We start from the raw sequence: 209,659 nt of genomic DNA, 5'->3' as shown, positions 1-209,659 counted from the left end.
GGCGGTCGGGTTTCAATCCTGGCTTGAGGTAGTTGCCTCTCTAGCCGCACTGATGAGCTGTGAAACAGCGAAACAGTACTGCATGTGGATGACTATATATATATATATATATATATATATATATATATAACTTTCAGAGCTTTTCGTTATTCTTTATCAAGTCCATCATCCTTCTATTAACAGAGGATATTGGATTTTGCACTTCTTCATGTGAAAATTGAGAAGATCCTTCTTTTATCATCCCTCAGAGATCTGTCTTATAACTGAATTGGTCTCTATTCTTGTATATCTTCGTCTAAATAAACGACTAGAGGTTTTCTATCTTATTACGTCATGGCTCTGGGAAAGCCAATCCATCAGTCATTTATCAAAGATAGCTTCAACTGAATAGTAAACCTTTGTGAACCGAGAAGCGTTGATTGGCGTGTTATCTTGTTGATATAATTCTCTGAACCCAATCAAGACAGCAGATTATTTTCTAAAGACGAGCAATTAGTACACTGAATTCATTTTAACGCCACTGGAGACCAGAAATTTCATTGCAAAAGATCCCGGCTCAAATCATAACTCCTCCGCCACCCTCTTGATGTTTATACCGTAGATGAGCGCTGTCGTCTTTTAGAAACCATCCTTTGGTCCAACTGTCAGAGCCGTCCAGCATCGCTCGAGTATCGTCAGTCCATAGAACATTGTGGAAATGTTTTCAGATACTTAGTGATCGACGCTTGTCACTTCTGCCAGTTTATATTACTTAAATGGTGGCATTTCGTCAGTGCTCACATGTCCGCCATTTGTTTTAAAATTCGATTTCGGTCAAAAATAGCTTTGCTTGTACTGTGTGGATTTGTACTTCTGATGTGGTCACTCTTGATATGGTCACTCTTGATGTGGTCACTCTTGATATGGTCACTCTTGATGTGGTCACTCTTGATATGGTCACTCTTCATATGGTCACTCTTGATGTGGTCACTCCTCATGTGATTACTCTTGACGTGGTCACTCTTGATGTGGTTACTCTTGATATGGTCACTCTTGATGTGGTCACTCTTGATGTGGTCACTCTTAATATGGTCACTCTTGATGTGGTCACTCTTAATGTGGTTACTCCTGATATGGTCACTCTTGATGTTGTTACTCTTGATATGGTCACTCTTGATGTGGTTACTCTTGATATGGTAAATCTTGATGTGGTCACTCTTGATATGGTCACTCTTGATGTGGTCATACTTGATATGGTCACTCTTGATGTGGTTACTCTTGATGTGGTCACTCTTGATGTGGTTACTCTTGATATGGTCACTCTTGATGTGGTCACTCTTCATATGGTCACACTTGATGTGGTCACTCTTGATGTGGTTACTCTTGATGTGGTCACTCTTGATATGGTCACTCTTGATGTGGTTACTCTTGATATGGTCACTCTTGATATGGTCACTCTTGATGTTGTTACTCTTGATGTGTTCACTCTTGATATGGTCACTCTTGATGTGGTTACTCTTGATGTGGTCACTCTTGATGTGGTTACTCTTGATATGGTCACTCCTCATATGGTCACTCTTGATGTGGTCACTCTTGATATGGTCACTCTTCATATGGTCACTCTTGATGTGGTCACTCTTGATGTGGTTACTCTTGATGTGGTCCCTCTTCATATGGTCACTCTTGATGTGGTTACTCTTGATATGGTCACTCTTGATGTGGTTACTCTTTATGTGGTCACTCTTGATGTGGTTACTCTTGATGTGGTCACTCTTGATATGGTTACTCTTGATGTGGTTACTCTTGATGTGGTCACTCTTCATATGGTCACTCTTGATGTTGTCACTCTTGATATGGTCACTCTTGATGTGGTTACTCTTGATGTGGTTACTCTCGATGTGGTCACTCTTCATATGGTCACTTTTGATATGGTCACTCTTGATATGGTCACTCTTGATGTGGTTACTCTTGATGTGGTTACTCTTGATGTGGTCACTCTTGATATGGTCACTCTTCATATGGTCACTCTTGATGTGGTCACTCTTGATATGGTCACTCTTGATGTGGTTACTCTTTATATGGTCACTCTTGATGTGGTCACTCTTGATGTGGTTACTCTTGATATGGTCACTCTTGATGTGGTCACTCTTGATGTGGTCACTCTTCATATGGTCACTCTTGATGTGGTCACTCTTGATGTGGTTACTCTTGATGTGGTCACTCTTGATATGGTCACTCTTGATGTGGTTACTCTTGATGTGGTCACTCCTGATGTGGTCACTCTTGATGTGGTTACTCTTGATGTGGTCACTCTTGATGTGGTTACTCTTGATGTGGTCACTCTTGATGTGGTTACTCTTGATATGGTCACTCTTGATGTGGTTACTCTTGATATGGCCACTCTTGATATGGTCACTCTTAATGTTGTTACTCTTGATGTGGTCACTCTTAATGTGGTTACTCTTGATGTGGTCACTCTTGATGTGGTTACTCTTGATGTGGTTACTCTTGATATGGTCACTCTTGATATGGTTACTCTTGATGTGATCAGTCTTGATGTGGTCAGTCTTGATATGGTCACTCTTGATGTGGTCACTCTTGATGTGGTCACTCTTGATCAACCAGTTTTATATTTTTATTTTCATTCTTTGCCCACGTTACACATTTTGCTAGCCTCATTTAAGATTTTTTGCAATTTCTAATGGCAACTTTTTCAATATATAATTTCATAATTTGACTCTTTTCACTGGCTGTCAGCATCTTTCCTTCAACCATAATTAGCACATTTTGGTAACGGATAAACGCATTTAAACAAGGCGGTCGGACTTGATAATAGTCAATAAAAAATGAAACCTGCCAAATCGCAGATGTTACCGTCCCAGCATCTTACGTGGTGAGATCAAAAAAGGTTAAAAAAAAAAAAAAGGAAGCAAATACCAGATAAATTAAAAGGAATATGGAACACGAAGAAAGTTACTGTAATACTGATAATTGTATGACTGCAGCCTCGAAATAATACAGGGAAAAGACAAAGAGAAATTGGAATCAAAAGGAAGATTGAGATCATATAACGAACGGCAATGATGAGAACAGACGTGATCTTACGGTCATTCAGACTTCAGTCATGAATAAACAAACAACATCAATAACACGGAGATGACGGTAACTGAGTGGGAAAGAACTCGATCTGACAAACTAGTACACCAAGTTTGAATCCAGTTCGTTCCACAGAAAAATTTTCACTTACGAATCACTTTATGTAAGTAATATGGGCTCCCTCTACCGCGCTAGAAAACTTCTCATACCTGACAATATCCTGAACCTCTACAAAGCCATTATTCGCCCATACATGAAAAGTTCCAACTTAATAGGTGCCACACTATCAACCAAGCTTCAACCTCTGCCTCATCGTTGAAATGTTGCATCTCTGTGTCTGTTTTACAAGTATTTTAATAGAATGTGTTTTCTCAAACTCATAGCACTGGTATCCCTTATACGCAAATACCCCGAATAATTTGACAAGCAGCAAAATCGCACTCCTTCACTGAAGAAATCCCTAGATGCCAGAAAACTTTCTACTCTAATAGTTTCTTCCCTACTAGACTGTTATTCTTCTCCGTCTCTTGTTTCCTTCACTCTACTAATATGGAGAAATTTAAATGTAATGTGAACAAATGTCTCACTGCCCAACTCCCTACACAGTGTCTCTCTAGACATGGTCTCAAATAGTAACCTCTTACGTCCAAGTGGCAATATGCCTTGTTTGGAGCGATGAGGAGTAAAAAAATGTCTTTCTATAAAAAGTTCTAACTAGAAATATATCAGGGAAACAAATACCAATACGAATTGAATGAAAGATACTCAATAACAAACATACATGGCACCCGTAATCATTTGGGACAAATTCTATTAGTGTTTTTACAGCCGTATTTTACACTCGTAGAAGAATAAAAACGATTTATTTTACATTTATCAAGGCTTGAAGGCTACTCTAGGAAAAGGTTTAATGAATGTAAGGTTAATGGTATAGATTGGGTAGAATTTGGATTATGTAAGGGGACGGCTCAACAAGAACTTATTTCTATTAGACTTGAAGGCTACCATATTGTAATCGGTCGGGAAGCAGGTCAGTGGAACCGTGTTCGACAGGCGGGTAGTTCTAGAAAAGGTGTTCAAGGAATCTGCATTTAGATTTAGGCACAGGGTAGGGGGAATTGTTTGATAGTGGCTGTAGTTAGTAAAGTGTTTGTTATGAAATTTAGAAAAGGGAAACCACAGATTGGAGCTCAGACGAGCCCTTGCCATGCAAATAATGATAGAGTTGAGACAGGCTCAAAATATCTCTTCTGTGGAAAAGAGGTTGCAGAAAAGAGAAAAAGGTATTATCTTTTAGGTTTAGAAGTTAGTTTTAAACTCTATCACAATGCAAGATAGGGCGAGCCAAGCAGCTCCTGTCCAGATGTGGCAACATTACTTTATTTTAGGACATACTTGGCTCTTCACTCCAACTCCACTTTAGAGCCAACAAACAACTCCTTCCCAAATTTCCCAATGTGAACTGAAGCCACACTAGATGATGTGAAAATCACGCATTCTCATGTCATAACTCATAAAAAAAATTTAGCCACCGTTAAGGCATATGGGCCTGATCTCATCCCTGCTATACTAATTAAGAAATGTTCAGCTGAGCTAGCTTCTGTACTTTCGAAGCTCTATAATAATGATGGCCTCTATAGTACCATTGTACAAGAATTCTGGTAAAAAGACTGGCTTTCTCAATTATCGCTCTATCAGTCTTCTCTCTCTCTCTCTCTCTCTCTCTCTCTCTCTCTCTCTCTCTCTCTCTCTCTTCGCTAAAATCTTTGACACCTTCATTAATCAAGCACTAGTCCACTTCCTCGCAAAAACTAATCTTCTCTCTGACAAACTGTATGGATTAAGGAAATGTCGTTCTAATGCAGATATATTAACAGTCATCTCTGAACGCATATACCATGCACTGGATAAGGCAGGCGAAGCCACGGCTGTAGCTCTTGATATATCCAAGGTTTTTGACAAAGTTTGGCACGCAGGGCTACTAATGAAAATTAAATCGAACGGTATACCTGGACGTATACTAAATATAATTAGATCCTTCTTAGATAATAGAGTCATCCAGGTTGTCATTGATGGGCGTACATTCAAGCAACATAACAATGCGGGAGTGGGTCAGTGGTCGATCTTTGGACCACTATCATTTCTGATAGTCATAAACGACCTCCTTAATAACATTATCTTTGTGATGGGTATATTTGCTGATGATTACAACACTTTATAACATGCACGAAGGAAGAATGGATGTACATAAATCTAAGACGATGACACACTCATTAGAAAATGACCTCCAGACCATAATGAAATGGGGCCGCAAATGGACGGTAACATTTAATGCTAGTAAGACTAAGCTGCTCTCTTTTAACAATTACAAGCCGCTTCTCCAACCACCGATATCCATGACAAATAACACATTACCTGAGAATTCTTCCTTCAAACTCATCGGCTTAACATTCACGGGCAATATGAACTGGAAGAAATAAATTGAGGACGTTGCGAAAGCTGCTGCAAAGAAGGTGGGTTCCTTCTATCGTACTAGAAGACTACTCACAAGGTCACCAATCGCCCATGCATGGAGTATTGTTGCCACATTTGGGATTTTGCATCTACCACTAGTCCTTTCCTCTTGGATAGGGTCTAACAAAAAGAGTCTCCAATCTAATAGGTCTCACTTAGTCAAATAAGCTCAAACCTGTGTCCCATCGCCGCAATGTTGCATCTCCGTGCCTGTTTTACAAATATTTTAATGGTAGGTGGTCTGATGAACTCGTTGCACTTGTACCCCTCGACGTACATATCCCCGACAACCCCATTTAGCAATAAGATCTCACCCCTTCACTGTTGATGTCCCTAAATGCCAGAAAGCTTTCTACTCTAATATTTTCTTCCCTCAAACAGCTCGATTTTGGAATTCCCTTCCTGCTACCTGCTTCCCTGACTGTACTGATATGCAGAAGTTTAAATGTAACGTAAATCAATATCTTGTTCATTTTTTCTTAGGCAGAGTCCCAAATAGTAGTCCCTTATTACGCCCAAGTGGCGATATATTTTGTGGTGATCGTTAGTAAAAAATAAAAGAAAGAGTTGCATCGGCAGTGAGATACTTACTGGTGGGGTAGAATGATTCAACTATTTTTCCAGCGGTCTTCCATTTTGGATCTGGAGTGAAGGTCAGTCCAAGAAGCTTGTCAAGACATGTGCTTCCCCAAGACAAGAGCCATTCATTTCAATTTGAACTAGTGAGGGTCAGAGCGATTATAGTGAAAAGAGAGAAACTTGGTTTTAGATGCATTAAAGTACGCTTTGAAACGTTCCGCTTTATTTGAAGATTAAATAGGATTTATTGTTAACGGATGGCTTTCTTATTTTGTTTGTTTTCTCGTCTCGTCAAACATAAGATTAGTTATATTGCAGTCAACTGCAAAAACACGGTCATCTGACTTTTGGGGCCACAGCTGTGGATATTGAACAAAGCTGCTTCGGTCTTTTTAATACAATGCCTCTTCAGCCATAAATATGAAACGCCATCGCAACGTCTGCATACGTTTTGTCCGCGATTGAGTAGACACGACTTTCGGAACTTTGAGGAAAAAAAAACTCTTTAACATATCCATCTAATTCTGTGTTTTATTATTGGAAAGGTAGGTGGAACTTTCTTTTGTACTTTTTGTCAATTTACTTATCTCGCTATCTATATATAAAGTTTGGTATGTGTATATGTTTATATGTTTATATGCAGATGATTTACTTTTAAACTAATTTACTGATCATTATGAACTTTAAAACAAAACTCTTAAGCGTTATGGTGAGTAAGGTGGACTATATTTACTGTAATTATGCTTTATGTGCATAGGTAGTAGATATTATTTTCTTAATTTTAACAATAGATATTAGGTATCAATTAATAAATGTTCCCAAAATTCTAGTTTCTTTAAGGACTTCTAAAGAGTTTGGACAGCATAATATGAGCATAAATATTTATTGAAACATTTAAATATTTCAGATCTGTATTGAATTTAAAACATAGCTATTAAACACCAACTAAGCAAGATTCGTATTATTTTGAATATTCGGACTACTGTTTTCGTCTTGAGTTTTATGCGCACGACGTTTCAGTGTATACTTCAACCTTCTTAATGTGGATCTTGTCGAACTCGAGAATCTTTCTCTCGATATAATGATATTGAACCTTATGTCTAGAATTTATATTCCAATTTGGATCAAAATTCATTGAACAATTTTTTTTCGAAAAAAATTCTGAAATTTAAGGCTTAGAGGATCTTAATAAGAAATTGAAATTCGGAGGATCTTCCAAAGATCCATGACGTAATGGATAAGTACTTAGTAAATTCAGCTGTAAGTTATACTCTTCTGCGTTGAAGGTTCAATCCTCAGTGCGGGCGCGACTCAAAATATAATTGCGAATTACTTAGAATTTCGGAAATTTTACTATCGAACTCTGGAATCCGTGCGGAATTTCGAATGGAGCCGTTTATTTTATCCAAGGGAGTAGCATGTTCATGTTCTGTCAGCCATGACCGGGTAGAAGTTCTAAGTAATTTGCAATTGTATTTTGAGTATCGCCCGCACTGAGGATTTAACCTTCAACCAAGAAGAGTGTAACTTACAGCTGAATTTACTAAATAGTTTATCCACTACGCTATGGGTTATTGGAAGATCCACGGCAAATGCTCTTCTGAGCTCCAGTCTCTGGTCCCCCCTCACCAATCTTTCTCGTAAAACACCCGTCTAACTAAAACCACCGTCAATAACTTTCCCCACTCTTTAACTATGCTTCAAAACGTAGATTCCATGAACAATGCTTCTTTCTTAGAACTGCACGCCTGTGGAACTCTCTTCCGTTTGCCTGCTTCCCAGCTGACTACAACTTGATGAATCACCCCTCTTAAGTAATCCAATCTACCAAATTTCAATTAATAATGACTACTACTATATTATACCATTGATTACTGCAAACTCAATAACCCTTATCCTCGAGTAGTCTCAGGGCCTTGATAAGTGGCGACTCCTATGTAATATATATATATAATTAGTTTTTTTGGGGGAAAAAATCCATCAGAGTGCTCAATTATAAGAAAAATCCGAAAATAAGAGCGTATCATTTATATTTTGCTTACAGAAAGTTTAGACGAGACAAGTCACCGGTACCGTCGGTGTCAAACCCTATAATTAGGGACCGTTTTAGATACCCATATCAAGCTCTCTTCAGCTAATACTCATCATACAATTTTTTTTTAATTTTTATTTCCATACTTTGTGAACCAGGCGCGAACGCAAACCCCACAATTTTAATGAATCATCATTATGCCAGATCAAACATACCCATTCATGTGTCTCGATACATCTTCTATCATTATATGTGATCAGTTTTCTATAATAGTCAACCATATAGGAGCATATTCGTGACCAGACACACACACACACACACACACACACACACACACACAGCTTTATATCAAAGATATATGTACCCGGATGTGTGTTTTTGTACGTGACTATGTACACGTGTATGTACACATGTGCAATGTTGCATATTTAGTTAAAATGCATATTTGCAATTAATGCGGACGACAGACCTGCAATGAAAACAGACCACCCAAAAAATGAGCTGACGTTTGAAATAATAACGCCCTCTTGGATATGAGGTTCAAAGCTGTGCTTATTATCTACTTGATCTTTTCCAAAAATAATATTCATACAAGTGTTTTCTGTCCAGGGATGACCAAATAATAATCTCGAATATTCTCACTGGATGACCCAAGTGATATATGTATGTATTTCAACAAAGGAACAGAAGGAGTCAGTTGAGTATATATCAACCTTAGATAGAGATGACCTTTTGGGCTCTAACTTGGTATACTGTTTGTGTTCGATTGATTCGGTCAGACTCAGAGTCTGTCGTTCAATAGAAGAAAACGAGTATCCTCCAAAATGTAGAATAAAACATAAAAGTATCTGTAAACTGATTTTTACAAATGATAATACTGAACGTAACATATTTTTAGATATAATGAATAAGAAGTTCCATACACTGATTTGTTTTAAACAATTATGTTTATATTTTGGACAAGGGAGTCACCACTTATCAAGGCTCGAAGGCCACTCGAGAATAAGGGTTAATTATCTACTAATGAAAATTAAATAGTAGTAGTAATCGGTAATGGTGTAAGTTGAGTACAATTTTATTATTTAAGGAGACGGTTCAACAAGAACTTGTTTACATTAGACTTGACAGCTACCATGTTGTAGTCGACCGAGAAGCAGGCGAATGGAACTGTGTTCCACAGACAGGTAGTTCTAGGAAAGTAGCTGTGTTCGTGGAATCTGCTTTTAGATTCAGGCACAGATAGAGTGTGGGGAAAAACGTTCATAGTGGTTGTAGATAGTCGAGGTTTTGTGAAAGTTTACCAAGGGGTATTAGGTTTTTGTAGTTCAGACGAGCACTTGCCATGAAAATAACGATAGAACAGAGACAAGCTCGTGACGTCTCTTCTGTGGGAAAGGGGCTACAGGGATTAAAAAGTGTATCCTGTACTAGGTTTCGAAGCCGGTTTTGAACTCTATCGAAGCAGAATAGTGCGCACCAAGTTGCCCCTGCCAAGATGTGGCAACAGTACTCCATTTTAGGACGTACTTGACTCTCATATAGGAACGTAATATTAGCGAGGCTTTCAGATTAGGTAAAAGCACATAATATAGCGGCGTCTTCAAATCGAGTAACGTCATTTACTTCCGACAAAGTTCCAAACCGGAAGTAGTTTGGATCAGTCAATACGTTATTTCGCATTTAATGATTAATAATTTAAATGTTAGACACAAATCTGAAAAGTATAGAATTTAAAGGAGACGTTACAGTATACCTTAGCAAAAAATTATTTTCTTCTTCCAGAAAATGATGTCGAAATTTATCTCTCTGGCGATTCTCTCCTCTCTTCTGATTTGTCTTACAAATGCCACACCGAGTTCTCAATCAGAAGGCAGTAAGTATTATTTGAATTTTAATCACATCCTCCGTGTGACATTTAGAAACAAGTTTCGGAATATTTTGTATTATTTGGATTATACGAACCACTGTTCTTATCATAGATATAATTCTCACCACATTTCGAGCGATATGTTGTTGCAGAGAATCGAAAGGTGTGAAGATATCAATCGACCATACAACTAATAAAGTAGACGCAAGTGTTAGGAGATAACGGTCATAGCAAAGAAGACGACCAAACGCTGATTTTCGTTAAATGTTGATGGATATCGTGTGTTATTTACCGAGAATCGAAATGGTAAATTGTAAGTCATGGGAATCGTATATTCAGGATCAGTTCAAGTGAAACGAAGCAGTCGCTGAAAACTGAAACTGATAGTTGAACGTCCTTGGGCACTGGAACAATGAACCACTGCGGGCTCTGGAAACTGGTAGCTGGACATTAGTAGGCACTGGAATAGATAACTAGATGTTGGTGGGCAGTGGAACAGGTAGCTGGACGTCAGTGACACTGAAATAGGTAGCTGGACGTCAGCAGGTTCTGGAGCAGGTAGTTGGACGTCAATGAGAACTGGTAGCTACTAAAAACCGCAAGAGCCTGGGTGCTGCAGAAGGCGCTGAAAACTGCAGGAGGCGCTGGAAGCTGGCACTTCAAGGATTGTTGGTCAGGTGTCTGTTTCTGCTATCGAGCGTAGCCATTGTTTATTTTTTAAATGGAAGTGATGATCTGACACACACACACACCGCGACAATGTCTTCTTCACATACATCTTGTCCAACTTGAAAATTTGTATGCTGAACATGAGAATCAGTATGGAATTTCGAACAGAACGCCTCATTTAATCGTCGAGTCAGCTTGCTCTTGTTCCGTTAGACATGTCTGGGTATGAGTCAAGTAATTTTCAGTTGTATTTTGAGTGCCGTCCGCACTGAGAATTGAACTTTTAACCTCCAAAAAAGTGTCACTTTCAACTGTATTTTAATCAAGTATTTTATCTGTTACCTGGTCCACAAGAACCCGTGGCGGAACGGAGAAGGTACTTGGTACAATTCAGTTGTAAGTTATTCTCTTCTAGAGATTGAAAGTTCAATACTCACTGCGTGGGATACGATAAGATAAAACTGACAAATAGTAGATCACATGGTGAGAATAAAAGAGGTTAGAAAACGAAGCAAAGACATGGAACTTGCCAGAGAATTAAAAGAAATATGATCGAGAAATAAGTCTTACGTCTGTATTAAGTTATAAACCAAGTTAACGGGCAGAGATAAGCATGATTGAGTTATCTGCTATTAACATCTGATTCACGCTAAGTTAATCAGCCATATTGTTTTTTTAGTTGTACTAGTTAATTAGCCATATTGTTTTTTTAGTTGTACTAGTTAATCAGTCATATTGTTTTTTAGTTGTACTAGTTAATCAGCCATATTGTTTTTTAGTTGTAATCAGCCATCTTGTTTTTTTAGTTGTACTAGTTCGAGAATAAAGTCTATTTGTACCTTCAAGTGGTTTTGTTGATATATCTCTTTTTATTGGCGTTGTGATAGCGAGTTATTTGCCCCATACGTCACGTTTAAAGGCCTCAAAACAAAATGTTTAAAAAGAGGATATTACACACCAACTAATTGCGTGGCCGACTGGACGTACTATTGTAGACAAACTACCGACTCTACAGCCAGTCATACTGATGATCGCTAGACCCACTTCATTCAATTTATCAGATAGTCGGTATACTCTGTGGCGATTATAACGCGAAGTGGTTTCTACGAACGTTAAACAACAAATGTTTCTAATTGCTTACACTCTTTCCTTGACTGCTTCATTGGAATTCGCTTTCCTCTCCAATCATAAAGCTAACAACTTTTATTAGTGCAAAAACAATATCGTTTTCCCACATATGTTACTTGTATATATTATTTCTAAATTAATTCACTGATATATATATATATATATATATATATATATATATATATATATATATATATATATAACCATCTTATATATTATTTTGAAGCGCGTTTTTCGTTCTATCGAATCGTGTTATTCGTTACCGTTCTTAATCTCTTCATTCATTTTTTTTTTTGCAGGCTTTTCGACAGCATAGACAAAATTCAAATCCGCACGATTTTCTTGTTCCAGTCAAACTAGGCCGAAAAACTTCCGAGACAGCTCATGATATCAATAATGCGTTTGGCACAGGAACCACTAACGAACGTGTGACACAACAGTGGTTCAAGAAATTTCGCAATGGTGACGAGAGCCTCGAAGATGATCACGGTCACTGCCGGCTGACCATGGTTGATAATGAACATTTGAAAGCCTTAGTTGAAGCCGATCCTCGTAAACCCACACAAAAAGTTGCTATTGAACTCTATGAATTGGGGTAAAAAGTTATTGCTTTAGCAAAGGAAGAAAACGCGAAAATGCAAATGGCTATGATTATATATATATATATATATATATATATATATATATATATATATATATATATATATATTGCTTGCTATAGCACATGTTCCCAGACAGAAGTATTATTACAAGCCCACTTGCCTCCATGGTTCACTACAGATTGTGTAGCTGCCATTGCACAAAGACAGCATGTATTCCACCTGTTTGTACGTCATAAGTCAAATACAAATAGGCAAAAATTCATAAATGCTAGAAATCATTGTAAGAGGAAAATAACGACAGCCAAAAAGAAAGCGTGCTAAAATAATCAGGGAACGCATAGAATTGCAAAATATTTGAACTTGTGATTTCTGGAATCCTATAATAATATAGTGAATAAAGGGCAAGCAGTAATTCCTTCACTATCCAACAATTAGAAGGTCGCATACACGACAACCGAGAAGGCAGAACTGCTTGCCCGGCAATTCGCCTCCAACTCCACCTGAGAGCCAACAAACAACTCCCTCACAAATGTCCGTATGCGGACTGAAGCCTCACTAGATACTGTAAAAATTAATTCTTCTCAGGTCCGCAATATCATAAAAAACTTACACATCTCAAAAGCGTGTAGGCCTAATCTCATCCCTGCTATACTGATTAAGAAATGCCTAGCTGAGCTAGCCTCTGTACTTTCCAAGCTCTACAATAAATGCCTTGCTGAATCTTGCTTCCTTAAAAGCTGAAAGATGGCCTCTGTGGTACCAGTGTACAAGAATTTTGGTGAAAGGACTGACCATCCTATCAGTTTCCTTCGACTATTCGCTAAAATCTTTGAGACCTTAATTAATCAAGCCACCACCTCGCAAAATCTTGCAAATCTTTTTGACAAACAGCATAAATTTAAGCAATGTCGTTCTACTTCAGATATTTTTACAGTCATCTCTGAACGCATGTACTATGTACTGGAAGTGGACGAAGACATGGCTGCCTCCCTTGATATACCCAAGGCTTTTCACAAAGTCTGGCATGAAGGGCTGCTAATGAAAATTAAATCGTACGATATAACTGAACGTATACTAAATATAATTAGATCCTTCTTAGACAATAGGACTATTCAGGTTGTCATTGATGGGCGTACATCCAAGCAGCACAGTATTCATGCAGAAGTACCTCGGTTGTCGATCCTTGGACCACTATCATTCCTGATATTCATAAACGACTTCTCTGATTATATTGTGTCCGAGATGAGTATATTTGCTGGCGACAAAATGCTCTATAACATGCATGAACGAATAACAGATTTACATAAATCTAAGACAATGACACAGTCGTTAGAAAATTACCTCCAGACCGTAGTGGAATGTGGCCGCAAATGGATGGTAACATTTAATGCTAGTAAGACTGAGTTGCTCTCTTTTAACAATTATAAGACGCCTCTTCAACCACCGATATCCATGACAATAACACCCTATCTGAGAATTCTTGCGTCAAAGTCTCAGGCCTAATATTCATGGGCAATATGAACTGGAATAAATGCATTGAGGACGTTGTAAAGGCTGCTGCAACGTAGGTGGGTTCCCTCTATTGAGCTCACATCTGACAGTATCTACGAGGCCACCATTCGCCCATGTATGAAATAATGTTGCCACATCTGGACTGGTGCATCTACCACTAGCTTTTCTCCCTTGGATAGAATCCAAAAAGAGTTTCCAATCTAATAGGTCCCACTTTGTTAACTAAACTCCAGAGCCTATCTCATCGCGCAATGTTGCATCTCTTTTAATGAAATATGCTCTAAGGAACTCGTTGCACTTGTGACCCCTCAATGTACATACCCCCGACAAACTCGCTTCGCAACAAAATATCACCCCTTTACTATTAAGGTCCCTAAATGCTAGAAAGCTTTCTATTTTAATAGTTTCTTCCCTCAAACAGTTAATTCCCTTCCTGTTACCTGCTTCTCTAGCTGTACTGATATGTAGAAATTAAATATAACTTAAATGCATCTTGCTAATCTTTCCTATGCATGGCCCAAAATAGTAGCCCGTTTATGTCCAAGTGGCGATATGCCTTGTTAGAGCTGAACGTGTGTAATATATATATATATATATATATATATATATATATATATATATATATATATATAAACAGCCATGCATAATAAAATGAAATAAAATAATACATTGAAAAATGCAAGAGAGTCACCAAGTAATAAGTGCTACATAAAACATAAACAGAGTTTTGTATAAGAGAAATTAAGAAAAACGAAATTTGATAACAAAGAATATAAAAGTTGCCTATTATTGTGTACATGTGTGCGTTACATTTGTATTTGTAGTGCGTTTAGATATGTGCGTCAGATAAAGCTGGTATGTGAGTCACTGGGTCTTCTCGCCTTGCTATTCTACCTAAAGGTTATCGTGGAGTGTTCAGTAAACCTTCGGATTCTTTCGTTCAGGTGCGGCTTATAAAGTCTGAATCGTTTTGGCTGTTTGTTTCCTCATTTTAAAAGATTTTCCAACTTCGCAGTGGCCTATTACTTTCACGTATAGGTGTTACTTTCCGGGGATTGGAAAGATTTCAAGTGGCTGAAAATACTTTATTTCAACACCTTCATGTTCAAAGTTGTTAGCTTTGAGAAGTGATGAGGGAAGCAGATTCCCACGAAATAAAGAATGAAAAAGTGAAAGCAATCATAGTCATTTCTTTTTAGAATCTGTACAACTCATTTCTTACTTAATTGTCACATTCTCTTTGTGGAGCTCATCATAATCTGCTACAGGTCGAAGGAGAATAATTTAGCGTACAGCTCCAAGGATGTTTGAATAATGACAGATCAAATTTGTTGCTTAAGCTATTAAGTCTAGGGTATCTAAAAAAAATGTTACTATTGAGTTGAAATTTTGTGTAATAACTAAAAATGTAACGTTGCCCGGGAACCAACACGTTGTAATCTCAGTTTACGTCGCAAAGTAGACCAAGAATATGAAAGAATTTCAACTCGCTTTTTCTTTGCAGCAACGACATTTATTGTCGTTACACGAGGGAGAGAGAGAGAGAGAGAGAGAGAGAGAGAGCACCAGAAAAAAATATATATGTCCTTAAAAAATTCGTCCATGCAATTCCAAAAACCATTGCTGAATCGACACGCCACACCACAAACAATATCGTTGAATCGACACACATTTCCCAAGCAGGACCAAACAATCTCGCCGAATCGACACGCCACGATACGAAATGCAATAACGCGAGACACGTTATCAAAGCAGTGTATTTCAACTGCCGAATCACTTATCGGCTTGTTTTTTATAGCCGTTGGGCGAAACTAAATCGTCACTTTGGGGAAGGATGTGCATAGTTCATTAGTAGACTTGATTTGTAATCGAAAGGTCCCGGATTCGCTTTTCATCGCAGGTAGGCCCGACTCATACGCTTGTGCGCTTCCGCGCATGTTCGGCACATTTATTTCCTGAGTGTTATGGCCGTGACGTCACACACGTGATCTCGAATGTAATTCACGCCCCTCACGTAAACTCTAACATTATCTCCGTCTCTAACTTGATCTCCTTTTTAAAGACTTTATTTTTTTTTCCTTCTCGCGACGTCATTTTGCATGCATTAGCATATGCGCGTCCGCGCTATGTTACGAAAATGGGCTAGAATACACAAATTAAAAGGAAAATTTATAAAGCAAAATATTAACTCTTCTATCAATAGGACACTGAATTCATGTGGCACGTTTTAGAAATCAAGAGCTTATTCATTAAAAATAAAATTTACACATTGTGGTAAAGAATAAATCGGTTCACACAGAGTTACATTGCATATTGGACAATAAGTTACTGGCTTACTATTGCAAGACTCATTTTTATAAGTGCATACATCATAAAAAAAATTAGAGTTATAACAAATTTCACAAGAATTTTAAAAACGGTTCCAACAATTCTTGGAAAGAATTTAATGAATATAGATGAATTTTATTCTGTCTTTAGAGTAATTATGCAGAAAGCATACTATTATATATTATCTCCTAGATTTTAAAAAAGAAATTATTGCATGCATTTTTTTTTTATAAAATAATGGTAACAACGATGCTATAAAAATGTAGGAATTTCGTTTTCGAATGACACATGAAATAGAAGAAATACGTTAGTGTCAACAGTTAAAAACAAAGAACACATTTGAAAATTTAGAAAATCGAATAATGTTATAAAATTTATAATCTATCTATATAATTATAAAACTCAAATGACCTTGTAACGAGTGATGTAACCCACTTTCCGGTTTACGACATCCGGTTGCGCATGCGCACATAAACATTAACCCATAACAACGTAAACAAATAAACACAAATCGCTTCTTTTGAAGATTTTGATCTGCGCACTGAAATATTAACGTTATTTCGAAATTATTATTTAACATTGGAAGAGTGAGGGTGTTTTGCAACTATTCTTTATTACAACTATACTGTCGCTATTTTCTTACAACTAAACAACTTTAACCCGTTGACAAACATAAGAACAATTGTAGTAAAGCCAAAACTACTACTACTACTACTACTACTACTACTACTACTACTACTCTATCCGTCCCTTTTCCTTCCTTCTTTTTTATTTTTTGTTTACATTTCTAGATACAAAATAGTTGTGTGAGAACGGTGAATTTGTTGACACATTTACTAATCTGTTTCAATATTAGTTTTATTTTATTTTATTTTATTTATTTAGGTTTTATTTTTTTTTGCTTCAGGTTTTATTAATTATTATTTTTTTTTTTTTTTAGATTTTAAGTTTCTATAACTTGGTTGAAGGATTCCAATATGGGTTTTTCATTCTTATATTTCTCATCGGTAGGCTCATGTGCGTTTTTCTACTAAATGACTTTCGTCGGCGTTCGATTCGTAGGAAAATCATGTTTAATTTTCGATTTTTGAGCGATTATTCCGAAAAATAGATAACTTTACACGAATAGGGAGGATATTTTTTTTCATGTTTGAGTGATCCATCCGTGATTTTTCATTTCGATATACTTTTATAGAAATGTTTCTGTTATGTCAAAAAAAAAACTATTTTCTTTACGTCACAAATGTCACGCTCATGCATGAATTCCATAGCTAATATAACATACTGACCCAACGGGTCACGGGTGTCTAGTTAGATGATTAAGATTATATTTTCCTCCACGCAACCTATTCAGCTTCTACGGCAACCGTCAACAGGGCGCGTACATTTCTCTCTCCACGAGGAGCCAATCCCTGGGATTAATGCTGCAAAAAGTATGAAGAAAAAAAAACACTAAGTCTTCTATGAATATGTTGTTTTAACAACGAAAGTCTCTGGAAAAAAGGAAATAAATTAATTAAAAAAAATCATAACATTATTCGTTTTTCTAAAATTTCCAATTAAACTTGTGAAATAACGTTTTCAATAATGTGACATGTTTCTCTATTCAAATTTCTCGCTAACCACGCAACCCACACCGATTCAGACTTTACGGCAACCGTCAAGAACGCCTGATGTGTACCTTTCAATCTCTATGAGGGGCTGACCTTTGGGTTAATACCACGAACAAAATAAAAAGAAAAACATTAAGTCTTCCTTTATGAATACGTTGTTTTAAAAACGAAAATCTCGGGAAAAAAAGGAAAAAATTATTATCATTTAATTAATATATATTAATATATATATATTATTATTATTATTATTTACTATAATAATTATTAAATACCTACAAACACTAGTGTTTCATCCTTTCGGGAATCATCAGTGCAGAGTGTCGCGATTTACGTCAGTCGAGAGACTCGGACCCCGTCATCAGAAGTCATGCCTGGCTTCATTAGCAAAGACCCAAACCACTAGGCTATCGCTAACCGCGAGAGATACAAGTTGAAATTAAACATTATTCTTTTCAAATTTTTTAACGTCAGTCAGAGTGATCTTATTATATGACGATCTGCGCGAATTAGCTAAGTTGACTGACTTTATTACAACTGAAAAGTGTTCAACGATAAGAAAAAAGTTCTTAAAGGGGCTGACATTATTATTTAATATAATAATTATTAAATACCTACAGACACTAGTGTTTCCAACCTTTCGGGAATCATTATCTGAGTCGACATTGTTGAATACTAGTGGAATATATATATATATATATATATATATATATATATATATATATATATATTACACACACACACACACACACACAGTAAAACTCCTTTAATTTGAACTTCCTCTAAAGTTGGACTTCTTCTCATTTGGACTTCTTCGAAACCTGGAATTTCTCTAAACTTGAACTGTTTCGTCATTGAAATTGTATTAGCATATTTGATGCGGAGTTGCAGTAAAACTGTTTACATGGTTTAGTCAGATATTGCGCAGAAATGTTAATATTGGTTCTATATAATTAATGTAGATTAGCTATTGATAATTAATTCACACTATTTTTTTTTCAGATTGCTATATTTAAAATAGTGTAAAACAACCCATCACAATGGCTTGCAACTCTAAAATCAGAGAATACATCTGGTCTAGAAAAAATTCTTGAAGCCAAACGGTTACCGACCAACCACGCTGTTCTTAAATCAGTTAATGCAAATGATGTTGAAATGTGGGTGCAACAAGATGAGGAAACTACTGATCAATATCCTGAAGGCAGTAATGGTGATGAAAATAGCGACAGCTCCCATTCTCTTGACCCTAATGTAAATAACCAAGAACATCCTGATAAAGCAATATCATGGGATGATGCAGAAAAGTCTATGGAGACGGTTACAAAATTTCGAGAAAAAGTCCTTACTTTAGTGACAACTATGTTTTGCAAGCAATGTCACTCCGAAGAGATAATCATAAAGAAGCTAAAGAACCAAGAAATTGTAGATTTTCGTGATCGCTTACGGAATACAATGGCAATGAGACTCATTTTATGAATAAATCAATAAACAAACTGTATTTTACATAAATGTATGATTTCTGTAGATGATAACTTAGGTAATAAATACCTAACAAGTAAGAGTAGATTTGATTTATTTTACATGTTTTTGTTCCTGGCAATAATATTTAACAGTTCTTACTTGCAATATATCGTAAACTCAACTTAATATATACTTGAAGTATCATATAGCAATGAATTTCATTTACTATTTCCTAATTTTTAGAAAACTAAAGTTAACTGCAGCACATTATTTTATCACGAAACTTGAACAGCATCCTCTAATTTGAATGAAGCGGATGTTCAAATTATAGGAGTTATACTATATATATATATATATATATATATATATATATATATTCTAATCATTTTTTCCACTAGTATTCAACAATGTCGACTCTGGAGAGGTGTGGTTGGAGATTGAGCAACTGTTGCCACAAACATTTCACGCGCAGGCACCCTTACCATGCGTATCCATAGTCTGTCAATACTGAAGGAAGCCTAATATATATATATATATATATATATATATATATATAACATTTTTCAGTTTCCTCAATTTTCAAACTCGTGATCAAGTTTCTCTGTTCAAAAGAAAATATATGCGGCCCTTTGTTTAGACAATAGCAAAACTTTTGGTTCATATTCGATTTACTTTTTAGTTGTAACAGATCTGGAAGAACTACGTTTCAAATGCGGTGACCGTTGTGTGAAACAATACGCAGCTAATTTTGAAGAAAATGACGCCGATTTGGTTTACAAACAGTGTCTCGCTGATTGCGGCGATCAATTCGGTAAGTATAACACATATTTGCTCTATCAACTTTTAATCATGTTAACCTTCCCGGTATAGATCAAAACCCTCACCCAATGCCGCTTCGACATCTATCCGCAGTTTAAGCAACCGGAAAAGTTACCAGAAAAAAGACGACGCAAACACTGCCAGACGATAAATTCAAAACGCTGTAAACAAAACTTTAACACAAGAAGATGACATTTAGCTTAAGTTTAATTATATGAAGGAAATATTTTTAAAGAAAAATACTTCCAATATTTTTAACAAATGTTTCAAAGGTTTCTAAGAGGAAAACAGAAACAATTATTAACGAAAATCAAAAGTTTATTTTTCATGGAAAGTATCTAAAAAGTTGTATTTGGTAACGAGGAAAACCATATTTTTCGAAGAAACAACTATGATCGAAAACAATTCCTTTTCAAGAATAGTGTCAGATAAATGAGTTCCCCCCCTATTAACGTAAACATCGTCTGCTAATAGCTGATTGGCTAATTGTGTCGGCTTTTCCTAACAGGTTATTGTAAACTACCGAAAGATGCCGACGCATACTTGGGTCAGGTTCTGGATCAGTATAATCCTCTCTTTAAAGCGTGGCTTGGTGCCAGTTTTTTTTTTCAATAAACTGCTCTAAAGAAAATTGACGCCCATATCAGTCTTCCATATTTATTTCCGAATGAATTAGTATACGCAGGTCTGTCATGCATTAAATCATGTCATTCCTGCTTTATGAGTTTGAAGTTGGAAGAAGGAGGGAGTAGCCTTTTCTGTTTCTAGTTCGAAAAAGGTATTGTCTTCAATAGTCAACCAGCAAATCACTACGCCAAGCGTTTTGATTGGTTCTGAGCTCATTATAGCCCATTATGCATTTCTCTACAAACAAAATAATATCCCGTTACTGCTACAAAGGTATGTTTACTTGTAATAAAATTAAATGAATCCACAAACAAATGAAACGCTCTGATTGGTCCTGGGTTCATTTCAGCCCAACATCCAGTTTTCTACCAACAAAAAATAATCCGTTGCTATTATAAAGGTAGATTTACTTGTGACAAAAATGAAAAAATGTGACAAAAATGAACCAAAAATGACACAAATATAAAAACGACACAAATATAAAATCCCGATTAACATTTATATATATATATATTAACATTTATAAAACACAAAACTCAATAAATTAAGTTCCTTCTTTTCTCGATACAATAATTCTCTTCTTGTCCACTCCTATTCTAAAAAAGGTTGTATTCGATTGGCCAAAATGACTCTTCTTGATTAACAGTTTCGGTGAATTGAACGTAAATAAAAAAATATCCTTATTCTTTCTCTTTTTCCAATGTTATCATGTCTGGTTGACTATTCAAGAACTAGAAACAGAAAAGGCTACACCCTCCTCCTCCTCCTCTGACTTACAGTGCCAAACCCGTAACACGTAATGACATTAAATCAAGATGCATTGAAGCATTGCGCCAGCCAGTGTCAAATCCGGGATTGTTACAACCAAAAACCTGCCACGTCGATGGATGCGATTAACCTCTTTCATTTAAAGAGTATGTACCTATCCTTTTACTTCCCGGGGAGTTGGTAGTGCTGTACAAAGACGAAAAGATCCCTTCCAAATGAACGACCCTACAGTACGGGAACGCCAAATTACAATCACCACGATCGGCTCCACTTGACCTTGTATTCTGTTAAGGCAGGAAGTGTGCTCTGTGTGGTTAGTGTTAGTATTCATAACTGATTCGCCTATCGATAAATTATAATTCTATTACACATTTCGGCAGAAGTTAAAAATCACATTAAAATGTTGAACTTTCCTCAATTAATTGTTTTATGTTTTTTCTTTGCAGTCACATAAAGTCGACTCAACCAATTCAAAATGGCTTTCTTATCCGGGTATTTTGATCTGGCAACAAATTTCGAAATGTTTCAAACTTATTGCATTCATATTTTGTGAAAAAGAAAATGTATTTAAATAGAACTTTTAAGATAATGTTTCTATAACCAAGTAAATAAAACTTTTGAAAATTAATTCCTTTTCTTACTTTTATCTAATTTTCTTCATTACGTCTACTAATAAGATTATGTTTTCGGTCGAGATTTTTGTTCTTCATTGTCTGTCTGTCTTGTTTGTTTGTCTGTCTATTTGTTTGCGTACAGTCTAGCGTCCACATCGTCATAACCAATCCTCATCAAACTTGGTCAAAATATAGGCCATGATCTAATTTATTTATTAATTTTGAGACATCAGTCACGAAAACAGTTAAGGTCACATTTTTTGGCAATAACATCGTTTCTTGTATTATTTGGATTAATCGGACTACTGTTCTCATCTTGAGTTTGATTTTCACAACGTTTCGGTCGATGTAACCTCCGACTTTCTTCAGGTGTATCCAGTCGAAATCGGGAATGTTCCTGCTGAACTCGGGAATTTGGACGGAATTTCGAGTGGAATCCTTTATTTACATCACGGGGGTAGCATGTTCTTGTTTCGTCAGCCATGACTGGATAGAGAACCTAAGTAATTCGCAATTGTCCACACTGAGGATTGAACCTTCTAGAGAATATTTTTTTACGACTGATTTTTCCAAGTACTCTAACCACTGTGCCATGGACCCTTACGGTTACATTGACCGAAACGTTGTGAAAATCACACTCAAGATGAGAACAGTAGTCTGATTAATCCAAATAATACGAATAACCAATCCTCATCTCAAAAATTCAAAAATGTAAGATCGTTTCTGGTCATCATAAAGAATCGCTACTTAGTTCATACTGTAGCCAATGAAACCCCACACCTTGTACGATGGAATTTCACCTTCCAATTTTTTTTCAAATTTGATGTTTGGATCTTATAATATTGTAACATTTCGTCATTGTCCGGCCACGCATGACTTCTCGTTACGGCAGTGATGTCACCCACATCTCAAACGTCATCCACGTCTCTAACATGATCGTCTTCTCTAATGTGTTCTTTTTCCTTTTTATAGTCTTTTTCTTTACCAGTGACGTTATTTCACATGCATTTGCATATACATGTCCATCCTGTTACATTCCTATCCTGAAGACAACATATTTAAAGACAGTTTTCAGTTGATATTTTTCGTATTGGAGCAGACTGAGCAGAGTTTTAACAGATCCGAGATGAGCTGGCTTCAACAGACAAATTATCTCACTTGGGTCTTAGTTGATACATTGAAACTTAACTAAGATGTGGACGTTAGCGTTTAGAGAGTCGTTTTCCGCGATGGTATCATGCACACACCCAGCATATAAGTGATCTATACACAGTGTGTTAGAGCTGTGTTTTCTCGTGTGAGTTTCTGTTATTTTATATCGTTTTTTTTTTTTTTTCATACTTGTAAACCAGTGTTTGCATCGTTGGCGGTAACCAATACAACCAGAACGAGAATAAGCGATGAAGATGAATAGAAAACCATGGCAAACAATGTTGGGGTTGGTGGTTGTCGAAAGGGATTGCAAAGTTCTATAAAACAAAATGCTGAATTTTTCAAATTGATTTGGTCCCAGATTTTCCTCATTGAAAAAGAGGGAATAAAAAATATATAGGTAAAAATGGTCTCTATAGATGAAAATAAAGTGCTTGTCATTGAAACATTCTTACGTCGCATACTCGTATCCAAGAATGTCATTTTTAATACTAAACTCAGAAAGGATGTGTTAACCACTGGAACTTTTTTACGCATTATACTCCTACAATGAAATCATTTTCAATAAAAATCATATGTGATTGATCCTTGCTCTATGTATGAACATTTTCTTTACACATTCAGGTTTTGCAAGCTAGGCAGAGACAAGCTACATTGTTGACTATCTTGGACAGTGTTGGAAAAAGACGAACAGACAGCAAGAGTCAAAGACATCATTACAGAGATCTTGAGTTGGTACTCTTCACACAATGGCAGCACAGAGCGTTGTTAAAGATTTCAAGCCAATGCAGATCAACCACTGTTATATAATATACTAGCGAGGGGTACCCGGCGTTGCCCGGATGTTTTTTGGGGTATGTGAAAAAACCCCGAAAATGTGAAAAAAAAAAAAAACGAAGCCTTCACGACGCGCAGTTGGAAAATAGCAAAGTGTTTAAAAAAAAACAAAAAAAACAGGTGCGCGTTTTTGATTGACGTGACGGCGATAGGTATTCAGCAGTTACGATTTTGTGCAGGACAGTTTTGAATAAATCGGTTTGTTTGTTTTTAAAACCCCGCTCCCTGTTTATTAGGAGCGAAATGAAAGCTACAGTCTGATATGACAAAGTCGACATTGAACAAACGTTACTTAGCTCTCTTGAGACAACTGGCTTTCGGCCTGTGATTACAGTCGAGTTTCGCTTTTTTTTATACCGAAAACCGAATGTAACGCGTGCCGATGCAGAAAATGTCGAATAATTAACGTTTGAAAGTCAATAAAATTAAATAGACAGGTGAGCTCCGTAAATAACTCTGAGATATTACAATTTATAGATGATATAAAAAGTTTTAAGAAGTTGTGAACCGAACAAGCGTTTCTCTGAAAGAAGCCTTTTGTGGACATCGAGGAAAAGCATACATACATACATACATATTCGCTTTTATATATATAGATTAGGGACCCTATGTAAATCCCGAGTAAGTGAGCTACAGTGGATTTTGACAAGGGTCACACTAAGTACATGTCATGATGACCCAAATTTGCAACATAGAATCATTCCCAGGGATGAATCAAAGATAGATAAGACAAGAAGCAGTTGATTAAACCACAGACACAGAACATAAGAAAGTGAGATGACGATATCATGTTTCTGAGCTAAGAGAAAAAAAACAAGGGATTTTCAAATCAGTCTATCTGTAGAAACTATACAAAGATGATATTGCGAATAATACAAGTTGTTTGTGGAAACGTGTACGAGACATACTGCCGACAATAATATAGAAAGAAAACTGAAAATTGCCAAGTGCAAAATCTTGATCGCTAACTCTAGAAGATAAGTTAACTAATTAATTTGCTAAGATAAGCGCTTTGCTTGATGTTAAGATATCTCATTTACACCAAAGTTAGTCTCTCTCTCCTGTGAGTCAATTCTCCCGCAAAATAAAACCTTTAAGATTTCTCTTGTATTTCTTTCTATAGTTAAACTAACAATTTCTATGGTAAATTCAACATATTGTTAAAACTTCCAACTCCAAAACTTGACACTTTTTCAAGTTGACTTGCACACGACTACATACGTAGCCCACCTTCTTCCAACAAGTTACCCTGTTCTCTTCATGTCCATTTTAATTCACCTGTCTCATTTGCAAAAAACAGCAACAGTCTGCATCGCTCACATGACCGTCAACCATAAAACCAATTGGGTGTTGACATTTTAGCCTTTCTTTCTTTTTTTTTTTTTGTTACACAATCGATGCTTTGAAGGACACACACATGCTAGCCAAGTTACGATTTTCCCTACACTTTTTTCATGCAAAGTTTAATTCAGCTAGTTAAATAGATGAGACAATTTAATGTAGCAACCACTAGCCAAAGAATCAACATGGCAGTGAAAACAGGACAACTGACCATGTTTTGCACCAATCGTCAAATGATCATCTGCACCATAACATGATAGATATGCTCTTTGCTTGACATTAAGATATCTCATTTGCACAAAAGTAAGCACCTGAGACGATGTCAGAACTTGCAGTTCCTATACATCATTAAACCAAGCAATAAAATCACTGGTGAGACTCATTGTTGCATTTTAACCTTGCGTCATACATGTAAAAAAAAAAAAAAAAGTTTCTGTAACCGTTAATGAAACAATGAAGTTCACAAACTGTATCTATACATTGGAAGCTGTATGTGTTATCATTCCAGACTGAAGGTTTGCTATCCTGAAATCAAGGTTCATTATTTATACTTTCAAGAAAACTAATGGCAGAGGCGGTTTACGTAACTATCTTCACTCCAAAACACAGACAAATGAATTTAGAGGGAAGAGACGGATTGATAATCACTATTTAATCATATTTTCTCAACCCATATCATTTTCCACATCAATGCTGCTACATGCTCCAAAACATTCTCTTTCTTGCACTCTCTCTCTCTCTCTTTAAGACATGTGACATCATGTACGTTTCTATTAATTCCCACTGTCTAGAAATCCTCACCTCAAGTTCAGAAAGTTGACCTATTATGTTGTTATTCAAAACTATTTTATATACTAATGGATATATTCGCCCAATATCTAACAGTCCCCACTATATATCTTAGTTTTACTGGCATGATAATCTGATACAGAGAAAACATTCACCTAGATCTTTATTGTGTAAAAACGTGTGCTGCATAGTCTGTTTTGTTGTTGCATATGAATAACATGTCTGGCGAAAAGAACTGAAAATATCTCTAGCTAGAGTCAGACCACCCAAGATATTGTCTTTGCTTGAAATAGTTAAGAGCCTCATTTAAAAAAAACAGTGGGATCAGACTTTGTGGAAAAAGTAATTCCCCTAAATGGTCTCCAAACAGAAGCCCATGAATAGAGATTGTCTAGATGTTACCTTCTGGTCAACCTCTGTATGGTCAAAATAGTGATCACCAACAAAAGGCCAGAATCAGTCAAGGATGATGATATCCCAGGAAAAATGAAAGGGGAAGTGGTCATAGAGGAGGAAAAGTTGGAATTAAACATTAAAGAGAAGGTAGTTGGTTTTTTGGGAAAGCTAACAGGCAATTCAGCCAGTGTGCTTCTTTAGGCTGGGTGCTTCCCTTGAAAGCTCTTGGCCAAAGGATTGTGTTAATGGGTCTTAAGATTTTGATCTGGTCAAGTAAAGACCTGATATTGCAAGTCCATCATTCAACTAATTAGATGAGTACCTCTTGTAAAAATAAAAATAAAAAAGATCTATTATTTATATTTACTAGGAGGGGGTGGGGCTTGCAAGGTTGTAAAATATTTTAATTCATGCAGATTTCATATTTTTATTAGAGAGTCAATCCTCTATTGAATATTATATACTACATAATATATAGTAGTGATTTCAAGTTTAAAAAAATAAAAAAGTGACTTGGGTGCCATTAAGTAGAATTGAAACGAAAACATTTAGCACTCCAGCTGCATCTCTTACCGATAGAGAGAGAGATCTTATCTATCTCTCGGTAAGAGTTGATATTAAATGCCTTGAAGAAAGTGAATTTGAGCATGTGCAGAAATAAGTAAATATATGTCTGAAAGTTGAAATGAACAGTTTGTATTTCAACTATCTGATATGTCTGTACCCATTGTTCATCCTTCCAAAGATTTTACTCATTATAAACCATCCTTGGGTAAATATTTACACAGACAAACAGACAGACACACATCTGTTTTATTTATATAGATAAGCTGGACTTTTATTCTTGCTTGGTATGAGGGCTATTCAGTTGCAGCACTGACTGGATGGATCAACAAACAACTTTGGCCCATGTAGAACAATCACAGCGGTGAATTAAAAAAAAACATGGCTGCGTTCACAATAGGAACATTGTCTCTTAGCAAGAAATTGTATCTCTTTGGTATTTTGACTTTTTTCAGTTTTTTTTATTTATTGTATCTTTTTGGTATTTTGACTTTTTTTCAGTTTTTTGCCCACAGTATATCAATGGAGAAATTTTCTGCAATTACAGAATCATAGAACCTACTATATTTGTTTTTCATCCTTTGTATAAAAACTTAATTTCAGTTGTTTTTATTTTTAATTCTTTCAAAACTCATGTTGTAAACATGCATAAGGTTGCATGTTACGCAGGTGCGCAGATGCATACAGGCAACGACTGTTATAAGAAAAATATATGGCTTTAACCACCCAAAATCTGATTTGGATACTTCTGCAGTTTACAGACCATGCTGAAATATCAGGCCGAGAGAAAAATTTTTGCCGGTTTATAAAAGGTCATTTGAAAATATTGTAATTTATTTTATACATATTGTTATCATATCACCATGACATATCACCAGGATTAATTTATAAGTTTTTCTTTCAGATTATTAAACATCATTCACATTTTTCTACAATATTTTCACCCATGTTGACCCCAAAACGACTTTCTTTAGTCAACAGAAAGGGAACCATCTCCATGATACTGCTCTTCGCATAGCACTACTACCCAAAGATTTCCTATGAGAATTTAGTTGAGAAATCTTGACCAACTCCTGAACTAGCTCACTTGGGTTATCAGTTATTTCAAGGATTACAAAACCATTAAGATGGTCTTAGGAGATTGAATATGAGTTAGATTCATATTTTATATCCAAACCTAAAGAATTTTACAAGCAAGCTGGTTGATAGGATGTAATCAAGTTACAGAAAGTAAAAGGTTATTCTGATGAAGAAAAGATTTTCAAAAGGTTTCATTTTCAAGATGAAATTTTAATTCAGCAAAAACTTTTGCATCGACCTGATAACATTATTTAGGAAACCATTCTTAACATGGCAGGGTGTGCACTTTCTAAATTATTCTTTACTTTTTTTGAAAATCCTATCAAAAAAAAAAAAAAAAAAAAAAAAAAAAAAATTACAATATGGCTCATAAACTGCAGAAGTAGCCTGATTTTACTTGATAAAATAATTACTGCTTTAAGGTAAGGTTCCATGTCAAGAAGCAGCCACTCCAGAAAATAAATATCCTAGTCAGAAGATTGTATGTCCATAAATTAGATAGCTGATAATGTTCAGGTGGTCTACCCTCGAATAGCAGGATCGCTATATTTCTCTTAGTCTGTCCATTCCACTAATTCCTAAATGTGCATCAAACAGATACTATAATACTGCAATTCATAATAAAGGTCCATACAATATTTCAGCCAGATCAGTAGTCTCTGAGAAAAAAAGTAGACTTGAACAGACAGAGTAAGAGAAATATAATATAGATAATTTTGTTCAGATTTATTTGATAACATAAAACATTTTTTTTTTAAAAATCATTTCATTTTTGATGAATCTTAAAATATATGAAAACATTCACTTGGAAATTTGTTATAGTTTATATGCAGCAGCTGAAATGTTAAGACAATAAAAAGGACATTTTTAAGCAAAAATGCTAGTATCGTATCAATAACGATTTCTTAAAGTCAAAAACCAAAAAATAAAAGTAAAATTTGAACAAAAATTCAGTCAAAATTTTATACAAGTCAGGAAAAAAAATGGATTTCTATTGTCTTTATTGCTTGGAGGTTCTGGGTGTTAGATGTTTTGCTTTTTTTTTGGGGGGGGGGCTTTCTTAAGAAAAAAAGGGGAAACAAACAAAACTGCAGTCTTTGAGGGACTCATCTGAACAAAACATACAAGCCTTGCATATATATATATATGCTATTGAAACCATCCAGTTACTGAGTTTCATGTTCAGTACCATCAGAAATAGTTATGAAATGGACTTGCTTAATGCTTTTAGCATTAAACAGAGAAAAAAAATTAAATTTAGTCACTCAAATAAACAAAGCCATTTCCAATACTGGACCATGGTATCAATTGCCCAAACCTCCAGAAAAGCTTTACTTTTTTTTTTTTTTTTTTTTTTTAAGGTAGATTTGTTTGAACCAATTCATTAATGTGGATTTATTTAGTGAATTTAAAAAAAAACAAAAAAAAATAAAATAAAAAATAAGATGAATTCACTAAATAAATCCATATTAATGAATTGGTTCAAACAAATCTACCTGACAAGAATTAGCTACCGGAAAAAGTGTTTAATATCCCTACGGTAGTGCTACTATTAACTCCTGATTGGCCACTTTTTCATTTTTGTTTTTATTTCATCAAATCTGTTCCAAATCGTCACCAATGAGGATAAAATAAAAGAAAATGGAGGAAGAAAAGAGAAAATTAAAAATAAATAAGACAATTTCTTGTTTTCTCTTCGTTAAGATTGTCTTCAGTCTTTGTGAAGTCATTTTTATCCAACAAACATAACGAATGAACTGATTTCTTACAAGATGTAAACATCACACATGTACATCATAAAATAAAGAAAAATAAAATGCATGGTTAAACGTGAAACGAATATTTGTTTGATTGATAAATGCATGTTCAAAAATATTCATGAGTAGCAGGATGCACACGGGTAAATATGAAGATGGGAGATGCATATCTGAGGGTGAAATAACACAATTTGTTTTACATATACAAATGTTGGAGTATAGAACATGAAATCATTGCATATCATACCTGACAATTTTTGGGGTTTCATCGACTGACAATTACAATTCATGTTGAGGCTTCAATATAATGTTTCTGAATTTGAGATAAGGATTGATAATTCGTATTTGGATTATTCGCATTCCGAGTGTCATTTTCACATTTTGGTCGATGTAATCTTCAACCATTTTCAGGTTTACCTTGTCAAATTAGGGAATTTTTCTGTTGAACTTGGCAGTTTGCATGTAATTTCAAACAAAACTATTTAATCCACAATGGTAGCATGCTCTCGTTCTGACAGCCATGAGTGGGTAGAAGTTCTAAGTAATTTGCAGTTGTATTTTTATTAACTTTTAATCTCTAGAAGAGTGTAACTTAACACTGAATTTTACCAAGTACTTTATCCACTCTGCCACAAGCTTCCAAACTTTCATGAAAAAACACTAGTCTAGCTAAAACCACCATCAATAATTTCTCAGACTATCTGTGCTTAAACCTAAATGTATATTTCATTAACAAAGCTTCTTTCTTAGAACTGCACACCTGTGGAACTGTCTTCCGTTTGCCTGCTTTCCAGCTGACTACAATTTGATGGTCTTCAAGTCCAATGTAAACAAGTTCTTGATGAACCGTTCCTCTAAGTAATCCAATTTACAAAATATCCACTACTTATGTATACCCATTAACCCTTATCCTCGAGTGGGCTCTGGGCCTTAATAAGTGGTGACTCCTTTGTATATAAAAAATAATCCAAATTATATAAGGCTTCAATGCAAGTTCATGGTCCACTTTGACCATGGAGAACTACCGCTGACCTGTTCAAGGTTAACAGTGCCTGACAACTCTGAAGCCTTGAACTGTTCTTGTAACAAAGACGAGTGGTCATCTAAAAATGCAGCTTTCAACAAAGGTGATTTTGAACTATCAAGGTTGAAAAGCCTACATTCTTCACTGGTAAAATCACGAATTGCAACTGCAACTGAGGAAACAGAAAATCGTAAACCCATAAGCAATGATACTGGACCTTATCAAATTAGCATAAACCAAATCAACCTACACCGGGTGATAGTTGTGATATGGACATGGTAATAAAGAGACAAAGTCTGTGATTACAAACAAAAGGCGCTCAGCAAATATAGTCAAACAAAAACTATATACGTATGTAGCCTATGTTGTTTAGCTATAAATGGTATATGAATGTATATAGTAAATTTTATTTTACAAACAGTTATTGGCATCTGTGTGTATATGCAGAACTACACACAAGTAATTTTTAAAAGAAGTTTTTCATTAAGGAATATTAAGTTAAAATCTGCAAGATAAAAGATTAATGCCATCCACAGAAAAAGAACATATATATATATATATATATATATATATATATATATATATATATATATATATATATTTCACTGCATATTTGTTAATTTTTTCAACATCATTCTGTCAGAATATCCAACATGCACACAGACACGTTATATATCTGTTGAGTTTTTTTTTTTTTTTTTTTTTTTTTTTCAGCGATAATTAGATGAGTTACTCCCCTTGGTATTGTTTTTTTCTTTCTTTTTAGGAAGTCGTTTCCCTTACATTCCAGGGTCATGGACGGATATATGCATATAAATATCTACATATAAATATAAACATATATTCGCTGTTTATGTATTTTACTTAATCATTATAGATAAAATGTGTGTCCATAGATAAATATTTTATTTATAATATTTAAGTAATGTGTGTGTGTGTGTGTGTGTGTGTGTGTGTGTGTTACCTACCAAAATTTATTTTTAGAACATTTTTTAAATAAATTTGAATTTCATTTTTTCCCCTGCATAAAAAATTAAAAACAATTAGCAAATAAATTAAATTCTCATAAGAACATCTACAAGAAATTCAAATAAAGATAAATGCATTATTACGTGCACTAGTTTTTTTTAACATGTAACAAACTCATTTGTCTATATTTTAATCGTTTCTTGATGTGTGTGTATAAATGTATCAAGCCGATTTTAGACTTTAAGCTACCTTACATGCATATATATACTAGCATTCAACCCAACGTTCCCCAGTCGTAAAATATGCTCAAATATATTTTAATTTATATGCAGATTTCATATTTATTATTATAGAGCCAACTATTTCGATTATTATATTGTATCCATGATATAGTAGTGATTTCAAACATTTAAAAAAAAAAAAAAAAATGACTTGGTTGGCATCAGCTAGAATCAAAACCAAGACATTTAGCTTTCACTATCATCTAACCTAAGGACTAGTGGGTATCAAAACCTAAAACTTTTATGAACATTTGCGTATGTGTAGAGGATACACATTAAGTCAACTTACACCTGCCAAGTTCTAATTTTTACAATCTTGACCCCTTAGCAACTATTTTTACCGGCTAAAACAAAATTGAATTTGTTCCACAGGTTTGAATCCTCTATATTAAGTTTCAAATCTGTAGACCAAAAATTGACAGTAGTTTGGTAGACCATTTCCCCTCCTACACACAATCATATATATATATATATATAATTAAAATTTGAATAATTTAAGTTATTCCCACAAAATTTGATAGCGTAAGGCTTTTATGCTAAACCTTTTACTGTAATCAATTATTTTTGCCAAGAAGAAAGCTATACTATTTATATTTGCCGTTTCATAAATTAAATTGAATCATAAACAAGTTCAAAAACATTAATTATATTGCTATGAAGGTTTCTGAAATATAATGCTCAGATTATGTTCAAAAACCAAATGACATAAAAAAATGAAAATACTATTTTTTTTATAACTGAAAGAAAAGACTTATCCCAATGTTTAAACCAATAAAAAATCTGACTTAATTGTTATCCTGTTTGCAAATTTAATCTAAGCATTATTTTACTGGAAACATTCATTCAGTCAATAGAATTAAAATTAAGTAATGTTTCGGAACTTGATTTTGGTTAAAATTGATTTATTTAAATGTAATATATATGCGGTTTTGGTAAAATCTTTTTTTAGTTATATTTCATTCTGTGTATACCAATCCTTTTTATTTAGAAGCTCAATGTATGTAAAATATAACAGAGCATATAAGAATAACAGTATAGTCAAAATCCAAGTAGTTATTTTTTCATGCAAAACAGCTTTTTTTTCTTTTTACAAAGAGACCTGTCTGCCTAGATACAAATTAAGTTTTACTTGCATATCTATATACTTAATTAAAATATATTGATTTATTTTATATATAATTATCCTTTTAAATGTGTGTGTGTGTATATATATATATATATATATACACTCTTCTTCTCTTCAGTAGTCCGTCGCTGACGACGATGACGTTGCACCATGCCTAACAGTCCCAGATAGATTACGCCTGATGGACTCGCTGGTGACTGTGGAGTCCAATTCGTGAATTGCATACACGGCCGCAGGCAGCACAAGGGAAGATGCCGTCTGCCCGCTGCGCCACGTGCCTTTGGTGTCTTCTTCGCTCTGCTCGGTCCTTATAGGTGGAGGTGAAAGTTTCCAAGCCCTCTTGGCAGATGTTTCGCCATTTTCTCCGATCAGCAGCAGCATGTTCGATGGCGTTGGATTCTATGCCACACTTTTTCAATGATGCTTTCAGTTGGTCCTTGAAACGTTTACGTGGACCCCCAGGGTTGCGTCTGCCCTCTGCAAGTTCCCCGTAGAGGACCTTGCGTGGGAGCCTTTCTGCTGGCATCCGGATGGTGTGACCAAGCCACCTAAGTTGTCTATTAGTTAGAATTATTTCAAGTGGGTCCATTTGAGTGCGCCTGCGTATCTCATTGTGTGGCACCCTTCTGTCACACGTGATCTGGCATGGAGGCGACGCAGATTGAAGAGGTTGCCATCCAGCCGGTATGAGAGGCGGATCCCATCAGCAGGATGGATTTGCTGTTTGGCAACATTGGAAACCGCAGCATGAAAAAGATTAAACAAGATGGGCGCAATGACGCATCCCTGCTTCACACCCGATTCTACCAGGAAGGGCTCAGATTTTAGTCCTGAACTGGAGACGCGAGTACAACATCGACATCGCTGCTCTCAATGAAACCCGATTCTCGGATGAGGGCTCCCTCACCAAGTCAGGAGAGGGATACACCTTCTTCTGGAAGGGCCTGGATAGGGGTGCTCCTCGCATCCATGGAGTTGCCTTTGCCATCAAGACCAGGCTACTCAACAGCATTCCCCAGAGCCCAACGGGTCAAAATGAGAGGCTAATAACTTGGCGTATCCCCTTATCAAATAAACGTCATGCTACCCTAGTCAATGTGTATGCACCAACCCTAGATTCAGCTGATGAATTGAAAGACCAATTTTATGCCCAACTCCATGAGATCATGCTGACAATCCCCAAGGAAGATAAGATCATTCTCCTTGGGGACTTCAATGCAAGAGTGGGCAGCAGTCACCATCTTTGGGAGAGAGTCCTAGGGCATCATGGAGTTGGAAAATGTAACGATAATATATATATACATACACACACACACACACACATATATATATATATATATATACACACCTTATTAATTCTAGTAAATTACCAAACAATATAACCATATAAGCAAAAAAAAAACAAAAAAAAAAAAAAAAAAACAATGTAACGAATTAGTTTTGTACTTTTAACTGATCTAAACCCTTTTTAGATATAACCCTAGTTAACAAATTACAGAAAATAAATATTAACTAAAATAATAATCATAATAGTAAGTAATTTCTTTGTAGAATAAAAAAAAAAAAATTGGCAAAACACTTTAATTCATACATTGAATAAGACCTGTCTAGCACAATATGAACAAATATGGCTGCCAAAATAGAACACACAATGTTCAGTCTTCTATGAATTTTTTTCTTCTTGTAGCATTATATTGTCATGCATTTTTTTCTAAGTAAAAATTTATCATTTTTCTGAAGAGTATATGCATGAAAAGAGATGGTAGTGACATAACTGTTTGCTTCTGCATAATGAAATGGATCTGTAAAAAATGTACCGAATTGTAATTTTGCATGAAAAATAAATATTTGAATCTTGAATGTAACTATACAGTTAAATATATATATATATATATATATATATATATATATATATATATAGTGGGGAGCAAATGTATTTGGTACATTTGCTTTTGTTTTTTGGTGTTATTTCAAGTTAACTTGAATGAAATTTACACTTAATCTTATATTATTTATCTTACTTAATCTTATATATATTATTTATCCAAAAATAAAAGGAAAATGAAGATATACTTAGTTAAATATTTATTAACAAAATAAATTATGCATATGCAAAAGTATTTAACACACTGTCAAATTTTATTCTTAAGCAGTCATTTCATCCTGCTACAATATTTCAACCAATCAGACAGAACCCCAGGGTTCCCACTCTTTACAGGTCAGTTGATAACAGACACCGTGTAGGTTGCCTCTTTTATTACTGTTTTAAAATTGTTAAAAGAAAGGAATTGACTAATATGTGCCAGGAAACCATAGTAAGGCATAAAGATAAAAAGGGATACGGAAAATAGCTTCAGAACTAAATTTGGTGGTGAGTACAGTTGGGGCTGTCATAAGTAGAAAACAACGGGTGATAATACTAAAAATCTTCTAAGAAGTGGTCGGCTATATAAATTGAATGATGATACTGCTCGTTAAATCACTCATAAGGTGAAGAAAGGACCATTTCTGACTCGTTCAGAAATTCAGAAGGATTTGCAGGAAGCAGGTACTGAAGTAAGCAAGAACACAATCAAGAGAGCATTGAAGCTTACAGACCTGTATTCTAGATCTCCAAGAAAGACTCCATTGTGGAGTTCTATACATGTGAAAGATTGATATTTATAAACAAATTTAAAACAATGTGAATTGGATGACTTCTGGAACAAAGTTATTTGGTTAGATGAAACAAATTGAGTTTTTTGGAAGAAAGATGCGCATCCGTGTATGGAGTAAAAAGGAATTTAAAGCATCTAATACCATTCCCACTGTAAAATTTAGAGGTGGAAGTGTGATGATTTGGGGCTGCTTTTCTACAAATGGAGTTGGAGTAATGGAAATCATAGAAGGGAAAATGAATGCAGCAAAATACAAAGATTGTGTCAACACATCTGCTCAAGACTGTTGCAGATTTTGGATTGGGCAGTGACTTAATCTTCCAACAAGACAATGATCCATAGCACAAGGCTAAAATAACTGAAACGGTTTAAGGATAATGAGATTAATGTTCTACAGTAGCCTAGCCAGTCACCCAACCTAAATTCCATCGAAAATCTGTGGAAAACTTTGAAGTTAAGTGTGCATGCAAGAAATCCCAAAAATATTAAGGAATCAAAGAAAGTTTGCGAGAAAGGATGGATAAAACTATCAGCAAGGGTTTATAAGAAACTAGTTGGCAGTTATGGAAAGCATTTAGAAATTGTAAAGCAGAACAGAGGATATACAACTAAATATTAATAAATGTACTTTTGCATATGGGTAATTTGATTTTTTTTTTTTAATAAATAACTGTAAACTAAATAGATCTTCATTTCCCTTGAATTTTTAGATAATATTTGTTTAAAGATTGAGTGTAAATTTCATTCAAATTAACTTCTTGATATTTTTTGAGAAATACGAAAAAAAAAAAAAACAATGTACCAAATACTTTTGCTACCCACTGTAGCATATATATATATACATATATATATATGCTACCCACTGTAGCATATATATATATATATAGGGGGTGGGGGCTTAGCTTTGTATGGTGAGGTTTCCTTCCTCTAATCTATTTGGCTATCTGGTACCAAAAGTACTTAAGATTTTTTATGCATCTTTATTCTTAATATATCATAGAATAATTCTTGGAGTAATGGTTTAATAGTATTATACTTTAAAAAAAATTATATAAATAATGATACTTCTACTAATAAGTAGAAGTATCATTATATAAATTTTTTTTTTAAATTGTATATATTAGTGAAATAATTATTTACTCGTATGCAATGAGACTTCAACAAGCAACCCTGAACCATTCGATGTTCAAGAAAAGTCTTTCTCTAGCATCAGATGGTTCAGGGTTACCTTATGAAGTCTCATAGACTGAAACAGATAGCCGTCTGTAGTGACCAAATGTAACTGTTTACCTTCTAATAAAGAAAATATATATATGATTACTTCATTTAATCACATAATATATGAAAGTATAAATTTATGCGTAAACTAAGTATTTACTTCAACAGTGCTCAATACGTAGGTAGAGCTAGGTAGTAAGTTATAAAATATGGCAATTAAGCTACACAGAATATTCTGCGTTTTATCCACGCTAGGATTCATAAGCCTAATGAATCATAGCATGGATGAAACGCGGAATATTCTGTGTAGCTTAATTACCATATATATTTTATAACATATATATATATATATATATATATATATATATGGGTAAGTTTCCTTCCTTATATCTATTTGCCTGTTGTCTTGGTACCAAAATCACTTAACCTTTTTTTTTTTTTCAATGCATTTTTATTCCAATATAATTTTATATGCTAAGTAGCATATCACAGAATAGTTCTTAAAATAGTATTATACTTTGTACTATTAATTAATATTAAAATATATATATATATATATATATATATATATATATATATATATATATAGCTTATATATTAGTATAAATAGTAATTAGATTCTGTCTACTATTCTTATTAGAGAATTTTTCACTGGAAAGCCATGAATTTAAGAGCTGTCCTTTTTTCAAATCTCTGAAACAGCTTCATGGTAAACACTAAACAGCTGATGATTCCCATTTTCTATTTAACACTAAGTTTTTATTGTCATCGTTATATAGTTTAATCCTCTTTTGTAATTGTGGATTTTCTAGTAGAAGCTCATGCAAATGCTAATTTTGTGACATGTTAATTTTGTTAGTATTCGTAGGAATTTAAACTGAATTTTTTAAAATTTTATTTTCGTCATTTCTATAAAATACTCAAAGCTTCTTTAGACTATATATATATAGTAGTTCAAGTTGAGAATGTATCCGTAGATTAAAGATCCAGGGAATTTCCACCGGGTTTATAAAATAGTGCTCAATGTTAAATAGAGCTATTTATATTAATATTTATTTATACAGACATGTACAGATCTTGTCACATTGGCATGCCAATGTTTCAATCTGTAGTTATTGATAACCAAGATTTTGTCAGATGGGCCGTCTTTTTCTTTAGGTATCGTACTGGAAAGGAAAAAAAAACTTTTTTAATTTAAAATTCAATTATGAACATCTAAAGAAAAAGGCAAACTCTTTTTGTCTAATAAACTAATAGTTATTAATAACTACAGATCCAAACATTATCATGCAAGTGTAACAAAGCCTGTACATGTTTGTATAAATAAATATCCAAAAATAAATATATATATGTGTGTGTGTGTAATGAAATGGTCAATCTTTACTATCAAAAGACTTCCTCCTTAGAAAAGTGTGGAAAATATTAATTTTTTTACAAGAAAAGATAGACATGAAAGAAAAAATAAAAGAGTAAACAAAAGAAAACAGAAAAATAAGTTTTACGCTTGTAATTAGGATGGTGCTAGCATATGAAATACAATGTTTTAAGTTCTGGTCAACTTAACAAATGAAATGAACACATTTCATTTGTTAAGTTGACCAGAACTTAAAAAGTAACAACACTAGTGCAAAGAGAAAGTTTATTGAATATTTCTGGAGCTAAGTATTTATGAAAAAAAAAGAAAAATGATTAGCATGAAAAGTATGGAAGCACAGAAAAGAAAACATTTACAAAAAAAAACATGTACAAGTAAATAATATTTTAAGGAGTCAGAGAATTTATGACATTTTCTTCAAGTTTGAAAGTTTGTAGTAGAAACAAAACTGTGCTGCTCAACTCTCCACCCAAGTTTCCTCTTATAAACCCGGCACCTATTACAGTAACTCCTTACACGTCTTTGTTTGGAGTGAACAGAAATATTAAAAAGTTTCAATTAGTTTTTATCTACAAGTTCTAGAAATATTAAGTTCTTAGCACTTCAACAAAGAACAAACAAATCAAAATTTCTCTCAAAACCTTCAAATACCAAAAACCTTCAACAGACAAATTTTTTCAAACTAAAGAAAAATACTAATTCCGTTATTGGGCAAGAACACTTATCCATGTATTCAACCTTACAACCTAGTCAGGCCATCAAAGTCTCCTTTTCTGCACATATCTCCCTATACTGTCAAGATTTAGTCTTCCTCTGAGGTGATCAGATCTGAACCTGTCTTTAAGACTATATTACATATCCATCATGATTTCTCTCCATGCAACACCTCTCCTCAACTCTGATTGGCCAGATTTCACTTTCATACATCACACATTATCAAAAATATCAACAAGCAACACTCATACATAATGCAGGTGTATATTCAGTTGAATAAAAAAAAATGCAACAAAATCAAATTAAATTGAACAATCATCTAAAGTACACTAACAAAACTCATCTTTGTCAATTCATTGAATCCACCATCATTATCCAATGTGATCATCAAACAATGAGTAGGTTTTTACCACATCAACATCCATTTTAGCTGAACTCTGACAATAAATTGAGACACTATGTACAACTTTTTCTACCAACAAATCTATTTTTCTAAAATACAAAACTTTCTCTTTACACTAGTTTTGTGTTTTCATTAATTTATGCTTACAGAAATACTCCATATACTTGGTTTCTTTTTAAGCTAATGTTATTGTTTTCATTTCAGTTATCTTCTGAATAAGGAGTAAAAATTAAGGTGTTTCTGTAGCATTGCCTGCTTTGACTCGTACACATTTTCTGCCCCCCCCTCATCGCAACTTAGCTTTTTTAATTTCCTTTCTTTCTTCTTCATTCATATCAGCTTGTATATTTTGAAATTACATAAAATCCACTTTTTGTTTGTGTTCATTTGCTTTTCATATTTCACTTTTTTGTTTTTCTATAAAAAAAACTTGAAAATAACATCTTTCATTTTAGAGGAAGTCAGTTTGATAAGATGAAATATTAAAAATCCTGCTTTACAAGTTGATTTCAGTGAATGATTTATCCCTTTTCCCATTCATTTTTAGAAAATGTTCTTCATATAATTATTTTATAGATCCACATAAAAGATATTTTATGCGGATCTATTTTCAGTATTCACTTTAACAGCTCTCAACACATGAGTATAACTAGGTAATAAGTTATGAAAATGCATATAGCAATTAAAGTAAATTCTGTCTAGCTTAATTGTCATATATTTTCATAACTATATAAAACGTATGTATATGTGCATGACTTTAGGCTGTGAATTCAATATGAATTATGAATAAGCATCAGATTAAATAAGGAGGCAAAATATGAACTCTTCTGCAGTGATTTTTACTCTTATATTTGGTCTTCAGTCAGTCCTTATTTCTCATATATATATATATATATATATATATATATATAGTGTGTGTGTGTAGACTAGTGGATAAGCAAAACAGCATGCTTGTAGAAATAACACATCATTAAAACTGAAATATTGGTCAATTCATACGATCACATTCAATTAGTAAAAATGAGCTTCAAATCAAATGAGCTTTATCAAATCAATAACGAATCAACATAAAATATCTTGGTTCAGCTTTAATGTGTTTTTGTGTCCATATTTCTACAAGCATGTCCACTATTCCATATATCAATTATTCTTTTAGGCTGAAATTTAAATTTCATATTTACTTCCTCTCTTTCTATTTTTATGTGTGTGTATGTATATATATATATATATATATATCAAATTAAAATGTAATTCTCTATGTACATAGCATATGTTTATGTCTACAAAACTTTAAAATTGCTTTCTAAATATTTTTTTATTATTATTTAAAAGAGCGCAGATTCTCATACTAAAACGGTTCACAAATTTTATTTGTCGGTTTGTCCTATTAATGATGTTAATTTTATTGTTCAGAATGGTTTTGCATTAATATTTAAAATATTTTAAAAACTGCTATTTCTGACAAATGAAAAAATGTCAGACAAAGCATCTTAGGAAATTGTTTTTTTTTCTTTTGCAAGTTTATGTGTTTTTCAACTGTTTCTGCATGTAAGTGTATGGCTGGCACAAGACGCGTGCAGCAGGCAGTGACCAATGGAATAAATTGCAGGCGACCAAATTTGCCCTTCTGTTTATTTGACTGCAGCAGGAAGAGGATATGACATCCGTGGTATGATGGCTGTACAAAACAAAACATCCGACTTGGTTAGGTCTTATCTGAGGTCTTTCAGCAATATCTTATAGATGTCATTGTTATCTGTAAAAACTGGATAAAAAGAGAAAGAAATTTTTTTAAAATAATTACTATATATCAAGGGTCATAACAGTGCAAGAAACAGAAATATGCCGATGTTGAAGAGGACAAAAATAAAGTAATTTTTGTAAATATCAAGTTACAATTTTTACAGTGATTTAATGTGCTTAACTGTGTTTAATAATACTTCAATGTAAGACCTATTTATCAAATAGGTCATTTCAAATTTCCTAAAACTTCAGAGGACTTGAGCATTGTCAATATTGCTTTATATGGCATTACTGGAGTAAACGTCATTAACATTTCAAGATCTTGCATTGCATCTTCTATGATCCCTCAATATACACATTACAAAATGCTTCAATACTGACAAACTTAATTGTACATATAATACCATTTTAAAAAGTATAAACATTAAAAGCAAAAAAAAACAAAACATTTTTCACTTTCCATTATGATTCAAGGGAAGTAACTGCTTAAATTTTGAAATAGCAGAAGTTAAAAAAACAAGTGAAGCATGCATGGTCCCCATGAGTGCACAGTGAACAAGATAAAAAAATCACTAAGTTCAGCATTTGCCCACCCCCCGATGTAGCCTCAAAAGTCCCTAGGGGGCGTCAATTACTGGTGAAAATGAACGGTGCAGTTTTAAGCCTTAACATATGTAAATTTGAGTTCTGCACCATGAAAAAAAATGAAATGACTAAATCCATCATTTGATCCCCCCCCCCATTTAGCCCCAAAAGTCCCCAAGGCCTTAATATATTTAAATTTGAAGTTCATCACCATGCAAAACTGCTAAATAGACATACACAGAAAATTTGAGACAAATATGGTAAAATAGTCCCGAAAATGGAGTGTTTTTATCAGCCCTAAAAGAGCACCTGGGATACACCCAAGAGTTATCGCAAAGTATAGAAAAACAAAATTATATAGAAATCTGTTACTTACAACTTTTCAGAAAGTTTTAGAAAAATCAAAGACATCAATTTTTTTTAACAAGCATAAGTGTCAATTTTAGCCATTCTGTTACTTTTTTACTCAAATCAGGCTTAATGTTTGTGCAAAATTTTGAAAAACTCCAAGGTGTAGTTATTGAGAAAAGTGCAGAGGAACAGACAAGGGTGAATTTATAAGTCCACCCTCCTTTTGTCAGGGTCCAAAAACGAATTTCATATAAAAATATATATATATATATATATATATATATATATATATATATAAACAGAAAACGTTTAACCCCTTAGCAAGGGGAAAAAGAGAGGCATTAAATAAATAGGATGGATTGGTAAAACAAATCCCCTAAACAATACAGTCTTGCATCACTTATGTCTTTTTACAGAGATATAAAAAAAAAAAAAAAAAAAAATCAAGATATAATGATACTAAACATATTTAGAATCCTTCTTCCAATTTGGATAAAAAAAAAATTAAATTCTTTTGAATCAAGAAATTTAAAAATGAAGTTTTACAAAGAAATTGAAATTCAATAAATCTTGCTTAAGTGCTGTCTAATGATTATGGATCAATTTTAATATAAAACTGATATTTGAATTTTAAAATGGGAGGCCATTGGGCCTGTATTATGCCCCTAAAAACAGTTTAAAATACTCCAAAGACACTGAAATTAGAACAATTAACTGATATCTATTATATATTGTAAAAAATTTCCCAAAATCAGAGTTATCTAAATTTCTGCAGAAGAGGAAAATTAGAAAAACATGGCATAGAATACTTCAAGTAGTATTCTATGCCATGGTTTTCTAATTTATATAGTGAAAAGTCTATAAACGCGTGAGAAGTGCGATCAGGAGTGGAAGTGAAAGTTGGTCATGGAGAAAATGATAGGATTCACATGTAATGCAAGTCAAAAGATCTCGGATGAAGATTAAATCAGGGAGATGTATGCAGAACGGGGGACTTTGATGGAGTGCAACTTTACTATAGTATGTCTGAAAATAATGCATTTTAGAGAAAAACATTACATACTTACGAGTCATGCTGAAATTAGTATAAATTCAAAAAATTATGATGGTTCAATAAAAAAAAAAATAAGTAAAAACAGAAACTTTTGAAATTGTGAATTTTCAATGTAAATTAACCCTTTAGAAGATCAAAATCCGGTTGAGAAAACTGCATTCTATTGTTTAAATTACTTTCCACAGAATCCAATGACACTGTCTGGTCAGGTCAACCATCTTGCTTTCTCTCAATCTACTGCAAGCTTTTTTTCCAAAAATCAGCTCTAGCACATTTACTGGACGATTTTTCATAATTTTTGCCATTTATACTAATTTCAACATGATACTTAAGTATATAATAATGTTTTTCCCTGAAATGTCTGTTCGAAAATACACGATTTGATGGGACAACACTATAGTAAAGTTGCACCTTTGATGGTATAATCATATTGAAAGAATGCAATGGAGTTGTGGGGGCAATAGATATAGAAGAGTGGAGGTAGCAGCTCCAATCCATACGGGAAGGCCAAGGAAAGCAAAAGGGTGTGATAAGGATGAACTTGAAATAGAAGACAACGCCAGTGGTAGAACAGATGTTAAGTCAGCTATGATGATGAAAGTAGGTTTAGTCAGCAAGTAAAAATACCTAAGATTGGTTCAAAAAGAAAAGATAAGTGTATTACCTTTAACTGCTGATATAAGAAATCGGGATTGGTCTTGAAAATTGCGAACTACCTGCAAAAAGAAAAAGTAGTTGTTTTTCAATTATTTCCTTGCTTAAAAAAAAAAAATAAAATTTTAAATTACACTGATAAATAAATTGAAGATCAAATTCTGTCATTCTTTTTCCTTAAAAGTTGTTCAAGTTTCTTTGTTTTTTTTTTAAATAATTAATCTAATTCCATCTTAAAATGTTCTGCGCTATTCCTGTTCTTAATCTATATCTGACTATTAGCAAAAAAAAAAAAAAAAAAAATTGGATAATATCAGGTTGGTACAAAAGCTTTTACCAGTTTATAGATGGGGCATTTTAAACAATTTATTTCATGCATATTTTTATTACTTAAACATAGCACCATGATTGATTTATAATTTTTTCTTTTAGATTATTAAAGCATCATTCATATTTTTCTGCAATATTCTCGCCGATATTGACTGGAAAAAAAACCTTCTTTAATTAGGAGAAAGGGAGTCATCATCAATTATGAAAATCACAGCACTACTGATCAAAGTAAGAGAATTTGGTTGGTAAATCTTGACCCATCCTGCATATTCTCCTGAACGAGCTCTCAGCAATCATCACTTATTTTGAGGATTACAAAGCCATTTAGATGGTCTTGATTAAACATCATCACACGAGATTAAAAATCACCACATGAGATTGAACACGAGGTACACAGACATAATAGAAAAAAAGACATTAAGATAAATATTTTTCCAAAGATATATGCTTTTTTCCTAAGATATATGCTTATTTATATGTACAGAAAAGAATAGTGCTGGAATAACTTGGAGTATCTCATTAAAATTGCATCTAACAACATTGAAGTACGCCACAAACCAAAGGAGCATCAGACGTATCAGAATTTCTGCAAGGACGAATCTTGAATGCCCCAATAGACTGTGAAATTTACATTACCCCTCCAGAGGGATTTATAATGAAAAATAAAAATAGCGTGTGGCAACTTAACAAGTCATTATATGGTCTAAAGCAGAGTGCTCAGTGTTGGAACACAGTATTTCATGATTATATTATTAAACAACAATTTAGACAATGCGCTGTAGACCCCTGTTTATATACCCAACACAAAACCAAAATCAGTAGTTTATCGTCTTTGTGTTGAGTATATAAACAGGGGTCTACAGCGCATTGTCTAAATTGCTGTTTAATAATATAATCATAAAATACTGTGTTCCAACACTGAGCACTCTGCTTTAGACCATATAATGACTTGTTAAGTTGCCACACGCTATTTTTATTTTTCATTATAAATCCCTCTGGAGGGGTAATGTAAATTTCACAGTCTATTGGGGCATTCAAATAAGCATTTTTTACGTCCATTTGATGGATGTTTAGGTCATATTGTGACGTGACTTGCAGTAAAATTCTGATTGTCGTTAGGTTTGTGGTCGGTGAAAACATAGAAAAGTATTCTTTACCGTAAATCTGAGAGCACCCCTTAGCAACAAATCTTGCTTTGTACTGTTCTACGCCTGATGCTCCACTCTTTTTTGTAAAGACCCATCTGGTAGAAATAACATGTTTATCTCTTGGGAGAGGCACTACTGTATAGGTATCATTTTCGGTTAAGGCATCTATTTCTTTTTTCATGGCAATTTTCCATTCATCACAATGTTCTGAATTAATTGCTTCGTTGAAGCTTTTTGGCACATTTTCCATTGAATAGCAATAGTCGATTTGATAATCTTTTATATTGTCGACCACAAAAAAAAAATCGGGTCGTCTTCTATTTCTTTTGGGATATCTTTCGACTTTATCATCATCATCATGGACGAGTGTCTCCGTCATTTTTATTGTTTTCGTTTGTTCTAATTATTTGAGGTAATATAATTTCATCCTCTTCATATGATGAGTTTTCGTCTGTAAAATTAAACGTGTCTGAGTTTTACACACCGGATTCTTTTTATTTTATTTGGAAAAAAATATTACATTGGCTGGACTGTTTTTATCGTATCCAAGAAATATACCTCTGTCGGCTTTAATATTCAATTTACTCTTTCTCTATACATGCGAAGCACGTTGACCCAAATATATGCATTCTGCTTGAATTTGTTTTTTTACCGCAGAAAGATTCATATGGAGTTTTAGATAGTGTTTTGTTAAAGTACCTGTTGCGTATATAGGCTGCCGCCATAAGTGCATACGTCCAGAGGTTTTTAGGGAGTTTTGATTCAATGAGTAGGCATCTTGCCATTTCAAAAAGTGTCCGCCATGCACGTTCAGCAGTCCCATTTTGGTGTGGCGATCTAGGAGCTGATGTTTCATGCCTGATATGATGGTTAATTAGTAAAAGTTCAAAGTCCTTATTGGTGAATTCCGTACCGTTTTCAGAGCGAATACACTTGATTTCACCGTAGGGGGCCATGTCGGCTAGATATTTCTTAGTTGCTAGCAGGGTATCAGATTTGTTCTTTAAAAAGTAAACCATTATTAAACCTGAATGGTCATCTACGAAATTCAACACATATCTATAATGTTCTCTGGCCATCGGTTCTACGGGACCGTTCAAGTCACAATGCACCATTGATAGGATTTTTTTTTGGCCTTTTTGTCTGGTATATTGTTTTGATAGTTTGTCATTTTCCCTTGCGTACAGACGTCGCAGTTGACGGTTTTTGATGTTTGTATTTGCATTCCATCAACTACAGTCGGCAACTTTTTGATATCAGGAATATTGCAGTGTCCAAGAATTTTATGCCATGTCTGTAGATCATGTTTTTGATGGGACTACACTATTTAAATAATATAGTCTTCCATTTTCTTTAATGTCGAATACAGTTCCATTCGGGTATACCAGTTTTGATTTATTGGGGCTAAAGTTTATATTTGCACCTTGTTTTGTGGCAGCTTGTACAGAAAATATATTTTGTTTAAATTTTGGGATTAGAAGAGCGTTTTCTAGAATACAGAAACACAGTTCACCTTTATTGTTCTTTAGCGAGATTTTCGCATTGCCTCTTTTCAAAACGATATCATTGACTCGACTCCCGTCAGCTAGTTCTACAAAATGATTTTGTGGCTTAAAGTTGGGATCAAAATTGATAAAATCAGATTCCTTTGTAATCACATGTGCCATGGCCCCACAATCGACAAGAAAATTATTATTGTTTGTTGAAGCATTAAACGTACACGAAAATAAAAATGTATGTTCGCTAACAGAGCTCTCTACATTTTTAATGTAGTCGCCATTTTGAGTCCTGTATCTACATTGGAAACTCTTGTGATTAGGTCGTCCACAATTATAGCAAATAATTTTTGTACTTTTCTTAGAAAAAAACTTGCTTTTGGCAAAGTTGCGTTTTTTTATTCCTGGCATGGGTATAATTCGATTTTGGTGTTTTTATGTGTATTTTTAAATTTCATGATATTTGTGGATTCGTTTTTTTCTGTGATCATTTTTTCAGTTTCTCCGTAACTTCTGAGTGCTACCTTGAATTGGCTAAAAGTCATGGGTTTTTCTTTCTGAGTTATCACGGTGGTAAATGGCTTGAAATCACTCGGTAATCCCTTAAGGACCATGGAAATTAACAGACTGTCACATAACTTCAGACATTTTTAAAGAATTTGCAGTTGTCTCGGCTCTTATAATATAATCAGTAATAGTTTCGGCTTCCATTCGTTTTAGAGAGGTCAGTTCAGTGTATAAAGAAATAATTTTGAGTTTTCCTTTCGATAAATAATGCTCTCTCAATATGTTTAATGCTTTGCAGCCATCGTCCAGGGCTTCTCTCATTACCAGTGATAGACTTCGGTCATCTAAACACTGTATTAATTCCGCAGACAGTTGCATTCTTTTCAATGAATTCAGGGTCGTTTCTGTTTTCAGGTTGTGTTTTGTAGTATTTTGTGTAGCTTTTGGATTCGTAGATATCCTAAAAATTTAACTTGCCACAATTCGAATTTTGATTCGGATCCATCGAAATAAAGATGCATGCTGGGCCCATCTCTGGATGTGTAAGCCATTTTGAGTTTCAGAACAGTTTCAGATGGTTCGCTGTTACACACAAGTCCTTGGAGGTGACTTGTTTGTAGTAGACAGTTCCACAGAACAAAATATTCTTACCGTGTCGAGACTGAAAAGAACATGTGAAATTGCTCCAGAAAAGGTTTAATATTTATGAAGCAATTCTGGTTTCTGATTGGTTGGTAGCAGAACGTAAATTAATTTGATTCGTCAGTTCTTAGCAGCATCGTTTATAAATAGAATCGTCCGACTGTGTGGGATCATATCCCATTATAGAACCAAAATATTGCAACAATTAAGTTGGTCTTAATCAACGTAAAATAGCAGGAAATCTTTCAATACCTTTTTCTTCTGTTAATAGAGTGAGCATACAAGTCACAAAAGAGGATAAAGAGTGCACAAAATTTCACCCAGGTCACTCCAGGTTCTTTGAAAGAATCTTGTGTCTTATGCAAAGAAATGTTGAAGAGGATCCTTGATGCACAGCCTCTGGCATTGCAACACAAGCTGGTGTCAGTCCCAGAACAGCTGTTAGGTATTTCCACAAGCTGGGCTATTATGGTAAAGTTGCAAGAAGGAAACCTTTTTCATCCTTCCAATATCAAGCACAGAAAAGATTGGGTTCATGAGATCATGGAGAGAGACCTATGCCATTTTGGAGGAATGTCATTTTCTTAAATGAGCCACGATTAGCATTATTTCACAGCAGTGGAAGGGTATGTGTATGGAGGCTCCATCAGCAAGAGATCAACTTAAAAAGACTACAACCAACGTTGAAACATGGGGGTTTCTCAGTTATAGTATTAGGTGCAATTTGGAGTGATGTTTGCTCAGACCTGGTGAACTGCAAAGGAAACATCAATTCTGCTAAATATGATTCAATATTACATTAAGAACTCCTACCAATATTCTCAGGTGGTAAAATGAACCAAGTTAACTCCCTAATTATAGAAGACAATGATGGAGTACTATTGCCACATCTGGGCAGGAGCTGCTAGAAGCAGTTTATCCTGCCTTGACAGTTCAAAATAGACTTCATAGCTTAGTGGGGGATGCCCTTTTCTCTTCCCTGCAATCTCTTTCCCACAGAAAAGACATTGCGAGCCGGTCTCTGCTTTATCATTATTTTCATGGCAAATGCTTGTCTGAGCTTCAATCTATGGTCCTCCCCTCTCACCAAACTTTCACAAAAAACATTCATCTAGCCAAAACCACTATCAATTTTCCACACTAAAATGTAGATTCCATGAACAAAGCTTCTTTCTTAGAACTGCTCATCTGTGGAACTCTTTCATTTGCCTGCTTTCCAGCTGACTACAATTTGATTGTCTTCAAATCCAACGTAAACAAGTTCTTTTTCAATGTTTTTTTTACCCTAAACTGCTTATAAAAAGAAAAATATTACTTGCATTATGAAGGAGAAATAATATTGTAAAATATTTCATGTACGTGTTTCTCAGGACATTATTATTGGAAGGGTTCCATGAAGGTAAAAAGGTTGGGAAACATTGGTTTTAAATATGGAATAGAGGTGCAAAGAAGAGGGCAGGAGATAAAATTATGTAGAGGAAATATGGCTACATCAGAGTCCAACCCAATACTGTTTTCTATGATGACCAAGGTCTAAATATTAATCAGCAACATATCTATTGCTGTTAAGTATTAACTCTTACATCAAACTCTTCTGTAAACATGCACTCAACAGTAGGTTTTTGTGGGTTGCATAATTGCAATTCATGCAAATAATTGCTGCAAGTGAAAAATATTTAGACAGTAGAAAAGAGGCCACACAAGAAATTGGAAACTGTGTCGGATCCAGAGTTTTTGAGTATCCAAAAAAATGATTTTTCTTTGGAAAAAAGTTGATGTCTCTTTAAATGGGAGTTTATGCTGAGAGATGAAGCCTCAAAATGATAAATGTACTATAGATATGACTTTCCTTGATCTATGGTTATGATTCATTCGAGTTTTGGCAAAAGTAATGGGCAACTAAATATGGGACTAAGGGTTAGTTTTTTGTTTTTTACAAATGAGAAACAGATTAGTATTTTCAAGTAGGTTTCTATATTCGAGGAGATTGTTTAGTTTTCTGGCAGTGAGTTGGCACTCTGCATAGCTTACAGTCAGTTGAGATTTATTTGCTTCTCCAAGCAAAATCGACCTGTCTGATTTGCAAGTCTTGTTTAGTACAAGAAAAGCAACATCATTGTAAACTCGAAAAGAAAAACCTTTGTTTTAGCTTAATTATAAAACTGGATCATCCAAGTGTCCTTGCTTGAATCACACACACACACATACATATATATATATCTCGCATTTAAATCTAGATAAGATGCCTGCACGATTTTACCGCAAAAAAAAAAAAAAAAAAAAAATCGTCAGATTCAATGTCTAAATACATAAGTGTTTATCTGATAGCTAAATATTTTGGTTTTGATTCTAGCTGATGACACCCAAATCTTTTTAAAACTTTTGAAATTACTACTATATATATCGGGTACAATATAATAATCAACAGAAAATTGTTTCTTTGATAATAAATACAAAATCTGCATAAATTAATATATCTTAGCTTATTTTATGATTAGGCAATGCCAGGTGGTGTGCTAGTTTGTTTTAAAACTCGAGTTGTGGGTTTGTCAGAAAATAGAATTACTCAATGACAGCACTAATTGGCAATGCAACTAGTGTCGAAATCAAACAACTTTGAACTAACACAAGCAATGGATCAGTGCAGTGAACACACAAGGATGCATCTCTCCTGCTTTTTTTTCTTTTTTGTACAAGTATTATCAAGAACATCATCTCCATTAACTTTGAAAAAATTATTAAAGAAACTAAATATTAATCAACTGATACGGTTTTTAACGTAATTCCGTCTTTTATATTTTGTGGTTTTCCACTTTTCTATTTACTTTTCTTTGCATACAAGTCTACACCCACTTTTTCGGTGATGTTCATAAAGTACATGGGTAAATCAATTTCCATCTTTATCTAGCTTCTACTGCTTTATAGTTAATATGAAGAAACATCCATGTGAAATTCGTGCAAAAAAATAAAAAATTAAAAAAATTAAAAATAAGCTGCAGAGAGAGCAAGTAACTATGATAAATGTATTAACATATTGTTCTCATTAGCAAAATCATTGGAGTTATGTTTTAAACAGAAACAATTTGCTTTGAACTAATGCAAAATATTTTATACAATTTCAGAGAGACTGAAAAAAAAAATCACAATGAAAAGGTAACTTAATGAAATGACAATATTAATTTTCAATGAAATATTTAATAATGTAGCATACGAAATCTGTGTCAGTGTATGATGTCAGATTTTATCTTTTTTTAATTTTTGAAATAACACCTACTCAAAAAAGAAATCTTTACTCAAGTCACAAAGTGTTTTTCAATGGAGTAGAGATTTATTTTTGAAAAGCTGGTGTTACCTTGAAAATTAATTTTTTTTTTTTTTAAATGACACCATAACTCATCATTATGATTCAACACACTAGGTTTGTAAATATTTAATTGAGAATTATTGAAGCCTGCAAGATTGTCATTTCTCCTATTAAATTTTGCCTTGATTGATTCTCTATCACATGGTATTTCAACCAAAATTGCATTGGCATCGCCTTAAAATAATTCAAATTCATATACTAGACACAATGCTTTAATTTAAGCAAACTATATATCACCATTTTGTTTTTCTTTCGTTTCATGCAAATTTTCAAGAGTGTGCCATTTTGGTTATCAAGTCAGTAACCTTACCTCATCATTTACAACTATATGAATTCCTGATGGCCCTTGCCAGAACATCTCGGAGATTTGATGTACTTCCAGTGTAAAGAGATCAGCAAGTTTTTGGGTTATTTCTCTGGATGTTGGATTATCAAGAAAAACTGCATGGTAAGCTATAAAAAAAAAATTATATTTTAATAAACTATTTAACTGAGCAGACGAAACAAAAATGGGTCATATTTTAAATTACTATATACTTCAGATCATACAAAAAAAATAAAATAAATTGATATATATATATATATATATACACACACCCACACACTACAAAAAATGTGACCCAATGTCTCAAGCCCTATTGAAACAGATTTATATTTATCTATAAAAGTGAAATTGTATGTGTGTGTATCTGTGTCTGTACATTTCTCTACCAAACTAGTGTCAAGTTTCAGTTTACAGACTCAAGATTTGACATAAGGGTTATTGAGATTTGGGAAAATCTTTAATCGGTTTTCGGCCAGAAATTTGGCTGTCAAAGGGTCAAAGACTACCAAACTTCTCCCCCAATTTTGGGTCTAAACACTTGAAATTTTAGATGTAGGTTATTTGGATATGAATCAAACTTTAAGTTGATTTGAGCCTAAAACAATAAATGTTAAGGGGGTTAAAGTTTTAAAAAAATTGACCTCTGCAATCTCTACCAAGTTACTCTGCCAATTTTTGGTCTAAACATTTGAAATTTTACATAAAGTGTATTCAGACATAAAGCAAGCTTTTTAATCAGTTTTTAACTGAAAATTTTGCTGCCAAGATGTCAAAGTTAAAAAGATTTGACTTCTGCAGTCTCTAGAAAACTATTCAGCCAATTTTGGGTCTAAATATTTGAAATTTTACATAAAAGGTATTCAGACATGAAGCAAGCTTTTTAATCAGTTTTTGAGCGAAAATTTGGCTGCCAAGAGGTCAAAGTTGAAAGAGTTGACCTTTGCAGACTATCAAACTACTTTGCCAATTTTGGGTCTAAACACTTAAAATTTTAGATGTAGGTTACCTGGACACAAGTCAAAATGCACATAAAGTTATGAATAGTACATAAGGCCCGAGCAAAGCCAGGCTGAACTGCTAGTATATATAAAAAATTTACTATCAGAACTTATACATGTGTAGAATATTATGTAAATATTTTCAGTATTTACTTTGTCGGTGCTTAATACACAAGTAGAACTAGATAGTAAGATTTGAAACTATATATGGCAACTAAGCTACACAGAATTTTCTGCATTTCAGCCTCATGAGAATTTGTTAGGTAATATATATATATATATATATATATATGAATGAGAGAGAGAGTAAGTTTTGAAAATATATAAGACTGAATTTTCTATTACCTAACAAATCCTCATGAGGCTGAGAGAGAGGGAGAGGGAGATTATAATGGTTCAGAGACCAGTCAAAAATGCAGATTTTTTTTTCATATAAACATTCATTTAAATTCTAATTTTCAAAACATAAGAGTCCTCATCAAACAATATTTTTTTTATTTTATATTTTTATGTAGCATGTTATCACTTAGCCATAGTCTTCTGTTTTTATTGAAGATTTAGATTTTTTTATGTTCAACTCCAGTGATTTTGTGCTTTAGTTTGCACGTGTGAGTTAATAGTAAAAGTTTGCATTCAAACAGCTGAAATACTTTTACTTCTTGTCTTGGAATCCAGCTAAACCTAAAAAATACCAGAAGGAAGATGAATTGTTACTTAGTCAAATAAAGTACAATCTTTAACAGATTTATTTAACAACTTACAGATTAAATAGTAATGTAGAAGTCACTTGATTCCTAATGATTAATAGTCTGTGATGGAGGCACATTGTTTACTTCCCAAACTGTTATGATAGATTCTTCTTTATTCTAAGGTTGATAACTCAGTCCAAAGGAAATAACTACCTTTTAAGGTAGCAATTAGTTTTGTCATGGTCCAAATCTGAGGAGGGGTGGGTGCTTTTTTTGTTTGACTATTAAAAAAAGACATCTTTCTTGACCTCTGTGTTATGATCCAGTGGGCTTCAATATACTGTTCAAACGGAACATAACTTCTACATAATTTTTGGGTTTGTATTACTGTACACAGATTCGAAAAAGTTGTCAAAAAACAAATATATAACAAATAAATGTTATCAAAGGCAAGATAAGTTACTTTTCTGCCAAACTGGATATATTTTTTGTGTTTTTATTCAATGTAACATATTTATTCAGCTCGAAAAACATACAGTGTTATCGATGTATTCGAAAATTCAAGATGGCGTCTCACACCCTCTTTAACACTGTAAGTATGGAAAATGGTGTTATAAATAAAAAAACTATACAAAATACTATTAAAAACCCGCCAAATATGTCAACCTATGCCACAGTAACATATATTGAGCGAGTTTTTAACAGTATTTTATCCAGTTTTTTATTTATAACATCTTTTCCCACACTTACCGTGTTAAAGAGAGAATAAGACGCCATCTTGAATGTTCCAATACATCGCTAAACACTGTATGGTTTTCGAGCTGAATAAACATGTTACATTGAGTAAAAACACGAAAAATATATCCAGTTTGGTAGAAAAGTAACTTATCTTGCCTTTGATAACATTTATTTGTTATATATTTGTTTTTTGACAACTTTTTCAAATTTATGTGTACAGTAATACAAACCCTAATTTTTTTTTTTTTTTTTTTTTTTACATGACTTCTACATGAAAAAAGTGTGGCAATAGAAGGTAATGAAATCTAATAATTATTGCTACCGATATGAGAAATTTTATTTACTACCAGATGACACCAAATTTGTAAGGATTTTTCATTTGTTTGAAGCCTGTATTTTTAGTTTTCCAGTGAAAATTGACTTATGAACCACAATCACATAAGATTGTCAATTTTCAAATCTCCAACAGATTTTGAATTGTTCTAATTCGGTGGCTAATAGAGCTACAAAAATAAATTTTGTATAATTGTTTATATTTTTGCAAAGATCTATGACGTTTTGAGTTGGGATACTTAGTTCTAACTAATACAGAGAAGGAAATTCAGGATGGCTACACAACTGAAAAAATAAAATCACTAGACAACACTTGAAAGAATATGGTTGATATAATTAGACTGTTTTTTTTTTGTTAATATGTAGTATTGTGATTAATGTGATTTATATTTTTATGGCAAAATTCTTCATTTTACTTACCATGGTCCCCTTCTTGACAAACAAATATCGTTAACCTCGGCCTCACACACCTGGAAAAAAAATGATATACACAAAATTTGTTTGCTTTTATTTCACATCATACCAACACTTTTTGGGTCATTTAATGCTGAATTCAGTAATTTTGGAAAAAGATTTTATGCTTCAAGCTATTTATATGTTCAAATATTTATTCATAGTGTTTGGTTTGATTGTTTTGTAAAAAAAAAAAAAAAATTGCCTTGGTTTCCAACTTTGCAAAACATGATTGAGTTTTCAAAGGGAAAGGGTAAACAATAACATTAATATTTGGTCCATTTTAGATCAAGGTGCCAGTATCTTCAAACAGCCTGATCTGGTAGCACCAGATATGATACATAAAAATTAATACAAGTGCTAATACATAAATTACATTCAAACTAATAATATATATATATATATATATATATATGGCTCATTCCATGTCAAATCGACAAATTTTTTTTGGGGGGGGGGGGGCACAAACCACGTCCGACAGATTTTTTTTCAAATTTGCTACGCTCTTAGATCTCCATGAAAGGAATTAAATGGCACTTGTTTAACATCTCAAGGTCAAGGGGTTCCTGAGATAGGACCTTGATCTTTTATAAAAATGAATTTTTATGAAGAAGTAACCAACTTTATAAGACAATATCTGTTGTTTATGGGCCTATAAAGTTCATTCATATATCATTTTAAAGTACTTGGATAGATCTATAATTTTATCTGGGAATATTTTTTTTCAAGGTCAAATTAAAAAAGTTGACCTTGACCTTAACTTTTAACCTGAATTATCTCAAAAACCGTTCTTTCAATTTCTTTTAAATTTTGACAGAATATTTATGTCAGTATATATTCCAAATTTCATGATGGGCCTTTAAGTAGAACTATCGTTACAAGCGTTTTAAAGAAGTGGGCAAATTCAAAATGGCGGAACCTAGTACCTGCGACTTCATATAAAACATTTTGATAGTTTCCAATATGGTCAAGTTTGATATCTTTGCAAAGCTATTTTGATGCTGATTAATATTTACATAAAGACGATGGTCAAAAAGTATATAAAAAAAAAAAAAAAAAAAAAAAAAATTGATGAAACTGAATTTTCATTTGTTTTATTTTTTTGTTTTTTAATGCAATACAGATTTTGTTATTGAAAATAGTGATATAATTAGTGATAAGGCAGTTCATCAGAATCTAGAACTTTTTTAGGTATCGGAATCAGAAAACCTATGTGACAAAACGATTCCAAAAAATGTTGTTTTTTTTTTTACATGGGAGTCACCATTTATCAAGGCCCGGAGGCCACTCAGGGATAAGGGTTATTGCGTATACAGTAATCAATGAGATAATATTGTAGTAATCATTAGTATTGGAGACTTGATAGTGTCTTAAGGGGGAGGTTTGTCAGGAATTTGTTTATGTTGGACTTGAAGACATCCAAGTTGTAGTCAGGTGGGAAACAGGCAAATGGAAGAGAGTTCCGAAGTCGTGCACTTCTGAGAAAGAAGCTCTGCTCATGAAATCTACGTTTGGATTTAGGCACAGATAAAGAGTGGGGAAAATTATTGACAGTAGTTTCAGCCAGACGGGTGTTTCTCGTGAAAGATTGGCGATGGGGGACGAGAGATTGGAGCTCAGACGAGCACTTGCCATGGAAATAATGATAAAATAAAGACAGGCTCGCAACGTCTCTTCTGTGGGAGAGAGGCTGCAGGGAAGAGAAAAGGGCATCCCCCACTAAATCACGAAGTCTATTTTGTACTCTGTCAAGGCAGGATAGGCTGTTTTAGTAGCTTATCCTGCTCAGATGTGGCAGCAGTACTCCATCCTTGGACGTACTTGGCTTTTATACAGATAGAGAATTGTATCCGTAGTGAGATATCTTCTGGAGTGGTAGAAGGATCCCACCATTTTCCCAGCATCCTTGGCAACAGACCTGATGTACTTGTTCCATTTCAGACCAGTAGTAAAGGTCAAACCCAGAAGCTTATCAAAACATGGAGCCTCCCCAAGACGAGAGCCATCCATTTCAATTGATGCTAGATGGGATCAGGGCGTTGATGATGTAAAGATAAAAGCTTGGTTTTGGATGCATTAAAAGTGACCAGCCACCTCTTCCCCACTGTACCATGCACTCAAGATCAGAGGAGAGAGAATCAGAGAACTTGGTCATTTACGGCCTTTGATGTGTTGCCATAGATGGTCGTGTCATCAGCATAGATGTCAACGAATGATTTAAGTATGTGTTTTGGGAGATCATTGATGTAGATCAGGAAGAAAGTTGGGCCCAGGATGGACCCCTGAGAGACTCCAGCATTAATACTGTGGGCCTCTGATTTCTGATACTGTGGGCCTCTGATTTCATCAGCCACTACTCTTATGAACCTATCGGAGAGAAATGATTTAATGATTGAGTAAACATTTCCAGTGATACCATAGCTGGAAATCTTGTGAAGTAGGCCTTTATGCCATACTTTATCGAAGGCCTTCAATATGTCAAGAGCAATTGCCCTGGAAAGGAAGCCTTTGTAAAGAGATTCACTAATCCTATGAGATAACTGTTAGCACATCTGCTATAGATCTTGCAGAACGGAAACCATATTGCATGTCACTAAGAAGGTTGTTTCTGTTGAAGTGATTGACTACTTTATTTAATATGGATTCCAACAACTTACTCATGACACACAGGAGACTTATTGGTCTGTACTGAGAGGGAGATGACTTTTCACCTGAATTCTTAAATACAGGGCATACTGATGAGGTTTTCCAGGGTGTTGGAAAGCACTTCTCCTTAAGGCAACACTTAAATAGTTTTGTAAGAAAGGGGGCAAGTTCTGGTTGGAGCTTTTTCAGCACTATAACTGGAATGCTGTCAGGGCCAGTTGCTTTACTGGAATCAAGGTTCTTGATTAGCTTGGCAACCTCACACACAGATATTTGTATGTTGCATAGCGTGTTGTCTGTTATAGGAGGAAATACGGGGAGTTGATGGCCTTTGTCGCATAAGGTAGAATTAGCTGCAAAGTTCTTGGCCTTGTCTGATACTGACGAGATGACCTCAGGTCCATTGATGATATTTGGGATAGAACGCACACTTCTGTTCAAGATCCTGTTTGCTATTTGCCAGAACTGGTGGGAACCAAGCTGCTGCTCAGCTACTTTGGATTTAACAGACTGAGCATATAGCTCTCTTACATTTTTTATTACTCTTTTACAGTGGTTACTGGCAGTCCTGAAAGCAGCTTTAGTCTCAGTACATCTATTACGGTGGTAGCTATGGAAAAAGTGATTTCTGTGCGCGATGGTAGCAGCACATTCAGCTGGCTGTTAGATTTTTGTTGGAATTTTTTGGTTGGTATGAATCGGTTTATGCCTACAATTAACCTTTTGGTCAGGTCTGATACTATAGAGGACACATAGGTGAGATATGAATGTACGGAAGCTATCCCAGTCAGCCATAGAGTATCGATATACAGTACGGTGGAGAAGTACGTCTGAAGACTTATTACATTTCATTTTTATCTTAACTGCTACAACAGAGTGGTCGGAGGATCCCAGAGGAGATAGAACAAAACATGAACATAGCTCAGGGGAAGTTGTGAGGAAAAGGTCTAGAAGGCTTGCATACTGATCGGTAGTATCGGGCACAAGAGTGGGTTCGTGAACAATCTTAGGGAAGTCATAGGCAATGGCAAAATCATGACAAAACCTCCCCTCGTCATCAGTTTTATTCAAGTGGGTCAGCCATTCCACATTATGGACATTGAAGTCACCGCAAATGTGAATGTTAGCCGAAGGAATAGCAGACAGGATGTGGTCAATTTTCTCATATGCTCTTAAAGATAGTAACCCCACTGTTGTGGGGGCGATAGAGGGCAAATATAAATGCAGTGGTTTAAGCCAGTGCAACCCAGAAGCACATATAAGGTAAATTAGGGTCTTCTCTGGAGATATCCCTACCACATGGAAAGCCATCTTTGATGTAAGAAGATAATATGTAGAACATTTATTTTTAAGCTACTAGTGAAAAGAAAAGTTAACATAAAAATATGATGTGGATTTATTTTAGCTGTGTGAAAAAAACCCATAAAACATGACCTTTTTCCTGCCCAGTCCTTCAGCATTAACAAATCTGACAAGAAAGTGCTAAAAGATATTAAAATACTTTGGTTTTTCAGTAAGTGAAACTTTTATCACCTTTATGTTATACATCTTTTAATTTTTGAAGTCACCGTCCCTTTACTTGAGACTACTGCCTGTTATAAAAATAAGTTCTCAATATATGTAGTAGAGGGATTGGTGAAGATAAAAACCAATAAAAAAAAATGTAAAAAAAAATAATATTGAAATCGTTTTGCCAGTTGAGTTTGACTTGGAACAGATAAGACACAAAAATTCATGCTACAAGATTGACATTTTGCCAGTCACCATAAAAATGTAAGTTCTATTTTCATTAATTTCATGTAGAATTTTAGTAGATATTTTTATTAAAATGGTGAACCTGTAGGAGCGTCACTCCTACTAAAAATATGTTTCTGTTCGGTTTCTTGCTATTTTTCCGTGGATTATTATTGAATGGACACTTATATGCAAGATTATTAAAGAAAAAAAAAAAAATTTAAAGTTAATATTTTGACATTTGTAAGGGGTGCTCACTTTTTAGTTACGGCATTATATAGTAAATCAATACCCTATTTTGTAAACACAGAAATGAATTTGTTTCTTTTGCCTATTTTTGTACTTGTGTATTTTAGGTACTATGCTGAAATAACATTATTTCGAAAGCCATTCTTAACATGGGGAGGGTGTTTTTTTAGGGACCTCCAAACGTTGGTGAAGAATTTTGTACATAATCCTGTGACGTCAAACTTGTGTTGACTTTACGAAATATGGAACGGCAGAAGCAACTTAATGCTTTTTAAACCTTTGTATTCTTCAAATGGCAACTAATCAATAATCTTTGTTATAACTTTGTTAGGTTTTAAGTTTTACACAGTTTAATGATTAGTAATATTATAAACATTTATATATTAACTATAAAATACGGTTTTACTAAATATTTATTACTGTTCCTTTGATTAATTATGGGTTTCCATACTTTATTTGGTAAAAACTAGAAACCGTAGTGATCTTTGAAAGAGTTAATTTTTCGCACAATATTTTTCAATTGTCTAATCTGGCAATGAAATAGATGGCAAGAATCATGTTTATATTATAGCTTAATATTGAAATAAAATTTAAACAGTTTTTTTTAATCTATGTTGTAATGGAACATTGTTTTGAAATAATGGAGTTTTAATCTTTTAAAAATTAACTTTTAGGAAGTTTTTTTTCTTCGCAATTCAACGGGAGAAAAAAAAACATCATTCTAAAAAGGATTAATTTTTTATTTCCAAATTAAAGTTAAGATTTTGTCCAATTTGTGCATTTAAAATGTAAAAAAAATATTTTTTTATTTATTGGAACTCTTATCGAAAGATAATAAATAGTAATTTCAATCGATTTAAATATATTTTGTTAAACTTGTGAATGAGGAAGGAATCTTATCTTTGCCAAATACACGAAAAACTAGATTTCCACAAGATACAATTAATAAAGTAACTCAGTTTTACAAAAGTGTAGAAATCAGTCGAGTCATGCCTGGGAAAAATGATTACAAAACTGTTTTAAAGGATGGGGAACGGGTTCAGGAACAAAAATATCTTGTTCTCTGTAACCTGAAAGAGGCATTTAAATTATTCACATCAAAGCACCAAGAGAAAATAGGCTTCTCTAAATTCACCAAGCTTAGGCCAAAAGAATGCGTGCTAGCAGGTGGTGCTGGGACTCATACTGTTTGCATTTGCACAATCCATCAGAATATAAAGTTGATGATTACAGGATCTCATCTGGCTAAACTGACTGAAGGAGAAAGTCATCATTTGACAGATTACAATCACTGCATACTTGCTGTTACATGCAATGAAGCATCGACAAATTGTTACTTGGGTAACTGCTCATCTTGCAACAAACTGATGGATGATTTTGTTATGCAAGAAATTTTTCAAAAAAACTCAATTGATGATTTTGTATACAAACAGTAGTTATCAACTGATAGAACCATTCTACAAACTATCACAATCTACAGAGGAATTTATCGAAACTTTCCATGCAGGCCTTAAAAAATTGAAGAAGCATAATTTCATTACCAAAGCACAATCAAACTTTTGTTCTGATAGAAAAGGTTCTTTAAAGTTTGGTGAAGTCTTAGCAATAGCAGATTTTTCTGAAAATTATTCATTTATTTTGAAAGATTCAGCTCAAGGTTTCCACTGGAATAATGATCAAGCTACATTGCACCCATTCATCTGCTACTATAGAAATAGAATTGACCTTGAGCATATTAATTTTGTTATAATATCTGATTGTCTTGAGCATGATGCAGTAGCTGTCCATTTGTTTCAAAGAAAGGTTATAGAAAAATTAAAAGAAATAAATTTTAATGTACAAAAAATGATATATTTCTCTGATGGGACTGTTACAAATAATAAAAAATTTTTAAACTTTATAAATCTGTGCAACCATAAATCTGATTTCGGTATTGATGCAGAATGGCACTTTTTTGCTACTTTTCATGGGAAAGGACCATGTATGGGTTAGGTGGCACTGTAAAAAGGTTAGCAGCAAAAGCTAGCCTGCATCAACCATATAATGAACAAATGACACCAAGGCAGCTGTATTATTATGCAATAAAAATATTTCTGGAATATATTTCTCATATTTCTCAACTGCAGAATGGATAAAGGAAGTAAACATTTAGAAGATAGATTTAGCAATTCCTCCACAATTATGGGAACACAAAAATTACATACTTTCATTCCTGTCTCTCAGAGAGAAGTGGAAATAAAAAGTGTCAACACAAGGAAGAGTAATTCGAATCACAAAACGGAACAATATGGAGTTCGAAGACATTAACGGATTTGTGACAGAATTTTATGAGAGGAATTGGTGGTTAGGATGTGTACTTGACAAAAATCCAGATAATGGTGAAGTGAAAGTGACATTTTTACAACCAAATGAACCCTTTCCATCTTTCTATTATCCATCACATCCAAATATATCAATTTTGAAATATTCTTAGCTCAGTTGATCCAATAACTGAAACAGGAATATCTTATAAACTTTCAAAAAATGTGATGAAAAATGCATCATATATTTTAGAAAGAAAGATTATGAAATAAAAATCTAAATAAATACTTTAATGTTCATTATTATAAAAATGTTTCAGTAAAACGGATTTTTCATTTTGAAATGTATCCTAATGAACACATGTTGATTTCTTGTGTATATAGTGTATACTTAAGACTTCTAAAATGTCAAAGAAACTGTTTAGCATCGCCATCAAATGTTTATTCTTTTGATACTATAACCTAATTAAATCTCAATGCACTTTTTAGAAATTTTTATTACATCACTTTCTGTATCAAAATCTGTGTTGTATAAGAAAAGTATGAAAGTCAAAGCAGTTTGACTTCACAACCAGAATTTGCATAAAATTCAATGTCAAGAATTTTTAAGAACATGCATTTTAAAAATTTTTCATTGAAAAAAATTACCAATAAACAGAAATTGCCTTTTAGTAGACCATTTAGATCACATGTTTTATCGTATAATTTAATAAACCCTTAATACCTTTCAAAATTCTTTTTTTTCTTTTTATTATATATCACTTCTTCCATAACTAAATCCGTGGTGCATTAAAAAAAAAAAAAAACGGTGCTTATGCACTTTTTGAACCACGCTATTTTTCAAATTTTATTTTCAGCTTAATTTAAAGTTTTAAGATATGTTCTTTTTTATTATAAAATTGTTAGGTGAAAGTACAGATTAGTTACAATACGCCCTCTCCACATGTTAAGAATGGCTTCCGAAATAACATTATTTCAGCATGGTTCAAAAAGTGCACAAGTACCAAAAAAAAAACAAATGAAGAAAAATTCAATTTCATCAAAATTTTTTTTTTTATTTTTTACTTTTTGACCATCGTCTTTATGTAAATATTAATCAGCATCAAAATAGCTTTGCAAAGATATCAAACTTGACCATATTGGGAAATATCAAAATGTTTTATATGAAGTCGCAGGTACTATGTTCCGCCATTTTGAATTTGCCCACTTCTTTAAAACGCTTGTAATGATAGTTCTAGTGAAAGGCCAATCATGAAATTTGGAATATATACTGACATAAGATAGACAAATATTCTGTCAAAATTCAAAAGAAATTGAAAGAACGGTTTTTGAGATAATCAGGTTAAAAGGTCATGGTCAACTTTTTTAATTTGACCTTGAAAAAAATATTCCCAGATAAAATTATAGATCTATCCAAGTACTTTAAAATGATATATGAATGAACTTTGTAGGCCCATAAACAACAGATATTGTCTTTTAAAGTTGGTCACTTCATAAAAATTCACATTTTTGTAAACGGTCATGGTCATATCTCAGGAACTTCTTGAGATGTTTAACAAGTGCCATTTAATTCCTTTCATGGAGATCTATAAGTGTAGCAAATTTTTAAAAAATCCATGTCAGACATGGTTTTACCCCCTGTCAATTTGACATGGAATGAGCCATACACACACACACACACATATACTACCTGGCATTGTTCGGTCGAAACATTGCTTGAATGAAAGGATTAGTTACTTATTTAAGATAAACTTGTTACGAAAAGTGACCACGTTGGATTTAGGGAAGCAAAAAAAAAAAAAAAAAAAAAAAAAACATCCATCTTGGTCTATGTAAATACAATACAATGTAGCTAATTCTATTTTCTTGGATATTTTTAATATTATATTATGAAAAATGTGGATTCACATATTTGACATGCACAGCAGTCCAAACCTGCTAATCAATCATGATTTCATTAACGAAGAACAACCACTCATCAACCTAAGAGCTAAGCCAAGCTTCCTTGATAGATTTTATTTGGGTCATCAGCTATCTATTGATAAAGAAGTAGGCACATCAGCATTGATACTATGTGCTACAGACTTCTGTTCAACAGATTTTTTTCTGGGTGATGAGCTGCATGCCAAGGCAATGCTAACATTGCAATAGAGAGTCCTTTCTTCAAATTTTAGTTACTTTTGTTACTTTGTGCTATTGTAAAACAATTTTAGTTGCCCCAGTCATGGGAAGAGTAGAGGTCATCAAGTAATATTTAATTGTACTGTTAGGATTTGTGATTGCATTGATAACAACCCACATATTTCATTTAGTTTAGATTGAGGTGCTGGCAAAGAACATTTCAAAAGGAATATTATTAACAGTAAATTATAAAGGTTGGGCTATAAATCACCATGCAATTTCTATGCGTTCTGCTAGTAAATATCAAATAATGGTTATTACAAACCTGGTGCACATGGAACAGCTCAATGAATGCATATTACAGATACTCGCCATCTTAGTTACATGAATTTGAAGGTTTTGCTTTTTTTTTATATATACTTGTTGGTTAAAGGGAGATAAATTTCTTATTCTTACACTGCTTCTATTTACTTGTCTCTCCATAAGGGCAAATTTAGATTTAATGCCAGTTTTTAATGTTGAAAAAATATAGCTTGCAAGCAAAATGCATAATTGTTAGGTTTATGTGAGGTTCAGAGATCGACTATGTAGGTATTTTAATTATTGTAAATGATGTCATATTATTAGGATTTTAGTTCTTGGCAAGTTTGTTTTTTTGATGCAGAATATAAATGAAGGTGTAAAAGTTTGTTTTTTTTTCTGACTTCTGTTCAATCCAAACAAGGCACATTATGGTAATACTTCACTATTCGTGGGGGTTATGTTCTTTACCACCATCACCCTTCACTAAATACTTCCCAAACACTTTCTAAAGACACTCCTACTCATTAATACAATAAAAATGCAACTATGTATTTCACTAATGTAGTAATGATAATATAAATACAGTTTAATTTTGTACGTCAATATTTTAATCTAAAAGAAATGCAAATATGCAGGAGGATAATAACACTGCATACCATACTGTATTACTGTACCATAAAATCATTTTCTATGTGTATAACATATGTATTAGAATTGGCAGAAAGTAAAACAAATTTAAAGGTAAACTTAGATAAATACAGCATGCACAGTTCAGGTAATAATAATACAGTACAATTCAATAATTAAAAATATGATACACAATCACAAAAAATATGCACGTTACATACAGTGTATGTATTTATATTAAAAAAAAAAAAAAAACGTACTGTATTGCAATAAAAAAAAAAAAAAAAATATATAATATTGTTTGTAAACACTAATAATGAATATTTACTGAGCATTCATTTTTATGATGTTATGATGCTAGCTCAGACTATGTGATAGGGTTATGAGCCTAACCCATGAATGGAGAACCGTGAGGGTATACTGTACTACTGAAATGTGATAGGGCCAGATTTATAGGGGGGATCCGAGTCAGAGTTGAGCAGCAAGATGTTTGTTTACATCACATTTAAATTTATGTATTTGATGTGGTCAGAGAGGTGAATTTCAAAGGTAAGGAGTTTGAGGAAGAAAACTGTTAGAATAAATAAATCTTACGGAACCTCTATAGTAAAGGGATAGAATTTTGTTGATAGACTGGTGGGTAGAAGGTTTTCCATTGAGGGGGATACCAGTGCAGCAATTTCATTAGAACATTTCCACAGAAGTATTTGTAAAACAAGCATAAAGATACAATACTGCAGCAATATGACAGCGACAAGAGCTTGATAAACAGGGTAGGACCTCTTCGGTTTATATATATATATATATATATATATATATATAAAGCTGTGTGTGTGTGTCTGGTCATGAATAGGCTCCTGTATGGTTGACTATTTTAAAAAACTGATTACATATAATGATAGAAGATGTATCGAGACACAGGAATGGATATGTTTGATCTGGCAGAATAGTGGTTCATTAAAATTGTGGGGTCTGCGTTCGCGCCTGGTCCACAAAGTATGGAAATAAAAACTTTAAAAATTAAAAAAAAAACGTTTACAAGTGTTTTTGATATAGATGTACATAATACTTTGATAAGTATGTTTTAACTTAAATAGGAATGGTATAATAAAATTGTGGGGTCTGGGTTCACGCCTGGCCTCCATAGAATGAAAATAGGCACAAACTTTAAAGACTTTTCATATCTATCTACGTAAGTATACTTTGATAATTATGTTTCAGTTTGAAGAAATATGGTATAATAAAATTATGGGGTGTTCGTTCACGCCTGACCTCCATAGAATGGAAATATGTCACAAAGTTTAACAAGGTTTTTTAATATAGATCCACAGAATATTGTGATAAGTGTTTCAGTGTGAACAGGTATGGTATAATAAATTATGGGGTTTATCTATTTTATTTTTACTTTCATCATATTTTGCTTTGGTTTTGATACCCCCAAATTCAAAGCTATCTCTTTACAACCCTTCCTTTTCATAACCTATCATACTTTCATAAATCAGAGTCCATTTTCTGTAGGCTGTTTTTAAACCCCGTCAATGACGGGTACTTTTGCTAATATATATATATATATATATAGAGAGAGAGAGAGAGAGAGAGAGAGAGAGAGACAAGATTTTTTTTTTTGCCTGATAAAAAATGGGCTAAAGTCAGTCCGTTGACTTAGAGTGCTTTATGCAAAATTAATGGTTGAATATGGATAAATTTGCACTCATTTTTCCATTAAATACTAATTAAGGATTAGTATTTAATTAGTATTGTGCATTGAACAGATGCCATAATACTAAATTCGTTGCACGTTAACGTAAGAAAAGACCATGAAAATTTCAACCAAATCAGTCCAGTAGTTTCTGCAAAAAGTAGAACAGATAAATATAATATAGATATATCAATATAGGATACTGGCAGATGTGAGAGGAAACTAATTTCTTGGCCGCATCTTTTTATTCCACTTTATGTTGCTTGAGGAGGTTAAACATTGAACTTTCAGAAAAGGTGTTACCAGCCATGACAATAGGTGGTAGGAAAAGATTTTAGTAATTCTTTAAGGAAATGAGCTTTGTCTTCATAGCACATAAAACTTTGCACAATTATTAATAATAGACGATTAGTTGAACACAAGTCACTAATTTACCTATAGTTAGAGAGAGCTGAAATGGGGGGGGGGAGACATGTTTCCCAATAAGATTCATAATTCCCCTTTTGTTTTTGGATCGGTCTGTCTAAGGAAACAAAGTGGTTCTGTGGGCGTAATTTACCTTGCTTGTAAGGCATTGTTCAACCTGATACCATCAGCCAGACCACAAATCTGAATGAGATCATCACGTGATAGCCGAAGTAGGTCAGCACCTGCAAAGTAAACACCATGATGTGGTTAGAATTACTCAATGTAAGTCGACTTCCGTGTAGATAAACAATCAAATTGATAATCCATGCACTGAAAAGATTGGGGAGAGTAGAAAATTGTAACACAGTCGCATAAAAAAATAAAAGAAAACATTTATTTATGCAAAAAAGCAATTTAAATTTAAGAATCATATTTGAATGGCAAAGCTAATGAGTTTTTTAATTTTTTTTAGATTAGAATTAGTAATTTGGATTATTTCAGCTACTGTTCTCATCTTGAGTGTTATTTTCACAATGTTTGGCTGATGTAACTTCCAATGTATCACCCACACTAAAGAATTCAACCTTCAAAAGAAGGTCATTTACAAGTGAATTTTATGAAGTATTTTATCTGGGTGATACTCAGAATACAAGCGCAAATTACTCAGGATTTTTACCTGGTCATGGCTGACAGAATGAGAGCATTTAAATAAAGGTGTCTGTTTCAAATTCCATGTAGATTCCAAAATTCGACAAAATGCACCTGAAGAAGCTCAGAGGTTACATCAGTCGAAATGTTATGAAACTAACACTCAAGATGGGAACAGTAATCCGATTAATCCGAATTTGGCCATGGAGGTTTTTCACAAGTTTTGATACCATTGCAACACAGCATGTGGGTGATACCATTGCAACACAAGGAAGAGCAGGTCTTAGCGTTAGCCTAAGTGTAAGAATTAGGGTAGATGGATTAAGTTCAGCTAATTTCTGGTATTAGTAATACCAGCAGATCATTGCAACGATTTTTGGATTTTTTTTTTTTTTTTTTTTTTTTATTCAGCCTAAACAAGGTATATTGATACTGATGTATAATGGGCTACTGTGATAGGGACCAGATTTATAAAAGGGCAATCTGAGTAAGTATTTGAACAGTAAGATGTTTGTTCTCATTACATTTAAATTTCTGTATGTTGTTATGATCAAGGAAAAAGGATGTAGGGAGAGAATTCCAAAAGCAAACTGTTCAAGGAAAGGAGGTACTAGAGTAGAAATTCCCCCAGTAAGTCAAATGGGTCAGTATTTTTTTTGTTAATGTTAATTAGTAAAAAAATAAGTGTCAGTATAAATTGTGTGCTACAAAAGTGAGACAGATGGAGGATAAAAGCTTACCTGAAAAATTTTGGAATAAGCGTACATAGCTAGCAAATCTGTTTGAATGCAGCCATGATGTGACCTCCTGAGCAGTGGCATCACCAGTAAGAGCCTGGTGAAAATTACAGAGAAGATTGGAATTAAACAATCGGCAATCAGGTGATGGCAATACTGGAAGCTTGAAGAAAAAAGAACAAAAAAAGACCAGCATGTTAGATTTCCATTTAAATATACACTGAAAAAAGTTAATCATTGCCTCAGTCTAGAAAGACTTCTTCACTAACCAAAGATAGACTAAGTGTAGCATCAGAACAGATACTACACTTATTATATATTATTTTATTATATATTATTTTATTATATATTATTAGTTAAGTAGATAAAATGATTTAAAAAAATTTTTTTTGAATAACTGGAATTTCTAAGAGTTCTGTTAGTGTAACGAGATTACACCTACAGAAAGTAATAATGGCAAATAGCAATTATAGTTATTACTAGATTTTTTAGCCCAGTAAAAATGGGCAAAAATTATAGCCCATTGACTTTGAATGATTGCTTTATGCCAAATCGATGGTTGAATATAGTTAAATTTGTACTCATTTTGTATTAATCCCTAACAGTGGATCAAACAGATATCACCGTACTTAGTTTGCTGTATCTTATAACAAAGATACATACAAAATTTCAGCCAGAGGTTTCCAGGAAAAAGTCATTGGTTGGTTAAACCAGCATAATGACCTTTGGGTCATTTAAGTTTGTTTTTATTCTTGTTGTATTTTAAGTTGATTGTTTTTAAGTTTTATTCGTTTTTATATTTGTTGACTTCAGATGTTTGATTGTCACTGAATATTCGAGTTATGTTTTGATGCTATTAGTCGTTTGAGAGGGATTTATATTTTGTGGTAGAGATTCACTCTTTTTAAGAAGTTTAGGATATTATCAAGGTTTCCTTTCTCAAAGAGGTCTCTTAAATTTTGGGCCATGTAAAAGTGTTTATAAATGTATGTGAGGTCATAACAGTCCAGTAAGAAATGTTTCACAGTATATGGCTCGTGACACATACATTTGGGAGGTTCTTCATTTTTTAATTAGGAGTGAGTTATATATGTGTGTTCTGTCTAAATATGTGACAGAACTAATTTTTGTGATTTTTTGGGGTCTGATGGTTGTCTTTTGAATATAGGTTTAATTTTAAATAGTTTGTTGTTTTTGGCAGTTGTTCCAGGTTTCTTGCTATTTTTTAGTAATAAAGTAATTTACTAAAAATTTGTGCATGGGACCTTTATGTTAATGAATTTTTTGAAACCATGTTAGTTTTTTATTCCCACAGAATGCATAGTGACTAGGAACTGGGAAAAGATGGAACAGACAAACCAACAGATTAAGAGAAATATATAGATAATTATAATTCATAATAGTTAATATGGTGAAGAGATATTGGCTTACAAAAGTGGGCTGATAAGATAAGGTTAACATTGGAGTTTGATTTGGAATACATTTTTAGAATTCAATGGAATGTGTTTTGACGTTGTATTATATCCATGCAAGTTGTGCTCAAGTGAGCAATCATGGCTCATCTTATGTCTATTGCTCTCTATGGTTTAATTCTGAAACGTTTGTGTCTCAGAGAATTACTTGTGATGGAATAATGAGTCACCAACATAACATATCATAGAGATAGATGCACTTTGCCAAGGCTTTTGATTCTGTCAATCACCACTTATTTCTATATAAATTATAACACTTCTAATGACCTCTATGAATTGATTATAAAGCGAATAAGATCCTTTCTTGGTTACCAGACATACACGGTTCAGATGAATGGTAACCTGTTATCTGAGATGGAAGCATACAGTGGTGTTCCCAAGCCTCCATGCTAGGTCCTATCTTGCTTCTACCCCATATCAACGACATGCTAGACATAATTGATGAAAATGTGCTTCTATCTGTAGGTGATATCAAATTAGTAACCCATAAGAGTAGCAATACACATGAAAAAATTGAAATAGCTTAAAATATTTCAATATTGGTCTATAGAAAGAGCTTGATGAGCTAAGAAAGAATCTTAAAATTTTTTAAATCCAATTAAGTTATGACTATTTTTGTGCCTTGCTTTTCCCTCTTTAAGACCATATGCGTTTTGTCAGATTTTTTTTACACTATTTTTTCAGTAAAAATGCTATATCTTTGTTAAAACAGAATATTCAGCAATGAAATTCACCATACAAGTGTATTTTTGTGCTAGGAATTAGAATATGCTACTGAAAATCTCCAAAAAAGTAATGGTTTCCAAATAATCTGCAGTAATTTAGTTTAACATAAATTTAATGTAAAATAATTCACCATTTCGAGACCATTCTAGCGTTTTAGGACAGCTGACTATTTTTTATGGGTGATAAATGGTGCACTTTTCTTTAAGGAAGGATTTTTTTTTTTTTTTTTTTTAAGACACATATGTAGCTTACCAAGGAACTTTGGTGGGGAGCTTGCCACTTAAACTTAGCGTTTTTATTAGGGCTAAAGAAGATTTTAAGAGGAGGAGGTTTGCCACTCGTATCTGGGGTTAGTGAAGGATTAAGGAATTTTTTTTTTTAAGGCGTTTGACCCCCATATTTATCGTTAGTGGGTCATAATTATTGGCTTTTGAAAATGTTATGCCTTAGATTTTCGACATCAAATTACTTTTAAATATGAAATTTATTTTCGTTTATTTGTCGTAATTCTTAAGGGGTGTGAAACCTAACAAGAATTACGAAAATAGACAATAATAAATTTCATTTAAAGCAAGTGACGTCACCAACAGAAAACATGACGTTTGTAAAACTTAAGTATTTTTGCCCACTTATTTAAATATCAAAAAACATTTTTTGCTAAAGCTAAGAAATCGTTCACAAATTTTTGATAAATTTGGTTTCTATTTCCAATTACATTTCTTGTCCGAGTGACACATTATTTCAGTAAACTTTCCAGTTTAAGACTTTTTTTTTTTTTTTTTTTTTTTTTCTCTACCTGGACTCCGGGCCAAGATCACTGTAGTATCCTGATGCTACACTTCACCTTTTCTGTCCTCTGTCAGTGAAGGAAAAATCCTTCTTGACTGAGACAATTTTTATGTTTGTTTCTATTCAGATTGACCCTTTTTGGGAAGCTGGATTTTCCTCATTAACTTACCTTGTGTCTAACTGTCCTCGTGGGGAGGCAAGTAAATAGGAACTTAGCTAGAAACTGAGCACCTCCTACAAATATTTAAATATTGATTTTGTAGTTTTTATATATATTTATAATTGAGTAGATTAGTGTCCATTCGATTATAATCCGCTGAAAAAAAAAATATATATATATGTCCTGGTAAAATCATAAGACCACTTAAGAAAGTAAGCGTTTACACATAATATCAAATTTTTAATCAAACAAATGGTTGAAACCATTGCCAAAAGGGAAAATATGATGGAAAAAAATGATGGAAAAAAAATGAAATCTGCTTCATTCGAAACCTTAACCTTGATCAAATAATTACTTTTTAAAAAGCAAACATTTTCACCTGGTCAAAATGATAAGACCACTAATAATTTATCTAACAAAAGGCAATTATAAATTACTAAAAAGGGTCTCAGTATTTAGTATAGCCGCCATTATTACAAATTACTTCAAAAATTCTCTTCGGCATGCTTGCGACTAAGTTTTTTTATCAGTTGCAAAGGAATTTTATCCCATGTACTGAAAACTGAATCAGAAAGGTCCTTTATCGAATCATACTGGGTTCCATCCTTAAACACTTCTTTTGTCATCCATCCCCAAAAATTTTCAATGGGATTGAGGTCCGGAGAACATGCTGGATGATCCAACAATATTATATTATTTGAAGAAAAGTATTCCTGTGCTAGTCGAAAAGTGTGTACCACAGCGTTGTCTTGCTGGAAAATCCAATTTCTCCCACACAGACGTGGACCTTCAGTCCTGATAGAAGCATTTTCAAGTATTGAAATGTACTTCAATGATGTTTGCCGGCCTTTCACTACTTGCAACTTTAGGGTCCCAGCTGACGAGAAAGCACCCCAGATCATTAAAGACCCTCCTCCACTATGCCGAGTTGAAAAAGTCTCTTTGGGCAAATTTTTATCATGCCAATAGTGTTGAAATCCATCTCGACCATCTAGATTAAACTTTTTCTCATCGGAGAAAATTACATTTTCCCACTTCTCTTCATCCCAAGTCTGGTATTTGGTGGCATATTTTGTGCTGTTCAAAAAGACGTGGTTTCTGCAGTCACTTTAAATGATTAAAACCCTTCATTTTCAGATGCCTTCTCATGGTTTTAGGACTACATTCTGCTGCTGTTTGGCTTTTCAATCGACTTGAGCTCATACTGGAGTTTTTTTTAAACTTCTTCTGATACGCCGATCAAGTGATGAGGTTATTTTTTTTTTGGTCGACCTGGACTCTTTTTGTGCCCATATTGATCTGGATTTCTTAAAAAATTTGCAATGACCATTTTGCTATGATTCACTTCGTTTGCAATGGATCTATGGGAGAGTCCACCCCTATTAAGCTTAAAGATCCTTCCTCTCTCAAACTCTGATAATGGTTTCCCTTTTGCCATTTATAATTTAGTAAGATGTTTTTTATCCACTAACAAGTTGCTTTTAGTAACATAGAAAGCTTTTCGTATTCATTTTTTCAAAACTAGCCGATTTTATTAAAGTGGTCTTATCATTTTGACCACGTGAAAATGTTTGTTTTTTTAAAATATAATTATTAGATCAGGATTAAGGTTTTGAATGAAGCAGATTTCATTTTTTTCCATCATATTTTCCCTTTTGGCAATGGTTTCAAATATTTGTTTGATTAAAAATTCGATATTATGCATAAACGCTTACTTTCTTAAGTGGTCTCATGATTTTGACCAGGACTGTATATTGAGAAGGGGGTACTGCTCGCACACGTGAAGCAAAAAAATCATATTTCACATTTTGTTTTTGTTTTGTTTTTTAAAAAAACAAAACGCTTTAATAATGGTAATGGATAAAAGTGCACATGTTACATATTTGTTTTGCAATTATATTTTTAAAATTTGACCAAAAATAATGCCGGATTGCTTTAAAATTATATATTCTGATAACCAAGTTTTAATTCATTCTGGAATAAAAAACAAAAAAAGTTTGTTTACGGTAAAGTAATTAATATCAGCGATAGTAGCTGCTGCTGCTACAGATCGTTTTTAGATACTTTTTAAAAATAGAATGATTTTTTCCAGGTATCATGATTTTAAATTGCTCGGTACCACAAGAGAAAGTTGGTTACATTTTTATTTTTAATGGATAAATGTAGTAAAAAGATTGATTTATTTAACAGTAGGTGTCTGAAGAAATTTTTTGAAAATTTTCCAAACTCATCATGTTGAAGTCTTTTTTAACAAAAAAAAAAAAAAAAAAAAAAAAAAAAAAAAAAGAGCTGTCAAATGAATTTCAGAAGTAATATCTTTTTCTGGTTAATTTCCAAATTTTATGACAAAATTCTTAAGAGAATCGCAGTATGACCATTTACAAATCGGGGGGGGGGGGGGGTCAATTACAAAATCTTACCGAAAACGCTGTTTTTTGATAACATTTTTAGCACTTTTTTTTTTTTTTTTTTTACACAGCCATCACCACTTATCAAGGCCCAGAGGCCACTCGAGGATAAGGGTTAATGAGTGTACAGTAGAAATTGGACAATATAGTAATCGTTAGTAATGGAAATTCGGTAAATTTGTTAAGTGGGACGGCTCATCAAGAACTTGTTTACGTTAGACTTGAAGACAACCATATTGTAGTCAGCTGGAAAGCAGGAAAACGGAAGACAATTCCACAGGTGTGCAGTTCTAAGTACGAAGCTTTGTTCATGGAATCTACGTTTAGGTTTAGGCACAGACAACGAGTGGGGGGAATCATTGATAGTGTTTTCAGCTAAATGGGTGTTTCTTGTGAAAGTTTGGTGAGGGGGGACCATAGACTGAAGCTCAGTCGAACACTTTCCATGAAAATAATACAGCGGAGACAAACTCGCAACATTTCTTCTGTGAGATAGAGGTTGCAGGGAAGAGAAAAGGATATCTCCTACGAGACTACAAAGTCTATTTTGAACTATCAAGGTAGGACAAGTCCTTTCTAGCAGCTCCTTCCCAGATGTGGCAACAGTACTCCATTCTTGGACGTACCTGGCTCTTATATAGATAGAGAATTGCATCAGCAGTGAGATATCTACTGGATCGATAGAAGGACCCCACCATTTTTCCAGCGGCCTTGGCAACAGATTTGATGTACCTGTTCCATTTAAGATCAGGAGTAAAGGTCAAGCCCAGAAGCTTGTCAAAACTTGAGGCCTCCTCAAGACGAGAGGCCATTCATTTCAACTGATGCCAGATGGGGATCAGAAAGTTGATGTAAAGAGAGAAGCTTGGTTTTAGATGCATTAAAAGTAACCCTCCCACTCCTTTCCCCCTTGTACCACGTGCTCAAGATCAGAGGAGAGAGAATCAAGAGAACTTGGTCATTTACTGACAGATGTGCTACTTTATTTCTTAAAACTCTTAAAATATATAATGTACATTATTATTAATTAGTTTATTTGAAAGTATATTCATTTTCGAACAAAACGGTATTTTGAGGATTTAAGGGGCTTTGATTTTTAAAATGACGATTTTAGCAGATCCCCCTTTAAATCCGTAATTATCCAAAGTGTTTTATCGTCCGTGTGTATTGCTAATAAGAGCAATATTGAGAATCTCAAGTGATATCTCACTGTGGGTAAATGCTACCATATTGCAGTGAATTTTCTTTCCATCTCAGTTCTTATTTTTCGATGGTGATACAGCTTTCATCAAGTGAACAAGACAAAAGATCTCAGCCTTCTAATCAATTTATTCTTCAAGCCACTTTAATATTGCATTCAGCATGCAAACAAAGCAAGGATCTCTCTAATTCTCATTCAATACTCCTTCTGAAAACTTGCATCTGAAGCATGTGGGTTTGATCTTATCCCTGCTATAGTAATAAAACCAAAACTGATGGCTCTAATTAGTACCAAGAGACAATAGATACACCCTGTAAGGGTAGCTGCACACAATTGTGAAGCAAAAATTGCGTAAGCCCCAACCACACCTCTCCTGAATCAGCACCGCTTGAGTCCAGTGGTAAGAAGTGCTAGGTAACTGGAAACAATGCGGAGATAAACAGAGCACATACAGCACCTGGAATTCGCAAATGGTTACTCATTTTAGTATGATCAGGCTCAGCGTTACTTTAATAAAAAATAAAAATGCTCTGCTGAGCTAGCACCTATACTCTTCAAATTCTATAACTAATGCTTTGCCAAATCTTGTTTTCCTGAGAGCTGGAAAACTGCCTCTGGTAACTAGTGTTCAAAAATTCTGATGAAACAACAAATTTGATTATTTTGATTATCTGAATTTATTACTGTCAGTCAAAAAACTACCTTTTATTCTTTTTAGTTTCTTACACCAAGTGGTTTTATGCGCTGTCTGGAGTGACTTCCACAAGAAGGTTTTTTTTTGTTTTTTTTTAATGGTTGGTATGCTGCAAAAGAGATAAAAAGAAATACCTGAATCACTGGTTCTACAATTTCATTGGACAGTTTACGACTTGTGGATGGTGCAGCAGTTACAGAAGTGGGAGAGCTCAGATTACTGGCTGAAGATCTATAAAATAAGAATAAAAAGGAATAACATTTAAGAAAAAAGAAAAACACAGGAAAAACAAAACTTCTCCTTCATTTTATTTGAATTATTTGGACAATTATTCTCATCATGAGTGTTATTTTCACGTTTCAGTCGATGTAACTTCCGACCTTCTTCAGATGTATCTTGTTGAACTCAGGAATTTGGATACACCTGAAGAAGGTTGGAGGTTATATGAACCAAAACGTGAAAATAACACTCAAGATGAGAACCATAGTCCAAAGATTCCAAATAATATGAATAACCAATCCCCATCTCAACAATTCAAAAACATTTCAATTGAAATGTTTCTGATCTTCAAGTATATCTTGGTAACCTCTGGAATCTTTGTCAAACTCTGGAATTTGAATGGAATTTCCAACATAACCCTTTATTTAATCCACATGGGTAACATGCTTTCGTTCCGTCAGCCATAACTGGGTCAAAGTGCTAAGTAATTCGCAATTGTATTTTGAGTGTTGTCCACAATGAGGATTGAACCTTCAACCTCCACACATTGAGCTTAGATTGCGGGAGGAGGGGAGTTAAGTGGACATTTACCTATAACTTAAAAAAAAAAATTCGTTTTTACTGTGAGTACATGTTCTGACTTTTAGGGTGTGGCATGTAGGAAAATTGATCTCCAACTGAAAAATGTAAATTTTAGGAGTCTGTGGCCCAAAACATCTTATTTTGGGGCAATTTGCTAACAAATAGAAATCAGGCATTCATGAACAAATTTCAAAACAGCTATATCTTAAGAGGAGTAACTTATAACCGAATTTTACCAAGTACTTTATCCATTATGCCATGGGTCCCCAATTATCAATCCTCATCTAAAAAATTCAGGAACATAAAACTTGTTCTGTATATGAAAATTAGAGCATTTAAAGGTTCCTCTATGATCTAAATAACACTTCATCTGCCCTTCTAACTTGAATAAATTTTCACTTTTTTATCCTAATTCTCACAATCACTGGCACTGCACCACCGATATTAAGTGCAAGTTGAGTGATTTAATTTTGAAAAAGTTTTTGCACTACTATTGCTAAATAAATTATAAAGTTTGGATCTCAAAAACTATGACAATATGATATCGAGTTGATAGAAAATCATAAGGCAAAAGTAGATAAAATGATAATATTGATGAATTCAATAATTTTCAATTATTTATCTAATATACTGTATTGAATCAAAGTTGAATTTTTATATTTCAAAGATAAACCTCCTTTTCAAAAAGTCAATATTAGAAGAGTATACTTCAACCAAAAGACAAAAGTATTCTAAAATGTTTTAAGCAGTTCTGCAGAAAAGTATTATTTCTTTTTTATAGACTTTTTTCTTTTAATTGATTGAATTGTATGTTTTAGTAATTAATTTTTATTATTGTTACTTATTTAATTATTTAATATTTATTTAATTATATCTAAACACTATATATAACACATTTTTTCTTGGGCAAAAACAAATGACACAGATAAGGAAGACAATTTTTAATAACATGATCAAATAATCAATCAGGAGCCATATATAAAAAAAAAAAAAAAACACTAGATCTGATATCCAGAATGTTTTTGCTCTTGTTTTTTTTTTTTAAAGAGGTGGTGTTTGATCAACACTGCTGGGGAAGCCATAACAAAATACTGTTGTTTTTAAATCCCTAAAGCAATTCTTTATGGTAAAAAAGCTTATGTCCCCAAAATTAGTGTAAATTCTCAGTAGCAAACTAATAAAGTAATTGCAAGAGATTAATAAGTAAGTAATTATAAATAAAATAGTTTTCTCATGAAGGACTTGGAATAAAGTTTGTTGTTTGGGTTTTTTTTTTTTAAAATATACTTTTAAATATTGATTAACTTACAAGATAAAATATTTGCTTAATTTGTTGCACAATTCTCATAATTAACCTGTTTGGGTAATGATACAAGATCTAACAGCCTGTGATGATGTTGTATATTATATATTATCATATATTATTATAGAATAGTTTAAGACTAAGGTCATACTCCTTCCTTATCATTTGACTCCTTCAAATCAGTTGCATGTTGGCCATGAGAGTACAAAGTGATTTTCTCCATCAAACCATCATTTATGTTGGTTTAAATGTGCCATTGCATGAGATTATTTTCAACAGAGTCATTACCAGCTTCTGTTTACTTTTTCTCAGTTATCCTCAATTGGGATGTATGTCGATCTATCCATGAAGATGACTTTAAGAAGTACTTCAGAATAACCTGCTAATCAATGTCCTGATTGTATTATAAATATTTCATGAACGTATTTAGTAAATATTTCATGAATGTATTTAGCAAATATTTTACCATATTATAAGAACTGTATTGTAAATATTTCGTAAATATATTCAGTAAATATTTCACCCTATAAAGACTGTATGCCTGAATGGTAGAATCTGCATAAAAGTTCACGTACAATAAATATTCCTTTCAATTTAACCATGTATAAATCAATGCTTAAAATTTTGGGAATATTTTCTGCAACAAGCTGGCGACTATATTTTTATATGGTTACCAACCGAATTCAACTTTTTTTATAAAAGTATTTTCTTAATCTTTCAAGATTTGTTACCCATTGTAGGGATCTATTATTTTAAGAGTTAGTTAGTATGCTGGCATATCAACTTCATTATAATCAATAGTTTATTTATTTTATTTTTTTATTTTATATAGCAAACCCTTTACATCAGCCATGACCAGGTAGAAGTTTTAAGTAGTTCCTAAGTATTGTCCTAGTATCATCAGTACTTAAGATTGAACCTTCAATCTCCAGAAAACTCATTTAGAACTTATTACATTTAGCATATTATCTATTGCACCATGAGCTCAGTTAAAAATTCTGTACAGAGTTAATTCAAAAACATGCACCTGAAAAAGATCCGAGATTACATCCGTCAAAATGTAAGAAAAATATCTAAGATGAGAACAGTAGTTTGAATAATCCAAATAATGCGTCTAGCTTTTACTTTAAACAAGCTGTACCTATTAAGCATTAGTCAGGAGCAAATTCCATTTTGCTAGCACTTTTTTGTGTTTGTTTTCTTAATGCCTTCTTTCCAATGTTATCTATATATCTAGAAAAGTTAGAATGTGTGTGCGAGGACAATTCTCAACAAATTTTTGATCTACAGACTTGAAATTTGGTATATAGGGTATTCAGACATGTGGAAAACTTTTTAATCAGTTTTCATCCAGAAAAAAGGTTGCTAAAGGGGAAAGATTGAAAAATTGGTACCGAGGGGGGGGGGCATCAGATTTTTATCTGTTTGTCAAATGTTTCACAAAAGCGCATGCGCAAATCGTTCACATGAGATTCCTTATGTTAAAAATAAGTAGGTTTGAAAACACTTTTTAAAGATCATGTCAACTTGGCCTAATGGTTATTGTACTTGACCAATTGTTTCTAGGTTTTGGTTTCGATTTCAGCTCAAGTATTTTTCTTTTCACTTATAAGAAGTGAACTGCTTAGATAAAACATAATACTCGCATGCACATCTAAGCTTCTGTATGAATTAAAATATAATATTCATGTGTATTCTACAACCAGGCAACGCCAGGCAGCCTACTAGTTTTATATAAAGAAGCTATGATAAAATACAATTTCAATAGATGCTTGCATATCTTATATTTTCAAAATCAATTATACCTATAATATCTAGTGTATACCCGGTAGCGATAAAACAATTTCAATACAATTACCAATTCCAAATCACCTAAAGAGATAAAATTTCATTTTTAGAGTTTGAAAATTTAGCAAAAAATACTCATCTGTTGCACGTAGATATAATTTTCATTTTTTTTATTTCACAAACTTCTAAATGTTTCCACTTTATGTATTGTATTCAAGATTTTAATACACTCATTGTGAAATTTTCATCTTGATTTTCACTTGTGCCATTTTTTTCCTATTCATCTATCTGTGCCATTTTATCCTGTGTCATTTTCACATAATTCTGTCTATAAATTTAAATTTTACTGGTAGTTTAAGATCAATAAATCTTTATCGTTTTATGATAAGTAACAGCAATGGAAACATTAACTCTGGGAGGGGGGGGGCGTTTTTCTTTTAATCAGATTTAAAAATACTGATAGAAACCCACCCAATAAATTAGCATTACAAGCATATGCTGTATTTTCATGGACATCGGCAATATTACATACCTAATGTGTTTCAACACGTCATATCTTTTATTTGGTCAATTTTTAAAAGAATTACATTGATGAAAAGAGAATAGAACAAGCATTCCAATGATGTTAATTTATTTTTCTTTTATGCGTTCAATGTTTTTATGCTCCAAGTTAAAAATGAAAAGTTGGTAAAAAAATGACGACAGCAAAAAAAGGGACACTTTTTCGATGTTTACATTTCATACGTTATGTTAGGATACATATGCGCAGAGTTAAATTTGATTGGATATGGCCGAAATTTTGCCGGCTATATAAGCACAGAAGTCCGTCTCTACTGGACTTTGATTTATATTTTTATAACCACAGGAAGCAAAGTTCCGACCGAGCAAAGTTGACAAAGAATATTTTAAAAATGTATAAGATAAATCTGCATATCATCCATTCTCATACAGATAATAGTTTCAGAATTATTTTCATATATAATATGTAAATATTTGATAATTATTATTTGTGCAGAAATTTATTAAAAATTATCTTATAAAAATTCAAATCCGTTTGGGGAAAACAGCTTGGTATGAAAAAAATTATTTACAAGTTTTTCAAATTTGATTTCCAAACAATACTATTTTTTTGTTTTTAACACTTTTAGTACACATTCACTAAAAGCATTAAAAACCAAAATGTACTAAGTATATGCGTTTCTGTTATCGTTGTATTTATAACTTTTTACTTGCACTTAAGATAGAATTATGTAAAAAAAAAGGAAAAAAGAAAAATACAAATATATAACAAATAAAAGGTACTTGTGCACTTATGCTATCATGCTGAAATAACATTATTCAAAAACCCATTCTTAACATGGGGAAGGAATGGTGTTTTGTTAACTCTTCTGTACTTTCACCTAACAATTAAATAAAATATATCGTGAAACTTGAATTTATTTTTAACTCATTGTCAAGACCATTTTTTTGAATCTGTAAAATAAACCAGTTTTTTTTTTTAAACTGACGATGAATAATTTTTTTAACCAAGGATATTATAAATAATAAGGCGATTCGATAAAGAATTTCAATGTAATGCATTTTGTAAATTTTTACCTTGTTTCCACCTTAACATTTTTCTTTAAAATGACTACCTCTTAAGGTTTTCGGGTATGCTGAAAACGAATATCACATTCAAATTTTCCGCAAATAAGTAGCTTTCCGGATATTAAGCAATGTCATTTCTTATGTTATTGCTGGTGGCCATCTTGGTACGTGTGTTTGCGCATAGTTTCTCGGAGTTACGTTTATGCACTCGCGTGAACCAAAAAGGCCACCAGAAGGAATGACATTGCTTAATATTCGGAAAGCTACTTATTTGCAGAAAATTTAAATGCAATATTCGTTTTCAGCATACCCTAAAACTTATAAAAGTAAGCCTTTTAAATGTTAAGGTGGAAACAAGGTAAAAAAAAATTACTGTTATTTCTTTGTTTACATAGTTGAATTTTCGGTAAAACAACAGAATAGAAATGGCAAACTACCATCAACTGGTGAATATATAGTTGTTGCTTATCAGAGTTCCTGGTATCCTGGTACTGTGAAAGCTACATCAAGGATTCATGTAGAGTATGATTTATGTATCTTAGAAAATAGGGGTATGTTTTGGGCCAGATAGAGGATTTATAAAATTGAAAATTGGGCTGGTTCCAAAATGCATAAGTTCTGGTCGACTATGGGAATTTCCAACTTTTACAGAAATCCAAAATCTATATGAAAAATTTTCTTGGATTTATTTCTGAGATAAATTCATATCTACTCAATTTTTTTTTCTTTGAGGGGAGTAGTAAATACCGGCTATGAATGCTCTTTAGGCATTCAATGGCTACACCCCAGATTAAGCTCTCCTTTTGTGAGAAGGTATGAAAATGCCTGCTCTCAAAACTATATTTAAATACCACTATAATACTTAGTTTTGTTCATGAATAGACACCTACTGTATGATACCATGCACCAGTTTAAAAAAAAATTGAAATTTGTACATTTTAATTTATAATTCATGGCTTATGGTAAAGAGATACATCAGATTTGACGGCATAATCAGAAAGAGCACACAATTTTACATAAGAGTGCTAAGTTTCATGAGAACAGTTTGAAAAATAAATAAATGGTGGCAAAATTACCGAATTTCTTGAAATTTGGAGGTCTGTAATTTAGCCCACTTTTTCTAAAGAAAAATGTCCAAAAGCATAAATTTTGACACTTAAAATTCTCATAACTTTTGAACTGCTGATAGTATTTGCATAATTCAAATGTGTTTAAGCCTCTTTTACATAGCTCTTTTCATGCAAGTTGATAAAATAATTATCTAAAAAGAAAAAAAAAAAATCAACTTGTAATGCTAAAATAAATTGCATGAAACTAATGTTTCTATCAGTATTGTGTTTAATTTTTTATCTTTGAGTGATTATCAAGGCTCTAAACTGGCTGTAAAGAGAGTGCCATATTTTTTTTTATTCGAATTCAACAGATTTTATGCTACTTTTGTTTTTAAGTAAAATAACACTAAAATAAGTAAAAACACAAAAAACATGGTAACTATCTTGCCTTTGGTAACATTTGTTGCATTTTTTTTTTTTTTTTTTTATTTACATCTTTTCTTTTCTGTTGGATATTGTAAAAAGTGCGTAAATTTTCTTTTTCAAGAAGTGAATTATTTTATGAAAAGTGGAAAAATCATATCCATAAGAGATTTTAACAATTTTAGCTGAAAGCCGCTTTTTTTTTTTTTTAAAAAGCGGCTTTCAGCTTAAAAAAAAAAAACAAAAAAAAACGAAATTTTGCTAAAGAGTAGAAAATTTGTATCCATGATATCTAAAATTTCAATTGGTTGGGATTTTGTATTTCAACCATTGTTGAACCATTTTTTGCTAAAACCACGTGTTTGGAATTGTAGATTAATTTGCTATTGCAGAAATATATTTTGTATAAAAAAGTCTGTAATTGTTATCTGAAGCCATAGATGGATCCTGACACTTATTACCACTGCAGTAAAGAGTGAACTTCGATATATGACAACTAAGGAGTCGTTTAACGGTCACTAAAGTCACAAAATTTGGCTCATCACCTGATAGACATTAAGATTATACCCAGAACCTATTTTAATTGAGGAGTGAGGAAGGAGTGAGATCGATTCTGTGTCGTTTAATTTATCGAGACAGTTGTGGTCATGTCAAGTAATAATATAGTAACTTAAATTCATATTATGATCTTGTTTATATATTATACATGCATCGTATTTTAGTTTTGTAGGACTCGCAAACCCCAAAAAATTTAAATTGAACAAATTATTGCTATGTAAAACAATCTGGAAATCTCAATACTAATTGAATCATAACAAAATGGAGAAAAGTGATTTTGCTATAAAAATGTGTCAAACAAAAAAATGCCTTAAAAATTAAACTAAGGATATAATAATAAACAAGCAAGCAGGCAGCGTCGACAGAGAGGAGCAGCAGGCAGCGTCGACGGAAAGGAGCAGGCAGCGTCGACGGAAAGAAACAGGCAGCGTCGACGGAAAGAAACAGGCAGCGTCGACGGAAAGAAACAGGCAGCGTCGACGGAAAGAAACAGGCAGCGTCGACGGAAAGAAACAGGCAGCGTCGACGGAAAGAAACAGGCAGCGTCGACGGAAAGAAACAGGCAGCGTCGACGGAAAGAAACAGGCAGCGTCGACGGAAAGGAGCAGGCAGCATCGACTGAAAGGAGCAGGCAGCATCGACTGAAAGGAGCAGGCAGCATCGACTGAAAGGAGCAGGCAGCATCGACTGAAAGGAGCAGGCAGCATCGACTGAAAGGAGCAGGCAGCATCGACTGAAAGGAGCAGGCAGCGTCGACTGAAAGGAGCAGGCAGCGTCGACTGAAAGGAGCAGGCAGCGTCGACTGAAAGGAGCAGGCAGCGTCGACTGAAAGGAGCAGGCAGCGTCAACATAAAGGAGCAGGCAGCGTCAACAGAAAGGAGCAGGCAGCGTCAACAGAAAGGAGCAGGCAGCATTGACAAAAGCCAGCACACAACAACAAAAAGCAGCACACAACAAAAATAGGATTTTAGAAATGAGAAAAAAAATGAAAAGCAAAATAGGATGAGGATGTTGCTTACACTGAAGTACTGGGGTTACCAATGCTTGGGGTGGAAACAGTCTGTATAATCCCTGAATCTACTGTATGGTTGATGCCCAATGTGGCCCTAATGAGAAACACCAATGGAAATCAATATCAAAATTGATGAAAATTTTGAAAAATAAAACAGTTATACCTTGCTTTTAATTTTTGATGGATTTTCCAATGACAAATTTTTTTTTTTTTTTTTTTTTTTTTTTTTTTTTTTTTTATCGCATATTATTTTGATTATTCAAATTGTTATCTTGTATGTTATTCTCCCATTTCAGTTGCTGGAACCTCCGATCTTCAGATATGCCTTGTCAGACTTGTGAATTTGCACAGAAGTTTGAATGAACCCTTTATTTGATCCAATGGGGTAGCTTGCTCTCATTTCATTAGCCATGACTGGGTAGGAGTCGTAATTCTTAATTGAATTCTTAGTATTAACTGTATTGGGGATTGAACTTTAAACCTTCAGAAGACTTAAAACTGATTCTTACTTAGCACTTATCAGTTGCATCATAGATTATAAAAAACAGTTAAGATGAGGACAGTAATAAAAATTATCAATCCTTCTCAAAAAAAAAAAAGAAAAAAAAAAATTCAACAGATTTCTCATTGTTATCTACAACATTTTTGATGGTGCTGACCATTGTAATATATTGAAAGAGTTCAACACCATTTAAAGCCAATCTTGAGAATAAACAGTTATGGAAGTCGGACGTTGTGGAGAGACAAGAGTGTGTAAGAGTACGGACATGAGATAACCAACAAATATATGCCTGCAAATGTGAGAAAAGAAAAAAATTCAGTGTAGGCTAAAGCAAAATGTGGGGAAACGCATCTATTGCATAAATGAAGTGAGTATATATCAGAACTGCCGATATAAGATATGCACATTACTCACTAATGAAAGCCAACTACTGGTCAGCTGTCACTACCTTTTCACCATTCCACAGCAAACTATTCATACTTGTAACAAGGAGAAAAGTAAGAAACTAGTAAAAACAAGCAATGCGTGCGTGGTCCCCCTCTGGTGCAGTATGTGAGAAGTGTGAAGGGCCAACGTTGCCTCCACATTTTCGCCAAGTTTCAGAAAAATCTACTGGATGGGGCAAAAGTGTCATTTTTTGCAATTCTGGGGCATTTGTGACCCCCCCCTTTTTTTTACATAGGCATCACCACTTATCAAGGCCAAGAGGCCACTCAAGGATAAGGGTTAAAGAGTGTACAGTAGAAATTGGACAATATAGTAATCGTTAGTAATGGAGATTCGGTAAATTTGTTAACTTATATGGAACGGCTCATCAAAAACTCGTTTACGTTAGACTTGAAGACAACCATATTGTAGTCAGCTGGAAAGCAGAAAAACGGAAGACAATTCCACAGGCGTACAGTTCTAAGAAAGAAGCTTTGCTCATGGAATCTGCGTTTAGGCTTAGGCACAGATAAAGACTGGGGGAAATTAGTGATAGTGTTTTCTGCTAAACAGATGTTTCTTGTGAAAGTTTGGTGAGGGGGGGGCATAGAATGGAGCTCAGCAGAGCACTTGCCATGAAAATACAGCAGAGACAAACTCGCAACATCTCTTCTGTGAGATAGAGGTTGCAGGGAAGAGAAAAGAACATCCCCCACAAGGCTACGAAGTCTATTTTGAACTATCAAGGCAGGATAAGTCCTTTCTAGCAGCTCCTGCCCAGATGTGGAAACAGTACTCCATCCTTGAACGTACCTGGTTCTTATATAGATAGAGAATTGCATCAGCAGTGAGATATCTACTGGATCAATAGAAGGATCCCACCATTTTTCCAGCAGCCTTGGCAACGGATTTAATGTAGGTGTTCCATTTAAGATCAGGAGTAAAGGTCAAGCCCAGAAGCTTGTAAAAATATGAGGCCTCCCCAAGACGAGAGCCATTCATTTCAATTGATGCCAGATGGGGATCAGAGCGTTGATGATGTAAAGATAAAAGCTTGGTTTTAGATATATTAAAAGTAACAAGCCACCTCTTTCCCCATTGTACCACTTGCTCAAGATCAGAGGAGAGAGAATCAGAAAGAACTTGGTCGTTTACTGTCTTAGATGTGCTACCATAGATAGTGTCATCAGCATAAATGTTTATGAATGATGTAAGGATATGATTTGGAAGATCATTAATATAGATCAGGAAGAGAGTTGGGCCCAGGATGGACCCCTGCGGGACTCCAGCATTAATACTAAGAGCTTCTGATTTCTGTTCATCAACCACTACTCTTATGAACCTATCAGAGAGAAATGATTTAATAATTGAGAAGACATTTCCAGCTATACCGTAGATGGAGACCTTGTGAAGTAAACCTTTATGCCATACTCTATCAAAGGCCTTTGATATGTCAAGAGCAATTGCCCTAGAAAAGTAGCCTCCATCGAGAGATTCGCTAATCCTATGAGATATATCTGTAAGCACATCTGCTGTAGATCTAGCAGAACGGAAACCATATTGTGTGTCACTAAGAAGGTTATTTTTGCCGAGATGGTTGATTACTTCTCTATTTAACACAGATTCCAGCAACTTACTCATGACACACAGGAGACTTATTGGTCTGTACTGCGAGGGAGATGAGCGAACACCTGAATTCTTAAATATGGGGCATACTGATGAGATTTTCCAGGGTGACGGGAAGCAATTCTCCTTAAGACAACGTATACATGTATTTTGTGCTCCTGGGAACGCTGAATCCCAGTGAAAATGGACAAACAGTACAGTTTCACGCCTTAAGACGTATATTTGAATTCAGCATCATGGAAAACAACTACATAGACATAAATATCAAGTTATTGAGTAATATGAAAAATGCTCCAAAAAGGCATGTTTTTTAGCCCTAAAAGTCTGAGGGATACAAACCAGAATTTTGCCAGGGTCACCCATACTAAATTAATATTAAGAACAATGGCCTCCACATTTTGGCCAAGTTTCAGGAAAATCTAATGGATGGATCAAATATTATGGGGCAAAAAGTGACATTTTGGGCCATTTTTCGGCATTTTTGATCTCTTTTGAGCCGTTGGATATAGCGAATCCCAGTGTAAATGGAAAACTGCAGTTTCAGGCCGTAACACATGTTTAGTTAGTTGACCACCATGAAAAACCACTATATAGTCAGACATATCAAGTTTTTGTTGAGAAATATAAAAAAAAAGAGCCACAAAAACAGCATTTTTAGCACTAAAAGTCTCCGGTGACGCAAACCAGAATTTTGCCAGGGTCACCCATACTGGATTTATATTAAGAATATTGGGCTCCATATTTTGGCCAAGTTTCAGGAAAATCTAATGGATGGATCAAAAGTTATGGAGCAAAACATGTCATTTTTTACCATTTTGGGGGCATTTTTTACCTCTTTTTTTACCTAGGGACGCAACGGAAAGTTTTGTAAAAAATTTTTTTTACTGTGCACATCTATTTAATGAAATATAATTTGTGGCAAAATTTCACGAAAAACTAATGGACTGTTATCTGGCAATAGTCCGGACGCACGGACGCCACTGAAAACATAGGTCCCTCTCCGATAAATTGGGGGACCAATAATTACTTACGTTGAGACTTGTTTAACAGCTAATAAACATCATCGTATTCAGTTAAGCATGAAGGGGTTAGTAAAGTACACTCCCAACTGGATGTTGATTTATCGATTGCCAAGTACAAAGTTTTTAAAAACGGTGTGCATCTAGGCCCTGTGCATCCTTCCGGTCAAGAAGAAAAATAGTTATAAAATTATTTTGAGCCAATAAAATGTTTCTGCACCCAAAATAATATGGAATAGTCTATTCTTTTTCAAATCTGCAGGTGGATATAAAAACCCAGGCTTTTTTGTGAACCCACTTCTCCAGCAAAATAAAATTGAGAGAAGACAAAAAAAAGAAAAACAGAAATCAGAAGAAAGAAAAATCTGTTCCTGCTGTAAGAGCCAAATACACTCAATGATCTTACTTGTAAAAACCACAAGGAAGATATTCATCTTTTAAAAAAATAAAAGTACATTTATAAACATTTCACTTTCATTCCTTTTTATCTTATTTCATTTCCTCAATGAATTAGTCAATTTGAACACTCCTTCAAAGCTAATATTTTGTTATATATAAAGTTTACTTGAAGGTTTGAATGTATTTGTTTTGCCTTTATAAATATGGAAGTTGACTGATTGCAGGTCTTAATATTAAATTAAATGGCCCAGAAAAGGAGCTATAAATGTCTGTTTGGCATACTGGTATGTATTGGACAGCTATAATTTTCATAAAGCCATGTTATATAGGTCATGACTAGGGGTATGACAACAGCATATTCTTTTTATTGTTTTGGCTCTCTAGGATATATCCGACAGAGTTAATCACTCTATATAAAAGCATATAGGATATCAACGGATACACACTCGATAGTCAAAACAATGACAAGAATATACTGTTGTCCTAGCCCTAGTCATGACTTACTGACAACCCTACCATGTCATACGGACTTTAAACTACATTCACTAGCAAAGCCACAATTTGGGATAACTTCTTCCTTAGTCGACATTATTCTCAGATCTATTTTGACACAAAATAGTAACTGCTAGGATCCCATTACCATAAGATGAATGGTATTTAAAGTGCTGTGAGTATCTCAGACTCAGTGGTGAACAACACCAGGCAACATCTAATGCCTGCTCTCGATGTGGTCTGATCCAAAGAGTTCATAGCAGTCATATTGCAAACACAAAGTACTTTAATCGAATGTGCTCTGATGAACTCATAATACTTGTGCCCTCTCAACGTACATACTCCCAACTAACTCAACAAGCAGCAAAATCCCACCCCTTCACTGTTGAGGTCCCTAAATGCCAGAAAACTTTCTACTGTAATAGATTTTCCCCTCAGACTTTGGAATTTTCTCCCTGTTTTCTGCTTCTGACTGTATTGACTTGTAGAAGATTGAATGTAATAAAACAGAAATCTTACTGCTCAACTCCCCACAGCTACCTGTTAGACATGATCTCAAATAATAGTCCCTTACATTCCAAATGGTAACATGCCTTGTTCGGGGTAAAAACAAATCTTGTTATCACAGATTATTATTTTATTTTTATTTTTTATTTTTATTTTTTTACTTGAGTGTCACCATTATCAAGGTCTGAAGGCCACTCGAGGATAACGGTTAATAAATGTAAGGTCGTAGTGTAATAATCGTTAATGGTGTAAATTGGGTAGAATTTGATTATTTATGAGGACAGCTCAACAAGAACTTGTTGGATTTGAAGGCTACCATGTTGTATTCAACTAGGAAGCAGGTCAGTGGAGCAGTGTTCTACAGGCGGGCAGTTGTGTGAAAGAAGCTTTGTTCATTAAATCTGTATTTAAACTTAGGTACAGTTAAAGAGTGGGGAAAAATCGTATATAGTGGTTGTAGCTAGTCATGTTTTTGTGAAAGTTTGGCAAGGCGGAAGCATAGATAGGAGTTCAGTTGAGCACTTCCCATGAAAATAATAGAGCAGAGACAGGCTCACAACGTCTCTTCTGTGGTAAAGAGGTTGCAAGGAAGAGTGCAAAGGAGCAAGTCAACATGAAGATAAAATTTAACCACTTGCAGGATGTCAGCATGTTTCAGCACACTGTCTGTTGCAGAGGTGTAGGTGTAAACTCCATTGAATGTTCCCAGTACAAAGTATACGTCTACAAAAAATGTATTGGTCTTACTGGGTGACTGATAGTTGATTCAGCTATGTTTATTGTAAATATCCAATCAATGGTTAAACTTATGGATGTGGATAACACCCCACTTGATGTTAACATTATCTTCGGGTCTTATGTAGAGGCCCTTACTCCCTACTCTAACTGACATATGAGCATGTTCTTTTTTAAAGTCTTTGATAAAGGCTAAGTACGGTGTGGGGTTTGTTTTTCTTGAATATATCCTTAATATTTTTGTTTCTTTGTATAAACTATCCCTCGTTATCAAGTCAGCACATTCAATTAAAATGTGTTTAATCGTGAGTGCAGTTTGGTATGGTATATAAATGATAAAATCTATCATTTAGATGATTTACAAAATATACATCTCGAAAACTATAAAATATATAAAGTAAAGTCCATATCTTTATATACTTTTATGGATTGGATTCACTACTAAACAAATCATTATCAATATTAGAACACACCTGTTAGGTATAAAGGGTCATAACATGGACTACAATTGTGGCAACAATACTCTATCTTAAGACATTCAGCTCTTAAACATTATAGAGGATTGCACTGGTAGTGAGAACCCTTTTGGAGCGGTAGAATAATCCAACCATGTCAATAAAACAAACACATTTCGATATTCATCACAAACTTGGTGGAAAATCAAATATTGATTGGAATTTATTTGTACCAAATAGGATTGGATTGCAGAAAGGATTGTGAATTTTATTAATGATTGCATGTGATTATTTTTTTTCTTATTGATTTTACTTTATTTTAATTTTATTTTCACTTTGTATAAGTAGTACTGTAGTCTCCAATAATTTTAGATTTTAATATCCTATCTCAGTATCATTAGCAGTAATAATATTAACTTTTTTAACTTATACTGATTAACTAACCACAAAATCTAGACAAATTTCAGAATCTTGGGAACCATGCCCCCCCCCCCACCATCATCACATGTGTTTGTTTGCTTTCTTGGATTTTACAGCATGTAAACAGTTTGGGTCATTTTATGCCGATTATCTCCCTACTCTGACATAGGAGTAATATGTTCTTTTTTAAAGTCTTTGATAAAAAGCTAAGTATGGGGTTTGTTTTTCTCAAATATATCCTTAATGTTTTTTTTCTTTATGTAAAATATCCCTCATTGTTATAAAGTCAGTGCACTTTGACATGGTATACAAATAGGTTGATTTTCTTTTCTCAAAAGAAATAAGTCGGTTAAATGAGTATGTCCCATTTTTATTCTTGGTAGTGTAACTTCTTTTCTGTTTAATTTGGAGTTTTGTTCCTGCTTTTTAATTTTTGGCATTATTTCGTATAATTTATTGTTGGGGAAATTTATTCCAGTAAGTTTGCCATTTTTCCATTATGTATGTATTGATATGTTTTTTTTTGTTTTTTTTTTTAAGATCTGAGTAAGGGATTTTGGAATTTGAATCATTTGGAATGTTTAAGGCAGTTTTTACTGCTGAATTAGCAAATTCATTTCCTTTGATACTGGTATGGCTTCGCATCCGCCAGAAAATAATTTCTTTTTGACTATTAAATTATGTTAGTTTGTGGAGTAGTTTTGCAATTAGAGGATTGTTTATCTTTATTTTTAATTGCTTTTAAGGCAGACTGAGAATCTGAAAAGATTATATATTTGGGATTTCTGTTGTTGGCGATTAGACTGAGTGTTAGGATTAGTGCATGTATTTCTGCACTGAAAATGGAAGTTTCTCTTAGGTTGAGTGTGTCGAGACAGCAACGCAAAAAAATAACCTAAAGATACAGAGTGCACACATGTGGAGGAGGGGATAGACAGAAAGTAATATTTTAATGAAACAAATCATCGCACTCCCTTACTCGCTTTATGAATTGTTTGAAGTCTTAAGCCTCATGGTAAAATTAACATTGACAGTTTTCAGACAACTACCATGAGATGGAAAGAGAAAGAATAAACAGTGTGAGAGGAAGGAAGAAAGACAAAAAAGAGAGAATAAATAAAATCCAGCCAAATAGCAACAAAAAAAAATAAATAAAAAGAAAGTAAGGCTCTGACAATTTGACAGAAATCAGATTTTTTCTTATTAAAGGGAAACTGATTCCAACTAAAAAAAATGGAAAACTGATATTGATAGGAGGCTCTAGCAATTTAAGTGGAAGTAGATTTTTTTTCTACATTAAAAGAAGCAAAATTCCATTGTAGTAAGACTTTACTCAAGCAGTTATTGGTACAGTAGAATGAGTTTAGAAGTTTGTTTGAATCAAAATCAAAGAGAAACTCCTGCAGAATTAGCTAAGCAAAGTAATCAACTTCCTAAGCCTACTTAGCGGGTTGCATGTTTTCAATGCATGCAAATGGCAGGTTTGTTGTGGGTGAGAGATGTTTGGCCAAGAGAATGGGGGGCACAGAAGAAATTGAAAATATCTCTTACTCTGAGTTAGACCACCAAAGAAGTTTTTTTGTTTCAAAGAAAATAACTACCTCATTAAACAGGGATTCATACTGAGAGCAACCTACTTAAGAAAAATAATGTTCAAGAAAGTCTAAAGTCACCGACTTTTGTGTAGACACTGATTAGCCATTATCTCTAGCGGATATCTTAAGTAGTCAGTCTTTGGTGGTCGAATGAGAATGCCCGAGAAAAACTAGAATTTCCAATTTCTAGTCATAAGTACATATATTCCAGTCTATTGGTAAAGAATAGAGCTAGAACCAGTCCTCCCAGCTGTTAGAGTTGGAGATCTGACTGTTGGTTGGTTGGTTGGTGGTGGTCCACAAGGACAGATAGTTTGCTTATGTTGGGTTAGGCTTAGAATTCGCTGGGCTGGTCACACCCTTCCCTGTCAACGAGGCAATTTCATCAGAGAAACCATCGATCTGGTTCCCAGTTAAAAGTGTGGCTCAGAACAGTTAAGCAAGATACCAAGCCAATTCGGAGTCCGACAATCTATGGTGTTCGCCATTGGAACCCTGACTGGCTGTCAACATTTTCAGTGTTGGCGATGGATCAGAAGACTGTCAGTTTTCATGAAAGATATGAATTCATTGGAAGGAGCCAGCTTAACAGATCCAAGGTAAATGCCGCCTCAAGATAAGACAGCACTGACTAAATCAAACAACTTTGGACCGGCACAATGAGTGGTCACAATAAGCACACACATGCATGGTCAAACAGCATTACAAGTCTGAATGTTCATTAATGCGTTAGACAACCGCTTCAATAAGGAAGATATTGCAAGAATAAACGTGACAACCTTATTGAGTTTTACCATCGGTAAACAAGTGATACTTTTTCAAATGTCAGGCAATGACAAAGGGGAGGTTAGGTCGATGAGAGGCGGCTGTACCATGTTCAAGACACTCAAGTCAGAAGATTATTAGTGCAAAATGATCTAGAGTGGACCACAGTTGTAACAGTCATAGCATACCAACATAAACTATAGCAAATATGTTCTGTGGATGCACTTGAATAAGATAAAAAAAAACATTAACGACACTTGAGCTGTTACATAGTAGAACCTCATTAACAGGATTGTGACTCCACCTTTTCATTTTTTTTTTTTTTTAAACTAAATGGTTATCAGTGATCAAGGCCAAAAGCCATTCAAAGATACTGGTCAATTAGAAGAGATGGTTGAGAATTGAGATGGAGAACCTTATGTAGTGTGGTACTCTTAAGTTTGAATTCAAATTTATCATTCAGATAAATTGTAATTTAGAAAATTTTTCATATTTTAAATAACAAAATGACATCAAAATAAATGTTGGGGAGACAAAACTAAAAACTAATTAGCTCCATTGAGGCACTCTAAAAAAATATGTTACACAATCATCAGCATAAACTATTTGTAGCTATTGGTAGATGTCAGAAGTTGGCAAATCTGTAAATCACTAACAAATTTTTTTTGAAAAATCAGCCATAATCATATTGTCGGACAAATGGGAAACGATACAGGAGAGAACTTGAATGCCCACTAGACACTATTCTCGAGTGTCCAAGATCTTTCTGTACAGGGGTTTTTGTCAGGTAAAGCTTGACCAAATATTCGAAATTACATAGTATTCACAACCCAAATAAGATTTCATTATGGCTAACCTTCACTGGCTTTTACGAGGAATGGTGCATCTTCTCCAAATGATATTACCTCAAGTAGCAACATGGAGCTAGATACTCCAACAGACTAGATGAATTCTTGTCCTGGAATCCAGTAAGATCAAGAGCTCAAAAAGAAAGGTACCCTATAACATTTACATGGTCAATTAACAAGAGGAAAATTATGTTCCTAACTTCTTTAATAACTCATTGTTTGTTAGATAAAGAACTAAGGGAACATTCAAATATCTATGTATCTCATATAGAATTCAATCGTTAGCCCCAGGTAGCCCCCTCCCCCATGATTTCTGAGAACTTTAAAATGAAGAAAAATAAACAAAAATAGAGAATTATTATTGTACCCTTGGAATCTACTAGTAAATATTTTATATTTAAATTATTCCTATTTACTTGCCCTTTCATGTAATTAGACAAGGTCAGTTTTTACTGTGAGGAAAATCCAGCTCCCCAAACATGGGCACTCTGGATTCTTCTATTAATTTAATATCACTTTTCCCTTCTTCAGGGGTCAAACGCTTTCTGATATTACACAAGCTAACTTTCCAGTTCTCACAATTCAACGAGTCAGCTGTCTCCAAATTCCATTCTGTACAACCTTGTTCCATCACTTGCTTTCAAGTTTTCTTTGGCCGTCCAATCTTCCTGCGATTAAGGACATCCATGCTTATGAAAAGGTTTCTCCAGGAGGATGAATGTTCCATGACCATTGCTCGGATAATGTAGTGCTGTGTTGGGTCAGGGTTCACGTTGCAGATCAATCTAATCATGGACCCGTCATTGTGCTGCAGGCAGGCAAAAGACGGATCCAGCATTCAGTCATATAATGACGTTCCTGCTCTATAACTTACTCTGGATGAAGAAAGGGACAGCTTAATGTTGTCAAATGCAACAACTCACAAAATTTCACCTAAACTGCTTTCACTCATACGATCATGCATATTCATATTCACCACCTGCACTCAACATATCTCCAAGATAACAGAAAGTCTAATAATTCAAGATTGAAACCTTTTCCAGTTTTACAGCTACTTTCTGTCTTTTCATACATTTCAACTCTGGTTGAGGTTTTGAATCCTGCCATAGTCCATTCTACATAACTGCAGTCGATTTTGACAAGTGTTCATAGATAATTATTTTATCTATAAATTAACATACATCTGTCCCTAAAAAAGAGGGGGAAGGGAGCGATATAATACATGCACTTAGAAAGAAAAATATCACTAAGAATAAAAACTAATAGAAAAACACTTATAATAAGTTAGACCATGATTAATATTTTAACCAAGTTTAGTGGTAATTGGTCAAGAGATATGGATGTTAGGCAACAAATGAACAAAGAGTTACAAATTCAAACGAATACATAACTTAATTGACAGCAGTAATAAGTTTTGAAAATCCAGGGGACATAACTGCAGTCGATTTTGAGAAGTGTTCATGAATAATTATTTTAACATATATATATGTCCCTAAAAAGGAGGAGGGGTGATATATGTAAGGGAGTAAACTCATACACTTAGTAAGCGAATTATCATTAGCTTTAACACGGCAAATATCACTAAGAATAAGAACCACTAATAAAAAACATTTATCAGAGATAAAACTTCACATGACGGACCATCATATCTTTGTAGTAAGGCACCTAACTGCAGTCTCTATAATTGAGATACAGAATCCTGCCATTGTTAGCCATGCAATAACAGCATAGCATGTCCGTAGATAAAAAATTGGTGCTTGCGCAGATTAGTGATGTTTTAAAACATTACGGACTTATGTATCATGTTGAAATTAGTATAAATTCCAAAAATTATAAAAAAAAAAAAACGATCCTATAGAAAAATAATTACAAGTAAAGAGAATTCGGTACTCTTGCATAATTTGACCAAAATTCTCGTGAATTCCCGTCAAGTATGGATCGGGCGAGATCAGCAATCATCGGTGTCAGCCGAGCGTTGTTCAAATGTTGAAATGCTAGCTCAACTTTTATATTTTTTCTTTTGTTATATTTTTAGTAATTTTTAAGGTGATATTACGAGGGTGGGGGTGACTTTATTTTCTGATTAGTTATTTATTTATTATTTCTTAATTGAATTTTGGGGAGTTTGATTAGCCAAAGAAAAAGCGCTATCTAAATGGAAGCAGACGACATTCGAATTGGAAGAAAGCAACTAAACCAACAAAAAAAATTTAAAAATAAAAAAAAGAAAAGCTGACAAATATATTTTCAAACTCGCCAAACAGAAAAACGACACGCAAGAAAATAAATCTATACATGTTAGAAAAAGAAATGAAAACATCGATACAGACAATCTCATTGTCAGAAGAAATTGTTTTCCCCAAAAAATGAGGTGCAACAATTGTAAACACAAATGTTTACTTAAAAAAAAGATTGTGTAAAAGGTTTCTCCTGGAAATGTACAAATGGACAGTGCCACCAAAAGAAGTTGACTAAACAACAAGTCTTGAAAATAAAAAAAAAATTTTTAAATATGGTTACAAAAAAGAAAAGAAAACAAAAAAAGCAAAACTTGTACTTACACCTAACAATTATACAGTTAAAAAAATCTTTTCTTGGAGAGAAAAAAAAAAAAAAAAAAAAAAAAAAAAAAAAAAAAAAATGAAATACTAAAATGAAATAAACATTTTCATTTTTCAAGGTAGTTTTTTTTTTTTTGTTGTTATTTTTGATTATTTGTATTTGTATTTTTTTTCCGGTTTGTTTTTTGTTTTTTTTCATTAGTCTGCATCTGATGTGATGCTCGGCTAACACCAATAATTGCAGATCTCGCCCAATCCATGCTTGACAGGAATTCACGAGAATTCGGATCAAATTATGCAAGAGTACCGAGAATTCATTGAATTATCGATTTTTATTGCAGGTTTTAATGGAAGGGTTGTGTGCAACCAATGCTGCATAACAAATTGACTTATCTCCCTTTATTTTAATTTATTTCAATAGACTACAAGTTAGCTTTTCAGAAGTACTGCTAATTTCATTCTTTTGAAATTTTGGCTAAACTGGAAATTAAACCAAAATTACCTATTATGATAGAGTAGGAAACAAGGTCAGATATATGTAGGGAAAATTCAGCTCCCAAAAGGGGACATTCTAAATTGGGACAAAACTTAAAATTGCCCCATTCATAGGATTTCTTCTACATGACAAAGGACAGGACATGTCAGAACAGAGAAAGTATAGTAACAGAACAGATACAGTTTGCTCCAAGTTAAAAGGCAAAGAAATAGTCAATATATTTGGTGTAAGAATCAGTTTTAGAAAAATATTTGAATCCACAGAATTACAAGAATTCCTGACTTTATTTTATTAAATTCTACCAACCTCTAAAGCTAAATATGATTTTTTTAATCCAACTCCAGAGTTATTTTCTAAAACAAACCTACTCTGATTACTAGTACTTAAAAAAAATCCTTAAAAAATTAAATTATTAAAAAAATTAAAAGCAAAAGAAAAAAAACTCTTGGCAAATCTGACTTGCTGCAACACAGGTGAGAAGTTAGCTGGGAAAAAGGAAAAAAAAAAACTGACTCCTAATTTCAGCAAAAATTCACAACTGATTTGCCATCTCTGTTGACTGTTAACATATCACTAAACGGGAGGAGAAGGGATGTGAAGTGGTGACTCACCTTACTTCTGAAAGTGAACTGCTATTGGACAGATTACTGAATGAGGCATCTGGGCTTAAGGCAAAACTGTTTAGTTGTGCGTTGATTATCTGTTCTAATGGTATCTGAAATAAATAATACAAAGAAAGGAAAGTCAGTCGTGAGATTGCATACCTCCGCCTGATGACAATGTAAGTTGAAATTCCATGAAAATATCAGATTTGACTGTATTTTTTTCAAAGTTAAGCGAAGTATGATAAGAGACGTCTTTGGCTACAATATGGATCAAGCAGCAAGTCTCTATGAAGAACAGAACTGAAATTATCACCAAAAGTGTGACTTACCTTTTCTGTAACCTTGACCTTTGGTTTAGATATCTCAAAATGTAAATAGTCATTAAAATATCATGACTGATATTTTAACCAAGTTTGGTGGTAATTGGTCAAGAGATATGGATGTTAGGCAACAAACAGACAGTTACAAATTTAAATGAATACATAACTTCACTGATAGAGGTAATAAGTTTTTAAAACTACAGTCGATTTTGACAAAAACAATAGTAATTCTTGAAAATCTGCCATTTCCAAATAGAAAATGGTGCATCACTAATCTCTATGGGTTTTTTTATTTAAGAAAAAAATATTTCTAGCAGATTTTGTATTCAATCATTTTTCGTAATTTTTTAAAAATTTCGTCATGGTATGTAAGTACATAATAGGGTTTTTATCTAAAATGCATTTTTTTTTTTTTTTAATTTAATTATACAGTGAAAGCACCAATGTTTTAAACAGAAAATAGACTTAGATTTCCAAACAATAATCTCATATTCATTCAAATGTGAAAGCTATGTTGGATTTTATTTCATTCAATTTTTGTGATGTCACACAATGAGATATATAATGAATACATCATTAATTTATCTTAATTATTCATAATTTTTTCACTACAGCAGAATGGATTATATTATAAAAACTGCTAGGTAGAGGTAAACTACGAAACCATAGAATGGAAAAACTCTGAGAAAGATCAAATTTATATAAATTTTATGAGGTTTTCCATCTTGGAAAGTGTTGCCAGTATGCTCTCCAATTCTCAATAGAGAAATCTAAGGGAAGTAACTCATTAAATTCAAAGAAATTTTACTCTTTGATTAATATTTTAGGAACATAAAAAATTTCCAAAAAAAAAAAAAAAAACAAAAAAAAAAAAAAAAAAAAAAAAAAACAGATATAAGTATTTTGGTCAACTCTGACCTTCAGTGAGTTATAGACATTTTTCTTTATTGTAGAGATGCAATGATGAATACCGGTAATAGCTGATCTCTAAAACTCACTGACGAAGATCAATGTCAACTGAAATATGATTCATATTGCTTTCCTTTATTAAAAAAAAAAAAAAAAAAAAAAAATTAAATTAAATAAAAAAAAAAAATTAATACCATAAAAGATTGAAAGATTCGTCAGGTGATAAGTTTATCGTTTGTAGGTAACAAGCATTTAAAGTTCAACCTCGTTTAAAAAAAAAAAAAAAAAAAAAAAATAGCAGAAAAATCTTATTGTGTGTAACCACCACAGAACAAAAATGTCATATTCCGAAATTCACATGAATTGATTAAGTTGTTTTTTTTTAACTAAGAAAATCAAATTTCACAATTTTTAGCAATTAATAATATTAAGGCTGATTAAAGCAAACAAAAATCTTGGTAGTCAAACAGAGTTGTCACCATTCATTTTTAAAACATTCTAAAGCATAGCAGATGTGGCTCATTTCCTCATAAAATTTAATTTCTTTAGTTAAAAAAAATATTTGATCAATTTACGTGATTTTTGAAATATGACATTTTCATTCAATGATGAATACGTAGATCATAAAGATTTCTCTGTATTTAAATTTGGTTGAATTTTGGACAAGCAACAAAACATCTACTTACCTTCTGTATGATGCTTACAAAAAAACTTAATTCTTTCTGGAACTTTCCAATATCTTTTCTTATAGATCTTATAGTTCGAGATAGGCAAGAAAACAAATTAATTTGATTTTTTTTTCTTCTTATAACAAAATTTTCTTTTTAAAAAAGAAAATATTTCTGATTGAAAGGAAATCTGCAAATTAGAAATTTATCCAATTTAATTTTAAAGTATTTTATTCAAACTCCTCAGCTTAACATTCACAGGTAACATGAATTGGAACAAATACATTGCCAAGGCTGCTGCAAATAAAGTGGTCTCTTTACTGTGCTAGGTTACTCACGCCAGAGAGTATCCGATACCTCTACAACGCCACTATTCGCATATGCATGGAGTATCCTTGCCACATCTGGGCTGATGCATCTGCCACTAGTCTCTCACTCTTAGATAGGGTTTAAAAAAGAGTTCCTATTTACAATGCCTCCCCCACGGGACAGAGTTAGACACCAGGGTCGTTTTTTAATGTGGAGAAAAAGAAAAGAATTGTCTTGGTCGTGAAGTATTTCTTCTCCACTGACAGAATAAGAAATTGAAGTGTAGCATCTGAATAACAGATACTACACTTTGATCCGGGCCAGAAGTTTAAACAAGAGTTGCCAACCTAATACATTCTGCACTAGCAACTAAACTCCAACCTCTATCCCATCACCAAAATGTGGCATCCCTGCGCTTATTTTACAAATATATTTAATGGAATGTGTTCTGACAAACTCAAAGCACTCATGCTCCCTCGGCATAAATACCCTTAACTAACTTGTCAAGCAGCAAAATCCCACCCTTACACTGTAGAGATCCTTAGATGCCAGAAAGCCTTCTACTCAAATAGTGACACTGTACCTTGTTAGGGATGAAATAACAGTAAAATGAAATTTTCAGATTTTCTAACAGATCCCTTAACATTATTTTGAAAAAAAAAAAAAACAACATGGTTTGGATATAGTTCTCAGCCACAAGACTCCAGTTATATAAAGATTTCATATATTTTCTGGCACCTGGAAACCTGTACAGTGACAGGTGGAGCTTTGCTGCTAGTCAGGTTGGTTGAGGATATTTACATTGAGGGTGTACAAGTACAATCAGTTAATTGAATCATTTCATGGAAGTATTTGCAAAACACGCACAAGGATGCAACATAGTGGCAATGAGACGGAGGCTGGAACTTTGTAGACAGTGTATGATCTATTAGGTTAGGGACTCTTTTTTGCATCCTGTCAAAGAAAGAGGTTAGTGTACCAGCCTAGATGTGGCAACACTACTCTATACGTGGTAAATAGTGACTTTATAGAGATATAGGATACCGGTAGATCATGCACTGTCTATCAAACTCTAGTCCCATTCGTGCAATGTTGCAACCCTGTGTTTGTTTTTCTGTTTTAATTCGTTACTCTACCTTTTTAAAAGGATCTTTAGCATCCTTAAATCTTTTTTTAGGTGATCATATAAAATGTTGTCATGGCCACCAGTTAGCTAGCCTCATGTTTCGCAAGACAACCATTTCAAAAATCGCCTTTCTTTAAGCTACCATTACCGCTCACCAATGCATCACGTTTTGGTAGTTAAGGTGTTGCACATCTTTTTTTCTAAGAAAGAAGCTTTGTTCATGGAATCTACGTTTAGGTTTAGGCACAGATAAAGAGTAGGGGAAATTATTGATGGTGGTTTCAGCTAAACAAGTGTTTTTTGTGAAAGTTCGGCAAAGTGTGGACCATAGATTGGAACTCAGACGAGCACTTGCCATGATAATAATGATAAAGCAGAGACAGGTTTACGTCTTTTCTGTGGGAAAGAGGTTGCAGAGAAGAGAAAGGAGCATCCCCCACTAGGCCACAAAGTTTATTTTGAACTCTGTCAAGGCAAGATAAGATTTTTCTAGGAGCTGGCAACAGTATTCTATCCTTGGACGTATCTGGTTCTTATATAGGTAGAGAACTGCATCAGCAGGGAGATCTTGTGGAGTAGACCTTTATGCCATATCCTATCAAAGGCCTTAAAAAGATATGTCAAGAGCAATTGCCCTAGAAAGAAAGCCGCTGTCGAGAGATTCGCTTATCCTATAAGTTAGCACGTCTGTTGTAGATCTAGCAAAACAGAAACCATATTGCATGTCACCTGAACTCCAAAGTAGAAAACACTAGGCACCATCTAACATCTGTCTTCCATGTAGTCCAATCCAAAATGGTTGATAGTCATGTTGCATGTAGTCAATCACTTGTAACACATTCGAACTGGGTTTTCCTCAGTCTATCATGTTTCCTTATGTCAGAGATATCTAAGCATGTTACGAAGTTGATGCAAAAGGTAGCACACAATACATGGCTTAACTACCCGAGATGCTGAACACAAAGCATTCATAATACCTTGATATTCCCGTAAACATGCACAAGGTGGTTTGGTGGTTTTATGGCATATCAACGCTTTTCAGGTTATTTAATGCTGAATCCAATTTTGGAAAAAAAAAAAAAAAAAAAGACATTTTATGCTTCAACTTCTTTATATCTTCAAATATTTATTCATGGTTGTTACTTTGGTAGGAAAATTGTTTTACAGCATACCAACCCTTCTCAGGTTATTTAATGCTGAATTCAGTAATTTTGGGAAAGTTTTAAGCTCTTTATATCTTCAAATAAGTTTGGTTGTTAAGTAGAGGAAAATTGTTTTTGGCTTTGCATAACATGATTGAGTTTTGCAAAGGGAAAAGAAGAAAAAAACATCAATGTTTGATGCATTTTAGGTTAGGAAGCTGATATCTACAGGCAGCATCAGTGCACAAGGTGACATTTCCCACACATGGGGATAGGTAGGGATGTCTGCATGCACTAGGCTGCACGTGCAACAAGATGTTTGCATTGTTTGCGAATAATAGACTTTGTGTGGAAGAAATATTGGGTACTTATTTACAATGACACTACAGCGGTAATTTTTAAAATATGTCCGCTTAAGCAAAAACAATACTATTTACGTAACTGTCATCTCGAAAATAGCAATATATTAAAAAATGATGAAATTTGATTAAGTAAAACATTTGCTAATAGACATTTTGACCAGCAAATTAAAGAATTATCCAATTTTAATGAAATTTCCAGTTTTTATAACAAATCCATCAATAACATTATTTGAAAAAGAAAGAAATTAACGTTGTTTGGACATAGTTTCCAGCTACAAGACTCCAGCTATATATAGAAAAAAAAAATTTTTAATTTTAAATCATATTAAAAATATTTAATTAAAAAAAGATCAAGAGGATGATAAAGAGGTTGGCTGACCAGATAAAGGTTGAGGTTGGCATGCCATTCCTGACAGTTGAAGGACTGGCCTAAGACCTTGATAGTGAAATTTTGTTTTCAAGCACATGATGAAGCTCTATAGAGTATTAAAATAAGTCAAATAAATCATCAATTAATGAATATTAATAAGTATTTATTTTATTTAAAAAAAATAAACAAAAACCTTAGATTCCTCCTTCCTTCATTTGAAAGAAATATATCTTCTATCCATAATCAAAACTCAGTGACCACCTTTATACAGAAATAGCAACCTGAAGATGCAAATGAAGAAAAAACATTTTTTTAAAGCAGATCTTATTTAGAGTTCAAAACATTTCATGTTTCCATTAAAATTTGAAAATTTGAAGAGAAAATCCTTCTGTTACAGCAATAACCGAGATGAGACACTACAACTGGTGTCAAAATCAAGCATTGACTTCTGACTAGCACAACAAGTGGATGATCACGGCCTGTGCAATGAATGCATAGACACCCATCCACATCATCAAAATGTACTTGCTCTTAATTCTGGATTAGAAATTAAAATAACATCAACCCACCACTTCAAATCCTAATTGAAAAAAAGATACTGTGTCATACTACAGTTATTTATTTTCTTGAAAGTGCAAGTGCCAAATTTACATATAGTCCATCATTGCTGATGAAACTAAAAATCCTGGCGATAGAATTTAAAAAAAAAAAAAAAAAAAAAAAAAAAAAATCACCTACCTCAGCCCCATTTTCAGGGTTCATCTCTGTGAAATATTCTTTTTTATCCGAGACCCTCTGGAATGGGATCTGCAAGAAATTATTTCAAGGTTTTATGCCAAAACCATTTTGTCTAATTTAAATAAAAAAAAAAAAAAAAAAAAAAAAAGACTATCAAGACTTGAGTCTATGTAATTGCATCATCCATAATTAGGGTACGAGTGAGGATGTAGGAGAGATACTCATCTCTCTTTCCAAGGATTTAATGAAAGTTTGTGAAAATACTAAAGAGTTAAAACCCTAACCCAACCACCACCACCCTCTTAAAGCATGAAAGGTATTTTACAACTTAAAAGTATGATTGTTTCTCTCGTTAACCTGAACAGATTTTCTTTTAGGACTTGAGATTTGACATTCTCTATTTGTTTTAATGCAAAAATGTGAAGCATGAGTTGTTCGACTAATTTCCCCAACTATATTATATATATATATATATATATATATAAAATGTATTATGTCACCAATAGTAATGTTTACCAGTAAATTAGATTTAAAAATATCATTCTTAAAACCTGTACTAGATTCATGGTCTACTTGCATGTCTGTCTATCCGAGATGCAATTCAAAACCAAGCCCTATGCCCAGATTATACAAATTTTCTTGGGTAAGTTTCCTAGAGTAAAGTTTTGGAGTTGTCCAAACCATGTGATTAGTTATTTATTGTCAGTACTGTGTCCTGGCCAAGAAAAGCGAAAGAATCTAGTAGGCACTCACTTTTATCAACTCTCACTGTTTACTCGGCTTGTCTGAAAGATGGCCTCTGACTGGACAAGCCAGAAAGGAAGTTAAATGCCTGCACCAATCAGGGATAAGCTAAGAAATGAACAGACTCAAAATCATAATGGTAGCTGTAACACCGCTGCTACAAAGTAAATTAACATGCTTATATTTGTTTAAGTATTAAATTGCTTTTAATGCAAATACGTAAGTAAGCAAACCAAATTGTTTTGGATTAATTTCCCAAATTTATTTTCCTCAAAATCATTTATGTCACTAATAACATTTGCCAAACATTTTTATCAAATAAAAACTGACATATAGTTCATCATACAAGGATTATGCACTTTTCACAAGTGAAAATAAGCGTGGAATAATAGATTTGCTCTAAGATTTTATTTCTACTCCCTAAGCAAATATTCAGAGGTAAGCTAAAATCCATCAAAAATAAACCAAGCATGTAGGCCCCCCCCCTCCATGAGAGAAAAAAAAAATTTCAAAAATATCCAAGGTGTGGTTATTGAAAAAAGTGCGAACAAATGAATGATTTGGGGACAATTTTATCCCTATAATGCCCGGAGTTATCCTAGAAAATCTGTTTTGGCAAAAATTTACATTCACCATAACTAATGTTTTCAAAATTAAAAAAAATAAGTAAAATAAATCCAAGGTGTGGTTATTAAGAAAAGTATGAACAAACAATTTTAGGATAATTTTACCTCTATAATGCCCATCAGAGACTCAACCAGAGTTATCCCGAAAAATCCATTCTAGCAAAAGTTTACTTTCACCATGACTAATGTTTGTGCAAAATTTAAAAAAAAAAAAAATAAATAAAAGAAAAATCCAAGGCATGGTTATTGAAAAAATGCGAACAAACAGACAAACCAGAGTGAATTACTAGGTCTAATACCTCATTTATCGGGGTGACATTTTTTCATAAATTAGAGGATAAAATTTTTAAAAAATTTTAATGGTGTTACATTTTATAGTGTCTGCAGATAGATTTTCTTTAAAAGTCATTTACTTCGTTGAGGCAAGATTTTTATAGGCTGGATGTCCTTGTTGACACCTCCCCAGCGAGATTATAGTAGTAACCAATATTTTTATCAAAACATAATCTCAAGATAATTGTCCACCAATGCTAAAGAGTACTCCATCTGCCCTTTGGGAAGTGATGATAGTTCAGTGGTTAATGACACAAACTGACAACCTGGGTGTCCAGTTCGTTCCACAAAAATCACCTTTGCTTAGGATGTTAGCAACTTTCACATGCCCCCCCCCCCCCAATAATCCCCAATGTTTCTAGAAACCATTCTGACTGGAAAAATATCAGCAAAACTAATGCCAACAATAAAATCTTTGGATGATCTACCCTTTTGTATTTTATTTTATTTATTTTTTTTTTTTTTTTAAATGGAAAATGTGTACCGCTACCTACTGCCAAAGTCTATCTTTTGTTAATATAAAAATAGGGGAATATTAATCACCTTGATTGGAGATATACATACACAATCATATACTTGCAGAAAGCACAGCTTTGAATCATTGCTAGTTTCAAAATTAGTACTCAGACTAATGAAACAGTGATAAAGTCTTGTTTCCTTCGAATGACTTAACCAAAGCTTCTACCTTCTAGTATTTAAAAATTACATGTGGATTAGTGCCTGATTGAAGAAAAATACAATTGAGATTAACTTTGTTCACTAGGGCATATTGTGAAAGAAAAGTGGCACTCACCTTAGGCTGGTGAAAATCTCAACACAATATCAAATTTGAAAGTGGTCCCCAGTCGCTTTGTAAAAAGAAAAAGATGCTTACAGTACCTAATATTCCCAAGCTGTCACCCGTTTAAGAATTTACCAGGCTCTACATTGCTTAAATTTGGTGATCGGGCAAGAACTGATGTTTTCAATGTGATCCAGCTGGTTGGTCCGTATATCTACATTATATTTCTCACTCTGTATATCTGTCTGTTCCACTTTTTCTTGGAAACTAATGGTTTAATCCGAGTGAAATTTTGTATGAGCCTTTATAAGGTGCAGTACTATGGTATTGTTGGAAATATTCTAATTTGCACAAGTGAGTACTTTTTTTGCACACTTAACCATGAAAATCGGCATCAATCTTTCCAAAAAGAACTTCAACGAAGGATCTTGAAAAAATATTGGACAGCATTAATTGCTTAAACAAAACAAAAAGGGTAACTACACTCTACTACCAGAGTAACTTACTTCTATTAACTAACTTTCTGAAAAAAAAAAAAAAAAGGAAAACCCTTCTAAAACAATCATTTTTTTTTTTTTTGAATACAGACTAAATATCACTATATTGAATTTCTTTTTTAAATATATGTTTGAATGCAATAATTGACTTGGTTTGGTTTATTTACATTTATCAAAAAAATGTTTTTGCTTTTTGCCTTTACTATACAGGTCAAAAATTAACCCTCCAAACAATTCCCAACAGTATCTGTTCGATGAACAGATATGGATCAATAGAAATTAGTACTTAATGCAAAAATGTGCACAAATTCAACCACATTCAACCATCAATATGGCATAAATCACTCATTCTAAGTCAACAGGTTATAATTTTTGTTGTTTTCAATAAACAAAAAGTCAAGTATATATATAGTAAATAACTTTTCATCCGTCAAATTCAGACAATTATCTTTCACTTTGAGAAAATCTACATTAAAAGAACTTACCTCTGTAAGTACTGTACATTCATATGAAGGCTGATATTTTTCCTAAAATGAAAAGAAAAGCACATAAAAAATAAAAAACACAAAACTAATGTACAAACGAAGGCAACAAATAAATAAATTCTTATACTCCTTAATCTACTCTATAAAAGAAAGTAGTATAGCCACACCCAGCTAAAATGAAAAACTACCAAATACATTTACAAGCCTTACACACACATTCGGATTCAATATCAGCTCAAACCGATCGTTAAAAATGAAACATTCATTTGCCTGGGGTCAACATCATTTTTTTAGTTTAACATCCATTTTATATACTGGTATATGTTAAATGGCTTTAAGAAAATAACTTCCAAAGTAACCTATCTTTGGCCATGTCTTTATCATACTTCTTTCTTTCAAATCCATTTTTATCAGTTCCTCCTATGGTTTCTATTACAATATTTTTGCTATTATGACTACGGTATGATTTCCCAAGATTGGAAGGTTCTATTTATAGACACTGCCGATAGGACTTGACCAATCAAATGAAGCCATGCTCTGCTTGAAACCAACCACAAATTAGAATCACTCAATAAAACATGCTGGATATTTTATAATTCCTGCACATGATTCTTCATGCTCAACATAAGGAATTTGCTCTGTCTGCAGACTTGTACAAACCGATTACCCAACGGAAAACCCTATCCTTCATCTTGGCTTTTACATTTAAAGCTTCTGATTGACCACTGCCATTTTGTTTGGAACAAGATGTTTTTTTTTTTCTTTTCTTCTGAAACCAAAAAATGACTTTCAATTCAAGTTTCCTTGGTCTTCCCCTCTGAACTGAACCTGATACCTTAACTGTTCTACATCTGATCTCCCATCCATTCTTCCAATGTAGCCAACAAAGTCTACTCTTCTGCACACATCTTCCTTACAGTCCAGATTTGATCTTCCTCTGAAAACATCAAAACTAAGCCTATCATTCTCTCCATGCAACATATGTCCTCAACCCTAACTGGTCAGATTTCACTTTCATACACATGCTTTATAGACTCTTCCTTCGTTGACAGTGGTAATGCTCTGCTGGTTAGTAATGGCAGAAGTTCCCTGAACTTATTCCATTCATTCCTAACTCTTACAATCACACTAGCAGCTGCTCCACCCCATGCTCCAATGGTATCATCAAGGTAACAAAACCTCAATAGCTTTGCCATCTAAATATACTTTGTATGTGGACTGAATTAGTGCATACTGGTTTAGAGAAGAAAAAGCTTTTATTCTTTCTTCAAAAGAAGACTGAAATAAAGTCAAACTGTACATGAAAAAGAGGTGGTGACAGTTGGAGAGGAATGTTCAGAAAGTAACAGGACTGAGAATGCAGAGAATGAGAGAGAGAAAATTTTAAAGGACAATGTTAGATACATTTTTGTTTAACTCTTATTTTTTGCTATTCATGCCAGTAATATGTAAAACAAGTACATATCGACTCATTTTAAAACTATCACACTGTAATGGTTTATAAAAGTTTCTCTTTCTATTTAATACGAGTGAAAATAGCCGTCTTTATTCAGTTTGTGTTTCACAGCATAGCAAGGTTTTTCAGGTTATTTGATATTAAATGGAAAAAGGTTTTATGCTTCAAATTCTTTACATTTTCAAATATTTATTTATGGTGTTTGGTTTTGTCTTTAAGAGAAAACTTGTTTTTGTTTTTAACTTTGCAGAATATGGTAAAGTTTTGCAAAGTGAAAGAAGAAAAACATCAATGTTTGGTGCATTTTAGTTCAGGAAGCGAGCATTTTAAAATAACCTGATCTGGTAGCACCAGATGGCTTCATTCAGAGACAATAATTTAAAATATGAAAGTTTGGAGACATTTTTGATATTCCAGCTATACTTTGAATCCTATTCATGCATTTGTTTTCTTATGGCAAATAAAGAAAAATATACATAATTATATTTTTTTCTATTTTCTTTTATATATAACAAAATGGTGGCTCAGATGGTTTTGATATGTGCTGAGGGCCAACATCAAAACCATCATGAAACTTGCCTATGCATTAAAAGTTGCCAGGAAGTGACAGAGAGGAAGAACAATAATGAGATGGGCAGACACAAAGATCTCTGTAAAATCTGTCCATACATGTCAAAATTCATTGCAGCTTAGTATTAATACATAAGAGAATATAGTAACTTGTAAATTTTTAAACAAAGCAGGTAAAAAAAAAGAAAAAAAAAATTAGGTTCTTGTCTATATTAAAAAAAACAAAAAGTAAAAGCTGCATGGTATATATATACATGATGAAACAAAAATATATTCCAAAAATAAATTTATCAAGTAGGTTTATTTTTATAAAAAAAATCATTTTTAAGCGAATAATAGGAATTCATAGGCATTACAACATAAATTTAGTATGTTGTATTGTTGAATTATCTCCGTTTGTTCTTTCATTTTTCTTGTTCAAAATAGCAGGCGAGAAAGTTATGTCTAGGATATTCATAACATTTTATAGATTTATATTGTTTACTAGCGAGGGGTACCCGGGTGTTTGGAGGTGTGTGGTTTTGGGTAAATCAAAACTCGGGCGGGGGGGGGGGGGTAAAAAAAATGTTTTGGTAGGTAAGTATGACGATCGAACCCGAACCCTTGAGGCAAAGTTGGAAATTAAAGTATGAAAAAAAAAAAAAGAGAGAGTGCGACGTTAACCATTGGGCCACCGCAAGATGCTAACGGAAACACGTTTGAATTTATTTAATTACTTAAATTAGCAGGTGCACGTTTTAATGACTTAATGAGGTCAACTTTTGACTGTGGGGCATCATTTAGTGCGGAACGCTTTTTTTTTTTTTTTCCCCCAAATGTTGGGGGTAGGGGGAAACAGCTCCACTTGTCCAAATTGAATAGCAATTGCCTTCTGATATAAGGAAATAATATTTCCACATTGAGTAAAGCTCATTGCTTTCGGACATTTCCGGCGATCGAGACCGGAAAAATACCTAGACAATTAGTGTCGCTTTTATTATAGGAAAAGGCCTAACCCACATGCGGCGAGCGAAAACTATTGAATATTTATCTTCCCAAAGTCAAGCAAATTAAATAGACAGGCAAGCTCAGTTGTTAACTCTGAGATATTATGATTTACATGTGATATAAAAAGTTTTAAGTTGTTAGGCAACCGACCGCTTCTCAGAAAAAAGCCTTTCTTGGACATACACAAAAAGCGAACACACAAACACGCACATTTTCGCTTTTATATATATAGATTATTTTTGTTTTATTTTAAAATTAAAAATATTTAAGTTATTTTGGGTTTTAGAGAAGATTTCAAATTCCTCACCTTTTCTGCTTCAGATCTTTTCTCCATTTTTTCACGATCAGTTTTGTGTTTTCGGTCTGCACCTTTTGGCTGTGAAGAGCAACAAAACGATTTTTTTTAAATATCACAATAAGGTTAAATCTTATTTTACTAGAATTAATTTCACAAATAACTTCGTTAGTGCTTAGCAGAAGTGCAGGAACTGACAAAGAGTGATGACTAAATTGGTTTAAAATAATTCTCACTTTCAACTCTGCAGTTCTTATGATAACACCAATTATTTCTTTTACCAACACCAGGAATGCCAGAAATGCAATATAATCATTTTAGTCATTTTTTCCTAAATGGATTGTAATGCTCAGGCAATTACAGGTTATCTGTTGAACAGGTTATGCTGTAATGAATACGAGTACATCCGAGTCTTTTCTCCTTACAAGATTATGATTGGCTGGTTATGCCATAAATACAGTCTGGTAGAGCCACCTAAGGGACACATTAAAAAGGTACACCTCACGCTAAGAAAATCAGCTTTGAATACAAACACTCGTGCAGTATGATGACTTACTCGAAACTGTAGCAAACCCATTCAGCGACTTCAAACAATACATATCCCTTTCGCAGGACATCAGGTTACAGTCTGGTCGTCTTCAAATTCAATGTCAAATATTTTGTCATAAATAGTTTTTTTATAAGTAATAAAATTTTTCCCTTTTCTATTATCATTCTATTAGAAATGTATTCGTTTCATTAACCTTTAAAACAGAGGCAGCAATTTGTTAAAAAAAAAATAAAAAAATAAAAAAATAAATAAAAAAATGCATGAACATTTACATAAATTTCAGAGGATTGGTTGGTTGTTTTTGTTTTACGGCATATCAACCCTTTTCGGGTTATTTAATGCCGAATCCAAAGATTTTGAAAAAAATTTTTTTAATAGAATATATTTGTTGTTTTCACGTCGGTTTCTATTTAACCCATAGTTGGGACCTTAACAGGTACTACCACTCCGGGTCAGAGTGGACCTGGGAGCAATGGTAATTAAAGGGTGGCTCCACACTCCCCAAAGCCCACAAGCTGGGGCCTCACCACTGGATATAGTTTAAGGTCATATCCAGGACCCCCATTGAGGGACTTTTACCCTCTGCAGGGGGGCAGTCGGCGTATTCTAATGCCCCACCGACAGGACCAATTTCAGAGGAAATTCTTTTGTCATAGAAAAATGTTTTCGAATGTACAGCATTTTGTGAAGTCATCTTAACATTTCACTATCTCAAGGTCCATTATTGAACAGTGTCCAAGGCATCCCCCCAGGTCTTTATCGAAGTATGCTTCGTTTAGGGGACAGTCTGTGAGGACGTGTGCAATAGTTTGTACATAGGCGCCATAAGGACACCAAGCATCCTGTACATAGCTCCACTTGTACAAGTTGTCCAGTGTTTTGGCAACCTTTGCTCAGGCCTAGTGGAGTACTACTCATTTTTTCTGGACACCTAGTAAACCTTCTCGTGGCGTCCCTGTTAATCTTTCTAGGGACAGATTGCTGCACTATGCTCATCTCGTAAAAAAAAAAAAAAAAAGTGAAGTAATCATGTTTGATTTTCATATTTCACGCGAGCCTTTCTCAGAATCTTAGCGCAATTCTCTAGCAGTAAAATAAAATTCAAGAAGAGACTATCAACTTAAAAACTTCTGTCATATCAGCATATAAGTACTTTAAACGATTATCTGTGAGAACTAAGATATGAAAGTAAACAAGATGTTTTTTAATAAAGTTGCTTCACCGGCAGATGCAAAAACTTACCTTGAAGACTTTGACTTGGCAAGAGGCACAATGAAGCAACTTGCTGTCACCTTCTGAAGTGTTAGACTCCACTTGAATCCGGAATGGGACACCTTTTTCCCCGCCATGTTTTTTGGGGGTGAATTCTGTGCTTATGCAGTGCACACGGATGTACACACCCGTCTCTTTGGTTGGATCCCAAATAAACTCAGCAGCATTCAATTTGTTTGGGTCTACGCGGACATCAATTAAGCCATATGACAATGGCACATCTATATGAAAAACAAAAATATTAATTCCATGATGAAATAATTCAAAACATGTTATTTTTACTTTTGCATTCTGTTTAGCAGAATGCATGTATACCAAGGAAAAGTACCTTCTGCTAACAGTTCATGTAATGGTTTCCAATTTCCTTATAATAGAAACTTTAATAAGTCAATTTAATGTTAATTGGTCTTTCTTCAGACTTTTTGTTAAAATAAAATATTTGAGATGTGAAGTAGGCAGTTCTACACTATTGGGATAAAATTTCGGAAATCGCAATACTGAATTTCACATGAAAACAATGGTATCTTTGTATTCCTCATATTTTTAAGATGATTATAGCTAAAATTACGAAAATTGATAAGGTAGAAAATTATTTATTAAAGAAAATAAAAATAGAATTTGATGAAAACAATCATAAAACATAGAATTCAAAAGGGAAGTAATTTTCCGTTTTGGTTTAAAACAAGATGGCGGAAAATTTTCATCTGTTAATATGATTAAAGTTGTTTTGTTTAATAATTCAGAAATATTCAGGTAATTTTACTTATTAGAATTAACAAAAATAATCAGTTGAAACCATTGTTTTTTTTATCTGAAAACTCTTTATCAACTACAAAATCTCATCTCAATTCTGTAGAAGCACCTTATTTTATATTCCAAGTACTTTATTGAATCAGGTTTCAGAATTCCATAATTATTCTTTTTTTACTGAGAGTTTAATTGGTAAGGATAAGAAAGGGAAACTCTCAGCCATCTGCTAGAGCTTCTCTGGTGCCAGTGAATTAAAGTCAATTTTTTCCGGATAATTTTTTATTGGATACATTTTTTTATGGTCTAAATAAAAAAAAAATTTAAATAGAGATTATTTTTTTAATATAAAACTTTTCAAATATATTTATTATATATAAAACCAGTCTAAAAAAAAATAAAAATAAAAAATAAGACTAAAAAATGTTTTGATTATAACGTTTTATTAAAACTAAAACCAAAATGAAACATTTCAAAATAAAGACTATATTTTGTGCCAAGTTTTAAACTGGAATTACATAAACATTAATCAGAAGAGACTTTTCTTTGCTATACACTGACAGGACTTCCATTAAACAGAAAACAAATGTCAAAATGACAAGTTTTGGGGGAAGGGATTAATTTAACCAATGAAATATAGCAACCTTACTTCATCACGGCTTTTAAGAAACTTTTTTTTGCAATCATAATTCGAATTAGCAATTTTGTTTCTATAATTAAAAATAACATTTAGAAGTTTTGAAAAAATGTTTGGAATTTAAAAAAGATGAATGAGGTTTAATTTTATGTTTAATCCATAAATGAAAGTGGCAATGTAAAAAAAAAAAAAAAAAAAAAAAAAAAAAAAAAGGAAAAATGTTGAAAATTTTGTATTGATATCAGATCGACAAGTTCTTGCAGTTTTTTAAATTTAAATTCAGATGAACATATCTCAGCTCAAACAAAAATTTATTGATCGAAATAAGCACCATGAGAATCAACACTATTGCCACTGCAAAGCAAGTGTATTTATATCAGTAACGTAAAAATCTTGTGTTCTGGTGGTAATGCAGTCACTGAAGGCTTTTTGATATCGCTTAGATTTTTTAAGCATTTCTCCTCTAGAAAGTTGTTGAGCTGCTTGAAAAAGTGATAGTTGGTAGGTGATAGGACTGGAAAGCATAGCGGATAAGGCAGAGTTTCATAGTCCAATTCGTTCAACTTTCTGCAGGCGGTACTTAAGTGAAACTTTACTAAAGAAGTCCAGGAATAGATAGGGTAAAAGTAGAGAAAGGCTAGAAATGTCTCTTTTACGAGACAGGGGCTGTATAAAATAGAAAAGATCATGCTCCACTAGATTGTGAGGTTGATTTTCTTACTCTGTTAAAATAAGACAGTGCTCTATTGACAACTCTCTAGAATAATAGCATTACTCCATCTAAGTAGAAGACTGCAGTCAAAAGTTTAGTACTTTCTTGAATGGTAGAATGATTCAACCATTTTTCCAGCAACCTTAGAAAGTGGAGTGGAGCCCATTACTGTAACAGAAAAATGATCTAAAAAGAAAAGAAAAAAAAAGGTGGGGAGGGGTCAGCAGTGTTCCTTCTCTCCTGCTAAGATGAAAAGCTATGATTGAAAAGTTCAAAAAGATCCAGTATATTTTATACAACAATTTTTGTACATGATCTGTTAGTTCTTATGAACACTGGCTATAAATATATTCAAATTTTTTAATTACGTCAAAAATATTGCAATAGAAATAGATTTGATATGTCTTTACATCTGCAGTGAAAGTCAGGCCTAGGAGCTTATAAAAACGAGATTTCTTTAAGGAGAGAGACATTCATTTAAATCGAGTCAAAACAAAGATATGAGCTTTGACAGTGAAAGAAGAGAAACTTGGTTTCAAGTGTTAAAAGTGACAAGCCACCTTTTCATTGCACTACATGCTCAATATAAGAAATAATCAGCAAGATCTGGATCACCAATGCTCTTTGAAGTGATGCCATAGACACATTTCAATAAGTAATCTCCGAATACGATTTGGTTGATAATTAATGAAAATCAGAAATAGATCCTTCAGTTACACCATTGTTACTACGCATTTCAAACTTGTTCAGCTACATTTATTGAACTATGACAGAATTTGAAATAGTATTGTTGGCCCAATTGTCTTTAATATTTATAAACTCTTATTTGTGTCTCTGGCATCTGTCGTATTCTGCAAGGTTCGTCACAGCATCAGATATAAACTCATGTTGTGCGTGTTCACTGCAACTCACAAGTTGTGATTGTCCACTTGTTATCTTTGAATTCAGTGCTTGATTTCAGCATGGGTCGTAGTTTTAATTATGTGATCTGTCACTACTGCAACAAAAAGTTTGGTTTGGTTGTTTTGTTTTACAGTATATCAATCATTTTTGGGTTATTTAATGCCAAATTCAATAAATTTGGTGCAAGTTTTTAGCTTTCAAGTTCTTTATGTATTAAAGTTGACCTGGGAGCAATCATAACTAAGGGGCAACTTCACATTCCTCAAAACTACGAAATGAGGCCTCATCACTGGGTTTAAGGTCATACCCAGGATCTGAAAGAAAAGGATTTCTTTCAAACATCAGAACTATAAAAGAAGTAATAATGTTTTATTATTAAAAGCTTAAAATGCCAACTCATTTTTCTACCAAACAAACTTACAATCAGAGCAGAGTCCGACTCAACCAAAACATCCAAACAAACAAGGTTCATAGAGTGCTTGCCAACTGACTAAAGCCAATTCTGCTATTGTTTTGCTCAGAATATATGTAGTGTTGGGACAAGAAATCGAAATCAGAATTTATATCAAAAAAAAATTCTGATTATTTTCTGATGCCAAAAATGACTTAAATTATTTTTTGTGTATTGATATTTTTTGCAGACTTATCCTCATCTTCATAGCTGCTGTTTTACATTTCAGTCAACTATGCTCACCTAGAACCACAGAATAGTTGGCATGGTAAAAACAACAATGAAGATTAGGATAACAGTCCACAAAAAAAATCAATATACAAATTATGAAGCCTTATTTCGAAGGATTAAAAACAAAAATAGAATAACAGTTTTTGTTTGTTTTTGTGTAAAACTTAATTTTCTATTGTTGGTACTAATAAAATAGTTATTGATTTTAAACTACTTGTAAAGCTAAAATCTATAGATCCTCTACCCCACAAGTGTATATTTACTTTGTAAAAATACATAACCCTTTCTGTTCTAAAGGTGCAAGTTCAAAATCCTGTAGAGATTCCAAGTTCGAAAAAAATTACTCAAGTATCTAAATTTTTTACGATTGAGTTGAAACTTTATGTAACGACTAAAAATAGGTTAAAATAACAAATTGGAAAGAAAAAGTTACTTCTTTTAAATAGAAAGCAAAATATTGACCAAACTTGTTGCATGTGATATGCTAGAAATCAAGAAGCTATACATTCAAGATAAAATTTACACATGATGGTATGCAGAAAAGCAGTTCAAAAACAATTTCACAAGAATTTTAAGAGGGTTCCAACAACTCTAAAAGATGATTATAGATGAATTTTTATCCTTTCTTCAGAGTAATTATACAGTAAGCAATACTGCTATATATTATAGATTTTAAAAATGAATTATTTGGTTTTATTTACAGAACAGTGTGAACTAATGGGTTAAGATCAGAGGTTACACTAGTTGAAACACTGAAAATAATCATGACAAGAATAGTAATCTAAATTCAAATAAAAAATATATTTATCGCCATCAATTTTTTTTATAGAACTAATAAACCAGAATCTAAACTAATCTCTGGTCAGGTTTTTAATCATTCTCCTTTCTCTAATATCCATCGTTATGACATTCGCTTGTTTTCCTTAGTTTTCTCCCTTACAACCGACTGAAAGGGTTAGGATCAAAATCCCATATAGATTCTAAGAGTTCAACAAAAATAAACCTTAAGGTCATAGGTTATAGCCACTGTAATATTGTGAAAATGACCATAGTAAAAACAGTAGTTTGAATAATTTAAATACACATTTTAATATTTGATGTAAAAAGAAAGAAAAACATTTGACTCAGTCATTTATAAACTAAAATCTAAATATCAGAACAAAAAAATATAAAGAATACCAATGTCAAGTAAACGTTCACCAGGCCTTGTTTGCCGCCACAAATCCAACTGCTCTTTTTCCATGTACTGAAGCCGCCGCTCATGGAAGCAAACTTTCACAACACTCTACAAAAGAAAACAATAAAAAGTAACAAGTATTTCTCAGACACAAAACTGTTAGATATTTGAACCATGCCAAGAAATCACTTTTAATGCATCTGCATTATCAAATGTATCAAAAGGTTGTTTGAATAAAAATCATGCACCTGACATTTTAATAACTAGGCTGTGTGTACCGAGATCGTTTTGACAAAAAGCTTGCACCTGTAGAAAAATAATAATTATCAGATATATCAAAAAGTCATTTGATTAAACATTATAAACTTCACTGGCACATGTGTGAATAAAGCAACAAACTTGAAATTTTCAGAAAGAAAAGTATGTTTGAAAGATTATTTTTGATAAAATGTTACACAATCAAAGTTAAGTCAATCCAGTGAAGCACAATGGCGAATAAAACACCCTTGGGGTGTGGTTACAGTGACAATACCATCCCAAAACGGGTGTTTCAGGTGGTCACAAATGCTTATATAATAATAACTGCAAAGGATTCTGTTGGTTGAGAATTGGACTGAAAAGAATCAACCTGTTGAATTCCTGTGTGTGCATCTCCCTCCTAACACCAACTATCCAGAACAGTCACCAAGAATAAAGACATATTTTTATATTAGCCTGGGTGCCCGGGTGTTTGGAGGTGAAAAAAAAAAAAAAAAAGAAAGTGATAGTAGGCAGACAGGCTCGAACCCGTGACGCAAAGGCGGAAAAGAAAGTGAAAGAAAATCTGATGTCTTACCGCTACTCCATGATGTGACTGGAAGTCTAAAGCATTCAAATTTAACGTAGTCAATCAAAAGATGACTTGCAGAAATGGCATTGCTTTTAAACCTCCCACGAAAGCAAATTAGTCGTTTTTAATGTGGGGGGAAAACCAGCTCACCGCCCCAAAAAAGAGGGCACTCTAGCAGTATCCAAATAAATAGTAATTGTCTGAGTATGAAGGGTTTCCCCTACATTTACCAAGGACCAATTACAGAACAGATACTACCTGGCCCAAAGGCCAGGTGGCTGCATTCGAATAGTTTCGCTTATTTATACGAAAAAGGCAAACACTGGAGATGACGGCATGGTGGGAATTTTGTTTAACTCGATCAACAAAAAGATAGACGTTTGCGAATCAGAGATATTACGGTCTGGGAAGTATGCAAAAACTTCTTGCGGAATCTAACCAACTCGAGAATCCTGATGCAAAAAGCCTTTCATGGACGTACACAAACACTCACGCCCATTTTGCCCTTTATATAATATATATCAGCGTGTCGTTCTTTTTTAAATAGAGCAGAAATACAACAAACATAGAATGAAAATATATGGTGAAGGATGGGAAGAAGGTACTAATTTATATTACATTTCTGCATTTTTTAGATGAGGGTTGATTATTTGTAGGATCTGAATTCTTTGGACTACTCTTCTCATCTTGAGTGTTATTTTCATGTTTCAGTCAATGTAGACTGACCTTGTTCAGATCTATCTTGTCGAACTCAGGAATCTGCATAGAATTTAAAATTTATTTAATCTATGGGAATAATATGCTCTTATTACTCAATAGAAATAATTTGTATTACTCTTGTGTACATCTTTGTATAGGGCTTTAGTTAGACAACTATTACTTCATATTTTATATATACTTGCAATTCAATAATTTCAGGTGGATTATTTTCTTTTTTAATGAAACAGACTTCAGAATTTGAACATCCTGAGATGCATAAGTCAAAGTGTTCTACCTCATTTATTCTATAGCAAGATCCAGTGTAGCTCCACCTTTTGCCAGTTGTTTGCAAATCTCTCTAGATTGCTTGCTTTGAGTTTATTTTTGCTTTTCCTCTTTTCCCACCAGAGGTCTACTGAACCACTTGGTTAGCAATTCTCTCTGGAGACAATCTCAGGGCATGTCTAGATGACGCTTGTAGATTAATAATACAAGCTGTTGGTTAGTGTGATCTTTGACTTCAAGATTGGTAATTTGGTTGCTGTATTTGATCTTTCAAATCTTTCAAAGACATTCCTCTTTTTGCTGATTTAGAGATGCTAACTTTCACTTCCATATGCGTGTGTGGACAAAGTATTGCTATTGTCAAATCTTAATTTAGTTCTGACGGTGATTTTTTTCCAGATCTTGCAGAGATTTTTTCTATCCTGCATTGCGAGTCTTAGATTGGTTGCTAACCAAAACTAAAAAGTGCAGTATTACCTACTTTAAAAATCTGTCTCATCATACTTCATTAATTGAAGTTTTAATTGTTAATTTAACATCATACTTCATTAATTGAAGTTTTAATTGTTAATTTAACATCATACTTCATTAATTGAAGTTTTAATTGTTAATTTAACATCATACTTCATTAATTGAAGTTTTAATTGTTAATTTAACAGTTTCCGAAATTCCTGTTTATTACACTCCACGTTAAAAAAAAAAATTTTATGGTTGGCGAGCATTACCCATTCTCTTCAAAATTCTATACAGATTTTCAAGTTTAACAAGATGCAGCTGAAGGTCAGAGGTTACACTGGCCACAACATTGTGAGAAAAATATCCAAGATGAGAACTTTAACCTGAATAATTCAAATGATGCAAATCCCCTTCGTTCATCCCCTAGATGTTGGAAAACCTTAAATAGTTTCTTCTTTTGAACTGCTAGCCTGTGAAATTCCCTTCCAGGTCCGTGCTTCCCTGACTGCAGAAGTTCAAGTGTAATGTGAACAGACATCTTGCTGCTCAAGTCCCTACATACCCGAATAGTAGCTCCTTGCATCCAAGTGGTACTGTGCCTTGTTTGAGGTGAAAAAGCAATTTTTTTTTAAAAGGTGTATTCAAACGTTACCCAGTAGTATTTAAGATGCTCGCTTACTCCGAAGGTGTATTTCAAGCATAAACGCTTGATTTGAAAAATATACTTACTCTGATGTATTTGCCTGTGAAACTTGATAGATCACCCAATTTTTTCAATTTTATTTCATAAGATTGGCCTGAAAGAAATAATTGTACATTAGTAAATCAAATTTAAAGAAAAAATAATAATTTCCCCTTTTGTTTTAGCTTATAAAACAGGAATAAACTAGATTTTGAGAAAGACTAAAATAAAAATCCAGTAATAATACAGAAACCAAAGCCAATAGATTATTTCTATTCCATATATACAAGGTGTTTTTTTAGAGACAGCAAACTTTAAATTGACAATATATTTTCTTTAACTGTAGATTTAGTACCTATCAATTATTTTGAGTTCAGCTTGGTTTGGTAATTCATCATAAAAAGAGAGCTGAGCAGTGATTACAAATTACAAATGATACAATCAATTTACAGAGAAAAACTTGGACAAATAATTACACGAAATGGACCTGTCAACTGGTCACCTTGTTCATGCAATTTAACTCCATTAGATTATTTTATTTGAGGATAGGCAACGTCCCATGTCTATGCTGATAAACCAAACACAATAGACCACATGGAAGACAAAATTCCAGGCATTGTCGAAATACAGCCTAATTCAATGTGTGGAGTTTGTGAAAATTGGACTTCTAGATTACTCCATACACACGGACACCATGGGGCCATATGCCTAAAATTTTATTTAAATCATAATTGACAAAAAATAATCTTTGGAATAAATTACATATTTGTATACTAAAAATATTTTTCAGTGGTTTTAATTTAAAGTTTGATGCCTCTAATAATAATAAAAAACCACCCTTTGAGAAAAGTTAATTTGAGAATTACCAAATACACCAATTGCTCAATATACTAGATCGAGCATCAATGCTTCTTTTTCTATACTATTACAGTATTACTTTGATGAGAAAAGTATAAATTTTTGAAACTCCATGGATTAAGGAATAACTTTTATTGTATTTATTGCGTGAGCATTTGATGAAATAAATAATGTAAATTTTTTTTTTTTTTTTTTTTTTTATTTGCCATCAGTTTATTTTTCTTTGTTATACATAAAAATGAAAGATCTTTTTCTGGCAACAGTAGCATAATCTGCAAACCCACTAGATTTATAACAACGACTTTATTAAAAAAATTTATCTTTAATGATTTGTATAAGTACCACTTATGATGCCTTATTTATGCAAATATCCAAAGAAAAAAATGGTATTCTTTTTGCAGTTGATATCAGGGGTACCCATTTAGGGTTGAAAAAATACTTCAGTCATAACTCTAAATGTGATTATCAAGAGAGAGATAGAAGGAGAGAGAAACAAAAAGAATTCTTACCTTGATTTAAATATGTCAAGGTTTCTTCATTCATTTTAACAGCTGGAGATGTGGCAGCACCGAGGACATATTGAAATCTGGAAGTTTACAATTATCAACATTGTTAGGATGTAAAAAGAAAAAAGTAGGAAAATTGCATATTTTACTTTTTAGAACAGAAAATTTCTAATAGGAAGAGTGTAGCAATATTTGGACCAGAGTGTGCTAAAAAGGCGCAGAAATGCAATTGTCCATGTAAAGTTGGATTAAATAAGTGGAAAATTCTACCAGAAACCTAACAGAAATTAGCTTACATGTTCAGGATATGACGTGATGGACAGGAAGTCCCAAGTGACACGTAAAGGAACAACATAGCAAAATTATTCCCTTTGGCTAGTAATATGAACAAATGCCATCTTTTTGGAACTATCTAGGAAGTTTCGAGCGACACAAAGGGACAAGATAGCAAAATTATTCTCTTTGGCTGGCAGTATAAACAAATACAATCATCTGTTTTGGAAGTACCTTTGCCCCTCCCACTTCTCTAAGAAGCAGGCAAAAGGAAGCTTGAAACCATGCAATAAGAATCTAACTCTGCATTATAGTGTACATAATGTTTTTGTGAAGAAGAAATCTACACAAAAACATTAAAGCCTTAGAGCAAAATATTGGTATTTTCTTTACTCCTTTAATGATAACAAATAACAAATTAAGACATCAACCACAATTAAGAGACAAAATTTACACTGTCACTATAGCAATTATTACTAACTAAGCCTACAGGTTAATAAAACACAGTTGTTAGCTATCAAGTGTGTTGACAAGATTTGTTGGGGAAAACAACCACTACTACTACTACTACTACTGTGGAACCCCTGTTCTAATAATACCAGTGACAACATAGAAGTAAGAAGTAGATGAAAACTTACCCATTCTCTAAATTTTCCTGTTTGAAAACTGGAAGTGCCAATAGAGCTTCGCTGTTAAAGAAAAGAAATATTTTCAGTCACACATTTACATATCGAATGACTAGCAGGACCGGTGTCCTGATATTGCTCTGGAAAAATATAAAACAGATTTTAATTTTAAAAAAAAAAAAAAAAAAGAGTACATACATGCTAAAACTTTTATTCTTGTTTATCAACACAAGTGCTAATTTTGACTTTCACCAATTTTCCTTTAAAAAACAATTAGAAACTCTTCAAACATTGGGCGAGGCACTTAAACCATTAAAAAAAAAATATAACGGTAACATAAGTGCATAAGAACCAATTTTTTTTTTTTTGCTTTGCTTTCATTTTGTTTGTTAAATCCAGCCAAAAAAAAAAAATTAAAAAAATAAAACACAAAAACAATAAGAAAAAGGGTATCATAAAACTTTAAAATAATATTTAAAAATAGTACGGATTCCATTTTGACTTTCACCAATTTTCCTGTTACTAATTACAAACTCCGGCAAAAAAAAAAAAAAAAAAAAAAAAAAAAAAAAATCGGTGAAGCTTAGATAAGTAGGTCCTACAGACGAGCCTCGTTCTGACATTCAGAAAATTCAGTTTAACAGCCAGCGAAGCTATCGAAAAGTAACCCTTTTGAATGAAGATGGATATAAACAATATTTTTTAAATTAATTTCTTAATTTTACTTAAAAACAAAATGTAAACGTATATAAACAAAATATTTTAGAAATAATTTTAAATAAATATTAATTATAAAGAATTTTTTTTTTTAATAATTATTGAAAAAGAAAAATATTGCAAAGTGTTTACATAGCTTGTTCTTTGGGATAATAGGGGCGCCTGAAACCTTCCTTCCAAAACGAAAAAAGCTTTAGTGTTTTTACTATTTTAAAGTGCTTTTTTCTTAAGTTTGAAACACAAGTAGTGGCTAGTTAACTTAGAACAACAAGTGTGCATGGCTGAAATTCTTCAGGGTTTAAATGTATTGTAATGCTTTTATGGTGGTCGAAAAACGTTTTTCAGTCGCCATATTACTTCCTATTTACTTGCCTCCCCACTAGGACAGAGTTAGACACAAGGTCAGTTTTTAATGTAAAGAAGCCTTTATTACTAAAAACGAACTGGTGAAATAGAAAAGCAAGCTAAAAGTAAAAAAAAAATTTTTTTAATTCAAAGAATTAAAGAAAAATTTCAAAGAAATTTCAAAACTCATTAAGGTAAATAAAGATTACCTTTAAAGTTAATAAAATTCTTGTACATCATATTAAATATGTTATGAAAAGTTCTATGACGTTTTTATCATAAATTTTTGACAGCATTAATCTTACTTCGACCAAACAGTTCAACTTAAAAATATAAGAGAATCATAATGAAAGAATTGTAAATCTAAGGTATTTTTTAATGATGTGATTCCGATTCCCCCCAAAATACACGATTCTTACAATTAACGATTCCGATTCTGATTAATCGTCCCACCACTTATCAAAATCTAAAGACAGCGAGTCAAGCTTGCCATGATTCTTAAAAAGTGTTTTCAAACCTATTTATTCTTAACATAAAGGAAGCTGTTATGTCTCATGACCGCACATGTGCAGTTGTGAAACAGTTGACAGATAAAAATCTGATGATCCCATCCCCAAGTATTAATTTTTCAAGTTGACCCCTCAGCAACCTTTTTTACTGGATGAAAACCGATTAAGTTTTCCACGTCTGAATACCCTATATACCAAATTTCAAGCCTGTAGATCAAAAATTTGTTGAGTATATAGTTTGGGAAGTGTCTTCACACACACACACACACACACACACACACACACATTCTCAGATATAGATATATTTAGTTTCCTCCTCCAATAAAATAGAAGAGATACAGTGGAACCTCTAGATGCAAAAGACTATTATAAAATTTTCAGATACGAAACATAATACAAAAAACTTTCGCCACAGTATACAAAAAGATTTTCAGGATACAAAAAATATGAATGGTAGAAAGACTTTCAGGCACCTACTTCTTGGAAAATCTTTTAAATTTTGGTTTTATTCAATTTAATTTCTTTTAGCCATTTTCTGTAAACATTCATCTGGAAAACATTTTTGCTTGGACTCAAATTTATTTTTTTCTACTTGCCTGCAATTTTTAAAATTACAAAATTAATGACCACATTACAATTTTTACCACAAATACAGACTGAAGAACGATTTTTTGTTTTAATTTTTATCGGACACCTGAAATTTTTGTAGGGGGTGGGGGAGTTTGTTATTTTTCTTAGAAATCGTAAACTAGCTGTAAGAATGTAAATAATCATTTCATTTTTAATTATTTTTCTTCTGCCATAGAGTGCCCAGAGATTTGTAATAATTCCAAACACAGAAGACGAATGAAAATCAGTTAATAAAGCTTTTTTCATCTAGAATCACAGATATGCATTCTCTGAAATAGAAGAATGAAAGATTGCTAAGATTTTACACAAAGTAACAATGCTAATATTGTTATATACGGCATCTAAAAGGGGTCTGTTATGTTGTGTAATGTGTATATGAATATGTTCTAACGACGTACATGTTGAATAATGGGGTTTACATTTTATCTGTATATTCATGTACGTGTAAATGCATGTATGTATATACGTTGTATCATTTAGTTGATCGTTTAGTGTGTATATTTTAAGATTTATGCAACAGTTCTAACAGGAAACAATTGACGTGGACGTATTGATACAGTTGTAGACAAACAGTTCTTTTTAACCGATGTAAATAACAACACATACCTGAATTATTTACGAACATTTATTTTCAGGATTTCAGCTGACATCTTCAAAGATTACAATGTCTTTATATCTTGGCTGCCTGAGGAAACGCCGCTAACCGTGTCATGGAGAGACCAACACCCCCTTGAGTCATCCAATCTCTCTGATGTCCAGCTAACGACTCACTAGAATCTCCCTAAATCTACATCTCATTACGTGTCTCAGACAAACAGCAGATGTAACCTCAATCTAGTTATTTGTTTATGCAAGCCAAAAATCATGTTAACATCTATTTTCTATTTTCACATTCCTTTTGTAGTGATATTATTTGCTGTCAATCACTTTTTCCCCCCAATCTAATTGTTTATTTTTCTAATCATAATAAATTGATCCAGCGACCCACTATCGTTCGAATCCATAATAATGTTTTGACTCCTGGCCCTGCTTGCCACAGTTAACAGATACTACGCTAGGATCACAACATTACAATATGACATTCACCCCAAGTGAAAAGAGTTCAGGGAGGGGTTATGAAATATACAACAGTTAAAGTTCAAGCATCTGTTTTCTTAGATGATAGGGATGGACACGTTACTGTCTAGGGATGAGTTCCGATAGGTTCTTATCGAGTGTTGTATCCACCTGTAAGGTTTTAGAAGGTTCTTCGGATACACCCAATTCAAATGAGGCATCTGGTTGTAGCGATGGAGTCTCTAGCGAGATAACAGTCATTAGTATCAGGTGCTACATTTTATGGTTCGGGGGTCAAGTTGACACAGAGACACTTATCTCCCTTCCAGTTTGAAAATCTAACACAGGTGTATTAAGGGTTGCATCATAACTATTCAACTTCATTGACGAAAGGTTCATACTTTGTATGAACCTTTTGTCTCGCTCAAGAAAGAAAGTTCCCATCTTCCCTTGGCCGGTAAATTATATCAAATGTAAGGGCTGATAGTTCAAGTCTCAAACATTCTCCCTTTTCATTCTTTATTTTGCTTGAGTGTTTCAGGTCATACATAAAAGCTATGGAGTGTTGATTTGTAATAAGTTTAAAGGCGAAACTGATAAGGTAGTGACACCATTTACACACTGCTTTGATGATGGCATGTGCTTTTTCAACCAAAGAATAATGTTGCTCACTGACTGAAAGAGATTGGGGAAAAAAAGCAACTGGGTAGTCATTCTGATTGAGAGTGGCAGCCAGGGAAACGTTTTAAGCGTTGGTCTCTACAGTAAGGGGTATGTTGGGTTTAATTATTGTAAGTGAAGCGTGCTAGAGTTCTTTGAGGTTGGTGAAATCCGCTAAGCAAGATTTAGGTAGAGGGAACACTTGGTTCTGTTCTAGCCGTCAAATTTTATCTGAGAAATGAGGAATCGATTGAGCATATGAAAACATTCCGACAACCCACTGTTGTAAGTTAGCATCCTGTGGTGGAGGTAGATATCTCAAAGTACAGAAGCATTCAGGATCTGGTTTTACAACTCCAAATGACACTTCATATCCTAAGAGGGTGACTCAGTTCACATAATGCTCTTGTTCTCATTGAAATTTATGTCATACTTCCTGGCAACATCTAAGAAACGATTAAGTTTTTCATCATGTTCCATCATATTATGGCTGCATATAGTGATGTTATCAACATACGCAAAAGTGTTGGCAACCTTCTCACATTTTATTAGATGGTTTATCAATCATTGGAAACATGATGCACCGTTTGTTGCACCAAATGGAATACAGCAGAACTGATATATTTCCACAGGCTTTGAAAGCTGTGAATTTCTTCTTTTCTTATATTAGTATTTGATGATACGCATTCTGCAAGTCCAGGGTAATAAAAACAGAATAGTGAGCGATTGGGGGGGGGGGACTAGTTCATGATACTTAGTAAAGGATAAACATCAACTGGTTGATGGTCTGACTATATTCAATGACAAGACGTGTCGATCGTTAGTGGATACTAGAACCTGTGCTCTCCAGGGAGAATGAGAGGGTTCGATAACACCGTCTTTTAGGTCATGAATTTCAGATTGTATAAACTGCTGATAGATCGGAGTGTCTTCTGGATTTTGTAGCAATAGGCTTGCAACTAGGCGATAAATGTTCGAATAGTGGTGAAGAAACATTATGGCATATACAGAGAAGAGATATTTGTGACCCCCAAAAGGTATTTCTACCTTTGAGTGTAGTTTGAGAAAGTCATGGCCAAGTAAGACATCTGAGGAAAGAGAAGAAAGGCCCAACAATTTGAAACGCGGGTAGGTAAACCCTTTATATAGCTAATGTCGCATAGTACTAGTTGATAAAACTGGACACCATTGCTATCTTCCTGTGAGGAATTTGGCGTCCAGTTGTACTTATGGATGATGTTCGAGGATATATTGCTTTCTGAGCTACCAGTATCCAGAGCTTCCTGAAAGTTTAATTATGGCTTTCGACAGAGAATTAGGTGATACAGCGATTACAACGGATGCGATTGATGATTCACAAGCAGAAGTTATCTTCTTAGGGGAGCAATTTGATCAGCAAACTAGTTGCTGCAGCTTCTACAGGCCGCATCACGGACAGGGCATTTAATTTGTGGATGTCGTCGATTACCTCAGAAGAAACATTTTTTCCCTGCTGTAGCCAAAACATTTCTGGAAGTATGAGAAACCCCACAAGTCACTGATGGTTCGGTGGTGGTGCCACATAGTGTGAGGTTGATATAAAATTCGGCTTGTTTTGGGGCTGTTTCTAGAGAACGAGCGAAGTCGGAAGCGTCTTTCAAATTGAGCGTCTTTTCTAAGAGTCGTTGTCGAATTGTATGAGAGCGAATGCCTGTTATAAGGGCATCATGAACTGCTTGATCGCAATGTTCTTCAGCCATTATTGTCTCAAAGCAACAATCTGCAGTAAGCAAATCTAACTTCTGCAAAAAAAAAAAAAAAAAAAAAAAAAAAAAAAAATCATTTCACCAGCTAGAGGTTGCCAAAAGATGTCTAGAATGAACAATGATAGAAAGCTTTACGAAAAAAGGCTATGATTTAGCGATGGCCGATTCAGGAGTCGCAATTTGCTATTAATTTGTGCACTGAATGGGAGATGTAATTGGTAAGAAAGTCTAGTTTACTAGTTGGTGGACAGTCGATTGATCTCAAGAAGTTGTTGAATGTACAGAGCCAATGTGTCCAATGGTTTGCGGAATCAAGCACTGAAGGGTTACCATTGAACCGTTGAGGCTTCTGAAATTGGTTCATTTTGGATTAGATTCTAGATGAATAAATTGTAAGGATTCAGAACACGGAAGACGAATGAAAATCAGTTAATAAGGCTTTATTCATCTAGAATCCAAAGTATGCATTATCTGAAATAGAAGAATGAAGAATTGCTAAGATTTTACACAAAGTAACAAAGTGGCAAATTTCTTTGAGGTTGTGACCTTATGTGTAATAATTAAAATAATGATTAAAGAAATTATGTCATTATCTCTCAGTCATTTTTTTATTAATAAAGTGAAGGGATATCACAGGATTTACAGCAGGCACCCTAGAGTTCAAGGCTTCATGGAATTGATTCAAGAAATTCAAGAGACAGACATGCATTCATTCAGTAGCGCAACAGGAGGAAGCTGCAAGTTTGGATGCGACAGTGGCTGAAGCCTTTGATAAGAAATTCAATGAGGAGTTGACTTTGCAGGAAGACTACATACTAAATCAAGTTTTTAACTGTTAAAAAACAAGTCTTTTTGGGACAAAAATTGCCTCATCGTACATATATCACGTAAGAGAAAAAGTTACCTGGGCATAAGACTATGAAAGATAGGATTACTAGGCAGAAATAAGCTTCCTTGGATCATTTCTTCTGAAAGGTCATCAAAGTGACAAAACAAAACAAAAAAGTGAGGGGGGGGTGATAATTAGAAACTGAAAAAATAAAGATTAATTTTAAGTGTTTCATAAAGTTCAGACATTGCCTCACTCAAAATGTAAGGCTCCACATATTCATATTTTTTTTTTTATCATTGCATCATATTTTGATATCTACTTCATTTACATATTTCAATAGTTAGGTACTATTTGGCTATTATTTCATTCACATTTTACTACCCTTATAAAATTTAATGAATATTTTCAAAGAGCTTGGAACAGATTAGATGATTTGCATGTAAAATGCATTTCAGGATACAAAAATTTCAAGATACAAAAGCCAACAAATTTTGTATCTAGAGGTTCAATTGTACTTAATACCATTCTACCCATCCAAAAATTCACCTTCAAAGAAAAAAAAAAAAAAAAAAAAAAAGCAATCATTTCTGTCTTAGATATCCTTCTTTACATAACACACTATCATTTCAAGTCTACCCTAAACCCACAAAAATGATTACATACATAAACTTTAAGAAATAAAGTGATTTGGGTTTTAAACTCCATGCACTACTTTGCATGGAATTGCTGTAATTATCTAACGTTTGTTCAGCATTAATTCCGAAACATCTTTGTTTTTGTTTCAAATTGTAGTAATGAAAGTAATTATGCTTGTGTTTTCCATTTCAAATACCATTTTGCAGTGTGTGTGTGTGTGAATGCTTTATGCTAAACTGATGTTGAATATGGTTAAATTTGTGCTCATTTTCACATTAAATACTATTCTCTATGAATCACTAACCGTGTATCAAATGGATACCATAATACATAATTCACTGCACCTTATAATAGGAGTCCATACAAAATTTCAGCCAGATTGACCCAATAGTTTCTGAAGTAAATGTGGTATTGTGGTGGCTAATCCCACTTAATCCCTAATTGTGCATCAAATGGATACCACAATACTTACTTTGCTGTACCTTATAACAAAGGTCCATACAAAATTTCAGCCAGATCAGTAATTTAGGAGAAAAAGTGAAACAGACAAACAGAAAGATAATAGATAATTTGGAAATGTTGGAATTTTTAGAAAAAACAATAAATAAATAAAAATAAAAAAAGCCATCCACAACTGAAAAATGTAATCCTGCAGTGCCTATGTTATATTTTTAAGCATTTGATTATAAATAAAAATTACATAAATAGTGTTGCATTAATTTAATACCCAATGGAGTTTTTGATGCAGCAAGTTGGTTACTGTAATATGTTTATTATCACAAAAAAAAAAAAAAAAAAAAAAAAAACAACAAGTGAAGCATGCATGGTCCCCCCGTGAGTGAACAAGGCATAGAAAAAAAAAAAAAAAAAAAAGACTAAGTTTAGAATTTGCACACCACCACTCCATTTAGCCCCCAAAGTCCCCAGGGGACGTCAAATCCTGGTGAAAATGAACAAATGGTGTAGTTTTAGGCCTTAACATATATAAATTTGAGTTTTGCACCATGCAAAAAAAAATTACTAAGTCCATCATTTGCCCCCTCCCCTCATTTAGCCCCAAAAATTCCCAAGGCCTTTACATATTTAAATTTGAGTTCAGCACCATGCAAAACTGCTAAATAGACATACACAGAAAATTTTGGATAAATATGGTAAAATAGTCCGAAAAATGGAGTGTTTATCATGCCTAAAAGAGCCCCTGGGGCACACCCAAGAGTTATCATGAAGTATAGACAAACCAAATTATATAAAAATCAGTTACAACTTTTCAGAAAGTTTTATAAAAATCCAAGGCATCAACTTTTTTAATAAGCACAAAAGTGCTAATTTTAGCACTAAAAGGCACCCCTAAGGGAGCAACCGGAGTTTTCCTGGAAAATCCATTCTATTACCTTTTTTTTTTTTACTCATATTATGCTTAATGTTTGTGCAAAATTTTTTAAAATTCCAAGGCGTAGGTATTGAGAAAAGTGTGGACAGATGAACGGACAAGGGTGAATTTATAGGTCTACTCTCCTTTTGTCGGGGGGGGGGGGGGGGTCCTTAGTGTGGTGATTGTATTTAAGTGAAGTATAGTATAAATGAAAAAATATCAAATAGATTCAATAAATTAAGAAACTTTCAAATTAATAAGTTAAACTTAAATCAATTTAAAATCGAATGAATAATGTAATTAATGCGTTCTGACAAACTTGTAGCACTTGTGCCCCCTGTCCTTGAGATAAATACTTCCAACTAACCCGGCAAGCTGCAAATTCTACTTCACTGTAGCGATCTCTGGATGCCACAAAACTTTAATAGTTTCTTTCCTCAAACTGCTAAACTTTCAAATTCCCTCCCTGTTTCCCTGACTGTACTAAAATGCAGAAATTTAAATTTAATGTAAACAGACATCTCACTGCTTACTCTCTACATATAGTATAGTTCCAAATAGAAATACCTTATGTCCAGTGGCAATATATCTTGTTTGGGGGTGAATAACAGAAAACACACTCTGGACAACTGTGATCTGTTTGGTCACATACTAAGCTCAACAAAAAAAAAAAAAAAAAAATCAGAAAAGAGTGAGTTTACATATCCAATTAAATTTTAATTTGGAACTACAGTTAAATAATATTACTACTGTGATATTTCCTCTTGTTAATATACTATTCAAATCACCATTGACTGTTAATAAATAGAGGGTGAGATAGCAAGAGTGACAGACACCATATAAATAAGAACTGGGAAGGAGGATGGCACAAGCAACAAAAAAAATTAAAACAATTAAAATGCAAGGTTTTCTACTGCATAAATTTTTGAAAGCTTCTGAATAAAATTTTAGTTCTTCAATGGAAAATTATATTGTCAGTAAGTCATTTAATCTCCTGCAATCACTGAATCAATTTTCTTGAATTTACAATAGTCTTCAGTTTTCAGGATCAGTTGTTTACCATGAAACATTACTACTTCGGGGTGTGTGTGAGATATATATATATATGGAACCAAATAGAGACCAGAAATCAAAATGTACATTCTAAATTTCTCTTGCTGTTTCAATGAAGGATCAAAATGAGATTCTGAGCTGAGAATTCTTGTTTTTTATGGACAATACTGATTCTTGTCACAAAATTAAATTGTTCATTTACAAAGAAAACAGCGAATAGATTGGGTCAACTATCCTTAGGTTGAAATAGTGATAGAATTTTTTTTAAAATAAGTGCTAATGCATTTACTGATCCGCGCTATTTTTTAAATTGTATTTCCAAGTTTAAAGTTGTTTTTTTTTTTTATTCAATTGTAAGATTTTTTTCAACATGAAAACACCCTCCTCATGTTAAGAATGGCTTTTTAAATAATAACATTATTTCAGCACGGATCAATAAGTGCATGAGTACCAAAAAATCTTTTTCTTGTATTATTCTGGGTATCTTAAATTTCTTCGAAACTCATAAAATTTTAATTTAAAATCAAATTTGTGCGTCCCAGGATTCACTGAATTAAAAAAGCATCACTCGTTTGGCAAGTTGTCTTTCATAAAAATGAAAGCATAGATTGCAGAAAAAGAAATTACATTGTATGCAGATAAAAAAAAAAAAAATTTTTTTAAATCAACTTTTAAACGTAATTAACACTTTTTTGTTGTTGTTTTAAATTCCATCATTTTGAAACAATTACAAAACGATTGATACTGATTTTATTTGTGGTTAATTTGGCTCGTTTTGTTAATTGGCTTACTCATTTCAACAACAAACATTACTTCCTTCAATGTTATTCTACTTTCTCCCGTCTTTCTTTGAGTGATTTTGTTGTTGTTTTGTTATTGTCTTATCTTCTAACTACTTAATTGTGCCAAATCATGTGCTGGCAGAGATTTATAACATTTAAAAATTATTCAAGAGACACAAAATATTGTTAGTTTTATAAATCATAAAAACTTCTTTTTTTTTTTTATATTCACTAGTTGCGCGGTCATCAAATACGCATAAATATATTTTAATTAATGCAGAATTCTTTTTTATTATAAACAGAAATACTGTAGATATTAAAAGTAACGTTAATTCCTTTAAAAAAAAAATAAATAAATAAAATAAAATAAAAATTTAAAAAAAAAACAGAAAGAAACTGAGACATGTGTATGCAAGTATTGTTTTTTTAAACAGTTCACTTCTTACAAGTAAAAAAAAAAAAAAAAAAAAATTAAAAATATACTTGAGCTGAAATCGAAACCTAGACAGTGAGTCGAGGACAATAACCATTAGGCCAGCTTGATACAATCTTTAAAAAAGTGTTTTCAAACCTACTTATTTTTAACAATCTGTCATGTGAACAATTCATGCATGCACATTCGTACAAGAGTTAACAGATAAAAATCGGATGACACCCACGTACCAATTTTAACACCTTAACAGCCCTTTTTCCAGATGAAAACCGATTAAAAAGCTTGCCACATGTCTGAATACCCTATCCACCAAATTTTAAGTCTGTAGATCAAAAATTCATTGAGTACATAGGTTGAGAAGTGTCCTCAGACACACATACACTCATTCTCACTTTTATAGATATACAGATTAAAATGACAAAGTTTTTATAGAGTTTTTTCACCTATCCTAGCATCAAAACAGCTTATGCTTATTTAATTCCATAATACATGTTTTTGAAATGCGGTATAGATAGTAATCCTCAAACATTCATAAACAGCTCTAGGTATTCCTCATTTGCATATTTATATGATGAAATTCTAAGTATTTTGCAGTATAGACAATAAAATATGGTAAAATATATATCTCGCTCTCAATGCCTCTGTTCAGTCTGAAGAGACAATAGACATCCCTGTGAGGGAAGCTGTGAGTGTAATTGCGAGACAAAAGTTGCACAATCCTCAACCACACATCTGCTGTATCGGCATGGCTTGGGTCCAATGACAAAGAGAGGCCCAAGACTGACTGGAAACAATGCCAAGATAAGCAGAGAGCACATACAGCATCTAAAAGTCCCAAATGGTCACTAATTTTAAGACTGACCAGGCTCAACGTTGCTTAACTTCAGTAGTGATCTGATTAGCCGGGTTCAAATCTCCCGAATGAAAGTAATCGTGTCACCCTACACTGATGATTCCCAAAAGGATGAAACACTAGTGTCTGTAGGTATTAAAATTATTATTGTAATAATTATGTCAGCCCCTTTAGGAAGCTGTTTCTTACTGTTGAGCACTTTAAAGTTGAAACGGAAAGCCGGTCACCTAAGCTCACAGTGCAGATTATGATATAATCATTAGATCAATATGGCCGGATGTTACATTTAAAAATCAAAACTTCAATGATATTTCGTGGTTGAGATTGGCATTGAGGTTAGTTCTTTGCTAATGGAGCCAGAGATGGCTTTGTGGCCGGGTTTGAGTAATAATATATATATATATATATATATATATATATATAACAAATAAATGTTACCAAAGGCAACTTACCTGGATAAGATTTTTGTGTTAACTTATTTTAAAGCGTTTATTTCATTTAGTAATTGTATTTTTTTTTTTTTTTTTTTTGAGATGAGGTGTTTTCATTGATTGAGATTGTCGGACTGACTTCATCTTGGTTGTAATCGTCACAACGTTTCGGCCGTTTTGCCCTCCGGCCTTCATCAGGTGTTTTGTATCGAACTGGGGAACCATTTGTTAGGAGTTTCGAACCCAACCCTTTATTATTATTATGGGGGTACCGTGTTCGGACTCCAGCTAGGCTCTGGGACATAGTTGCTGATTCTGTTTTGAATGTTACTTTTCACTGCCTTCGTTCACTAGTGACATATGGCCGAGTGGTCCTAGACGTATCAAAGTTTACAATTACCCAAAGGTGCTGAGTTCAATCCTGAACGAAGGCAGTAAAAAGTAACATTCAAAACAGAGAATCAGCACCTATGTCCCAGAGCCTAGCTGGAGTCCTAACAAAGTACCCCCGTAATAATAATAAAGGGTTTATTTCATTTGTTTCAGATTTAAGTTAGAACAAGAAAATGGCAAACATTTAAACAAAATACTGTTAGAACATTACATTTTCACATGTGTGACATTTATTGGGTGAGTTTCTATCAGCATTTTGTTTAACTGTTGAACGCTTACTTAGATTCCCCGGATGACCATCTAATGTCGGCCATTTTCTTCTTGTTCTAATTTTAAGACTTAGCACTATTTGTGTTTCAAATGAAATAAATTCATTAAAATAAGTTAAACCATAAATCATTTATCCAAGTAGAAGAGTAATTTATTTTGCCTTTGGTAACATTTATTTGCTATATATTTGTTTTTGTACCAGTTTTGTTGTCTACTGCAAAACGCCAAAAATTTCTAATAAATTAATATTCTGTAATATACATTTCTGATTTTTATTGCCAAATGTAAACAATTTTTTTCAGATTTTCTTATTACACGTTTGTATGTTTTAAATACGAAATACATGGGGGCTTGATTTTACGCATACATCAGCCCAGGCATTATTCTCCTTACACCAAGCTTTTTATTCAATACAAGTCTGGGTTCTTATTAAGAATTCAACTTAAAAATACAGAAAAATTGTTATGGTGTCATAGAACAAAGATGTCATTCCAAATTCATGTAAATTAATCAAGAATCTTTGGTAGCTGTGCATAAAACGAGACCCTAAGTTTCAAAGATGGTGGCAGGTCTGTCAATTGAGATATGGAAGCACAAAATAGATAAAATACTTCTGCTATTCTTCCAAACTGCTTGCTTATATATATATATATATATATATATATATATATATAAAAACAGGCTTTTTATTTAGAGACCAGAAGCATCTCATTTGTCAGATGAAGTGACAAGATCGCAAGCATATAAAGATAAGCATCAACCATTTTTTTCTTTTCTTCATTCTTTTTTGTCTGCACCAAAAACTATAGGTTGCACAAAAACAGATTTGTAGCAATTTTTAAGATTTAATCAAAAAGTTTTATTAGAACAAAAAAAAAAATGGCGATTTTATTATAGCCATTTGGATCTTCGATAATCGTTTAAAAATCGAAAATTAAACCAGATACTGGTAGAAACCCACCTAATAAATGTTACCATGACACTTATTGGTAGGTAGAAGAGTAATTTATTTTGCCTTTGGTAATATTTATTCGTTTTTTAACTTTTTCTTTGTGTTGTCTATACTGCAGAATACCCTAAAATTCTAATCCATTGTCTTCTGTAAATTTTGGTCTGCACACTATTTTCCAAGAAAATGTATTTCCTAACATTATTCCATTGTTTTATTTAAACAACATATATATGATGAAAACTACTTATCTGCCCCAAATTTAAATGTGATATTCGTTTTCAGCACCACCGAAAACCTTTAAAGTCGTCATTTTAAAGTCTTTGGAAGAAACTTGACATTCACCGTTTTTTTTTTTAATTAGATGGAATTATAAAAAAAAAAAAAAAAAAAAAAAAAAGTCATCTTAGTCATATTTTTAAACGTTTCAGGAACTCTGCATAACTTTTCTGTAGTCGCCTTTCGGCTAATTTCTTTAAGGTATTTCTAGTGAACCAATATAGAGCAGTCATAAAGACTGATCTATATACTCCAACCCCGAATGTTCACTATAAATACAACAAAATACAAAATATTTTCTTTGCTTGTCTTCAGAACAAATTACGATAAGTTGTTGCTGAGAATAAGTCCTTTTATAAGGACACAATTGAGTTTCGTTTTGAATACTGTTATTAAATCAATTATTTGTTTGGTATTCTTTGCCAAAACCGTCCCACTGGGTGAAGTCACTAAATCACGGCATGAGATTATTATGTTGGGAAGAATTGTGTAGAAACTTGTTTTTAAATACGATTATATAAGGAATCTTGATTCTTATGCATTTATGTTACCGTGCTAAAATGTTATTTAGAAAGCCATTCTTAACATGGGAAGGGAGCGTGTTTTGTAACTATTCTGTACTTTCATCTACCAATTAAAAAAGATATTGTAAAATGTGTATCAAACTAAAAAATATTATTTTAAAAAATAGCACGGTAACATAAGTGCATAAGCACCGGAATCTTTTGAGATAAAGTTCATTGAGGAATGTACACTGCAACTATGTAAATATTAGGTAAAGTTATCCAATATAGTCCAAATGGACGGCCATTTTGGATAACTTGTTATTCTTTAATGTTTACATTTCAAAAAGTAGGGGATCACTTTCCTATATAAATTTAAGATAAAATGAGGCCCCACTTCCTGGCCACCTAGTAATTTCTTCATATCATAAAGAAATTTACCTGTGATATTCGTTTTCAGCACCCCCGAAAACCAGCGCTGTTTTATGTTTTTACCAAGAGATTCGTTCATTTTTTTTTCATCTCATAATTTAGGACGCTAATTATGCTGTCAGTAAATTTACAAAAAAAAAAAAAAAAAAAAAAAAAAAAAAAAAAAAAAAAATACTTTTGTTTTTCGTTCTTTTTTCATTATAGAACTTGTATAGTTGTTAACAGGTGCTTCTGCAGTTTAATATTTCACAAATTTTGTTTACATTGGGGGCGGTGGAGGGGCGGGTGGTGTTGTGGCGGCTGCCACAACACCACCCGCTTCTTCACCGCCCCCTAATGTAAACAAAATTTTTGTGAAATATTAAACGATTCTTCTGCTTTAATGGTTAATGTCGGCATGTTACTTACGGAAAAACAGCAAATTAAACTACAGAAACATCTACTAAAAACTATACAAGTTCTATAATTGAATACCCACCTAAAAAAAACAACAACAAAAGTATATTTTTGTAAACCGCTCGTGTATGCTTATCGACAGCATTATTAGCGGCCTGTCCTAAATTATGAAAAATGAAAAATCTTAGTAAAAAAAAAAAAAAAATGAGCGCCGGTTTTCGGGGGGTGGGGGATGCTGAAAACGAATATCAGTTAAATTTGTTTGATATGAAGAAATTACTAGGTGGTTAGAAAGTGGGTGCACATTTTACGTTAAATTTATATAGGAAAGTGATCCTCCACTTTTTCAAAAAGTAATTTCTTCATACCATGAAAACTACTTATCTGCCCCAAATATAAACGTGATATTCGCTTTCAGCACCGAAAACCTAGAAAAGGCGTCATTTTAAAGTTTTTGAAGGAGTTGGAAAGAAACTTGACATTGACCAGAAAAAAAAAAAAAAAAAAAAAAAAAACAAACAATTACAGAAAAAATCTTTATGGTGTACTAGGTGTATCAGAAAGTGGCTATTAAAAATGATGATCAGAACTTTAATAATGCAACTTATTATTTTTCGAAGCTTATAACTACTTGAAAAATGTAATTAAAACCCTAATTTCTTTTTTCAATTAAAAGGAGCAAAGACCAAATTTTAAATAACAGGTTTAATAGCAAATTATGCAATACTTGTTTTTTTAAAGCGGTTTTCTTTAAAAAAAATAAATAAATAAAAAAAATAAAAAATAAAGAAAAATCAACATTTTGACTTGCTTATAATGCATATATATATAAATAAATGCCAAAAAAAAAATCACTTTCCTAAAAAAAAAAAAAGAAAAAAAAATACTATTAAATGGGTAGTTCCATTCTTCATTGTTAATTTATCCATATTTATATTTTAAATTTCATGTATTTTTTTTTAAATAAAAGAATTTTTAAAGCGAGGGTCCTAGAAAATCGTATTTTCGTAACGTGTTTTGTGCAAATCTTTAAAGAGCTGCTGCTGCTAATATGAAATTTATGAAATATGGATTCGTCCAAGGGACATAAATAATGTCTCTTTTTTAATGCGTGTGTTAACCAAAATTAGTATTTTTCATCCTCTGTAGTTAAAGGAAACGCACATTCACTTATAAGTTTTTTTTCCCCCTAGAACAAAAAATCCACTTGATTTTTTTTTTTTTAATTCTTTTAACGGAATACACAAGTTTTTGATTGATATATTTTAATACTTCTTTATCGACTAAATTTTTTTTTTTAATATCCGAAAAAAAAAAAAAAAAAAAAAAAAAAAAACATTCAATGAAATAGAAAAATTTGCTGTCAGCGTCTGATATTTACTTGACGATGTAAGCATAACATGAGCTTTCATTTAAAAAAAAAAAAAAAAAAAAAAAAAAAAAAAAAAAAAAAAAATGAAATCAACGTGGTATTTAAAAAGGTTTTACACTTTGGACTTTACAGGTAAATTTCCAAAAAACACTTTTTTGTTTTAAATTAGAATATTTTATTTATTGATCTTTTATCTTCGATTTGTGATATATTAAACTTTCATACATAAATTAATTATTAAAATTTTAATAGACATTTAAAAATGGGGGAGGGGTGAATTTGAAAAAAAAAAAAAAAAAAAAAAAAAAAAAAAAAACCTTTGTCTAAAATATTATAATTTGATTTATTAGAAAAAGCATAAAATTTCACATTGACCTTGAAAATATCTATTGATTTTATTATGTAAAAAAAAAAAAAAAAAATGGCTGCATGGAGGCACACCGGCATTTTGTAAACATTGTTTTTTAAAAATTAAAAAATTATATTTCTATTATTTTTTAAACAACTTTGATAGTTTATTTTGGAAGTATATTCCATACAGAAAATAAACAACCCACTTTAAAAAGAAAAATTAGAGTTTTTTTATATTTTATTCACACTTTTCTGTTAGGGGTGTCAAAAATTCCTCCAAATTTCTGATACATGTATGGTGTACATACCAGTCACAGAACGAAGATATATTCCACAAATCGCGTAAATTGATCAGTTGTTTTATTTTTAATTAAGAAAATCAAATTTATGGGTAAGCAAATGGGATTGTCTCGCGTCGCTATCTTGAAACAAAACAAAAGTAGATAAGTCCACAATAATTCAAAGATCAGCCTTGTAATGCTACAGATTTCACATTAATCGCTTTCAAATCATTTAAAAATTAATTTACGTGATTTTTTGGAATATAACAATGTTATATTTTATGTACGTTGTACAAAGATTTTTCTGCATTTTTGTTTTGAATTAAATCAACTGAATTCTAAATAAGAACCTAAATCTTTCTTTTGAAAAAGTTTTAGCAAGATAAAACCTTTCCGTTAAAGATTATTAATTTGGTATTATTGTGGATTAACATACAATTATCACCACCCTTAAAACAAATAAATAAGATGATAAATTTTTACGTTAACTGCAACTCAATCACCTTTAAATTGAAGACTTCAGTTTTCGGATCTGCTGAAAACGAATATCACATTCAAATTTGGGGCGGACAAGTAGTTTTCTGGATATTAAAACAATTTCTTTCAATTTATTACTTAGTGAATTTCAGTGGACATCGCCATTTTTTTTTTTCTTTTTTTTTTTACATAGACATCACCACTTATCAAGGCCCAGGGGCCACTTGAAGATAACGGTTAAAGAGTGTACAGTAGTCAATTGGACAATATAGCAATTGTCAGTAATGGAAATTCAGTAAATTTGTTAACTTAAGGGGAACGGCTTATCAAGAACTTGTTTACATTGGACTTGAAGACAACCATATTGTAGTCAGCTGGAAAGCAGGAAAATGGAAGACAGTTCTAAGAAGGAAGCTTTGTTTATGAAATCTACGTTTAGGTTTATGCACAGATAAAAAATTGCCCTAGAAAGGTTGCCTCCGTCGAGGGGAGGGAGGTGTTTTTATAACACGCATGCACATTTCAGTTGTGAAAAAATGTGACCGCCAGTGAAACAAGGGATAACTTGGCCTAAGGGCCAAGAATGTCTGATCCTAGGGGTGCAACTTAGATAAGTAGGTCCCACAGACGAGCCTCGTTCTGAAAAATCTGAATAGTTAGGTCACGTGACATCGGTGCTTCTACTATTATTGACCCCTTTTTACATTGACTTATCTTGCCTTTGGTTGCTATTATTTATTTACACTTCTTCGTTATGTTTCACTTGGTAATGTTTATAATAATAAATGTTCTAAATTTCTCGGAATTTTGTCTTTAATTCTTTGAATTGTTTTTTTTTTTTAATTTTAGCTTAACTTGCTTTTATATTTCACTATTTCGATTTTTAGTAATAAATGCTTGCTGAGCTACATTAGAAACCGACCTTGTGTCTAACTGCCCTCGTAGGGAGGCAATTAAATAGGAAGTAATATAGGCGGCCTCAATAAAAGTGTATTAGAATTGGGGGGGGGGGGGTGACACCCCTAACTGCGAACAAAATATAAAAAACTTGTAATTTCTCTTTAAAGTGGGTTGTTTATTTTCTTTATGGAATATACTTCCAAAATAAACTATTAAAGTTATTTAAAAAAAACAATAGAAATATTTTTTATTTCTAAACTGTTTACAAAGTGCCTGCGCGCGTTCATGCAGACATTTTTTTTACATAATGAAATCAATTGAATTTTATGAGTTAAATTTTTTCAATTTTTAAACTTTAAAAAGCTATCAAAATTTTTCTATTGGTTCAATTTTTAAGATATTTTCAGGTTCAATGTGAAATTTTATGTTCTTTCCAATAAACCGAATATAATATTTTAGAAAAGTTTTTTTTTAAATTCACCTCCCCCATTTTAAAATGTCTATTAAAATGAAAATAATTAATTTTCTCACCTCAAATTTATATATCACAAATTGAAGAGAAAAGATCAATAAATAAAAAAGCTAATTTAAAACAAAAAAAGAACAGTTATTTGCAAATTTACCTGTAAAGCCCAAAGTTTAAAACTTTTTTAAAAACCATGTTGAATTTTTTTTTTTTAAGTGAAACCTTATAATCTTGTTCAGAAAACTTCTTAGAATTACAATTTTTTCTATTTCATTCAATGTTTTTTAGATATTAAAAAAAAGAAAAATTCACACCATAAAGAAATAAAATATAGTAAATCAAAAACACTCATGTATTTCTTTAAGAGGAAAAAAAAAAAAAAAAAAAAAAAAAAAAATCGGACTTTTTTTTTTTTTTTTTAAATCGACAAAAACTGATAAGTGAAATGGGATTATTTTCCACCTATGGTGGCCCATATTTACTAACTTTTGTTTACAACGAGCTATAGAAAGGGAGATTAATTCTGGTGCTTAAGGCCACCGAAGTTCTCAACTTGAAAAAAAGGCGGCATTTATCTCCCTTTATTCCAGTTATGAAACATCTCGTGTCATGGGAGTTTTTAATACTCGCTTAAAAAAGTATTTTATTTAAAAAGGACATGGAATATAAAATATAAATATGAATAAATTCTTAACAATGAAGAATGAAAATACTCATTGAATAGTATTTTTTATAGGTAAGTGATTTTTTGGAATTTATATATATTTTTATATTCGAAGTAAGTTAAAAATTTGTTGATTTTCTTTAAATCTTTTTCAAAGAAAACTGCTTTAACAAACAAATATTGCATAATTGGCTATTAAACCTGTTATTTTTTTTAAATTTGGTCTTTGCTCCTTTAATTGAAAAAAGAAATTAGGGTTTTAATTACATTTTTGAAGTAGTTATAAGCTTCGAAAGATCGGTCGAATTATTCAATTTTTTATCACATTTTTAATGGCGTTTTCTGACACTGCTAAAGCATTACAATACATTTAAACTCAGAAGAATTTCCGTCATGCGCCCTTGTTCTAAGTTAACAACTAGCCACTACTTGGGTTTCAAACTTTAAAAAAAAAAACACTTTAAAATAGTAAAAACACTAAAGCGTTTTTCATCTTGTCTTTTTTGGAAGTGGGTTTGAGGCACCCCTATTATCCCAAAGAACCAGCTATGTAAACACTTGGTAATATTTTTCAATAATTATTTTAAAATTTTCTTTACAATCAATTTGTATTTAAAATTAAATTATTTTCTAAAGTATTTTGTTTATATATGTTTACAATTAAGAAATCAAATTTAAAAATATTGTTTATATTCATCTTTATTCAAAAGGGTTACTTTTCGGTAGCTTCACCGGTTGTTAACCAGAATGTCAGAACGAGGCTCGTCAGCAGGACCTACTTATTTCAGTTGCACCCCGCTTAGTATCTTTTTAAATCCGGAACCAGTAGGCCGTCTTATTCTTTATTTTTATTAATTATCAAAGTTACATAGACACGAGAGCTACGTACACACAGAAAATCTCACCGGTCACGTGACATCGGTAAAGAGATGTACAGTAAGTCAGGGAGCAAATAAGTAGAACGTTATGAGAAAGTGAACCCCCTTCTTAAAAGTCATTACATTTATTTTTTATCCAATTTTTTCTGCTAATATGATAGTTAAGTCTAATCTATGATAATCGTCGGTAAAAAGTTATTAAAGAAAAAAAAAAAGCGAAACAAAGGAATTGGGGCGCACTCACGTACAGGTCCGCCTTTTTTTCTTACATTTATTCTAGATAAGTAAAAATAAAAGTTGTTTTAATTATTTTTCTTTTAATTTCTTTTATTTATGTCACGTTTACCTCGATTCGTTCAGTTTCACTCGATCTTAGTTTTTGATCTCTAGGTACCTCCAAAACAATATGAAAAAAAGAAAGCATGATTCCATGACGTCAGACTTGTGTTAACTATACAAACTATGGAAAAGCAGAAGTGAGTTAATGATTTAAAACCTTTGTTTATCTTCAAACTGCAATTAATAATTAATCTTTGTTAGATTTTAAGATTTACACAGTTTAATGATTAATAATATTATAAATATTTGTATATTAAATATGAAATACAGTTTTACTGAATGTTAATTTGGTTAACTATGGCTTCCATATTTTGTTCGGTAAAAAGAGACAAATAAAATATGAAGATGGGGGGGCCTACAAAATGCTTAATATTTGTGCAATAATATTTTCAAATCGGTTTTAATCTGGAGATAAAATAGCTGACAAGAGCCATGTTGATATTAAAAATACAGGGTGACCCCCCCCCCCAAAAAAAAACGGGCCCCTACTCTAATTAGGCCCTGTTTCTTAGTGTTTTGTCCGAATGAAATGAAACTTTGGTCATAACTAGTTTATTATATTCAAAACATCAAAACACCAGGGTCTTTGGCCTTTTTTCTCCGTTCTACAGCATATGTTCTAGATGGCCTCCATTAAGCTTGCTTTTTTTGGGGTCACCCTGTATTTTAAAAAAAATTTAAACAATTAAAAATCTATGTTGTAACAAAACATTTTGAAATAATGGAGTTTTAATCTTTTAAAAGTTAATTAATGGTTATGAAGTTTCTTTTTCTTGGCAATTCAACTGATTATAGTATATATTAATTCCAAAAAATGCTATTTAAAAAAAAAAAAACAAAAAAAAACATTAAATTTATATCATTTTTTAATTGCAACTTCAAATTTTTGTTCAATACATGTATTTAAATTTTTAAAAAAATAAATAGGTTTTACTTATTTGAACTCTTATGTTTCAAATAGAAATTTCGATAGATTTAAATATATTTTGTTCAAATTTCGAAAAAATAAATGGGGGGGGCACTAAAAAAAATATTTCCCCTCGTATATTTTACGGAAACTGCATTTTATAATTTTTAATTTCATTCTAAAATGGATAAGTATCGAAAATTTCACGAAAATCTGACCATTAGTTGATTTTTACTAGATTTATTAAACACGGGTATATTTTCACATTCGAAATGCTTACTTACTACATGGGAACGTTATTTTAAAGTGCCAATTATGTAAACAAGATTTTCGTCTCGCAATTTCATTATTTTCGTACGCTGAAAAAATTTTTTTAATTATTACTAGTTTATTTTGCCTTTTAAAGGGTACAAAAGTTATATTGATAATATTAGTTTATAATAAATTCTGGTGATTTTTGGAGGTTGCTATTGATTGCAAGGTCAAGGCTGCTATTTGCTCTACGAATTTGCTAGTGACAGCCATCTTGATTTGTTGTTTATTCAATCTTTACAATCTTTTATTTAATGTAAAATGCTTATTCGGTTCGAAAAAAAAAAAACAGTCTATCGGTATATGTGAAAAAGACAAATGGCAACAAGGACGCTGTTGAATACATTAAGTTTGGGAAAATGAGTTTAAACTAAAAAATTATACAAAATACTGTTAGGAACTCACTCAATATCAGATTATGTCATGGTTACATATATTGAGTAAGTTTCTGACAGTATTTTGTATAATTTGTTTTGTTTGAACTCATTTTCCCAAACTTAACGTATACAGCAGCGAGCACGCCACCATCTGTCTCTTTAACATATACTGATAAAGAATGTATGCTTGTCGAACCGAATAAACATTTTACATCAAATAAAAACATTTTACAAATAAAAACGCTAAAAACTTATCCAGTTACGTAGAAAAGTAACTTATCTTGCCTTTGGTAACATTTATTTGTTATATATTTGTTCTTTGGTAACTTTTTCGTATTTATGTGTACAGTAATACAATTCAGCACGGATCAATAAGTGTACTCCCCTGGCGTATTATAAACACCCCAACCTCCCCATGTTAGGAACGATTTTCGGAATACCCCCCAATCTTAACATGGGGAGGTTGGGGTGTTTATAATACGCTGGGACACTTTGTAAAAAATTGAATGATTTTTTTTTTTGTCAAAAATATGATACTATTAGTACACTAGGAGTATCAAAAACCGCGATTGAAAACTTGAATAAACATCTGATTATATTAGACTGTCTCTGTTTCGAAGCTTATAATCAATATGAAAATGTAATTTCAAACCGTAATTTTTTTTTCAATAAAATGAGGAAAGACCAAATTTTAAAATAATGAAACGTTTAATCGAAAAAAATACAATTTTTTTTTTTTTTTCATCGATTTTCTAAAAAGATTTCATAAAATTCGATTTTTTAACTGATACCAAAATCTATTAAATATATATCAATGCCAAAAAATGACTTACCTGTAAAAAAAGTAATGGGCGCTTCAATTGTTTATTTTTAAGAATTGCCCATATTTTATATTCCATGTATCTTTTAAATAAAAGGATTTTTTAAAGAAAGGGTAGCAGAAAATCGCATTTTTCGTAACCCATTTTGCACCATCTGGTAAAAATCGCTGCTGCTCGTTATTTCAAAAAGATAAAATACGGATTCGTCAAAGGGACATAATTAATGTCTTTTTTTTTTTTTTTTTTTATTGCGTGCTGTTAACCAAAATTAGTATTTTTGGTCCTCCATAGCACACCTTCACCTATAATTTTTTGTCGTTATACAAATAATCCAATGAACCGAATTTTTTTTTAATTCTCTTAATGCAATGCACAAGGTTTTGATTATTATATTTTTCTTTCTACTTTATCGAGTGAATTTTTTTTTTTTTTTTTTTAAATATCTAAAAAAAGAAAACATTGAATGTAATAGAAAAAAATTGTCACCATCCAGTATTTATTTGACAATATGAGCATAACATGGGCTTTCATTTAAAAAAAAAAAAAAAAAAAAATCAACGTGGTTTAAAAAGTGTTTTACACTTTGGACTTTACAGGTAAATTTCAAAAAACTTTTTTTTTGTTTTTAAATTAGAATATTTTATTTATTGATCTTTTCTCTTCAATTTGTGATATATTAAACTTTGAGTAAATTAATTATATAAATTTTAATAGACATTTCAAAATGGGGCGGGGGGGTGAATTTAACAAAAAACGTTTATCTAAAATATGAAATTTGGTTTATTGGAAAGAGCATAAAATTTCACATTGACCCTGAAAATATCGTAAAACTTGAACCAAGAAAAATTTTGATAGATTTTTAAAGTTTAAAAATTGAAAATTATTTAACTTCAATTGATTTCATTACGTAAAAAAATGGCCGCATGAAGGTGCGCCAGCATTTTTTTTACATTTTGTAAACACTTTTTTAAAAAATAAAAAATATTTCTATTATTTTTTAAATCTGTGATAATTAAATTGATTGACTTACCGAGGGTGGCTCGGTGGGAAGGGAAAGACCCTCATGGCCGTGAACGGCCGGGCCGGCCTGGTGTTTGTTAATGAAGAAAATAGGATGTCTATTCCTTATAGCTTAAATAGACATTCCAGTCTCGTTTCAATCTCGCTGAACGAGAGATTGAGACTATAAAAACAGTCACCTTTGTAGGCTTGTTGTTGTTGTGGTTTTTTGTTCTTGTTGTTAGAGATCTATCAGACCGGTACGACAACTGTTAACAGCGCGTTATATTTACAAGAATACGTTTGCTTGTAAGCAACGAGGTAATTTTTCGTTGCAAGTTAAACGTCTTTTCTTCCCCCCCCCCACTCGTCGGTGGGAAATATCGACAAATCACTTTAATAGTTTATTTTGGAAGTATATCCCATAAAGAAAATAAACAACCCACTTTAAACAGCGAAATTACGAGTTTTTTTTTTTATTTTATTTTATTCGCATTTTCGGGTTAGGGGTGTCAAATTCCCCCAAAATTCTGACACCTATCTAGGTGTGTCAGAATTTTGGGGGAATTGACACCCTTAACAAAACTGCGAATAAAATATACAAAACTCGTAATTTCTTTTTAAAGTGGTTTGTTCAATTTCTTTATGGAATATACTTCCAAAATAAACTATTAAAGTTTTTTTGAAAAATAAAAATAAAAAATAATATTTCTAAAAAACAGTATTTACAAAGTGCCTGCGCGCGCTCGTGCAGCCATTTGCAGCAGGTGGTCTTAAGCGCCAGAATTAATCTCCCTTTCTATTGCTGGCTGTAAACAAAAGTTAGTCAATATGGACCATACCATCATAACTTGAAAAATGATCACATTTCAATTATCAGTTTTTGCCGTTAAAAAAAAAAAAAAAAAAAAAATTCCACTCGACCGATTTTCCATTTTTTTTTTTTTTTTTTTTTTTTTTAATTCTCTTAAAGAAATAGGAGTTTTTTTATTTAATATATTTTATTTCTTTATGGAGTGATTTTTTTTTTTCAATCTAAAAAACATTGAATGAAGCAGAAAAAAAATTATTGTAGGTATTCAATCTTTTCGGACAAAATTTTAAAAATGTGAGATTTCACTTAAAAAAAAAAAAAAAAAAAAAAAAAAGTTCAAAACTTGACTTTGCACAAAGGCTTCTTTTTAATTAGATTATTTTATTTATTTGATCTTTTATCTTCAATTTGTGATATATAAATCTGAGGTGAGAAAATCAATTATTTTCATTTTAATAGGTATTCCAAAATGGGAAGTGATTTAAAAACGGTACTTGTACAGTTTCATCAAGACATTTAAAAAAAAAAATGAAAATATCGAAAAAAGATTATATTGTACGCATCCATTTTGAACTGAAGATCTCCGAAAAATATTTCGCTTAATTTGATCGATTAGTTTGTTTTTTTTTTTACAGCAGAAAAACACGTTTTTATGACAGCACGTTGAAGGCAGACATCTTGGATTTTTTAAAATTTTTGTTTGGAATTTTAGAAACGCCACGGGGAGATAACTTTAAAGCGCCGACACTCCCTCCCCATCTTTAATACTAGCTATTCTTCCTAAAAATCGAACCTTTTGCTCGGTATCATAAATTGTTTTTTCGATGTAAAAAACAAAAACTACTCGATGAAATTAAGTGAATTTTTTTTTTTTCGGAGAACTTCATTAACGGATACGTACAATTTCAACTTTTTTCGATATTTATATTTTTTTGATGTCTTGATTAAACTGTACAAGTACCAAAAAAAAACAAAAAAAAACGTTTGTCTAGAATATTATATTCGGTTTATTGGAAAGAGCATAAAATTTCACATTAAACCTGCAAAAATTGTAAGAATTGAACCAATAGAAAAAATTTGATAGATTTTTAAATTGAAAAGAATTTGGTGCTAATGCAGAGAGTGATCCGCGCTATTTTTTAAATCATATTTCCAAGTTTAATTAAAGTTTTATGATACGTTTTTTTATTCAATTGTACAAAACACCCTCCCCTCCCCATGTTAAGAATGGCTTTTTAAATAACGTTATTATTTCAGCACGGATGGATCACTATCTGCAGGAGTACCAAAAAGTTAACTCGTAAAATTAAATTCATTTTATTACGTTAAAAAAAAAAAAAAAAAAAAAAAAAAAATGACTGCATGCATGAGCGCGCGCAGGCACTTTGTAAACACGGTTTTTTAAAAAAAATATTTCTATTATTTAAAAAAAAAAAAAATTAGTTTATTTCCATAAAGAAATTAAACAAACCACTTTAAAAAAGAGAAATTACGAGTCTTGTCTATTTTATTCGCATTTTTGTGTTAGGGATGTCAAAAATTCCAGGTCCCTAAATGTCGGAAAACCTACTCTTCCCTCGGATGGAACTCCCTCCCCGCTATACTGATTGTATCAACATACACAAGTTTAAATGTAATGTGAACAGACATCTCGCTGCTCATTCCTTCAGTCTCCTGTAGCACTTATATCCAAGTTTATAGGTTGTTTGGTGTGAATAAGAAAAAAAAACGTTATCAAAAGTAAAGAAAACATGGATTACAAGTAAAATAGAAAATAAAAGCATCTGGGGTATGTTTTACTGTCCACAGTCCTAAAAAGTGGTAAGAAAATAAAGAATAAAATATGATAAAAGGTAAGGTACCCAACTGAGTAGGTTTTTAGTGTTTTTACTTACTAAAAGGTTTAATCGGCTCGAAAAACAAGCGTTTTCAAAGGGTACGCGACTACAAGAAAAAGTGGCCACAGTGTATTTGTTATAAGGCCATTTTTCTTGCGGTCGCGCAATCGCGCATCCTTTTGAAAACGCTTGTTTTTCGAGCTGAATAAACATTTTACATTATGTAAAAACACTAAAAGCCTACCCAGTTAGGTAGAAGAGCAACTTATCTTGCCTTTGGTATTTGATTTTTTTTACCACTTTTTCAAGGATTGTGGACAGTAAAACATACCCCCCCCCCCAAAAAAAAAGTAAACTTACCTCATGTTGTAGGTGCCTGTCCCCAACTCTGAGCCGAGCCCAGAGAGGGAACCGTCGAAATCCGCCGCTAATCCTCCATCAATATCCCAATTATTCGTCACTGGTGTGGAGACGTTATGGATAATCTTGGACCGTTTGCCGGCCGTAGAAGAATCGTCTGACCAGTTGATAGACATGCTGCTTTTAATCTCCGTCCCTTGACCGGTCAAGAAACTTGAATTAGACAATAGAGTCCCTTTGTGAGTCTCTTCTCGAGAAAACTTTACTTAAATACCCCTTTTCCACGTACAAGGTGCAGGTGCACAACAAGCAGCTTTGAGTATGCAGTCAAATATAAAAATATATTTTTTATATCAAGTGTTTGAGTTTTTAAGCGAATTTATAAAAAAAAGAAAAGAAAAAAAAGAAAGAAAAAGTTAATTTTTAAAGCCGCGAAAATTATTTTTTTAATCAAATTTTACAAAGATATTCTTTTTAATAAAATAATAATAATAATAATAAAAGAGAGAAAAAAATAAAGTTTAAAAAAAAAAATGGATACAAAAACAAAGTTCGAAATGTCAAGTTAAAAATCCGGAGTTCGAAGAGAAGAATTCTTCCGCCTGTGACTGAAGAGTTCCGATCTCAAATCAAGGGAGATCACTCGCAGTAAACTAAGAAGCGGCCTCGTGAGGGCCAACATACTAATAACAATAAACTTTAGAAAATATTTATTGGCATCGCAAAGTTCGCTATTTGAAACATTGATTTAAAAAACAAACATTTCATTCATAACTTTTTGTAAACACGAAACACAATCTTTCTAATTTATTAACATAGCTAGATTAATATTTTGCTAATTTCGATACAAATGTATTTCTTCTAAATGTGACCGAAACAAAAAGAAATCATTCGGTCGTTCTGAAGAGCGGAAAATTTAAACAAAAAATGCTAAATATTTGTTTAGGAAGTAATTAAAAAAAAACACTGCGAAATAGAAGTATTTGTAATATTTAAAAAAAAAAAACGGTTAATTAATAAAATATCCTTTTTAAAATGTATTATGCAAATTAGTTAACCATAAGCAGTACAAAAAAAAATGTGTCTATTGCGTAAAATTAAGAGGGCGTTTTGACTCCGCGCTGTAAACGCGAGAAATGGACCCAACTTTCGTATTAATTTATATAAAACCGTTCAAGATGATATCATTACGAAAAACTAAAACGTATATAATCTTCAATCAACTGTATTTTAAAAACACTAAAGTTTTAAGAACGCCAACTAGGTTTTAACTGTAAAAATACTAAACCGAGTAAAAAATACTTTCTAACCACGCTTAAATATTTATTTTAATTTAACATATGTCCAAGTGACGTCATAATCAAAAAGACTTAAACCATACTTTAATTAAAATTAATATTTAAAAAAAAACTATCAAAAGCAATTATTTTCTTCGCATAGTTTATATCAATTTTTATAAATATAGTTATCATTTGGTCATGCATGGACAATATTTCGAGTTATCTCCCTTATATAAACACCAATAAAACAAAAAGGAAATATTCTCTTTTAACTGTGGCCTAAGAAATAGAAACGGCGAATATCAATGAAAATAAAGTAGATAATCCATATAGAGTGTGGGTTGGAACAACACGGCCCGTCTTCAACTGTCTTAATAATCTAAGTACTGATAGAAGCAGCGGTCGCAGTAAAGAAAAGGAGGCAATATTTAGAAATGTTGAAAAAATTAAGAACTCTTGGCGCTAAATTTGCTCTTTAAATACATCATCCGAAATTAGTCTCTCATGGATATTTTCTGCGATGTCGATTTTCACAGATGTCTCATTTTTTTTAAAGAAACTTGAAATTCTCAAATGTTTGTGAAGAAAAAAAATGTAAACATAGGTTTAACTCGACGAACTTTAAGAATTTGCACTCCAGAAGAGTTCCACTAAACAAGGGAGATCACTCTCATTACTTTGTAGGCGTATTTATTAAACTTCACAAAGAAGAATAATTTGTTGTCTTAAACTTTCCAGCTCTGTAATAGCTATCATATTTTTTTTTTTTTTTTTTTTTTTTTCTAGATAAATTTTGTCTCACATTGCAACCGGTGTTTTCCCCTTTTTTACCCTGTTCTATTTTTGTTTTGCAAATATTTCGGATTTTTCTTCTTCAGTCTTTTTTGCAAACATCTTTTTTCTCTTGTTCACCCCCAAACGAAACATAGACGTAATGAGCTACTACTTGGGATCATATCTACAGGGGCATTATGTAGGGAGTTGAATAGCAAGGTGCCTATTAACATTACACTTGAACTTCTACATGCCAGTACAGTCAGGGAAGCAGGAACTTGGGGGAAATTTCAAAGTCTAGCAATTTGTTATCTGATTTTTTTTTTTTTTTTTTTTTTTTTTCAGGACAGTTGGAGAGAATTGGGCAATGTATAATGGTCATTGTCATGAAATAACACGAGAAAAATCTGTTTAGGTATTAAAAATAGTCTTATGCTATTGTTTTTGTTATATATTACTGAATGAGGATTCATTATGCATCTAAAATTGAGGAAAAAATGCTTGAAAAGTGTCAACATTGTATGAATGAACTTGTGTACATGAGGATGTGTACAAAGAGTTTGTAGATGGTGTGAGCATATGTGTGTTGCAGGGGGTTGAAAGGTCAGGGTGCCAATCGACCGTTCAACTAACAAAATAGGCACGGTAAAGAGGTAACGGCAATCGCAAAGAGATGACAAACACAGAAGATTGGTTAAAGACAATAGATATTGTGTTTTCTTTGCCAAGAGAAAATGGTAAATCGTATGGCAATGGAAATTATGAATGGGGATTATTGGGAGCGAGAACAGGCGTCTCACTGAGTTGAGATTCATGCATTTCTGAGGTTGGATGTCATACCTTAGGTTGGTATGGGTCATGTAGATCTGACGCTGTAGAGAGTAGTCAGGCATCACCAAAGTACTGGGCATTGACAGATGATGGAACTAGTAACCAGGCGTTAGTGGCCACTGGATCGAGTAGTTTGTCATCAGTGGGCACTGGAAGAAGTAGCTGGCCATTGACAAGTACTAAAATGAGTAGTTGGTTGTCAATGGACACTGGAACAGGTAGCTGGACGTCAGTGGGCACTGGAACAGGTAGTTGGATGTCAGTGGGCACTAAAGCTGATAGCTGAACGTCAGTAAGCATTAGAACAGGTATTTGGACGTCAGTGGGCACTGGAAGAGGTAGCTGGATGTCAGTGAGCACTGGAAGAAGTAGCTAGTCATTGACGGGATTGGAGTGTAAAGCAGAACATTAAGGGCTGCTGGAGTTGGTGGCTGGAACACTGGAGGCTGCAGGAGTGAGCTGAAGGCTGTTGGAGTCGCTGGAGGCTGCAGGAGTGAGCTGGAGTGGCTGGATGCTGTAGAATTCGCTGGCTGTAGAGGGAGTCTCAGAGGGCACTAGGTAGCAGAGAGTGAAGTGTGTATAGCATTCAAGTAGTTTGTAACTTGTCCATAAAAGGACGATTTGAATCGTATTATTAGATTGAAAAGGGCTGTGTGAACTATTGCTGATACTGGTGCTGAGTACATCGGCTGCTGGGCTTGTCAACTTGACAAGAGTGTGTCAAAGTTGGGATTTGGGAATCTCATCGCTCTCTAGCCTTGTTGAAGATTTTTGCCAAATTGTTGCTTATTTTATGAAAAAACTTTCTGGTTACAGAAATTGGATAAGCAAACAAATGATTATAATTAATTTCAGACCGAATTTCGTACAGTAAAAAAATGCCTTGGGTGTTTCTTGACTGTGTATATATTAATCTTGGTCCGAAATTAAAGTCGTTTGTTTTTGCTTAGTTGTAAAAAATTAAGTTTTATGTTTTTTTTTTCTTTGTTTTCTTTTGCATATTTTAGTATGCATGGTCATGAAGTATTTGGTGGAGGGAGTGTCACATGTATTTCTCTGCCAATCAGCATTGTTTGTTTAGCTCTAATGTAAACAAAGGAGCAGTAACATGACGTACCACGACATGTGTACATATGAAAGCAGATAATGGTCCCCACAAAACTGAGTTCATTGAAAATGTATATAACAAAGTCTGAGTAGAATGATGTGTGTGTAGTGGAAAAGCTTACAGGGTGGAACCATAAAATTGTTGCCCTAAAGAAAACAACACTACAGCTTTATTTTAAAACTTTTATTGAAAAAAATCAATTCAGATAACTTGATTATGTAGTAGAGCCGACATCTATTCAATGTAGCTGCCTTCAGTCTCAATCATTGCCTCAATACAGGTCCAGAACTGAGAGCATGCCTTTTCCACAAGCACTGGCAGGAGTTCGGCAAATACTCGATGAATAGTGGTGATCAGGCTGGCTTTGGTATTGTGAGAGGTCATGTTGATGATGTTCTTGACGCATGACCAAATGAAGTAGTCCAGCGAGTTCAGATCGGTGGAGGAGGGGGGACAGTGAGAGAAAGGTCCAAATTTGTCATGCTTCTTTCTGAAGCCAAGCATGGATCTCTTTGGACTTGTGAGGCAGCGTCAAGTTCTGCTACCACAACTAGGGTCTGCCAGCTGCCACCTGCTTGCACCGGAGGATCACCACACTCTTCAGCACATCCAGATACACTTTGGTGTTGACTTTCAAGCCAACTTTGAAGATGTGAGGTGGCATAATGTGGCCCTCACTTGAAACCACACCAAAGACCATAACCATGGCTGGAAACTTTGTTTTCATCACCCTGGGCATGTCACTTGTATTCGTGGCAATTCAGCGATGCATTTTAAGGGTGCTGGCAATGGTTCTGTTGTCATAACTTGGATTGGTAAAGAGCATGAGTTGCACAGTGGTGCATCTCTGATCTTGCTTTTTGAACATTGTATAACTTTCAGACATGATAGAAGGCTCATATTGCTCTTCAGATTTGTGCACAACTGGCCAACTAGTAGATGGTCTGTGACAAAAAATGAAAAACGGTTTTCATCAAATGGAAATGGAATCATGCTATATTTCCTAGGGCGATAATTTTATCATACCACTCTGTACATACTGAATTGTTAATTTGCAGGCACACACACAAGTGCTGTTTACTATAAAACTGAGTTCACGAAAATGTGTGCAACAAAATCATAATTGAAATATATGTGTGTGTGTGTGTTAAGTTTAGAGAAGAAATCTTACATACTAAAGTGTGTGTTTGTGTGGGTGTGCACATTATGCGTGGTGTGTTCTGTTAAAGCAAGTTCTAGAAGTAAGAGAATACGTTTGTTGTGTAGCACTTTTTATAATCGCTAATACAACATTTCCAAAGAGTAGATAACTCAAGTGCAATGCTCTATAATAGAAAGTGTGTACTTGTGTTGAGAAAGGAAGGTAATTTTATAATTACTACAGTTGTGTATATGCGATTCCTATGAAATTTAGTCCATAAGAATTATATAGCAAATCTGAGTAGAACGATGTGTGTATGTGTATATATAGGGGGAAGTAAAGTATATTTACTAAATTGAGTATTTGCATGGGTGCAAAAATGGTACATGGTGCATTCTGTCAAGGCCAATAGCAGACAGAAGTAAGAGAATGATTTCCGTACAGACCTTGTTATAATCACCAATAACAGATATTTCCAAAGGGTAGATAACTTGGATCTGACACCATTTGGTGTAGAGTGCACTGTTTCTTATTTTATTTTTCTAAGACACACACACACACACATTAAAATTTATAAATTCATTTATATGGGAATTACAGCATTGACCCACACTAAACCTCTTGGGTCAAAAAGCAGAAGGTTTGAGAAATGGCTGGCGTAGTCAAAAGCACTTTTTTTTGTGTCAAAATTATAAATTTTTGACCAATCAGAGCTCGATTTAAAAAACTTATTTTTTGGAAGCCTCTGGAAGCCTCTAAAGAAATATAAAAGGCAAGAAGAACTTCTTTCGTCAGAGAGGTACATTACACCAGCAGAAAGACAAGTCGCAAGTCGAATGCTTGCCAAGTGAATTCAGTAGCTCAAATGACAGCTTTTCTCGCACGTCAAAAAGCATTGCTTGACTCTCTTTTTCTCTCACTTTGCCACAACACATAGTCGGACTTTTTCTCTCACACTCTCAAGTCTTTATCTTCTTCCTCCCTTCCTCCTTTCATACAGATTGCCACCTTTGCGCACACTAAAAATGTAATTTCTTTTCTTTTTACAAAAATAAACAAAAGTCTATTTACATTATTACGTATATTTCTTTTTATTTGTTTTGGGAGACTTATGCAACTCCCAACCAAGGGCGTGTAATAGTGTTGAGAAAGGTATGTAATGCTACAAGAGGCCCTCTCTCCCAAACCGATAAAAAGGGATTTTTTAAACCTGTTTTCATATATTTTGTTCCTGTGTGTGCATGCATTTGGAGAATTGGATTACTAATGTTGCAAATTCCTAGTAAATTAAGTTTTTGAAGCAAGAAGTAGAGAGTTATGTTGTAACGGGTTGTCTTGTTGCGACCTTCAAGGTCCTGCAGCAGACTAATATTCAACCCCTCGACAGTTGCCCGAATGTCCCCCACATGTGGCATGCAGTTGCTTAAAGTAGAGAAGAAAAAAAATGGCACACAGTGTGAAATCACATTAACACATGAATCACACATGCCCAAAATCTTATAGATAGCATATTAATAAAGGCCATTGTTTCTGATTCCAATCCAGGTGCCATGAAAGGTAGATACATAACTTAGTTCTTACAATCTGTTGTGTCAGAATTGGTGTAAATGTCGTGTTGGAAATGCATAGTGCAAGCGAGTCTGCACGGTTCAAGTTGATGAGTACAAGCGAATCTGCACAGTTGTCGAAATACATTCATTTTAGCTGTCCTAGGTGGAGTTAACAACTGTTCAATTTTCAGGATGGTTAGTAAACTATGGTTGAAGTCGAATGAATCTGCGTGGTTGTGTGAGCCCAAGATTTGTAAAGTGGTCTGCCGATTTGAAAAGGGAAGTACAAATGTTGTCTGTGCTAGTATTGGAGCACAATTAAGTTGATGAGTCATGTTATAAAGTTATTTAACGAATGTTCAATTGTTGAGTAATTTAGTAGTTCATAGGCATCTATACTCGTTTTGAATTGGTACAAATTCTTCTATAGTGTTGTCAGTGATGATTTCATTGGTTGAATTTTCTAGTATTTTTGGTGCTGAATGAATATTTGTGAAAGTTTAGTTGTTACGTCCTTGATGAAGTGTTGATAGTTTTTGAATGGTGATATTGATATTTTGCTGAGATTGACTTTTTAACAAGTAGTATTAAGTTAGTAACTTGGTAGTGATGTACATTTTTTTTGGTCGATATGCCAGTTTCTCTATTTTGAGTTTGAAAGGTTTTTAAAATGATACGAGTTTGTTCAGTTCAACCTTTAACTCTTGCAACTCGTAATTCACCAAAGTTTCAAAGACATCGTTATTAGCAGAAGTAGCTATAGTAAATGCTAGGAGAGAGAGAGAGAGAGAGAGAGAGAGAAAATTATTGTTTCTTTTTATAATTTACACTATTTTTTATAATTATAGTGTGTTTGCTGTTTCTTTTGCTTTGTTGTATTTTTTATGGGGAATATGTGGACACAGAAAAACGCTGAGTTTGTTTCTGCTTTGTTGTTTTCTTTATGTAATAAACCATTGCACTCTTATGGTAATATATCACATATGGGTGCATGTAAGAAAATCAGCAGCAGCCATAAGAAAGCTGACTACCAACAATATTAGCAGCAGCCATCTTAGCACATATGCAAATTAAGCAAATGTGCATGCACTGACATCATAGGAAGAAGAAGGAGAGAAAAAGTTAAAAAAAAAAGAGGCAACGTGTGATTGAGAAAGAGAAGCAAAGTGTGTACTGGGGAAGATGGATGTATGAAGTCGAGAGCAAGAAAGCACTAGCTAAGGCCGGCATCAGGTGTCGAGGACTGAGACTTTTAAAAAGCACATGTTATATGGCACAGCATTGTAAAACACGTGTGTGCAAAAAGACTTGAAAGATAATTAAATGCATTGTTTTAGAAGAACCACAAATAAATGCATTTGATTTGCACTTGAAAAATTGTCAAGTTAAACTTTAATTTCTTTCCTTTTTTATTTGTTTGTTCCTTTGTGTCAATACCAGAGAATGTATGGTTGGACTGTAATGACACGGTTCGAGTGTAATGGCCACATCAAGTTACATTTAAACTTATTTAGAGCCATGTTGTCAGAAAAAATACAGCTTTCTGTAACTTTTTTTAGTACTTATGCAGTATAAGGACCAGGCTACTGTCCAAATTGTCTGTGTAGTTTATGGACAATGTCAGAAAGTACCAAGATGCTGAGTGTCTTATCCCTAATACAAAAAAAATCACAAGGAAAACATTTGCTTGCTTTCATTGGTTTATTATAAAAATAAAAAAACTAAATATTTTAATTTGAACAAAATAATCATAAAAAGTAAAAAAAAATCTTGAAAAAAAAAAAATCAAAAAATATTTTGCTTGCTATCAGTTGTTTGTTATTCAAAAAATAAAGATTTATTCATAAAAATTTCCTTATAACGACTGTTTTTTTTTGTTATTTGAATTTGAATAAATAAAACGTGTTTTCTATAATTGGTTTATTATATAAAAAATCTAAACATTTTGATTTGAACAAAAAAATCATGTATAAAAATCAAAAAAATTTTCTTTACTGTCAGTTGTTTATTATTCAAAAAATAAATATTTATTCAAGAAAGTTGCCTCACAATGAGTGTTTTTTTTTTCTGGATTTGAATTTGAATTTTATAATAATTTTGTAAAAATTTTCCAATAATTATTCAAGAATATTGTTTTCATTTTTCAATTAATTTTTCATTGGATTAGCTTCATATTGACAAAAATCATAATTTTTTCATCAGAAAAATTGACCAGAGTTTGTGTAAAAAAAAAAAAAAAATCATGAAAATTTCATTCAGCACTTTCTGTATGAACCCGACGATAGCACGGTCCTTTTACTGCATAAGTATCACATTTTTATTCACATGTTCACACATAAAAAATGACACCATGTATCTTTTTTTCTTTATATATGTGTATCCAGTAAAGGGGACATGGTCAACAAGTTGTTGATCGCTTGTTTTCTTTTGAGGCAGTATCTGAATTTTATATTATTGAAAACAGTTAATGTTTTTGGTTTTTATTTCCTGTCTGTAGTTATTGAATTTGCATGACATGTGTGTTTGTAAATATGTATTGTGCTGTTTCTTATTATATTTTTCTAAGACACACCCACATTAAAATTTATTAATTCATTTGCATGAGAATTCACCCACACCAAACCCCTTGGGTCAAAAAGCAGGACGCTTGAGAAATGGCCGATGTAGCTGATAACTTTTTTTTTTTTTTTTTTTTTGTCAAAAATATGAGTTTTTGACCAATCAGGGCCCAATTTAAAAAACTTGCTTTGCAAGCCTTTGGGAGCTGCTAAAGAAACAGAAGGCACAGAGACCTTCTTTCATCAGAGAAAAGGATAACTAACACCAACAGCAATGCTTGCCAACTGAAATTCAGTAGCTGAAATGACAGCTTTTCTCGCGCATGAAAAACTTTCTCTCAATTCACCATAACACAGACTTTTTCTCTCACAATCAAGTCTTCACCTTCTTCCTCCTTTCCTACAGACAGCCACCTTGGTGCACACTAAAAAGTAATTTCTTTTCTTTTAACGATAATAAACAATAGTTTATTTTATATTATTTGGTAGTGTATTTCTTTTTAGTTATTTGTTTTGGGGGATTTATGCAAGTCCCCCAACAATTGGCAAACCTCAACGTTCATCTACAATGTTATCAGTTTATTCAAAAAAATATTATTTCTACTAGTACAAACAATAAAATTACATTGTAAGAGAGAATCTTTAATTTACTCCTTCAGTCCAACCTCTTTTGGCAAAAAGCTGTTTCTTTCAAATGTTTCATTTTTTTTTTACATAATGTTTCGCTGATTTCTTTCTTCTGTGAAGAACCGATGGACATCACAATTATTATGAGTTCCTTTTTCACATTATTACAACAATGATTGTATATTATTACTATAATGATCTTCCAAAACGAGACTATATTAAAGGGAGGTCACTTTCATATTCTTGTCCAAGGTTTGCCAGATTGGCTTTTTTTAAAGCCAAATTTCACTGATTTGGCGTTATTTTAAAAGCAGTTCAGCCTTCAATAATATTATTTGGCCTTTTTCAAAGTGTAATATAAACTAAGGAAGGAACAAGCAGGATATTATATAGATGATAGTCGAAAACAACGCAACAAAGGGAGGTCACTCTCATATTTTTCTCCAGGGTTGCCATATTGGCCTTTTTAAAGCTAAATTTTGCAAATTTGGCCTGTTTTGAAGCAGTTTGGCTTTCAAAAATTGTATTTGTCCTTTTTCAATGCATAATGTACAGACTAAGGACAGAATCAGCAAAATATCATATAGTTGTTTAATATGACTGGTTTTCTAAGAAATTGAAAGAAAGAGGAGAGTTATATAAATGTTATTATGGTATATGTAATTAATATTAAATAAACTCAGATATAAATTGTTCTTTCTTACCTACAAATGTGCAATCTTGTATGTTTTATTGCGATGCATACCAACAACTGACTTGCAATGGAAGAAATATTTAGCCAAGAGAATAGAGCAACTCAAGAAATGGGATGACGTTTTTAAAATAGTAATGTCTTCTGAGATATAAGGTTCAAAGCTGGGATTGTTTTGGAAAATTGAATATCCCTCCAGATGCAAGAAATCGTGGGCAGTAAAATTTTTATACCCATAGATAATCAACTTAACCTATTCAAGTGGGCTGATTGTGTAGTTTAGTATCTACAAGCGTTCCCATATAGTGTAACATACATTCCAGTAAAGCATGCAAGCAGGTCAGTTAGGTTTCTGTGAGTTCGGGAGACAGATGAGCCTTAAGCTAAGGGACTGTATGCGTTCAGTTGGCAAATATGCTCAGTTTGATTTGTAGGCTTGTCATTCAGTAGAAGAAAAGTATCATTACAACTTCTCCAAATAAAATAGGACTTGTTTTAAATTGGAGTTGTGGTTTTGTTTGTTAAAATTTGTGTTAGAATGAACAGCACATTTAGCGAAAGCTTTAATGTTAAAGTAGGGGAGCTCCTGGTCTCTGTACTGAATCTGTTGCATTTGTGTGTCAGAAGTATTGTCTAATGGGTTATCTAGAAGAGATGATGCATACTGATGATTAGTACTTATTTCTGAAACAATAGGTTTACTTGTCGCATTCAAAACTTGGAGGAATGCTCTTGAAACTAAGACAAAGGTGTTGCTGGTGCATATGATGAAGTTGTTGGATGCTTAACCAAGGAAAGCAGGGCGGGGGGTGGGGGACATCAACCACCCAAGGGATATTCTTTTTGTTTAAAGAAAATAAAACCCTCATTGAGTGGGAAGAGTCCCACTGGGACCAACTTTAGGAGAGAAACAATGCCCAGGGTCATCTATGGGTGAATCCAGAAATGGAGACTGGTAGATCTTATCTTCGGTGGATGTCTTCAGCAACTGTCGAATGATGACCACCAACAAAGGATCATAACTAGTCAATAGAGAAAAGATTTTAGGAGATGGAAAAGGAACGGGGGGCGGTTAGAGCAGGGCTCCCAGAGAAGGAAGAGAGAGTTGGAGCTGAATGTTTGAAATGGGCAGTTGGTTTTGGTGAGAGCTACCAAGAAGTTTGGGCGAGTGTGTCTCTCTGGGTTTTATGTGTTTTGATCTGGTGGTCAAGATTTAATCTTCATTTGAGGTTATCAGAATGGTCACATCATGTTTGATGAATGCACAGAGACACAAATTCACAAAGCCTCTCATTTGAAAATTCAAATATGTGACAATCTTCGCATTAAAGTTGATTGGGGTCTGTATCTATCAACATAGCAGACAATAGAGAATGATCGACTCAGTTGCCATTTTGTGCAGAACTGCATTCTTCTAACTAAAACAAAAAAAGTCAAATCAACCCTCTACACCACTATTCCCCTTTAATAAGTGTTTGCAGTTGATGGGCAGTCACATCCAGGGAACTTTGACAGTTTTAACTTTTTATTTCAGTAAGAGAAGTGGCGGGGGGGGGGGGGCTGACTGACAATTTTATTTGTGTTACTTTCCAGCATTATATAGACACATAAAATTTTTGTCAAGTTTGACCCAGGGTCACATGAACAAAGTACTTGGTGCTTCTTCTGCCACATTTATAGAGATGAATAGAAAGATGCATATGTTTCTTAGTAAAAATAACACAAAAATACACAAATAACATGAAAAATGCGCAAATAACATGAAAAATGCGCAAATAACATGAAAAATGCGCAAATAACATAAAATATGCACAAACATGAAAAAAGCACAAATAACATGAAAAATGCACAAATAACACGAAAATGTGTAAATAAATGCAAAAAATAAGGTTGCTTTTTATTAAGTTGATTTATTTCAAAAAATGAATGAAAAATATTTTATTTGGAATGAGAGGTGACTGATGTACTGTGTAGGATGGCAGGTCAAAGGTTAGATTCATTATCCATTACGTCGGTCGGTCATCTCCACGGATTGCTCGGTATTTTGCCATTTCATTTGGAAAAACTTTGCTTAATTCTGATATAAGAGAAACTTTAAACTTCTGAAAAAAAAAAAAAGTTTATGAGCAAAAAGAGAAAGTATAAATTTCAAAGAAAGTAAAAATAAATATAATTTCCTGTAAAAACCTTTTTAAAGTTGTCTATTTCTTCACTCAATCAAATGCAGGTCACATATTAAACGACCAAGTACACCCAATCTGTGTTACCAGATTTGGTTATCAGTTATTTTGCCAATGCAATTCACCTACACTCTGAGTCATGTAAACAACAGGCATATAAGTTCTAAAAAGTGGGAAATAGATGGCACTAACACTTTTCTTTTTGAAATTTCCTGTTTGTTATGTTGTCTTGTCTATGCAAGGACAGATAACTGCCTAAATCACCAAGGACAGATAATTCCTTCAAAATGTTTTGCAAAATATCTTTTGATAAGGAAGATAATTTTAGAGTAGAAAGAGTCGTCTCCCTTTAACAGATTTTTCTAGATTTAATCATTTATCCATCCAGTACGGATGAAACATAGTACAAATATAAATATTAACGTTGTTAAGAATTATAGTCTGAAAATTCACAAAATATCATTATATTTCTGGTGCTTTCAGATCAGATTGTCTGAAGACATTGACTTCCTGACCTACAATGCATCACACATTGATGTTATGGTTTTTTCCCCCCTTTCCCTTTGATGTTCAGTAAAGACAAAAATAATTTCTCCTACAAAATAAGCAAACCAAATACTATGAATAAATATTTGAAGATATAAAAGAACTTAACGCAAAAAAAAAAAAAAAAATTAATGGATTCTGCATTAAATAACCCCAAAATATTTGCTATGCTGTAAAACAAAATAACAAAACTAAACATATTCAGTTTAACGTTTGTTTTACCAGCAGTCTGGTTGGACAGAGCAATACATCAACCATGAGGTTTGAATGCTGGAACTTCATTACCACCAGTTATGAAAGTCCAACTTGGCTGTTGTAATGCAAATAAATATAATATTTCTAAAATACCATCTTTATTATCTTTTATCCACAGCCAAAAAAGTGATATAACAAATGTTCATCTAACATTAGAAGCAAAGATATGTTGCTATGAGCAGTAAGTTTTGATAAATATCCCAAAATACCATGCATTCATGAATCAATTGATGTTTGCGCATGATAATTGTTTAACAAAAAATGCATTTTAAGTAAAAACACTATTATGTACTTACATGTCATGTGGAAATTACAAAAATTACGAAAAATGACCAAGTAGAAGAATAATTACAAGACAAAAAAAAAAATTATCAAACAAAATAGTTCCAATAGATCTTCTAGTCTATCATGTTTTGTAATTTTTACTATTTTTGACATAACACGTGATTTAATTTTTTAGAGATCTAATTATAATACACAAGCACCAATCAATTATCTATATATATAAAAGCGAAAATGTGTGTATGTATGTATGTGTGTTTGTGTGTCTGCTAAAAACTTTCGACAGACAGAACAAAAATTCACAAACTTGGCATTATATTGAAACTCCATCCTTCGCCCGAAAAATATCGAAAAACTGGCTAAAAACGTTAATTTTTTCACCCCGAAATCGACAATTTTCAAAAACCGTCCTCTCGTGATGACGACCGGTTCTACGCATGCGTCAGATGATGTCATGGCCTGATTTAGTTTAAATAGTTGAAGAACTGACAAAATTTCATGTACGTCGCGTTAGCTCAGTTGGTTAGCGTGTTGGGTCATTATCTAAACATTTTGGGTTCAAATCGTGGTGTGAGATGTCTTCTTTTTTTTTTTTGATTTTTTAAATTTTAATATTGAACCAGTGTTATTTAAACCATTTTCACGTAACGTTCGTTTTTCTTCTTTTTTTTTTTTTTTACTTTGCTTATTCTTAGGTTTTCATTAACACCCCCACCCCCGACCACACACCCAAAAACACCCGGGTACCCACCGATTTTTAAAATTTTAATATCGAAACAGGCTTATTTAAGCCATTTTTCACGTGTTTTTTATTTTTTTATTTTTTAGAAGTTTTAACGTTCGTTTTTCTGTTTTCTTTTTTGTTTTTTCGATTTTTACCTTTAACATTGTTCGTTTGCCTTACATTAGTTTTTTTGTGTTTTTTTTTTTTTTTTACTTCACTTTAATTTACCCGACTTTTACAAGCTATTTTCAAGATATTTTTTGATCGCTGCATAGCAGGGAAAACAGAAACTGGCTTCCAGTGCAAAACTAGGTCAAACATCACGCAACTTGACGTTGTCGCACCTGCTAATTTTGGTTTATAAACGTCAACTTAACACACTTATCAATTCATCTGTTCCCGTGGTCGAGATGGTTAGGTCGCAGGATTTTTTTTCCCATTTCCTTTCCACCTCCACGTCAAAGGTTCGGGGTTCAAGCCTACCTTTCTACTAAAACTATTTTTTTTCTTTTACACCTCCAAACCACCGGCCAACTTTTTTTTTTTTTTTTTAACAGGGTTGTTTTAATCTACCCACCCAACCCACCAACACACCTCCAAACACCCGGGTAACGCCGGGTACCCCTTGCTAGTCTATAATATAAATCCCACCTGTTTGTTTGTATGAATGTATGTATGTTTGTATGTCTCGCAAAAACTTTCAACAGAGGTGACGGATTTTCACGAAATCAGTATCAATTTGATGGTCGATCCTTCAGATGACAAATATTGAAAAATTGGTCAAAAACATCAATTCCTTCACCTTCAACTGGGCACTTTTCTACAGGGAGGGGTCACTTTTTTTTTTCGACGATATTTTCAAAAGTCATCACCTCTTTTTGATTGCCTAGCCTTAATTTGAACCTACGTCACTTCCAGTTTGGCGATATGCACAATAGCTAATGCATCATATTTTTTTTTCACTTTCTTTTTTCCTTCGCGGTATGGGTTCGAGTCTGCCTCCTCAACCAATACTCTTACACACACCTCCACTTTCTTTTCCGCCTTCGCGTCACGGGTTTGAGCCTGCCTACCTACGACAACTTTTCTTTTTTTTTTTTTTTTTTGCTCAACACACACCTACAAACACCCAGGCTTTTTTAATAATAATTCTACAATATTGGAATCTTTGAGATGAGGATTGATAATTTTTATTACGGTTCTTCTTACTACTTAGATATTATTACCTCAATGGTTTGGCTAATATAACTGCCGACCTTCTTCAGTACAGATGATACTAACTGATCATGGCTGACAGGACAAGAACAATTTACCCATATGAATTAAAGAAAGGGCTTATTTCTAAATACCATATAAATTCTTAAGTTTAAAGACAGACTTGAAGAAGGTCAAAGGTTACTTCAGCTGAAATGCAAAAATAAAATCCAAGATTGGAAAAGTAGTCTGAATAATCCAAACAATCCAAGTCTATAAATGTTTTACTTTTTAAAGTATATTAATTTATACCTGTTTCTTGAGTTGCATTGGTACAGTATCGCGCCATGTCAATTTCTATTTTTAACTATCTTCTACCGCTTTATAGCTAGTACAAAGAATATTTGTAAAATTTTGTGGAAAGAATCATTTAGTCTTTGCTTGAGATTGTAAGTTATGGGCAGATGCTTTTCAGACTGATATGCTATTAGATTTGTCTTAGACACACACACAAACGTATCACAATTACACACCGGTTATCTGCCCTTTATTCCACTTTGTCAGACAAGTGGCGTTCTCTATTTCATATTCCGTTATCTATCTATCTATCTCTCTTTAGCATCTGACCGTCAATGTGCAGACATGCACATTTCCGTTCACCTCGACAAGGGGATACCTTTGTTTTAAGATAAAACGACGGTACATTCTTTTTCAAGATAAGAATGCATACACATGTTTATATTAATGAACTCTTGTGATCACACACAAACACCAGACACACGTATGCACAATGAACATATACGCGTAATGAACATTTCAACTTCATGCATGCTCATTCGTACACACGCATGTGTGCACAACACACGGTTTTTGTTCATAACTTTTCTCTTTAAATAAATATTTCTTGTAGATATGCAACTGATTTAATGTTCTTCCTTTTAAATCTCACATTTAAATGTGCTTCTCTTAGTGTTGTTGTTCCCTTTTATTCGGAGTCGTAGGAACATGCATATTTGGCGTACACAAGATCGATGACGAATATCTCTTCTCACCATGCTTATCTACCTTACACAAACTTGCTAACAGCCTATGCTACAACGCTAATTACCAACTCCCACAATGGTAAACACATGTACGCTACAAAGTAACTACAATTTGTGTATTGTTTTAGCAAAAACATTTTAAGCAAACGCAATGCATTTGGAACGAATGCTGAATGCCCTACTTTTTTTGCAAGTTATCAAAAAAAATTTTTTTTTTTTTACATAGGCATCACCACTTTATCAAGGCCAAAAGGCCACTCGAGGATAAGGGTTAAAGAGTGTACAGTAGAAATTGGACAATAAAGTAATCGTTAGTAATGGAAATTTAGTAAATTTATTAACTTATATGGAACAGCTCATCAAAAACTTGCTTACGTTAGACTTGAAGACAACCATATTGTAGTCAGCTGGAAAGCAGGAAAACGGAACACAATTCCATAGGCGTGCAGTTCTAAGAAAGAAGCTTTGTTCATGGAATCTACGTTTAGGTTTAGGCACAGATAAAGAGTAAATTAGTGATAATGTTTTTTGCTACACGGGTGTTTCTTGTGAAAGTTTGGCGAGGGGGGACCATAGATTGGAGCTCAGCCGAGCACTTGCCATGAAAATAACGATAAAGCAGAGACAAACTCGCAACATCTCTTCTGTGAGAAAGAGGTTGCAGGGAAGAGAAAAGGACATACCCTACGAGGCTACGAAGTCTATTTTGAACTCTATCAAGGCAGGATAAGTCCTTTCTAGCAGCTCCTGCCAAATGTGGCAACAGTACTCCATCCTTGGACGTACCTGGCTCTTATATAGATAGAGAATTGCATCAGCAGTGAGATATCTACTGGATCGATAGAAGGATCCCACCATTTTTCCAGCAGCCTTGGCAATGGATTTAATGTATATGTTCCATTTAAGATCAGGAGTAAAGATCAAGCCCAGAAGCTTGTCAAAACATGAGGCCTCCCCAAGACGCGAGCCATTCATTTCAATTGATGCCAGATGGGGATCAGAGCGTTGATGATGTAAAGATAAAATGTCATTTAGCTTAAAAAGATATTTATACAATGTTTTTTTTTATGCTATATCAATTTCTTTAGATTTATAAAATGCAGATCAAGTTTTAAAAAATTTTTTCAAACTCCTGTGAGATTCAAACTTTACAGAATTTTATATAGATTAGAAGAGAAAAGTTAAATGGTCACTTACCTTGAAATTGTCGATTTTTCCTTTAACTAATTCATTTTTGGCCAATGCCTTTTCCAAACATTCCTTAGTGTACAGGTGTGGATTTTTTCCTCTATCAATACATCTGAGAGAAAAAGAAAATAAATATATAAATATATATTAATGAAATCAAAGGGTAGTATTTACCTGATATACGCAATGGTAAACTTCAAACTAATATAAATAACAGCATTTATATAGAGAAAGAAAATTAAAACTTTCACTTAATGCCTTAACTAGGAAATTCTAGCATTGCTACAAATATAATTTACTGATTTCTATATGTCCTCTGATGAGAAGAATAACAAGAACAGTATTCTTTGAAACTCTGCGGAATAAGGACTTTGTAAAGTGGAACAATAAATTTTGATTGTAAAGTTCAACTTCCAGTTTTAATTTTCTTCCTCTCTCTCTCTCTCTATATATATATATATACACACACACACACACAGATGCTTAACAGAATGTAAAAAAAGAATGTAAAAATGGGGAATTAAAAATATATCAGGTTGGTGCAAAAGGTTCTGTTGATTTGAGGAATGGCCCTTAAAATCATTGTAATTTATTTCATGCATATTGTTATTACTTCCAACATATCACAACAATTAATTTATAATTTTTTCTTTCAGATTATTAAAGCATCATTCATATTTTTCCACAATATTCTCATTCATGTTGGCCTGAAGACAACCTTCTTTAATTAATAAAAAAGGAGTCATCTTCCATCATAATAATACTCATCTCCATTGTGCACTACTGCCCAAAAATCTCTCAGAAGAATTTGTGTGGGAAATTTTGTCTCATTATGCATATTCTCCAGACTTAGCTCCCTTGGATTATCACTTATTTTGAGGATTACATACCATTTAGATGACCTTTGGTTAACCTCATGAGAGGAAATTGAACAGAATTCATATTTCACATCAAAATCTAAAGAATTTTACACACAAACAAGGTAATTTTTTCTTTTTTTCTAACGTTCACCCCTAACAAGGCATATCGCCACTTGGACGTAAGGGGCTATTATTTGGAACCATGCCTAGGAAAGATTAATAAGATGTTAGTTTACATTATATTTAAACTTCTGCATATCAGTAGTCAGAGAAGCAGGTAAGAGGAAGGGAATTCCAAAGTCTAGCTGTTCGATAGAAGGAACCTACATTCTTTGCAGCAGCCTTCACAATGTCCTCAATGTATTTGTTCCAGTTTATATTACCTGTGAATGTTAAATCAAGGAGTTTGAAGGAAGAATTCTCAGGTAAGTTGTTATTTTTCATGCATATCGGTGGTTGGAGAGGCATCTTGTAATTGTTAACGGAGAGCAGCTTAGTCTTAGTTGCATTAAATGTTACCATTCATTTGCGGCCCTATTCCACTACGGTCTGGAGATCATTTTCTAACAATTCTGCCATGGACTTAGATTTATGTACATCCGTTCTTCCCTCGTGCATGTTATAGAGTGTTGCATTATCAGCAAATATACCCATCTCGGACACAATATTATCAGGGAGATCGTTTATGAATATCAGGAATAATACTGGTTTAAGGATCGCCCTCTGAGGCACTCCCACATTAATGTTATGCTACTTGGATGTATGTCCATCAATGGCAACCTGGATGGTCCTATTGTTTAAGAAGAATTTAATTATATTTAGTATATGTCCAGTTATACCATATGATTTAATTTTCATTAGCAGCTCTTCGTGCCAGACTTGGATATATCAAGGGCTACAGCTTTGGCTTTGCCTGCTTTATCCAGTGCATGGTATATGCGTTCAGAGATAACAGTTAAAATATCTGCATTAGAATGACATTGCCTAAATCCATACTGTTTGTCAGAGAGATTTGCTTTTGTGAGGTGGTGGACTCGTGCTTGATTAATTAAGGTCTCAAAGATTTTAGTGAAGAGGGGGGAGGAGATTGATAGGGTCAGCCCTTTCACCAGAATTCTTGTACACTGGTACCAGAAAGGCCATCTTCCAGCTATTAGAGAAGCAAGATTCAACAAGTCATCTATTGTTGAGCTTGGAAATTATGAGGACTAGCTCAGCTGAGCAATTTTTAATTACTATAGCAGGGATAAGTAAGGCAGAAGATCACAACAGTTAAATGTGACTGAGAAATACAATCAGCTGATTCTACCCATGAAGAAAACCATGTTACGTCTTATCAGAAAACAGATTTCTCTGCATGCAATATTTACTTTATGATTTTGATTTAATGTACTTTTGTATAGGGCTGCCTAAGAAATTAATGACATAAAAGTTAAACAGTTAATGTGTTAACCCTGGGAAGTATAGAGAGCAACATTAATAAAAATAAATACATAATACCAGCAATATTTTCTATTGTTTCAATTCACACGATTCATTTGGAGTTTTGTTTAATTTCATGCCAGTGGAGGTTCCATTTTTAACAATCAATTCAACAGAAACTGAGCCTTTTTAACTGTTGGGCTGATGTATGTTCTAGGTAGTACCTAGGTGATCCACCCTGCCAGGCTTTCGGGTGGGGCAAGTTTACTGCTAGTTTGAGGCCAATGGGACTACTAAGTTTATTGCTAGTTGGGGAATGCTGATGAGACTACAGGCATTTTTGCATAGGCAAAGTGCTCCTTCTTCAGGGGCACTGGTTTCTTCTTTCCACCTTCCAACCTTGTGTGATATCCCTCTAGTAGTTGGAGGGAGGTAAATACTTACATTGGATTTTAATAAAAAGGAGGTAAAAAAAAAGAAAACACTACTTACTCAAACACTTCCAAGGGTACTTGAACATCATTCATATGACTTTTTAATTTGTCAATCTCTTGCATTCCAACCACCATCGTATGTCTGAAAAAATAAAAATAAAATAAAAAATAAATTATTTAAAAAAAAAGTTAATGAATGTCCTTTTTTTGCCATTTTGAAGCATTGTTGAAATTCTTAATATTAAAAACAAAGCGATTGGAAGTCATATAATACAAAATGTTTATCATTAATATTTTCATTTTTCATTTTCATCAGAAAAAATAAATAAGTAAAATAAAATAAATTATTCAATAAAAAATTAATAAACGTTTCCTTTTTGAAACATTGTTGAAATTTTAAATATTAAAAACAAAACCATTAGAAACCGTACAATACAAATATTTTTTAATTTTATTTTTCAACAAAAAAAAAAATAAAAGCTGCTACACATTTTTTCTAAATTCATTAATTTTTTTCCAGATTGTTGTCTTTAGTTAAAAATAGTTTGTGCATGGCAACACAAGTAAAGGACTTAATGACCATTCTTTTTTTTTAAGCATTGTTAAAATTAGAAATATAACAAAATCATTTTACTTTTATGTTTGTGAACTTAGAAAAATAATACAAAAAATAAAAACCAAAATATATCATTGGAAATTAAATTATTTCCAGCAATCTTAGACCTTTCCGTGGGAACATACAAAGGACTTCACCCTGCACCACAAAGAAAAATTGTGTGAAAATGGCTTTTGTGCATATGGATTAATGCAGAACATCTGATAAAATATATAAATATAAAATGGTTGAATTTTAAACCAATCAAAAGCTTCCTGGGTTCACAAATGTAAAAAAAAAAAAATAAACAAACACAAGCTCCGACGCATTCTGCAAACATCAGTTGCACTCAGAGTGTGTGTGTAACACTGTTGACCCTCTGATCATCTTCCGTCAAGTCTGCGTCTGTCAGTTACATCAGCTTATTTCGATTTGCTCCAAGCTACAACTTGCATTCAATTGTGTGAGACTGGCACATCTTGATTAACAACTCTACTTTAGTTCCCTTTGTGTGCGTGTGTTGGTGAACAACTTTCTATATCTTTGTTCTGCTGGTAAACTTATTTCATCTGGTTTTTGCTATATTTTTCCTTCTTTTTTTAAATTCCTAACATTTTTTAGGGGGGGAGGCGTCGATAGTATCACAAAAACAATATTGTTTGTTATATTAAAACTGAAACAATCATTGAATTACAATAACAAATAATAATTAACAAAATGACTTTTTCAAAACCAACATGCAAATTAGTTAACATTGCAACTGACATTGCATCTATTGTGTAGAATTGAATTAAGTTGAAATAGGATGTTTGGATTTTACTGTTAGTGCAAGAAATGAGTCCAATATTTGCATTTATTCATTCAGTAGTAGTAGTAGAAATGTTCTAGTTAACTACCACACCTTGATTAACAATCCTATTTTAGTTCCCTTTGTGTACATTGGTGAACAACTTCCTATACCTTTGTTCTGCTGATAAACTCATTTTCTTTTATTTTATATATTTTTCTCTCTTTTTTAATTCTAACACTTTTTTTTTGGTGCATATGGGGGGGAAATATTACTTGTACTTGTACTTGAAACGACATTCACCCTGGAGGAGTTGAGTCGGCTTCATGAAGATGCACATCTCGTACCGCTGCGGCCCAAGCCCGGCGATCGGAGGCAAGATCCCGAGTGAGCAATAGCCAGTCACATCTCCAACGAGACAGGCCATAGATGAGTGGGCCCGAAATAAGCTCAGTGTCGGCTTTGATAGTCCCGAGCCACGTTCTTAGCTGGCCACCGACACGTTTTTTCCAGCCGGGTAGAGGACGTGGGGAGATAGCCTCGTGGATAAAGACCCCTGCATCACAGCAAGAGGCATGGCCGAACCATCGAAGGCGTCGGGCCCGCAGTAGGTCAGTAATTGCCTGGAGATTGCAGCAACGCCGGACTTCTTTGTTGGCGATGAAATCCAAGGGACGGACATGGAGAATGCGGCGGAGATTGTAGTGGTCGAAAACTTCTACGCGTCGCAGATCCGCTTTCCGTATGGGCCAGGTCTCACATCCATACAAAAGTAGTGAGCGGATGAGGGCCTGGTAGATTCGTATTTTTGTCCTCAGACGTATTTCAGGCCGTGACCATAATCGCCTTTGGAGTCAACAAAAGGCAGCTCGTGCGGCATTAATGCGCGCCTCAATCTCATTCATGCCTTGACCGATATGAACGTGCAGCCCAGGTATTTGAAGCCATCCGTCTCCTCGAGGGTTTCCCCGTTGAGAGTGACGGAGGACCTTTCTGCTTGGGGGATGCCAGCCGATAGAATCTTCGTCTTGCTGGCGTTGATTCTCATGCCGATGGCAGCTGCCTTCTCCTGGATTCGGTTCAGCACCGTCTGTATGTCTCTGTAGCTCTCCCCGAGAACCGCAATATCGTCCGCGTAGTCCAAATCGGTGAGATGAAAGTTACGCCCCACCACGACGCCAGGATATCCAGGCAGCGCCTGCTCCATGATCCAATCAATAGCGTAATTGAAAAGGGTGGGCGAGAGCGCGCATCCCTGGCGGACACCACTGCTGACGTTGAAGAAAGAGGAGTCCTGGCCATAACAGCGAACACGCGTGCGAGTCCGATGGTAGTAAGCCTTGATCAAGTTGAGTAGCTTCGGGGGGATACCATCTGCTTCCATCACTCTTCACAGGGTACCGCGGTCGACCGAGTCAAAAGCGGCAGCGAAGTCGATAAAGCATACGATTGTACGCTGTTGGTAGCACCAGCGCTGTTCCAAGGCTTGCCTCAGCGTGAATATTTGGTCGATGCATCCGCGGCCAGGTCGGAATCCGCATTGGTTAGGACGAGTCCTTCTGTACCTTTCGTATTGAAACCGTCTCAGAATGAGGATAGTGAAGACTTTGGCAGCGACATCTATAAGGCTGATGCCTCTGTAGTTACTACATGTCCGTTTGTCACCCTTCTTAAAAAAGGGAAGAAGGATGGCGTCACTCCAATCTTGGGGAATCTCCCCACTATTCCAAATCTCAGAAATCAGCTGGTGTAGGCGAGGGGTTAATTCATCGATTCCGGTCTTGTAGAGCTCAGCCGGGATACCATCCTCGCCTGGAGCTTTGTTATTCTTCAACTTGGCAATGACGGCTCTGATTTCTTCATGGCTGGAGGTATCCGACGAGCAATCGTAGAGATCTGCAGCGGTGGGGGTGTTTTGACCTGGTATTGTAGGTGGAGACTGGTGGTTCAGGAGTTCACGGAAGTGCTCGTGCCACCGATCCAATCATGCGTTTAGCTCAGTAATGATTTCACCTCCACTGTTGTGGATGGATTCGCTCACGGATGACCTCGTCTGTGTGCTGGACTTCAATAGTTGATATAACTTGCGGGAGTCCCCTACCGAGGCCGCATGTTCCATGTCAGTTGCGATATTGTGCCAGTAGACATTGCGGTCGTTGCGGGCAGAGTGCGTTGTTTCTCGGCGAAGGCGACGATAGTTGGCATCTCCGTTGAGTCTGGCGCGTTTAGCCTCCTCACCCAATTTCACCGTTCGACTTGAGATCCAGTCCTTTTGACGACGCTTTGTGAAACCCACGGTGTTGGCTGCTGCTTCAGTGACGTCCTTTTTGAGTGCTTTCCATATATCTTCCACCGATTCTTCTGGTTGTAAACCATTGAATCGGTTGCGTAGGTCCAGTCGAAACTGAGTCGCAGTGTCGTCCACTTTCAGCTTCGTGATATCAAGACGTTTTTGACGGGAAACGTGTTTGTTGGCCTTCAGTCGCATTGTGAGCTTGGCTCTAACAAGGACATGATCCGATCCATAGGTATTTCCTGTTTCAGCACCTCTGTAAGCGCGGCAGTCACGCATATTGCTTACCCAGCGTTTGCGTATCAAAATGTAGTCTATCTGGTTCGCCGTGACACCGTCATTCGAGTACCACGTCACCAGTTGATGATTTGAATGCTGAAACTTCGTATTGGAGACAATGAGGTGATTGTTCATCGTGAAGTTAATGATACGTTCGCCATTGGCACAGCGATTCCCGACGCCAAATGGGCCCAGCGTAGATCTTGTTTGAGCATCCGCCTTGCCAGTTCTGCCATTCCAATCACCTGCTATGACAAGCATGTCGCCGGCGGGGGTTCCGTTGACGGCAGCTTGTAATTCGTTGTAGAAGGTATCCTTTATAGCGTCGGCTGAGTCTAGCGTGGGTGCATAGACTGCGATGACAGAGACGTTGTGGATAACTCCTTTTAGCCGAATTCGGGCAAGACGAGGGGAAATGGGTTCCCAATCCAAAAGAGATTTTTGTGCGCAGTCGCTCAGAGCGATTCCGACGCCATACAGTTCTGAGTTGTCCGTTACCCCACTGTGATAGAGGTGGTAGGAAGTATCTTCTTGTGGTACCTTGATGGATTGGTGACCACTGTCCGATAATCTGACCTCAGACAAGCATGCGACGTCCACCTTGTATTGGTGTAGAGAGCGCACCGTTAGGGCTTGTGCCGTCTCAGATCTCAGGGTTCGGACGTTCCAACAGGCGAAGAAGTAGTTCTGTCTTCTTCGAAGCATTCCGGCTTGCAAATTTAACACTTGTTCCACCGGGTGAACAAGCGTGTCGGCTCCCGCGTACGCCGTAGTAGGGTCCGCAGTTGTATATTTGTGCATATTTCTCATGAAGTTTCTTGGCGGTAGTAACCACAGGCGGACGCCAGTCGCAAGTGTACACTGTGGGTGTGTGCCCAGGAACGGATATCCTTGCCGCTGATTGTCAGCAGACGCAGAGGGATAGTCCGACGATGGAGCCGCCGATTATCGACAGTCGTTCCATGGGTTTGAAGACAGGTTGCCGCAAGTTCCTTGCAGACGCAGACTATCACCAGGCGCCGCCGGTTGCTGGCAGACGCAGCTGGATTTAAGAGCAGACGAACAGTTATAGCGCTGAACACTCGCTTGCATTCCCGCTCATTCGGTGTTAACCGGTCTCGCAACATGGACGCATGGGCGTGAATTTGTCTGTCAGAGGTTATAAGTGACACACGCCTTATGGAACCATTTTATAGAGCAGTGGGGGCTCATACCCATATGCCCAGCTCCGGCATAACATACCATTTTAGGGGGGGAATATTGATAGTATCACATTTATAACAGCTTGTATTTATTCATTCTTTTATTGATTGTAGTCACATTATGTATGAATGCAAGTTTAAATTTTATTAAAAAACTAGCAAGGTCACCCGACGTTGCTCAGGACCGTATAAGACAATGAGAAAAATTTTGAACATACCTGTTATTCTTAGAATAGAGGAAGTTTTTATGTTTATGTATCATTTGCCATCTTGAGCAAAATAATATTTTATCTATCCTAGGACGGGTATTACACAACATATGTATGGAATAATTGTACGTTCATTGGACAGGAAATTTACAGCACGTATGTGGAAAAAATTCCTTACCTCGGGCGGGTAATGTACAACACATATTTAAAATTATTACCATAAGTTTCTGTTGTGCTAAATTTTCGGTATGTCACAGGTAAGAGTGTGTTTGTTTTCACATCAGAGTGCTATAGTGGAGAAGCACCGGATTTTTTATATAAATGTTATACTACTCGAATATATTACATGATTTTCGATTTCGATAACTTATGTACATCACAGATAAGAATTTAATTGTTTTTCATATGGGTACTTCACTGTACAAGTACCATTATTTTCTGGGAAAGATACTGTAGGAGTACCATTTTTTCTAATTTAAAAATGTAAAAACTCGATACTTTTAAGTAATTTTCTGTTGTGCTAAATTTTCTGTCCGTCTAGAATAAGAATTTGTTTGTTATTTCATCTATTGCTATAGTGAAGAAGCACCTTATTTCTCATTTAAAAGTCATGCTATTCTAATATATAACGTGATTTTCGGTTTCAATGACTTTTACGCACGTCACAGGTAGGTAGGATTTTATTTGTTTTTCATATGAGTACTATACTACACAAGTACCTTATTTCTTGGGTAGGATAATGTGCAAATACCTTATTTATAATATATAGATGAAACTACTCGATGACTTTACATAATTTTCTGTTCTGCAAACTTTTCCATACGTCATAGGTGAGAGTTTGTTTTTATAATAGAGTGCTATAATAAAGAAGCACCTTATTTCTTATATATAAATGTCATACTATTCGAAAATATTACATAATTTTCAGTTTGGATTATTTTTATGTACGCCACAGGTAAGATTTTCTTTTGTTTTTCATATGGGTACTATACTGTACAAGTACCTTATTTCTCAGGTTACTGTACAAGTACCTTTTTTTCTTATGTAAAAATGAAAGAACTCGATACGTTTATGTAATTTTCTGTTGTGTTACATTTTCTGTATGCCAGGGGTAAGAATTTGTTTATTTTCTTATCTGGGTGCTATAGTGAAGAAGCATCTTATTTCTCATATGCAAGTCATACTACTCGAATATTAAACGGGATTTTCGGTTTTAATAACTTTCATATATGTCACATGCAAGATTTTCTTTATTTTTTCATGAGTACTATATTACGCAAGTACCTTATTACTTCAATAGAATTTCTTGTACACATAAATACATTAAAAAGTGATCATTGTATGTGATTTTTGGAATATGACTATACAAATATACAAACATATAATACATTAAATTTATAATGGTTAGTTAATTCGTATAGAAGTGAACCCAATACATACAAATATATAAGTATATATGTATACTAATCATTCATAATGATCGGTTAATTAGTTTAGGAGTGAATCCATAGAAATATATAAACATATACACATAATTATAATGCACAATGATCGGTTAATTAGTTTAGGAGTGAATCCAATACATGCAAATATATAAACACATACACGTAATCAAAATTAATAATGATCGGTTAATTAGTTTAGGAGTGAATCCAATAGATACAAATATATAAACATATACACATAATCAAAATTAATAATGATTGGTTAATTAGTTTAGGAGTGGATCCATAGAAATATGTAAACATATACACATAATTAAAATTCATATAATGATCTGTCAGTTTAGGAGTTAATCCAAGACATAGAAATATATAAACATATACACATAATTAATATTCTTAATGATCGGTTAATTAGTTTAGGAGTAAATCCAATACAAATGCCATTACTTGATCTATTTACGTGATTTTTGAAATGTAACAATTAAACAGATATATCATATATATATTTGAATATGACATTTCCATTACGTAAATCAAAAACATTCCTCTGTATTTTTTTTTTAATAAAAGTGTTATTGTATACTCATATAACATTTAAAAATCCAGAATATCGAAATGTAAAAAAAAAAAAAAATAGGAAAGAAAAGAAATGATGGGGATCGAAAGCGCAACACTTGTGCTAGTCAGGTATTAAATTCTCTACCAAACCTGGTTAATTTTAATGTGTGAAAAGATTTCTTTTTAATGGTAAAATACAAGAATAGGTAATACTTATGAAAAAATAAAAATAAAAAAAATGATTTTTAAGATTTTTTTAAACAGTAAAAAAATTTACCAATCATTTCCACATGTTAAAACACAGCATGTTCAGTAGAGAATTTTATTCTAATGCATTTTATATAAATTGTGATTTTTCATGTTAACTATTCTCTACTTTTACTGAACATTCGTTTTTCATCAAATAGAATTGTTATATATATTTTTTTTTCGATTAGTGAGAAATGATTCCATGCTATAGTTCCTAGCTAAGATAGGTATTATTTGATATACGAGGGGTGTGCAATAAGTAATGCCCCTGACCCACTTTCAGTTGTCTGATCTAGCTGAAATTTTGCATGTCCAATGATTTATATCTCTATGGGTTGTATGGCAAATTACTCTGAACTAATTGTGGTTTCTGTTTTACAGGTGTTTAAACTGAGTCAGGTGTGAAATGGAGCCTGTTGAATGTCGAGCAGTGATCTGGTTTTTGTATTTGAAAGGACGCACACCATAGGAGACTTTTGATGAAATGAAAGAAACTTATGGTGATAATGCCCCATCATATGATCTTGTAAAACGTTGGCATCATGAATTCAAACATGGCCGGAAGTCTGTGGAAACAGCTCCTAGACCTGGTCGCCCCCCCCCATTCTGCCATTGATGAGGCATCTGTCCGTCAAATTGAGGCTGCCATTTTGGAAGATCGGTGCATTACTATTCGCCAAATAGCCACAGATGTCAAAATTAGTACAGGGTCTGTGGAAATTATAATTCATGACCATTTGCATATGCATAAGGTGTCTGCCAGATGGATTCCTAGGTTGCTCACACCATTCCAGAAGCGAGAACGCGATAAGTGCTCAAGAAGATGAGTCAAAGTTTTTCAAAAGACTGATTACACAGGATGAAACCTGGGTCCATCACTATGATCCAGAGACCAAAGCCCAGTCAATGCAGTGGAAGCACTTGAACTCACCACCTCCAAAGAAGGCAAGGGTGCAGCGCTGGCAAGGCCATGCTCACAGTCTTCTGGAACCAGGACGGAGTAGTGATGACAGATTTCCTGGCAAATGGTACCACAATGACAGGAGCCTATTATGCTTCACTTTTGAGGAAATTAAGGGAAGCTATCAAAATCAAGAGGCGGGGCAAGATCAGTAAATGTACCCTCCTCCTGCAGGACAACACTCCGGTCCAAAACTCGCATGTTGCCAGAGCAGAAGCATGGGCATGTGGTTATGAAATCCTCCCCCATCATCCCTACTCTCCTGACCTTGCACCCTCTGACTTCTTCCCAGCCATGAAATTGTTTTTGAAAGGAAAGCATTTCCCAGATGATGCAGCCTTGATTTCTGAAATCACGTCGTGGTTGGAGGACCAACCTGGGGTGTTCTACAAAAACGGTCTCCAGAGCTGCATCAAACGATGGGAGAAATGCATAACTCTGGGTGGTTCAAAATCTGAAAATCCAAGAAGATTTTTTTAATTTTTTTTTTTTTATTACATTTTCACCCCAAACAAGGCAAATTGCCACCTTGGTGTAGGGGGCTACTGTCAGGGGCAACAACTACTGGGGTACTATGTAGGGATTTGGGCAGCAAGGTGTCGGTTCACGTTACACTTGAACTTCTGCACGTCAGTACTGTTGGGGAAGCAGGGACCTGGAATGGAATTCCAGAGTCTAGCGGTTCTGGGGAAGAAACTATTGGAGTAAAAAGATCTTTTACATCTAGGGATCTCTACAGTGTGGGGGTGGGATTTAGCAGCCTGTCGGGTTTGTCGAGGGTGCTCACGTCGTGGGGGCACAAGTGATTGCAGTTCGTCAGAGCATTCACCACTAAAATACTTGTAGAAAAGGCAGAGGGAGGCAACATTTCGTCGATGGGACAGAGGCTGAAGCTTAGATGCCAGTTCAGGGCCTATCAGGTTTGCGACTCTCTTTTGAACCTTGTCAAGGAGCGAAAGACTAGTAGCAGATGCACTAGCCCAGATGTGGCAGCAATACTCCATACATGGGCGAATGGTGGCCTTATAGAGGTACAGGATACTTTCGGGTGTTAGTAGTTTTCTAGCACGGTAGAGAGAGCCCACCTTTCTTGCAGCGGCCCTGGCAATGCCTTCAATGTAATTGTTCCAACTCATGTTTCCTGTGAACGTTAGGCCAAGGAGTTTGAAAGATGGACTCTCAGATAAAGAGTCGTTGGCCATTGCTATGGGTGGTAGAGAGGGTTTCTTGTAATTATTGAAGGAAACTAGTTTAGTCTTGGCAGCATTGAACGCGACCAACCACTTTTGTCCCCATTCCACTACAGATTGGAGGTCTTCCTCTAGTGTTTCTGCCATTTCTTTAGAAATGTGTTCATTCGTCTTCCTGTCGTGCCTGCCATAGAGTGTAGTGTCATCAGCATATATACCCATCTCAGAGGCAATGTTGTCGGGGAGGTCATTTATGAATATCAGGAACAATAGAGGTCCAAGGATAGAACCCTGGGGCACCCACGCATTTATATCATATTGTTTAGATGTACGACCATCGAGGACAACCTGGATTTTTCTCTTATCTAAGAAAGATTTAATTATGTTAAGTATTCTACCAGTGATACCGTATGATCTGATTTTACTGAGGAGACCCTCATGTCATACCCTGTCAAAAGCCTTAGATATATCTAGAGCTACCGCTCTGCCCTCCCCCGCTTTGTCCAGTGAATGGTATATACGTTCAGAGATCACAGTTAGGATGTCTGCTGTGGAACGGGCTTGTCTAAATCCATATTGCTTGTCAGTCAGTAGTTTAGCAAGATAATTTTATATATTAGATGAATAGTTTTTATATGTTGTGTTCATTTTTATTTTGTCTTTTATTTAAAACAGGCAAAATAATAGTAGAATGCAACTTATTAGTTAAAATAAAATTGCACATTTTGTTTTCTTTTGCTGAAATGTCTATGGAGGCAGAATTAACTGAAAAACAAAACAGTATTGTTAATTTTTTGTAAAGGTAACCTGGAACAGCTCCAGTAGGTGATGTTTGTACCATTCGATGATATGATCCTGACAATCAGTCTAATAGTGGATTTGTTATCGTCAGACCTCTTTGATTCTGTTCAGTTCTAGGAGGTCCATCTTCCCATGCTTTACATTCTTTCTAAGAAAAGATTAGTCTATCATTAATCATCCAAAGTGTCCCTACCAGGGAATGCCAATTGAGCAGCTCAAGCATTTTTTGTAAGCAAAAGTGAGCTTCATCTAGTGCACTGGCTTTTCAAAAACTCATCTGACCTTGTGTTTCCTTAGGGGACTTTAACCAGTTTCTTCCTAAGGAGGAAGTATCTAGGGAATATCAGATTTACAAGCGGTCCCCAGTTGCATGTACATCCCAGTCAGAGGAGAAGATGATATGTTTTTGCAGTTCTTGCAAGGAGGTGTTGATATTATCCTTCATACAGTACCTGACATTGCCTGGTCAGTACCCATCTGATATTGAGCAGGCTAAACATTGCTTAACTTCAGTGATCTAACAAGAACAGATGTGTCAATGTGATTACGCCGTATATGATCTTATGTTTAAGAGGAGACAAATAAAAATACTCAGCTTTTTGGTCAGGAGCAAAGTGTATCTGTTCTGATTCTACACACATTTTGTCCCCAGCAATTGGTGAAGGAGAAATCATTTGGAATGCTTATTTTGGGGAAGTTGGATTTTCTCCAAATTAAAAACCGACTTTGTGCCTAACTGCCCCCATGAAGAGGCAAGCGAATAGAGTTTATATTTTGAATTATTTTTCTCTCAAGTCAAACTCCCAGATCCACCCAATGAATATATTTATAAATGTTGGAAACCATGTTAGCATTCAAAAGTATTAAAGTGATTTGGAAGCTAGAAAACATAGGTCCTTCGACAGGATTTGAATTTGTGTCCGCAGCAGCAAAGCTATTTTAATAATCAGAACACGTTACAAACTCTGCCGCAACTTAATTCTAATGCTTTATTCTTTGGCATGGAGTAAAGTGTAGTATTAGTTCTGATACTTCACTTCAGTTTTTTACTGTGCTCAGCAATCAGTAAATGAGATATCCTTCGAGACGGAGGAAAACTTGTTTTCCAATTTTTGTCCCAATCTGAAATGCCCCTTTTGGGGAATTGAATCTTTCCCATATTTAAAAACGGACTTTTTGTCTAACTTTGCACTCATGGGGAGGCAAGTAAATAGGTACTATAAGACTATGAAAAACGTATAAATTGTACTCCATATAAAATATAAAAATAGGATGAATCATCCAATTCCAATAATCAGGGTCAGAGAGGATTAATTATTGTAATTATTTGTTTGTTAAATTGTTTAGAATCAAAGTACACACACACAAGTACACACTCAAATAAACACACAAACACAAGTAAACACACATACACACACAGGTCAAGTTTTAGAATAAAATGTTTGAATTGAAAATATGCTAGCTTTTGTTTTTACTCATTTCTCTCCATTTCCTTGGCCAAAAAGAAAACATTTCAACAAGGTAATTTTTTCTTCTTTCTATAAAACGTTTTAATAAGTTACTTTATTTGGGGGAGAGGGGGCTGTTGCTATTTGTGGTAAGAATAAAAGGGAGATGAGAAGATTTTTAAGTAAAATTCTAAAGGAGAACAACATAGATATTTTTTGCCATGGTAACCTTCAAGGAAAACAGTTTGAAATATGTAAATAATTTTAAATACACTTTTTTTCTCCTCCTCTTCCTCCAAAGACCTGTAGCCTTCATAACCAAGTGTCTCTTGGTTCTGATGAGTGATGGCAAAAAATTGAAAAAAAAAAAAAAAATTACCTCAATCTGAGGACAGAAGAACTGAAATGTAGTATCAGTATTGCATTTTAAAACGACAGATCAAACTATATTATATTTTTAAAAAGTCCTTTTATTTTAAAAGTCCTTTTATCAAAGAAACTTTTATTAAACTCTTTAAAGACTTAACATTCCAACACTATTCAAAACATAAATGAATTGATTTGCTCCTTTTTTTTTTTTTTTTTTTAATCTGTTCTTTTATAACATTTTATCAATATTAACAACTTACATGCTAATTTTAAATGGTTTTGCCAATATATTTTAGTCTATAATTCACATATTTCAAACGGTTTTTTTATCAAGGCTGCTGCCATTTTCCACAACGTTTTGGACGATGTATTCTTTGGCCTTCTTTAGATTTTGTTTGGTTGTCTTGTTTTATGGCCTATCAATCCTGTTATGGTTGTTTAATGACAAATCCAGTAATTTGGGAAAAAGTTTTATCCTTCAAATATTTATTCATAGTCTTTGGTTTGGTTGTTTTATAGGGGAAAATTATTGTTTTTGTTTTGGACTTTGCAGAGCAAAGGGAAAGAAAAATAAGCGTCAATGTTTGGTGCATTTTAGGTCAGGAAGCGAGTATCTAGTAGTACCAGACTTTCTTTAGGTGCTTTTTGTCATAGTCGGTAACCTTCAAGGCAAAGAAAACAGTCTGAAATATGTAAATAATTTTAAATACACTTTTCTCTTCTCGCTTCAAAGGCCTGTAAACTTTCATCCTCAGGTACTTCTTGGCCTTGATGTGTGGTGACCCCAATAGTATTTAAAAAAATTTTCTTTTTTGTCTAAGATGCATATTATTGCCCCAAAAATTGATGAGAAACAATATCACAGTAAATGTTTTTTTTTTCTGTATACAACAATATATCTAATACTAAAACAACATGACTCCTACAATGTCATCATGGATTTTAAGTAATATTCAAAACATTTGTTTGTTATTAAAATGCAACAAAATTCCTTTCCTCTTTTTAAAATAACCTTCAAATATAAAATTCTCTGAAATATCTCATATATATGAAATATCATTTATTTTCTATTTTGGTAAAAATCTGGATGTAAACAAAATTTAATCTTTTCTTTTTTAAATGTACGATTCTTCCTCTTGTGTCATTAAAATTAGTTATTTTTCCAGTTTTAGTTATTTTCTGGTCACAGACGATTTTTTAAAATTTCATGTGCCCGATATTGTGCATCTCGATGCATATACAAATTTATGTATATAAATCTCGATGCATATACAAATTCTTAAAAAAAAAAAAAAAAAAAAAAAAAGAGCCACTTATCAATATGGTGGTTTTAATATAAGGTTTAAGTTGTCTTTCATAAAAAATCTAAGTTGAAAACATTTTTGAATTAAATGTTTTGTCTTAATGGTTACCATATATTCTTACATAGTTCAAATCTAATTTTTTTTATTTACTATTAAAACAAAAATCTAGCTTCATTTCTAAAGTGCTATGGATCACACTGACAATGTGTTAAGTGTTTAAATGGATCTCATTAACAGACATAATTGTACTTTCATGACATTTTTTGCATATTTTTTTAGGGATAATTGGATTTTTCCCAATATTTAGACGAGTTTGATCTCAATTATTCCACGCGTTAAGAGTTTCATTTACCACAAGATGATTTGTTTCAAGTCTGCATTTTTACTTATACACTGTTAGTTATACAAATTTGTTTCTACACTCGTGAGCAAAAAAAAAAAAATGGGCCAAATATATTTTATACATTTTATTGCACTAAAAGCTATATTGAACAAAGAACAATTGAACAAGGAAACTTAAACAAGACTAATAACACAGAACAAGACATTTACTTCAATAAATGCTTAGGACGGAATCGCATTCCCTTTTGATTTCTTTAAAAAGATCAATCCTTTTAGACATGCTCTCAACCAAAGTGGAACACTGAAGACGAGATGCTATTCCATTTGCTTTGCACAGCTTCCTACAGCTTGTAATTCTTCTCAAAATTTCTTCTGGCCAATGCACGAGATATTATGGACCAAATATTCTCGATTGGGTTTAAAGCGGGGCTTTGACCTGACCAAAACATCACATCAATTGAATTATCAGAAAACCATTTTTTTGTGACTTTAGCAGTGTGTGCAGGGGCATTATCATGTTGAAAAATAATGTTCTGGGATATTCCCAGCTTCTGGATACTTGGTAACAGTCCTGTTTCTAATATTCGAATGTATTCCTTTGCATTGATTGACTTCTCACATTTAATATGTTCTCCAACTCCTGCTGCAGTAAAAGTTCCCCCATACCATTATCTCTCCATTCCCGTGTTTAACTGTCGTTTTTATGCAACTTGGCAAAAATCTTTCTCGAGTTCTTAGATTACACCATTCAGGAGCATCGGGAACATCAATAACAAGACAAAATCTTGATTCTATCTAACCAGAAAACATTCCTGAACCAGTCTCTATCTTTCTTGCCATGACACAAAAAAATATCTATTATTGATGTTCTTCTTAGATAAAAATGGCTTATTTGTATGCCATTCAGAGGAAAATCCCATTTCTTTAATTCGTCTAGATATTGTATATCTAGAAAGAGAATTTACAACCCGTTTTGAATTCTTTGCTATGGTCAACATAAGTTTTCTTTCGATCCTTCAAAACAGTTAATTTAAGCCTGTGGTTGTCCTTCAAAGTGAATGCTCTAGGGCGACCAGATCCAGATTTCCCTTTTACCAAGCGTTTGACTTCGAACCTGTGAGCAATTCGCTTCACTACAGAAAGAGATGTTTTCACATTTTCTTTTCTTAAAATATCAAAAGTCTGCTTGTAAGTCATTTTGGACTGCCTTACTCCTGCAATTCTGTTTTAATATCCTCACCAACATGCGGTCTTACCATTTTTAGGATTCATTTTTTCACTTATTATTATATGCTATAATAATAATAATGATGATCTGCAAAACAGGAATTTTCAGTTAAAATTAACAAAAATTCATAGAAAAATATTGAAAAATCGATTTCTTCCTTCTTTCACTCTTGGCTCATTTTTTTTTTTTTTTTGCTCATGAGTGTATACCAATAAAACATAAGATGGAAAGTTTTCTAAATTTTAACAATATTTGAACAGTCATAATTCAGTGGATAATTGTGCTAGCAAAATAAACTTAATACCATTATTTATGTTTCGCAAAGATAAAAGTTTTTTTTAGCTATTATATCTAAAACCTTCTGGAGATTGGAGATATTTATAAACAACAGTATTTGGACTTTGTTTATTTCTTTCTTTAAATTTAAGCAATTAGATATATTTTTTCTGATGAGGGTTCATGAAATAAATTTAAATAGAAAGGTGATTAGTTTTGTTTTATGGCATATCAACCCTTTTTGGGTTATTTAATACCAAGTCTAGTAATTTTAGAAAAAAAAAATTAAGCTTTAAGTTCTTTATGTCTCCAAAATATTTATTCATAGTATTTGGTTTGTTCTGTTGAGCAAAATTGTTGTTTTTGTTTTTGACTTTGCAGAACGTGATTGAGTTTGCAAAGAGAAAGGAAAAAAACAATAAAATCAATGTTTGGTGCATCTTAGGCCAGGAAGCCAGTATCTTCAGACAGCCTTATTTGATAGCACTAGAGTGAAAGGTGGAATATTTTTTTTTAAATGTGCTGTTATTATTTTTAATGTCTAATATACTTATAATTAGTTTCAGTCAATTTTTCAAATATTAACTTGTATTATGTACTTTGATATAGCATGTATATAGTATGATATGTTAGTGTGATTGTAAAAATTAGAATGGATAAAGTAAGTTCAAGAAACTTCTGCAATTACTAACAGTGTTACTACTCTTGACCAAGGGAAGAGTCTATTAGGCATGCATACAAAGTATGATGATGTATGGAAATGAAACCTGATCAGTGATGGTAATCTATAAATATAGCTGCCCAGAAAGAATGCAAGAAAAAAATTGCTTCTTCATTAAAAGTAGTTTTATGTTTTCATTAAATATTATTAATTTATATTATTACTAGCCTGGGTACCCAACGTTACCCGGGTGTTTGGAGGTGTGTGTTGAGCAAAAAAAAAAAAGTAGTAGTAGGCAAGCAGGCTTGAACCCGTACCATGAAGGTGGAAAAGAAAGTGAGAAAAAATACCTGACGTCTTACTGCTACTCCATGACACAACTAGATGTTCGGAATGTTAAAATTAGGCAAAGTCAATCCAACCGATACAATGACTTGCAAAAATGGCTTGCAAAAAGTCTACTCCTCTTTGTAGAAAAATGCCCAGTTGAGAGTGAAGGAATTAATGTTTGTGGCCAATTTTTCAATATTTGTCATCTGAGACATCGAGCTTCAAAATGATACTAATCGCGTGAAAATCCGTCGCCTCTATCGAAAGTCTTAGGCAGACATAAAAACATACATTTAAATAGATAGGTGAGATTTATTAGATTATTAAAGACTAGCGGAGGTACCCGGCATTGCCTGGGTGAGAAACACGGGGGCTGGAAAAAAAGTTTTGGTAGGTAGGTAGGATCGAACCCGAAGCCCTGAGGTGAAGTTGGAAAATAAAATATGAAAAAAACATGACACGTTAACCAATCGGCCAGCAAAAAAGAGTTACTGAAAGACGTTTGAATTTATTTAAGTAGGAAGAGAATTGACAGGTGCTCACACCTAATGACTTAGTGAGGTCAAGTGGAAATCGTGGAGTTAACATTTTCTGCGAGTGTTATGATGGCGTAAACAATAGCTAGTCAGCAGTTAATATTTTGTGCAGGACAGTTTTTAATGAGGTCAATAACTCGGTTTGCTTGTTTTTACCCAACTTTGGAGAAAACCAGCTCCCCGTTTATTAGGGGAGTGTCCAGACGAAAGCAATTGTTTGATATGATGCTAAAAAGCCGACATTGACCAAACGTTTACATCGCTTTCCAGAGACCACTGGGAACTGCTGATTCGAATCCAGTTTCGCTTTTTTTTTTATACTGAAAAGCAAAAGATACCTGCGACAACCTAAAAATTTGGAAAAAATAGCGTGTGAAAGTCGGGCAAATTAAATACACACGCAACTCCCGTTCGTAACTCTTAGATATTATCATTTAGACAACATATAAAAAGTTTTAAGAAGGAATGAGCCGACCGAGAAGTCCAGCGGAAAAAGCCTTTTACAGACATACACAAAAAGCGAACATACATACATACATTTTCGCTTTTATATTTATAGATTATTAAATGAATTATCTTTAGTTAAAATTTGAGCTTCATTGTTAGATAAACATGGCATTAGCTCAAATTTGTTGGCCATTTTGTTTTGCTTCACTTTGACACTTTTCAAGCATGCTTTTCTCAATTTTAGATGCATAATACTAACTGGATTTTTAATGGAAACAATCCTTCATTTAATAATATTTAATGAAAACAACATAAAACTACTTTTAATGACAAGACAGATTTTTAATCTGCATTCTTTAATGGCTGCGATCTTAAAAGATTACCAGGTTGAAGACGTGTTGCATGGAGACAAATAATATGAGACTTCAGTCAACAATGGTAACGTTCTGCTAGTTGGTAATTGCATGAAAAAAGTGCATTATAAATTGGCAACACTATCACTATTTAATCTATTATATATATATATATATATATCACTATTTAATCTATTATATATATATATATATATATATATCACTATTTAATCTATTATATATATCACTATTTAATCTAATATATATATATATATATATATATATATATATATCACTATTTAATCTATTATATATATCACTATTTAATCTAATATATATATATATATATATATATATATATATATATATACCTAAGCGAAAATGTGTGCATGTGCATTTTTTTGTATGTCTGCCAAAGGCTTTTTTCGGGGAGGGGGGCGCTCGGAAGGGTCACTAAATCTTGCAACTTTTTATATACTGTCTAAATTATAATATGCCCAATTTATGAACTTAGGTCGTCTGAATCTTTTATTATTTTACAAAATTTGTGCTGGGATTTCATTTTCTCTACTACTATGGCATGATGTTTGACCTAGAAAACCACATGTTCACGTTCGTTTAACCACCTGCTTTTTAAACATTTATTTCACCCTTCCTCACTTCTCTGCCTGCGTAGCATCGTGGTAAGTTGTCAGGCTATTCATCTCAAGGATTCGGGTTCAAACCTACCTCCCTACCAAACATTTTTTTTTTCTTTTACACCCGAGCAATGCTGGGCACCCCCGCTAGTAAATAATAAAGCATTTTTATGCTAGCTTGATCATAAAAAAGTACAGGAAATCAGAAAATAAAATTAATAATCAATAAGATAATCTTGATTTATGGAGTATTAATTTGCTTTTTTTCAGCAAAGTTAATATTCACACCAACCCCCAAGTGATGGCAGCCAGTTTGCAATACACTTTTTACTAATGAGTATGCCAAGAAGAACTTACTTCACCTGTTAACAATGCATGTTGGTAAGTATAACAATTTTAATTCACTTTTAACAGTATAACAATGTCCAACACCTCTAATGACATGGGAATTTCTGTTCAAAGAAATTCAGTGATGGACAATTGCTTGAGAAAAAATATATCTTTTCTCACTTGATCAGAACATATATAAAGTCAAAATTGATGGTAAAAATCTGGTATATATCTAATATATAAAAGGAAAAATGTGTGTATGTGTCTGTATGCCTGCCTAAAACTTTCGAGATATGTGACAGATCCTCATGAGATCAGTATAGTTTTGAAGCTTTGGACGACAAATCTTGAAAAATTGGCCAAACACATTCATTCATTCATTCACCCTCAACTTGGCCGTTTTTTGCAAGAAAGAGTTGCTTATTTCGTCTACATTTTCGCAAGTCGTCTCCGTTGGATTAACTATACTTAATTTCAACGCTCTCGACTTCCGCTTGCACCATGGATGCATCGGCTAAGATGTTACATTTTTTTTGCTCGTTACAGGTTCGAACCTGCCTGTCTACTACCACTTTTTTTTAACAACTCTCTCCACCCAAACTGCCTACTGTTGTTTTGACCCCCCCCCCCTGCTACTACCACATTTTTTCCTCCTGGGGTTCCTTACTACACCACCTACACACACCTGGGCAATGCCGAGTACCCCTGCTAGTGTATGTATATATATATATATATATATATATATATATATATAAAAGTGACCTTGTCTGTGTGTGTTCACGTGGAGCAGTCTCTACCAAACTACACTGTCAATTATTTACAGACTTGAAACTTGATATATGGGGTATCAGGACCTGTGGAACAAATTAGATTTGGTTTTTAGTTGGAAAAAATAGTTGCTAAGGGATTAAAATTGAAAAATTGGAACTTGGCAGGCATAAGTTAATGTGTATTCTCTACACACATACAAATATACATTTATATATTTTACTGTGTTAATTTCTAAAATTTTGATATGCATGTGTTGTTAGGTCAGGTGGTAGCGGATTCCATTAAAGAGTTAAATGTTTTTGTTTTGATTCTAGTTGATGGCACCCAAATCATATTTTTTATAATATTTGAAATCACTATTATATATTGGATATAAGATAATAATCAATAGAAAATTGGCTCTATAATAATAAATACAAAATATGCATTAATTAGAAATATCATATTTAAGCGTATTTTATGATTGGGCAATGCCAGGTGGTCTACTAGTTAATAAAAAAGATTATAAAAGTGTAAATAAAATTGAGAATTCAAATAACATAGAAAGTCACACAGCACAGGAGACGCTATTTTGGGAGAGACATATATAAACAGAGGGAGATGAGAGTCTGATATAGACAATTAAATATAGGTCCCTCTGTTTAGATTTGAAACAGATGGTACCAATGTTATTCTTAACTTCTGTAGCTATATTATATTTCTTTGTCTGTTTGTTTGTCCAGTCATTGTTCACTCGGCAGTCAAATCCCATTGTTCATCACTTTACTTTTGGCTCTGTGTCATATGGTGAGAATGAAACAATACAGACCTACCATATCCGTCTCTGGGCCACAGCCCAGGAATGCAATTTTTTATGTCCACTTTATGAGGATTATCTGTCCAACACTTCAAGGCCACCCCACTGTCCAAAGACAAAATAATTACATCTCTCAAACAGAATGTCTTGTCATTCAGAGGCATTCGAATCAGTATTGTGAGACCAAATTTCAATGACCGACACCCTTGACATTGCTATTTTGCGAATGCCTATGTACCACAACCAAGAAAAAAAAAAAGAAAAAAAAAGTGCTCCACAAGCTAATAGGAAGTAATGCACATAATATCTCCTCTAAATCTTTTTGATTTGCATGGGCTGTAGTAGGCACCAACATGGCATCCTAGGAATGAGCTCCTGCCACTTAAATTACCAAGCATGAAGTTATGTGGTGAAATTACGTTAACCTTAGTGAAAGATGGACTTCACAAGTGAATTGGCATTCTCTGTTAGATGGGAAAAAGTTGATTTACAACTCTGTTTCAGAGAGGAGAAAAAGAAAAAGTTATTAAATTAGATATACCAGTTTCAATGAGAGAAGGGAGCAAATGATAGCTCAATAAAAAGGGTTTTTCCATGATTAAAGAGTCTCTTGGTCACTGCCAGAGAAATCCACATCATTTTAAAATGCAAGTACCCAGACTTACAGCCAAATTGCCAGTTCAGCTTTGCCCAGATGAATTTAGAAGAGAAAAAAAAACTTTAAATTGAAAACAAAGACTCTAGCTGTCCAAAATGTGTTTCTTAGATTAGAAAGAAATATAACTACCCAATTAACTTTCTTTGTGTGTGTGTATATATATACACACACAAATATATATATATATATATATATATATATATATATATATATATATATATATATATATACACTACTAGAATATTTGATATTTGACCAAATTATTTTTTATAAGAAAACAATTACCAATAACTTGTTAATCATTTTTTTATTTGCCTTTCATGTATTAAAAATGATTCAGCTTTTCACATACATCATCAAACCAAACCTTTCCAGCAATGAGGGTTTTCAGTCCAAAACTGATCTTTGGTGGGAGAAGAAATCACTAGCAACAACCAAATGACCAACCCCAGAGATGACCTGAAGAACAAAAGTACTGTCTTAGTATCTCTGAAAACCTGTTGATATGGAAATTGTGTTGCCACACAGACTTAGAGTCTGCCTGTTTTGTGCACGTCGGAACTAAAACTGACTATAAATGCATGGTTCCAGCGTTCAGTGATTGCTTGAAGACATTTAAAGCATCAGAGATTAGACGATGTTACATTTGTGATACCGCAATTGAGGATTACATTTAACTTGTAATACACTGTGACTGTGGACGATAGCCTGTGTGACCGATCTCAGGTTGCAGTTAAACATGCAGCACTTGTGGGAAGCCTAACCACTTTTCAAGAGTGTGCCAAGCAAAGAAAAATTGTGATGGGATTCTCTTATTGCTCACATCATATTTAACCTCCCCCCAAAAAGGGACACATATATGACAAGTGAAAATCAAATAATAGAAACAGAAATGTATGTTATCCTATTCTCACCAAATCCAGATCTCAGACAGCCCAAAAATATCCTTGTGATTACAGAACAAGCATGAATATCTTCCCTGATAGTGAAGATGTTTAGAGGGATCAAGACATTTGTTGAATGTGAAGCTCACAATGATTAAGCTAGTTTTATCAAGAAAAATCATTTAGGCCGTGGGAGATTTCACATTTATATGTCAAGGATGATTGTCTGTGAAATCAAGGTTCAGGAAAAACAACTAAATAAATATTTTTGCAAGGAAATCCAGCAAGTTATATTTTAGCATTGATGTGGGAATACTGTTTAAAGGTTTCCCAAATCCTACATCAACATCCAGAATCAATTGCTCAATTATGCGAAAAGCCTTCATTTTCTCCCAAAGTAAGAAAACATTGGCAGGTTTAATGATTGGCTCCTAAAGCATTTTGTCACAACAGCGTTCAAAAATGAAGCACAGTGGCAGCCCTCAATCTAATGGCTAAGTAGATTAATGACAACATAGGTCCTCAGGAACTGTTGAATAACGCCCCCTTTTTGAAAAAAGAAAGAGAAACCTCACTCTCTTTTAAATTGGAGAAGGATATTTTTAAAATCAACCCTTGTCTGTTGGCACAAACTTTCTCTTCTGCCAGGAAAGGAACAAAACCACTCTCAGATTTCAGCTAGATGTCAAAGGCTTCACCAACTTCTCAGAAGTCAGTTATAAGAATTCAGGGAGAAGGGGCATACCAGGAACAAACTTTCCAAGAACTAAGACCCTTTCCTGCATGGATTTTTAACAGAATATAAGGATAGGTCTTAATTTTGGTGCATTTCTCTTTTTACAGGGTCTTAAAGCTAACATTTCTGCTAGACATTGGCGAAATTGCACACGATAGCCAATATACTAAAGAATTGCCAACATTTAGCATGCATAGCATCAGTGTCCTTTTGTCAGGTGTAACACTGCTTAAGTTCATGACTGTGCTTGACTAGTTAGAATGCAAGAGGCATAAGGTCTTCAAACTAGGTGATTCACATCTGGAGAGATCTCGTCCCCATGAGTGGAAGTATTCTTGTTTCGCCTAGAGATTGTCAGGTGCTGACCAAAGATTTTGACATCTATAGGGGAATCCCTGGACCAAGAGAGTCTCCTTGCTTGTGTGTATTGTCCTACTTTCCACTGGCTTGGTCAATTGAACAATAAACTAGCTATGGCACTGTTGAATTTAGGAAATAGATCTAAATTAACCAGGTGCTGGAATATCCCTTTGCTGGAGATATGAGACTTCTGAGAAAAACTACAACTATTTACCGAGCTTCAGTGAAGGTACATAACAAGAATATGTGGTGGGTCAGTTTGAAAACTAAGGTCAGAGCTTTACTGTTAGATACAGTCAGCATCTTGCACTAGATAAGGCCGAGGCCAAAGCACACTTAGAAGAGAAACTAACCCAGGCAGTAGTTGAAGATGATGCTGTAGACATAGAATTAACTAAGCAGGACCTAGAATGTGAGACCACCGAGAATTATGAGGGCTAAGTAATTAGGGTTAGACTATCCAACAAAGCCATGAATTGACATGAGTGTAGGAAAGTTTTCTGGTGTGGTTCAGATATGTGCATTTGAAAAGTTAAGCACTTGGATAGATGTAGCTTGGAATAGACTCTGGAAATTTGCAAGGTGCACTTCATTCAACTGCCTAACCTAATGTCATACACCATCTGCTACGACTATGCAATTTATACAGTTATGTACCTAGAAAAAAAATGGAGCTATTAAATCTGACATAGTGATATGGGACAAGAAGGAGAAAGAATGAACCTTAAAGAAGTTAGTGTCACCAATGATGCTAGTTTAAACAGAGTTGCGGGAGAAAAGATAATGAAATACCAAGGTCCTATGCAAGACATGAAAAGAAACTGGAATTTTAGGAAGATTTCCATCATTCCAGTAATTATAGGACCAATCGAACTCATGAAAAAGAATTTTAAAAAACTACTCAATAAACCAAATACAAGAGAGATATAAACAATTGTACTTAAATGGATAGTTAGAATTTTAAAAGATTTATTGTTTAGAATGTATGAAGTAGTGAGTGAATGTCTGGCATCCGGTAGAATTCCCCATCCCCAGCTAGAACAAAAAAAAAAGAGAAAAGAATAATTTCCAGCATGTAATTAACATTTAAAGACAAATATTATGATTCATTTATGCTCTGTAATAAAAACTTTAATTTTTCTTACAAGTCCCTGTCCTATCAAAGAGTAAAAAATTTGGTGCTTCTACATTATTGGGACGAGATTTTGTAGTCGATGAATGAAGTTTGCAGATAAAAAATAATGGTCTCAACTGACTTTTTGTAACAATGGTAGCTTTCAAATTATGCAGTCGAAAGTACCTGAATATTACTGAATTATTAAAAAACAACATTAATCGCGTTAACGTGAAAAATTGCTGTTGTCTTTGTTTAATTCAAACAGAAAATTACCTCCCTGTTGAACTCTACTGCGTTTTACGAATCATTTTCACCAAATTCTATTTTTTATTTTCTTAAATAAATTTTTTTTTACCTTATTGATTTTCGTAATTTTTGGATATAATCACATCTAAAAATACAAGGAATACGTAGATACCATTGTTTTCATGTGAAATTCAGTTTCATGATTTCTGAAAATCTCGTCCCAATTCTGTAGAAGCGCCCAAAATTTTATTTATTGCCCTACCCATCTTAATAGAAAACTGATGTTAAAAAAATAAATAATTATGAGATATGATTTATAAGTTGAGTATTTTTGTTTTGTTTCAGCCGAGTTTAATATTCACACCAAACTCAAAGGGATGACATAGTCTGAAATACTCTTAATATCATCATCATGAATGAGTTAAAATCGGGAGTGCTTACAATACTTCTTCAAAAAGATGTATTTTGGTAAGTTTTACAATATTTTCATTCACTTTTTACAATTTTAAATCACAATCATAGAACTTAAATAGAATGCTATAATAAAATTGAAATTTAGAGCTGCTAACAGAGTTTGTCGCTGAACCAAGCATTTTAAAAGATAGGAATCTAATCTTAAAAAAAAAAAAAAAATACACTCATTCCAAAACAAATAAAAATGAGCATATTTAAATTTTATTTAATATAAAAAAGAAAAAGAAATGGTGGTTCAATTTTACTATAGGAACTGTTAGAATAGTTTAACTAAAATCCTGTTGCAGGCATGTTTTACGGTACTTTGTGCACTAGTGCAAAGGTGTCAATTGAAACATTTGAAGAGTGCATACCAAGGGCAGACAAATGCAATTTCAGGACCGAATCGAAAATTTCACAACAATAAATGCATACTTTTTGTTTTTTAAAACAAATTTAAGAAAATTATAATAACAAAAAATACAGTTTTTTTAAACACAAATTAGAGATTTTTATTTTTGTAACAAAGCCAAAATTCTGAAATTTTCGAATGCATGTTTTTTTGTTGTTGTTGAGAAAGTTTTTGTTACACATTTATTGAATTAAAATAAATATAACTTATATTATAAACACAAAATAGTTTTCTGCCCCTGATGTATGCTTATCTGCCCCTGCTATACACTCTTCAAATTTCCCAATTGAAAAGCAAAAAGTACTGAAGCTATTCTACCTACTTAGATAAGTTTCTGAGGGTTTAACTTATTTTAAAGCGTTTATTAAGTTTGAAACGGGAGTTGTGCTGGGTGCTTAAGTTAAAACGACTATAGAGTTCAAAATAGACTTCGTAGCCTCGTAGGAGATGTCCTTTTCTCTTCCTTGCAACCTCTATCTCACAGAAGAGATGTTGCGAGTTTGTCTTTGATGTATCGTTATTTTCATGGAAAGTGTTCGACTGAGCTTCAATCTATGGTCCCCATTCGCCAAACTTTCACAAGAAACACTCGTCTAGCTGTAAACACTATCAATAATTACCCCCACTCTTTATCTGTGCCTAAACCTAAACGTAGATTCCATGAACAAAGCTTCTTTCTTAGAACTGAACGCCTGTGGAATTGTCTTCCGTTTTCCTGCTTTCCGGCTGACTACAATACGGTTGTCTTCAAGTCTAACGTAAATAAGTTCTTGATGAGCCGTTCCATATAAGTTATCAAATTTACCAAATTTTCATTACTAATGATTTTATATTGTCCAATTTCTAATGTACAATCTTTAACCCTTATCCTTGAGTGGCCTCTTGGCCTTGATAATGTGGTGATGCCTATGTAAAAAAAAAAAAAAAAAAAAAAAGATGGTGGCTGCCATCTTTAGCGTCTTGAGAATCGTTCAAAACTTGAAATAAAACAAAATACTGATAGAAATCTATCCAATAAATGTCACGGTGCTATTTATTGGATGGATTTCTACCATTATTATTTTTATTTATGAGTTTTGAGTGATTCTGCTTTTAATTTTTTTTTTTTTTTTTCAACACAAATAGGTTACAAATGAGTAATTCAACTAAAATTTTTTTTTTTTTTTATTAATTTCACAAGAGTATTTCGGATGTTTGTTTACGGTTAGATTATAGATGAAATATTTTAAATGTTCTTTTAAACAAAAAACATTCCTTCATCAAAAAATGAGCATATTTATATTTCTAGTGCAAAGGTTGAAACATTTGAGAGCAAGAGCAGACAAATGCAATTTCAGGACCGAATCGAAAATCTCTTAATAATAAATGCATGTTTTTTTGTTTTTTAAAATAAATTTAAGAAAATATAATAGCACAAAAATACAGTTTGTTTTTTTTTTAACACAAATTAGAGATTTTTTGGTGTGGACTGTGAACCCACGTGACTTATTTTCTCCATTTCTTATGACTAAAGTTGGTTGATAGACACCCTACTGTTGAGAGATGACCAATCCAAAACATTTTTTCTCCACCTTCTCCTTGGCCTTCCCTCTGCCTCTTTTATCTTCTTTAACATACCCTCAAAGTATAACTTTGAAAGGCCAGTGGCTGGTCATTTGACATGGCCAAAATGTTTAAGAGTTTTACTTTTGATTTTATCAAATAGAGGGCGTAAGAAAGTAGTTTGACGGAGGGTGGATACTTTTTTTTTTTTATCAGACAATATCCCATAATGAAACACATTACGTGATTTTGAAACACCTCAATGTGATTGACTAGTTGTTTAGTCCATGTAGACCAAGTATGTGAGTCCAGTATCATCCCATCAAGGCCATATAAAATTACTGGAAGGACATAAATAAACTTTTACTTTAACAGTTATGGCGCCATTTTGATTTTAGAATGGGGCTATGTTTTTGGAAAGCTGCCCAATCCAGGGCAATTCTATGTTTCAATGTAGTCTTGTGATCACTGGAGAAAGTCAGTGTATGCTCTAAATAAATGAATTGGGTGACCAGTTTGATGGGTTTATTGTGTATAGTCATGTTTAGGTTAAACTGTGATTAGCTGTAGACATATATTCTGTTTTCTCTAGGTTTATTTCTAATCCCATCTCTTTTGCATTCTTTGCTGATAGTACATTAAAAACTTGGAGTTTATGTGTATTTATTAACAAGAGTGATATCATCAGCATAGGAGAGGTTGGAGTAGATTTGTCCACCTATAGAAAAACCACTTTGCCAAACAAAAAACAATACACTCATAATTGTCATTTCGAAAATAGTAAGATCTCCAAAAATTACAAAATTTGATCAAGTAGATAATTTTTTATACGTAAAAGTAATTTTTACGGAAAATTGTATATTTTGCTGTTTTCTTCATACATTAAGTTTATAGTTCTCTCCCACTGCAAGAACTTAGAGACCAGAGTTGGAAAATGGGATTGAGAAGTCAGTGCCCCCCAGGAGGGGCACTCTGGCCTGCAAAAAGTACCCGGGTAGCCCCGTTGGTATTCACTGGTAAAGGCGGCTAAGGAGATTAGCAATAAACTAACCCCCTTTCTCAAAGAGAGAAGACAAAACTTAGAAGAGTGGACCTCCTAGAACTGCACAGGAACAGCATTAGACCACAATCAACAGGAACCAGATTATTACAGGAATGGTCTAATCTCTGTTGATTTTGGGGGTTGAGGATCAAAATGTGGTCAAACACAGGGAAAACTGAATTGTCTTCCTTTTTTTTGGAGTCTGCAACATTAATGGCAGCCATGGATTTTTACTATACATTTTTTTCTTCTTTAACTCATAGCAGATGTTCTACTTGGTCAAATTTCATAATGTTTGGATATATTACTATTTTCGAGATGACAATTACATAAGTAATACTGTTTTTGCTTAAAAGGACATATTAAAAAAAAAAAAAAGATTAAATCGACAGATCGATTTTTTTAAATGTGATTTTAAGTAAAAACAACAGTACTTACTTGTCATGTCGAAAATAGTAATATATCTAAAAATTACAAACATTCATCGAGTAGAACAACTGCTATTGTGTTTTAAGTAAAAAAAAAAAAAAAAAAAGAAAAAAAAAAAGGCTATTGCTATGGACAACAAATATTGTAGGCCATGAACAAGTAATCTAAAATATTCGAGTTATGTTCTGTGTATGAACTCTTCACTTTCTACTTTGAATTGTCTCCTTAAATAATCGAATTCTACCAACTAACGATTACTACACTACAACCTTACATTCATTCAGTGCTTTGTTATCGACAGGTCGATTTTTTTTTTAATATGTGATTTGAAATAAACTGCATAAATAACAGTACTTACTTAATTTCAAGTTAAATTGAAGTTTTACAATGATATCTTTGTTATCAAATTGTTAGGTGAAATTACAGAATAGTTACAAAACACCCTCCCCTCCCCATGTTAGGAATGGCTTTTTAACTAATAACGGTATTGTTTCAAGCACAATAACATAAGTACATAAGTATCATTTTTTTGTGCTTATGCACTTTTGTTACCGTGCTATTTTTAAATAGTTTTTTTTTTCAGGTTAAAACCAAGTTTAATAATATCTTTTCTCTTTTATTAAATTGTTAGGTGGAAGCACAGAATAGTTATAGAACACCCTCCCCTTCCCATGGTAAGAATGGCTTTCAAAATAATAACATCATTATATCGGTACGGTAACAAAAGTGGGTAAATGTCACTATTGGAAGACTCTGGCCAAATCACCATTAAAAAAATCGTTTGAGCCCATCAAACTTAAACACCAAACCAGAACTGGATACCGAAATGAAATTTATTTTTATTCTTATCAACCAGAAAAGATGCATTTCCCCTGTTATTATTTTAGTAAGAACGAATTACTATTTCGTCATTTTTCTTACTAAAATGTTTTGTTATCCTTCTTACTAAAATGAAATAAAATTGTTAATTCTTTTATTTTTTCCATGTGTACCTCTTTTACCCTGTTAATCAATCAACAACGGTTTTATCACTCAATAAGGAACCCCTCCCCGGACTTTAGCCATCCATCTCTGTCCCAAGCTATCTGCTTCAACGTGAGGTCGTCCCTCCACCTCGTTCTTAATCTTCCCTTTGGTGTCCATTCTGTTGTCCTGATGTCTGTGTTTGGATGTCTTGAAGGCCATCAAGACCTTGTTAATATTTTAGTAAAATATATAAATATTTCACATCAATTTAAATTTTATGTGTTCTGTTATTTTATTTACTGTTTTAGTGTAGTGTTCTTTTTATTTCATTTATTGCGTTTCATTTTCAGCAAATTTTATTCAAGTACGCATGGAAAAAAATAAAAGAATTAACAATTTTATTTCATTTTAGTAAGAAAGATAACAAAACAGTAATTTGTTCTTAAAATTATAAGAGGAGAAATGCATAATTTCTGGTAAACGCGTACCTGAACTAAAATTTAAAACAAAAAATAGTTCATCAAAAATAAATCAATTTCGTTTCATTTCGTTTTCGAGTTCCGGTTCAGTGTTTTGGATGGACGAGAATGATTTTTTAGCGGTGATTTGGCCTGGATATTCCGATAGTGACATTTACCCAGAAGTGCATAGTAACTTTTTTTTTTATTATTCTGAAAAATGACCATAATTAATGGCGTTCATCAAGTTCTGTCTGTGATCATGTATAACGTCAGCTGATATTTCGTCTTGACGATGAATGTCCTGGAAAAATCACCTCTTAATAATTTTTACCAGTTTTAAAATAGTTTTTTTATTCGAGGGTGGGGGAGAAGAAGGTATTTTTTACGACCTGCCCCAGCGTAGTGTAAACACCCCCAACCACCCATGTTAAGAATGGCTTTCGACCCCCCCCCCAACCTCCCTATGTTAAAAACTTCTTTCGAGGTTGGATTCGAGTTATTCCGAAAACCGTTCTTAACATGGGGAGGTTGAAGTGTTTATAATATGCTGGGGCACGCCGTAAAAATTTACCAAAAAATAACAGAAAAAATCAAGTTCGCTTGCATATTTTAAAACTGAATCAGAAGTGACTTTTCCAGGACATTCATAATCAAGGCCAAATATCAGCTGACGTGATATTGTAAACAAGCACAGACGTGATTTGATGAACGGCCAATTAAATAGTAAATCATCAAAATAATATAAAAGTTACGTAGAGGCGAGAGAAACAGACACACGAGGATCGCCCCATTTTATTCAATTTGTCGGGTAAAAATGGCTGCAAGTAGTGAAAACATTTGGCAGAAAAACTATATTTGATAAACATTAAAAAGTGAATAAGAATTTTATCTTTGGACAAAAAATAGCATAAGGATAGTAATCGTTTTTATGTAATGTTTTGGGGAATACTAAGCGAAATAGATGATTCTGAAAACCTTATTCATCAAACTATAACGTCTGACGAGAGAGAGAGGCCGGCCATATTGAGATTTTCGCTAGAATGAAAAAATAAACTGCAATAATACAAGAGATTGATTTTCATAACACTTACAGTTTTTGATTCAATAGATTTTGCCCTTGCTGTTGGAAATCCGAAACTATGATACTAATTTGCCGTGTTGTTTCAATAAACGTTTCTAGTTGGTGCTCTAACGACTCGAACCTTTCTGTTTTGTCCGCCATGTTGAAATATCAAATACGGTGTAAATAGAAAAAATTATCCCACCTAACTTTTGTCCCCACCGAAAAAAAATCTAAGGAAAAAAATCTGAAATTAATGTATTTGGCAAATGAGTAATCTTGCGCTATAGTTCAGGCAAATTATTGAAAAATAAATAACAAGCAAATAACTTTTAATACACGGATTCAAATTTATTTTTCTGCTGACCTGTATACTCAGTGCTTAACTTTATAAAAATAAGAATTCGTTTAAAGGTTGCGATCAAAGAACGCGAAAAAGCAAAAGCATTAAAAATGATTTTATGTTGTTTTTGTTAAATAATATTTATTTATATCATTATTAATAAACATTATTAAATGAGGACTTATTTCGAGTTAAAATTTGTTATTCGTTTTTAGATAAACACGGCGGGCATCAGGTCAAAGACACGATCGTCGCCGCCTATAATGCCACTGAAATCTAACTCCAAGGGACGGAAAAGGACTACGAAATTCAGACAGCCGTTCCTCAGGCCCAACAATTTTTCGCGGACTGAATAACCGGTTCGAAATTATCACCATGCGTACTCAACGGTGCTCGGTAAAAATGGCATCGGTAAAAATGGCAAAAGTGAATAAATAGGTAAAAATGGCACTTTGACAACGGAAAAGTAGAACCGTTTGAGAAGTGCAGGCAGCTCCCATTCCCCTAGTATAAAATAGGGCAACCTCCCTTTAGTTTGGAAATAGTCGGTTTAGTTAAGTTCAAGTTCTGTAGAAGTACAGAAAAAAATGGTAAAATCCCTTCAAAGCGTATTGAGATTATGTGAGAAAATAAAGCTGTGTATGCATTATAAATGTTTCTTTTCTGTTTCTTATGTTATACATTAGTACATTAGGGGTCATTTCGAGTTTAAAGTTTATTTACTGTATCTATCTGAACGAGAGAAAATTATGGTTAAAATGTGTATGCCTCGTGTAAATAGCTAATGAAGAATATAAGATACGGCGGACGTTCAATAGACCGACACATGATCCAAAAATCAGATCGAGCGTACAGGAAAACGAAATGAGACCAAATTGACAACTCAGAATTTAAAATGAAAAAAAATTTAATGGTTAATACTTTTAAAATTAATAATTGAAACATTTTTTTTTTTCATTTTGGCTGACATTCATTATTCCGAAAAAGGAAAGAAGTTTGGCGTGTGTGGCCTTGTGTTTTTTTTGTTTTTTTTATTTTGACTTGAACTTTGCGCTTTTCGGATTATTTTGTTATATTTTTTATGATGGATATATATATATTTTTTTTTTTTGCTGTTTTTTTTTAGGGGGGGAGGATAATTTATTTGGGACCGTGTTTCTTTTTTTTTGTTTGGATAGATATTTTTTCTTTTTGTCGTGTTTTTTAGATGGATATTTGGGGGTGGGAGCGTATTTTTCTTTTTCTTTTTGGATGGATATTTTTTGTTTGGCCGGGTTTTTTGGGGATGGATTTTTTTTTTTTTTTTTTTTTGCCATAGATTATAGTTATAAGTAATTATTAACAGGAAAATTGCTGCAAGTCCAGATCAGCACTTGTAGCGTAGCAGCGACTAGCGTCAAACAAAAATAAACAAAAACCTTTATGAGTGGTGGAACAAATGAATTTGCCGAACTCCTTTGCTCGCCTGCATTTATTCTATATAAAAATAAAAAAAATTGAAAAAAAAAATTAATTAATTAAAAAAAACATTTGAAAAAATTAATTTTAAAAAATACATTTGATAAAAAAAATTAATTTGATTTAAATTATTTTTCATGTTTTCTTGTGTTCTTGTTGTTGTTGCATACATAAGTATAAAATAAAATTGTTTCAATTGTTTCTTTTAGAATTTCCAAGGTGTCAATTTGGTCTCATTTCTTTTTCCGGTACGCTCGATCTGACTTTTTGATCATCTGTCGGTCTATTGGACGTCCGCCTCCGCCATATCTCATATTCGTACACATTTTAATCATAATTTTCTCTAGTTCAGATAGGTACAGTAAATAAACTTTTAACTTGAAATGACCCCTAATGTACTAATATATAACATAAGAAACAGAAAAGAAACATTTGTCATGCATACACAGGTTTATTTTCCCATATAACCTCAATACTCTTTGAAGGGATTTTACCAAAAAAATATAACGTTTTATTTAATAATTATTTTATCATAAATATTTATGTATAATAATCTGATAAAAAGTCTAAATAAAATTTTACCGCTGCCATATTTAGTAAATATTTACCTAGATTCAATTTATTTTTTGAGTCTTGAAAATGGAAACTTAATTCAAGGATTTAACCGTTGGAGGCTACTGCTTTTCATGTTTTTGCACCAAAACGATTTTTATTTGTTAAAAACATATTATTATACAGAAAATTGGCAAAATTGATTTACAAATTTACATTTACAAATAATTAATTGAAACTATTTTTGTAATAGGAATGTTGGGTTTGCTTTACGATAGATTTTAAAATGTTTATTCGGTTCGAAAAACAAGTAGTGTCCAGCATTACGTGAGAATAAGAAAAAAACTGACTGCCACGATAGGGTCATATGTTTCGAGTCTCAATAATGACTTAAAAATAAATAATAAAACAAATTACTGGTAGAAATCCGCCCTATAAAAGTGAGTGATCATGCTGAAATAATAGCATTGTTATTTAGAAAGCTACCCTTAACATGAAAAGGAAGGTTCTTTGTTAAATATTCTGTACTTTCACCTAACAGTTTAATAAATAAATAAACTTAGCAAATTGAAACTCTCGCTGGAAGTTATATTACTGATAAAGTTTAATATCAGGAAAAGGATCTGACTAAACATCATTCGCTGCTAACTTTGAATAGAGTACTGTTCTGGTTTGCCAATTTTATGGAATTATTGTTTTTTGTTTTGTTTTTGTTTGTTTATGTTTTTCCTCAATTCACAATTATAACTTTTTTGTTGTGAAAGAAAATTAGCTATTACTAGCAGAGAGACCCCACGTTACCCGGGATTGAATAATGATTAGGAATGTTTCACACTCCTATATTTTTATTGTCATCAAAATCGGTGAAATCATCCATTTTTCAATCAAATCGATTAATTGCCTGTTCTAGTTGGAGACCTATCACCGTGCATTGGGAGGAAGCTTCACATGCCTCTTTGCAGTGACTTAGCTCACAATACATTGCATTCTACATTGCAAAGTAGAGAACCTAATGTTGATTTTATAAAATTATTTTTACATAATGGCTTGAATTTAAGTTTAAAACAAAAAAGTCAAGTGTCATTCAATTATGCTTTAAACAGAACATTCATTTCAGAGGAGCCCCTATCATATAAAAGAACCTACTGTTGATTTTATATGCCTGGATTTCCACTGGTGCTGTGATAATGGCTTTTTGAGGATTATAAATTATGATGAACAGTCAAATGAATAGTGAAAGAAAGAGAGTGGATATAAAAGCAATAAAGCTTTATATTCCTTATCTCTACTTCTCTAAAGACTTTTCACACTGCCTTGCTAAAAGAATCAGTCAAACTAACTAAAAGCATTATTAGCCCCAATTTAAACAAAAAAAAGCTTAGCCCTACCCCTACATGTATAAATGTCTATTTAACATATTATTTAACTTTGGGGGAGGGGGTAGTACTATTTTATACTAGAGGAATGAGAACTTAGCTGGGAACGTCCTTCTTTTCCATTGGCAACTTGCCATTTTTATCTATTTATTCACTTTTGCCATTTTTACCTGAATTCGTACTCAACTGCGAGTACCCCAATCGGCACGGGTTAAAGTGTTGGATAAAACTGCAAACAAATGAAATATTCTGTTTCTCATTAAGGAAGCTAACGCCAGCAACAATGAATGGACATTCTATGCTCACAAAATTTTTGTTCACAGTATTTCACTTTTGTAAAGTTTTTGTTGTTAAATTATGCTAGTTGATACCTTCCTCAGTCTCAAAGAATTTCTTCAGTCACTTAAAAACAAAAAAAAAGTCATGCATTCACAATCAAGTAATATTTTTCCCCCCACTCAAAGGACGTTCTAAAGATCTTTGCCTCATAACAGATACACATCTCACCATATCATTAATGGACTACAATCCTTTTAATTTTCTCCACATGGGGAGATAGAGCATTGTTGCAGGTCTAATAAGTATGTTAACTCTGCAAACTGAAGAAATATAAAAAGTGAATTAAACACAACCAAAACAAAGATGACCAAGGCGGATATTAAATTTATATAGAATTTATTTTCTCAAAATGAAAAATAAATAGAAAAATTATCTTCTGCATAAACGGGAGTCGGGTCTTTTGGCAGAGCTAGTAGTAGTAGTGTGGAGAAAGAAGTGGCTTACCATTAAAGCGGCTGTGCGTTTGTGCCTGCACAGCACAAATTGAGAATCAAGATGGCGCCCGCAGGCTTTTATGTGGAAAAAAGTCTCGGGGAATCACTGGGAATCTCGGAGAATCTTGTACCCTGGTTCCATAAATAACGAGGAAAGGAAAGTGGGAGGACAGACGATTTTTAGTCACTAAAGCGAACGGACGTGTGTAAAAGAAGAGGTAGAAGAAAAGAGTGTGGTGAACGAAACAAACAACAACTCAGTTGAAAGTAGAGTTGTAACGAACACAAGCTCTTTCGGCATGACGTCAGGATTTGACCCCAAGCTAATTCCTCTGTTTGATGGCAGTAGCACTGATCACTCAGTGCAGGAATGGGTGGAAAAAGCAGAATTAATATGTCAGCTCAGTGGGGTGAAGCGTATGGAATGCGTGGTCCCAATGCGCCTCACTGGGTGAGCATATGCAGTATACCAGCAGTTGGCTGATGAGAAGAAAACAGATTTCGCCTGCATCAAGCGTGCCCTTTTTACAGCATTTGCGTTAGATCCAGTTACTGCATGAAAGGAATTCATGGCCCAAAAATTACATTCCGGAGAAACGGTGGATGTGTATCTGGCTAAACTAAAAAAGCTATCGGTCCTTTTTGGAGGGATGTCAGACAAAGGCTTGGTGTGCGCCTTTGTTGCAGGATTACCTAAGAGTGTGGAAGATCTGCTCCGTGCCTCATCCCAAGTGGACGAGATGGACATATCGGAAGTATTGGCGTGGGCACGAGCAATACTAAAGAAAAGCCCTAACACCATAGACCAAGTGGCAGCTGTACAACCATCACAGGTTGGATTGCAGGACCTGGGCGCAACTACAACCTGCTATAAGTGTGGAGGATCCAACCATTTGGCCCGTGATTGTCTTTCGTCACGTCAACTAACTCGGAAACTTGACGGGCCGCAGTGCTACAAGTGCAAAAAACGTGGACACCTGGCCCGCACCTGTCCGGGAAATGGGCAAGGGGAAGAAACTACAGCGCCAGTCTTCTCCCCAGATCGTCATTGAGCAGGGCGCTACCCACTGTAAGCATACACATTAATGGAAGCGAGCGCCTTGCACTTGTGGACACTGGGTGCACCCAGACTCTCGTGAGCAAGATATGCTGTGCCACTTGGAAGGCAGAGAGAATTCCGGTACTAACTGTAGGCGGAGGTTCACTAGCCTCTTGTGGGGTGAGCATTATCCGCGCAAGCATCAACGACGGGCCTGCAGTAGCCGTGTGAGCCCTGGTTGTGGAGGGAGAGCTTCTCGGGTACAACCTACACCTGTGTATGGACTTGATTACACAACTGGGTGGAATTACTGTGGACAGAACCGGCAAGGTACAGTTCTCCCGATGTGAGGAACACGCTTGTGCATAACTCTCGATGAGCCTGACTTTGAGTATGATAGAAACACCAATGCATGGACGGCATCTTGGAAGTGGTCAAACGATCAGCCACCAATATCCTTGCGGAATCGGTTATCGGAATATCCCCCACCCATGTGGCTAAGGGAACAGTATGAAGAAGAACTGCAGATGTGGATCGACAATGGCTGGCTTCTTCCATACCCAGAGGATGAGCTTGGCCCCCCGCGAGGGCTGATTCCCTTGATGGGCGTCATACAAGAGACCAAACAAAAGGTCCGCCCCGTCCTAGACTACTGTGAGCTCAATGAGCATGTTGACCTATATACGGCAAGGGCTGATGTGTGTGCACTCAAATTAAGGGAGTGGCGATAGCAGGGATCGAACATGGAAACTCTGGACCTACGCAGGGCCTATTTGCAAATACGCATTGAGAGGAAATTGTGGCCATTTCAGACTGTGGAAATTGGAGGAACCTGATATTGTCTAACTGGGCTAGTGTTCGGTCTAAATGTGGCACCAGGCATTATGACAGCAATCATGCATGCTATCCGGCAGCAAGATGAGGCAGTACAACAGGCAACATCCTCATACATCGATGATATATTCGTCAATGAGAGCCTCATGTCAGCGCAATCGGTTAGAATGCACTTTGAGAGCTTTGGACTGACATGTAAGGAACCAGAGCGTCTGTGCGATGGAGCAAAAGTTCTCGGCCTGCACGTGCGCAATAGCAAGGAGGGACTTTGCTGGAGAAGAGGAAGTCACGTCCCCAAGATCCCATCAAACATCACTCGATGAACAGTGTTTTTGCTTTGTGGAAAGATGGTAGACCATTTCCCTGTGTGCGGTTGGCTCAAGGTGGCTGTGGCGGCCATAAAAAGACGTGCAACAGCCGTGTCGTCGGGATGGGACGATGCAGTACATGATGTCACCCTAAGGAGCATGCTGACAGAGACTGTGTCCAGGGTGACCAGTGATGACCCTGTTCAGGGAAAGTGGTGTGTCAGCGGGAATGAGTTCACGGTTTGGGTGGATGCTAGTTCACTGGCCCTTGGAGTTACCCTTGCAGTTAATGATTCCATTATTGAAGATGCTTGTTGGCTTGAGCCAGAGAATGATTCGAGGCACATAAACCTGGCTGAACTTGATGCCACATTGAAGGGCGTTAACTTGGCGCTTTAATGGCAAGCCAAGGTTCTACATATCATAACTGACTCGGCATGCACTCATCGATGAATAACCGATGCATTAAGTGGAAGAGCACGGCTGCCGACACAAACATCGAGTGAGATGTTAATTCGAAGATGGCTTGCCACCTTGGTCGACACCATCACAGAGTACGACCTGACCGTGGACGTGGTGTTGATCAGGTCTGCGCTCAACAGAGCAGATGCTCTGACAAGAGTCCCTCAACAATGGCTTCTGGCTGGTGCTCGGAGAGATTCTGATAATCTGCAAAACACATGTGTAGCAGTTGTGTGTAATGTGGATGCAGCGCGCATCATGGACATTCATCGACAGTGTGGACATCCTGGCATCAAGCGGACACTGTACTTTGTCAAGATGATTGATCCAGGAGTAGAAAAAAAAGATATCCGGAGAGTGGTGAAAAGTTGCGAGGCCTGCCAATCCATCAACCCAGCTCCAGCACGATGGAAGAAAGGGGAGTTGGGAGTGAGTGGTAAGTGGCAGAGAGTGGGCATGGACATCACACACTACGGTGGCAACCACTTCCTTACCCTCATCGATTGTGGGCCTACATGTTTCGTGGTTTGGAGACTCCTCGGGCGCCAGGACTCTTGCAACATTATTCGCCAGCTGCCATGATGAAGAAAGAAGAGGTAGAAGAACAGAGTGTGGTGAACGAAACAAACAACGACTCGGTTGAAAGTAGAGTTGTAACGAACACAGGTAGGCCTTTGTAGGCCCGGGGTTCACAAGCAGATTACGTCTGGCTAGTCAGTAATTGAGGCACTGGCTGGGAGTCTGTCAGAAGCCGTAAAGTTTTCTTTTAGAAAGACCGTGGCCTGCACATGTGAGGCTGTCTAAAATCTGAGATGTCCTGAAA

The 209,659-nt window shown here is 33.7% G+C and overlaps 2 protein-coding genes and 2 long non-coding RNA genes across 8 annotated transcripts; 2 read left to right on the top strand and 2 right to left on the bottom strand.

Annotated features, from left to right (window-relative positions):
* Positions 1 to 6,510: 6,510 nt before the first annotated feature.
* LOC145258017 (uncharacterized) lies at positions 6,511 to 22,213 on the top strand. The gene is made up of 4 exons (XR_013864030.1): positions 6,511 to 6,713; positions 9,983 to 10,073; positions 20,057 to 20,188; positions 22,038 to 22,213. It is a non-coding gene; the product is annotated as an uncharacterized LOC145258017 (long non-coding RNA).
* Positions 22,214 to 41,378: 19,165 nt separating this feature from the next.
* Positions 41,379 to 150,607, bottom strand: LOC145258241 (transcription factor CP2-like). 5 transcript variants are annotated; one of them, XM_080116204.1, is made up of 18 exons: positions 150,240 to 150,607; positions 122,820 to 122,870; positions 121,912 to 121,988; positions 120,592 to 120,659; positions 117,596 to 117,701; positions 112,706 to 112,956; positions 110,926 to 110,994; positions 107,606 to 107,647; positions 104,140 to 104,208; positions 98,202 to 98,305; positions 84,752 to 84,838; positions 76,355 to 76,451; positions 68,774 to 68,933; positions 67,537 to 67,627; positions 55,266 to 55,315; positions 52,073 to 52,215; positions 44,286 to 44,337; positions 41,379 to 41,653 (listed from the first exon to the last, which is right to left on the bottom strand). In XM_080116204.1, exons 1-18 carry the CDS (start codon positions 150,413 to 150,415, stop codon positions 41,601 to 41,603), a joined length of 1,746 nt encoding a protein of 581 aa, XP_079972330.1. In that variant the 5' UTR covers positions 150,416 to 150,607; the 3' UTR covers positions 41,379 to 41,600. The 5 variants fall into 5 exon arrangements, with proteins under 5 accessions (XP_079972330.1, XP_079972331.1, XP_079972334.1 ...); XM_080116205.1 differs by having other exon boundaries at positions 68,774 to 68,867; positions 150,240 to 150,553; XM_080116208.1 differs by lacking the exon at positions 150,240 to 150,607 and adding an exon at positions 147,259 to 147,415.
* Positions 150,608 to 162,689: 12,082 nt separating this feature from the next.
* Positions 162,690 to 201,891, bottom strand: LOC145258240 (mediator of RNA polymerase II transcription subunit 10-like). Its single transcript, XM_080116203.1, has 4 exons — positions 201,723 to 201,891; positions 170,986 to 171,069; positions 168,221 to 168,323; positions 162,690 to 162,901 (listed from the first exon to the last, which is right to left on the bottom strand). Exons 1-4 carry the CDS (start codon positions 201,851 to 201,853, stop codon positions 162,806 to 162,808), a joined length of 414 nt encoding a protein of 137 aa, XP_079972329.1. The 5' UTR covers positions 201,854 to 201,891; the 3' UTR covers positions 162,690 to 162,805.
* Positions 182,884 to 195,794, top strand: LOC145258016 (uncharacterized). The gene is made up of 3 exons (XR_013864028.1): positions 182,884 to 183,017; positions 189,699 to 189,809; positions 195,672 to 195,794. It is a non-coding gene; the product is annotated as an uncharacterized LOC145258016 (long non-coding RNA).
* Positions 201,892 to 209,659: the final 7,768 nt, after the last annotated feature.

The sequence above is a fragment of the Euprymna scolopes genome, chromosome 33 (assembly GCF_053919585.1).
Source record: "Euprymna scolopes isolate OS-2025 chromosome 33, ASM5391958v1, whole genome shotgun sequence".
Classification (NCBI taxonomy): domain Eukaryota; kingdom Metazoa; phylum Mollusca; class Cephalopoda; order Sepiida; family Sepiolidae; genus Euprymna; species Euprymna scolopes.
The sequence above is the reverse complement of the archived record's forward strand: the minus strand, read 5'-3'. Positions and strand labels throughout refer to the sequence as shown.

Coding starts and splice junctions, on each gene's coding strand:
- LOC145258241 (XM_080116204.1), bottom strand. CDS start 150,415: ATGTCTATCAACTGGTCAGACGATTCTTCTACGGCCGGCAAACGGTCC. Junction 107,648..110,925: donor AAAGATCTGAAGCAGAAAAG/GTGAGGAATTTG, acceptor TTTTCATTTTAG/GAAAAATATCAGCCTTCATA. Junction 68,934..76,354: donor TTGTAGAACCAGTGATTCAG/GTATTTCTTTTT, acceptor TTTTTCTTCAAG/CTTCCAGTATTGCCATCACC.
- LOC145258240 (XM_080116203.1), bottom strand. CDS start 201,853: ATGGCGGACAAAACAGAAAGGTTCGAGTCGTTAGAGCACCAACTAGAA. Junction 171,070..201,722: donor AATCTATTGAATCAAAAACT/GTAAGTGTTATG, acceptor TTATTTTTTCAG/ACATACGATGGTGGTTGGAA. Junction 162,902..168,220: donor GAAAAATCGACAATTTCAAG/GTAAGTGACCAT, acceptor TTTTTTTTTCAG/AAGTTTAAAGTTTCTCTTAT.